The sequence below is a fragment of the Paramormyrops kingsleyae genome, chromosome 18, assembly GCF_048594095.1.
Source record: "Paramormyrops kingsleyae isolate MSU_618 chromosome 18, PKINGS_0.4, whole genome shotgun sequence".
Classification (NCBI taxonomy): Eukaryota; Metazoa; Chordata; class Actinopteri; order Osteoglossiformes; family Mormyridae; genus Paramormyrops; species Paramormyrops kingsleyae.
In genome coordinates, this window is record NC_132814.1 from 10,399,311 (window position 1) to 10,644,944 (window position 245,634).

At 41.1% G+C, this 245,634-nt stretch overlaps 3 protein-coding genes across 5 annotated transcripts; 2 read left to right on the top strand and 1 right to left on the bottom strand.

The window, feature by feature from the left end:
- Positions 1-58,451: 58,451 nt before the first annotated feature.
- LOC111837966 (nectin 1b-like) lies at positions 58,452-206,061 on the bottom strand. Of its 2 annotated transcripts, XM_072702450.1 has the most exons (10): positions 205,730-206,061; positions 205,125-205,577; positions 167,425-167,796; positions 164,899-165,198; positions 164,386-164,506; positions 161,851-162,002; positions 101,356-101,503; positions 71,424-71,511; positions 62,050-62,142; positions 58,452-59,880 (listed from the first exon to the last, which is right to left on the bottom strand). In XM_072702450.1, exons 2-10 carry the CDS (start codon positions 205,174-205,176, stop codon positions 59,746-59,748), a joined length of 1,461 nt encoding a protein of 486 aa, XP_072558551.1. In that variant the 5' UTR covers positions 205,177-205,577; positions 205,730-206,061; the 3' UTR covers positions 58,452-59,745. The 2 variants fall into 2 exon arrangements, with proteins under 2 accessions (XP_072558551.1, XP_023656230.1); XM_023800462.2 differs by lacking the exons at positions 58,452-59,880; positions 62,050-62,142; positions 71,424-71,511; positions 101,356-101,503 and adding an exon at positions 148,290-153,550 and having other exon boundaries at positions 205,730-206,031.
- LOC140579671 (zinc finger MYM-type protein 1-like) lies at positions 108,700-112,296 on the top strand. The gene is made up of 3 exons (XM_072702346.1): positions 108,700-109,421; positions 109,509-109,571; positions 109,681-112,296. Exons 1-3 carry the CDS (start codon positions 109,362-109,364, stop codon positions 111,925-111,927), a joined length of 2,370 nt encoding a protein of 789 aa, XP_072558447.1. The 5' UTR covers positions 108,700-109,361; the 3' UTR covers positions 111,928-112,296.
- A 26,670-nt stretch (positions 206,062-232,731) lies between the features above and the next one.
- On the top strand, positions 232,732-244,842 carry LOC140579504 (uncharacterized). Of its 2 annotated transcripts, none has more exons than XM_072702114.1 (4): positions 232,732-232,848; positions 241,166-241,225; positions 242,889-243,215; positions 243,412-244,842. In XM_072702114.1, the coding sequence occupies exons 2-4, from the start codon at positions 241,189-241,191 to the stop codon at positions 243,522-243,524; spliced, it is 477 nt and encodes a 158-aa protein (XP_072558215.1). In that variant the 5' UTR covers positions 232,732-232,848; positions 241,166-241,188; the 3' UTR covers positions 243,525-244,842. The 2 variants fall into 2 exon arrangements, with proteins under 2 accessions (XP_072558215.1, XP_072558216.1); XM_072702115.1 differs by lacking the exon at positions 232,732-232,848 and adding an exon at positions 233,143-233,337.
- Positions 244,843-245,634: the final 792 nt, after the last annotated feature.

The following is a 245,634-nucleotide window of genomic DNA, read 5'->3' on the forward strand; positions in this document are numbered from 1 at the left end:
GGGTGACATGTGCTTTGTGGACTTGGAGAAGGCATTCAACCGTGTCCCTCGGGGAGTTCTGCGGGGAGTGCTTCCGGAGTATGGGGTGCCGAGCTACTGTACCTTATAAGGGCTGTTCAGTCCCTGTACAACCGGTGCCAGAGCTTGGTCCGCATTGTCGGCAATAAGTTGGAATCATTTCCGGTGAGGGTTGGACTCCGCCAGGGCTGCCCTTTGTCACTGATTCTTTTCATAACTTTTATGGACAGAATTTCTAGGTGCAGCCAGGGTGTTGAGGTTGTCCGGTTTGGTGACCTCAGGATTAGGTCTCTGCTTTTTGAAGATGATGTGGTTCTGTTAGCCTCATCAGACCGTGACCTTCAGCTCTCACTGGAGCAGTTCGCAGCCGAGTGTGAAGCGGCTGGGATGAAAATCAGCACCTCCAAATCCGAGACCATAGTCCTCAGCCGGAAAAGGGTAGAGTGCTCTCTCTGGGTCGGGGAGGGGGTCCTTCCCCAAGTGGAGGAGTTTAAGTATCTTGGGGTCTTGTTCACAAGTGAGGGAAGGATGCAGCAGGAGATCGACAGGCAGATCGGTGCAGCATCAGCAGTGATGCAGGCGCTGCATCGGTCTGTCATGGTGAAGAAAGAGCTGAGCCAAAAGGCAAAGCTCTTGATTTACCAGTCAATCTACGTTCCTACCCTCACCTATGGTCACGAGCTGTGGGTAGTGACCAAAAGAACATGGTTGTGAATACAAGCGGCCGAAATGGGTCTCCTCTGCAGGGTGGCTGGGCTCTCCCTTAGAGATAGGGTGAGAAGCTCGGTCATTCGGGAGGGACTCAGTACAGCCGCTGCTCCTCCGCATTGAGAGGAGCCAGATGAGGTGGCTCAGGTATCTGGTCAGGATGCCTCCTGACGCCTCCCTGGTGAGGTGTTCCGGGCATGTCCCACTGGGAATAGGCCCCAGGGAAGACCCAGGACACGCTGGAGGGACTATGTCTCTCCAGAGGAGCTGGATGAAGTGGCCGGGGAGAGGGAAGTCTGGGTTTCCCTGCTTAGACTGCTGCCCCCGCAACCCGACCCGGAAAAGTGGTAGATGATGGATGGATGGATGGTTACAACCTAATTAATAACCTGTTTATAAACCTTTCATAAACCCTTTATATAGGTAGCCTTATTGTAAAGTGGCACCCGCTCATATCTTTACCCTGTCCCTTGTCTTCAGCGTTCAACATGCTGGTAACGAGTGACGCTGAATGTCAACCTAGTATAACTTAAACGTCAACTTAATTTATCCCAGACCCTGACATGTGCACATTTTTACATCAATCGCTTGATATGGGAGTCATTATATTGTTTTGGCACATCAGTTCGTCCATCCATCCATCCATCCATCTATGGGTGCGAAACAGGGAGTAACCCAGGATGGGGCACCAACCCATATTACGCAATGATCTTTTTTTCGAATGCAATTCAAAGCGTCTGACTTTCATCTTCTCTTTACGAATCTTTTTCTGCTTTAAAACAATATTAGAGAAGGTGTAAGATCCCCTGCTTTGAAGTTCTGGTCACATGTCAGACTGCATCAATAAAAATAGGACATGTCAGATAGAATTTGAATTTCATAATTGGAAAAACACCCACAGGTCCTGATAGGAGTCTCCGGAGGAATCTCTCTCCTGGTTGGAAGAAGCTACTACAAAGCTGTCAGTATACATTGATATACAGTCTATAAATAACAATAATGATAAAATAATGCCTACATATAATAACTGGATACACATTCTGACATTTATTTTATCCTAACATTTCTTTCCTAATTTTCACAGGGAAACAAATCCCGTGCTGGCCTGTGTACATTCTTACCACTCATGTCTACTTCCTCTGGGATGTTCAATTCGCTATGTGACTTTTTTTTTGGCCTGCAATCAACTAGGATTATATTTTTGTCTGAGGCCAAGGAATTGACATACATTTTGTTATTAGGCCATTTGACAGTAAGAGCTCAAAAAGGCATATTTTTATTTATCAAGTCTCTGAGGGGGGTTATTTCAATTGTAAATACCCTCCCACTTACAAACCGGCACTGAAGTCTTGCTCATTTTCTGCAGTTTACCAACTGAGGAAGTGAACCATCCCGTGTTCTGCTGTCTGTCATAACCTTGAACTCTTAAAACTGTGGAAATGGTCCTCAACCTGTGAAAACAAACCTCTCCACTTTTTAGCTATGTAAATATATGGTTCCCCACTAAGCACAATTTAAGGACCACCATCTCGCAGGACCTCAAGAGAAATAAAAATATCATCTCCATTACCAAGAAGGATCCTCAATTAGTTTGCAGATTGAGGACCACTTCAAAAAACAGCAGTGGCCCCTTTAGAATGTGACAAAGCATCAAGTCTGTCACAGACTACAAAAGAGGCAACATCAACTGCATCACATTCAACATACCCCTACAGGACAAACTACAGTATATAGCTTCTATGCATAGAAGACAGTGATTGCTTCTAAGGTTAGAACCAGCTAACAGATACCCTCACTAGCATCTTCAGCCTCTCACTGGTCCTGGCCACCAGCATAAAATAAACAACCATTAATCCAGTGCCAACATCCCAGGGGCATCTTCACTTCCGCCCTGAGTCAATAACACCAGTAATCATTAAGCACTTTGCTAGCTCATATCAAAGCCAATATCCCACCCGCCCTGGACAAACATCAGTTTGCCTACAGGGCAGAGAGATTCCACTGAAGACACCATCACATCTGCTCTCCACACCATTCTTCGGCATATAAACCACCATATCACATATTTGAATATCCTGTTTGTTGACGTCAGCTATACACTCAACGCCATAACTCCAAACACAGCTGGCATCCAAACTCCACAACCTCCGCCTGAACACTCCATTCTGCAGCTAGATTCTGGATTCTCTCATCAACTGATCCTCCGCTTCCCTGCCACCTTAATGCCCAGCACGGAAGCCCGACAGGGTTGTGTGCTGAACCTGCTGCTCTACGCAATATTCACTCATAACTGCAAGCCTGCCTCAGCTTCTAACACCATCGAATTTATAGATGATCTTATAGGGCTGATCTCCCAAATAACGAGACAGTGTAAGGTCGTGGTGCAGACACTGCCTGGGTGGTGCTCAAATAACATGTCTCTCAACACCAAAACTATAAGGAACAAATAAAAGACTTGAGAAAATCCAGATGCAGGCTACATCTCTCTATCCTATGCAGCAGAGAGAATGTCCAGCTTACGGTTTCTTAGCAGACAAGTCACCCAAGGCCTCTCTTGGGTTATGAAAGCTTCCTGTTTAGTCAATAAGATACCACCCCACTTTCATTTCCTCTCGAGACTAAAGATAGCTTATCTGTTACGACAACTTGGTGAACTTCTATTGGTGCATCACAGAGAACGTCTTGACGTGCTACATTACAGGCTGGAACTCCAGCTGTACAGTAGTTTACTGCTAAGCCCTGCAACACTACAACACTACATCATTACAGCTGGATATATATGGACTAGCTTCCAGACATAAAGGAAATGTACTGTCGCTACCTCCAAAGGGCCCTCAAAGGCCCTCTGACCCAACTCAGCCTGGATATGGCCCATTCAGTCTTGCCATAAAAAGTAAAAGGTACAGGACCACTCAGCCAGATTCAGGAACAACATCTATGCCAGTGATGTCCCATGCCGAACTCAAATCGAATATCCAGAAAAAAAAAAAAAGATTTGTTGGAGGGGGGCAGTTTTGGGGGTTGGGACTCAATCCCTCAACTGACTGATCCCACCACTGGTCCCATTAGCAAGGCCCTTAAGTCCAGTTGTACCAGGGACTGGCTGACGCTACTGTCCCAGTTTCATGAGGTGGCCTCCTGGGATGCTTTGCCAGCTGTCCTGAAGGTGGCCCCCCATATACTGTATGCTGAGCTCTCATTGGCTGCTTCACGCTCCGAAACCATTTTTACTGTGTTTAGGTCTGGACATGTGATACAACACAATTACTCTCCTTGGTAGGCGGCTTTTGACTGGTACTCCATATGCCAAAATGTTAGAGGCTAAGTAACCTTTATTGATGGCTGTATACTATATTTGATTGTTGCATCATGTATGTACAGTAACTATTTTGGTATGACAATTCTATATATCTAAGATTTATGTTATGGAAGCTGTTACTAAATTTGGGTATCCCATTTGCACAATGAAAAATTTTTAAAAAATCATTGAAGATCCATGAACAGCAACTCCAGCAAAAGTTAAACCTCTCTAAGCTCTGCTTGTACAGCTCTACACTGTTTGCCATTAAAGGTAAGAGATAAAGAAATATGTATTTCTTAATTTTTTTCTTCACGTAACATCACATTAATGATATAGTGTATCAGTATAAGATTTACAGAATAAAATATAACAAAACTAGAAAAATCCCTTATGTTATAACTTAACTATTTTTATGCATGTCTTAATTAGTGATCATGGAATTATATTTTTGACTTTCGGAGAATGGATATCCATTACTACCATGCGGTTAATAATATAGGGTATTAAAGGTGAAGCCAGGCTTTGCTTAATGGTAAAACTATATATGTTTCAGAAAGTTTGTAATATAAAGCCAGTCAATTAAAATTTCAGTGAAAGTCATTTGAGCAAAGAAAATTGTGCTTTTTATTACAATATATATGATACAGAATATACCAGCATTAATCATTATATATTAAGATAACACATATCAAGACTTTTTTCCACTAACACAAACTATGACCCTCATACTGACACTAATATTGATACGCATTTAAAGCATAATTCAAATCAATTGGTCAAATCCTACTTCAATTATTATAACCTATTATGAGCAAATTGCCGTAAAGCACTTTAAAACACATTTTTCAGAGGGGAAACAATAGGAATAACTGAAAATGTCAATATGGATAAAAAAATGAAAATTATTTGACTCCTTGGAAGAAGGTGACCCCCAGAGAATATTTTCTATAAAACCAGGCGACACTCCAAGGTGACATTACCACTGGCTGAGCCACTGTGTTGTCATATATAACCTTATTACTAATTTGTTGTCAGCTGAAGTTATGAGCTGGGAATGCGGCCCCTATCCCCAAGCCCCTGTTAAGTTTATTGTGGTATAAAACCAACACATTGTGCTTAAAAATACACCGTATTACGACACCACTATGTGAAATATAATCCAAAGGCTCATATCTCAAATCTACAATGTAACCATAAAGAATCAACTACCTGCACCTGAATGGCAGATTATAATGTGCAGCCAGCAGAGATATTTGCTCATGATTTTAATCCTAACTCCTGTTTCTCCATTCCAACATAATACAGCCTGCATGAGCATTTCAGCACATACACATACAAAAGTGCTTTTCCATAGGTATACAATATATAATGCTTAAAATACTGAATGGCACCACATTTAATATTAAATTCTTACAGCTGTGTTATGGGATACTTTTAAATTTCCCTCAAAGTATACTCAGGATTACTTTGTTTTAGTATATGTACAACACTGCTAATGATTATAAAAGTACTGAAATTAAGTACCTGGATGAGTTCTACCTGGTCAGCCTGGTGCCAGATGTGCTCTCTTTTCTGGTATCCTATATAACCTCTCTGTCTAGCTGCACTCATGCATTTCAGTGTGTCTGTCTCCCAGGATTTCTCATCGATGACCATATTATTTAGTTAAGCACCACCATGCTTCCAGGAGTCATTTGCCAATAGGTGAAAATAGACCATCTATCCATTTTCTGTAACCATCAGAATATTAATTCACTGACCAATCAGGTAGCATTTCTCATGAATATTAATTAGTTTTCCCTAACCACTCTGTAAAACAAAAATTAGCATCTGTGGAAGTCTCATTTCACAATCTACACATGATTGACATAATATACATGTATACAAGTCTTTTTCAACAAAAGCTACAAAATGCTAAGCTAAAGTTTGTTAAACTTCAAGCAAACGATGTGTTTCACTGCTCACACCAAAAAAAAAAAAAAAGTAAAGTGTAAGGTTTCTGGAAGTTGATGTCACTTGTGAGCAGCGTGACACGTAGCGATGTGCATGTTGTTTTCTTTTTAAAGTAAACGTGTGCATGAGCCTTGCAAATGCTGCGTGATGATACTGAAAATTGTTGCCTTTTACTTCCCTTGGTTCTCCACTGTAACTTAGAACACTGGGTCATACGGGTTCCAGGACTAAACCTGGACAAACCGCTGATTTTTGAATAGCCAGCCGGACAGGGGCCCAAAAAGAGGATGTGTCTGGAGAGACTCAGACAGATGGAAATCCCATGGGGCCCCAACCCATCACAGGGCACGCACATGTTCTGACAACTCCAATTCATGTCAGCTTGTTTTTGGACTGTGAGGGGATACTGGAGTACCCGGAGGAGACCCATCGACGACACGGGGAGAACATGCACACATATGGAGCCATGGCAGAGACTCGAACCCTGGTCCCAGGGGCGTGTAGCAACAGTGCTAACCACTGTATGACCGTGCCATCCCAGAAGGAGCCCACTAATAATGAAATGTTACATGCGCTTAAAGCCCTGAAATCAGAATTTGCTTACAGCCCTTGCAGTGACCCAAGGGGGCTATCAATGGTGATTATAACCTCTGCTAGTTTAATAAGCACATTCCTATGTTTGCAGAACTAACATTTTCCCACTTGTTATAACAATGGCCCAGTAACACATTTTTTTGCCTATGGAATTAGAATGGTATGTCATGAAAGTTCCAGTATGTGTAATGGCCAGGTGCCCCAATACTTTTGTCCATATCCTCCTAAGACCCAAGGAAAAAAAGTGTCCTTCAATTGTAGGTTATTTGTCTTTGGAGGAAATAAAACATCTTACAATTTAGATTTTTTCAAATGTATTTTTATTTTTAATTTCACGGCATGTCCTCTTTAGTGTACAACAGGAATAAATACGTCTCTTTACGTCAGTGAACAGATAGATGCAAAAACAAAATTTCCACTACAATGGACATACAGTAAATGAATGAGTGGGGTCTCAGGAGGATATAGTTTATATTCCACACAGACATTTTCTTTTATTAAGTGTCAATTTTTTGACTGACTCATTCAGTTCTGTTTTGCCATTTTGCTATTAACTGCAATTGCAGTAACTGCCTCACAAAGCATTACTAAGCACAAATATTTGGTGTTCTATGTTATTGCAAAGGTGTTAATTAAAAATCCCCCAATGACACCATCTATACAGTATGTCTTATTAACAGGTTATTAACTTTTTAACTCAGAACAGCTGTTTTAGAACTAAAATTTGGGTTTCAATGTATTACTACTTGAAATTAATGTTTTACAAAACTTGTTATAAAACCAATAAATTTGCAATATATTTACTAAATTAAGTGTCCAAGACTTTGTGAGCACTAATATACATATACACAAACATACACACACACACACACACACACACACACACACACACACACACACACTGAAATATATAATATATATAAACTAAAAGTGTAGTTGCCTACTCCAGAATACCACAGCAAACCCCATATAAAGCTGCAGCTCACGGCTCTGAATCGTCATACCATCTTCTAGCAGCAAGTGACAGAACAATTAGCCTCATCCTTTTCTAGATGGTTCCACTTTGAAAGAATGGCATAGGGCTGTTCTGTCCTAATTTATGTTCTTGACTTATTGTCTCAGCACACTTCATAGCACGACGTTCATACAGGCCCTTCCTGATCTGCCCTCTGTCCCTTTTCTAGCAATCTCTGATTGCCCAGACATGCTGTCACACGGGCTATCACACAGGTCAGGCAGTGATGGCAAAATAGGTTCTGCTATTACAATAAATCTCTGTCACAAAATTATAGGCAGAATGCATCACATGAACCGCGAATAGGACAAGCGATTTCAGAAAATGGATGGATGGATGGATGGATGGCATGATATGACATGAAAAAAGAAGCCAGATGTGAGAGCATGTGTAAAAGTTTGAAGATAATTCTCTTAAAGCCAACATTGCAGCAACCCAGAATTTGAATTGAAATAATATACTTAAACAGAACATGCAAATTTTACATGACATGTCCATTATTTAGCTTCAGAATTTAAGGATGCAATTACAATGACTGCTTCACCTTTCATTACTGCTACTAAGGAATAGCAGTATTCAAGCTACCAACCCTTTTGTTTAACAATATTTTTTACAAGCACAAAAAAAGCAGGCACACGTAGCCAGGTAGGGGGGCGGGGGGTGTGTGTGTGACTGGGGGTCCCTGAGCACTTGTCCATTTTGTCCAGACTATCTAATGTGAACTTGTGCATGAACTTTAAAGGTACAGAGAGCCACTTTTTAACTTTTAACTTTCAGCACCTGTCACACAAAGTCTCTCCACCTTGTCTTCTTATTACAGATCTATTGTTATACAGCATCACATTTTTAAATAATGAATATCTAACCTCCACCTCACATCTGCTCCTCTACACGTCTCCTCCCCTGCTCCTCTACGCGTCTCCTCCCCTGCCCCTCTACGCGTCTCCTCCCCTGCCCCTCTACGCGTCTCCTCCCCTGCCCCTCTACGCGTGCCCTCTGCATCTTCGCCCTATGCTGCTGTCCACATACACGTAATTGTGTGTGTGAGTGTGTTTCTGGTGCTGCCTTCTGTGCCAACACAGACAACTCAACACTCTAGACAGTGATATTCCAACAGCAAGCCGCATCTACCATTCACTGCAAGCCCTAACCCTAACATCCCAGGCTGAGTCTCAGCAGGGGGCGACGGACATGTTAGATTGAGATTTTGAGATGTGTGACAAAGCTGCAGCACCCCCTCTGGGCTGTTCCTCGCCTTTAGCTGTACTACCTGCAATGGGCCCAGACCGCCTGGTGACCCTAATGACAGTTTATAGGTAATCACTTGTGATCAGTAACCCTGGATGCACAGTTGACATAGGCAATAAAACCCAGCTTTCTGTAGTTATATTGCTGGGGATATTTAGTGGGTCATATGGATTGAGAGGAAACAGAGTTGGAGTATTTATGTTTCCGTCTATGAGGGGTTTTTTGGCAGCAGTTCTGAAAAAGCCTCCTGTTTGTTTATGTAATATGTCTTGCCCTCCTCTTAACATGCCACAGTAAAGGGCAGAAGTGAGAGACTGAAAAATCAATGTAATACAGTATTATAGTCATTCACAAATATCACACATTGATATAACATAACTACCTGCCTGCGTACAGTAAAAGCTGCCGAGCAGCAGAAAGCAAAGGACACATATGATTTTTTTTCCCTTTCTCCTTCTGTAATAGGGAATTCACACACACACACGCACATACACAGTCACAGCTTTTCTTATCACAGTTGAATATGAAACATGATGATATTCACTGTGTGATTTTTCAGTTTCTTCCACGTTTTTAAATTTAACGTTGAATAAATGTTTAATTTTTAAGTTACATGTTGAATTTAATCAGATGTTTTTATGTGTTACAGTGGAAAATGATACTGATTCTTTCATATATGCTTATTTAATCAGAAGTGGAACATTCAGGTTGAAAAAAGAGAAATGGGTTAATCCAAACAAAATTCTGACAAGGTTAAGATCACTTTACCAAATACTTTGCTAAACAGTCAGGCTTCATTTGGGGCGATCACAAATGTACATGAAATATAAGCCCTTGTCTAGCAGACTTGTGACAAGTGAAATCTGCTAAAATTAAATACCTGTCATTGTGATACACTGTGATACTTTCCTAAGGAAATAAAAAATGTAACACTACAGACGCTCCTCTACTTACGAACGAGATACGTTCCAAATGGCTATTCGTAACTTGAAATGTTCGTAAGTCGTTATTCAACATCATTTTAAGGGTACTCAAATCTATATGCATAAGTATGTATGTGTCATGCCCTGCTCCTGCCAATCCTCCTGTGTGCCACACCCCCCTCGCTACCTTGTGTGGAATCCCAGTGTCATCAGCTGTTTCTAGTTGTGTTAATTAGTTTAGTGTACTTGAGTCCGTGTGAGAGTATGTTTCTCAAGGCCGATCATTCTGTCACACATTCGGTGTGGGGAAGCAGCACAGGAGCCGGTGAAATCAGGTGAACATGGGGTTTATTTCGGGAAAACTCAGGAACATAAAAACAACGTCAAGACGTTAATGATCAGACAGGGGATAAAGCGGTCAATATCCAGCAACAATCAACATGACTTGAAACAGCTGGTAACATGGGGATTCCACACAAGGTAAGAGGGGACGTGGCACACGGGAAGCTTGGATGACCAGGGCATGACAGTATGATATAAAGTCAATACATGTTTTCTTATCCTAAAACACATTACTAATGATACATAAAACAAAAATGGATAATGGATGCACAAAATATTTCGCAATAAAAACAAAGTAAACTTTGATCTCAAGTGAGCACGTCTTACCGATACGCAAGTACAAAGAACTAGGATGCTGGGAGTACATACGCTACACTGCTGCGTAGCGCGAGTAGCGACCAGAATTTGTACTAGGAATTGGCACGCAGAACAAACTTTGATGTTGCGGACAGGAAACGGGAGCCTAACGAACACAATTTAGACTTGCAGTCCTCTTCGTTCGTATGTCAGAAAGTTCGTAGGTTGAAGGTTCATAAGTAGATAAGCATCTGTATAGTCATTTTGATTGCTTTTACATGATTCCATCTTTTATTGTAACAGGTCCAACTGCGTTAAAGTCCTACACAAAAGCACTCGTCTCTTATTGCACTGCTGTTTGTCCTGTATTGCATCGGTGTTTGTTCTATTGTCCCCTCCCCTGAATATATTTATGTTATGTGTGGCAATAATAGCTTGAAACTTGAATTGTACAGTGTGTATTGTCTTGGGGAGCTCTGTAGAAACTGTTTCAAATGGAATGTAGTACTGTGGATGTTATGTTCCTCCAAATTCATTGTACATGCAGGTTTTTGCTGCAGCCTTTCATGTTGTCAGCTAATAAGCTTAGAAACTCAACTAAAGACATGCCTAAAAAACAAAAAAGGACATAAAATCTTTAGTATGTTTCACTCTCCTTGTCTCCACATTTTAATACATGAAAATAAAAAATAGAAGCCAGTTGTGCAATTTACTCAGCACATTGTTTGTTTTTAGTAGTTTTTAGGTTAGAAGCTAAACAAATATCTGTTTTGCTAGTGGAAGATAAGTCACTTGTTCAGTATTGACATTGAGTTTCACACAATTCATGATATGATTTGATTCAATATTGACTTCACAATTCTCTTATTAGAATATTTTTGGGAAAAAAAAAACTAAACTATTACCAAAAATACAACATTTTCCCATTATTTATCAACTTCAATATTCCTTTTTTCAGAAATAATCTCTTTTGTTAAATACTTTTTTGGTTTAAAAAAATCCTTTTGTTTAATTTTCTTAATTCGTCCATCTTCTAATTAAAAATGAAAAAAGGCAATTACAAAGGCCTTTTCTTAATAACCATTTCCCCATTCCATAGTGTTGTTTCTATAGGTTTACTTGTGTCACGCCCCGCTCCGTCCGCTCCCGATGTGTGCCACGCCCACCTCATTACCTCCTGTTTCGCCCTAATTGTTCCCACCTGTAGCTCGTTATCTGTTGCCTAGTCCTGTGTATTTAGTCCGAGTCTCAGTCTGTTTTCCCAGATCTGTCATCGTTGTATGGTCCGTCGTTGTCTGCACCTGTCCTTTTGCCTTCAATAAACCCTTCACCGGACCTTTTGGCTTCGTTCGCCTGCTTCCGTGCTCGCGTTCACCTCCGAAGCTGACAGAATGACAGATCTCTCGGAAAGCATGAAGCAGCAGTCCGAGCACCACCGGCTCGGACTGCTGCAGGACTTCATGTACTGGCATGCCCAGCCCGAGGTGCAGGAGGACCCGCTAGCCCTGGAGCTGGCTAGCCGGGGCCGGGACCTGCTCCGGAAGGAGCGCCCGCCGGGGCAGGAGTACCCTCTGGGTAAAGCCCGGAAATGCCTCCGTCGGCTGCAACGCCGGCTCGCCGAGCGTGGGGAGAAGCAACAGGAGGAGACTCCGTCGCTCTTCTTAGGAGCTTGCTATCTCCTCCACGCCTTTGCCGACACCAGCGCTACGAGCCTGGCAAGCTCGCATCCGGAGCAGGCCCCTCCGATGGAGGCCTATTACTATCGGCCGGAGCGTCTGGGACAAGGCGGAATTCGCGCCGCGAGAGACGGCATTCCCCGGGTTCCCAAAGCCCTGAAAGGGAGGACGCCCACGCGCTCAGCACCCTTCCTGCCGGCTCCGGACCTGCGTGTTCCGGCTGTGCGTTGGACGGCACCGCCGGCTGCTGATGCCGCCGCACTGCCCGCGGCACCGCCGGCTGCTGATGCCGCCGCACTGCCTGCGGCATCGCCTGCTGATGCCGCTGATCTGCCAGCGGCTTTGCCTCTCCTGCCTGCTACCTCCGCCGATCCGCCTGCGGCTGCGCTGCCTGCTGCCTCCGCCGATCCGCCCGCGGCTGCGCTGCCTGCTGCCTCCGCCGATCCGCCCGCGGCTGCGCTGCCTGCTGCCGCCGCCGATCTGCCCGCGGCTGTGCTGCCTGCAGCCCCGCCTGCTGCAGCCTCCGCGAGGACAGCAGCACCGCCCGACCTGCCAGTCCTGCCTGTCTTCCCTGCTGCAGATGCCGCCGCTCTGCCTGCGGCACCGCCTGCTGCAGCTTCCGCCGCCTTATCAGCGGCACCGCCCGTCCTGCCTGTCTTCCCTGCTGCAGCTGCTGCCGCTCTGCCTGCGGCACCGCCTGCTGCAACTTCCGCCGCCTTGTCAGCGGCACCTCCTGTCTTGCCTGACCCGCCTGTCCTGCCTGGCTTGCCTGCAGTCCCGGTGGCTGGCCGCGGGGTGACAGCGCCCGCCGAGGCGCCCCCTGCTGGCCGCGTGGAGGCTGCGCCCGCCGAGGCGCCCCCTGCTGGCCGCGTGCCGGTGGCGCCCGCCGAGGCGCCCCCTGCTGGCCGCGTGGAGGCTGCGCCCGCCGAGACGGCCCCTGCTGGCCGCGTGCTGGTGGCGCCCGCCGGGGTGTCCCTCTCTGGCGCGCCCGGAGTGCGCGCCTTTGGGGGGGGGTTCTGCCCCGCGACGGCGCCCCCTGCTGGCCGCGGGAGGGCAGCGCCCATCCTGCCGGCACATGAACTGCCTGTCCTGCCGGCACCTGAACTACCTGTCCTACCGGCACCTGAACTGCCTAAGGTTGCCACGGTTACGCCCCCTGCTGCCCGCGTGCTGGTGGCGCTCAATGAGGCGCCCCCTGCGGGCCGCACGCCCGAGCCCGTCTCACCTGACCGGCCCGTCTCGCCTGTCCAGCCGGCCCAGCCCTGCTCACCTGTCCAGCCGGCCACCGTTCCAGTCCTGCCCGCGGCCCCGCCTGAGGCCGCCGTTCCAGTCCTGCCCGTGGCCCCGCCTGAGGCCGCCGCTCTGCCCGCGGCCCCGCCTGAGGCCGCCGCTCTGCCTGCGGCCACACCCGAGGCTCCGGCTGCCCCGCCTGTTGCCTCTTTGGAGGCCAAGACACTTGTCTGCCCAGACTCGACCTCCCTCCTGACTCCTTCTCCCTTACCCCGGCCAGACCGACACCGCCCAGGACCCCGCCTGTCGGTGTCCCGTAAGGGACGGGGACACAGGCGTCGGGCCTGGGTCCCGCCCGCCATGCCCCCTGGCTCGCCCGTTCGGCCCCTAGCTGTGGCTCGGTGGCTGCCTGCGGGTCCTGCGCCTCGGGGTCGGCGGTCGCCGCCGGGTCCCCCCCTGGTCCCTGGGTCCCGGTCCTCGGTCCCGCCTCCGGCTCCCGGTCGGCCGCCTCCGGGCCCCCCTGCTCCGGCTTGGCGTCGGACGGCGCCTTCGCCGGCTTCGGCTGCGCCTCCGCCTGCCGCGGCTTCCCCCTCCTGCCTGCCTTCCCTGGTGTTCCCTCCTGCTCCCTCCTGGTCCCCTCCGTCACTCCCTCGTCCCGTCCCCTTGGTCCCTGGGTGGTCCCCTCCTGCTCCCTTCTCCCTCTCCCCTGCGGCCCCTCCGGCCGCTGCCCGTCGCCCGCCTGGGCCTTTTCGTGCTCCCCTTGTTCCTCCTCCCTTTCCGTTCGTCCCGCCTGTCTCTCCCTCTGGTCCCTTTGTTCCTCCTTTTGGCACCCCTGGCCCTTTCGTGTCGCCTGTGGGTGTTCCCCCTGTGTCTCCCTTCTGGGTCTGTCTCTCCGCCTTCCCTGTCCTCTGTCAGGTCTTGTCCTTCTTTTCGTCCCTGTTCGTGTTTTGCGTCTCCGTCCTGTTCCCTGGGTTTGGTTGACGTTCTGTTTTGTCTTTCAGGTCCTGTTCCCTCGTCCCGTCCGTCGCCTCCTCTCGGGCGCGCCCGGTGGGCGCGCCTTTGGGGGGGGGTTATGTCACGCCCCGCTCCGTCCGCTCCCGATGTGTGCCACGCCCACCTCATTACCTCCTGTTTCGCCCTAATTGTTCCCACCTGTAGCTCGTTATCTGTTGCCTAGTCCTGTGTATTTAGTCCGAGTCTCAGTCTGTTTTCCCAGATCTGTCATCGTTGTATGGTCCGTCGTTGTCTGCACCTGTCCTTTTGCCTTCAATAAACCCTTCACCGGACCTTTTGGCTTCGTTCGCCTGCTTCCGTGCTCGCGTTCACCTCCGAAGCTGACAACTTGGTTGCCGGTGGGGGGAGAAGGCCAAATTATTGTGCCTTCTGTCTAAACAATGCATTTAAAGCAAGGAAAAACTAAGATTATGCAGCCTAATAATTGAGCTATTTTACAGCATATTTTTTATTTTCATGATTCAAGTCATCATAAACTTGTACCATGATTTATCACCACATGACTAGTATTGAACATGCTAGGATAATGAGTGTCCATTTCATGACCTTTTTCTGTGCATGGCTGATTTTCTGGCTTTTTGTCTTGTGGTTTTATTTGGCTGTTTTTCCGTGTTTGGACTGTGGATTTGGACCACGATTAGGATTCCTTAGCCTTCATTTGTGTCTCCCTTGTTTTTGACCCTTTGCCTGTCTGTGAACTATGATTCTGGAAATAAACTTGAAGCACGAAGATAAATGTACAGATGGATGGATAGGCTCAATGTTAATTTTAATATTGGATCATTATAGTCTCTCTATAGTAACTACGTATGCCATTGGCAAAACAAAAAATCACACACACACACACACACACACACACACACACACACACACTCTCATCTTCCGCAAAGTACAAAGTACTTCTAAAAGCTAAAAATGTATTATTAATTTTTTAAGTAAGCTTAGAAGTAAAAAATAAATCTGTGGTCAAATACACCATCTATATGTCTTAATGAGCTCTGAGCCTCTGTGTTGGCATAGTAATGTGCTTTTAATGGAGTAGTAAAATCTTTGGTCATCCGACTATGCAGTTATAATTACATTAAATTTATGCATTTAGCAGAAACTTTTGTGCAAAGCAACGTTAAAAAAGCGATCTGCCTCACTCAAATATTTCAAGCACCAACTTGGCATAGATGCTACTAGGCTGTGCTTCCAATAACCAGTAACAAGTGCAGGTTACAATATGGTACCATATAGGAAGAACACAATAAAAGAAAAGTTCAAATAAAATGATTTGTTCAAAGATCAGTACAAGAAAGAGCATTCAGGAGATGCACGAGACCAGCTAAGGGATCGCAAATCGGCAGTTGGAGCACCAGATGAGGTGTACTTTGGACATATGGGTCTTAAGGCATTTCTTAAGGTTGAGAGGAATTCTGATGACTGGATGTAGTTGTGTAGCTTATTGAACCTCTGAAGAACCTCACATAAAAATTGTCAAAGGTATAAGGGGGATTTCCAGGTGCCACTTGCTAAGTGACCAGAGAGGCAAAGTTGGGATTTAGGTCTTGTTAAGCAACTGGATGGAGGTTGGTGCCATTCCGTTAACCGCTCTAACAGCCAGCACCAAGGACTGGGTGCCTACAGAGAGCCAGTGAGGAGAGACAAGGAGAGGAAAAACATGACAGCATCTTGGCTGATTGAATACCAGACATGTTGCTGGATTTTGAATCATCCGCAGCTGCGTGACAGAACAAGCTGCTAGCCCTGTCAGTAAGGAGATGTAGAAGTCTAGGTGTGAGATAATAAATCCCTGTACTAGAAGCTCAGCTGCATATTCTGACATATGGCCTGATTTTCCTGATGGTTTACAGAGTGAATCTGCAAGAGCGATCGCTACTATCCATCCATCCACCCACTCGCACCTATGGGCAATTTGGTAACTCCAATCAACCTCAGCATGTTTTTGGACTGTGGGGGGGGGGGGGGGGGGGGGGGGGGGGAACCCAGAGTACCCAGAGGAAACCCCATGACATCACAGGAAGAACATGCAAACACAGAGCCATGGCAGAGACTCGAACCATGGTCCCCGAGGTGTACAACAACAATGCACCACCTTGCTGCTTCAATCACTACTATGTGGGCAGGAAAGACTAGGTAGTCATCTACAATAATGCTGAAAGCTGTACAGTGATGTCATGGTGAAAAACAGGGCCGGAAGGGAAGAAGACGCTTAGTCTTTGAGAGGTTTACCCAGAGGTGACAGCCCTTTATGCAGACTACTATGTCAGGAAGGCACGAGGAGATCTAAGCTGAGACTGGTGTCCTTAGGCAGGAAGTCCAGGCACAGCTGGATGTCGTTGGCTTAGCAGTGGTAAGAGGATGCAAGGTTCACCTTCCGCTGATCTGTCTGAATGTGGGATGCATGGGGCATCCGAAGGTGACAACCAAAAAGAGAGGCCAGGCACTCAAGACAAAAAGGGCAACACTAGAATCTGCTGTTGTACAGTACCTGTGATAAATCTATATACATTTGCTCATTGAAACTGACTAAAAACCTATCTAGAATGTCCTTGCCTTTCTCCTTGGAAGAGACTCCAGGATCTGTGCCCTTTACTTGATTCACGGTATGGAAAGAGGATAGACAGATGGATGGATGTACAAATAGGTTACAAACCATAAATGACCCTAAGCTATGTATTCTAAGCAGCTGTGCAAAATAGTTCTCAAACAGAAGACGATTGTTGGCTCTGAGCCCGGAGATAACATTTGTAAGTCACACTCCATTGCTTTTCTTATCATAAAAAAAAAAAAAAAAAAAATGGCAGTGTTACACAAACAGAATTTTGGAAAAAAAAAAAAGAAATCCTAAATAGTTGTCAATTTGCAGAATAATTAGGTGTGGCCCTACACACAGTTGTGTTACCTGCACTAGCACACCTCAGGTAATAAATAGAGGTGTAGATGAAGAAAATAATGTATTTTTCTCAACACCTAGATTGTTTTCGGTTAAACAACTGCATATTGTCATGTCACAGGTATGGACAGAAGCGGAGGCAGGCGTGAGGGAATCAAAAGGGGCTTTGTTTAAATAAAAATTACAGCCAAGGCAAAGGAAAATGGACCACAGAGAGTCAAAACAGGATAGGAAGGATCAGGCAAGAACATAGCACACTAGCCAAACCAGGGAGCAGATGCAGGCAGCAGTATCAATGACTGGCCTGGGGAGTTCAAGGCACTATATACACCACTGACGAGGGAGCAGACGAGAGGCACCTGGGGTGATCCAGACAAGGGTTGTAACGAGAGGGAAGATTAGAAGTAACAGGTGTGGCTCATTAAAGCCACATAACGAGGATGAATGCAAGGCATGACACATATAATGTTTATATGAATGTTACTATATATTACTGCAGAGTTGTGTGGTTTTGTCAAATCTCTTTTTGCTTGATTTTCTCTATTAATCAAATAAAGATAAAACCAAACTACTTCATTTTAATTGTTTTTTCTGATCTATGAATAATTGCATAACCTCTTGAAATGCAAAATCTTTTAAATACCATAACTCTCAGGAAAGCAAATCTTTGTTTCCATTACCTAATGGCATGTAACTTCAACTATTGCTTAAATGGGGATTATTGCTAAGACAACAACTTTAGCGCATCTCCTGAAATACAAAAACTGACTTGGTTTAAATGCAGATTAATTTGCTCACAGAATGAACTGAGAATAATGTCACACTTTGCTACACATAACACGGACCATGGAGATTTCCTTTCTTTTCTTTTTTTTTGCAGTCATGAATAATAAGTTTTGTAAATGTACAAAATTGAATCTTATTTGTATCACGTTGCATTTGTTTTCGAAATACCCTGTAATTGTGTTCATATTTTATAGTTCTATAGCATTGTAATGTTCTTTTAGAGAAATCTACTGAACCTGAATATCAATTTAAGGCACCAATATTTTAAACATGGTTTGCCTGTGAGCTGGGTGTTCGTTGCATTTCTTAATTATTGATGCTGTGCATTTCTTTGTGTTGTACAGTTGATGTTTTTATTCTGAACAGCAGAAGATACCAAAAACTGTCCTATAGCCACATGTTGTAGAATCCAATAACATAATGACTGGCCAATAATATAACACCATTTCTGATCCAATAACATTACATTATTTGCCGGTTATTACATTATCGACAAATTACAGAATAGAGGAATTATTACATCATTGGCATGTTATCACAGTATTGATAGTTTATTACATTATTGGCTGCTACACATATCCTATTTCTTGTTCATATTTGACCTCCAATTGTTTGTGGTTAGCTGTCATATTACACATAGGGAATTTTATGTTGCAAATTGCTAAGTAAACTGACACTTGCACAAAGCAAAGTACTGTTTTTCATTATTTTCATCCCAAAATTTTCATCTGACCTGGGCATGAAGTTAATCTGCATCTGGCCCTGCAATCGGTCCTCCGACTTGCAGGGAAACAATTTTTTGGGTGTTGGTCGCAGGATTGGCACTCCAGCCACTGTGAAATGACTCCCAACTGCTCAACTTAAATAAGCACGATACTCTTCTGATCTCCGTGGGAGTAGCTCTGCTGCAGCCCATCAAGGGGATGGGGGAAACCCTTCAGGAGCCCCAACCCCGGACGAGTTGAAACCATCAGAGAGCTAATAGGGTCAGGCCTGTTGGGGGTCGGGGCTGGTGTGGTGCTGAGGTGTCGCCTGCTGCATGGCGGCACTCAGGTCCTAGTTTGAGGCGACCCATCCAGGTAGACGAGTGGAACATCTTGTCTCTCTGGCAAGATGACCATCTTCCTCTGCTGTCGGGAGAGCTTCGTAATCTCCACGTTTCGGAGGCAGCACTCTCTGAGGTACGGAGAACGGGGAGTGGCCAGATCTCTGCAGGTATACCTACTTTTGGTCTGGTCGGTCTGATGGCTGCCATACTGTTGCAGATCGGCTCCTTCCAATGGTGTCTGATGTCACTCCTTTCAACGAGCATATTATAAGACTCAGGTTAAGGCACTCCTTGTCTGTTGTCTCAGTGTATGCTCCAACCATGGTGAGTGATGTCTCAGTGAGGGAGACATTTTACTTGCAACTTCGCTCAGTGGTTGAAGGGTGCCCACGAGGTGACACTCCTCTGGTCATGGGTGACTTCAGTGCGACCACTGGTACTGACAGGGCTGGCTATGAAGATTGTGTCGGTCCCCATGGGTCTGGAGACCGGGGTGAAAGTGGCTCCATGTTCCTTGACTTTGTCGAAAGGTCAGGGGCTGCGGGTCCCTGGGTCGGTGGACTTGGTACTCCAATACTGGTGATGCAGCGAAGGAGATCGATCACATCCTCATGGGCAGATGCTGGAGGCTCTTGCAGAACTGCAGGGTCCACAGAAGTGCCCAGTTTGTGAATTCTGACCACAGACTTGTTGAAATTCTGGAGATTAAGCTTAGATTCAGTAGGCTACCACCTACAGTACTAGGAAGATGAGGCTAGACTTAGGCAGACTCCAAAAATAAGCTGTTTTAGGTGAGTTTGTACGAAATTTGTGTGAGAAACTTGCAGACTTGGGTGTGACTGCTGACTCTAATGTGATGTAGGAGACCTTCCGTGATAAGACCCTGAAGGTTGTCGAGGGTTGTGTTGGTGTTGCCAGTGTTCCCAGAAGGAGGTGTTTCATCTCGCAGGGGACCCTGGATATTATCGAGAGGAGTCACAGCGCGCGACTTGGTGGCAACTCCAGTCTGTACTGGGAACTGAGAAGAATGGCTCTGAGGGCAGATAAAGAGGCGTTTGTTAGACTAATCTGTGAGCAGGTGACACACCATCTGTGGTCTAGTGACCCACGTCCTGCTTACAGAGGAATCAAAGCATTACGCACATCTGAATCTGTTCCTCTGAGACTTGCAGTCAGGGCGGGCGATGGAACAGTCGTTACGGATGATACTGCAGTTGTGACCTGCTGGGCTGGCTACTGCATGGGTGGTGAATCAGCTGGGGGTAGGGAAGGCCGCAGGGATCTGTGGTATCCGGGGTGAACTTCTCCAGGCTGCTGGTAAGTCTGTCCTCCTGGTATTGCAAGCAAGCTTTGCTTCCATTTGGGAGTCTGGCATCATCTCAACTGATTGGAAAATGGGACATGTAGTCCCTGTCTAGAAAGGGAAGGGTGATCGCCTAGATTGTGGCAACTACAGGATGATAACACTGTTTTCAGTGCCGGGTAAGGTCCTTGCTAGGGTCCTCCGTAACAGGATCTGTGATCACTTGTGTGCCTGTCAGCGACCGGAGCAGTCTGGTTTTACACCTAAGAAGTCTACCATCAATCGTATCCTTGCACTGAGGGTTTTCATTGAGCAAAAGCGCGAATATCAGCAGAGGTTCTTTGCAGCCTTTGTTGATTTTCGTAAAGTGTTCCATGCCCTGTGGGACATCCTAAGGCTGGACGTCATGGCCGGCCTGTAAACTGCTACTGTGAGTGCTGTGCAGAGTGCCCTCTGCGTTCTTCCCAGTTGATTCTGGGGTTCGCCAGGGGTGTGTTCTTGCTCCTACTTTGTTCAATGCTTGCATGGACTGGGTGCTGGGCAGGGTCGTGGGGTCCAGCAGCTGTGGGGCGTCCTTTGGTGAAGAAAGATTTACTGATCTTGACTTTGCCGATGATGCCGTGATCTTAGGGGAGTTAGTGGAGGCTTTGATCAGGGTTCTCTAGAGACTGAGCGAGGAGTCTGAGTGTCTGGGGTTGCGGGTGTCCTGGATAAAAACCAAGATCCAGGCATCTAATGACTTCTTAGGCACCGCCATCAGTAGTGTGTCTGTCTGCGGGGAGAATGTCGACCTTGTCGAGAGATTTACCTACCATGGCAGCGACATTCATGTATCTGGTGACTCTTCCTTTAAAGTCAGCAGATGGTTTGGAAGAGCATGGGGGTCATGAGGTCACTGGAAAGGGGTGTGTAGCTCCTGATATCTTTGCAAGAGGACGAAGGTCCAAGTCTTTAGAGTCCTGGTGCTCCCTGTCTTGCTGTATGGCTGTGAGACATGGACACTATCCAGTGAGCTGATATGAAAACTGGACTCCTTTGGTATTGTGTCTCTTCGGAGAATCCTTGGGTATCGCTGGTTTGACTTTGTGTCGAATGAGTGGTTGGTAGAGGAGTCGCAGATGAGGAGTTTCGCTGCGTGGTGGGTGCGGCAACCAGCTGCATCAGCGCATTCTCCCCAACCTGACCTGATATTCCAGAGGTCATCCCTGAAGCATGAAATAATCCAGCTAGCTAATATGTAGATCACAAAGAGAATTTTGCCATTATTGTAGAACACTGTGGAACACCTTACAGTATATCCTTTTTGTAGCAGAGACACTGCTTTGTGAAACATAGTTTGTATAGAACATTGAAATCTATGACAACCAATTCACTTAAATGTTGATTGCTTGCTTCTTTACTTGCAGGCTAATGCTGCACGTCTACCTCTATATCTCTCTTTCCTAAAAATTAATTCTTCCAGCGCTTGGCTAAAATTAATTCTCTGTTGAGAAAATGTCAGATGAATTCCCCAAAATTAAGCATGACATGCAAAAATGGAGGCCTAATCATGGGTATATACCTGAGGCTGTGGGTGTTAATTTGATGTCTGTCTGTTGTTAATTTGATGTCTGCAAAAAGCCTCCTTGAAAGATTAAAAACATTTTATTTATGTCCACGTTAATAAAATGCTATTGGCAATATGAGATTGAGAATTTTAAAATGTTTGCAACCTCTATATTTAGCAAGATGGCAGGTAAAGTGCTCTGGTTTTCATTCCATGCTACATTCCACACGGAGGACATACATTTTAATAATCTATGACAACCATATTGATTGTGCAGTATTAGCTTTTCTTAACACAGAGTTATATTCTGAGCACAGGTTTGTACCGTGACAACCTGGCTGTGCTTGTATAACTATTACATAAGCTATGTATCAGCTATTGTATAACTAGCATTTGTGGTGGACCTGACTGAGTCTGGTTAGGGATATACAGTAGCCCTTGCCCTTCTGCTCATTGTCCGTCATATACACACTACCAGTCAAAAGTTTGGACACACCGACCCATAAAAAGGGTTATTTGTACTGTTCGCTACATTTTAGAATAATTATAAAGACATTAAAACTATCAAATAACATATGGATTATGCATTGACCAAAAAACTATTAAACAAACAAGCTCTGTGGGTTGGGACTCTGAAGGTTGCTGGTTTGAAATCCCTGGGTCTGCAGAGTGATCCCACCATTGGGCCTGTGAGCAAGGTCCTTAATCCCAGTCGCTCCAGGGACAGGCTGACCCTACTGTCTCCTCTACACCAGTTTCATGAGGTGGCCTCCTGGGATGCTTGTCCAGCTGTCCTGAAGGAGGTCCCACATATGCTGAGCTCTCATTGGCCACTTTTATTTCACACTCTGGTCAAACTCCTCTAAATCCGTCTCTACTGTGTTTACATCAGGTGGTTAGGTCATGTGATACGACACTATCATCTTCCTGTGTAGACAGTTTGGCAGGGCCAAACATTTGTTTAGTTCGGTATGAGTTTTTCGAGTTTGGAATAGCAGTTATATTTGCCATTTCACGAACAATGCTGTGTTCTGACTGAATAGATCCAATTAAGGATCTTAACACACAGCAACAGTAATAAAAAATATAAGAATAATAATAATAATAATAAATACAACCCCAAATCAGAAAAAGCTGGGACGGTATGGAAAATGCAAATAAAAAAAGAAAGTGATTTCTAAATTTACTTTGACTTGTATTTCATTGCAGACAATATGAACACAAAATATTTCATGTTTTGTCAGGTCAACTTCATTTCATTTGTAAATATACATCCTTTCCTGTCATTCAGACCTGCAACACATTCCAAAAAAGGTTGGGAAAGGAGCAATTTAGGGCTAGTAATCTGGTAAATTGGTTAAATAATGATGTGATTTGAAACAAGTGATGTTAACAGGTGATTGTAATTATGATTTGGTACAAAAGCAGCATCCAAGAAAGGTCTAGTCCTTTAGGAGCTAAGATGGGCTGAGAATCGCCATTTTGCCAAGAAATATGTGAGAAAACAATTGAAATGTTTAAAAACAATGTTCCTCAAAGAAAGATAGGAAGAGATTTGGATATTTCACCTTCAACAGTGCATAACATAATTAAAAGATTCAAGGAATCTGGAGGAATTTCAGTGCGTAAAGGACAAGGGTGCAAGCCTAAGCTGAACAAGCGTGATCTCCGATCCCTCAGGCGGCACTGCATCAAGAATCGTCATTCATCTATAAGCGATATGACCACATGGGCTCAGGACTACTTTGGTAAACCTTTGTCAAGTATCACAATACGTAGTTACATCCACAAATGCCAGGTAAAACTGTTCTGTGCCAAAAGGAAGCCCTATGTTAAGTGTCCAGAAGCGCCGTCGACTTCTCTGGGCTCGGAGGCATCTGGAATGGACCATCACACAGTGGAAACGTGTACTGTGGTCAGATGAATCAGTATTTCAGGTATTTTTTGGGAGAAATGGACGCCGTGTGCTCCGGACCAAAGAAGAAAAGGATCACCCAGACTGTTACCAGAAACAAGTCAAAAAGCCAGGGTCTGTCATGTTATGGGGTTGTTTCGGTGCCCTTGGCAAAGGTAACTTGCACTTCTGTAATGGCACCATTAATGCTGAAAAGTACATAGAGATTTTGAGGCACAATATGCTGCCTTCAAGAAAACATCTTTTCCAGGGACACCCATGCATATTTCAACAAGACAATGCAAAACCACATTCTGCACACGTTTCAAAGTCCTGGCTGTGGAGGAAGAGGATACGGGTACTTGATGGGCCTGCCTGCAGTCCCAACCTGTCTCCAATAGAGAATGTGTGGCGCATTTTGAAGCGCAAAATGCGACAACGAAGACCCCGTACTGTTGCCCACCTTAAGACTTGTTTGCAGGAAGAATGGGACAAAATTACAGTACACCTGAAACACTTCATCACTTGGTGTCTTCAGTCCCTAAACATCTTTTAAGTGTTGTGAAAAGGAATGGCAACATTACAAAGTGGTAAATGCTTTACTGTTCCAACTTTTTTTGAAATGTGTTGCAAGAACCAAAATTGTAAAACGTGTTTATTTTGAGAAAAACAATAAAATTCATGAGGAACACATTAAATAATGTGCTGTTGTATTGTTTTCAATGCAATACAGGTCAAGGATAATTTAACAAAGTACTGTTTTCAGTTTCATTTTAATTTAACATACCGTCCCAACTTTTTCTGATTTGGGGTTGTTTAATAATAGTAATAATAAACAGTGAGAAGCCAAATTTCCTTTATTTGTTCAACATATAAGGCAATTATGATTAATGGGCAATTCCACAAGTCTGGTGCCATTTGAGTTCATTAGATTTGCAAATATGCATTTTAAGTAAATGCAAAAAATAAATTTCGGTTTGAGTGGCCTTCGTAGCAGTATATATGTAAGCAAAAAAAAACAAAAAACCTATTGACAGAGATCACCATACAAAACAGCGTTTTTGTATGTCCCTCCTCTTTGTGATTACACTTTACCTTTTACGGTCTTCAAAGATGGAAGATAGGACTGGATAATTACACCATATAGTAATAGGAAACACACAACAAGGTTGCATACTATCTCAATAGCAGCTTGAGATCTTACTTCTCAAGAGACGACATTTGCCCTATAATTGGGGGGGGAAAAAACCCTTTAGAGGAATAAATTACAAGTATGCGGAGAGTTCTTTATGTAAGGAGCTCTCTTGACAAATCTCTAGCCAGTAAAATGCAGAGTCAGGTGTCCTGTATCTAGTGGGCAACTGTTGAGAGTGAATATAAAAATGCCAACAATGGAACCTCAAAGGTAACAATCCAGGGGTTCCAAGAAGGACTGGTGGATCAATTCCTGTCTAAAACAAAAGACACACATTTTATTCCAGAAAGCAGTTTACCTATTACAGGGTCCTGAAATGAGGCCTGCAAACGCATGAATACTTAATCCATGTGGATTTGGCAGAAATCTACAGCTGCCAGTACAGCGTTGAGATGTATCATCAGGTCATGCTACTCACTTAGCGTGCTTTTTGTACACAACATGTCTCAGCCAGTGCCTCTGTACAGTGTACACCAGTGTACAGAGTGAACATCCTGAGATCACTACAGTCCACTTTTTCAGTCCATGCACTCAGTAGATACAGCAGTTTCATAGTTGCCATTTATTTGTTTGTTTGCTTGTTTGTATGTTTGGTTTTTGAGGCCACCTATAAGAAAGGCCTTCCAATAGTGTCAGAGAGACCCTAAAATGAATGGCTGATAACCTTGTCTGTAAGACGTTTGTTATTGAAGGAGATGCCATAGAAGAGGCGGATGCCAGATGGAATTCCTGCTGTGCCATGCAGGCTTCACCACACTGTCACCCTTCCCCAGTCAACGACTGTATTGTGATGTCAGTTTCATGTGTATGACACAGTACAAAAGGCCATGGAATGTCCAGATAGCACACAGAATAAGATATTCAGTTGCAAAAACGAGATATGTGTTCTCAAGTACAACTGAGATATCCCTATAAATGGATGTTTTCTTGTTGGAATGGATGTTTAAATCTGATGGAAAGTTACATTGCACCACAATAATGGAATCACTCTATGCTGGGGGTTTATGGATGAAAATTGCTACCACTACATGGGAAATGTATGCACAGAATGCTAGGAGTGATTACATTAATGGATCTGTTTCATTTTAATTTTTTCAAGTTTTGTAATTAATTTTATTCCTATGTTTGTGTACAACTGAGAACTATTTCAGAAGAAAGAAAAAATAAAATGAAAATGGTAGAGCACTAGATTTAGGAGAATTTTATAGCTGGCGATAAACCTGCTGGGCCAGCAAAGATTTAATAAAAGAAAAAAATACAATATTTATAAATATAGAAATAAAATTGAATCTAGAGTTCCCCTGAGAATATCTTAAATGTCACTTCTCCTAAAATCAGGTCCAACACAGCCATAACATGAGTTCCTGGAAAGGCATAAACTTTTGTCAATGCTGGGCTGAGCTTCTTATTTGTGCACCGAGTACAGTATGTGGCAAGCTAGCCATTTTTGATGACTAGGTAAGCAGAGGAGAGAGGAGGATATTTTGAGAAACCAGCTGAAGTTAGAAAGGGTCAGACAGACCTTGGGGGAAATAACGTGTCCTATCTGATACTGGCAAATGAGTTACTATATTAGTGACAGATTTTACCCATGGCAGGAAACTAAATATTTCAGGACAGTTCAAGTCATTCCTGGTTAGGAGCACCCAGATACTCTGTATAAGACAATGCGATGAATGTGATGGTTAGCCTAAGGGAAATAATAATAATATTTACCACCAAAGGGCATTTGTGTTTCAGCTAATGCCATTTGGCCTTGGTAGTGCACCACATGCCGTTTTTCTGTATAAGTGGGTGTGCAAATAATTCCTACTTCATTTTTCCAAGCAATGTGATTGTTTGTTTCCATAATTTATAATCCACAACAAGTTCAAATTCATGGGTTAAAGTTACATGACGTATTTCGGTGGAACTATTTGCTATGGAGGAGTAGCTAAGCTGTAATACCAAACCTAAGTGCAAAGATGGAAAGTTCAGGTGCAGAAAGTACAAATCCAGAACAAGGTTTTGTTTCAACCAAGAGTCACGGAGTCTTCAGCTGGTTGGTCGAAACAAAACCCCGGTCTAGATATGTACTTTCTGTCATTGAACTATCTAACGCTGCCTACATGTGAACTATTACTCATTTTAAGATTTCCTAAACATGAATTTATTATTATTATTATATTATTTGTACGATTTGCTAAATGATGCAAACCAAGACAGCTTGCATTCTCACTCTTCACTCTCCTCCTGTCAGCTTCGAAATATTGCTTTGAAAGATGCAAAAATACTGGGGAAAAAAAATTTATTAAAAAAGGCATCGCAGTCTAGGAAGGAGAGCAAAAAGCATATTTATTTAGTAAAAATGGAAAACTAAACAAAAATGCATAACAAAATTTTACTTTGATGCTTTTTATCCAAGTCTGGATCAGGGTCGCTGGAGGAAAGAAAGGAATCCATATTCATATAAATAACCAAGGGGCAGGCAGAATGAAACAGCAGAGACCGGTGTGAGTAACTGCGTGTTTCTGCACTGTACCTGGGAGAAACCCCTGCACCAAGGTTCGAACATAAACATTGCAAACACACAGACCAGAGGTCAAAGTCAAACCCTAATCACCAGACAATCATGCTTTCCATGTGGTTAGCATTTAACATTATGTAAGGAATAAAACCATTTTAAATAACCTGAAATTATTTTAACGTTCTCATGTCTTGCCAAGAAGTAAACAATAAGAAATGGTCCAGGATAGCCTGATCTTGATATACCCTGGAGCCATCCTGTAGGGTACGAGGAGGTGGAACCGCCACATTATCTAGGGGGTGCACCGGTTTCAGGAGTGACACATGGAAGGTTGGACAGATGCGGTACATGCTTGGCAGCTGAAGGCAGAAAGTGTTAGGCCCCACTTGCCATGTAATTTTGAAAGGGCCAATGAACACCGATGTCTACCAGCGTGGACCTACTGCTGTTTCACCTGACTGGAGAGAGCGAGCTGAGCTTGGCACCAGACCTCCTTGGAGCCTTGAAACCAGCTTTCCACCTGCAGAACATCATTGACCGTAGTTTCCCACGGGAAGAGCTGCAGGTGACACACAGGACACACTGAAAGGGAGAGAAGTTAGTGACTGGGTTCACACGGGCATTCATTGCATATTCATCCCAGACTAGGTGGGTGGCCCATTCGGAGGGTTTGTCGTTACACAGCAGTCTTAAAGCCTTGGACACTTCCTGATTCATCCGTTCAGCCATTCCATTTTACTGGGGATGGTAGGCTGAGGTGAGGCTGAGGGTGATGTTGCAGAAAGCCCGGAATACCTGGGACGTAAACTGAGGACCTTTCAGCCGTGGTGAGAGGCAAACGCCCAAGTTGCATGGGTTCTGGGCGATCCTCCATGAGCGTGCAGGGTGTAGACATAGTCACTGGGCAGATTCGTTGGCGACGCCGCTCCCGTATGGTGTTGTCCAGGGTAACGGACAACCCGATATAATCCTCAAATGATAATGCGGAACCGCAGGATGCAAGTTTTTCTTGTATCTCCGGATTCAGGGCACGACGATACATGATCCGTAGACAGTTCTCACGCCAGCACAGACCGGCAGCGAGAGTGTGGAATTCAAGTGAGAATTCTGCAACAGTTTTTGTACCTTGTTTGAGATCAAACAAACGCTCTCTCAGGCTTTGCCCCACAGCGGGGTGGTCGAAGATCTCCATGAATGCCTTTTGGAAGTCCCGTGTTGAATCCAGGAGAGGGCTGTCATTGGTCCATTATCGCATGCTAGTCCGATAAGCAAAGAAATGACAAAGTGCACGCGAGTGGTTTCATCCACAAAATGGTCTGAATGTTCCTCAATGTACAGCCCACATTGCATTAGAAATGCCTTACAGTGATTTGGGTTGCCATCGTACTTCTCCGGCATGGCCACAGGGACAGGAGCAGAAGCCCTTGGGGGAGAGGCAGGCAGATCGGCTCGGGTTGCCTGTCCTTCTAGCAGCTGGGATACTAGCAAAGTCAGCTGATCTGCCTGTTTTTGGAGGCGCTGGGTCTCCGCAGGGTCCATACTGTTATGCCGAAGTATTCTGTGATGACTCGCAAGCAGACAGGAGGCAGACCCCGTAATGCTGGAGAGCAGGTGCTTTATTGTGCAACTGGGAGCAGACAAAGCCAAAGGGGAAATCCTAGGTCGGAGTCGTGACGAAAGCAGGAGGTCGTAAGCCGGGTAAGTCAGTCCTACGAACAGGCACGGCACAAGACGACGAAGGGGAAAGAGGAATGAAGGCGATGGGTCGGGAGCGTAGGACAGGGCAGGCAGGCAGGGCAGGCGAGACAAGCAGGCAGGACGCTGTTTTGGGCGTGACAGGTTACAGGAAGCTTACTCTATGCCAAAGCAGTGAAGGTGTGGTACTATACTTTACACTGGCTTGTATAAGGCCTGAGTAATTTTAATATTTTGGGATTTACATTCCTCTTAATAAGGTGATTATGGTATATAAAACTGGGCAACTGGGAGGCACAAGCAACTTAGTAAGTTAATAGTAACCCGATACATAACTAACACTTAGTTTCTTGTTAATTAATACATTAAGATAGAGTGCGCTACTATGTTTTTTGTGCCTCCTCAAATAAAATATTACCAAAAACAGGAGACATTAGCTCAAATTTGAAACATGACAAATAAGTTAAGACTACTTTAGAAAAGATATAGTATATCACCACAAGGCGAATCAAAGGCACTCGATTTAATCATAGCTTTAGAAGAATCAAAATCAAAATCAGAATCGAGTTTATTGGCAAGTACGTTCACACATACAAGGAATTTGTTCTGGTGTTTGGTGCCAGACAGAGAGATAAGGTGGGTTTATACACACACACATATATATATATATATATATATACATACACACACAGTGGTACCTCAGTTCTCGAACTCATTAGAACTCGAATTTCTTAAAAGTCGAATCAAGCAGTAAAAAAAAAATTACCTAGAACTCGATCTGAATCTCAGAAGTCGAACCGTGAACGCCGACCTAAGATTACTTGTACGCGTGGGGAAATAAGTCATGCGGCACGTCTCTCAATGGAAACAAAGGGTAACGCTTCAGTCTCAGCCTTGCATTCGCTGTGATAGCATCGTTTGCAGGTGATAGTGCTTTTTTATTGAAAATACTGTATCAGGTAATACACTGTATATTAGGATGTGGTGCATAGCTTTATTAATGTATTATCCAAACAGCCTGTCCAGGACTACATAACATCATAACTACATATTACATATATATCAAATGGACAGATGATGTGACGGAAAAGATGCATAGCTTGTTTTGATTATAGACGTTTGCTTTGAGAGTATACCCATGTCTGTCTTTACTTACGTTTTTCTTCCTTTCTTATTTCCCTTATTATATATTTTGTAGAATGATTAATGAATGCACAGGAAGAAGTACATCCAAGCTTCTAAGAATATCAAAATACAAACACATATTTCCGTCCGAGGTATCTGCAGCGTCCTGTTAGCCTCGGGTTTAATTGGTGTTTCAAGATACCCAGCAGGTTTTGAGTAATCTTGGGAATACTATAATATTTCACAAACACTTAAGACGTCATGCATTTTGTAAATTTGTGCCTGCAGAGTTACAGATAAAGATTTTTTCCCTCACTTTACTGAGCTAAAATAAAACCCAATATGAACCTTGTTATACAGTTAGACCATAACTGTATAAGAAGATGTTTCTAATGGTATTTAATGGTAGTTCATACATTGGATTCCCAAGCAGGTAATAATCACTTTAACTGTGAATTTTCTATATTAGTATGTGTATATTATATAATACACAGCATATATAGCATACTGTCATTATGGCCAGCAGGGTGGTTAGCATTGTTAGCACTGCTGACTCATAGCTGCTGCTCTGGGGCAAAACGTAAAAAAAAAAACAAAACTCTTGTATTTTGTTTGGTAACTTATTGATAAGGTTAGGGCTGGGTAGGGGTTAAGGTTGTCATTGTTGGGATTAGAGTTTTCTCCACAGAAACTAATGGAGAGTCCCCACAAAATATAATTAAAAACCTCTGTGTGTGTGTGGATGTGTGTGAGTGTGTGTGTGTGTGTGCATGCCCTGCTATGGACTAGTATCCTTTATTTTTACTTTCAAGATGGATGCACATAATACTAATAATGCTAATAATAATAATAATAAAAATGTTGTGCTTGATGGTCTTGATGCTCTTGGCAAGAATATGTCATGGATGGCAAGTGTCATGAATACAGACCGGGGAAGCAGGCGAGGACGACGAGGAATCAGGAACAAGGTTTTTGATTGACATATGATAAGGCAGACAGGACAGAAACGCCATAACACTACAATGACCAGGCTGGGGAAATAAACTGAAACGTGGACTAAATACACTGAACTAATGACAGCAACAGGAAACAGGTGATGAATACGGGGAATCCACATGGGGTTAATAAGGGGGCGTGGCACACGGAAGGAGCGGACGAGCGGATCATGACAGCAAGTATGTTTCAGGGTTATTTAATACTGGAAATGTATTTTATTAAAAATAAATAAATAAAAACATCATTTTGTGTGGCTGGTGATCAAAATTGGAACTAGAAAATAAGAGATAATTGCCTCAGTAGTGCCAGACAATCAGCTAATTTTTCTCACAACATCTTTGCCATAAAATTAATGCTGCGTCTGACATATTGATATGCAGGGGAAGAAAGGTGAATAGATTAATTTAAATGTCAGTCTAGTGCGGGGGAAATAAATTGATCGAAACTAAGAAATCTAATGGTAATGACCAGCATTCAAAATCCTATTTGGCATCTGTATCTTGTCAGGTTTAACTCTTTGTAATTCAAGGCAAAGTTGACTGTCTTTCTTCAAATACTTGACCTTGTCCTTTCTGGGGCTGCTCTTTCACAGAATGTTGTCACTGTTGTGTGTGTGTGTGTATATATATACAGTATATACTTAGAAATATCATTAAGGTAAGTTAACATGAAAGTGATAATCTGTACATGAACCGGCCATGGAAACTGTATACTCCCAGAATTATAATTTATGTGTGTGTGAGTGTGTGTGTGTGTGTGTGTGTGTGTGTACCCACACACACACACTCACACATACACAAACACATTTTAGGCTATTTAATGTTTAAGGCTATTTATCTGGATGGCAAGTGTAAATTTACTAAGAAGGAAAACACAGTTTAACATTAGAACATGCAAATTAACTGAAACACCAATAAAAACGGACCAGAATTTCTCATTATCTTAAAAAAAAAAAAGAGATCTTTTTTGGATATCCAGCAAGAAGATCACCGTTTTGGTTCCCAAACCTCTCCTCAGGGGCACCTCAGCCATTCCATGTGTTACATTTCACCAGCTCACTTAACTATATCGAACAGTTGCAGCAAATACTGGGCTGATTTAGGAGATATGAAAGTGTGTATATATATACTATAGATTTATGTATGTTTTTCTCTGCATTTTGTTATGATAAGAAATATATTCATTAGAGAATGCAAGAAGTTTTCTAAGAGAATGTTTTAAATTAAGCAGGCAATATATGAAGTTTCACAAATAAGAACGTTACAAGCACTTTCAAAATATAAGTCACTAATTACCGCTAAAGATGGAAACGTTTGTTAGAGGTTGGTACAAAAGCCAGAAATTAATTGGCAGTTAAGCAAATGCAACTAAGAGAATTAAAAATCTGCTCAGGTTTTAATTGGATTTTAGCTCATTTTATATATCTGCTCAATCAATGATAAAGAGGTTTTATGTATTCTGACACAGCTGCTCTGTTGGTGCAATGGGGCATTTAAGCTGTTTCTTGCGTGAGCATTAAGTGTTGAAATGCCTCACATGCACTTAAATCAGGATCTGAAAAAGTCTCCTCGTCTTTCATGTTGTGTTTGTACTTGAGAGATGTTGGAAGCACATTGACAAAACCAAACGGGCCTTGGGGGGAGAATGTGATTATGTGGACTTAAGCCTCACCAGTGCATAATCATTCCTAAGACTGGTCTACAGTACAGACCTTCTTCACATATTTTTAATGCCTTTCTCACAGAACATTTACAGATTATATGATATCAGCAATAAATTTTACTTAAATTTGCTAATCATAACAATGGCTGTAAAAACTGAAGGCAGCAAATGTGTTGATATATTTATATGATTTAATAAAGCTGTAGAAGAAAAATAAGGTATGACATCTGTACAATAGAAATGATGAAGGAAGACTTCAAATAAACTGAGAGGTTTTACCAAACAACTCCATTAGGAATCTTATCCATTTCCCTGACGCCTCTTGGACTTAGTGGGGCTCCTCTTACCTGTGTATTAGCTGTAGTATATTGGTGTGGGAGTAAACATTCTTTGTGTTCTTGATCGTGAGGATATTCGTGGAACTGACAAGGTCAATTCCTTGGCATAGGGAGCCCTGTAATTATTTGCTTTCTCACTGGATATCACACAATGGAAATCAGAGGCCATAACATTCATTGCCTATGAGGATTTCAGCAACAGGTATTCTGGGGCTTACAGCAGTGTTTCTCACACCAGTCCTCGCGGACCCCCAGTCGGTCCACGTTTCTGCTCTCTCCCAACTCCTAGAGAATCAGGAGAGAGCAAAAATGTGAACCGGCTGGAAGGCCCCCAGGACTGGTTTGAGAAACACTGGTTTAGAGAATGGATGAATTATACTGGGAATGTGTTTGATACGTATCCACCATTATAGTCGAACTGTATTGAACACCTAGGCGGTGCTTGCTGTGTAATGTTCATAAATTATGCAGCTATGTGTATTTGTGTAAATCATGAATATATGTATAAAATTATGTGCTGGACTGGGCAAACCTTTCAAAGCACCTGAAATTGAAAGTATTGATTTGACATGGTAGGTGATAAACATTTGAAATAAATAAATTAAGGAAATTTGTTGCAGATTTAGGGCAGCACAGCACACCCATGGTAGCATATTCTGTTACATCCCCAACCTAATCCAATTCAATTATGTTCCAAATGTTTTAGCCCCCCCACCCCCCCCCCCCCCCCACTACCCAGGGGCCTTTGGAATCATCCTAACTTTCTCCCTTTGTGGCGTCCTGCAGCACAATGACTCAAAGGCCAGCTGCAGAACTAGCAGTTTGCATTCACTCCCCATGTTCTTGTGAATTTTCACCTGGGTACTGTGCTTTTCTTTTGCCAGTGATTGATGATGATTTTTTTTTCCTGCCTTATTACGTGTGACTGCACCTAGTATTGGCCGAATTGCCTGTCACTCAGATTTCTTCTACCAAACTTGAGTTTGTCGCTGGTCATTAACTGGATATGATTGGCCAGGAGAAGAAGGAAAAAGACATTATTGTGTCACTTTTGATTTGGTTTGTTTTGTTTCCTTTCTTTTAATTTCTATCCCTGAAACCTTTTTTTTTTGTATTTTTACTTTTGTGTATTTTGTTTGAAATTTGCTTTCCAGCTGTGAGGGTAGTGGGGTTTCAGAGTAGAGTTACGTTTGGGTTTTCCTTTCTTTCTATAGTCCTGTTTGTTTGCTTTTACATACTATATGTAATGTTATTGTTTTTTTCTGTAAATAAAGTATTCTTTGCCATTATCCAACAAAGATGTTCCAGAGCTACTTTCCCATTATCTTGTTTCTTTATTCCCTTTATGTTATGCCCTACCCCGTATCTCTAGACAAGGCAAGGGTCTGAATAAAATGTGTTTGCAACCTGGGATATATGCACTGGAACACTACTTCCTTTACATGTATTTTTTTACTAATTTCAATAGAAAGAATTATTTTTTTAATCAACCAGTCATTTAGCCTAATTGATTCGCCCACTAGGCATGTTAACAAGGCAGATGTCATTCGATTCCTGCCAAATGGTATTTTGCATTGCATACACTTATTCACCACTGTATTTTTATTTAAATAAATCTGTATTTTTAAATTGTGGTTTAATCTGCTGGCAGAAGGCTACGCTGAGCAGCAGGCTGCTTCCAGGCTCAAAGTTTCTGAGATGGCAGTACACGAGAAGAAGGTGAAACAGGATTCACTGGGAAGAACCAGAAAGCAGCCAGGTAAAGGGTGGAAGCGACTTTCTAATGACAGTAAACTTATCCATCAACTTATCAGTACCACATGAATTGGAGGACCAAGTGACCTTTAACTGGTGTGAAGTGCACTGCTGGGCCGTTCATATCAGGTTCCTAGAAGCAAGACTGAAGTCCCATAAAGCAAAGAAGAAGCCCTTCATGAATGAGAAGCAGATAAGAACCAGGCTGCAGTTTTGCAAAAAAAAAATCTGTATTTTACACAGACACTCACTCATAAATTGAGAAAAGAGTGAAACTTTACATTTTGCTGTGGTCTCTTAATTTTTTCCAGAGCTGTATTTTTACATACTATTGTGTTAGAGGCACATAATGAAAACTGCAATGAGTTTAGTGGCAGATTGCATGTAAGGGCCACTTACATGCGACATGCCCATAATTTGGTGTTTGCTACCCAAAGCACATATCTAGCCTAAGTGCACGTGAACCCCAGGCTAAAGTTGATGGGAGAATATGCTTGTTATGTGCCAGGTCATGGGCACATACTCTGGCAAAGTATGTTGGTGTGTGTGTGTGTTTCTTGTTCTGTGTTGTTCTCCTGCCCCGGCTGATGAGGATTTGACATCAGCTCATTAAGAAGTCGGGTTGCAGGTGGGGTGGGGTGGGACTTCCTGTATAATAGTGCTCTGGACCGGAAGGAACTCATCTTCGGCTTTCCTGCTGTTGACCTTTGCTGGTTGATGTTTGGTTGGGTGCGAGGGGATAAGCTAGCATGTCCGCGCACCTACATACCTCCCGTAGGTGAAAATCTGTTAGACACACCAGGAGTAGCGGGCAGGCACTAACCTGTATATGTTTTGGAGGGCCAGGCAGCTAACCAGGGCATATAATACAAGTAGTTTAGAGGTTTGTAGGGTTAGAGACTTTTGTTCTGTTTGTTGCTTTAGCGCCGTCCATTGTTCCCCGCCGCTGTGGTTTGTTTCTGTGGTATTGAACATAGCATGAATAAACTATTAAGATGTTTACTGTATTAATGTGCCTTCTCGTGGTTACTCACAGCACCAGCAGCACCCACGTCATTACCATCTTTGTTCTCCCCCCCCCGACCCTAGACCAGGGGGTGGTTTGTAACCATGCTTAAGTGAAAAAAGCGCTTGGGAGAACTGACCCCAAAGACACCAGCCATGACTCACAGTATTTGGTGAGATTAGTGCTTTAAAACCTTCTGCGAAATCTCCCAGGAACTGCTGCTGAGTTCTTCTAATAATATGCCAAAGGGGCTACTTTTCCTTACTCTCAAAGAGCCCCATTATTCCCTAAGTTCCAATAAAATTACTACCTTGTCTACTTATTCCTGTGTCCTTCCTATTTTTTCCCATCAGACAAAGAAATATTGTGACCTGATGCTTTTGGCTCTGACATTTAAGATAAAGGGGCTGCTCACTTTACCAATCTTTTTAAAAAGCTTCTACCGCAATTTTACAAGAACAATTTTTTTCTTGGTCCTCCAACTGGCAGGGAATGAATTTGGGGGTTGGTGGTGGGATTGGCACTGCAGCCACTGTAAAAACATCACACAGCTCCGACGATGCAGGCTGGACTCTTTTCTGATCTCCACGGGAGTGGCTTTGCTGCAGCCATCCACAGGGCACCGTGTGGGGAAAGTCTTGCCTCGCTTGCATGATGACCATCTTCCTCTGCTGTCGAGGGAGCTTCGTAAACTCTGCGTTTCGGAGGCAGCACTCTCTGAGGTACGCAGACCGGGGAGTGGCTAGATCTCTGTAGGTGGGTACAGCTATTATTGGTCTGGTTGCCCTGTTGGCTGCCATACTCAGGGAGTAGCTGTTGCTGCGGAGGATCGGCTCACCCAAATGGTGTCCGATGTCACTTTTAACGACCGCATTGAGACCCAGGCTAACACACACTCCGGAGGTCTTTTCTGCTGTGTATGCTCAGACCACGGTGACCAATGTTTCTATGCTTCAATGAGGGAGACATTTTATTCACAACTTCGCACAGTGGTTGATGAGTGCCCACACGGTGACACTTCTCTGGTCACGGGTGACTTCGATGTCACCACTGGTACTGACAGGGCTGGCTATGACGATTGTGTCGGTCCCCATAGGTCTGGTAACCGTGCTGAAAGTGGCTCCATATTCCATGACTTTGCAAAAGGTTCCAGTGCCCTAAGCTGCATCATTGGACTCCAATACTGGTGTTGCGGCGAAGGAGATCGATCACATTCTCATAGGAAGACGCTGGAGGCTCCTACAGAACTTCACGGCCTACAGAAGTGCCCAGTTTGTGAATTCTGATCACAGACTTGTTGTTGCTACTCAGAAGATTCAGCTTAGTTCCAGTATGCTACCAGCTACTAGGAGAATGAGGCTGGACCTGACCAGACAGCAAGATCAAGCAGTTTCTGATGAGTTTGCACACAGCTTATGTGAGGAAGTTGCGGACACACCACCTATGGTCTAGCGACCCACGTCCTGCTTACAGAGGACTTGAAGCATGGGCGAGTGCTTAAAGCTGATCCTCCGGCCAGGATGCTGGACATTTCCACTGTTCTGATTCTCTGATTAGCTCACGGAGGTTGCACAGTGATGAACAGCTGAGGGTAGAGAAGGCTGCAGTGATCTTTGGTATCCGGGGTGAACTTTTCCAAGCTGGTGGTAAGACTGTCCTCCTGGCATTTCAAACAATCTTTGCTTCCATTTGGGAGACAGGTGTCATCCCAACTGACTGTAAAATGGGACTTCTTGTCCTTATCTTGAAAGAGAAGGGTGATCGCCTGAATTGTGGCAACTATTGGGGGATAACACTGCTCTCCATGCCAGGAAAGGTCGTTGCTAGGGTCATCCTCAACAGGATCTGTGATCACTTTTTTGCCTACCAGTGACCAGAGCACTCTGGTTTTACGCCTAAGAAGTTTACTATCGACCACATCCTGGCACTGAGGGGGAGTCCTGAATGAGGCACATGACCTGCATTGTGAAGGAGCGTCAGTCACGGCGCTTACGGCCAGGTGACGCCCAAGTCACACAGGGCTGTGGCAGATAGACGGATATGTCTAGAGGGTGGGATTGGACCGCATGTTCTCCTGGAGGGTCACCATCTGGCATCCCTAGGTATTTTGTCCCTATTTCCCTGAGCAAATGTACAGTTACTACATAGATAAACAACTTTAAACATTTTCTTTTACTGCCTTAAACTTCTTCGCAGTACTGTATATCATCCATTCATTTATTTATATTTACATTTATTTATGTCCTTAGTATAATTTTTCAGGATATTCTGTTTGTGTATCATGTCCTGTTTTGCACGATGTTTATTTGTCGATATGTCTTCGTGTTATGTCTTTCTATCTCGTCTTGTCTTGTCTTATCTTATCTGGTCATGTGGTGCTCCTTACCATGTGAGAGTATTCCACGTTTTGCATCAATTGGTGATCCACCATAATGGCAAGCGGTGAACTTCTCAAAGCAGTGGTGGGAGGCGGCCCTGACTGCCTCAGCTAATATAGTACATGATCAAATCGACATCTTGAATGTTTCAATGGATACCAGGCTCATGACAGTCACTGACACTATACAGCACATTAAACCTAAAATCAGACTATGTGAAATGGCCTTCCAGTCACTAATGCAGTGTGGCGCACATGAATTATGTATATGGGGTTGGTATTTGTCTCTCTGGGGCTCTCCAGACCCTGTGCCCATGCTCGGATGATCGGCGGTTCAAATCCTGTTGCCGGCAGAATTTCGTCCCCATTGGGCTCTTGAGTGAGGAGCTTAACCCCAGTTGCCCTGGGAGGTGGTGGACAGTGGCTGACCTGCATTGTGACCCCTCCCCCCGACTTTTTATCACCTGTTCATGTATCTATCTGTCTCATGGAGATCCAGATGGGATAGGTGAAAAGACAGTATTTATATGTGTTTGTACATATTTTAAAAACAGTACCAGGTTTTCCCCAGTGTTTCTAGAGACTGGTTTTGGGCAGGATTAGATTTTATTGTATCCATCCCTATTTTTATATTCACTACAGGATGGAGCAGAGCTGAGTTTCGGAATAATGATGATAGAAAAGGCCTGAAGCCTGTCCTCAAATGCTTTTAGCCTGGAAATGTATTGGAAAGTCAGTAGTGCTTAATATGTAACCTGGTGCATTAGACACTGAAATGGACCAATGAATCTGTACAGTTGTATTCAGCAGAAAACTAAAGAAATCATGCCATTACCTGTTTAGTATTTTTCTGCGAGAAATGGGTACAGGCTGTTCGGACACCACGACCAACGAGACAAAAATTCATCCCTTGTACTTTAGCACTGTACTATATGCAATAGAAAGAATGTTTACAGTGACCTGGGCCTAGACATCAAAAGGGAAATTTTGCTACTATCCAACTGGGGTAGTGCAGTTTAAAATGTAATTCAACATGCATTTTTTAACTAGCCAGTAGGCTAGTATTCAGTGTTTTGGTCTCCCCTCCCCTGCATGTGGGCCAGCTTCATTTCCAGCCCTGGTCATGTCTCTTCCGCTTAAGACATACACACACATGAGATCCATTGTCTAACGTTTCAGGATCTGACATGATGGAACAAACAATGGAACTACCTTTCAGTCAGCTTCGCATAGGCGGTGGATGGCAGACCCTTAACCATAATAAATCCACAGGAAAACTTACGGTATCCCACAACTTCAAAACCGGGGTACTGCCGGATAGTTGAATATTCTGGAAAATTGAATGTTACTCTTGAGGAACACTGATTTGTAACACATTTCTTATACTTACTTTAATCCTTTTATATAAACGTTAGTGATTGTAGTAATGTTATTTTTACTTGCTGCAGGTAAACAATGACGGAACAAGAGGAAAAACTACTGAATTGTGCCACTCCATAGACATATGCAGGAACATCAGTAAGGACAAAGTATTGCACAATGCCTTTTTTTGAGTTATCTTTAGTTAGTTTATTGAAAAACTTTAATATAATGTGTCATTATTTATTATTTTGGATGTTTAACTGTTATACCGTTATTTTCGAATTGTACCTGCTACTTGTGCATGCTGGTTATGTGAATGCTGGATACACAAGCTTACATTGTACTGCTTTATTGTAATGTTGAGTTAATCACAGCAGAGAGACTGAGAATTTCTTAAATCACAGTATCACCTGCATGTTCTCTATGCACGCTGTGCTGCCTGTGCAGTCGACCAAATGCCACCCCCCCCAACTAACTTATTATCAATGCAGATCCAATAAAAGTTACACATTACATATTCTTTGACTGTTACCGAAATCCGCTTAGAGTCCTGATTACAAACGGTACCATGAAGAGAATTTAGCCCCAGTCTAATTTTCAACTTGCACATTTCTTACGTTCGGCCAGATCTTATTGTCAGCTGCACTTAAAAAAAAGCACACGTCTCAGTACTCTACCAAAACCACTGTATATGTATATATTATTAATGGAAGTTAAATGTAAACACTGTCTAAATAGCAGTTATCTTTGTGATCGGGAAACATAAATGACAGACATGGTTCATCAAATTGGGTGAGGTTACACCAATGGAATCTGTGGTCTCTTACTCCACTATTCTTGCAAATAGTTGCCAACATGTCCACTATTTCCTCCTATCGTATTTCAACTGAAGTGTGGTCCGATCACTGAGACGTAAACACACTTTTGACTCAAGGTGCAATTTAACACACTCTGGTAGAACTTGTCAGCTGTGTCAAATTGCTAATCAATGAGAAAACATCTTTTACACACCCCAATAACTTTCTGGAGAAGAGTTAGAAAACAACATTGTGAGAGAATTGCTGGAACATCACAGCCTCAGAGAAAATTGCCCTGGCATTCAATTAAAGTGAGAATTAATGCTGCGTGAACTGTAAAATCCAAATTATACCATTATAAAATACGCAAACACTGTTGTACAGTGACATTCCAAAGGGACAGGCTGACCTTTTATTTAGCTCTTAAACTTTCAGACGCTTCTGTGGAGAGGGAAATAAATCAGTGAAACAATGAAATTTATCCATCAGTCCATCATTCCATTCATCCATCCACCCACCCATCCATCCATTTTCTAACCATTTCCAATAACGTCAGTAGTTCTTTTGGCTGCTGCTGAATCTCTGCTCCAAGTAACTTCCATTTAATCCCACAAATTCTGGTGACTGGGTAGGATGCTGCATGAAGCTAAATTCAATTCAATGTTTATGGATCCATTGTGACACTAGGCATTGTGCTGTTGGCATGGATACGCTGCTGCCATGATGGGATGCACCTGACTGGCAATGATGTGTAGATTTCCTGTGATACTGGTACCCTGCTCACCTGTTATTTATCAGGAGATGCAATGTGTGCCACCATCACCAGCCTGCCATCTTGTCCCCACATTCCGCTCCTCCTATCAGTGTGCAGCAGCAGGGACTTTGATTCATCAGAGCAGAAAAAGGTTTTTTACATTTTTTTTTAATGCAGCCCATTTTCAGTGGGTTGCGGAGAGCGGTGATTTATATATACAGTATGTCACCACCCGGCACCCTCCGTTTGACGTGTACTGTTAGAGTTCAGAGCTTTTATTGAGTTTGGGTCATGTCGTGACTTATTGACCAAGGAATAATGCGGGTCCTCAGGCTATAGCAGTTAAATATCACTGTGCACTAGTCCCAGTGCACTAGGGCTAATACATTAATTCACCCACATTGGATTTTTATATTCTGTTTGCCCAAATTTATACTGTGATACTTGCACTGTCATTACTGCTGGAACTTTGCACCTCTGGACACTTCATACTGTTTACACTTTTCATTCTGTCAATACTGGTTGTATTGTGTCTATTGCTTACTCTCTTTATACTGTCCATGCTGACTGCCGATACTATTTATTTAATTGCTATTTTTTGTTTTTTTTTTGGTACTGCACTGGTTCTGATGCTGCTTTCATTTTTGTGCTCTACATTTAGTCAATTTATTATCAGTAATAGCATCGAGTATGGAAGCTTCAGACTTAATATCGTTGTACCTGTGCAATGACCGTTGTACTTGTCCTAAGACAATAAAGGAGAGGTGAGGTTTCTATTCTATTCTATTCTATTCTATTAAGAACCTCTGCTGTAGTGTTTAGTATTGTCTTCCCTTATCTCACTGCATCTACAGTTTTTTGTTTATTTCTGGATAGTAACTTTGCAAGGTTATATACCCAACCCCATTCATGTGAAGATACAACCAACATTTGGTCTTCCAGTGTCAATGTGCCCCAGACTGTCAGCTGACTAAGGGCTGTCTATTGATCTGCAGAATTCGTCTCAGTCTTTTTGCACCTTCTCACTAGCCCGTCAATTACTCACTCGTAATTTTCATTATACGTGGGATACTGCTGGAAAAAAAAACCCAATAGCCTTACAGTTCAAGACATTTCAATATTTGTTCTATCCTGAATACAATATCTCAGCTGTCTGCATGCCCTGTCTCCTCCCCACCATCTAAACTGATTTCATCTGATGCGATCGATTATGGATCAAAGCTTTTCACAGGATTCACCCCAGCTATTTCAGTATTTTAAGGTAATATTTTGTACACTCAGTATTTTAAGGTAATATTTTGTACACTCAGTGTACAAGCCTCAAAAAAGAATGTTACGCACTTATCATTGTTGCTGCATAATTCTGTAATTATAGGTTTGAATTAAACTCTGTCCATTTCCATACCCTCCCATTCAGGTAGCTTATTGATTATAAATTGGGACCACCTACAAAATAGAGCAATCGTGTCGCATCACATGACCTGGTCACCTGACCTAAACAGAGTCAAAATGGCTTTGTAGGAGTTTGACCAGAGAGTGAAGGAAAAGCGGCCAATGAGAGCTCAGCATATATGTGGGACCTCCTTCAGGACAGCAGGACAAGCATCCCAGGAGGCCACCTCATGGAACTGGTGTAGAGGAGACAGTATGGTCAGCCAGTCTCTGGGGCAATTGGGGTTAAGGTTCTTGTTCATGGGTCCAATGGTGGGATCTCTCTGACAACCCAGGGATTTGAAATGGCAACCTTCTGAGTCCCAACCCACAGATCTGCCCCCCCCCGGGCGCCAAAATGGGTGGCTGTACTTCTCAGCCAGCCTGCTCTCACCTAGAGAGTGCATAATTCCACATGTCATTTTATAATGCTGATCTCTTTATAATTATCATGAAATGTAGAGCAGGGCTATTCGCGTCACGGTCCTCAAGGTCTGAGCACTGCTGATTTTCGAGCTTTAACTGTGAGCCAGGTGTGAAGCCTCCGGCCAATCAGAATCAGTAATTATTAAACTAACTGCCTGGGAGAATTCAAAACAAGGCCTGGATTTGGAATCCAGGTTTGAAGAGCCACGACGCAGAAAATAGCGCAAATAGACCTTACTATGGGTAAGTGTGTCCAAACTTTTGACTGGTACTGTATATGTGGGGTGCAACCTATTTTGCATGTATAACACTATATATCTTTTAACCTAAATGCAATCTTTTTATTGAAATTATGAGCGAAATATGAGCGAAAACAAAACCACTGATCACAACAATTAGGGTTTATAATAAAAAAAAAAATCAACAAAACACATCAATACAGTTTTTCTCAACCGATGAAGCACATTTTCCCAAACATGATTAAAATTTTCTAAACTTTAAATGCAGTCACCATATCAGTTTATAGCTGTGCAGCTAAGCAGTAGATATTACCTGCATAAGGCCATAATTCACTCATAATGCTTAACTCATATTTCAAAATCACATATATCTGTCAGTGAACACAGTCAAGGTCGTCAGAATGATATAGCCCATTATTATAGTTTTAAACCACGACAATCAAAATGCTATGGAATAGTTTCTGAATGACAGGATACCTCTCATGTCTGTTTCTTTACCTTCTCACTGACACTGACAAAATCTCCCCCGTAAAATAAGGTCAAAATTTATCTATACCCAACTGAATATCATTAGTGTCAAATCATACCACACAAACACAAATCTCAGCAAAAGGATATTTACTTCACGCTTTGTGGAATATACCTTCACAGAAGTGAAAACAGAGAATACAAAAATATCTCCGCACCTTCCCATTTTGCCCAAACTGTTTAATGTGATCTTGTGTGAGCTTCAAAGGTACTGAGTGTCGTTTTTAAGTCTCTGAGTGTCTGCCGACAGAGGCCACTTGCTGCGTCTTGTCCAGCCTCTTCCTTCCACCTGCAGAATCACTCCACGTTCGAGCAGCTTGGCCCCTTCAGCACAGCTGCCTGTTGTTTTCATCTGGTACCTGCGTGCTCCATATTTAGGAATTGCAATTTTTTTAGTTTCACCCAAGGCATAAATGTGTTTCAGTACTGGTAGTTTTAGCTGATTGCTTATGTCTATGTGTTATTGGTTCAGTATACCATGAGAATATGAGTAAATAAATTTCGCCTATTTCAATGTTTTTGATGCCACAACAATGCCACTGTAGTTCAGGTAACACATATAATTGGCAGTTTATAATAGTTTATAACTGTTGTCTGTAGTATTTTGCCTGTTAAAATTTACACGATCAGCGTAATGATACACAAACAAGAAAGTAATTCAATGTATCAGAAGAACAACATGATCAATGTTCATGCCTAAGGCTTACTCAGTGAAATACTGGACCATTCAGAGAAAATTTAACTTACATATCTGCAGAAATCGCTTCAGCAGCTGAATTCTCTATGAATGGGAAATGCCTAAAATGCTGTCAACAAATGCAATGTTGATGTGGAGGAGTAAACAAAGTTTCTGAAGGAAAAACAATTTTCATTTGAGGACGGCACTCAAGCGAAAACCCCTTGTGTAATCAATACTCAAATTCTATTCCTTAGCTGTCACTATTTTATCACTTGTCTGTTTGGTTTTATATGGTTTTATTAAAAAGGCAGTTACGTGACTGTTTGCAACATAAGTGGGGAAAAAAAACATTTTTTTTTACATATGAGCAGGAGATATTTGTAAGTTCAAAACACAGTGAGTGTAATAGAATGATATGGAAAGCAGCAGTAGACATACAACATTTATAGTGCAATGTTCACGTCAACAGACCACAAGACTAGGAGCAGTGGGTTAGAATAAAAATTGGCCTTGCATACAACCTTGCCACAGCAGTGCTCAGACATACCACAAACAAAGCTTTTAGACACTTATGGGGCTCACTCTGTAAGTGTGCAGTTCTGACTATGTTTAGTACTGTTTTCTTTGGCGATTCAAAAGCATGCTGTTACGGGAACAGGTGTCTCTAAATCGTTAATAGTGTGTGAGCATGATGACCTGACATCCCCGCTCTCATGCCTCGAGCTTGGCTATCACAACCCTGCACAGGATACGTGGTTATGGAAGGTGGAGAAATGTGTAGTAAAGCTATTTCCTGCAAGCTGCCAGCCGTATCACTGTGAGTGTACCTCACTAAACTCATCACTGTTGCAGTTACACGGCATTTATACCATGTCTGCCCTCAATTAACCTCAGTGCCCATTAATGGGACCTGTCACCAAGCACACAATAAGCATGCTACTCACAGATTCATCAAAGATGAACCAATTACTTGCTCCTTGCTCACATTAAAAAGACAAGCATGGTTAAACATACTATTCACAGGACATATTGAATAGAAAATAAGGACATTAAAGTACAAAATAATACTTGTCTTGACAATTAAACTCAAACATTCAAATTTTATTCATATCCATATTTGTATCCTTGCCATATTCATTTTCTTACAAACTTGATTAAGTCATCCTATAAAAATCAGGGGAACATGCTTATGGAAAGTTTATTTTGTGAGAATGTGCATGGAGAATGGAAGAAAAAAGGAGATCAACACTAGCATTATAGCAGTGGTGGATATGAAATTTAAATATTGATGATATGAAATACTATTGAATCAAAAGTAGCGATATGACATACTTATTGGCGCTGCAATGAATGAATATAATAGTAACTATGGATGATTACACAGCAAGCTTATTAGCTTTTTGAGTATGCAGCTAGACAGACTTATCATCAGCAAAGGTCATAAACAAGGTTAAGCAGTGGAGGTCATCCAGCCCCCGACTTGTCTAGACAGCAGATTAGTGCAAACAAATGTGCCTCTGTAGACACTTCAGGAACTAAATGTAGCCACCTTGGGTGTCTGCAGCTGTACGCCCGTACACACTGTGCTAACCCTTAGCATTTAGGATTCTTATTGTTTGGCTAATGTTATTGGTTTTTTTTTTTGCCTCGTTATCTCTGTGACAGAAACTTGAAAATAGGAATAGGGCTGCATGTCTCTTGGTAAAATATGAATCATCAATTCATGAATATGAAACTTTTTTTTTGCCTCAGAATCAAGATTGTGATTTTCTGTCATGACTCTTAAGAAATAAATGATTGGTTAAGAGCGATAACCAATCAGATTGTAGATGAAGTGGGTCCAAACAACTAGAGGAGGTGGGACCAAAATATCTGATTGGTTAGTCCAGCTTCCTCTAATTGCTTGGACCCACCTCCTCTACAATCTGATTCTTTCTGAACCAATCATTTTCCCTTCTGGGCTCGGAACAAGTCAAAGGCACATGTGAGATGTTGCAAACACATTTAAAACAGAATGTGGTCTAAATGAAATACAAATACAGTTTCCTTTCTTGTTTGCAAATATACAATATATAACTATTCATGGCCAAATGAATCTTCATGAACCATTTGCTATATTTTGTAACCCCACTAGATGGTGCTCTCTGTTCAAAAAGGGCTCAAAGCAAACCAATAGCACCATCTAGTGAGGTCAGAAAATACAGCAAATGGTTCATGAAGCTTCATTTGGCCATTACTACAGTATAGAATTTTTCTTTATTCCAAACACAATTATGAAAGACAAAAAAATGATGTTACATTTGTTGTATGGGTCAAATAAAGCAGCTATGTCATAAATGGGCTTCACTCCACAATGACCACTATAAACTATAATACATATTGCAAATTAATGGTATTTTTAACCTGTGAGCCATTTGGCAATGTTTTAAAATGAAATTAACCAAATAACAACTAGATTTGGTGCTGTCAGAAATGATAGCACTGTATTCCCTGGACAGCTCTGTTATTTTGTCCAGCCACTTAAGCCGTGGTCGCCCCACACTCACCAACTTGTACAATTTCTAGAAGTACTGGATGAATCACCTGGAAATGTGAAAGTGAAGTACAATTTCTAGAATGACTGGATGGATTACCTGAAAATGAAAAAGTTAATAAATGTTCATACCTGAGTGCTTTGAGTCCTTGTTGTGATATGTACGTCTGAAAGTACACGTATCCATTTATTGCACATTCCACTTATATGACAATTTGCAGAATCTTTCCCCATCTATTCTATGTATTTCTCTTTCGCACTATGACCAAAATTTTCCGTGACATAAATGGGGCCCCCTTGATGAGGCAAGAAGGAACTGAAAAAAATTATTCCTTATTGGTTCCCCACCCATACAATGAGTGTGCTGTTTGAAAACGATCCGTCAAACAGTGACACATTAAATGAATATCTTGATTTTAGCTGTGAATTCTGGGGTTCTGTGCCACCTCACAACGTCTCGTGTTGTTTACTACCGGAAGGAATTCCATAAGTCTCTATTAAAAATCTATAATCTATGTGAGAAAGGTGCTATATAAATAAAACTTATTATTACTATTATTATTATAGACCCCTAATCTTAATGCATGATTAAGGTATATCGATATACATTGCATTATGTCATCCTATATTTCGTTTGAAAATATATCTATATACTACAAAAATTCAATATACTGCCCAGCCCCAATCGGTATTTGTCAAAATAAGTGCGTTACTAAATGTATGATTGTAACTGAAATGGGACTGTCACAACTTTGCAGAACAAAAAGGCGACACTCCTGTCTTTTAGGAAGCAGATCATTTCCAAATGTAAGAAATGCTAACCATGAACTGAAACCTTGTACGCTCTTTATCACACCCCTACTTTCTGTCATGTTGTCATGTGGTGTAACACAGTCTTGTCAGGTTGGTGTGTGTGTGTGTGTGTGAGCGGGTTTACCTATCCTTATGGGGACATAATGTCCCTTATAGGGACCGTTTCCTGGTCCCCATAAGGGAAAACTCTATTTTGTAAAAATCGGTGACTGCTATGAAAAAACTAAAAATGCAAAAATTCTTGTATTTTGTTAGGTTACTTATGGTTATGGTTAGGGCAGGGTGGGGGTTAAGGTTGTCATAGTTAGCGTTAGCATTTTTCCCATTGAAATGAATGAGTGGTCCCCATAAGGATATGTTTACCCTACATGTGTGCGTGTGTGTGGGTGGGGGGGTGCTGCAGGCATCCCTGATAGCCAAAGTCAAAGCAACTTCTATACTTCAACCCCAAAAGTAGGTCACAGGACATTACTCTAACATTATTTATTACAACTATTTGTCAGATCTGCACAACTTTTTATTCTCATTTTACAATATTATGTAAATCTTTTGAGAACCTCAGTTCCTGAGCATTCCTAAAAATAATTTGTGGTACATGTGCCACAGTAACGGTTGCGTCGTACCGACAATATCCTTGTTTGGGCAACAGTAGCAGCACAACACAAAAACGGAAAATGTTATGGACAAAGTTCACAAAGATCATCACAACATCAAACTAAAAGTCAGCAAAAAGTAATTCTAGAATGGTGAATGATGTAATAAGGTTGCTCTGCAATGGGACTTAAGGCAGTTGGTAATGTGTTTCCATAATACACATTTAGAAAAAACATAAAGCTTTCAAAATATGCCTTCTGTTAATATCCTCTGCAATGCTATTTTTTAACTTGATTGATTTTATTTTTTCAATTTGACTGAGGTAATCTGTGATTTAAACGATACATGCATGTGAATTTCAAAATATAAGAAAATATGTCATACATTATAAACATGCAAAACACGAATCTGTGTGTTACATTTTAGTACAGATTATGGCAAAATTGTGTATTGGACCATAACTATGTTAACAAATACTATTTTCATTGTTTTCAGCACAGCGTGAATCTTGTTATACGGTTGATCTAGCTTTCATGCCTAATTTACGTCACACTGAGGCTTTTGGTGTACTGTATGTAGAACATCGTCAATTAAATTTGTGCATGGCATCACACGTTTTGAATAATGGTTTGTTCATAACCAGAAAAGTCTTGCGTTTCCAATTCAAGAAGGAGAGGGGTTCTGTTGGCACCTGATATTGTGTGGTCATGTCACAAAACATTGCAAAAACAGACATATAATTGTCTTCTCACCATTCACTATGGAGGTCTCTTAGACAGAGTTCATTCCATCTACCATGAGACGTAGCTCTTTGACGAGCTTTCTGAAGTCATCGGCTCTTTAGACTGTTAGTTTCGAATAGCATGACGTGCGTTAATGTCAAAGGGAAGTTGATGACAACCGTAATATTAGAGGAATTAGTACAAGGTTGGCTTATTTGGCACAAAAAATGTCTCTCTTGCAGTGAACCGTTTCTCTTGGCATGTAAAAAAAAATGAACCTTTCTTCTTCAGGGTAGATTTATATTTTCTCCCATTTGACATGATATCACTACCCAATATTATATATACTTAAAAATGGAACACACTTATGGAGAAGACAAAATTGCTTCAATTCGAGTTTCTCAAAAGGAAAGGAGAGTTTGGTAGTCTGGTATGTAGAAAGCGTCTGATCAGGGAAGCACATAACTGCTACACATTTGCTGTGTAAGTGGCACGTGCGGCAATTTCCTGTCATAACAGTGCATATGCGCATATACTGTAAGGTTGAAGTAGAGCTGAAAGATCCTGATTGGCTAACGGGATACAGCAGACCTAAGCGGCCACAGTGCGCCACTTGTAGTTGGCATAAGCGCAAGCTACTATGCTGCCAGCCGCAAGATGGTACTCTACATACCCTATCTGACTTATACTACCCATTTGAATATATATTCATCCTCTTGTATGAAGTGTCTTAGCTATTTAAGGTTGTACAGGTACAGTGTAGATGCAGTATACAGTATAGGTATGTATACAAAGTATACCTGTATGATGCTTGCATAGCGTTCAAGTTGCCTAAGGTGCTATTGGACAGGGAACAGTGCAGAAAGTTTAAAGATGCCCAGATTGACACCCACCGGTATAAATTCCATCCATCCATCTTCTGTAACCACTTATTCTATTCAGGGACACGGGGGGTACAGAGCCTATCCCAGAGGCTATGGACGCAAGGCAGGGAACAACCCTGGATGGGGCGCCAACCCATCGCAGGAGACACACACACACTCAGTCACGCATGCTTACCTACAGGCAGTTTGGTAACTCCAATTAGCCTCAGTATGTTTGGGACTGTGGGGGGGAACCGGAGTATCCATAGGAAACCATACAATGACACGGGGAGAACATGCAAACTCCACACACATGGAGCCATGGCAGAGACTCGAACCCTGGTCCCAGGACTAGCACTTCCCTTTTAAATGTCTTGTTTATGTATTTTTTACTGCATTTTTTTTTCATGAAGTAGCAACCTGTCATTCATTAAAAAATTGGTGAACAACTGTTTCACATTTTAGACACATTGTGCTTATTCAATACACCCTACTCATTTCTTGAACAGAACATCAATTATAATTGATATTTTGGCAAAATACTGTATACACTTTATTAGATACAGCTGTTTTTTAAAGCCAATAGATCTCTCCTCCAGCTGGAAAATTATGTGGCCACAACTGAATACATACAACACAGACTGGATCAAGAGATTCAGTTACTTAAAGACTAAGCATTAAAACAGATAAGATACATTATCTAAATGATTTTAAGTGTGCTATGATTATATATTGTTGGTCTCTGCATCTCAGAAACAGGCAGCCTCCTGGGATTTTCACATATTCATAGCGTCAGTAATCAGTAATGTTGCTGAAAGCACCATGTTAATGAGAGGTCAGAGGAGAATGGGATGGATTCATTAAAAGGACCAGGAATGCAACACGTGCAAAAATACCGAACCGAGTACGATAGTGGTGTGCAGCAGTAGTGCTGGCTCTTACCTAGTGCCACATGGGGGTACCTAAAAAGGTGACCACTTAGTGTAAATATATATTTTTCTGCAGTAATGTGTGACATTTCCCTTCCCCTGTCCATCCCTGTGCATCCTCAATCCTGCACATGGTCTAAAATGTTCTGTTTTAGTTCAATCACAAATCCACACGTTCTCTGTATTTGCATGCGTGTCTGTCTGCGAGAGTGTGTACATGTGGGTCTGCGTATGTCAATGAGGCATAATGAGAGACAAAATATTGGAACTCGATTTAATGGCATGTCTGTCTGTGGATTCGTGTGTGTGCTTTATGGGTGTGCATAGACACAGAAGGAGACAAAATATCAAGAAAACTTGGTCACATGGGTGATTATCCTTTTTTATTTTAGTGCTATAGTTTACTGTTACTTGTATGTGCTAAAAATTAACTGCCACATCCAAAAAAGATATAAGGACACTGAAATATAAAAAAGGGGAAAGTATCACCTTTTCGAACGCTGGGTAATTCCAGGAAAGTCACCAAATTTCATGCTGAAAAAGCGGGATATCATTACCGTCATTCAGAACAGGGTCATTTCTGAGTAAAGGACAACAAGATGGGGTCACAGGCGAACCAAAAGAGAGGGAAATAGCTACATGCATAGATAAAATGCACAAACACAAACAGGTTACCAAGGCTAAACAAGGGAACAAATAAATATAAGGCAATTTCTGTCAATAAGACTTAGGAACAAGTCCTTTAACTACCTCATACAACCTACACAGACAAAGGTCATTCATTCATTATTCTTCAAGGGAATGCAATGTTATGAAATTGCTTTGAATAAAGAGGTGATGTACAGTAAGGGTAAGCTGAAGCCGTGACAGAAGACGACACAAAAAGCATGGAAAATGTCTGGAGAAACTTACCTTTAAACCAATGATAAAAACAATGGCAAGTTACCGAAAGAGATTTACAATTCCCAGTGTGACACCAGTACACACTGTTCATTTGCAGCCTTCTCCAGAAATCCGTGTTATTACAGCAAATACAAAACTGTAATTTTTCTTTGGTGTTACAGTTTAAATTGAATACTAATTATTCCCAATAATTGAAATTTTTGAAATTTTGAATCAGTTTTGGGTTTGCTAAATCATGTCTCAGAAATTGGGTTGATAATCAAAGCTAAGTAATCAGACAATTAAGTAAGTAATTATTCTAACTGTTAACAAGGCAGGGCAAGCCAAAATATACCCAAACACCTTTACGTAATTGCAGAAAGGATCCAGGATCCAGTGCCTTTTCCTGTTTGGCTGTTACCTCAGAGAAGCTGTACACATTCCCACATTTGTGGGAATTTGTATTTTTTCTGTCACCAATCCCTGAAACTCATCTCCAGAGTTATATGAGGCGAGTTAGTTGAAGAAATAAAATCAAACTACCCAATAGACTCTTAACATCCATGCCTGTAATTGGGTATTAAATTCACAATCTCTGCTTATTTCCTAATTTTTAATAATGCTGCAAATTATGAATGTAAGACCCCATAACAAATCTAAAATGCTTTATTGAACTTGATCCTAACTAGATACCTACTTAATGAAAAGGCGTAAAGTGGTTGTTGCAACAGGATTACATTTAAATTGCAAGTATACAAAGAACTAAATTTAAAGCCTACTTAAGAAGGTCATTGCTTAGTAACATTGCAAGTTATGAATGAATGCTGACACACCACTCTTAAAATTCATATTGTGCCTTGTGTCTCACAATCTTGTCTATGAAACAATCCTGGATGAAAGGATTGTAAATAGCACAATGGAGTTTTAGGCTTAATAAATATTTTCACTTCTCATTTTCTGATTCAGTAATATGTCTGTACAATGCATTTTTCATTATTTACTGATAGTAAAAAATGCATTAGTGCTGATTAGATACACATCTTAAGTCACATAATGCAATGAAAATGTTTGTTCTTATTAATTTTATTATAATCATTATCATTATTATTATTATCATTATTTTTGCTGCTGCTACTACTACAGAAACAGTACTATGTTTACCGAGATAACTACAGAAAAACACAGTAGGAACAGCAGTGCTGATGCTGCATATTACGGTAAGGAGATTTCCTTGTGTTTTGCAGTCCTGTTAACAGTTGCACAAGGCACAAGGATTCAGGTTCTAAATCGACAGCTTGTTTCATGCTACTGCTGTCTTCCGGCATCTTTCAAACCCTTTCATCCCTGGTATATGCATAAGGAGCTGGAGGAGAACGGGCATGTGCAGGGTTTCTGCCATGAGTGCAGCAGTGTGGGGTAGGCAGGGGAAGGGTGGGCGTTCAGGCTCTTTGTACTGCGGGCATAGCGATGGGCGTTCAGGCTCTTTGTACTGCGGGCAATGGTGATAGCTCATGTAGTCAGCTATGTACAATAGCTAAGAAAGCAGCGAAAAGGAAAGAAAGAAAAACAAAAAAATCCATCCACCCATGAACCTTCCAGCCGTTTATCCAGTACAGGATTGCAGGGACCTGCCATATCGTATCTCTCATAAATGATTAAATAAACTGAGCATGGATGCATTCCCGTCATGTTTGGCTCAGCCTTTCATTAGCGATTCATTTCAGTCACATAGCAAAATGGTGAATGCAGCAGTGCTTTCACAGTGGGGCAATTAAAGCTAACCATTCTGTGGACAGTTCTTATTGTGGTGTACATGTTATTGCTTTTTCAAAGGTAAATGAGCCAGCTGTCAGCCCATCAATGCAATAAGGTGCAGAGCAATTATCCACTGTCTTTACATTGTGTTTGATTGTTGAATCTAGCTGAATGCCAATACAGTGAAAGAGATCAAAGACATCGCATCAGCCTCCCCACAAATAATGTGTTTGTTAGTTAAAAGTAAATTAAACATAAACTAAATGACAACCTATCAGCACAGGTACAAAATAATGTAAAGCATTTTAAGGGCTGATCAATACTGTAGGCCAGCTTCTGAGGGGACGGCGATTTGCCAGGCAATTTCACATTGCCTCACACAGGGGGCGCCAGAGGTAGGCTGTAACCTAACCTAACCATGCCCATGCCTCGGGTACCACATTGGCTAGGACCAGTACTTCCTCTCATTCAGGCAACTCCCCCCCCCCCCCCCCCCAGAGAACATAGCAGGGAAGACAGAAATACAGAATAATGGAATGTCTTAATTGTCATTTATCTGATACAATGAAAAGCAATACTATAACTCTAATTAACTCAGAATCAGAAAACTTTTATTATTCCAGAGAAAATTGTTTGTGATTACAGATTGCACAAACAATTTTCTCTGGGATATTAAAAAAATTTCTGATCTCCTAGATCATTTCCATACTTTTTAGATGAATTCCTTAGCTGATGTTCTGTGGCAATAAAATAAAGTCACAGTTGACATTTTCATTCAACTAAAACTCCCTACAGGTGCTTACAAGTACATTGACAGCATTATCATCAGCATGCACTGAAAACTTAACAATGTGTCCATGTGCTGTTGACTTTATCTGTGTGTTTTTCATCAAGAGCAGCACCATGGAAAAGCCATACAATCCCTGAATGAACATGTGTAACAGGGGAGAATGTGTTTCCTTGCACTTGTTTTTGTGTCTGGTTGTATGATTGGTTAATTGCACACTGTTACATGTGTCTGGTTGTGTGATTGGTTAATCGTTTGACTTGTGTGACATTCAAGCAAATATAAAAACACAAAATATTCAATCAACTGCAACAAAAGTCTGCATTATCAACAACACTAAACTATACAAACAACTATATAAACAGTGGTAACCTACCAGACTATTTCTTGTCATGTTGAAAGCCAACCTCCAAACATTGTCTTTGTGGTGTCTAATCAGCAGACAAACTTCCACAGTTGCTTCTGCAGAACCCAGTTGCTGTGTTAGCCTGGACCCTGATGACAGGGAAAATCCTGCATGAGATGGCATTTAAAAAGCAGCCAAAAATAATCTCACCTTGATACTCACCTGTGTGTTTGGAGACGATAAAATGCGTTGAAAGTGGTGCCAGTACTTACAGAAAGCACATGCATGCCAGTGCACATGGCTAATAATGTTCATAAGAAGACATAACACATCATAGCCATGTCTATTATGCATTATGACTGCCTTATGAAGCTCTCATCTATAATGCACTATAGGTACCTTTATAATGCAGTACAAAGCATCCTTAATGCTTATACCGACCATTTATAATGTATTATGAAGGTATATATGGTGCATTATAGATGAAAGCTTCATAAAGCATTCATAATGCATAATACACATGGCATTTTTTTTTATTTGATGTACCATTGCAGTAAAATAATATGTAAGCAATGAAATGTGTTTGTAATTTTCAGTTGTAAATGTGTGATCAGAATAAGATGGTTTCAGAGAGTGAACAAGGAAAGGCTGTGACACAGCATCTAATGAGACACAATATAACCTTGACAACAGCAACAAAACTTGCTAGATCAAGTCAACATGCAAAATAAAAAAAACAAAAGCCCTTGGCAAGGTAATTTAATTCTGCCTGATAAGTACCTTTGGTGCTTTAGACATTCTCTTAAATTATTTACAAGCCTTTATTTGCACATTATAATGTGTAGTATGCACTTTTAAGCTCTTAAATTAAGTAGTGTGTATTTTAATAGAAGCAGTGGGGCAGGAAAGTGCTGGAAGGCAGCGTGTGTAGAATCAGCCAACATGATCTTCTTGGTAGCTCTGAGGTCAAAGGGACAGCAAGTGTGCTGAAATTCTGGAAAGACATTCGTTAGAAATTTGCAAAGCTTAAGAAGAAGCCCAAGTCTGCAACAGCCAGGGGTTGAGGCTAGATACCTTAATTATCATCCATTTGGGCTCCTTTTCTTTGAAAGTCACACTTTTCAGCTTTGGTGTACGGGTTCTCTTCTCGGAACCATTGAAGAAGTTTCCAAAACGTGATCCGTCTGGGTGGAAATATCAGGGGAGTAAATAAGCAGGTCTTTAATGTGGACAATTAGAAATGTACTTATAGGGACGCACAAGATCTCCTTTATGAACGACAGACATTCTGAGTGGGTGATAGCAAGATATGTAGGGACCCCATAATCTTTACGCTCTTTCCGGGAGATGACTGGGTCCAGAGGTTCAATAAAAGCAGAGGATCCCTTGGTAAGGTAATGAGCAGCAGTTGTGCCTCCTTGTGATGCAGTAGCCTTGCCTGTGAATGCAGGGGACACTGAGCTTGGTGCCTGAGCTGCAAAAGTTCCACAGCTTCATCTACTGAAAGATGACTGCCCATTTGCTAGTGTCTAACTCCTAGTCAGTTTTACCCAAAACTTCTTTAAAAAGTGCTAAAACTAGGTCCTGAAGATAATACGAGGCTATTCTGATGCTACGGGACCACAGCCCACTCCAGCACATCTCCTATTAACTGTGAAATCACAGAATGGTTCCTCTGCTCAGTTCTGAGCAGTATGGGATGATGATCGATATACATAGAAAGCTTGCATTTATTAGGATCAGTCGTACCTTTCAGAGGTAGCGAGGTGTCTGCCTGAAGAAAGCAACGAGTAGCATAACTCAGTTTCTTCTTCTGACAGTTCAGTCTTGTGTCAAACTCTGCTGCAGCCATAATGTGGTGATGTATGATCAAATGAGGTAATAATGCTATGTTTTATTTCCAGAATCACAATGGTCAAAAATGAGCAGTACATTATAGGGCTGGTACAGGTACACAGTGAAAACCATGTTCAAATCTTGATCCAAATGCTTAGTCCAAGCACAGGCCAACAGTCACAAAGTCAATAAGAGTAACACAGGGAAATCGCCAAACTCAAACCACAGAGCCAGAAATCCAGAAGAACAAACTGATGGCATATAGAAGATACCACAGTCACAAAACAACCAGTCAGCACGGCAGAACACACAGCATTTCACAAGGACGTAACTGCACACCAGGTACCATTATGCCCTTCTAATGAAATCAGGCTGATGAGCTACAGGTGTGCAATTAGTATTCTGGGGAGGTGATGCAGGAACTAACTGTATGTGGATGGATGGACAACTAGCGTGACGGGGATGTGACAAATATGGCAATTCCATCAAATGAGTTTATTTGATGTCATCAAATTAAAAAAGTGCCATTAATTATATTAAATTACTTTATGCTTAGATTCACTTACATGATCATTATGTCAAGGTACAAGGTATTATCATTTTATTTAATAAATTACATTTAATAAATAAGGTTATTATAAAACTAAGGAGCTGAAATTGTACATATTTAAAAGGCGTTTTTATTTAGCATTTGTTGGCTCACTGAATACCATCAAATGATTTGCAAACTGTTCCTAACAGTTGTGCCCTTAGCCTCGGAACATTCACTCATGAGGGATGTTAGTTAGGTGCTGTGTATCAAACTGTCGGAATTAAAAATGTGCAAGTTAAATCATGGAAGAATGGCCTGGGTTTTAATGTGAATAGAGAACAGCTTCAGAAGGATAGTCACATGAAAGGGAGCGAGGGGGTGCTGAGAATGTTTAGAGATTCAGCTAATATTGCCATGCAGTGCTATGCCAAGTGCCTGCAAATGAGAACGGCTGTTCTTCCAATTTCCAAGGAGCTGAACTGGAACGGGGGGGTAACTCATTCCTCTCTCTAGGGACTGTTTTGCTCCAAATAAACTAAACAACGGGAAATATTTTAAGCTGAACTTTGCATCTATTAACCAAACATCTGGTCCACACTAGATTAATCAAGTGCACAATTTAAGCTGTTTGTGAAAAAATTAATCTAGATAATTGAACTGCGGAATCATTATTTTCTAGATTTAAAGTAAAATTCATCTTTAATGTCTTAGCTTTAATACTTTTCACTGCATTAAATAAATGATGCAGTCAAACCAATAATTTTCTTATTCCCAAATGAAACATTTTAACAGGTCATTTTAAAAGATATTAAAATGCATGCTTATGAATTAACATCAATCATACAGCAATTTTTTAATTTTTCAACTTGAGAGTTTTTCTCTTTTTTTTGGATAGCACATTTAAAATTTTATTTATTTTTTATAACTTCATACATGGATGGACATTCAATCCAATGGTCCCAAGTGATCCAGAATGAAGACTGATTTAAATTTAAATAAATTCAGACTTTAGAAAAGCTAAGGGGTGTTAAACCACAGTGCACCCCCCCGATGCTGAAAAATCACAGGAATGTGCCCCCATGCCTTCATGTAATGGTGGCAACGAGCACCCGATAGTCTGCGAAATAAAACATAAATTTTTCTGAGTAGAGGTTCAGTAAAAGATACTAGTGGTATTTACAGTCTTTACTATTCCTTTACCCACACAGACATACCCAATAACATTACTGATACACATCATGGAAAGAAGTATCCTGAAAAGATTCACATACATAAGGCAGTCATGAATGTTACATTTAAGCAGCATACACATGCACCGTAAGATATATCTTGTGATCTAACCCATTCCTGCATATCACCGACTGAATGTGACAAGGCTAAAGTAAATATTACATTACATAAAGAATGTTTTCTTATTATAACAATTTTTGTAGTGGTTAAAAACATGACATTCCTCCACAGAAAATAGCAGCTTCAAATATACCAAAATATTAGTATTTTTCAAAAAGCAACATTATTATATACTCAGGATCCTACTATGGTTAGGGAAACAGGGTCAAGGGAAACAATGTTATCTTTGGAAACATGACATTTGAGGAATATCAAGTGAGAGAAAAAAAACAATTCCCTGCTATATTTTCAGACACATCAAATGGTTTAATTTAGTGGACTGAAGGTAATAGAGAGCAGAAACCAGGAACCATCTGGAACAGAAAGGTGCTTGGTGATAATGCTGAATCAGCATTAGGTAAGGACTGAAGCTTTATCTGCATTTCTGTTCATACAGTGCTCGCTTGCTCAATTCAATAAAAATACTGCAGATTTATTGGTCTCATAACAAAAATCATAACTGTTCATTTGTTTACAAAAAAAAATATGTAACATTAAAAACAAGGAGTAGTTTTAACTAAAAAAATAATTTCAAGTACTAATAAATTGAAATCCAAATTGCAGTTCTAACAGAGCTGTTCTGAGATAAATCATTCATTGACAAGCAGACTCATTGGGGATTTTTAATTAGCGTTACCTCTGCAATAACATAAAACATCAAACATTTGTGTTTAGTAACCCTTTGGCAGACAATGACTACAATTGTAATTAACAGCAAAATGTCAAGAACAGAGTGAGTCAGTCAAAAAAAATGAGGCTAAATGAAAAGAAAATGTCTGTATGGAAGATGTGTGCAGGTATGTTACACATCATGTTACACATCGCTTGGCAGTGGAGTTTTGTTATGAAACCAATAAATTTGCAACATTGTTAAAGAATTAAGCATCTCAAGACTTTTTGTGAGCTCTGCAGATAAGCTATAGCTGAAACAGTGTTGGGGATCACTTCTGATCCAAATCCTGTACAGCATGTAACAGGCCTCCGGTGCTGGAATCACTGACACCTGATATGTGGGTGAAAGCTGGAACGCTGTAAGACTACAGTATGTTGGCCTTGAGGTTGGTTTGTGAGCAGAAAGGTCTCTGATGCAATGTGCTACTATAGACTGGGCTGAATGGTTGCATACTCCACAAGGTCCCCGGAGAGAATGGAGCTTCGTCGGCAAGGAGAGGAGGCCAAGACAGAAGTGTCCAGCTCCGCATAGTGGACATCATGGTCTTTGGGGCCAGAGTCCTAGAGATTAGAGAAGGTAGAGGGATGTGAGACAGGGGGGGGGGCGGCAGTGACAGACAACGAGAGTGTCAGCACAGCATGGGAAGAGCATGACCTGCCGACCAGGAGGGGAAATGAAGAAGGGAGGAGAATTTAAAAAAAAGGGGGGTGCTGGAAAAAATATACACCTACACCACATCATTCAAGGGTAACTGGATCCAAGTAAAAGCTTAAATAGTGCAAACTCAAATGCTGTGAATCTGTTTTCACAATTTATTTTGTGGAAAATTAAAGTTACAGGACCATTTAAAAAAAAAAAAGAGTTAATCTCCCCAAAGTATCCATCACATATATGGATCTTTGTGCATATACTGTATGTAACTCTTTTCTTACAGTACTACAAATTACTGTATATAAAGAATAAGAAATTAAAACAAGATAAACTATTAAGAAAAACACGTAGGTTTTACCTACCCAAACAGCCTATTACTGTACTGATTTGTTACTGGGGTACCATTAATTGCTGAATTTCAATGCCCACAAAGCTGACTAAAAAAGATAAGAAAAGATCCAGGTCTGGAGAACATGGATGCTGGATCGAAATTTTACTTGAAGTCATTGTTAAAATGTAAATGTAAAAGTAATTTTATATCTGGTATTAATCATTCTAAAGGAGTGGAACCCTTTCAGTAAGTGAGGTAGGAATCTTTCTATTTTTCATTTTCCATTCTGTCATTTTGAATGGGTACCTATATAACTCGCAAAGGCATATATGCTTAACGGTATTTTTATGGCAAATTCAAAAGAAGATGGCGATAGCGTTTCTGAGATAACTATAGCACCATCACACTTTGGCCGATCATTGACCTCTCCGGAGTTACAGGTCATTCCATGAAGCTCAGGGTTCCTTCTGAAGCCACATTCAATAGATCAGCAGCTGAACTTCATGCACAAGAAGAACTAAAAGTGTTTTTTTTTTAAGTTTTGGTTTATAGTTACAGTTTAAATAAGCCTGAGAAATAATAAAATCAGTCTAAAATTACTGGGTAACATTATTAAGCCTCAAAAATCACCCCAATATGCAACACAAAAAACGCACTTGAAACCTACGAGCAATTATAAAATGTTATCACCGTGCACAAAAGCCATATTCAAAGCAATGCAAAGTCATAAAAATCTGTATCTAAAATAATTGGATGCTAATATAATTCTAACGCAGCTTCTTTTTAAAATGCCATTTCCTTGGTTTGTCTGATCACTAATAAACCAGTATTATTCAAAAACAAAATAACCTTTCTAGAAGTCATATTACACTTTTTTTATATATCTACAGTACTGTGCAAAAGTCTTAGGCAGTCATAGGAAATGTTTCAAGCTATTTATCTGGGTAGTAAGTGTATGTTTTCTCAGAATGAAAAACACCATTTGATAATAGAACATATGCAAATTATGTCTAAAACAATAAAAACTAACAGGAATTTCTTCTGTTATTCAAAAAGTTTTTGATGTTTTTGAATCGTGTTGGACGGTTAGATGAACATCGCTGTGGATCCCAAACTTCTCCTCAGAGACATCAGCCATTCCCTGTATTTGTTACATTCCACCACCAGCTCACTAAATTCATTAATGGAACTATTTTTTAACAATTTACTAAGACATTGATTAGCCGTATGATGCATGCTAGTGGTCAAGTCAAAAACTACATGGGCATATTGGACAGTTGCTGCAAATACTGGGGTGACTTTAGCAGAGGGTTTGAAGTTGCTAAGGGCTGACAGGTGGAAATATCATAGTTTTACATCAGTATGAAGATCCTTTGAACAGTGACTGCCTAAGACTTTTGTATAGTACTATATATAGATTAAATGTTGAATAATTAAATGGGTTCATATATTAAATTTTATTACATGTGGTAAATGTACAGCAAATTAGCATTAATTACCAGCTTGATATAGTTCTATATATGGAATTTTATGTTCTCATGTATCTCACTTTACACTCTAAATGTAGATTTATTTAATCCATTTATATTAAGGGTGATAATGAGTGTATGAGCACACTCCATTACTGTTTTAGTCTGAAAGCCTCAGGTATCAATAAGTTCCTTCTGCTCTCAGCTCCAGAAAGGACTTATTTTCTAGTTAATCAAACCAGGCAGGGCAGACAGCTTCCTACAGTCAAGCTACTCACCAGCTTTTCCGAAAAGGAAGATGCCATGTCGTAATACGGAGGATGGAGACGCAGCTCCTGCATTTCCTCTACCTCCTTGTCTGGATGAAGCACCTATGGAGACAGAGCCTAAGTATTGGTGAAGCTGCTTTTGTCCTCGGAGTCATTCATGAGGTCCCATAGACTTCGCATTTCCACCATATACATCATAACCATCTCACACTAAGCGTTGTCAGTACAGATAACGTGGAATGATTGGCAGCAATGATGCATATTACTAACGTCTTATGACACCTTTGATTGAAGTTGTACAGTATGTTTGTACCGACGACAAAAGGCTTGATTTTTGTTCCTCCCCTGACATACTGGGCTTTCTTTTTGCCTGTATAATTGCTTGTTTGATATTGCATCTGAACAAGCTTTTTATACTGCAGAGAAGATAAAAGTGCCAAAATTACACGACATTACAACATTTATACTGAAACCCGTTATTTCAGTAGAAGCCAAATTTAAATCTTTGATAGAGGTTTGACTAAAGAGGAATGTTTAAATATAAAAAGCATCATTTTCTTCCATTAACTTGTTCAGCTTTCCAGTGGATGTTGTAGGTTTTGATCATCCTTGAAATCATTGTGTGTATTATATATAGCCTAAGTATAATGCTTCATGCCATAATATACTGTATATTATAATATCATTATAACATCATAGCAACACGAAGTTGTGTCACAGGATTTCAGTGAAGTGTGTAAACACACTTTTAGATGCATATGTGGGAAAAGGGAGAGCAGCATAGCAATCGATACCAGTAAAACAGTGTTTCCCAATCCGGTCCTCAGGATCCCACAGACAAACCACGGTTTTGCTCCCAGTAGGGAGTTGGATGGAGCAAAAATGTGGACAACAAAGATTCGGTGACCCTCCCCCCTGTTAATTCACGCTTTCGTGAAGTAGAATAACTGGAAACACTGATTCACCAGGAAATGGCTTTTGTGAATACTACAAAGTATATTTAGTAAAGGTATACACTGGTGCGAGTGTATCACAGGGCACGCACATAGGCGGCGCAGGACACAGAAGGTACACGCTGGTGCGAGTGTATCACAGGGCACGCACATAGGCGGCGCAGGACACAGAAGGTACACGCTGGTGCGAGTGTATCACAGGGCACGCACATAGGCGGCGCAGGACACAGAAGGTACACGCTGGTGCGAGTGTATCACAGGGCACGCACATAGGCGGCGCAGGACACAGAAGGTACACGCTGGTGCAAGTGTATCACAGGGCACGCACATAGGCGGCGCAGGACACAGAAGGTACACGCTGGTGCCAGTGTATCACAGGGCACGCACATAGGCGGCGCAGGACACAGAAGGTACACGCTGGTGCCAGTGTATCACAGGGCACGCACATAGGCGGCGCAGGACACAGAAGGTACACGCTGGTGCCAGTGTATCACAGGGCACGCACATAGGCGGCGCAGGACACAGAAGGTACACGCTGGTGCCAGTGTATCACAGGGCACGCACATAGGCGGCGCAGGACACAGAAGGTACACGCTGGTGCCAGTGTATCACAGGGCACGCACATAGGCGGCGCAGGACACAGAAGGTACACGCTGGTGCCAGTGTATCACAGGGCACGCACATAGGCGGCGCAGGACACAGACGGTACACGCTGGTGCCAGTGTATCACAGGGCACGCACATAGGCGCCGCAGGACACAGAAGGTACACGCTGGTGCCAGTGTATCACAGGGCACGCACATAGGCGTCGCAGGACACAGAAGGTGCACGCTGGTGCGAGTGTATCACAGGGCAAGCACATAGGCGGCGCAGGACACAGAAGGTACACGCTGGTGCGAGTGTATCACAGGGCACGCACATAGGCGGCGCAGGACACAGAAGGTACACGCTGGTGCGAGTGTATCACAGGGCACGCACATAGGCGGCGCAGGACACAGAAGGTACACGCTGGTGCCAGTGTATCACAGGGCACGCACATAGGCGGCGCAGGACACAGAAGGTACACGCTGGTGCGAGTGTATCACAGGGCACGCACATAGGCGGCGCAGGACACAGAAGGTACACGCTGGTGCGAGTGTATCACAGGGCACGCACATAGGCGGCGCAGGACACAGAAGGTACACGCTGGTGCCAGTGTATCACAGGGCACGCACATTTTATAAACGACTATTCACCTAAATGCATATCTTGAGACTGCATGAAGAGACTGGAGCACCCAGATAACATCTGTACTAATATCAGCTTTTCAATGTAATATATGTGCTTCCTCTATGAAGAAATGATTACAGGGGAAGCAATCATTGCTAAAAATATTTAAGAATGTTATAATGTTAATGCAATGTGAAAATGTGAAGTAATCAGTGTATGAAAACCATTTGCTTTTCACTTTAAGTGGATCTTCATTACTTGCAAGCATTAATGTGATACTGCTAAGCCAGTGGAAAAATTACACAGTGATGAATGCCTGGAGAATAGTGCAATGATGAATAGGGCGTCCATTATCAATGTTCATTATAATTAATTCACAGAGCTACACAGGAGGGTTCAGTCCATCACCATACGCGTAAAAGCATCTAAGTCAATCAAAAATGTTGTCCCTGAGGTAAACACTAGGCAACAGCACGCATTGAGCTCAGGTGGAGGAAGCCTAAAGATACTGGAGGAATAGAAGGATACTGCACAAAAAGAGCTTCAAAGTTGCCAAAGTTTTGTAAAGAAGTCTCCTCAAACTCAGCAGCTGCACCATTCAGTAACACTGCTTCCTTTTTCAGAAGAGAAACAAACCCATCCGATATATTACCAAAATCTTCTACTTAGTCTAAACAGGCTTAACAGGTCTCTCTGCTTATTTCAAACCAGTCATTCTTTGACTGAACGCAATCAATTGTGGGAGCTATAGACAGTAAAATGGTAAACAGGAAGTCTCCCATTTAATTTACAGATTTTCTGGATCATTTTGATCTAATTCTCACATCAGGAATGTCATTCACCTTACTCTTAATGCAGTTCTCAAAGCAGGAGTGCAATTCAGACCAGCTTCTTCAGTTCTTGGATGGGCTCTACAGTGCCCTCATTCCCAACAAGGACGTCCCTACTGGATGCAATGGATGCTGGCTGTGAGGACGCCACAGCTGAAGCTTGTCGAAGCTGGATGTGGCAGGCAAAAGGATTTCACCCTCTCTGTCTCAGAAGGGAAGACATCAGGTGTGATGTAAACACAATGATGTGGCCTAATAGAGATGAGAGACAGGATACCTCATATTTTGCACTTTATAGTAATTTTAGATTTCTATATGCATATATACATATGACTTTACTGTACTACACAGTATGTATTTTCTTTGTCCATTTTCTGATGCATATAGTGTCATTTTGCTTTTCTCAATTTCAGCTACTATATTGTGTAAAGATTTGAATAAATCCTTCACATTTAATTTTGTCTGAACATTTTTACTCTACGTTAGGCCTATATTTTCTGAAGTACTCTTCAGTCAGGTAGATTTTGTTAAAAGTATAAAAATATGTGGTGTTTAAGCCTTAAAACAGTGGCGAACAGTGGTTTTTATTTATTGGTCACTGTGTTCGAGTGGTTCACGGACTTTGCATGTTTTAACACATGTGAAAAAGGTTTTGATTGTTTTAGTGTCTTTTGTGCAGGTAAATCTTTATGAGACATGCCTTAACTGTTTTGAGAACTGCATTAAGAGTGGTGAAGATGACGTTCCTGATGTGAGAATTGCATGAAAGTGATCAAGAAAAACTGTAAATAAGTAGATCTCATTATTTACTGAGATTATCTACTACAACAGTGCTCACTTACATTCATAACAACGAAATGGTAAATTCTGAAGTTAAGTGTTTGCAATCCCTATGTATGATGTGAACATTAAAAATAAAAATAAAGTAATGACAAGCCAGCAATGTGCATTGCCACAGGAAAGCGACAGATTAACTAGAAAATATTATATATAAAAAAAAACTGAAAATATCCCTTATCCCAGTTGGTGATCTTATCATATTGACATGTCACCCCAAACATGATATTCAGAAATACCTTTGCAAAGAACATAAACAAATAGATGAAAGGTGTCACAGATGGCTCCGCCCACCTTCCCTGTTGCCATGGCTCCTGACCAGCGTGAACGCCACTGCCCTGACTCCGCCCACCTTCCCTGTTGCCATGGCTCCTGACCAGGGTGAACCCCACTGCCCTGACTCCGCCCACCTTCCCCGTTGCCATGGCTTCGGACCTGCATTCTTACCTCTCACAGCTGTCAGCGATCAGAGGCTAATTACAACCTATTTAAGCTCCTGAAGTTCCTGCACTTTCTGCTCAGTCCTGAGTATTCTGTGCTTGTGTCTTTCTTATTGTGAATTGCCTGTCATTTAGTGCTGTTGTGTGCTTTGTCCTCTCCAATCCTGTTTTAGTTTGGTTGTCTTTTTTCCAGCCACTTGCCCTGTGCGTTGTGTAATGCTGCCGAGTTCAGTCTTGCCTTTGTCATCTGTTTGTATTTGAGTTATAGCCCCTTAGTCCTGCTTTTCTGTGTTCTAACCCTGATATATTTGTCCCTTATTTAAACCTGTGTGCAGTCGCATTTCTGCTCTTGATTCCCTTCTTCACCATAACAAAGGCAAATAAAATATACAGTGCCAGTCAAAACTTGGCCAAGCCGCCTAAAAAGGAGAGTGATAGTGTCGCATCATACTGTATGACCTGGCCGTCTGACGTAAAAACAGTAGAAATGGCTGTGGAGTAGTTTGACCAGAGAGTGGAGGAAAAGCAGCCAATGAGAGTTCAGCATATATGAGGGACCTCCTTCAGGACAGCTGGGAAAGCATCCCAGGCCACCTTATGAAAATGGTGTAGATGAGGCAATAGGGTCAGCCAGTCCCTGGGGCAATTGAGATTAAGGACCTTGGTCATGGGACCAAAGTCGGGATCACTTTGCTGACCCGGGGATTTAAACCGGCAACCTTCTGAGTCCCAGCCCACAGTGCTACGTCCCAACATTTTTAAAAAAATTTGATTCTGTTTTGGTCAGTACAAAATTCATGTTATTTTATACTTTTGATGTCTTTATTCAGTAGTACAAATAAACCTTTCTATGGGTACGTGTCCAAACTTTTGACTGGTACTGTGTATTCACTCATATCAGTGCAAGTAATTGCTAGAAATGGGCTATAAATATCCTGCTATTCTTTAGTGTTACTAATGTCACAGTTACTGTAAGAGGAGACAGATCGACCAATCGGTCGATCCTTATTGATCTCATTAAACAAATTAAGGTTGGTGTGCATGAGATGTGTACAGCTGTACTAAGTACCATTGTATAGCAGCATATTGTATCTTTTCATTGACCATGAAATGTTGTTAAGTGTTACGTTGTTGTTAAGGAGTCATTGTGCCTGGAGGCAACAGGCAGAACAGCTCCCTCACACTGCTGCTTAACACACCACTCTGGATGAGCATTTGGCTAATGAAGATCCAAGAGAGAGTGCCCTATGCAGGGAATGGGCAGGATTGCCATGATTATCTCAGTTTTTCCACCATGCTCTTCTTTGCAGCTGCTTCCAGATGGTCCAGGGTCAGTCCCGTGAGACAGCTGGCCTTCCGGATCAGTTAACTGCACTGATCTTTTTTCACTACCTGACCACAGAGTACAGAAGTACATTGGCTACTATGAAGCAGTAATGCATCTCCAACAATTTGCTGTGCAAATAAACAGAGCTGAGCCTCCTGGGAAAGTAGAGTCTGCTCTGGCTTTTCTTGTATAGTCAAGATTCAAGAGGCTTATTTGTCACGTACACAGTTGTACACATACAGAATGTAGCGGAATGTAACCATGTTCACTCCGAGCAGCTGTGCATGATAAGAGAGTAACAAAATATAGAGAAAAATAATAAGATGAAAAAATATATGAAATGTTCAACTGTACATAATATATACATAAGTGATAGGTAAGAGGTATTTTGCTGTGCAATTTAAGTGCAACGTGCAAGAGGCCTGAGGTATGTGCCAACGATTTGGACAGTGTGAAGCAGCACCTAGAGGCATTGAGTATTGTCCTGATTTAGGAGCATTATGACCTGGGGGGAAAAGCTCCTCCTTAACCTTTCCGTTCTGGTCATAAGGCTGCGGAAGCGTTTGCCTGAAATTAGCAGGCAAATCAGAGAGTTATTGGAGGGGGAGGGGTCTCTGAAGATTTTTATTGCTCTGGTCCTGCAGAGGCTGTTGTAGATTTCTTGTAGGGAGGGCAAGGCAGACCTGGTGCAGCGCACAGTTGCTCTAATCACCCTCTGCAGGGCTTTCTGGTCCCAAACCACGATATGATGCTCATGGTCAGGATGCCCTCTATCGCAGCCGAGTAGAAGGCCTTAAGGACAGCAGGAGAGACCTTAAACCTCCTCAGCTGCCTCAGATGGTAGAGCCTCTGCCTCACCTTGCTGACCAGAGTGTGTGCATGTGTGGACCATCCACATGAGTGAGGGGAGTGTGTAGGACATGAGAGATGGCCATCCTCAGTGGATCGATGGAGTTGGGGATGGAAGAACAGATGAAGTTTCACCTTCCATTGCCGAAGACCAGTTCCAATACTAAAAACAGAAGTACAGAGGACAGTAAAATCCTCGGATGTCATTCTTGCCCTGCCCCAAATATCGGTTGCATCCTCGCCATACGAAAACAACCCCATGATTCATTGTGCCCCAATTTCATTCTTGGGAGCCAAGTTACTAAGACCGGTCCTGCAAAGACCATAAGTACAATCTTTGTGATCTTGGTATTGAGAAACACATTGGCTGGTAAAAAGGGGAAATCCAACACCTCCTCCTTTGAGTTGTAGGTGGTTCTCTCTGCACCACAAAGTCCTCCACTAGCATCCTATTCTGGGACTCATCTCTATTTTCCATGCACCCTGCGGCGGTGGAGTGCATGGAGAACTTCGATGTAGCATGAGCTGGTGTTAGACTGGAAGTGCGTTGCGTAGAGGGTGGACAGGAAAAGAGGCAGGACTGTTCATTGAGGAGCATCAGCTTCGCTCAGCAACATCCCTGACAGTCTAGTAGCAGCACAAAGAGTCTCAGGTTAGCCAGGTAGTCCATAGCAAGTTGTATTGGCCTGAATTTGTTTCCCAGTTGGAAAGGCTGGATGGTCTTGTGGGTTCAGAGTGAGAGAACAGGCACTGAAGGGCACATGTCTTCAGCCCCCCCAACCCCCCCCCCCCCGGGGCTGATTACATCAGGCACGTCACGCCTGGGCAGATCCCTCCGCTCTACTCACCTGCTGATCAAACAGACAGTGGGGTGACCTCGGCGATGTCTTCAGTGGGGGAGTTGCAGAGAATTGTAATGGGGGGGGGGGGGGAGGGGGGCAGTGAGGGTCATCACAAACCCCCCCCCCCCCCCCCAGCCATCACACTGAGGCTGGCAGTGCTGGGGATGGACTGATTTGGCAAGTGAGAGTCAAATATGTTGAATAAGAGATTTGGCTCATTAGCTCTGTCTGTGGTCCCCTGCACTGCGAGCTTTCCAAGCTACTTGTGGCTGGTGACAGTGCCCGTCCCACTGCACACCTGCTGCACGCAGTCTCCCTGCAGTTTGCGCTCAGCTTGTCCCTGGGTCGCTTTTTCCCCTCATAGAGCTGCCTATTCCATTTCCCTTGCGCCTGCAATGGCCTTAAAAATAACTGCTTGATAGGAAATAAAAAATAAATAAAATGTGACTAACTTTCCTTACAGCACCACACTGACACCTACTTTTCCCAATCCAGACATTACACCAATAATTACCCTTTTATTCTCAGCGCAATATCAAAACTACAACACTAACCCCTGTAAACTCCAAAGATTTGATCCAAAACTATATACATTCACAAATAATCCAAGACAATGTGGAAACTGTAAAGCTACAGAATAGTATAAAATCACAATTCAGTCCAGCTGACAATCATTCCAGTGCCATTTCTCAGTGCTTCAGACCTTACTAATGTTCTGTTTTCTGTTTATTCCGTTTAAATTCTGCTTATTTTACATTCTGCTCATCTTATCACCTTATTTATTTCTGTATTTTGTGTCCTTCCTATCTGTTTTTCTTTCTTGTACAAGGATAGTCTTCCAATTTTGATGTACCTTGTGCAATGACAATAAAGGCATTCATTCATTCATTCATTCATTCATTCATTCATTCATTTCTTACAGACTATGAAGTACATGGTTCCACAAAATTCTGTCTTTTTGGCAGTGAACAACCCAGGATGCTTATTTAGTCATCCAATATATGATATTCTTTGATTGTTTATAAACAATACTGCTAATACTCGTGTAATAGTTTTCAAATCACAATGCTAGAAACGCTACGTGTTTTCACAATTTTGGCCACTAGTGTACATAAATATGTCACACACACACATGCACACTGTATACATCACCAGGATTTTACTCATTTTTTTAAAAACCTGTATAATTTGTTTGCTTGTAAACTTTATGGCAGGGGGGAAGTGGCAGGATTCTATTGAGAGCAAATAGGTGTGAAATTAATTATATTCTGAGAGGTGAGATAGGAGTAGATTAGCTTCACATTGTTCATGCTAAAGTAAAAATCAAGACGTCTTCCAAACTGGAATGTGAAAATGTAATATCACTGTCGTAAATAGAGGAGAAGATGCTGTATTAGTGGTAAATATTCATGATATCAAAAAAAAACAAAACATGGGTGGTTAAATCTCCATGGCAACTTTCTTCAATTTATCTTCTGTTTGAATACATTTGTTGCTGAATGTCCAATTGTAAATGAGCTGAAGGTTGTTCTTATCCATTCTTTTCAACTTATCACCTCACAATCACTTTCCTCACCTGTGAAGGGCTACCTCATGTGAAATTAAAAAGAACCATGCAGAGTGCTGCCTCAAGCAGAGTAAATGAGCACCAGCAGTGCAGTCCTGGAGTACAGGCCCCAGAAAGACAATAGTATTTCATTTTCTAAACATAGCCCATGAAACATCAGCAGCCAAAGGCCTCCCACTCAAGTCATTGAGGTCTCGTCTTATAACCATGCTACCCAGAATTTGAGGCAACCAGGCCTGCCTGAAATTCTATGTTAGCACATGAGGTGCACCTCTGTGGAAAGAGTATGCATTCATATTTACTTATTTACTTACTTACACACTCCCACTGCCCCCTTACAATATCACTCACAGCTGATGCGATGCATTCTAAAGATCAGAGAGCAGCACGGCAATCTGGTGCCATCGCACGATAACTTTGCTGCTTTATTTACTTTCCAAAGTCACATTGGGTTCCTCAAAATAATGTGACATTCAGGAGAGGTGCAGTGACAAAAGCATGCATGTGTAACCAACGAGCGCTGGACCAACCTGTATATCATCAGACATCAAGTGGCTCTTGAAGTCAGTGTTCCTTTTCAGGGGGGGCATGAGCTTATGTGCTGGAGGGAGGTCTGTCCTGCAGGGGGAGGGAATGCAGCGTACGCAATCAATATGTAGCCAAGGTTCCAGACTGTTTCTAATGATCTTACCTCCCTTCCCTGCTCTAATGGGAATCAGCTGCCCACACTTACCTTTTATCATTTTTGAATTATAATAGCTGCCATATTCACAGCTTGAATTCAAACTGTACTTCATCCTGTGCCCTTTAAATGGCAAAAGAAACATATCTAATCATATCTGGGTAATACAGCCAGACTGCAGAACTAATAAGCCTGAGAGTCAGGGTCAGATTGTAATGTCACACAGGTGGAGCAGGTGCCTGCTGAGCTGACAGTATTCAGAATGTCCTCCAGGGCCACCAGAGTATCATCAGAGTATTAGTCATGGGTATCCTCAGCTTATCTTTGCTGCCAAATTGTCTCCCTCTAGCATCAGTATCTGTCATGAATATATCGATATCTCTAAACAGACATGCACTAGCTGCAGGAAAGACTGCCACTCTGAGTTTTTCAGCCAGTCTGAATGCTTATTCATGTATTTTTTTCACAAAATACCATCCGAGTGACATAAAAGGGGAGTATTAATATATTAATATTAGGAACCTAATAAGGACTATGCTGACCTTTTGCCATCGTGAATGAGGGGTGTGTGTTTCTCCCCATAGCACATGCTTGGTCCTGTACAGCTTTATATTTCTTGACCATTATAAGGCCAGTTAGAGGGGGTTGGCACCCACCCTGGACCATCACAGATCGCCCACCATGCTTACTTGGTGTTTTTCTCCAAATGTAAACTTCTCTGAGGGCACGAACACATGGTGCAAGACGGCATATCACTGTTTTCCATTGCCACAGAGTTCAGGTGAAAAGTAGATTATTTGCACGAGTATATTGGAATCCATACATAAAACAGCAAATCAATGCTGAATACAATATTTATATGTAGTGGCTACATCATGTCTTGTGAACACAGGTCAAATATCTGCAAATGAAATATCTACAGAATACAATACAAAATGTAAGCATCAAGTCTGCAGATTTATATGGATTAAAAGATACAAAGTAAATCTTATAGGTTATAAAATCGGAAAGGATAGGCTATTAGGATTTTAGCTCTTTAATTAGGCTGTGATTATATGTAATCTTAAATGTGAAACTTATATAGCAAACTTTGCAATGTTAAAGATTTGGATACTTAGAAGTTATAGCAATCACATTTGTCGTGTATTAAATAATATCTTCCAACCAAGACAGACCGTATCAAGACATTTGGCACCTACCTCCTTAGAGACAAGCGTTCCAGGTATAATGAAATGTTGAATTGGTGATTGATGACAGCACAGGATGTTCCTTTATGCAAATAAATTAAACCAATAAATTTAAAGTATGTGGTATATTGAGCATAATATCAAAGATCAAAGATATTTTTATTGTCAATTCACATTTTATGTGCAAGACATAAATGAGAATCGAAATGCCGTTCCTCGCTCACTGGTGTGCGTACCCTGGTGTGTGTGCCGTCCAATTACAAAATGATAGACGTTCTATACAAAAAGACAGATACCAAGACACAGGACAAACTGACAAGGCCAGAGACATATCGACAAAGTGCAAATGGTAATATATAAGTCAGTTGTGTAAATGATAACAGTTTAAAAGGCAGTTGTGCAAATGGTAACAATAGAAGAGGCAGTTGTGCAAAGGGTAACAATAGAAGAGGCAGTTGTGCAAAGGGTAACAATAGAAGAGGCAGTTGTGCAAATGGTAACAATAGAAGAGGCAGTTGTGCAAATGGTAACAATAGAAGAGGCAGTTGTGCAAATGGTAACAATAGAAGAGGCAGTTGTGCAAATGGTAACAATAGAAGAGGCAGTTGTGCAAAGGGTAACAATAGAAGAGGCGGTTGTGCAAAGGGTAATAATAGTTAAGTTAGTTGTGCAAAGGGTAAAAAAAAAAAAACATCGTTTAGCAGAAATATCATTTTCAATCATTGAGTTTCTTCAGACCATTATTCCATATTCTCCATTATCAGGTTTGCATATAAATGTAAGATGTGTGTAATTAGTTAAAGATTCCAACGATTCTGTATAATTCCTATGAAATATTCTGTGGAGAAGAATGATTCAACTTATCACATTCTATTATAACTTGATCGTAAGCAATAATTTTGGCCTCTTCAAATTTGGAATTGAAAAAATCTTTTTTTCTTCTCATCAAACAATATTTCACCTACTTCTGTGGTGTTTATTCAACTGACAATAATATACATATGCTCTTGCATAGATCCCTAGATCGTAATTTAGCTGCTGTGATCGTAAGTTAACTACTGTGATCGTAAGTTAGCTGCCGTATTATCATTGCCACGATTTCCAAACAACTCATGTTTCCCAGGAAGTAAACCTGACCTTCTTTCAGAACAGGAAAATGGTTGTGACAAAGAAAGAAAGAAATGGTATTGCTCCTCATTTGCTGTAAAAATAAATACCGATCATTCACCAATTTACACTTACATTTTAATTTTAAACTAATAACACATTTTCATTCAGTGTAGCTCCGAAAAACTGATTAATTCGGAATGGAGCCTTGTTCTGTGTTTATAAGCGCATAACATGCTCATGGTATAAAGAAGAGAAGGACTTTCTGCATTCGTAACGTAGAACTAAAAGTGTGCTGTCTCTCGGTGACAAGTTTTACGGATAAAATGAAGAGGAAAGCGGAGACGGGCTGGTTTGGCAAGGTCTAAAAGATAGATTGAATGGTTTTTAAGTGATGTTGTTAAAAATTACTCTTGCCTTTGACTCGATCAGATTATAATCACTTTGACCCATTTACAAAAATGATCACAATGCTAAACATGAGAAAGCACTTTCAAAGATGTCAGTCACATTCTCTGAGTCAAGTGACAAATTACAGGTATCATACGCTTGATACTTCACAATATTTTGTGTGCCGTGAAATGGCAGAGTTTCACATAAGAAATGTATATACTGTATATAGAAATACACATATATATAAAACCCATATGTGTGTGTGTGCGCATGTGTGTATATTGACCCATACCTATAAGAGTGTGGAGGAATTTTGTAGCCTTAACAGAATGGATGGTCAAGTTTGGAAGGTGAAAGGCCAACAGAAAATTTTTGAGCTCATTAACACCACCTGGTGTTATAGTGGTAGCCATGATCATGCAGACAGTGACTGCGGTTAAATTATCCCACGGTAGGAAGCAGCAGGGTTTCTGACGTAGCATTACATATACAGTATTATAGCCAGATGGGTGACGTATGCTATAGTCAGATGTTAAATTCACTGTCTTGTAGCTACAGTATACAAATTTGAACACTTTCTTCAAATAAGGTTTCAGTGGATATTTAGCATTTTGAAATCTCAGAATGTAATCATTGCAAACACGGTCTTTAAGAGCTGTGGCACAAAGCAGTAACATACAGTAGAAGCAAATAATGTTTGGCATTTCAAGTCCAGAAAGTACAAATCCAAACCAAGATTTACTTTCTACCAACTACTTGAGTACTTTGTGACTGTGACTCCTTATACAAAACAAAATGTTGGTCTGGATTTGTAGCTTCTGGAGACGAAATTCCCGACACTGGAAGCAAATAGCTGAAGCTGCCCGCAATGCCAGCATGACACGAAAGGGAAAGTTAGCAATATTACCGACGTATTGCAAGTTCTATCAAAACTATACCGAATGTTTTTTTTTTTTAAACGGTTGCCAAAAATATTGAAAACAAAGCACTCAGAACTTCAAACAAACAAACAAATAATACAAATTATAGTTTAAAATATAAAGTCTTCCTTGTGTGAGAAATAGGTGTTCCAGGAATGAACATCTGCTGTTTTCAAGCAGATCAGTATCCAAAAAATACACTCAGAACCAGCTGGCTCCGCAGCACAGATGAATGCCTGCAACTCTGTTGTGTGAAACTGTCTGTTGTGTGAGAGCCATAGACTTGTTTGGTATCTCAGTGAAAATGTGAAAATGAAGTGTCCTGGCCCCTTAAATGCTGCTGCGCATTGCCGTTAAATCTGCTGGCTGTCATACCTCACTGTGCCCTTGCTGCCGGCCACCGTTGTTGTCTATTTATTACAGAAAGGCAGAAAAATGCAAATATCAAGTCTATTAGGGGCTGCTTTGGAACTGCTATTTAATGGCCCAGTAGAAATGACAAAAATGGTTGTAGAGGCAAGGGTCAAGCCGTTGGGTTGATTCCTTTTGGCTGTGGAAAGCTGTGGAAGTACAAAAGGTCTGTGCTAGCAGTTCTGAGAATGAGGAGAAGAAGTAGTTCCAACAAAGAGGAGAAGAAGTACTGTAGTTAACACCAGTGTACAAGTTCTTCAAAATCCTGAGTCAGTCACTCAAATGTGCATTAAAGTGGAAAAGCTCACTAGCTCCGGGAAGAAGTATGAGTAATATAATAATATAATAATGAATAATTATTATTAAACTATTACTATTACTATCATTTTGGTAACTTGAGGGGGCACCAATACTTACTAGCAACCTGGTTACTACTGCAATACAAATCATGGAAAAATATAGTAGCTACTTGAAATAAAAGATCACAATTCACAAGTCACAATTCATTAATGAACAAACATGAGATCAGTATTTTGCTGCCGTTATCATTTGTTCCTTCATCAGTTTACAAAAGTTTACAGAATAAACAGATATAGAAATATAGTAATGCCTGATATAAAAGATGCATCACGATTCATTAATGATGAACAAACATGAAATCAGTATGTAACTAAGACTTAGTTTGTGATTAATTAATACATAAGTAATAGCCTAATACTAGATTATTTGTGCCCCCTCAAGTAGTGTTACTATTATTATTATTCTAATTATTATACTATACTAATATAATAATGCAGTATAGTAAGTATTTCTTTGTCAATGGCTTTACAGCAGATTTCATGGCTTTCATCTCCCTGTCATGGAAATAAATGACTCTGCTAAACACAAAAACAAGACGGATGGTGAGCTTTCATCGCTAACCTGTCTGACCAGCTCTCCCACTGCTTTGAAATGGTCTTCCCTGGTTTGGTGCCATTGACTATGCAAACTGCTGCAAGAAGCTTCTATTGCCTTATGAATCCAACGAATCCCAAAATACACCACAGCTAACTGGTAACGTCCAAAGGTGTCACATGAAACTCGACATTATTCAACAGAAACATTTTTGAATTTTTATGCAAAAAGGGCATGGTGTCATGTAATGCAATTACCAGGGCTGTTATTGCATTACCATTTGAATAAACAGGCAAAAACATGGCAATATGAACTGCAATCCAATAGGTTTTTTTAATATTTTTATTTTTAAAGTAATTTGAAATTAATTAAGCATTGCATTGCCATTTTTCATATGGAATTGCCAATACAAAAATATACCTTCAAATTGCATGCAAATTGCATGCATATTGAATTGACAATTGTAAAATGAACTGCCATTTGAATAAAGAAGCAAAAAAACATGGCAATATGAAATGCAATTCAATAACATTTTCTTCTAATTTTTATTCAAAAGAATTAGAAATTAAGAACTGCATTTCCACATTGCATATTGAATTGCCAATTGCAAAATGAAATTGCACATTGCATGGTCAAATTGCATACTGAATTGCCAACTGCACAATGAAATTGCACATTGAATTGCCAATCACAAAATTTGCCATTTGGATTTTGATACTAAATATCCATATATAATATCACTTGTATTTATGCTTCCCAGTTCACAATATGAAAAACAGGGATCAATCACCAAGTGAAATTCTCTTAGCTAAAAAGCATTTCAGCAACTGGTAGTGCAGAATTTTCAGCCAGAACACGACAATTAGTCTTTTGTATAAAGGATACATTGAATGAATGTTGCATTTATATATCACTTCAAGACACCCAAAGCGCTTTACAGAACCAACGGGGAACGTCATTAACCACCCCCCACTGTGTAGCACCCCGGATGATGCAACAGCAGCCATTCTGCGCCAGTATGCCTACCACACTGTAGCTAAGGTGGTGACAGGGCAGGAGAGAATTCACCAGTTAGACATAATGGATGATTAGGAGGCCAGATTAGAAAAAAAAAAAAAAGTAATATGCTCTCCATGACAGCAAGCTTGGCAGTGAAGGGCAGCCACCTGTTGGGGCACCCAGGGAGCTGGGGGTTAAGGGCCTTAATCAAGGGCCCACAGACATGCTGAGGCTGGGCTTGAACCAGCGACCTTCCGATCATGGAGGCTTTGCCCACCAGACCACATGCTGCCCCCAAAAGGGACAACAGGGAACCACCCTTCTCTTTGGAAAGATGCCCAGGGGTCTTTTATGAGCTCAGAGAGTCAGGACCTTAGTTTTACGTCTCATCCAAAGGACGGCACCATTTTTATAGCACAGTGTCCCCATCACTGCACTGGGGCATTGAAATCCGTGCAAAACACAGGATGGTGCCCCTTGCTGGCCACACCAGCATCCCTTCCAGCAGCAACCCAGCTTTCCTGGTTAGTTTCCCAGCCAAGTACTGGCCAGGCCCAAACCTGCCTAGCTTCAGATGAGTTACGAAGTCAGATCTGCAGGTGGTATGTTTGCCAACATTGCCACACAACTACTATAATTGCAACATTAAGCACAGAGATCGACTAGAATGACAGGGATAACCCTTTGCTCTAGTGTTATTTAAAACTACATTAGGAAGAAAATGCTTTTGATGCTGTAAGACAGGATGGGGGTTTGTGGATATCGCAGTCTGGGCTCTCGATTCCCATCCCCAGCTTTGTTTTGACGTCTGTTTCCCTGTGTTATAGAATGAGGCAGGATGGGGGTTTGTGGATATCGCAGGCTGGGCTGTCGATTCCCATCCCCTGCTTTGTTTTGTCGTCTGTTTCCCGTGTGTGTTAGGATGAGGCAGGTGATTTTGTTTTTGTTCTTTCACACTATTTCGCCAAACCGATATCCAATCCCATAACAACACAAAGGCCATATTCATCCCTCCTACACCTACCTTACCCATGAAGAAAATCTATCAGAATTCTTTTCCAGACTTAAAGAACTTATAAAACATTCATCTTTGACCCTTGTTTCAATACTTTTCCTACTGACAGGCTAAAACCGAGCTAAAATGTTGACTGTCTGGCAGGGAGCTGGGAGGGAGCAAAAACGTGGACAATCTGTGAGTCCCCAAGGACCGGGTTAGCTTAAACTATTACGGTTGTATACTTTTAAAAGCTGCACTCCCATGATACAAACATATTTTAAGCTCATAATTACACAACAGTTATCGTGTTCATATATAAAATAAACCTCACATGAAGCCAAACTGGCATCAATACTGTATATCTCTCCCTGCTGTTTGTCCGGAGGGTCTCATTATTCAACAACATGATCTTTCCACTGGGCTGAATTGCACTGCCAGTTCTGACACGAGTGTTCCTATTAACATTTTCATTCATGCTGATCATTTCCACTCTGCGCTGCTTTGTCTCCAGAGAATGAGTGCATGATTAAAAAAATAAAAAATGCTGAGAGATACTGATGGCATCTTTGTTATTTTCACATCAGCACATCCAACTATCAAATACAATTAGCGAATGATAGATAAACGGTGTTTTTATTCCAAGTTCTTCCCTTTCCGTGTCTTACCTTGAAATGTTCATCTTTTTAACACTGATTTTTTAGTTCTTGTATTCAAAAACAAAAGCTATCAAAACAGCGTGTGTGTGTGTGTGTGTGGGGGGGGGGGGTCACATATACACTACATTGTGGAGACCAAATGTCCCCAAAATGCGATAAAAAAACAGTTATTTTGACGTTTGGGAAGAATTGTTGCAGCCCCCACAAGGGGAAATTCAATTTGATAAAAATCTGTGACTGCAATCAAAAATCTTCTGCCAAAAGACTTGTTTTCCGTTTAGTTATTTATGGTTAAGGTTAGGGCTGGGTAGGGGTTAAGGTCGTCATTGTTGGGATTAGGGTTTTTCTCATAGAAATGAATGGACGGTCCCCTTCAAGATAGGAGTATAAACATGTGTATGTGTGTGTGTGTGTGTGTGTTGAGGGACAGCATTGCTTTGATGCATTTCTCTTGTAGACATTAGAGGTCTCTTCCAGTTGTGGCTTCAGTCATGCCTGACTGACTGGATGCTCTTGCTAAGGATTCTTCCAGGTGCCAGAAGAGGATAAATTAAGACATGATGGAGAAAAGTTTTCACATGAATAATATGAAAAACATATGAGACTTTGCTCCAGGATGACAGTTCTGCACAAGTGACAGTTTTACTGCATGCTCTTAAAAAGCATTACTACCAGTTTCTGGTGCAAAAAAAATACATTTACAATTAACATTTCAATATAAGTAAGTTTGGAGACCTAAGCTGGGTGCATCTCTCTGATGCACTGTAAATGATTTATTATAATAAATTAACAACTATCATACATTAACAGCTACTATGGAAATACACTAATTGTCTGTGACTCCAGACACTGCAACTAGCTTATCCATTGCTTCAAGGAGCGCCTGAGTGAGACTCGATGCTGTTGTAAATATCGAGTCTCCCAGAGATACAGAAAAAGTAAAGGAAGGTTAAAAAATAAATGCATAAAAGTTGAAGGCACTGTGTTGCATTGTGTAATCATACATTTACAATGGCCCTCTACAAAATTAAATTATCAGGCTTGCCCAAGTTGCCAAGTCACTTAAAGCACTTTTCCTGAGTGCAGTCTTGGCCCTATAGCTCAGATCATGATTTGAGTCTGAGCTGTGTTGTCTATTGATTGTGACCAGGATTCCGGCAGCCGCGGAATAAATAGCAACATTCATCCCGTTCCAGGAGATTGCTCTCTTCAAGGCGTGATTTCTTAATTGGTCTACTGTGCCCAGGAGAGTGAGCTTCTGCATGTCCTAATAAACCACATTTAATAACAATGGCAGCATACTTAGGTTCTATTATATAATGTTATTTTAGAATTTAAATCATTGGTACTTCCCATGTTGCTAATTACAGAAGTGGTTAACCACAGTGTCTGGAATGGTAGCTTAGTGATTAGTACTACAGTCTTACACCACAACGGTTGATTTTTCAAGCCTTGCTTTTATCTCTTTGCATGTACTGTTCATGTTACCTCCATTAACCATATTTTAGGATAAGGCAGGATGGGGGTTTGTGGATAGCGCAGGCTGGGCTGTCGATTCCCATCCCCTGCTGTTTCCCGTGTGTGTTATAACACATTTAATAACAATGGCAGCATACTTAGGTTCTATTATATAATGTTATTTTAGAATTTAAATCATTGGTACTTCCCATGTTCCTAATTACAGAAGTGGTTAACCACAGTGTCTGGAATGGTAGCTTAGTGATTAGTACTACAGTCTTACACCACAACGGTTGATATTTCAAGCCTTGCTTTTATCTCTTTGCATGTACTGTTCATGTTACCTCCATTAACCATATTTTGAAACAGCTGAAAGCATGCAGCTATGGGAATAATGTGTGGTTCTGTGTTTGGGTGTCTGTATCGCCATGGTTTAGCGTCCCATCTAGGGCGTTCTGCTACCTCGCGGCTATCGGCTGACATCCAGCTGGGCCACACCTATACACAAAGTAAATAAAAGTCCAGCATTGATCAGATCCACTGTACTTCATAATGTAGCATCGGTTGTTCACTGTATTGTCATTTTATTAAAGACCAAAATAAATGATGCCTATATACCAGCCCCATAAAAGTGTTTCACTCCACCGTGTCCACCAGCTGACTCTTTCACAGTTTTTGACGCTGCTCTCAAAACAGAATGTGAAAGTGTTTTCTTTCTCTTAATACACAATCTAAATCTATTTAGCCAATGGTCCATTAAAAAAGAAGCCTGACAACCATTGAAAGTGTGCTTAAAATCTGGACAGATCCTAATTTTAAGGTATTAGTCTTCAACAAAATAAACAAATATTGGCAAGTTGCGATATTTTTGACATGAGCCATTTACCGATGATTTAAAGCAAAATGAACCAATTCACACTGATTCCTCACCTTCTCCCTCCATCAAATTACCCCGTAAGATGCTAACTGAATTGATTTGACTTTATATATGAATTCTGGGATTCTGTGCAACGTCATGACCAATGTCACGAAGTTGCTTACATCCAGGAAGGAACACTATTGGAGTCTACCTAAAATCTTAAATAGAGCCCTAATTTTAACCCACGATAAAATAGGCCTGTATCGATACAAATGGTGTTGTGTCATCCTATGTTTCGTTTTGAAAATGATCGTTGTCTCCCAGAAACTTTCCTTTTTTGCGTTGTAGCTCACTTCTGTGAATTGTGTTATGAGAAGATTTGCAGCATTTTTTAATCTGCTTGTGTTTTCAAAATTTGTGTTTCCTGAATTTGCAGAGCGTTGACACCACACTACGTAGAACCATTATCAAGTGGAGGCCATCTGTACATGTGTTTTACATATATTCCAAAAAAAAAAAAAAAACAACACAATGATTACCGCCCTGCAACACACTGGTGTGGAACAACCACACACACTGCTTTGAGTTTTTCATTCATACAGTATATCATATTAGCAATGGAATACTGTAATCTTTATCCTAAAAAATTAAATTGGTACAGAAAAAACATTTTCTTCATTAAAACACTGAATATTTGGTGAGACAACATGAACATAAACATGACAATAAAGGAGCTAAGCTTAACAAATGGAGAAACGCAGGACAATAGCCCAGGGCGCTACATTACGGGCCTGCTGACTGGTGGGAAGCATAACAGAGTCCGTGAAAGAAGAAAACATTCAGAACATATATACATATACATATATATATATATATATATATATATATATACACTGCCCGGCCAAAAAAAAAGTTGCCATTTGATTTTATTTGTTGGACTGCCTTTAGTTTGATTATGATGCACATTTCTCATGGCATTGTTTCCACAAGCTTATGCAACATGTCACCCTTTATTTTCATCCAGATTTGCATTCATTTCTCACCGAGATCCTGTATTGATAAGTGAGTTGAACCTCCATAAAGCCTCCTTCAGCACATCCCAAAGACCTTCAATGAGGTTAAGGTCACAACTCTGTGGTGACCAAGTCATGAGTGAAAATGATTCCTCATGCTACCTGAACCAGTCTTTGACAATTTGAACCCAATGAATCTTGATTTTCCTGTCCTGGAATATGCCCATGCCAACAGGAAAGAAAAAAAATCCATTGATGATGGATGGAGGTGTAACTCAGCTGACTTTACTTTATTGCTGTAATAATGATCCAGTCATTGGCTCCTAAGTATTTGCTGATATAAATTCAAATGGCGACTTTTTTTTTGGCCGGGCAGTGTGTGTGTGTGTGTATGTGTGTGTATATATAATCATGCCAAAGAATCATACTATTGTGTGAGCCTAGCCTAGCATGAAACATTAACCTATCACTGGTTGAGGGAGGCAGATTCGATCAGCTTTGTCATTAAAGTTCGCTGGGAAGTTGATGGAGTTTGTGATTTTCGAACAGTGATACGGCTTGTCAATCAGCCAGAAATGAGGAATCGGACTTGGTCATTAAAGGGGATTCACCTTTTCATTCATGAGTCACTTCGCTGAACTATTGCCTTGGCATCAGTTCCCTGCTCAAAGTTTAATTTTCTTTCCAACCTTTGATTTTTTTAGAGGACCTAAATACGAGTAGTTCTCTGAGAACAATTTTGCTTTATTTTTGCTTCAGTTTTAAGAAGATCCCACTCCATGTTGGTAGGTAAAAATGTTTTAGTCTCCTCTGACCAAAAAAAAAAAAAAAACTTGGACCACATCGTAATTTCATTACACTCCTGTTCTTTCGTAAACTTCTGGTGGTCTTTCTTGAGTAATGCTTATGGTCTTTTGTTCTTTCTTATGGAAGGCTGGATCTATATGTGTAACCAAAATAAATATGAATAACTGTAATGTAACTCTAACTATAATGTGTATGAAATAATATGGTTTTATAAAGAAAAGGATTCATTTGTATTTTGCATATTTTTTTAAAAATACCTTTAAAACAACAGAAACAGAGCTCAATGAGCAACGAAAATTATTAGACATGGATGTTTTGTGTGAAAAGTACAATTATATGAAAATGACCATGACATTATGCATAAAATTATATATAAGCAAAGTTAAATTATTATAAAACTGGACATATGATATGATCTATAAAAATCATATTCCTTGTCAGTACATCACCAATTTTATAAAAGAGTGAAAAAAAATCAATAGTAAGTAATTTAAATTGATTTTCCATCCATCTTCTAAACACCTATCCTGGTTGCGGTCACAGAGGGCCATAAAGCCCTAACAGCTCTGCCAAGCACAGAGCACAAGGCTGGTGTCTATCCTAGAATGCCAGCCCATCGCAGACACACACCACAGGCTAGTTACAGACCCAGTCGGCCTATCTGCTCTCCCCAGGGCAAATATACACAACATGGAGGTGTGACTCACACTCTCTGCGCTGGTGTGACACAGCAGTACAAGTGCTGAGCCACCAAGCATGTGTCAGCAAATCAAAGTGCCACTGACTATCCACCACCATCCATCCATCCATCCCTCCCTCAATCCATCCATCCCTCCCTCAATCCATCCATCTATCCATCCATTCATTATCCATATCCACCTGTCCCAGAGGCTGTGAATGCAAGCAGGGAACAACCCAGGATGGAGAGACCACCACCACACATTATTACTATTATCATTATTATTATTATTGTTGTTGTTACTATTTTTTATTATTATCAATAATAATAATAATAATCATCTTGTTGTTGCACAATGATTTTCATGATTTTCTACTCATATTTTTAAATGTGTTATGTTATTGTCTTAACCTAACAATCACATACAGACACACACATGTACGCACACATGCACACACAATCTTTTCGGTGATAGAAGGCTGTAGACATTGTAAGTCTCAAGGCCTATAATGAAACTAGTAAGACACACACACCATAATGTCCATTTGGGTTGACAAAAATTGCATTTACGAACTTCTCCCTGAATATTTTTCTTTATGTTACTGACGGGTAATAATAAAAAAATGTAAACACCCTAACTTCCACATGAATTAGAGACAAAAAGCCATGGTGAATGTTAGCTCCACCCCCCCCCCCCCCCCCACCCCAAAGCGTGTCCCGGCGCCTCACCTGGCCCCCCGACACTCTGCCTGGCCTCCTGTCTGCTCTTTGGAGGGAGTTTCCTGGTGGGGAGGGCTTCCTGTTCACTTGCCTTTCATTGTGTTTTTCTCCTTCTGCCCCCCCTTTTGCTGACCGCACCATGTCCGCCTCAGAGGCCCCCGCTGCCCATGTGTCCCCAAGCAGCAAAATGCGTCTCTTTGTCTGCCCTACCTGCCTCTTTCCTTTGCCCCCCCCTCGCCTTGGCCGCCCCTGGGGCCACATACCACGGTCTGTCTGCCCTTTTCTCTGCTCTGCTGTACCACAGTGTCACAGTGTGCTTCCAACTCTCTGTCCTCCGCTGTGTTTTTCCTCTGCACTATAGCCCCCCCCCCCTCTCTCCTAGCAGATCCTCTCAGGTCCTGATGTCAATACTTACTTTCTCCTCCCTGCTTGAACACATCGACCCCACTGCCTCTCAAATGTGTGCCATTGAATCCTTGTTCTCCTCAGACACCCCTGAAGTTCCGCTCTTCGAGTTCTGCACTGCATTCTATTGTTACACCTAGGTGAGGTGATCTATTCCCTGTTATTTCTCACTGAGAGGTTAATGATTACCGTGCTGATGGGACTGATGACAGCTTCATTTTTTTGGGTGGGGGCTATTAGTCACCATAAATCAGTGTTTCCCAGCCCCGCCCTCGGAGACCCCCAGCAGGTCCACATTTATGCTCCCTTCTTGGGGCCCCCAGATTGTCCACGTTTTTGCTCCCTGCCAGACAGTCCACATTTTAGCTCAGTTTTAGCCTGTCAGTAGGGAAAGTATTGAAACAAGGGTCAAAGATGAATGTTTTATAAGTTCTTTAAGTCTGGAAAAGAATTCTGATAGATTTTCTTCATGGATAAGGTAGGTGTAGGAGGGATGAATATGGCCTTTGTGTTGTTATGGGATTGGATATCGGTTTGGCGAAATAGTGTGAAAGAACAAAAACAAAATCACCTGCCTCATCCTAACACACACGGGAAACAGACGACAAAACAAAGCAGGGGATGGGAATCGACAGCCCAGACCGGGACGTCCACATCTCCTCGTCTTGCAGTATCATAAACATATTTTTTTCTAATGTAGATTTACATAAAACTAGAACAAGGGTTGTTATCCCAAGAACGTCTGCAGGTCCTCGAGCACAACATTGGCAAACACAGGCCATAAATTATTTTTCACCAACACCATGACAAACTCTGACGGGCATTGTGATAAAAATGCAATTTTCACCATGGACACGGTATTTAAAAACGTGGATGCAGGACCTTCCTTCAGTGCAGTTGACTATGCTGAAGTGTTCCAAGGCTCGAAGGTCTTGTGGTTTGTGGTTCCACCCATGCCTCTCACCATTACACTCAGCCAGTAAGAATTTGACCCACTGCCCCTGCAGATTATGCTGTGCATAGTACATTTATATAGCTCAATTTTATTCAAAGGAAGTAATCAAATGTGCAGTATTTTTTAACAACATATGCTTCCTTTAGTAATGCTACATGATTAGTACGTTTTCATACAACCCCCAGAATAACATTTATGAAGTGGAACAAAGACTTGAAAATTAACCTGTCACATTCCAAACTGCGGCACTAGCATGTAGTACACGTTCTGTCATGGCTTATTGTCTAGTAGCCGCAATGCCATCAGTCTCCATTGTACACCAGTCTGTTTTGACACATTATTAATGAAAGAATGAAATGCTTCTCAGTCATCCCTCCCAACTCGCCTTCCTCTGTGTTCAGAATCGATGCACTGGGCGCAGCCTTACGCATAAATAGCCACTGAATTATTCCACCATAAACTAGACTAAATGATTGATACAACTTTCTAGACACTATGTGGCTTTGAAAAGCAAAACATGACATGTGATTTCAAAGCAATGTCTCCCAAACTTAATTAAAGACACTTCATCCATTTCAGTGGCATTGCTAATGCACTGCCTGGCCAAAAAAATAGTCACCATTTGATTTTATATCAGCAAATACTTAAGAGCCAATGACTGGATCATTATTACAGCTCAGCAACATTATGCAGCAATAAAGTGAAGTCAGCTGAGTATCTGAATCTACTGAATGCCCAGGTTACACCTACATCTATAATCAATGGATTTTTTTCTTCCCTGTTGGCATTGGCATATTCCAGGACAAGAATGCCAAGATTCATTGGGTTCGAATTGTTAAAGAGCGGTTCAGGGAGCATGAGGAGTCATTTTCATGCATAACTTGGTCACCACAGAGTTGTGACCTTAACCTCATTGAGGGTCTTTGGGATGTTGCATAAGCCTGTGGAAACGATGCCATGACAAATGTGCGCCGTAATCAAAGCTAAAGGCGGTCCAACGAAAAATTCAAATGGCGCCTTTTTTTTTTGGCCGGGCAGAGTATTTCTGCAGGACACTGATATTAGCCTGTTACTGAGAATTTAGGATACACTTTCAGAAGGATTTGCAATGTTTTTGAAAATAAACCCCCCATATGTATTATGCCTTGTTGATATCTAATCAAAATCTCTCTAGCAAAAAGACCATTTTGTGTCTCCAGCATTGCCAGCGGCATTTGCATACAGCTTGACATTCTCTATTTTAAATCCATCATCTCCACCTGTTACCCCGCGCTGGGCTGTACTTCGGGCCCCCTCAGAGATCTGAGTCTTCTTGCATGTGCATAATCCCACAAGGTCACTCCTTCATTCCATATCTCCTCTGTCACACAGTTATCCAATTGAATCCATCTTGATTTATATTGCTCGGAGGAATAATTTCTCCGGTACAGCACTACATCTGTCTCACCCTTTCTTTCGACGGCTGCTTATTTGTGCCACCGGACATACGGACTCTGCTCCATCTCCAGGATTCAAAGGCGATTACAAATAGCTCAGAACCTCTGACACTCTCAGCCAGGCACAAAAAACACCCTGCGATCACGGCACCCATAAATCTCCTTCTGCGATCAGTCATTGTGAAAAACCTTTTAATGCCATGTGTTTTTTTTTTCTTTAATACAACAACTTAGCGCAGCTACACTCCTCCTCCCAGCCCTTGCTCCTCCATGTGGGCTTCTGAAAATGACCCCCTACCCCCCAATAAGTACTACACAATCTTCACACAATGTCATACTCAGAGGCATTAAGTTCAGGTCCGGAAAGTACAAATCCAGACCAAAGTTTTGTGTCAAACAACCAGTTGAATATAAAGAGTCACAGTCACAGAGTCCTCAGCTCTTTGCTTGAAACAAAATCTTTGTACTTTCTGGACCTGAACTCTCCCCCTCTGAACTCTTCGTATACTTCTATATATATCTATACATCTAACAGGAGATACATACTTTATTCGTATGCAGTTTAACAAACTTTTCACTGGTTTAGATTATACAAACACAATCCACCGATAACAATATCAGTGAATGGACATTGATATAAAGACTTGCATAAATTCCATTCACAATAGTTATTAAAACCAACACTGTTCAACCTTGAACTAGTTTCATTTATTCTGATTAGACATAATTTTCAAATGTTTATTTCCATATGACATCGCTGGGTCTTTCTCAGCATAAAACCTCGTGTCCTTAAAGACTGGCTTTGATCTTGAAGCAGAGCCACAGAGTAAATATCTTGTCCTGTGTACTTTAACTGAAACTCCTTTTTTCCCATAAGTAAACACAAATATTCACTCACAGTTTTACACAAATACCTGTAAAGCATACTACAGAGAAAAATAGGGGGGAAAATGTGCACAGTCTCTAAGGTGCTTCATGACCTGTCACAGTTATTATATAAAAAAAAAAAAAAAAAACAACATACGCAGCAAGCATCTGCTGAGCAAACCCATGGTGTGAGATCTGAATGGGCTGAATGCGTTTAAAAGCAGAACTGCTTAGTAATTCAAATTTGAGAGCACAGTATTCAGATTATCGATAGCAAGACTCCCACAATTAAACAACTGGATCTGGTCGTACTTAGAATAAAGAATCTGCTTTGTGAAATGAATCTGAGCAAAGAACCATGACTTGTAGCATCTCCCAGGGCTCAATCTTCATAGCTGCAATTCAAGACCTACATCCCAGGTCAAATCCTGTACTATAACTAAATATTCAACCACAGTTATGCAGATCAAAATCTACTTAACAATCTCGAAAAATCAACTAACGACCCATAGATTCTGTAGTCAGTGCAACGCAACTACCTGCAATAAAATAAGGCTAAAACATAAGAAGATTCAAGGTGATGGCTCACGTAGACTCTAGAGTTCTAAAGTAAAAAAAATTAGACTTTTATCATTTCAGGAACATAAGAATCAGGGGTATTTTACCCAAACAGGACACAGAGTAACTCATCCACGCTGCTAGCAGGATGGAGAATGTCAGCTGTTTCCTTACTGGCCTTCCCAAAAATACCAATACACAGCTGTACCTCAGCTTCAGCTACTGCTGAATCGCACACCTCTCCTACTGTCAGCTCCTTACATTGCCTTTTATAATTAGCTACAGAATTGTTCTTAAAGTCACACTATTTGGATATTAATCAGTTACAGGCTCGAAAGCAAAATGCATATCAGACATTCTTTTTTAAGTCTACATCCACAGCTCTTTGCCTTTGATGACTTTCTCAGGTTAAGCACTGCACTTCTCTTATTTTTCCATTATCTTTATTCTATATTTATTTATTACTTCTATTTGAGCTATGTTTAACCGCCCAGTTTAAATTTTTCTTTTCTGTTAATTGGATTTTAATGGACTGTTTAAATTGGGATGTTAAATTGTTCTGTATTTTATTTTGTTCTTTGAGTTACCTCTGTGTATGAGAGATGCTGTGAAAATAAACTTGCTTCACCTTGCATATGGTGTCCGGCTACTCAATTGTCTACCTCCTCTACCAATTTGTACTGTATGCTATGGGGACACGTCAGAATAGTGAAAGCCTTAAGCAGCTAATAGAAAGTACACGGTAAGCACTACCCATGCAAAGTTTGACTTATTTCCTGCTTTTATTACATTACATCACCCCTTACATTAAATAAAACAAAAAAATACAGATGATTTTGCCGGACCATCACCAACTATTATGATTAGTCTTTGTACGGCCACAGAACATTGCTGGTAATATATTAATTATAAAATGTAATAGAAAACATATAATATATTTTTTAATTGTTCACTTCACATCCAAAACAGAATATTTTAATACTAAAGAAATTCATTGAACACGAAAAAACCATGTCATTTAAAGGTTTTTCACATAATCATAATCAGAACAACTGTAGGACTAGATGATACAGCGGAATTAACAATAACATGCATGAGCAAGAAACATTTGTAACATTTGAATGGGATGCAATTCTGTTGTAGGGCACACATTCAGATTCTATGGGCTATTTGCACACCTCACTTCACCCAAGTGCAAGCTTTGCGGACATTAGGAGGAAACTGGAGGTGCTGAGAGAGGAACTTACGACATGGGGTGGGGGGGGAGGGGTACAGGCAATGCCCATTTGCTCAGTTTAAAAAGAAATAGTTTTATTCAACTGAAACTAAATGTTAAAATATATGTTAATGAAATTACAGTACAGGCAATTGCTGTAAGGTTCGATGTCATTTATTAAGCAAAATGCAAGGAGAGCAGTTCCAGACAGAAAACTACCCTGGAAAGCATTTTCCACTGGATGAAACCATGCAGGCGCAAAACCTCCTCAGAAATCAGTTATAAGCAGGCGGGATCAGGGAGAGACGGAGAGCCTCTGAACAAAAGGCTAATGTGTGTCATAGCCTTTATTAACGCCATGTTGGCGGGGTCACTTAAAAGCCAAGTAACTCGCAGCAGGTTAGCTTGAACGCCTCACTTTTTCCTTTGGTCCATCAAAAAAGGGCACAGAAGACCATGCTAATCTCTTAACAAGAGAAATTAAGGTTAAATATACATAGGACTGGTATTTTCAGCGTGAGTAGCATACAAGTTTCAGGTTCGGAACGAGCTCCTTCTTAGCCTAAATGACTAAGTACTATTAGGGATGTGACCGTCACGAACATCCTGAATCATTTGAATAACTCTTCGGCACAAACGAAGGGAACAGAGTCATATTTCAGAACTGTCCTTTCGATCATTTAAAAAAATTTCAGCGACTGCATGTGAATAAGGAAAAGGAGGCAGTTAGAACAGGGGGCGCTATGGCGATAAACCATTCAAAGGCAGAATGAGCATCGCACGTTGCATCTCCTCACAGATCAAAGTAAGAGAGAGATTTTCACAGAAATTTAACTGCCCCCTACCGAAAAAAGAATGATGAGATGTTCTTCTGAATGGCTCTTAAAGAGGAATGGAGCCATCAGATCCATCTCTTTCCAAAGAGCTGTGATTCCCATCACTGGTTATTTTACAGTGTACTTGTACCCAAGGAAATATGGCCTAGCACTGTGCCCTAGGCAAAGACAGACTACTTGCGGAAAACGAAAGGCAAAAATGTTTAATGCTGTGAACCGAAGCTCATACGGCAATAAAGGGGCATAGTCAGAAAAAAGGGGGAAGGTCAATAGTACAAAGCCAAAAGACATACATGAAGTCACAAAAGTTCAGAAAATGTACAAAAAAGAGCAGACAAAGCCATCAGGCAAAAGGACTGGGCAGCCCCAGGAGCACAAAGACAAGACAAAGGTCAAAGCACAACATGGCAGTGCTACAGTAACCACTCAAATGCAGGACAAAACACTGGCAACCTCACAAGGAAGGGTTGGGAGGAACAGGGCAAACAGGGTGAGGAAAACAAGACACAGCTGGATACAATGAAACAATCAAAGTTAACGAGGGAACAGGAAAAGGTGGGTAACAATATGGGGAACAGGAAGTGGACCCAAAGGCTTCTGGGAACTGGAGTCCGCTATACACAGGCCATGACACAAATTATAAATAATGTGGCAGGGAATGCATGATTTGAAAGCTTCTTGTCCCTCATTTGTCTATTTTTTGTATCAGCAATCATGACGCAGGCACTGCTTTATCTCACTGCTGTTAATAGACAATGGGTAAGTGAAATTGAAATTTTATCATATAAAGTATTGATCCCCTGGGTCAATACACTACCACTGGCAGCAGTACAGCCTGCATTCAGTCTCTATTAATTATATACATTGTGATGAAGTAATATTTGCACTTTCCTGGACAATGGGCCCAAGCTGCTAAATTAAATGAGTTGGGGACCAGCGATATGAACCGCTGTTTTGGTAGATAAGGAGCCACTGTTTCGGTAGATTAAGAAACACTGTTTCGGTAGATTAGGAAACACTGTTTCGGTTGACTAGGAACCACTGTTTTGGTAGACTAGGTAACACTGTTTTGGTAGACTAGGAGCCACTGTTTCGGTAGATTAGGAAACACTTTTTCGGTAGACAAGGAGCCACAGTTTCGGTACATTAGGAAACACTGTTTCGGTAGACTAGGAGCCACTGCTTCAGTAGATTAGGAGCCACTGTTTTGGTAGACGAGGATCCACTGCTTCGGTAGACTAGGAAACACTGTTTCGGTCGACTAGGAACCACTGCTTCGGTAGACTAGGAAACACTGTTTCGGTCGACTAGGAAACACTGTTTCGGTCGACTAGGAACCACTGTTTTGGTAGACTAGGAGATACTGTTTCAGTTGACTAAGAGCCACTGTTTCGGTAGACTAGGAGCCACTGGAAGATTGGAAAAAGGTTGCCTTGTGAGATGAGTCTTAATTTCTGCTGCGACATTCAGATGGTAGGGTCAGAATTTGGTGTAAGCAACATGAAAACATGGATACATTCTGCCTCTTATTCAGGCTGCTGGTCGTGGTGTAATGGTGTGGGGGATATTTTCCTGGCACACTTTAGGCCCTTTAGTACCCATTGAACATCGTTTAAATGCCACTGCCTACCTGCGTATTGTTGCTGACCATGTCCATCCCTTTATGACCACAGTGTTCCGAGCTTCTATTGGCTACTTCCAGCAAGATAACACACCATGTCACAAAGCTCAAATCATCACAAACTGGTTTCTTAAACATGATGATGTTCTCAAATGGCCTCCAGTCACCAGATATCAGTCCAATAGATCAGCTATGGGATGTGGAGGAAAGGGAGATTCACATCATGAAGGTGCAGCTAACAAATCTGCAGTAACTGCATGATGCTGTCATGGACCAACATGGACCAAAGTTTCTGAGGAATGTTTCAAGCACTTTGTTGGATCTATGCCATGAAGAAATAAGGCAGTTCTGAAGGTAAAAGGGGGGTCCAATCCAGTACTAGCAAGGCGCACCTAGTTAAGTTGCCAACGATTGTACTTTTTATTGTCCTGGCTGTGCCCTTCGAATCAATTTCCTGTTCAATACTTCATCCACAGTTTTCTGACTTTGCTAACAGAGAAGCACAGGTGATCTTCTCATCAATCTTCACCAGACTGGCTGTCCCTGCTGCTGTGAAGCAGCACCACGGCATGAGGCTTTCGCTGCCATACTTGCTGTATGTTGCATGAACAGTACCACATTAGCTATTAGCTAAGTTCTCCCCAAACGAGCTTGATGGGCCAAATGGCCTCCTCTCGTTTGTAAATTTCTTATGTTCTTACATATGTTTCCTAAGTTCACTAAAACAGAAACATCTACTTTACTCTCATGCAGCTAGATATTTTCCTGACACAAATCAGCAGTATCTTCTACGCTTTGTGAGCTCCTTTGTGTACGCTAGGTGTTCCTCCTTCTCAAACTTCTTCTGCTTGTGGAATGCTGCGGAGATTGTTGAAATGAGCCTCGCAATGGCTTCTCCAAACATTTGCTTCCTTCCAGTTCCTACTTGTAGGTGGGCAACACAATTTATTTAATATTGGGGTTTCAGATTTTTTTTTCCATCTTTCTACAATGGATAATGATGAGCTTGTGGCTTCACTCAGATTTGTATTCCTCTATAATCAGATCCATGATATGAAATGCTTATTTGACGCTACCCCCTGTTCTGCGTGTGTGCAGTGGGAACTGCCTGTTCTGTGTGTGTGAGGTGCTGCCTGTTCTGTGTGTGTGCAGTTTGAGCCTCCTGTTCTGTGTGTGTGCGGTGCCGTCTGTTCTGTGTGTGTGCGGTGCCGTCTATTCTGTGTGTGAGGTGCTGCCTGTTCTGTATGTGTGCGGTGCCACCTATGCGGTGCCGCATGTTCTGTGTTTGTGCAGTGGGAGCCTCCTGTTCTGTGTTTGTGCGATGCATCTGTTCTGTGTGGTGCCACCTGTTCTGTGACTGTGAGGTGCTGCCTGTTCTGTATGTGTGCGGTGCCACATGTTCTGTGTGTGTGTGTGGTGCTGTCTGTTCTGTGCAGTGCCACCTGATGTGTGTGTGTGCGGTGCTGCCTGTGCAGTGCCGCATGTTCTATGTGTGTGTGGTGGGAGCTGCCTGTTCTATGTGTGTGTGGTGGGAGCTGCCTGTTCTGTGTGTGCGGTGTTTGCAGATACTCCCATATTCTCTCACTGTTGCACTGGCTTCCTGCAGCAGTCTGTAGAAATGCAGTGAGATTAATTGTCTCCATATAGGGTGTGTATGTGCCTTTCACTGCCTCCCTCCCCCATGATTCTGATCAGGATAAGTGGCTAGAGGATGAATTAACATAATATATAATATTATTATCCCATTCATTATTGGTTTCCCACTCAACAGAATGAATCGATACCAATCAAAGACGGCTGTACACCAGCAGAGACCACCTCCAGCCCGCCATTTCTCATGGCGTTAGAAGTTAGCTAACATCCATCGAGGAAGGCACTACTGGCGGGATTCCAACCGCGACTCTCTAAGTGGCCGTTTTTATTGCGACCTGTGATTTTATTCTGCTAAATTATGAACTATGTTACTGTCATAAACTACTGTCTTGCATGTTGATATATTGCTTGCAGGTTTTACACAACTATACACTGTTAGTCCACAAGCAAGGGCATAAGAGTCTTTGATATTGGGGGGTGACACAACTTCACAATTCAAATGCAAAGGTCTATTTATTGGGGGAGGGGGGGTAAATGAAGCCAAATTAAACATTGGGATTTACACATCTCCATGGTTCCCTTGGTCTGTATGAAGTGTATGTTACATGCTATAGTTGGCTTGTCTGCATGTTCTGTGTGTGCCGTCTGTTCTGTGCCGCATGTTCTGTGTGTGTGCGGTGCCATCTGTTCTGTGTGTGTGCGGTGCCGCATGTTCTGTGTGTGTGCGGTGGGAGCCTCCTGTTCTGTGTGTGTGAGGTGCTGCCTGTTCTGTAAACATTGGGGTTTACACATCTCTGTGGTTCCCTAGGTCTGCTGGGTCTGTATGAAGTGTATGTTAAATGCTATAGTTGGCTTGTCTCAATCACAATATCTATTAGTTTCTCGCAGCTTGTCACAGGTTGCCGTAATTTTGCAGTAATTAAAATATTGATGAGGCTCCAATGACTGCTTCTTTAATTTAAGTGCAAGTTACTTAATAATTATTCTGTCTTTATAAAACAAGCAATATATAGTAACTTTTTGCTGAATGTAATTATTTGTTCTACAAAGAGCCAAATGGAATTTCTTGAAATTTGTTAGAAGAATGAAAAAAAGTAAAATTTCTGTTGAAATATCAGTCATGTAATATTTTGCATAACAATCTATAATCGATATATCAACCAAACACTCATTGCTTTGCAGGCAGCCATTTGAAGACATTTTAATTTGCCAAAAAGATTTAGTATAAAAAGTGAAGTTGGGTGACTGCAATGTTCATTTTGAAAATGTAGCCATACAGTAGTTATCTGGCATATTACCTTTCAATTTAAATTAAGAAATTTTATTCCAGATAGATCTTGTCATTCTTTTGATCTGATACTAGAATTTTATTAACTATACTACTATTGCTATAATTTTGAATCCTTTTTGGCTATAAAGTGCCGTTTACCAAAATTACATTCAATCTCATATGAGAAGTTATACATCCAAGTGGTTTTCACAATTTCATTATATAAAAACAGAAACATATTGTCAATGCTATAAATGGTAATGGACTTGATATAATGATGCTTCCAAAACTAATAAATATGAAATCTACGTTTCATGAGTTGCCTTTGTAATTCACTATAATGTCTTAATATGGAATAAGAGCTATTTGGACAGGATGTTGATCTCGGGCTTTTGTATTCCTCGGTACATACAGGCAGACATCACAGTAGCATACAATGACATTTCCAGAGCAGAGGTGTTCAAATACACGTGCGTAATAAATATGACCCACTATTTACGCACAATCACCTATGCAACACAGAGCTGCAGTCATACATTTAACAAAAACAAAAAGCAAAGTGTGATATGAAATTTGCAGAAAAAAATAGGAACACGCATATCAATCAGTAACATCCTTCAATAAAAGATAATAATGATCTGTATGCTCCCCCTGACTCAACAATCTCCTGTTTTGTTGTCTTACCCCAGGGTGTAAATTCAACTTTATTTTTATCCTTTTTGTAATTAAAAACAAACCATGCAGTAATAATTGAAACATTTCATAAAAGTTTAGTCATTCACTTATTTTCTGAACTCTCAATCTATAATATATAGTCAGTGCCCATGAAGTCTTACAGCTCCTTATAGCTACACTTTATTATCAGCCTAATCAATGTGAGAGCCGGCTTTTACACTAATACATCAATGAGGATTTAATTAGGCTTATTGAGTCACTTTGACAAATATTTTAAAAGATGGGATAACATCTTGTGACGTAGATGATGACATTTAATTAGGAACTACATTGACTATATTGCCTAAAGCATTTGTATAGAATATATTGTGTATTATATATAAATCTGCTTGTTAATGTCTTGTGTGTTAATTGATCTGTCACGTACATGCAAAATAAATACCAACCGATGAAGCAAAGGCAGTAATTATGGTACTCGACTGCTTTAGTGAAAGATCCTAAGTGGTTTTGGTAAGTTGCAAACGTACTAAATGGAGATACCTACAGAGGCATTATTGAGAAAGATGGTTGCCCAGATATGACCCTAAACAGGGAGGACATGGTGGTGCTGTGAGGCTCAGTGGGTTTGGACGCTGCGTCTTTGATCAGAAGGGCATGGATTCACATCCCAAGGCTGCCAAAGTGATGTCACCATTAGGCCCTTGAGCGAAGCCCTTAACCCCCAGTTGTTCCAGGGACCAACTGACTCTGCTTTGGTTTGTTACTTTGGATAAAAGCATCAGCTATATAAAGGAAATATAAATGGCATGTTGTCTGTTCAAATCAGGAACCGTGTATAACAAAGGTCATGCTGAAAGACGAGGCTGCTTTTGAGTACCACATGGTCAGTGACTGACTTTATGATGACATGGTCTGTTTACAGTTAAACATTTTGGAAGTATAATCTAATCACCACTTAGTGGTAAGCTGAATTTCGAGCACAGGGCAAAAGCCAGATAGATCTGGTAAGATCAGGAGAACGGTTTAGCTTTTAGAACATCTGGTGGGAATATCTAAGAAACGCTTAACTGTCATGTCCAGAAGACCTTCTTTTTAGTGAGGCTAGAGGTATTGAGTCTATGAATCAGTTAGTACTATTCCATCTTGATTTTTGATTTGTGGACTAATTGATTTGCTATGTACAGCTAAATGAAAGGTTGTGTGACTGTGCTGAAACAGTCTTTAGAACATAAGAAATTTACAAACGAGGAGGCCGTTCGGCCCATCAAGCACATTTGGGGAGTTGTTAAAAACTAATCTAGCTCTTATTTAAAGGAACTCAGGGTTTTAGCTTGCGCTATACTAGCAGGAAGACTAATTTCCATGCATAGCCATGGGTTCTACTATTTAAACTAATATTGAAATAGCCACTTGGCTGAACAGCATCCAGACCTGTTAGAATCTTATATACCTGGATCATGTCCCCCCTTAGTCTCCTTTGCTCGAGGCTAAACAGATTCAGCTCAGCTAACCTCTCCTCATAAGACATTCCTCTAAGACCAGGAATCATTTTCGTAGCTCTACGTTGCACCCTTTCCAAGGCAACCCTTTCTTATGGTTAATAGGCTTAGTGAAGGTGAGAGATCTAGTATCATGGAAAAATGGGAAGTCATGCAGGGGTTCGGGGTACCAGGGTGGACACAACACGTGCTTCATCATGAATGGAGTGAAAGCTGTATCCTCATCCTCATATTTGTGAGCTCCTGTAACTTTCATAGAACAGCCAAAATCCAGTAACAGCCAAAATAGGAATGCTGATGAGATGAGTGACAGTAAGGGGGTGGAGCTATGAGTGACAGTAAGGGGGTGGAGCTATGAGTGACTGTAAGGGGGTGGAGCTATGAGTGACAGTAAGGGGGTGGCACTATGAGTGACAGTAAGGGGGTGGAGCTATGAGTGACAGTAAGGGGGTGGCACTATAAGTGACAGTAAGGGGGTGGAGCGATGAGTGACAGTAAGGGGGTGGCGCTATGAGTGACAGTAAGGGGGTGGAGCTATGAGTGACAGTAAGGGGGTGGCACTATGAGTGACAGTAAGGGGGTGGAGCGATGAGTGACAGTAAGGGGGCGGCGCTATGAGTGACAGTAAGGGGGTGGAGCGATGAGTGACAGTAAGGGGGTGGAGCGATGAGTGACAGTAAGGGGGTGGCACTATGAGTGACAGTAAGGGGGTGGCACTATGAGTGACAGTAAGGGGGTGGAGCTATGAGTGACAGTAAGGGGGCGGCGCGATGAGTGACAGTAAGGGGGCGGAGCGATGAGTGACAGTAAGGGGGCGGAGCGATGAGTGACAGTAAGGGGGCGGCACTATGAGTGACAGTAAGGGGGTGGAGCTATGAGTGACAGTAAGGGGGTGGCACTATGAGTGACAGTAAGGGGGTGGAGCGATGAGTGACAGTAAGGGGGTGGAGCTATGAGTGACAGTAAGGGGGCGGCGCTATGAGTGACAGTAAGGGGGTGCAGCGATGAGTGACAGTAAGGGGGTGGAGCGATGAGTGACAGTAAGGGGGTGGAGCGATGAGTGACAGTAAGGGGGTGCAGCGATGAGTGACAGTAAGGGGGTGGAGCTATGAGTGACAGTAAGGGGGTGGAGCTATGAGTGACAGTAAGGGGGCGGCGCTATGAGTGACAGTAAGGGGGTGCAGCGAGGAGTGACAGTAAGGGGGTGGAGCGATGAGTGACAGTAAGGGGGTGGAGCGATGAGTGACAGTAAGGGGGTGGCACTATGAGTGACAGTAAGGGGGTGGAGCTATGAGTGACAGTAAGGGGGTGGAGCGATGAGTGACAGTAAGGGGGTGGCACTATGAGTGACAGTAAGGGGGTGGAGCGATGAGTGACAGTAAGGGGGTGGCACTATGAGTGACAGTAAGGGGGTGGAGCGATGAGTGACAGTAAGGGGGCGGCGCTATGAGTGACAGTAAGGGGGTGGAGCGATGAGTGACAGTAAGGGGGTGGAGCTATGAGTGACAGTAAGGGGGTGGAGCGATGAGTGACAGTAAGGGGGCGGCGCTTTGAGTGACAGTAAGGGGGTGGAGCGATGAGTGACACCCAGGCCCACTTAGACTGACAGCTGGAAATACATGGAAAAATAATAATAATTATATATAAATATAATTTGTTTTATTATTTTTTTTTTTTTCAAAGTATTACAATATTACAATGTAATAATATTAAAAATGAAATAAAAAATTCATTAATTACATTTGAATGTGAACTGTTTTGGGAATTATTAGAATTATGTATTTTTATTAATAACAATAATAATAATAACTTCCTGTCTTACATTTGTTTACTGACATTGCGTTAGTCATTCTGTGTGATTTCGCAACTTCTCATGCAAACCTTATGGCTGAACAGGTATCACTGACCCACTGGGAAAAAAAACACATATGAGGGAGAATGAAAAAGGAGGAAATTAAGCGTGTTTAAGAAAACATGCTGCAATGAGCTTCACTCAGACCCAGCCAGATGCAACCTATCAGGTTCTCAATCAGGTTCTGTATCCGCCACTAGACAGTAATGGGGATAAATAATGAGGGGTGACTGAAGATTGAGGCTCTGATCGCTAGCGGCTGAAATGAGGGTCCGGTGCTGGGAGCCTGGGCTGATACTTTCAAAGTGAGCAAAGTCAGCTGATGTGGTTGCTCATGGTGCTTATTATGGCAAATCCCTCGCCAGCATCCTGCCATGGGTTAGACCTACGATGCTGGAGGGATGTTATCTCCCACTGGGTTGGGGAATCCCAGGAAACCCCCCAGGTGGAGAGGTTTTCCGTGGTGAAGGGGAATTCTGGGATGCCCTTCTAAGCTATTTGCCAATGCATCCCTCAAAAGAAAAAAAAAGGTATAACTGTTTCTTTAACGATGCAGTTAGTAAACGTTATATTTGTCACAATTAAAATAGGCGTGAGGTGGCCATTTCTATTGAACTGGCAGCATTGTTTGACGGGGAGTAGAGAGTTTGGGGATATAATACATGCATTCCCTTGGGGGTTGGGGCTTTTCTGCCAGAAAACTCTATAGAACAATAATTCTGGGGAAAAAGTGAGAAGTTGGATGTGATGTAATGTCAGTATGAAGAGATTAGAGAATTCAGCTGAACGGAAATAGAGTTTTCTTTATGAGAGATTATATGAACGAGCGAAGATCACCAAATACATGTGCGAATTGTTTCGTGCTGAAGTGGCTTCACTTATGCAACTTCATATCTGATGAAACTCATCCACTAGTCATGAGCAGACAAGGTTCTGCCACAAAATGAGGATTCTAATCAAATAACTTTATTTGTTAAATTACACATTATATAATAAAGTGGAATATGGTATAAATTATGGAGAACTGTTATCCATATTTCAGACTAGTTTGCATTTCCCGTTCAAAATGGTAGTTAAAAAAAAGTCAAGAATTTATCTGTAAAATTCAAGTCAAAAAAGCTATTCAATATCAATAAAATTCCATTTGTAAACTTATATATGGATTATATATAAAGTAATATATGGCCTTACGTCACACTAAAAGGTTCATGGCAGCACACAAGATTGCTGTTGCTGATTGGATGAATTAAATTATGCATGTTATCACTGACATGCTAAGTGTCTCTAGGACGTGCTCGAGTAGCAACCATCAAAACAACCGCTTAGAAGTCTCAAACAATGTATCTTAGAACCCACAGTTAAACCACTTTAAGCAACAGTGTTACACATTTCACACTCAGTACATTTAACTAAATACATATATAAGTTGTAGTTATATAATTTCAGTTTTAGGTTCTCCAGTATAATTTTTAGTTGCAAGAAAACGTTAACTGTGCAGAGATCTTTCATTGCCCTTGATGAGCACTGAGCAGGAATTGATTTCGCTGATTATGTAAATTCGGTAATACATACGAAATAAAAAGCTTAAAATCGTATATGATAAGTTGGTGAAATATTTGGACACTAAATCACCTTCATGTTAGACTATCCAGCTTAGCAAAAATCAAGTAATCCTCCATAAATAGTGTACAGTTACTGACCATTATCAGCCTTCAGTGGTATCTGTATAATGTTTGAGTTATAACTGCTTTGTAATGAAACAGACTCTGCTTAAATTCCTTTGTCATGTGTGTAGCACCTCAGCTGTTGTTGAGAGAAGCAGCCCATTGGCACTGGTGTGTTTCTGGCACGTTATCTTCACCTCAAAGGACTGCTGGTGGGACCAGAGGAAACTTACAGGTCATTATCCCTCTCTGTGCGCGTCTTCTGCTGGTGCCGACAGACGACAAACACGGCGATGGCCACTCCGGCAATTAGTCCTGCAGCCACTACGCCTCCCACAATGCCGATGGTCTCCCCAGATACACCCTGTGGCAGAGGCTTATCTGCAGAGGAGGAGGAACATAATAGAAGATTTTAGAAGTGTTCAGCCTACTATATATTCTTATAAAGAGATATCATATTGTTTTTTAATTATGTTTTTGTCAGCATGTCGCTGGGATGCTGTGGGAGATGTGTCATTTCGGTCATATAATAATGAAACATAATGTTAATTATCACTCCTACGCTGATGACTAAAGTTAATTGCTTTCGTAAAGACACTGATGAGTAAAAACTTTTTGTCGCTCGATGAGGAGCCAAGAGCATTGGATGGGCTTGTTATGTCTGCGCTCTGCTCTGAGGGTCTGAACACCCTCTTCAGCAGATGAGCTGGTAATCATGGCGTCATCTTGGATACGAGCCTTCTGTTCAAATCGCATATGGATACAGCGTCGAAGGCGTGCTCCCTGCAGCTGCGTAACATTTCTAACATGCATGACGTTTCCATACTATTCAAGACGCTGACAAACTACTACAGTACATGACTACTGCAGTGTTCTATTATCCGGGAGTGCACATCACAAACACATCATCACACACATCGCAGACTAAACACCTTGCAGCCTCTTTAAAACACAGCAGCTCATTTTGTCATCTAGAGCAGGAAATATAAACACATAATCCCTGCACAAAGTTCCCTGCACCGACATCCTGTTTGTTTCAGGACTGACTTCAAAATGTTCCTTATATTTAAGGCACTCAAAGGTCAACAACCTGCCTACGTAACAGAACTGTCTCATGTTTACAAGCCATGCACTCCGATCACAGAATGCAGGTTTACTTGTCATCCCAGTAACAGTTGACATCAAAGCCTTCACCTACAGTACAAGGCCCTTATATTACAGAACAGTCTGCCAGCTCTGGTTTTTTAAATCTCAACTGAAGACCCCCCTGTCCTGTGTTCCGACAGTGTCCTGGGTGCCGTCTATGAACTGCCAACTCACACAGACCTAATTGGAGAACTGACTCATTGATGGACCACAATTTATATCTCGCTTTTATTAAAGCAGGCCGTTTCCACCGTTTTCTATTTCGTTAGCATGCCTGGGGGGGTTGGACCCCCCCCAGCCAGTTGACCTTGGACCCACAGAGGTTTTTTTTTCTCTCTGCTCAGGAGTTTCTGCTTCCTCTCTACCATCTAATTTTCTTTGTTTCCGTCTGTATAAATGATGCAACAATAGATAATTACAGTCGATTTCGGCACCTCTTTGTCAAGCGCCCTGGGGAAATTGTTGTGAAAGGCGCTATATAAAAACTAACCGAATCGAAATAGAGTTACTGTCACTAAGCGACTGAAATTTATCAGTGGCAGTGTGTGGCTACAATATTTCAGGAGGTAGGAAAATAATACATTTTACAATTTTTACATTTGAATTTTCCCAGGGAAGAGAAGAAATGTGCTCACACTCTCTCTCTCTCTCTCACACACACACACATATATATATATATAGAGAGAGAGAGATTGAGAGACAGAAAATATGTATATATAGGCTACAAATACCATATTAAGGCAGCCAAGCAATAGAGCCAATTCGCAGGCATAGTTAATTACTTACGCAAGACAATTACACTGAAAAGACTTTAAATGTATTAAAAGCGACCAAATGCATTTTACAGGCCCTTCCTGCCATGTCATCATGACATCAGGCATCCATAAAGTCACAGGCATGTGATTCCTGCTCCACCTGCCCGGAAACCCAGCGCTGGGGAAAAAACATACAGCTTACGATATGGTGAACAACGCTGCCCATATGTACTCAATCGATAGCAAGTGGGCTGAGAGAATTACAGAAAGTCATTCACAGCTAAAAAAAAAAATGTGCTAAAGGAGTAAAACAATCTTTATATGTAATGAATTCAAATTCCCAGCTTTTTATAGCTGGACATATATTATTATATAGAGATCATGCACGTGCAATAGCCTTATACTTGTGTTTTTTCCAGGATATACCTGTGCTAATTATTTGAACATTTTTGTAATAACAAAACTAACATTTGTTTATTTGCACATATTTTGTCAATAACCAATATGTTAATATGATTTTACATGGAATCTTTATCAGCCACATGTGAAAATATTTTTTAATGGTACAAACCAAAGCCCAGTTTTTTACAGCAAGGCTTTAGTGTTTTTTGTTTTAAAATAAAATCAGGAACATCATTCATTGTTAGTTTTATTGCTAGAACTATGTTTCTGAGTCTCCAGTTGGGAATGCAAAAGCAACACACAAGGAACAGGTTTATTCACAACTGTGCTCTCTGTCATTGAGGGCTAGCCAGAGATGGGATGGGCTTGGGCCGGAGCAAACAGAAATATCAAACAAAGTGCTGAATTCTGGCACAACTATGAGATGCAAAGGCAAGACTGATCTGTGAGGATTACAGAGGAGGGAGCGGGCTTTAAGACTTGGGATTGGCGTTGAATTCCAGGTTACTGAGAGCAAAAGAAAACACCCAAACCTTGAGTGATTAAAAAGGTCCCACCAGCCAAAGGGCACATCCTAGTCAAGATGACAGGCCATCGCAGAACAAATACAACTACTAAGGGCCAGATGTAGACATGAATCTCTAGCTAAACCACAGGTGATCGACTGTGGGAGGAAACCCAGTGAAAAAAATGAAGTCACACAAAGAGACAGCACACAAGTACAGTAAGCATACAGTACGGACAGTAAGGATACAGAACAGACTGCTGCTACAGGAATCAACCCCACACAAATACAGAGACTGTACAGAAATACAGTAAGCATACAGTACGGACAGTAAGGATACAGAACAGACTGCTGCTACAGGAATCAACCCCACACAAATACAGAGACTGTACAGAAATACAGTAAGCATACAGTACGGACAGTAAGGATACAGTACAGACTGCTGCTACAGGAATCAACCACACACAAATACAGTAAGCATACAGTACGGACAATAAGGATACAATACAGACTGCTGCTACAGGAATCAACCCCACACAAATACAGAGACTGTACAGAAATACAGTAAGCATACAGTTCTGTACTGTAAGGATACAGTACAGACTGCTGCTACAGGAATCAACCACACACAAATACAGTAAGCATACAGTACGGACAATAAGGATACAATACAGACTGCTGCTACAGGAATCAACCCCACACAAATACAGAGACTGTACAGAAATACAGTAAGCATACAGTACGGACAGTAAGGATACAGTACAGACTGCTGCTACAGGAATCAACCTCACACAAATACAGTAAGCATACAGTACGGACAGTAAGGATACAGTACAGACTGCTGCTACAGGAATCAACCACACACAAATACAGTAAGCATACAGTACGGACAGTAAGGATACAGTACAGACTGCTGCTACAGGAATCAACCCCACACAAATACAGAGATTGTACACAAATACAGTAAGCATACAGTACGGACAGTAAGGATACAGTACAGACTGCTGCTACAGGAATCAACCACACACAAATACAGAGACTGTACACAAATACAGTAAGCATACAGTACGGACAGTAAGGATACAGTACAGACTGCTGCTACAGGAATCAACCCCACACAAATACAGAGACTGTACACAAATATAGTAAGCATACAGTACGGACAGTAAGGATACAGAACAGACTGCTGATACAGGAATCAACCACACACAAATACAGAGACTGTACACAAATACAGTAAGCATACAGTACGGACAGTAAGGATACAGAACAGACTGCTGCTACAGGAATCAACCTCACACAAATACAGTAAGCATACAGTACGGACAATAAGGATACAATACAGACTGCTGCTACAGGAATCAACCTCACACAAATACAGAGACTGTACACAAATACAGTAAGCATTCAGTACAGACAGTAAAGATACAATACAGACTGCTGCTACAGGAATCAACCCCAAAAATCTGGAGGTATGAGGCTACATGCATCTTATAGCATGTTACAATAGCAAATAAAATGTTTAAAAAATATAATTGAATAATAAATAAATCACAATAAAATAAAAACATTAAAAATAAAAGCTAAGTCAAAAGTTTCGCACACACTGAGAATTTTCTACATTTGCATGTTACTCATTTAACATTTACTAAAAATACACTCAGTATTCTTTAGCTTAGAATTTGACTACGCCATCAGCTCACAACCAGCTAATAGGATCAGACATACACTGTTACATACTTTTTCCATTTTATAAACTAAACTTGTTTTATTTTACATATATTTTTTATTTAAAATAAAAATATTTTCCTTAAAGTTTATTTCAGAAACTTTATTTAAAGTTTATGAAATAAATGGAAAAGTGGTAAACATCTGTTGTGTGAAAAGATTTTAAGAGCATCGTCATTCTGATTTTGCTTCTTGGTAAAACATTGTGTTTTTTATTGTAAAAGCAATGAAGTAGGTTTTTTTAGGCTTACTAATTATGTTTTAATCGAGATTAATTTGGGCTACATTAGGAAAACGATTTTGCCACACCCTGATTTGAGGAAGCAGTGCTAAATATCACTACAAGGTGTCCATTACAGCAGGCTTTCTCAGTCATTCCGGTCACAAGGCCCAGCGATTCATCAATTTATCATGTCAGCGAGCTGGGTGGAGATCCCCTCACCAATTTTGGGAAGCCATCGATGTATTTCACGGCCATCGGGTTCGGTTCCAGGCAGCGGCTCATTAGGGACCAGGCTGTTTCCCTGCCACAGGACCAGTGGTTAAGAAACCTGGCACTACAGTTTTCCAGTGTTGTTTGTATTTACAGCATGATGCCAATGTGTTAACGCCCACTTTATTTTCTGTGAGCCGATCGAAAAAATCATCTGGATATTTCAGTTATTGACAGAACGAAGGAGTTGAACCAGGAGTACATCCTACAGCCACAATGAAGAGAACACCTTAATTTATTTTCTGGTCATTTTCTGTATATGTTTAGCTAAGGACTAACTAACGCATTACATATCATACCATGACACTGATGAATCTGATTGGTCAGAAATTTTCTGTAACCGCACATGCAGTGCCAGCCAATCACATCACAGGAGTAAATCAATGGCCAATTATTATCTTTATTTCTAACTAATGTTACTTAAAGTTTAAGCATTACAACACAATTTATGAATAACAAAAACTATAAAAACTTCACTTTGCTACAAATCATTTAGACAACAACAATGCTTCAGGCTGAGGACCAAGATTTGTAGTCAGTGATTTAATACCAAAATTATTTACTGATGCAATGCACTTGTAATTCAGTCATACTTTAAAGTCCTGTTCAACCTGCCTAAATGGAAAGGCAGGCAAGTCCGGTTTTAAAACTCCTTAAACTGAATTATTTGGATTTTACCCATAATGCAACCGTATACTAAGAGATACTTAAAGTTAAAAATTAATGAAATAAAATAATGACTGAGTATATATTTACTTTTCTTTTGCCTGCATAGCCGTGCATTTAAAAGTATACAATGCAGTGCATTGGCTGCAGATGTTGCTTACACATTTGTACGTGGCCTTTTAGCTTAGCACTGGACAGTTTTCGAATTAACGACACTGGCTTGAGTCATATCTAAGTAAAAATGTAATCATTGACGGGAAATAGTTCTATTAATAAATGTGTTATCTGCTCATAAACGTCAAAATAATATATAAGTACAAACACGTATGCCAGATGTGTAGTGACCATGTTATATGCAGTGTTGATGTACTCCAAGCCGTGGATTATACGTTTTTAAAGACACTGTGCGGAGGATCTTTGTCTCTGTAGTCATGCGTTTAAAATGTGTAATGCAGTGTGTTCTACAGGAACCTTCAGCTATTTCATTGCTGTGCATTAGGCACTTCCTTAACATGCTACTGCAAAATCGGAAGATGAAAGATCATTTAAAAACTCATTTATATGTCTCCTATTTATCTAGCTGAGAGAAAAACACTGTACAATTTTCCTTTCTACTACAAATGAATAACATTTTGACCAAAAGAAGATACAATTTTTGCACAACCACTGTTAATCAACAGGGTCATGACTTTTGAAAGAGAAGTATTTTCCATGGCAAAGACAAAAAGAATAACTACCAGAACTGCTGTGACTGAAAAAAATATTCTGTTTCTTAGAATAATACTTCACACAGATTTTTGTATGCAAATGGGATAAATTAAATTAAATGAAGTATTGTTATGAAAGCCAGCAGACTCATTTCTAGCAGATATGATGTGATAATTTTCTGTGCATGTGTGAAGGCAGGAAAACCATCTGTTTTGTGAATTCAAAGCATGTCTGCCACATGGAATTAGATTCTTCTCTATAAACTGGAAATATTGGGGGAAAAAATTAATTACCAGATAAGTTTCGGGAAATCACAAAGAAACTGGAGCTCCTTTGTGTAGCCAAATCCATAGCACTGTTTAAAAAAATCTTCCAACATTATACACAATAAAATGAAAATAAAAAGACTTATGATAACTAAACAATAAATACACAAAACATTAGACTGAGCAGATGAACCCAGGCGAAAGAAAACAAACCTAGAACACAGCTGGGCAGATCAAGCCGCGCGATTTCCTTTGTGTTTCTGGAAGGTTCTACCACAAAGAAGACAGCTAGCCAATAAAAGGCCAGTGGTTTCAAAGTAGCTTATTCATAAAAGAACAAACAAAAAAGAGACAGGACAGTCTATTTAGTCAACTTACATTCAGTATAATTTTGTTACAAAAAAAAACAAACAAATAAATAAATGCAACTTGCAAGACCTTGACACAAATGAAGAGAAGCTGGCAGCTGGTAAAATTTCAGTTCCTTCCATTACACGGTCATTGGAGGACCAGGGTATGGAGAAAACCATCAATCCATCATGACATGAGTTACCACAGTCTTGGACTGAAGATTTGGCCTGTTGTTTTGTTTTGGGTGTGGGGCTCAATAAAAGTCCTGCAATGTATTGGTGCCACATTATTGTCAATCAGATGCCTTCCTTTGTCAGAGACTGGATTTTTTTTTCAGTAGGATAATGCCCCATGGCACAAGGCTTCACCTGGCTTCAGTCCACAAACATGACAATGAATTCAGCTTAATGCATTGGCCTGCCCAGTTAAGACATCTCAATCCAACTGGACATCAGTGAGAGGAGATGCAATAGGCCACCCAGAGCAGAGATCCCCCATTAGTCAACTCGACACAACCGTGGGAAGCATAGGCGGAGATCCCGGGGGGGACGGGGGGGACGCGTCCCCCCCTCACACAAAGTTGTCCCCCCCACAGAAGAAGTTATTGTAAACACATACATGCTATCAGTAAAACTGTGTTGTCTTGTAAAACCACAACGTAAAAGTTAGTCTGCAAATGCAAAACAATGTGTTTGTAATTGTTGAGAAATTAAAGTCCACCCCCCTTATTCCTCAAATTGGTACGGTCGGTCCACACACGCTGTTTCCAACGGGCGGGGCTGCCGGCTCTCCCTCGCTCTTCACAGCAGCCGCAGGCTCACAGGAGGCGGGAATCAAAAAGCCGGCAGTTTCCAGCAGTAAGTCATTTATCACACCGCTTGTTCTACAAACTTAAATATGTATGTCAAATGTGGTCATATATGTCGAACATAGACATCGATTACTGGGCGATATCTTTAGATTTTGATCAATTCATGTTCTCTGGTTATTCCAGGATTATTCCACTATTATTCTTCCATTCACTAAGGTGACCAAAAGTTATTTTCCTCGGACACGTACGCTTTCACGGTCTGCCCCTGGAATCTGCGGAGCATTTATAGATCGATGAAAATGACCGCGTTTCATCCTATTTAGCAGATGAATATGGGTAGTAGGGTATCAAAACTAAATCTGTGTGTGTGTGTTGCTGTCCAACTGTCAGCAGACCAGGTCAGTTGAAATGGCAGGGAAACGAAAAACGGCAGACATCAGGTCGTTTTTTAATGCTCCAAAACGTCAAGTAAGTAGAAACTTGCATTTAAACATAAAGACATCTATAAACAAGGAAAGAAATGCCTATGAAATTGTTTCAAAATGGTTTCATTAGGCAAAGTCCAGTCACTTGAGCACAGGCAGCCAGAGCCTGTCAGACACAGGCACAGAGTCTCAGGTCAGTCTCTTATTAGGGCATACAGTGTTGTAAAGAACACACCTTTGTTGTTGTGTTTAATTGTGCTTTGGGTTATTCTGAATATTAGAAACATTTCTTTCTATTGTAGAAGTCAGACTGCTCAGAGTCAGGGAAAGTGGTTGAAGGGCGAGACAGAGAGCTTGAGACTTCACAAGATAGCGAGGACAGAGATGCAGCGGTCAGCAGCAGCACCAGCACAGGGACAGTGGAGGATGACACAACGGGTCACGATGACTTTACTGCCAACACAAGCAATGATACAGGACAGCTGGATGCATGCTTTAGTTCAGATCTTAGTGACTGCACAAAACCATACCAACCACCATCTCAGTGTATAGAAACACAAACTCTTTCGAAAAAGACATTGACTTTCCAGCAGAAATGGTTTCATGATTTTCCATGGCTACACTACAGCACGTCAGTGAGAGGAGTCTTGTGTTTTTACTGCAGCAAAGGGTTCTCACACCAGTCCTCCTTTGGACAAAGAGCTGATGTTGCTTTCATTAGTTCAGGCTTCAGAAATTGGAAAAAAGCCATTGCAAAATTCACAGTGCACCAAAATTCTCAAGCCCACTGCCACTATGTCAGTGTGAGTGCACATCAGTCGAATCCCATCAGTGCTCAGTTGTCCAGCCCTTGGAGTAAACAACAGGAGGTGGCTAGGCATTGCTTTAGGAAAATTGTTAGTTCTGTGCGTCTTGTGGCAAGACAGGGACAAGCCATAAGAGGCCACACAGATGACAGTGGAAATCTGCATCAGCTCTTAAAACTCAGGGCAGAAGAAGATGATCCCATTTTGTTAAAGTGGTTAACAGATCGTAAAACCATGTACACAAGCCCCAAATTGCAGAATGAAATTTTAAACATCATGGCCAATACAGTAATCCGTGGAATTACAGCGGAAATCCAGGCACTTCCCATTTTGCAGTTTTCTGTAATTATTGATGGTACTCAGGATGTTACTGGTGCAGAACAGGAGAGTGTCTGTCTGCGCTATGTGGACCATGACCTTGTCCCACATGAAGAGTTTGTTGGACTGTATAGGGTTTCTGATACAACAGGCCAGGGAATCGCAAAGGTGGCAGCTGATGTTCTGTTAAGACTTAATCTGCCACTGTCAGGTTTACGTGGACAGACCTATGATGGCGCTGCAAACATGGCAGGAAAGTACACAGGTGCACAGGCAATACTGAGGAGGCAGCAGCCATTAGCCCTGTATGTACACTGTGGTGCACACTGTGTTAATTTGATAACACAAGCTGGCTGCTTTGCCAGCCTACTGATCCGTGACTGCCTTTCTTGGGTGCACCAGCTGGGCATAATTTTTGGACAGTCAGGAAAGTTCAGGAGCATATTTGAAAATATTGCTATTTGTGAACATGCTCCTCTCATCACCTTGAAACCACTTTGCCCAACAAGGTGGACTGTTCGAAATTCTGCAATAATAGCTGTGCTACAGCAGTATAAGAGAGTACTCGACAGCCTAGAGGAGATGGCCAAAAGCTCATCGAAGACTGCCTCTACTGCCAGTGGCTTATTTCAGCACTTTACCAAAGGGAAGACTGTGTTGGGACTCACACTTGCGTCTGCTGTTGTTGCAGAGCTAGAATGCCTGAATGTTTCACTGCAGAAGAAAATCCAAACTGTCTCTGGTATGCTGGATGCTGTCAATCACGTGAGGACTTCTCTTAAGGGAAAGAGAGATGATGAGAGCTACCTTGCACTGTACAAGAAAGCTACAACATTGGTTGACTCTATAGAATCCATTGAGCCCATCCAGGCGGCAAACCGTGTCACTGGGAAAGCAGTGGATTACTACAGGGCAGAGTTCTTCAAAGTGTTGGACAGCATTGATGTTCAGTTTGCAGAACGCTTTGACCAGGAAAGTCTAAATATTCTGGTAAAGGTTGAAAGTGCCCTCCTCACTGGAGAATTAGATGACTGTTTAGATCAGTATCCTGAGCTAAACAGAGCTTCCCTCGCTGTGCAGTTGCCTCTCTTCCAGAACAAATACCCATGTACCAGTATTGGGGAGGCTGCAGGGATTCTCAGAGGACTCCCAGCTGAGGTACGGGGCTTGTTTGATCAGGTAGAGGTTCTTATCAGGATTTTGATGGTGGTGCCTGTGTCGTCGTGTGAAGCGGAAAGGAGTTTCAGTACATTGCGTCGGCTAAAAACTTGGTTACGGGCAACTATGAACCAAAACAGACTTAACAATCTAGTTGTCTGTAATGTCCACAAAGAGAGATTGGACATGCTGAACATAGACACGATCTGCCAGGAATTTGTTGGATGTAGTGACACCAGAAGGAGGACATTTGGTTCCTTTGTTTAGAGAAGTGGTACTTTTGTGACATGGAAATGTCTCTGTTCGACAGACACTTTGCTGTAAATTTTTACAAATGATAGCATGATGATGCTAGCTAAATCCTAGCATATTTAGTATCCAACAAATGAAAAAGATACCATACTATGAGTGTATTTTGTGAAATTTATTCCATTTGGCTCACAACTGATAGATTTACATTTTGGCTCTATAAATGAAAAAGTTAGGGTACCCCTGGTTAAAGGGATTGTTTTATTAAATCTTTGTTGTTAAGTTATAAGTCAAACAAACAAGGGCTGTTCATTTTTAAATTGCCATAACTGTTAATATACTTGTATGTTGACACAACACTATAATAAAAAGTTTCGCATTTTTGAAGTAGTTTGTTGTTATTAGCTTTGAAAGTGTTTCCGTAATAATGTTGGAACTTCTTCATGCTTACATTTTTGTAAATCTACTTTGACTGTAGTGGAAATTAAGACATTTTGTTGAATGTGGTCATAAAGGCATCAATTCATAACATTATTTAACATGCTGAAGGCAAACTGTGCAAAACAAGTTGCAAAGAAGCAGGAGAGAGCATTTTTTTTCCATGTCCCCCCCAAAAATTACTCTCTGAGATTTTACTGTTTATTGTCCCCCCCAAAATTGAAATGGGATTTCCGCCCCTGGTGGGAAGCATTGGAGTCAGCATCCCTGCAACATCCCAGCCAACATCCCTGCAAAACACTCACAGGTACGCTTTTCTGAGGACTTAAGAGGGTGTAATGTAACATTAGGATGTGTCACTAATGTTTTGCAGAATCATTATGCAGAGTGAAAATCATTCCACAAATATGCTGTATGTTGGGGGGAGCGGGCAATCTTATCGGGCCGGTGTGTACAGTATGTGGGTTTTTAGGATAACCTTTAGGTCAGCTGTTCAGACTCAGGTGTGAGGGATTCTTCACCCAATCAGTCGTCTAATTAGTAATCTAATTAGGGAGTTAGAGCAAAAACCTGCATACACAGCGACCCTTTCCGGATAGGACTGCTCGCCCCTGCTGTACGCTATGCATTCTGTACGATATGTATAGAAATACAGCATGTATATTGGTATATTGTGTTCTCGCTTCCACATCAAATTTTGACAAAGTCTGAATTCTACAAAGTAGCATTTATAGACTGCCAATCATGGTTCAGACTTCACTGACTGACTACTACTTAGAGAGATAAAAAAAATTCAGATGGTCTGGAATTGGATTTATAGTGCAGAATAATCACTTTTTATGCCTTCAAGTATTCCATGATATACTGAAGCTCTGCCTGCTTACATCTGAAATGCTTTTTTTTCTTTATAAGTGGAAGTTGCACAGACGCAGAGAAGACTGTCCCTGTGTAATAACATCTTCTCTTGTCAGGCTCAGTACTCTGAAATTACACTCTGTTCACTTTATTCATATTTAAAAACACATAACCTTTTTAAAGGTTTTAAAGGTCTCAGTCATTTGATGTTTAATGTGAGATACCCAAGCGCATCGGAATGTGTATGTGGAGGAGCAACATATCCGAATTATTATTCAAATCCCATCTCCGCTCTGCGCACCTGGAGTTTGATGTTCTCTCTGTGCTCCTCCAAGTTCTCCAGGTTCCTCGGCACACCGAGAGGCTACCTGGCATCTAGCATTGTGTGTGTGTGTGTGCGTGTGTGTGTGTGTGTTTGTAATTATTACATTATGGGGAAATCTGGTCTCCACAATGTGATAAAAACCTGTAACGTATTACCTTATACTTGTAAATCTGTGGTTGCAATAAAAAAACTAAAAATACCAAAAGTCTTGTATTTTGTTTGGTTACTTACAGGTAAGTTCAGGGCTGGGTAGGGGTTAAGGTCATCATTATCGAGATTTGGGTTAATGAATGGACAGCCCCCAGAAAGGTGTGTGTGTGTCTGTGTGTTTTGTGTGTGTGTGTGTGTGTGTATGTGTGTGTGTGTGTGTGTGTGTGTGTGTGTCTGTATGTGTGTGTGTGTGTCTGTATGTGTGTGTGTGTGTGTCTGTGTGTGTGTGTGTCTGTATGTGTGTGTGTGTGTGTCTGTATGTGTGTGTGTGTCTGTATGTGTGTGTGTCTGTTCACCCTGCCATGCACCTCCTTCCCTCCATGTATGTCTCCCAGCATTATGTCCTTATGCTTCACCCTCCTACTGTGACCTGAACCACGATAAACAGTTAGATGTATTTAGCTGAGATATTTTGACTTTCCTGACTTAATATCATTCTGGACAAACTCATCTGACTAAGCCATGTGACAGATACATCCATATTCCATAAGCACTTAGCCCTTACAGGGTCTCGCTGATCCTGGAGCCGGTCCCGGGAAGCTGGGGGCATCGGGACCGGAACGGCACGCTGGACTGGCTGACAGCCCATCACAGAGCACAAATATGCAGACTCACATTCTGCAATATCACAGAAAGGGCATTCTACTGAGCATCAGCCCAATTCCGAAATACGCAGTAACTTTAAATAACAATAGAGCCCAGCTAAATATATGACGGGCATTCCAAACATTTTCATACTACCTATTTTCTTGTTGCATAATTACCTGCAATATTTGCATGAAACAGATTCAGCCATTTCAATAACATATACTGGTATCTTACATTGAGGTTTAAAATGGAATATTCTTCTGCATAATCAGACAAAAAGCAAAAAAACACTGCAGCTCTGCTAATGTTAGAAGACATCTAGATTCTGACGAGAATTCTGGTATCATATTTTAGAAAACCTGACTTTTCTAAACAACTGCAACTCTGGCACAGATAAGTGACTTAATTAGAAGATGGATGGTTTGTGATTTATAAAAAGCCATTCACCAAAGTCATCCCACTAATATTGCTATCCAGCTCATTTATTCTGCTCTAAAAAAATTAGAGATTTGTACTCAAAATATACGGTGTCATAGTGCATTGCTGTTACTTTACACCTGTAGAGTTGGAAGTTTGAATCCTAATATGCGTGCGGAGCGTGTATGTTCTCCCCATGACACATGGGGCTTAAGATGTCTTAAGATGAGCAGTTAGACTAATCAGCATCTCTAAATTGCCCGTAATGGGTGTGTGATTGTTTGCCCTGAGGTAGGACAGTTCTCATACTTTATGTCCCAAACTGCCTTGGTTAGGCTGCAGGGTCACTGATCTGAATAAGAGGCTGGAAGAAACTTAAGGCTTGAATAATCATTGGAGACATCCAATTAGGTTTTGTCTTCTCTTCTAGATTACACTCAACTTCATTGTCATTCTGCTGAGCAGAGATTCAGACCCAATGAAATGCGGTATGTTCTACATGTCATATTTCAACACAAACTTTTTGGACCAAGTACCACTTCAGACCAAAGCCGTCAAGTACAGCACGGCTGAAGGAAAAAAAATCACAGTAACAAATAAGAGTAACAAATGACCAGGGTCTTCCCACATACCACCTGGGAGCACTGCAGCTATCCAGGTACCACTGCTGATACACATACCGCAGTGTGAGAACCAGGGTTCTAAGACCAAAATAAATGTCATGTGATAAAATCAGGATGACTCTCCACCAATCAATAACCATGCATGTTATTGCTAACAAAACTAACCACGATGCATGTGTATGATTGAGCCGCTACACATAATGAAATGTAGCTGCTAATTAGCACTTAATTGTAGCTATAGGTCCAAATCCAATCAGATTTCTCAATCTGCAACTTGCAATGCAGACATAGACGTGACATGAGTAGATGTAACAAAATGCATAATTTTATATTCAATATATAAGAAATACAGGCTCTGGGGCCCCCTGCCTCCTGGAACAGGACAAGGGCTACAGAAAAATCAGTAACATCTCTAAATCTTTTGCCAATTAATGTACAGTTTTTCTAAGAAATTGTTTGTATGTGAATATGAATATAAAGCATAGTTAGTTATCATAAGCAGAGAGCCACATAATTACAGTAATTATTGTCTTTATACAGTCAGTGGAGCCTCGAGTTTTTCCTGAGGAGGCTTTGAGTATCCTACACAGTGGAGGGCTGGAACATCTCACAGGAGAACTCCCAGTTTACTCGTTAATAAACATAAAAATGCACTTTGAAATGTTTGATCCCGAGCACAGAGAAGCAATAATAATATATATTTTTTTAAATCCAGTTCATTTTAGCACTATCGTAGAGATGTATGTGTTTTTACTACTAACCTTCGATATAGCAACACGCATATTGGGTCATGATGGCGTATGTTTTTTCCTGAATAAATATTTCCATTAGTTCCGTCATTTACATTATCCCTGTATTGTCAGACATGCCTAACCCTAACCCTAACAGCTATATATGTCATTTATTATTTAACAACACGGTTCAGTAAGACTCTCTGTATATGTGTAAATGACACTAACAATTAATTTAACAAACTAACCGGAATTTCAGGTAGTACATTTTAATTGTAATACATTGAACACAAGGAGATCAATACAGCTTGTTTTATTAACCACAACTTTTAAACAGAGATAACGCCCCAACTTATCTGACAGACATTCCACCCAGGCTGCCCCCCGCAGCATGCTCTGTGGGATAGGATCCTGCCCCCCCCCCCCCCCCCCCCCCCCCCAACCAAGCACTGCACTGGATAATCAGCTGGAAAATCAATTAATTTATAGAAGCTAAATGACAGGAATGGTAGTTCTACGTAAAAGTTTTCACAAGTCATCCGCCAACATTTTAAGTTATTTTCAGGGAGAGAATACATTTGTAAAGCACAGTAATTTGATAAAAGTAGTTTAATTTTAGACATAGAGCATACTCATGATGTCATGCAGGGAGAAATCTGTTGTCATAGTTCTGTTTTTCCTCATTTAGGAACTCCTGCATACTGTAGAAGTGGTCTCAAACACTTTAATACTGATTAAATGCAAGCATTTCTCATTTTTACAGGTGCCGATTTAAGCAGCTTTGTTCTTACAGTGAGCTGCAAGTTTATTTACATATTCAAGTTATGCTGTGACTTCAGTAAATCGGTATAACAACATTTTACACTACAAAGTTTAAAAAAAAATCTGAAAATCTGATCATCTACTAGGTAAGGACATTTTTGATGAACTGGCAATAGCAAGGGCTGAAAAAGTTCACACATCAGAAGATCTTATTCAAACAAGAATGCCAGAAAATGCTATACAGTATCCCTACAACCTTCTCCTAAAACAATTGCCATTATATTTTGTGGAGTAATGTGAAAAAAACTCAATTTATACCATAGACATGGGCAACATCAATAATCAATCTTAAAAATCCCTATATATTCTAATGGAAGCTGCATGCAACTTTGAAAAAGTAACAAAAAAGGGTAAAAGTTTATGGTACATTATCACACAAAGTCAACGACTCTAACGTCACTGTTGTCATCGATCAGTTGATTATGTCTCAGATTCCTTCCGCTAGCGACGGCAGTAACATCACAATTGATTTTCTGAGTGTACCTCACAGAGTCTTAATGGAGATTTTCTGTCAGACATTTCATGTGCCGCATCAGCTCTGACAGCTGCAATCATATACCTTTTGACAGCCATTTCTCTCGTGACCTTGGATATCGGTGGCACACACACTTTTACACCTTGGTCCCCCTGCTTTTGCTATGTGGGAGTCATTTGCTTTATTTACTGGTATATAAGGATGTCTTGCAAATGCAGGACCCTAAAGACCGTTTTTTGTTCATTTGCTTTCTGATTTAATACACACATCCCTGTCTGAATCTTTGTTTCATGTGTTATTCATTAAAAAAATATATAAAACTACATTTAACGTAAAACACCTTTAGCCATTACTTTAGCCATTTTTGCTAAATATTCGCCCTCACACAGCTCTTCCTGAATCCATTTTGTTCACTCTCCCAGTGTTCCGAGGGGTTTTCCTCTCCCAACCCAAAAATAGAAGGTACCACGAATTGTTGGTGTTTCTTAATTGGCCAACGCTGTGTCCCGTTGCCTGTGCCCTGCGACAAAATGGAATCTCATCCAGGCAACTCCCAGCTGTACGTCCTGTGCTTCGTGTTGTACAATCCCTGCTCACCACAACCCTGAATGGATGCTTGCTGAATAATTAACTACTGCTTCTCATGGAAACAGTAAAAATGCAAAATAATAGCCCAAGCAGCTTCCCATCACCTTTGTCTTGAATATCTGGACAAAACTTGGGGAAATCCTGGCACTAAATACAATGCTTATGCTGTACGACAGTATCAGCATTTAAATAACAATAAGGGAAAGCTGCTTTGTGAACTGTCAAATAAATTTTGCGAGTGCAGTGAAAAGCAGTCAAGCATACTACACTAGATCTATAGTTCCGTTGAGAAAAACAGAGGATTGCCAAGGATATGTGTGTCCCCAACAAATGAATCCATTCTTTCCCTCATTTAATTACAAGGCAAACCGTTATAAATAGCACTGAGTGTGAGTGACGAGCCAACCAATAGGAACTGTATCTGAACAATGGCCAAGATTCTGCTTTTCTGTATAAAGCAATTCAGCTACATCTGAGCACCTCAGTCCAATGTTATTTAAAATGAGCATAAACATTATACACAAAACTATTTTTATGTAATCGGGAGCAGAAAGTTACAGAAATTCCACTGTGCAAATAATAAGAAAGAATGATACAGACATTCCCCGGGATATGATGGGGTTAGGTTCCGATAAACCCATCGTAATGTGAAAATATCGTTAGACAAAAATGCATTTTAATACAGTACAGTAATCCAACAAACATCACAGCCTAGCCTCACCTACCACAAACATGCTTAGGGTGCTTACATTAGCCTACAGTTGGGCAAAATGATTAACAGCCTATTTCATAATAAATTGTTGAATGTCTCATTTAATGTATTAAATAATCATACCCATCGTAAAGTCGAAATATCGTAACTTGGATTATCGTAACCCAGGGAGTGTATATACTTAAGACCTAATAGCATGAGTCACCAACAAATATTAACCTGAATTAATTACTACCTAAAACCTTTAGTAACAACATGAAATCCCCATTATTTTCCTGTTATTTTATCATGTCCTGTGCATAAGATCCAATTTGTCTGCTGTTTAAACAGAAATGTCTGTGGGCTCTTCTTCTTTTACAGACATTCTTCCTTTGGTTCCACAATCGATCACTGAGCTTTTAAAATGCGCTAATATCCTCCTCTGTGACTTGCAGATCTTCTGTGTAATCAAGCCCTTCCTGCCTGCTTGTAAAGGCCCCTGCCACGTCTTTGCTGCGGGCAAAAGGAACAAAATCTAATAATTAAAGCTCAGATATCTTTGACCTTTCTTGTGTCTCATTTCTGGCTCTTCAGGTTTATTTCTGGTTCCTCTTCACTAACTTTATAGCCATTTCTCATCTTTATAATGTAGCAGATGAATATGCATGTGATCTCCAACATTTAAACTTAAGAATTCTATTCAAGAAACAAACAGAAGTCCCATTTGGCTCCCTATCCTTTTTTTTCTGCTTCTTATAAAGTTGTGCCTTTGATCCACGATCATCTCTTCAGTTTTCTCCCACCACTGAACAGCTGAAGCAAGAGTAGAAATATTTCTTTCACTGTAGCATACATCAGGAGAAAAGCGCTTCAGGACATCCAGTAACATAGTGACAAACAACTGAGGTAAATCTGTCCCCTACTCGCCTAACCTCTAATGGCCTCACATCTAGACCAATTCACACCGAAGCCTTCAGGGCATGGTTACAATGGGTAAGAGGATCACAGGAGCCGAGGCTGAGTCCTCGATTCCTGTCAGCTGAGAAGCCTTGGCACATCTTACACATCATACAGTATGCATTTTTAACCAGGAGGATCGATAGTAAAACCCCCACAAAAAATTCGAACAGCCTCCAAGTCTAGCTCAGGGAATGAAACAACCCAGCTTTAACAAGCCTTCCTTATAATTTTCTGGGAAAACAAGCCGCACAAAGGAGCCTATTGTATAGATGTATTCATCTGTTTGCTTGCATTTGTAATTGTTCGCTTATGCGTTTCATTTATAGAGAGAAACTATGATTGTTCACTCAAACCCAGGGAATCATTCAGGTTTCTAGCCTAACTGAATAATCATTTTCTCCCCCTATATGACAGATGACTCTCCACATATCTACAGCCATCTTCTCCAAAGCAGTGAGATCCTTGAGTTCTAGTCACTAGGCTTATCTGCAGCACTTATCTAGCCTTAAGGGCCGAAAGTGTTTAATTTTTCCTCAATGACATTTAACTGCCTGCTATAGGCAATGAATGGCAGAATGAGTTGCCAGTGGTACTGTTATTTAATAACATTCTGAACATGTTATCACATTCCTGAATTCCACAAGTGCTTTAAAGTAACATTACCTATTATACATTCACATCTTTGCTGTGTTTAGACATGCCAGTGATGTGCTAGATAGTAATCAGTATATACTTTGTTTAATTATGTGCATGGCACTAAATAATTTATTGCGGAATAGTAAAGTCCTTTTGTCTGCATCATTCCTGGGTGAGATTCTTTCTTTCAGTCCAATTTCAACACCTTCTAAGACTCTAATTATCATAGTTTTTAATATATTGGAAAATGCTATTTATTATCTATGATATTAACACACATTTAGAAATTCTACCCATACTGTAGCCCACAACACTCCTCCTTGATAAGCCCCAGCTGTTGCACACAGTATTATCTTGCAGGTCATCAGCACATATCACTGTCAACATAATGGTGGACAATACGAACACAGCACAACACTAACTGAACAGAAACAAAACAAAACAACAAGCACACTGCAGATCAAATCTCCAAACGATTCAGGAACTGTAAGATAAAACTAATGAAGGATGCAATGTATTAATAAACCAAACGGTATTCATAATGCCGTCAGGTATACTGTGAAGAGTATCCCAGCCCCATACAAAAAAAACCCACCCGTACGCTGCAACATAGAAATATGGAAGCACAGTGGTTCTATCTTGTGCATATTGTGCTACCATTGGCTCACCCTACAAGGGTTAGCTTACAAAGACTGATAGCCCTACAGAATTGTAGAAACATTATTAGTTACAGCTGAAGTATTTACACAAAGCTTATGGTGTCCATTCATGTGTTCATCGTCCTTAACCGCTTTTCAAAGGCGGGGTAGTGGGGAGCCTGGGGCGTATTCCAGGAAGTTCAGACCGGGAGCCACTTTGGATGGGATTGCATTCCATCTCAGGGCCCTCAATCATACACAATGGACATTTTATGGACGCTAATTCACTGCAAAGCTGCAATTTTCTTTTTGGATTGTAAAAGAAAGCCAGACTGCCTCGTGAAACCCATGTAGAATTCGGGAAACCCATCTTGAATTCATATACAGAAAATTGTTGCATATATGGTGTATATCATACCTACTGCACTGAGTAGCACCAAACAACATTGTTTCAATAGTAAATCTGTAGTATACTGGAAATAACCAACTAATAATTATAATTTGTGTTATAATGCAAATGTGTAATTAATGCATGTGAGGTATTGGGTGGTATCTGTCAAAGTACATCAGCAATTGATGGCAAAGCTGGACAGAATCAGGGCTGGGGGGTGTGATTGTAACCCTCCAAATAATCCGAACCGGCCATCACAACCCCCCCCCCCCTCCCCCAAATTATCATACTGTCATGATAGATGGGTGGGGACCTTAACCCCCTCCCAATGTTCAAATCAAAATTACGCCCTTGGTGGGATGCATGTGGATGTCATCACCCCCAAGGGAAAAATGTCAAAAACCAAACCACCCCCTTTCACAATGTATCACCCCCTCCCCCAAAAAGAAAAAAAAATCTGCATAATTTAATTCACGTAAAGGTAAACCAAGAGACTATATCATGGGTACTCAGGTGGCAAACTGCAGGCCTGAACACAATTTAATCCTGACCACACAATCACAAGCCACCCCCCACCACCAGCTCAAAAAATCGTACTGCTGGGAACACACCACCATCCACCATTTTTACAACACAACCACTGGATAGAACCGTATTTGTTAGGGAAACCAACCATCAGCTATAAAAATATTTTAAATAATAAAATAACAAAAGTAACAGTAAATATTACCTTTAATTAATTAGATCTTAATTATGGGATTTCTAAAGTCCAGTACAGGGGAAATATTATGAATTGACAGCATTTTATTCAATAATGCGTTACATTAACTGCACCTTCATAATGCCTTTATAATGCATTCATAGACCATTCATATGCAACATGCAAGCATACTGTAACATTCTAACATACCTTAACAGCTTTAATATGCATTAATATCAAATATCATACAATTGTTCAATTATGATGTTTGTTATCATATTATAACATTTGTTATCAATATATATTAAAGCTGCTAAGGTATGTCAGGATGTTAAGGTATACTTACGTGCTGTTTATGAATTTTCTATGAATGCATTATGAAGGTGCACTGAATGTTTTACGAATGGATTATAAAGGCATTATGAAGGTGCAGGTATTTCTATTTACATTTTGTATTCAATAAACGGCACATGCTGTCATGTTTGTTGTGTTATATCATGATCCTGTAGGCAGGCCAGTAACTAGGGGCAGATTTAAACTACCAGGAAGCTGGTCAGGAAATGAACACCGGCTGACTCTAATTAGGCTACTAGGCTACTGGCTTTATAAGCATTTAATAGAGTCGGCTGGGTGAATTTAGCTGAAGGTGTGCGGTGTGGTCCCAGTGAGGCACAATATGCCCTCATAGCACTGAAACACATTAAAGGTGTTTGCTCCGTTATATCTCGGAAGTTTTAGGCCTACTAATTGAATCTTATACATTTTTTGTCCTCATATCCTGTTACGTAATAGATTTTTTGGTTTTAATATTTTATAGTTGAAGCATATGTACATTTTGTTTCTTTGTAGGCATTGTAATAAAGGGTCTTGATAGTATGACAAATTGCTATCAGCAACTGTAGCACTTGATTTACTATCCTTTCTACTGCCATCTGGTCTCTGTGTTATTCAAAATCATAGTTTCTGGTTATATATGTACAGCTATGAATGCCTTACGGCTTTCACAAAAAGGTTCATTCAAGTGATTATACATTAAGGATGAATTTTAAATACTTCTGAGTGAGATCTCTTTCTTCCATAAAAACAAACCATTTCTTCTTGGAACTTCATTTGAGAGTGAGTCATTCTAACTCGTTATTCAAAAAATGTCGTGCCATTTAGTTAGCTCTGTATATTTCTTGCAAGGGTTTTTTTCAGTACTTCTGCAAATATGAAAGAACAATCCCATTTTCCCTTTAAGTTCTATATTTTAGATTAATTTTTCAGGGAATGTGTCATTTTAATTCTAATTCTAATTGTCTTTCCTTACAATCTGGCCCCCACAAGCACTATAGTAGGCTCACTTAATCATTTGTATTATACATTTTAATTTCCCTTGAATGTAAACCCATATCAGGTCATTTTCAGAAACTGCAACTCTTTTGTGCAACGGCAGCTACCATTTTGCAAAATATTTTTGTTTGTTTTTCTTGTGAATTATTGAGATTTCATTGTTGTACCTTTTTGTATTATGACTGTGATGCTAAAATGAACAAATAATTGTAAAGAGTGGATCTCTTTCATACATAGAATGTATCACTGTAGTCAACTTCAACCACAAGCCAGAAGTTTTAATAGTCTGAAAAGTCTTGTTTTTAGAGTTAAACAGATCTGTTTGCAATTAACTCAAAAATGACCAATTTTCTGTGTTTTTTGCCATGAGCCAAAACCACAGACATAATACAGAAACAGTAGTTTGGTTTTATAACCTTCATAAATCAGTGTTATATGGAGTCAGCTTACGTAAAGCCACGCACTTTATTTCCACCAAGTTCAAAATCTCGATATCCACCCCTATCTCAGCGGGGATCATGCTATGCCCATCAGCACAGCTGTTTACATACTGGAATTTGGTGTAATTACTCAGATTCACTCACCAAGTGGTTCTCATTATATGGATGTATAATGCAGCTTAGAACAACTCTTTAAAATGAAGACTGTTGACTGTTAAATGAACTCTCTCTCCGAGGAGTCGTAGTATAACTGAAGTATAAGTGTTAGTTTACAATGCTGCAGACTAAGTTAGCACATGAATTGTATGTATTGATATATATAATGTAAATTAATCAATAGTTTCTTTGGAACTTTGTTCCAACTCCCAGATAAATCTCATTATGATGTGACACATTTTACAAACCAAATCCTTCAAATAATAATTTATTTTGAGTGATATTAGTGTCATGTATTTGTAACAGGACTAATTGTAATTAAAACTGTGATTCATTAGCAGTGTCACCTTTAGCTGTATAGGTAGAATATGTGCCAGAAAATTTAGAACTATATATTTTTTTTTTTTTCTAAGACATCACTAAATAAACATTAAAAAATACATTTTTATGTTACTAAATAAGCATTTGACATTACCAAATAAGCAGAATAAGGTCCATCAGAAATTTAAGAAAACTTTAAGGCTGTTAATGTACATTACAATGTGATTTCAAATTATGTGGACCAGTCACTCTAAGGCCTCACAGTGTCATGACTTGAGGGGCGAAGGACAAAAGTGATTTAGTAAATGAACGGAGTAGGGAAACGAACTGGATCAGGAGGGGATCACAACGGCAGGACTGGGAATTAGGAAATGCACAGGGTTCGACATAAATAACTGGACTGGAGAAGACAGGACTGGGAAGAATGTAAAGGGGACTGAGGAGGGAGCTAATGAGAGGCAGCTGGAGTGGTCAGGCGAGACAAATGAGGCATGGGCTCGTTAGGGTCACGCCAGAGGGGAGACAGGAGGGTCAGGGGGACGTGGTGGGCAGGACTACCCAAACAGCCAGTCAAACATTTAAGGGAAAACTATAGCACCTATGAAAACCAAAACTCTGGGATGAAGTTATTAAAACTAAAAATTGTACAACGGATATGAAGGACTTCAGTAACAGTAACATATTATTTTGTCATTGAAATGTATAAGGTACCACCCAGAATCTGCTCAGGATAGAAAAACCGGATTTTTCAGAGAAACATTAGTCAGAAAATTGAATACAGAAATGATTAACAGTAATTACTAACTAGTATGACTAGTCTGGTGTATTGACTCATGATTTAATCTTTTTTAATGAATTCTGTCAGACAATTGTTAATAGGATTGTCCCTATAGGAAGGAAGATTATTTAAATGCATCAAAACTGAAGGTTGGAACAATAAAATGTACATTTTCAGGTATTACATTTACCAATTGACACAGTTTAAATATGTGTTATGGCTGTATTCAGCATCAGTTTAATTCTTGAGCTATAACCTTTGGAATTGAAAGATAAGATACATATGCGATCAGAAGTGTCAGTAACCATCTTTTTAAAATACAATCACAAAGCTTTCAGTGAAATAAGTAAAAACTGGCAGCTTCCACACATGTACCATTGGATCATAGTCCTCAATAAATAAAGGAAGTAGTATAGTGTCTCTGTGTAGTTTGTCTAATTGAATTCTCATTATTTCATTTTAGGTTTTGTTTATACAGAAATAGAGAAAATTCTAAACTGTTCACAATCTTTCTAGCAACACTGTAGGTTTAAGGGGTTCTATCTCCCATCTGCGAGTTTCAGCTCTTTCCATAGATGTTCAACTGGATTCAGATCAGGAATCACAGCAGGCCATTTCAGGCCAGTCCAATGTTCTCTTTTCAACCATTCTTGGGAGCTCTCAGATGTATGTTTTGGGTCATTATCCTGCTGGAGGACCCATGGCCTGAGACTGAGATGAGCTTTGTAACACTGGGCAGTGTGTCTCTAATACTAGACAGTGTGTCTCTAATACTAGACAGTGTGTTTCTAACACCGGACAGTGTGTCTCTAATACTAGACAGTGTGTCTTTAATACTAGACAGTGTGTCTCTAATACTAGACAGTGTGTCTCTAACACCGGGCAGTGTGTGTCTAACACCAGGCAGTGTGTGTCTAACACCAGGCAGTGTGTCTCTAATACTAGACAGTGTGTCTCTAATACTAGACAGTGTGTCTCTAACACCGGGCAGTGTGTCTCTAATACTAGACAGTGTGTCTCTAACACCGGGCAGTGTGTCTCTAATACTAGACAGTGTGTCTCTAATACTAGACAGTGTGTTTCTAACACTGGACAGTGTGTCTCTAATACTAGACAGTGTGTCTCTAATACTAGACAGTGTGTCTCTAACACCGGGCAGTGTGTCTCTAACACCGGGCAGTGTGTCTCTAATACTAGACAGTGTGTCTCTAATACTAGACAGTGTGTTTCTAACACTGGACAGTGTGTCTTTAATACTAGACAGTGTGTCTCTAATACTAGACAGTGTGTCTCTAATACTAGACAGTGTGTCTCTAACATCGGGCAGTGTGTCTCTAATACTAGACAGTGTGTTTCTAACACCGGACAGTGTGTCTCTCCTCCATGCTTCACAGTAGGGATGGTGTTTCTCTCTTTGAAAGCAGTTTTGTCTTCTGTGATGCACACAATGACAAATATTTGAGTGTTTTTGTCCACTGACACACCTGTTTTACTAATTAAACTGTCCTGTTGAGATATTACTACAGTCCAAATATTTATTAATTTCTAAGTGGTCTCAATAGTGTCACGTCCAGCTCGTACGATCCTCGTGTGTGCCACGCCCCCCTCATTGCCTCGTGTTAATTCCTGATTGTGATCACCTGTTGCTTGTTCAGTTCAGCCTGTCTGGTGTATATGAGTCCGCGTCTTCCTCTGTTTCCCAGATTAGTCATTGTATTGTTTAACGTTTGTCGCCTGTCTGCCCCGAATAAACCCCTTATTCTCGTATTCACGGCTCTCTCGTCTGCTTCTCCGCTCGCCCGCTTGCCGAACCGTAACAAATAGTTTTGTCCATGCCATTTTCATTATTTTAGTTATTTATAATAATACGTTGTCATAAATCAAAAGCAAAGTGTGTGCTCTATGGAATATGGAATAAAGAATAGGAGACGCCAATTACTTGTATGTTTCAGTTTATTTAATGGATAATTGTGATTTCTTTTAAAAGGCCCCATCTTCCACACCTGCAGCTGTCAGGACATGTTAGAAAATAAAAACAATTTCATAGAAAAGTCGACTGACAAGCCGACTGGTCACTGGTTCACATCCCAGAGTCAGCAGAGTGATTTTCCCATTGGGCTCCTGGGCAAGGCCCTTAACTGGGAATTGTTGCTGGGACTGGCTGACCATACTCAAAAACTCTCAAAAACCTACTCTGCTTCGGATAAAAATGTTTCCTAAATAAATAAAAATGTACAACAGTGTATTGCAAGGAATTATTAAATACTCCTCACGAATGTGATAGGTGAACATTTTTAAGCCTGCCCCTAAAGATATATTTTCAAGAATATGATTATATTGCACTTTTTGTCTGTTATTACCTTTTGGTACCCAGGCAGTTAGTCAGTTAGTTAGCTCTGCCAGAGTAACAAATGGCTTTTTACATACCATAAACTACACATACTTGTATTCATCAATTCATCAAGTAGTGGTCCCAGCCCATGCAGCGGCCTAGGCGAGCATCACTGTCGGCACCCTCCCTCTAAGGCAAAGCGAATCTGGCTGCTAAGTCGGCACCCCCTGCCGAAGTTGGCGGCCTAGGCAGCTGTAAGAGTAACCGGTCGTGATATGGACACTAAGATAACTTCTCTTGACTTTCTCAAAGCTAGAATATCTCTTTACATTATTCCTTATAAGATTTTATGTATTCCCAAGTCCATGTATTTTGCATTTTGAGAGATAATTTTTTTTTGTAGAATTTAAATCATACATCTAGACAGTAAATAATAGATGCAAATGCACCATTATAAATGCATTTTAAAGAGACCTACAGATGGTCTAATGCATTAAAAATAACCACATATCAAGACTTTTAATTAACTTTTTATGTGCTTCTCAATAAACGATTGGCTCATTGTGAGTGACTTGTATAACAGAGTTACTATGAATAAGGACACAGTTATGATGATGATGATGATGATTGATGATGATGATGATGGTGGTGGTGGCCTTTATGATCACTACATTTCAAGGCAGAGTGGAAAAACAAAGAGCTGTCTAAGTAAACTATAGCCAAAAAGTATTCAATCATATATGTTCCTCCATGACACAGACATGGAACCAAGGAACACTTTGTTATGAAATTGGTTCAGTCTCTTGAAACTGTGCTGTATTTCATTTCATGCTACAATCCCTATTAACTGCCTTTACCAAATCACAGATACTTCCCAAAATAAATGGGAAAAAAACTCAAAATGAATAATGATACAGGAATAATGCAATTAGGCTGCAGGGTGCATGATGTTTAAGGGTACGACAGAGAATTAACACCTCTAAATGTATAACTTGGGTTTGATTTAATATTCAGTTAAACAGGAAAATATTAATTGTATGGAACTATATGAAGTGTAAGCTAAAAACAGATGAGGCCAGCAGACTGTCAGTGCAGTATACATCTGCTACAATAAATATTTACAAGTCTCTTTACTTAATTCCCTTATTTGCATTTACCTGTCAGGTCTCTCTGCAGAGAGAAGGATCTGCTGAAGAATTAATGCAAATATAAAAGATGAATGTTACGTGCCGTAAGTTCGGGTTACGTGCCGTAAGGAATTTGTGCCGTAAGTTTCGGGTACGTGCCGTAAGTGTTACGTGCCGTAAGTTTAGGAGGATGCCTGCAGGTCCTTCGGACGTCCTGCCCACTCGCCGATTGGTCGCCCGCCCCCTCGACTCCGCCCTCAGGACCTGACCCCGCCTCCCTTGCCCTCGAAGCCGTTTCCGGTTCGCCAGCTGAAGAGTTCGCCGCTTCGTCCCTTCGTCTGCCCGCTACTTGCTTCTCGCCTGCTAGCTCGCTCTCTGTTCGCTTTTGCTTTGTTTGATTGATCGTGTATGACTGTTTTGCCCTTGACTTCCGATTCTCGCCTCGCCCTTATTTGTACTTTCGCCTTTGTTTCTGATTGCTTGATTGGTTTTGGACTTTCGCCTGTGTTTCGACTTCGCCTCTCGGTTTTCCCTTTTGATACCTTTGCCTCGGCTTGGTGTTTCGTGTTTCACTAGGTGTGTAGGGAGTGTCTGCCTTTTTGTTTATTCGTTAACGTGGGGATTATTGTTTGTTTGGTCAGGGAGATAGATTTAGGCATTGTTGTTTCGTTTCACCATTTTCTTTGTGTTCACTTAGGTAGCTCAGCTTGGGTTACTCGGTAGATGTGCTTTTGTTTGTTTCTTTGGCCTTTGTCACTCCTGACGTTCGTTACACCTAGTGTTTGTATTGTGTTTGTGAAAAACTATAAAAAAAACTATAAAAAAAGACTCCCTCTGTGTCCCGTGTTCCCTTCTCCTAGCCCTAGTTGTCCTGTCCTCCCCAATCCCTCCTTCCCTTTCACTTTGTTGCGGTCCAACCCTAGACTGGATCGTAACAAAATTGGGGGCTCGTCCTTTCCTTCTTTCCCTTTCGTGCTTGTCTGGCGGATTTTTTTTTGTGTGGGGGGGTGTTGTGGTGATTGCAGTAATCGTGATGGCCCAATTCGACCTTGTTGCGTTCACCCTTTACCCCACACTCGAACAATTTGATGTGTGCCGCAAGGATGATCTGCTACAGATAGCAGACTTCTTTAACATTTTGGTCCCCGCTGAGGCTTCCAAGCGGGTTGTTAAGCAAATTCTGCTCGATGAATTGGTTCAGCAAGGTATACTGCCTGAGTTGGGTGGATCCCCTAGTGTTGCTGCCACCCCGGTTCGGATGTCTGCTGTAGCGGAGGCCAGCAGCGACGATCCAGGGAGTGGACACCGCATGGATCTTGGAGATCCCCGCTCAACCAGGGAGGACCTACTGCTGACGATTAAGCTACGGGAGCTCGAGCTTGAGATTAAGAGACAGGAGTACCAGGCTCAGCTACTCCGTGTCCGGGCTATGGAGATGGAGGCTGAGAAGGAGCTGGAGTTACGTCGGATGAGCATGGGCGACCAAAAACCGATGCCTCTTCCGCGTAAAGCACCCACACCAGGTACACCTCCACCCGCAGCTCGCTCCGCCCGAGACCAGGCTGACGCCCAAGACGCTCCTAGACCCCGTCCCCGGTCTCCCTTGAGCTCGCCTGTCTCCCCGGAAATTGGTAGATCGAGCTTTGATGTGAGCCGACACATCGGTCTTGTTCCTGTGTTTCGGGAAAATGAGGTAGACGCCTACTTTTCCATTTTTGAGCGCATTGCTATGACATTGAACTGGCCCAAACACCTTTGGTCACTGTTACTGCAATGTAAGCTTGTGGGTAAGGCACAGGAAGTTTGTTCGGCTCTTGCGTTAGAGCAGAGCCTGGATTACGACATTGTGAAGGCTACTGTGCTTCGAGCTTATGAGTTAGTGCCGGAAGCTTATCGGCAGAACTTTCGAAATCTTCCCAAATCCGCCAGCCAAACATACGTGGAGTTCGCACGCGAGAAAGCCGTCTTATTTGATAAGTGGTGCGGCGCTAGTGGTGTGTTTACCTTCGACCAGCTTAAGGAACTGGTCCTGTTAGAAGAATTTAAGAACTGTGTTCCTGATCGAGTGGTAGTGTACCTGAATGAGCAAAAGGTCACTTCGCTAACTGAAGCTGCCACCCTCGCTGACGAGTTCGTTTTGACCCACAAAACTGTGTTTGCTCCGATTCCTTTGCCTCGTAAAACTCGTCCAGTCGTATCCTCCCCCTCGTCAGCATCGTCTCCACCACCCGTGGAGAAACGCGAGTGTTTCTATTGCCACGAAGTGGGCCATATTATATCTGTTTGTCCTGTGTTAAAGCGCAAGGAAGCTCGTTCAGCAGCTAGGAAAGTAAATGTTGCTGCCTGCCCCAACAGTTCTTCGCCCTCGTCCTCTCGTATTGACGCTGCTTTCGAACCATTTGTATTTCCTGGGTTGGTTTCGCTCAGTGTGACTGATGCTCGGCACCCTGTGACTATCCTGCGGGATACGGGAGCCGCTCAGTCCTTCTTGGTGGAAGGAGTTATTCCCCTATGTGACGAAACGTACTGTGGTACGGATGTGTTGGTGCAGGGAATCGATTTATGTGTGGCTGGAGTTCCCCTGCACACCGTTTATCTGTGTACTCCCGATTTCTCGGGATACGTGCGAGTAGCTGTCCAGCCCCAGTTACCTGTCCCAGGCATTACGTTTATTCTTGGGAATGACATAGCGGGGAAGAGAATCGTTCCTCTACCCGAAGTCGTTCTGGACCCTGTGCTGTGTGAAAATGATGTAGCGGTGGAACACCCGACGGTGTTTCCTGCGTGTGTGCTTACTCGTGCACAGCGGCGCCAGCTTGCCGACATTGACCTCGAGGACACGTTCATGTCTGTGCCGTTGCTGGATAAACCTTCGAAGGTTGAGTCTGTGACCCCGGATCCTAATAACTCTGTTACCTCCCCTGAAGTTCCGTTCTGTTTGTTTTCTTATGTTTATTTTGTGGTTTTTGTTGTTTTTTGTTTGGGATCTGTGTATTTTGGTGACCCGTGTGGGTTCACTCTTGTGTGGGGGGGTGTTACGTGCCGTAAGTTCGGGTTACGTGCCGTAAGGAATTTGTGCCGTAAGTTTCGGGTACGTGCCGTAAGTGTTACGTGCCGTAAGTTTAGGAGGATGCCTGCAGGTCCTTCGGACGTCCTGCCCACTCGCCGATTGGTCGCCCGCCCCCTCGACTCCGCCCTCAGGACCTGACCCCGCCTCCCTTGCCCTCGAAGCCGTTTCCGGTTCGCCAGCTGAAGAGTTCGCCGCTTCGTCCCTTCGTCTGCCCGCTACTTGCTTCTCGCCTGCTAGCTCGCTCTCTGTTCGCTTTTGCTTTGTTTGATTGATCGTGTATGACTGTTTTGCCCTTGACTTCCGATTCTCGCCTCGCCCTTATTTGTACTTTCGCCTTTGTTTCTGATTGCTTGATTGGTTTTGGACTTTCGCCTGTGTTTCGACTTCGCCTCTCGGTTTTCCCTTTTGATACCTTTGCCTCGGCTTGGTGTTTCGTGTTTCACTAGGTGTGTAGGGAGTGTCTGCCTTTTTGTTTATTCGTTAACGTGGGGATTATTGTTTGTTTGGTCAGGGAGATAGATTTAGGCATTGTTGTTTCGTTTCACCATTTTCTTTGTGTTCACTTAGGTAGCTCAGCTTGGGTTACTCGGTAGATGTGCTTTTGTTTGTTTCTTTGGCCTTTGTCACTCCTGACGTTCGTTACACCTAGTGTTTGTATTGTGTTTGTGAAAAACTATAAAAAAAACTATAAAAAAAGACTCCCTCTGTGTCCCGTGTTCCCTTCTCCTAGCCCTAGTTGTCCTGTCCTCCCCAATCCCTCCTTCCCTTTCACTTTGTTGCGGTCCAACCCTAGACTGGATCGTAACATGAAACAATCGCATGTAACGAGGGGTCAAAAAATAAGATATAGTCAGATATGATGAAAACTCCAACAACACTTGTCCCATCCAAAAGGCTGGATAAGGAAGGAGGAAGGCTTTGTGTAGGACTAGTTACCTCACCTTGTAAAAACCTACAGCTACAAAAATGCTAACATTTCTGGGCACATACATCTTTTGTTTATGATACTATGTAATAATGTACGTCCCAGCGATCAGAAGGTTGCTGGTTTGAATCCCGCGAATGCCACAAGTAAACCTACTCCGGTGGGCCCTTGAGCAAGGCCCTTAACTTTCAATTGCTTCGTCCTGGGTATGACGTTAATCTACATCTAGCCCTACAAAGAGGACCTCCAACTTACTGAGAAATTTGGGGGTTGGTGGCAGGGTTGGCACTGCAGCCACTGGAGAAAACTCACACTGTGTGGTGCTGAGGTATCACCCACTGCACGGCTGCACTCAGGTTCACATCCCTGAGGTGGTTTGTCGTAGGGTGGGTGTGGCAGCGTGTGCTCCTTACCGCTCTCTCCTGAACCAAGGAGAAGAAAAAGCAGGAAAATCACCCAGTGTTACGTACCAACAGATGATTGTATTAGGAAACCAAGGAACATCCTGATGGGAGACATTAATGCAAAGACTGGGAATGACGACACCAGGAATGAAGAAATAATGTGGAAACATGGACTTGGTAGTGTGAGTTCTCACTCGAGAAAGATTTGTAGACCTTTCAGTCATTGTTGGCGGTGTCTTCCACCTTAAAAAATTTACAACACATTCTAGGAAAATCAGAACATCACATCTGCATTAGCGAGATGCTGAGATCAACATGAGTTCACTGGAGAATGTGGAAGTGAAGATAGTAACAGATGTGGCTCCTGATCACCATCTTGTAGTGGCAAATGAGGATGAAGAAGGACTAGTTGAAAGTAACATCTCACTGCCAGAAGTCCCACCTGGATTTTTGTGGATTTTTTTTTTGTGAAATTTGCTACTGAGATATCTTACAGTGGGCATCTTTGATGGAGGATGAAAAGAAAACTGACAGCAAGTTTAAGAACATCAAGGACCAAGTCACCAGCAGCAATTGGCCAAGAATTAATTGGCATCAAGAAATCGCAGCTTAAGGAATGGATATCAGTAGATGCTTTACACATAATTCAAGAGAGGAAAGAGAAGCAGTGAATTACAGAATCACAATGGGTGCGAAAAAGCCAGGTGTTATGCTGTGTCGTAATTTTCTCTTTTTTTGTCTTGAGTGGTGTGTTCCTGTCTGCACCTATCTTTTCTTCCACTAGGTGGAGCCCTTCTAAGGACATGGGCAGTGCTTTGTTGGTGTGCTACTTCCAGAAGAAAGTGTTTAAATTAGGGTGACCAGATAATCCGTGTCACAGAGGACACTTTGAGTTACTTCAGGTTTTAGAAACCCCTTTAAAACTGAAAGGCTCCTGTGCTTGACTAAATAGTCCAGCTCTTCTTGTGCTTTGACTGGTTTGTTTCCTTGACTGAAAGACTCATCCAGCTGTTTCACATTAACATTAGTAACACATGCACGATTTTAGGAGACTGACCAATCAGCACACAGCAAGAACTCAGTGCTAAAGTGAAATCCGGGTCCTTTTATTAGAAGTGGTAGTTTACAATTCCTGTCCTAGCTCAGAGTGTCCTCCCTGACATGGATTATCTGGTCACCTTACCATAAATGGAACTACTGGAGACAACAACAAGGATGGGTAGAAGAAAGAGAGAGAGAGAGAGAGAGAGAGAGAGATGGAAAATGAGACGGATAGAAACAGAGAAATGAGCAAGTGGTCACTTATTAATCTGCAGCTGTCTTTTGTCTTTCATTGTACACAGTAGCATGAGGAAGTGTCTTTGGTTATTGCAGGCTGGAAGAGGGTAATCTGTGTCTCTCCTAGGGTAGCCAGGCCAGAGAATTTGGACGGATGACTGTTTTTCTTTTTTATGTCTTTTTTTTTCTGTCCCCACCTTTTTGTGTATAACTGTACATATTGTAAATACTTCAGTAAATAATTCACTAAGTGGTGACAGTAAACTGAGACTACGTGAGCCATATTGTGTAATCTAGCACGAAACACCAGGGCAGAGGAAGAGTAAGCAGATCCCAACAGGACTGTGAGGAAAAACATCAGAGCTGAACACTGGGCAGAAGAAGCTGAACGAGCAGGAAGAAGTGGAGATATGGAAGAGATGCGTGATCCTAACAAGAAACTATCAGGCGAATGCAGTACATCAGTCAGAAAGACCAATGAAGGCTAAGGAACGAACGGCAATTATGGGAGGTGAACAGCAAACCTGCAGAAGCTTGGGAGACGTTGAAAAACATTTGAATGGACCAGCACCATAAAATCCGCATGACATCCAGCTGCCCACAATGGACCCACCCATAAACTTCTGCAGGCCAACTACTGAAGAACCTGGAAAGCTAACATGCAGCTGCAGTGGCAGCAGGACCTAAGAACATCCCTGCAGAGGTTCTCGGGGCGCCATAGACACCATAGTGCATGGCTGTCAAACTCCAGTCCTGGGGGGCCGGAGCCTTGCACATTTTTGGGTTTCCCCTCGTTTAACACACCTGATTCAACTCCTTGTGCTAATTACCACACAGCTCTTGAGTGGAATCATTTGTGGTGGAACAGGGAAGGAACTAAGCTACACAGGGCTCCGGCCCCCTAGGACTGGAGAGTGACACCACTGCCATAGTGGAAATGTCCTACCCAATCTTTAAGAACACCTGGGAGGAAGAAGAGGTACCAGCAATGTGGGAAGAAGATCCGGAAGAAGATCCTGAAGACCGGCCATCTTAGCAACTGTGAAAAGTACAGAAGGATCACACTCCTGTCCATACCTGGGATATTTTCAACAGGATTCTCTTAAATAGAATGGAAGACAATGTTAGCATTCATGTGAGTGGCAACCTTTTGTAGAAACAATTGTGGTGGATCAGATTTGTTGTTTATGAAAAAAAGAGTTCAGTGGTGTGGAAATTTAGACCGTGTGGAAAGTTCTCTGATATTACAGTGTGTCAATCAACCACTCGTATGAAAAAAAATGACCTACAAAGTGGTCTGTGCACTGACAGACGCCGTGAGCGTGCGGCCTGGAGTCAAACAAAGAAGGCTCCTTTCATATTTTTTCTTCTTGCTTGTGATTCACCAAATCATGAAATGATCCATAGTTCCAAAGAAGCACAGCCTGGACTTTGCAAGTGACCTGGCACTATTGTCTAATACTCATAAACATAACCAGGAGGAGACAATGGTGTGGCAGTTACTGGTGCACAAATTAGTCACAATCAAGTAAATACTAAGATCCTCAAGGGTAACACAATTAGTATATATTCCGACTGACTGAATAATAGAAGAGGTGGAGTGCTCTACCAAGGCGTCATCATCGAAAAACAAGGTGACACAAATGTTGCTGTAAGAGCAGGAAATGACAAAGCAAGAGGCGCTTTCTTATACTGTAATTATGCAACATCTGGAGCTCGCAGGAACTGTACCTACAAAGCAAGATCAGGCTGGTCAACACTAACATTAAGCAGAAATGTGGAGGACAACAGTAATAATAATAATCTAGAAAGCACAGACCTTCATCAACACTTGTCTAAGAGGGATCCTGCATCTTCACTAGCCTAAAAGTATCAGCAACAACAGCGAACAAACCAGCTTGCTGCAGGGAGGGGGATCATTAAGACATAATGGAGATAGACTGGACATATGCTCGGTAAGCCTGCAAAGAACACAACCCAGCAAGACCTGTGTTAGATCCCCAAGGAATGAGGGAGGAGGCTGAGTGAGACACACGTGGAGCAGAAACCTTCAGGCGATTGGAGCAAAAGGCTTAGATACGGCTGAGGAATTTCATAACAGCACAAAATGCTGATCACGTGGTAATCTCCAATAAAGAATTGTTCTGCAAAATCAAAAGAAGAACATATTTCCTGTGTTTTAAATGCGCGGAAAATTCTCTGAAATATGCTGATATAACTGAGCAAATACATTTAAATAAACAAAAGGCGGTCCACAATCTATTTCTGTAATAGTTGCTTATCACTGGAAAAACAGCATGAAAAAATCTATGGCAGAATAATCAAAATCTACCATTTAATTTTTCATGCTTTTAATTAATAGGTTCTTGTTTAAAATGAAATAAATTCTGATTCCCAGTCACTGTTATCATCTTAACATTAAAATACATGATTCCAAATTAATAATATGTTAGTTTGCCAGCTAAATTCATGAAAGATATGGTAGGTCATGAACCTACTCTACATTCTGGGTATCAACAGACACCGAGACTGGTGGTTCTTAGGTAATTATGAGACAGCGACAGGCAGAAACTAAATTTGCATGGGAGTGTTGGGCACTGTGACAACCCGTGAATACTGAACTCCACACTCAAGTGTATCGTCAAGACGGGATAAAATAAAATTAATATTTTTGTATTTTTGTAATGTTTCAGTCTGTGATGAGTTGGTGCCCCATCCTGGGTTATTCCCTGCTTTGCGCTGTAGCCTCCAGGACAGGATCCGGACCCCCATCACCCTGAATAGGATAAGCGGTTACAGAAAATGGATGGATGTTTGGAATATTTCAGTAATTTTTAAATCATAAATGCGATATATTTCTGCATATATGGCCTGTATTCCATTTTGCATGATATTTTCAAGCTGACCGAATATTTATCAACTGGACCAAGCATGCGTGTGCAGTTACAGTAGTATGAAAAAGAAAACCATTAGATGCAGGACGACCTGCCTTGGCTTGGGTCAGTGTTCATGACATCGGTATCAAGGGCAATAAGCTTAAATGAGACGTATAGCCTTTTGCCTGTAGCTTCCGGGATAGGCTGAGGACCCCCACAACCCTGAAGAGAAGAAGCGGGTAGAGAAAATAGATGGATGGATGGATGGATGGCCAGGTTGAAACCAATGCGTGTTTCAGTTTCCAAAATGACCTGTATGACATTCTGAAGCTTTGGATAGATATTCTTTGGACTTAAAAGTGGACATTTTTTGCAGTGATGGATCCTTTTATGTCTGGCGAAACCAAATACTGTGTCACACAGTAGGATGGGCCAGTGACATGGTTTGGGAGTGTTGGGTACAAATTGCCATCATAGAACAGATAATGAATTCCACTCCGCATTACAAAAGTCTACACGAAAAAGCGAGGCCATTTATCTGTGAGCTGACGTTCAAGTACATCTGGGTCATGAGGAGAGAAAGATTGATCTGAAACACACAGTCAAGGTCTATGTCTGAATGGCCAGAGAACAAGAAAATTTAAAGTTTTGAACTGCAGCTGTAAAAGTAACTTTTTACTCCTTAAAATGTCAGTGGCTACTAAGTGCTTTTAGTAGTGGCAGTATAATGCATTATAAGTCATTAACAAAGGATGAATACGCGAGGGAAAGAGTAGGAGGTCAGCAGGGAGCCATGTAGCTCAAAACACCAAAGTCGGTGGTATGAATCCTACAGTAAAGTGAGTCCTTTGATGGATTGGCCACATGGGTAGGGTGTTACCCTGCTCTGCACCCCGCCCCCCACCTACAACCATGAAAAGGCTAAGATGGATGGGTGGATACGTGAGGATATGTGGTTACTGCCAGAACCTTTTTTAACCTGATATTGAGTGTACAGGAGAAAGTGGGTAATGTTTCACTTTATGCAATTTGAGCAATTTATTCATTTTGCAAAGTTATGAAAGAGCTTAATGCAAAAAAAAGAAATCTCAAAGAGAATCATTCATTCATTTTCCATACCTGGAGTCCTGGAGGCGCAAAGCAGGGAGTAACCCAGGACAGGGCAGCAACTCATCGCAGGGCACATTGACATACCATGCACTCACACACCATACACTGCACTCACACACCATACACTGCACTCACACACCATGCACTGCACTCACACCATGAACTGCACTCACACACCATGCATTGCAGCCACACACCATGCACTCATACACCATGCAATGCACTCTCTTTCTCACACACACAGACACACACCATGCACTGCACTCTCTCTCTCTCTCACACACACACACACACATACACATACCATGCACTGCACTCACACAATGAACTGCACTCACACACCATGCACTGCAGTCACACACCATGCACTCATACACCATGCACTGCACTCTCTCTCTCTCACACACAGACACACACCATGCACTGCACTCTCTCTCTCTCTCTCACACACACACACACACATACACACACACCATGCACTGCATCACACACCGTGCACTGCAGTCACACACCATGCACTGCACTCTCACACACACACCATGCACTGCTCTCTCTCTCTCTAAATTTGGTAACTCCAATCAGGCTCAGCATGTTTTTGGACTGTGGGGGGAACCCGGAGTAGCAGGAGGAAAGCCCACCACGACACGGGGAGAACATGCAAACTCCAAACACGGCGCCTCACAGGTTCCAGATGGATGAGGCAACTGTGCTAAAATGGCAGCCCTACGCCACTCCTCAAAAACAGGCAGTGATAATAAAATATTATACATGTACAAAACATAACAGAAGCTGTATAGAGGCTTACATGCAGCAATGTAGATAAATAGCATCCTTATAATCACCAGGAGACTCCTGTATCTTACCTTACATATATTTGTCAAAAAAAAAGTTCTTAGGGATCATATAAATTGACAAATTAACATTAATCTCATACAAGTCTCGAAGACATTAAGAAAAAGTTTGTATAAAAACCATTTATAACATAAAATGTGTTTTTTATAGAATGGATTACCAAGCGGGGTAGCACTTTGCGGGCGGCATGGTGGTGCAGTGGTTAGCACTGTTACCTCGCACCTCTGGGACCTGGGTTTGAGTCTCTGCCTGGGTTACATGTGTGTGGAGTTTGCATGTTCTCCCTGTGTTGTCATGGGGTTTCCCCCAGGCGCTCTGGTTTCCCCCCACACTCCAAAGACCTGCTGAGGCTAATTGGAGTCACTAAATTGCCTGTAGGTGTGCATGTGCTCTGTGCTGGGCTGACCCCGTGTCTCGGGTTGTTCCCTGCCTCGTGCCCATTGCTTCCATGATAGGCTCCGGATTACTTATGTATTAATTAACCACAAACTAAGTCTTAGTTACATACTAATCTCATGTTAATTCATCATTAATGAATTGTGGTGTGTGTTTTATCTCAAGCAGTTACTATATTTGTACTTCAGTAGTAACTGAATTATTACCAAGTATTTGTGCCCCATCAAGTACTGTAAAGTGTCACTGAAAGTGTAAATATTTCAACAGATTTGGAGACAACTATAATAGATAATACCTTCAAATCAGTACAGCTCTATCTGCAGCTGTTTTTCCGCCATCTCCCACACTGCTACTGCAGTGTACGGCGGTAATGGGTTTAGAGCCCCACACTGCTTCTGCAGTGTACGGCGGTAATGGGTTTAGGGCTCATCCCAGCATACGCTACAATGGATGGGAAACTCTGGGTAGAATTTCAGTTTATCGCAGGGCGTGTGCAGTCACACACACAAACACGCACACACACACACATGCACACACACACACAAACACACATACATGTTGACGCACACACATCCATGCACACACACACACACACGCACACACACACAGATTAAGTATCTATGTCTTTGTGGGGACTCTCCATTCTTTATTCATTCCTATGGACTTAACCACTAATCCCAAGAATGACAACCTTAACCCCTACCCAACCCTAAGCGTAACCATAAGTAACCAAACAAAATACAAGACTTTTGGCATTTTTTTCAGTTAAATTCAGTTTCCCCTTGTGGGGACAAAAATATCTCCACAAGGCCAGAATAACACATTGTGGGGACATATGGTTCCATTTGGTCTCCACAGTGTAATATATATGACCAACCACACACACACACACACACATCCCATGGTCAATTTAGAGATGCCCGTTCACCTGGCTGGATGTTTCTGGACTGCAGTTTGGACGCCCATGCTTACACAGGGAGAACATGCAAACTGGCATAGAGATGCCAGTAGCAATGCAACAGGCATCTGGCGAAGCTTGGGTAACACGAGTAATGGCGCTAAATAATTAAATGCATAGAAGTAAGAAGCATTGGCCATCCCAGGGGGAGCACTGGCATCAGGAAAGTGATGACAGGAACATGGCAATGTCTGTTCATGGTCTCCTTTATCCAGATCCCCCCCCCCCGCCCCCCATTGTTCTCCATCTCCATCTGTTTTCAATTTTCTCGCTGTGTTTGTCAAATGGCACAGAAATTCCATATCGCCACTCCCATTCCCCAATCCTTCCCCCCTCTTTGTTGGCGGGAGCTGTGTGTATGGCATTGAGTTTCCCCCACTGTCCTGGCCCTTGGGAAGTTTGGGGGTGGGGTTGAGTGCAATCTGATCCATAATACTATGCAGCAAATGTGCCTGGCTTTGGCTGGGACACCAAGCCAAATTTTAATATTCTACTGGCGGTTTTCCTGGCAACAACTCCTTCCCGTGGCCTGTTTCTCTTCTGAACAGAGCGCACTTCAGCTCCGAGCTGCACACTGACTGCCATGCATAACGAGAGACAAACTGTAACAAATTCCTGCGATGACTTCACACGTCATCATTCACATACATTATCGCTCTGTCAGTTTTAAATGACACTGTAACCTCCCGATTCTTTGCTTTGAAAAACATTTGTATTTCTTAATCGTGTTTCAGTGGATATCATCACACCTTATGTTTGAGTGTTTTTTTTGTTCTATATTTATGCTTACAGGCCTTTAGCTTCAAAAACCTACAGCTCCTATTCTGTTTTTGGAATTCCAAACCAGATGGTTAAGTGTTTTCAGAGGGTTTAAATAGATTTTTCATAGTCAAATAAACCTTGTTTTAAAAGTCACTGTCTCTTAGGAAACATGGTTTGAGCATCAAGCATGACTTGGACTGTAAAATAAATATTTTTAGGGGCCATAACTTTAGGAGTTATGTGGTGCCACATGGTAAGTAATATGGTGGTTGAACTTCATGATCAGCAATGGATGCTCCTATAATTATTTGCGTGCACATTTATTCTAAGGTTTACTGTTCTTAGTTCTTGGGTAATCTTGATGAGCTCACTGTCTACCACCCATCTAGGGCCATCCCACACCGGCGTCCTGCTGACCGATACTATGCGTCAGTCATTGTGTGGGACAGTCCCATGAGAATTTGTGAGGCTGGATGGACACTGTGAAGAGCCCCGCCTACCTTAACTCTACATCACACCTGCTCTCTTATAATGCTGATTAGCCCTAGGAGATGTACGAGACACACTGCACTTACAACCCTGGCAGAATAGATGGGAAGATGAGCTGATGGCAGCACATCCTGTCTTGGCTCAAGAAAGGGAAACTTTTGAACGTGCGCCCAGATCCACGGGGGGAATTTCCAGTGTTAATTGCAGCCTTCACAGATTCCTTTCATAGAGGGGGACAATGGAACAATTACAGAAACATGGATTACGGGCAACGAAAGACAGAAGATGTGGCTGTGTGTACGGACGAGAGGCTTTTCCTACCTGGTCTGGCAAGAAAGGTAGCTGCACATTCAGTTGGCTTATATTCACATCTCAGCACCAGAGAGAACCCCGAATCCACCCTTGATGCTCTGAGAATTCCAACTGGCAGTGAAACTGTCTATGGGACAGAGACGCAGAACCCTGATGCTCAGATGGGGGCTCCTTACCTGAATGACTGCGGTAGGCTTTGATTTGGCTGTGCTGCCTGAAACCTTTGAGACATCGCCCCCCCCCCCCCCCCCCCCCCATCAAAACAGTTACCACAGAAGTGCAGAAGCGGCAGAATATTATAGCCCCTTTTCCCACTGTCATAACCTTAAATGTCAGTAGTTTTCAAAACAGTTGGCAAAGGTTTATAATGACAACCACAGAGGCAATGCATTTATTTAATGAGACAATACTTCTTTTTAATAGCTGATTTTTTTTCTCATTTAATAACCATACATACTGCACCCCGTTCAGGGTGTACCCCAGCCTTATGATAATTGTATATAGTGCTCATCTGCATACTAAATATTTTTTTTTTATTTATGTTTTGTCATCAAACATATATTTTCATATACAGTACTGCGCAAAAGTCTTAGGCCAAGAAATTGACGTTTAACTGATCATAATATTGGTATAAACCCCTACAACGATGTTATGTCTGTCAAAGTGTCAGCCATTTTAAACCCTCTCCTAAAGTCACCCTAGTGTTGTCCGTAGCCATGCGATACACCCATGTAAACATGGGAGGGGGGCACTCAGAACCTCAAAAGGCAGGCGTTCCAGCAAGTTGAGGTATCTCACTAATTAAGTGTATTTAAGTGAGCTGGTGGTGAAATTTAACAAACACATGGAATGGCTGGGGTGCCCCTGGGGAGAGGTTTGGGACAAGATAGCAGTAAGTTTTTGGATTACAGAAAAAAATGTTGTTAGTATTCATTGTGTTACAGTTAATTTATACATGCCTTAATGTTAAATTGTGTTTTTTCACTACTCTGTTTTGTGCCAATGTCTCATCAATTTCCTTGTGAAATATAGACTTACTGTATAAGTGACAATAAAAAATCTCAATGTAAATAAAGCTTCTGAAAGCTTATACCAAGAAAACCATTAGGCCTATGTAATATAAAATGCTGCTTTTACACATTTCTCCATCCTAAGCAACTGTTCCTCTGTTTACCTTTAAATACATACTGGTACACAATGACACCAAATTTATTATTGTAGAAATGTCACGTAACGCATCAAACCTCGATGCCTAAGATTACACTGAAACATGTATTGGGGGGGGGGGGGGGGCGTTAGTTATTCGGGGGCATTAGTCACTTGACCCGCACCTTTTGACCTGTTCCATAAACCCGGCTGCTGAATTCCCCGACTCCTGAGCTTTCACCCTGTTGTAGCCCCTTCAAAGAACCGGACATGCCTTTTGTTGTCACCAAAATGGCTCTCTTTTGTTTTGGTTCCTCTCAACCTTTTTCTTAAAACTGTCTCCTCTCCCATTTCAAAATAAAAGCACTCCCAGTCTTATCTCACATCCTGCCCTGAGCATGTCCCGGAACACCTCTAACACCTGTCTTATAATGTTAAGATCTATGCTTTACATTTGCTTTGCACTGTTATATAGTGCATACATTTCAATGGGCATTAAATTAAGTGCCTCTTAAAGAGTTAATGGTAGCAGTTTTCTATAACACGTAGTTTAAAAACAGTATTTTTAAAAACTAGCATATTTTTAAATACAATTATTACATGGAATACTAATTCCATTTCAAACCCTGCCATTAAATATAATCTGTATAATTTCCCTGTACAAGATTATCACTTAATATTAACCAATGGCACCTTCTCCCTCACCAAACCTCTTTCTTGCCAATTCTATATCAGACAATTATTACTAGGAACTATCATTATTACTGGCTCATAAAATGTAAAAATATTAATAGTTATAGTTATATAATAATGAACAGCCTTTCTATACATGTTTATTCTTTTTTTATCAGTTTCTCAAGTCCCAAAATTAACTTAATTTCCTATACAAAAGATATCTAAAATCACGCACAAAAGCTGTTATCTGTAATAGCAGGAAATTGTTTTAGAGTGCTCTAGTAATGGCAAACTCAGAATAGACACCTACTCATGCTTATTCTTCAACAAACTGGAAAGGTGGTCAAAATAACAAAAACAATTTCCTAGGATACATCTGCACCAATATTCCCAGTAATGCAATTTTCAGATATTCAATTTACAAGTTAAAAAATAACAAAAACGTGCCTATAAGTTTCTGCAGTAGGATCACAAATCAATCCTAATAAATATGAGAAAGCCAGTAACAAAGTCAGCCTTTAATGGCCATCGTCTCCAAGCAGAGCTCTCACACTAACTGCAGTGTAACTTTTCACTTTTTAAAAATGTATCCTCATATTAATATGAAACTTCTTTATGTCCTTATAATCAGGGCAGAGTTTCACTTGACATGTAGTATCCTGAAAGCATAACGCTGGTCTTAAGTTAGTTTCTGCAGGCCAACTCAGAGAAGAACATTTGTTCTTTTTTTGTTACTTCCCTTGTGAAGGTTTCTGCACTTTATGCACAGAATACTCATCAGAGAACAAAACAATTAAGATTCTTTTAAAGACTCCCTGACAAAAGCAACAAACAACAATAAACATGGCTGCCGCAGCTCTAATGTGGCAGATAGTTAAGATTCACCTTGCGTCTGTTTAATCTGAGGTCAAACGGAGTAATAATGCTGCTCTGTTAACAGAGATGCAAATGGACTTAAGATGTTTGTAATTTTCTTTTGTTTTTTTTTTTTGTCTTTAGAGTTCAGTTCAATTAAACATGTCAGTAATGACTGTACTGTAAAATGAGCACTACCTACTCATTACTGTGGAGTCTTCAGAGGCCAAACCACAATTAACTACAATGACTAGACAGCCACATTAAATATTTCCAAGCCTTTAGAAAAAGTAGCAAAAAATAATGTATGTAAAATTTATGGCAGTATAATCTTGACAATCACAATAAATTTAACAATGTTGACAAACTAAGATCAGTACTGTTAAAGTATGATACAAAACACAAAAGATCCACACACTGTGTAAAGGAAAAGAATAACTGTTTAGAAACATAATCCATGATGCAAGCATTGTCTCTCCTACCTATTTGAACAGACACTTTATCTAAAGTAGGCATCACATTCTTGTGCCAAAAATCCCATTGTCTTATGTTGCTTTTCAACTGCGATAATGCAGTCTAACAATACTACCACCGCTGATTAATGGTCACTTTGTGCTAAGTCATCCCTGCAAAATGGGACTGCCATGTTTGCCATTTGGGTAGGCTTTTACAGAGGTCAATGTGTTTCTTAAAAAAAGGGAATTTCGGTGCCAACCTGTCTAGTGGTTTGTCTAAGGCCACTGAATGTTCCCAATAGATATCACAATGACTGCAAGATGGGGAGACTCAACAGTCTGTTCAAGTAAAAACCAATGCAGCCCACAGCCCATATGTCTACATGCCGTCTGTTTCATCTTTCATTTATATCTGCTGCAGAATTAAGAAATACTCAAACATCCTTTGAAGAAAAATGGCAAGCATGTTTGTAAAACTTGATTATTTTTAATTTTGTAGACTCAGTGTGGAAAATTTTGGAAAAGGACACTTTCAGCTATAGGCGTAATTGATATGGAAAAAAATAACACTATCGAGTTAAGAAAATGGAACAGTGCTGTTGCATTGACACTGAAATTTGCTGCTGGAGAACTTGACTCAGCCTGATGCCATTTAGCGGCTCCTAACCCCTGTGCAGAACTTCACAAACCTTGTGCTGCAGCATTGCTAATGGCAAGACTCCTTACAAACAGAAATTATCATAAGCATATTAGCAGCTAACACCCACATCTCTGTTCGTCAGTGTTACTGCAGGATTATGGCTGGTATCCCAGTTCAACTGCAAAATACTTAGATTTCTGTGTCTATTTCACTGTCCTTTGTCAAACATTGTTTTATTATTTTATTTTGATCTCTGATGTCAGCAGCAGGATCCCAGGTTGCCAATGAAGTGACCTGATCCAACAACTTCTGAGTGTCAAGACGGTTCCGGGAGGAAGCAGCAGGGAACGAGAGGGGAACCGAGCATTGTGTCTTCCTGGGGTGACCCGATGGATCTAGTACAAAGGTTCCTGGGCCGGACCTCTCTGGTGGGTCAGGTGGACGCGATGCGATGCCGCAGGTCTGGACAGTAAAGACAGTAAAGGGTGTGGCAGCAGAGTCCGGAAAGATCCTGGCCCACCCCGTGAAGCTCTGTCTCAAATAGGAGACAGTGGGGGGGGTTTTGAAGAGCGCAACAGCCACCACCCCACAGTGCTGAGGGTGGTGGACGGCAGAATGGAGTTGGAGTGGCAAAAACTTTGTGGAAACTGCATTGAGCTTCTATTTGTTATGGCTGCAGTCAAGACACAGAACTGCTCATGCACGGCTAAGATGCCTGCACCAACTGAAAGGGTCCAGGCAGCCAGTCCGGAGCACCAATGCAGCCACACTGGGTAGGGGTACTGATGGTGGGGGGGTGGACATCCTGGGTCAACTTCCCTGTAGCAGCCCCAAGAATCCATGCATGCTCATAGCTGTGGGCTACTTCAGCAAGTGGCCCGGGGCATCCACGATTCCTGACCAGGCAGGGCAATCACAGCTGCAGAGTTCATCTGCTGCTTCAGCGTGCCAGAAGAACAACACAACAACCAGGAGCAGAACTTTTGGTGTTTGGCATGTTCTGCAAGCAGCTGGGTATTGTGAAGATATGCAGCACCCCACACCACTCCCAACGTGAGGGGCTGGTGGTTTAATCACCATGAAAGGCTGCACAGGGACTGACAGGCACCATGCTGCCCTCTGGCCCGACCTGACCACCCTGCAACGGTTGAGGATGGCGAAGCTCCATTGGTGGAAGGTACGTCAAGGACTGTGACACAGCGGCTACAGAGATGGCTCCGGCCCGACCTGGTGGGTCTGGAAGAGGCAATGTGATGCCGGAGAGCTGCACAGTGAAGACTAATCATTCAGCTCACAGAATGCCTTGTGCCACACTGCTAGTATGTGTCAATTGCATTATTTATTGCGTTTTCATACATTTACATTGTAAATAGTAAGTGTCGTACTGAGGTAGTATTTTTACTGAAAAAAGGAGAAATGTTTGAAGCTGAGGATTCATACATTGTGTATATTTATTTTTATTCTTAAAAATACAACAAATTTATAAATGGTAATTTTGTATAATAAAAGTATTGTCAACCATGATTATTTTCATCTAGGTTGTCAAGGTGCACTTCATCAGTCTGGCTCATTGTGCCCTGATTATTTAATAATCAGAATAGTCACATATGGTTACTTATATAATTAGGAACTAATTAAACAGTATCTGTACAAAATAATCAGCCTGTCTCATTTTTCTACAGGACAGCTATTCCAAAAATGTCAAGATAAATTAGACAACACAGTGAAATGACAAGCTGCAGATACATACCACTCTGATCTGATTTTAATTATTTCAGAGCTCTGCCCTGTATATTTCAATATATTTTTATATGTACTACAACTTGGCTTGTTAAACTACTAATCAAGCTATTAAAAATGAATGAATCTGAAACTAATAAATCAAAAAATTGTTTGATGTTTCCGCAGCTACCCTCCTTTACCAGTTGAGTAATGCAGTCTTCTGTCGAACTTCTGCGAAGTCCAGCCCCTAGACTGAACATTTTAGTGGAAATACCACAAGCGGAAGAATGTCAGAACATTCATACTAAAGGGGTCAATTCTCTTGCCTGAGTCCTGGCAAATTATAATGCTGTTTAATGTTGGGGAAGGTGAGGCGTTCGTTTGCTCTTTTATTTATTTGTGGAGTAAAAAAAAAAATAGAGTAGAGCAAAAAACATAGGCAGCCAAACAGAAAATTGTTTGCTGTCAGATATATTAAAAATTAAAGTAACATTGCCTTGTGTATATTTTTTCCTGCAGAATCAATACTTCATTGCGTTTGACAACAGTCCAGATCAATGGCACAAAACCTATATTGCTTAATCAAGAAAGCCTGCACAACAATTGGTCGTACAATTGGAAAAAACTATGTTCAGGCCCTTTAAGAAATGTAATTTCAGAAATGCAATCAAAACTGAGGTGCAGAAATTAAAGTAAAATATTCTGATATATTTAAAAGTTAGATATTTTAGACATTTTTGGTGTCTATAGATGGATATTGAACTTGTAATATGATGTACAAAAAGTACTTTGTATTCAGCTGTTATTTTTATAATGTTTATTTTTGCTAGTTAACCGTTAGATCCTAGTGTTAATGAAAATATGTGACGACTACAGAAACATACATATTACTTTCTCCACCTTTATTTACAAAAACGATATACAGTCTTTTCAGACTTACAACACAATTGTATTATACTTTACAGTACAGAACAGAATTACCCCTGTAGTGCCGAGAATGTACTGGAAATACAAAATTAGAATAATAAAAAAGAGAGAATGAAAAGACGAATGAATGAATAAATGAATGAATGAATGAGTACCATACAGTAGGAAAAAAGATGAGAGTGCATTGAAAAGAACACAACACAGTTTTGACTTTAAATATCAATGCCATTAGCTTTTAAAACACTGTTAAAACACTTTCTCCCTCCATTGTAGTAGGAGTTCATGTATAACATTGGGAGTAATATTGATACACTGCAGAAAAGCTAAGATCCGCTGCCCTGCAACCACTGCAATTCAATTTACATATTTAACATCCCACCAAACCAACGTCATTACTCTCACACTACTCTCACACTACTCGCACACTATATCTTTTGAGCAGAAACTCAGATCTTGTAATTTACATGGAAAAGCACTGAAATGTTTCTGTCTGTAGGATAACACATCCATATCCGTGTTCATATCTCTGCTAACACCATGTATAAAATATGTACAAAAACACACACTTTTGTGCGTGTATAGATACATACAAACACAAAATAAAATCACTGTAGTTTATTGGTGCCCATCTCAATAATACAAAACATTCTTATTAGGAAACAGAACACATAAATGCTATGTTTTTTGCAAGACTTGCAATAGATAAAAAACATATCTGAATTTGAAACATTTGATGACCTCAAGCAACGAGAATTCTCTTTATGAATCATTTTTAATTCGTCTATCACCAATAATCTTATGTATAAAGTTTTATATTCATTCAGACTTACAGAATAACCTCTTTCTTGAGAAACTCTTCACTAAACATCAGTATTATGTCTATAAAAACACACATACACTTGTTTATAACCAGCAGAATTGTGTAATCAATCATGCAATCAGTCTCAGTTTGATTTTAAGGGAATGCCATTTGAATATTATTTATGAGAATGTTCTCATTGTGAATTTGTAGAACAAAGTGTTTTAATCAGCACACTTTGCTGTTGAATAAGCAAGGGGTCTATTTATTATAGATCAGGTAACACCATTGTAGAAATCAGTTCTAAAACGCTTAAAAAAATACACAACAAATGAACTGTTTACATGATTCTTATCAATCGAACATTTCACGGTGACTTGGTGGGATTGCATCACGATCTCTCACCTTTAGGGTCTGCAGTTTCAAATCTGGAAACCAGCTCTCTGTATGTGCAAAGTGTACAAGTTCTCCTCAAGCTCTTCTCACGAGCCATGAAGTTGCAGGTAAATCGGTAGCTCTACATCGTCCTCTGTATCAATGACTGTGTCTGTGTGTGACCCGCAGTGGGATGGCTTCTTGACTGGGATGTATGTGATCTTAGCATTCAAACAGCAAAAATGTTTGTGGCCAGAAGGAATGGAAAAATGAGGGAGAAAAAAGATACTTTGATTCCAGGCCTCTGCAATCCTGGATAAGTACACATTTGGGAAATAAAAGATCCATAGTGGTAATTCAGATATTCATTTAAAAATTAATAATTTTCCAGTGACTACCAGTGACTCATGAGAAACATACATTCTAATAACTCATTTCATTAAACACTGTAACTGCTCTCTCTATGTTGGTTCTATATATTTTAAACATCCTATAAGAAAAATACCATAAATTCCATTTGTATTCCTTATCACCTTGTGTACGACCTTTTGTTTTGTAAAATTAAGGGCAATAAAGTGTCAGCTATCAATGAGAATGTGATCAGACTAATTACACACAGTTCAAGCCACAGGGACCAAACGTAACAGACTTGACATTTCATGTATTGACCTAAAAACACGCCATAGATGAGTCAAAGAAAACCAAATGCTAGCTTATAGCTTAAATGCTTCTCTCCATTAGCCTATTTTGGGTAAATGTCCTTTCTGCAGAATTAAATTTAGTATCTGGTCACTGGTGACACAGGCAAATTGCAAGATTTACAGAAAAATATAGGGTGCTCTCAGGTCCAATGGATTGAGCGTAATATTAGCCGTAAGGAGTGGCAGCTTTACGTATTATGGGGAAAAGTGTGTTTTCAGGTGACAGCATTGGAATATCAGGTCTTTCTCTGGAGGCAACAGTCATAATGAAATGTTTTTTACGGTAAATGAGTACTTCCGTGGTGTCTGTACTGTAATCTGGAACTGATCTGTCTTAGTTTTGCTTGATCACTCTCTCCCCCCATGTCTTTATGGGAAAGCTGATAGTTGAGGTACTATAGCTGTATCATGTAACACCAAGCTTTCAGATCTAAATGGAAACAAATATTCCAAGAATGTCACTTTTTCCTTTGTTCTATTAAAAGTAACCTTTGTTACTACTGCACTTTCTATTCAGGATGTTTTACATAATCAGACATTGGTTCGAATTTAAGTTGGTTAAACGTTTAAGCCACAGTGAAATCTGTATGTCAAAAAATGAACAACCACATAAACAGATTGTCATTTTGTTTTATCTAGCTTTACATTTAAGACGCACCAAAGAGTACAAATAAAATAAAAAAAGACTAAAACAGAAATATGACCTTTTCCATCATTCACATTATTAGTAGTATTTTAAAAATAATAAATTGAAATTTTTAGAAATTAATCTACAATGGAAAGCAACAGTGTAGTATCTTGCTGAAATGTAAATTTTACAGCATTGGTAGTGGTGTCAGTTTGCGTCAACAAGTAAAAATCTAAAGAATATGAATCAGTACAAGTATATATACTGTTTACTTTTATTAACTGTCTTTATGTTACAGAGGAATTCACAAAGCTAGCTAAGATCACTGTACCAAAATTAATTTTAATGACTAATTTAATTTTAGAGTTAAATGTATTTTTTTATCTGAACTATGAAGTAAAGCATTATAAAATATTTCTCACTTGCCATTTTCCATGGCACACACAATCATACTACTCACAAACAAAATGATTTCCGTAACATTTGTGCGACAAAAAACAAAACGAATTTCTCAAACAGAACAAAACAAAAGTTCTTCTTTTTCTTGTTTTACTTGACTCGTGTCCACTAATGTTAATGTGGACGACTATGCACAGAAACGCATGCTAACAATACAGTGTTCAGATAAGAGGGACTGTGAAAAGAACAATGCAAACTGAGTATCAAAAATAAAGTTAAATCTCACATCATCCTCGATTGTGTCTGTATCCACTGGCTGTATTTGCTGAATACTTAATGGTCACATGAAAATGTGCACACCATTTAGCCTGACATTCACACAAAACTTATAAAATGTGCAATATCGGGCTCAATTGCAGTCAGGGTGGGACTCTAATGCTGTTTCTGCTGCCTGATGAATTCTCTCATTCGCTTTTCTCATCTGTAGAGGACTAGGTAATTCCCCTGCATGTCGTCCTGAATGATTTTATATAGAAACGACTGTCAGAACTCCAGCAGAAAAAAAGATCTATGTCTAATAATAAAAAATGAATAATAAACGACGACGGAATGTTCTAGAACAACATTCCAAACCACTGCCTCTCTCAGATATCATATTAAAATTTAGCTTCTGTCGTAGTTTTCATCGTGTAAACCATTTGTGGATAGCACCATCCAATATGTCATTCAGTATTTGGAAACGAAAAAAGGTCGCAACACAACTGCATACAGCTGCAGAGGCCTGAGACTCGGAACTGGGAATGGGAAAAAGGAACTGGTGGTCACTGGTGATGCCAAAGAATGAAACATGAGCGTTTATTGTTATATGACGTGAAACCAACCACTTTCCATAACTGCTTATCTGGGTTGAGAAAGGCCAGGATACTATTCAATAATAATGATAATAATAATGTATTAGAAAATAATAAAAATGTTCCCTCATCTTTCATTACCTTACATCCTTACAGTGGTCAATGCAGATCTGACTGGATTGAAAGTAAACTGATTTCTCCCCTATATGGCTTATCTGAGCACTTTTCATAATGCTGATTATGAATCTTTGGAAATAAACCACTCTTTTCCTTTTGTATTATTTTTTACAGAAGCTACAATACATTCACTGTACAGGAAGGCAAAGAACAAACAAAAAAAAAAGGATTCCAGGTCTGCATCATGCTGGCGTCTGCTCTGATCCAGTCAAAGGCTTCGAGGAGTGTAAGTAACGGTCTTCCCATTGGGCTGCGTGAGACACAGCCTCGTTTAAACTGCCCCCTCCGGCCATAACCTCTGTCATAAAATTCATATTTCCACTCTCACTAAAAATTCAAATATGTACAAAAATAACACATAATATGTGCAATAATAAAAAGGAAAATGTACATCCAGTGTAGGACTTTCACAATGTACACCAAGCAATCCTTGTTTTTTTTTTCTTTTCATCTAAAACATAATTGACACAAATGTTTTTTCTTAAAGAACTGCATGTAAAATTGTCATATGTATCACACAGAAAATCTTGCGGCCAAAAAACGTAAACCAGCATCAGTCTATTTGTAGATATATTTTTTTTGGAATATTCTCTTTAATCTTAAGAATTAAAATTTCACGGTGATTTGTTTTCCAGTTGAAGTTGCATTCAGTATGTAAATTGTTTATTTTTTATGGGGGTTTGGATCGTAGGCTGAAGGAATGGGCATGTAGAGGGAATATGGGAGTGGAGGACTACAGAATGAGGTGATGATCAGTTGCAGAAGGAGGGAAGGAGGTTTGGTGTCACATGCCTCTAAACATACCATTCTTTCTTCGAAATTACAGAGCCATCAGTTTGGGAAACCATGTCATCCGTAATCTCGACTTCGTGGTCATATGGATAAGCTAGACTCCTCTCTTCGTACTCGTGACTCTCGCTTTCGTCTACTGTGAAATACGGCCTCTTCAGGTCATCATCGTCGAAAACCCGGTCGCTTCTTTCGTAGAGCCCTGTGCCTCCCATCTGACTTGTCTTCTTCTCATCGTCCGAGTCCTCACCGTACGGCAAGTTCTTGGGGAGGGTGGGATGAGCGGACAATCCGCCTGGCTTGCTGTACCCATTACCATAAACGTGCTTCTTGGTACTGTAGTCTCCCTTAAAGGTGCGTTGCCGTCGCCGGAGAATGACGAAGAGGATTATCAAGGCCACCAGGAGGACGACGATTCCTCCGGCTGCACCGCCAATGATGAGCCCTGAATTGTGCCGCTCCTGCGAGACCCGGTCATTTGGGATGTAAGGGAGTTCTGGGTAGGAAAAGACACATGGAAGGGGAAAGTGTATCAGTGCTCTGGTGCAAGGGGAGGTGGTTTTGGGGGGTGCAGGTGGAAGGATTGTGCAAGGGTTAAAGGGAGGGAAAAGCAACATAAAAAGCCGAATCTCCAACCCCCCAGATAGTAGGCAAAGCAAGTAGGGTCATTATTCATGCAGATTGAAAACAACTGAAGTTCAATGTCACATCTTCCTAAAGAAATACTTTTACATGTAGCACATATAATTTGATCATGCAGTTCTCTTTTTTTAGGACTAAATACTGAGAAAGTGTAACACTTTTACTAAAAAGCAACAAGAAAAATATTTCTCAAATGCTAAAATTATGACAATTACTATTTACCATTATCCATTTTACCACATAGCAATTCTTTCCAGCATTCTTGAATTCTTATTGAAGCAAACAAAGTATTTAGTGTATTTCACATTCCTCTATCACATATCCTTATGGGGACCGCTCATTCATTTCAATGGGAAAAATGCTAACATTGTGTCCCCATAAGGATAGGTAAACCCGCTCGCACACACACACACACACACACAACTTTGAACTAGGAAAGCTGTGTGGCACAGACAAGAAAAATAAACAATGTCCAATGGACGCCAACCCATATACAAAATTGAAGCATATTCATTGTCATTGCCAGTCTTTTCCTGGTTTAATAACCTTAAGCATAAGAGTATCGAAAATGGGCAACACATTCAAGGGTTTCACAGTTTCAGGTTTTCATAAGTGAAAAAAAATGTCTAAATAGATTCTAGAACTTTCCAACCATCAAACATCCCCTCGATTGATTCCTGGTGTCCCTTAACTGCACTAACAAAAAAATCTCTGAAGAAATCTCTGAAAAAGAATATCTACAACCTGACTAAATTCAGAGCTATATTGAATTATAAAAATAGTATTCATGTCACCTGTATGTGATATGCACACTTCTCATGAATGGGTCTTGTGTTTTGAGTGACTATTTCACAGTTAACTTCATAGCCAAGGCCCTAAAGGCCTGGTCCATTGCATGGGTCACAATTTTTGAGGAGGCACATGTAAACGACAGCTGGACTGCCTGCCATATTTTAATAAGCCCTTTACCTCATCTCCTCCCGCAATACAACCATCCAACTATGACCTAACTATCCAAATAAAGTTATTCTCGCAAAACCATACATGAACCTGAGTGCAGAGAGAATTGCAAGAAATATATGAGAAAGACATGCCGGAATTTTCCACATTGGATACAATGTGCATAACAGAACTCTCATTGCATTGTCCCCACATAACAGCGTCTTCTCCTTTAATTAAAGGGATGGCACGCTATGATTTTTTCCAATTTTTAACCATGCAGCCCTGTCCAGTCACGCACATGGCATAAGCCGTTAGGATCTGGATGAAAGAACATGCAAAGACATGCTCATTTGCCTTTAAATTACCATTGAAAGGATTCCATTCTTAGTTTTGTTACAAAAAAAATTAATGATTTAATGTTTCCATATGAGGCCGACAGCTAGCATGCCTGTTTAATTTATGCCAAAATAAAGGATGAACAATTTGCCTGGAAAGAGTATAAGTCACCAGCAGGAAACTGTATTACCATGAGGTTTACTAGCAATTATGTCATTTCAACATACATTACTGGCTTGTGTTTATAATTTTTTTCACAGAATAAAAGCACTTATGGTTCATTTCATTATATGCATCTCTCCCACCTACCCTGGGGTCAAATTGACCCAAAAGGCATATGTCCGTCAACTTTTCATAGTAACATAACTGGAGGAGCATGTAAGAGATATGAGAAGTGGGGGGAGGGGGCATTTTGGTGACCAGAGTTCACATGTTGATTAATTCCACTTGCCTCTCATTCTCAAAAATATACGGTATTAGTGTGTTGTGTTTTGTTTTTGGCCGATTTTGACATGACCTCCGGGGATATTTGATCATGCTCTTTCCTTACTTTGCCATTACGGAGAGATATTTCATCATAACATCTATATTCACTTAAAATGTGATTCTCAGTTTCCGTAATGGATCCTGTAATCTTGCAAGAAAATTGATGCATTTTGAATCCTGCTGCAGTCGGGTGCTGAGTTGACCTTCAGGTTTGCAATCTGAATAATACAGAATGAAGAGTGTGCCTACTGGACAAGTTGGATTTTGTTAATATAAATGAATAATTGTCTTGTATGTGCTCTGAAGATAATTAATTTTGTTCTACAAGTCATATAAGTTTCACCATATGCAATTGACCAATGGCATCAAGTCCCTCAGCTGTGGGGGTAACAAAGCAAGAGCTGAGAGGAAATGAGAATGATAGGATGACTTCAGAAACAGGAGAGAAACAGAAGTACAAAAAAAATACAAACTCAAGCCTTAAAAGATCAGTTGGGAAATGAAGTACATGGATTACTGCTCAACTTGGGGAGAAACAAAGTGATTTTGCTCAGTAGAACAAATGTTCTGTCTGCTTGTCTGTCTGTCCATCTATCCATCTAATTTTATTTTATTGTGTAAATGAATATCATCTCTGATGGCACCCACTGTCTTTCAGGGCCAAACTTGAATATCTGCCCTCCCTATATTTAGTGGTTTAAGGCTGTTGTTCAGAACGAGATTGGACAACCAGCCAAAGAGGAAAATCTGTAAATCTCTAAAGCTGCATGTGCAGTTCCAGTTTGCATTATGCCAACAACGTCACGCCACAGAAGTACCGTCACGTGATTGGTTAATTCCATTCAATTAACCTCCAGGATCATCTTCTGCCTAATTCCTCAGGGCGGAGCTCAGCAGATCAGCAGATCAGCCCAACATAGGGGAGTCAGCTTCTGTTGTTACATGTCACACACATTGAGAAAAGACCTTGGATGATGTAGGCATACATTTCACTCAGTGGTGCGGCAAAATGTTAAAGCCCTTGTTGGAAGAGCGGCATTTGTCCAATGTAAAAAAACTCCAGTGACATTGATCATTCCAATACGCAGAATTGCTATGTCTTTGTAGTATAACCTACAACGGGATGGTTTGAATTAAATATGATCACTATAAAAACACTTATTTCTTGAAGGAAAATATCCATTGCTTTGTGTGTGACGTGGTTTCTAAACAGAACTAGCAGATGCAACAGTTACTATCATTATCTGTAATCACATGGGGTCAGGTGTCTATTGCTTCTCTAATTGATGCACACAAAAAAGGAGAATTTCTAGTAATCCCAGTCATTTCAGCGCTCGTGCACATCGTACTCACTCGCATTCTTCTGCTCGTCCCCTTTATTAATATCAGACATGAAGGCCACAAGCAGATGCAAAGGATTTGACTCAGCTCGATAGAAAACTCCTCCCTGCCTGCGATATTTGGCTGCTCTAGGAGACCCACATTTATAGAGAATTTACATTATTCAGTACAATCCATATATTACTGCAGGGCATGTTAGCTCAAGGTCTTTAGATATAATGTATGCAGAAAACCAATTCATTACAGCAATAATGTCAGCGCATTTTGACTTAAAATTCACTTAGCATTGCATTATGAAGGCCAGTAAAGGTTTTTAATTTTCATTCTGCATTCATCTATTTTTTGTGAATATACATACTGTACACACACACACACAGATACACACACACACACAGGTACACACAGATATGCACAGTGCTATGCAAAAGTATTCAGAAAGTATTCAGGACTGAGAAAAAAAAATTAATACTCAAAATGATTTCAAGCTATGAGTTTTAAATTACACAATATGAAAAAAGATTTTGATTGTTTCAACTGTGGCAAATCTTAAGTTAGATGCACAAAATTTTCCTAACAAGCCAGGCATTTAGTTGACTGGCATATGCCAGTGTGCAGTGATATGACTCATGATCAATGATCACAGATTTCAAGTTAAAAGCACCTGTATCTGTGTGGTCTCTCAGTCAGGGAAGATCAAGGAAATTTCATATCAGAGAACTAGGAGACAGGTATAAAAAAAATCACAGTCCCTGGGTCTCCCTATGACATCATCATCAAAAAAGGGGAATGACGTCATACAACACAAAGCACTGCTTAGATCGAGCTGACCCTCCCAACCCAGGAAAGAGGGATGCTGGTAAGAAATCTGCAGGCCAACAGCAACTTTCAAAGCGCTGCAGAATTCAGAGGCTGCAATGGAGGAGAATGTGCATTTCCAGAATATGAAACGGAAGAGAATGAACATTTATTATTTTCAGGATACTGTATAACAGTATATAGTAGGGAGGGGAGGAGGAGGTCATTGCTTAAAAAAGGAAAAAAAAAACATATCAAAGCTTGCCTAGTGTTTATAACAAAGCATGTGAGTGATCCAGAAAAAAAATGGGAAAGGGTTTTGTAGACACATGAAAGGAAAAGTGAAGATGAAGAGCTGTGTTTGGCACAGAGCCAGCAAGGGCCGTCACCCAGGAAACCGCATCCCTCAGTCCAGCTTGGCCATGACATCATCATGCTCTCTGGTTACTTTACAGCACTAAGGACTGGAATGCCTGGTGCCAAACAAGGCCAAAGCGGTCCTGCAGTAGCTTCAGAAAAGCAAAGTAAGAGTCCTACAGCTGCTCAGTAAAAGATCTGGTCTGAATCTATGGCCAAGACATGAAATCTGTGGCCCACAAGTGATCTCCAACCAACTTGAACAAAAAAAGTCAAAAACTCATGTTGGCTTAAAATTATTAATGTCGGTCAATCAAATGGAAAGAAATAAAGAATTACTTTGTTATTTTTACCCGGCATCTGCATGGTACAGCTGTTTCATTATACCAGCAGCTCTCGCATACCTTCAGCGTCCACTAGATTTTTAGCATGTATTCTGTACGACTTAAGCCTGAGATTGGCCATTAGCCATTTAAAGACAAGTGCAAATAACTCTAGGAATTCAAGTCACTTTGTGCTGTATTTCTAGAACCCAAGCAACTGAAAGCTGGCAGAGATAAAGGAAAAGGTGGTCACCATAATAATAATTAAAAAATTACAGTTATTAGTAAAATAATTTGGTTCATGAATCTCAGTTATTAATACTGACTTTTATGAATTGAAAATAATTACCAGGCTAATCTGCCCTTTACAGAAATTGGGACACAATGTCTCCTGCCACAGTTGATGGGAAGTGGGAAATTCTTTAATTTGGCATTCACAAGGACTTGCTGGCTTTAATTGTAAACCACAATATTATAATTGTATTCTGTATTTGTTATTTATTAACATTAGACTAGCCATATAATTTATATGCAAATCATTAGGGTTTGATACCTCAATTGTTGTTGCTTATGGAGATAAAAGAGAGATCTACATAAAGATCCCAGGATTTATCTCTTAACACATATACTGATTAATCTGGGCAAACTATAGAACCCGATTTAACTGCACCAGATTATTTAACGCTTACTTAAATCTGTAAATGTGAATCAGCTGCTGTCTCTCTGGGCCTGGAAGCAGCAGGACGCATGACTCTCAGCAAATGTTTAATCTCTGCAGCACAGCAACAGTGATCAGCTGTTTTATTTGTCACGTGTAGGTGATGTAGGTACTCTGCAGTACTCTTCACACAAATCTCACATTTAATACCTGAGGTTATGTGTGATTCATGCAGGTAGAAATATAAATCAAAAACGTGGGAATGTGATTAACAAGAAAGTAACAAAAAGGATAAAAACTGACCAGAAATTGGTGGGCTTACTTGACCAGTCTACAAGCTATGAGATTTGGAGATGAATGGAGACTAAATTAGTCATGCAATTGTTCTGCTTTTTTTTACTGACCATTTCTAACTTATAAACTAACCAAAGGTACAGGTAAAAACAAACAAACAAACAAACAAACAATTTGACTTCCCCCACAACAAAACAATTCCCAAGACAGTATTCTATTTTTCATCATTGTACCGAATTTCCCAGAAATGCAGAAACAGGAAGAAAGAAGAGCCATGCATAAGGAGAACGCAGGATACTTAGTCTGCCACACTGAAATTATGAGCTCATTTCTGCTGCTGATTGAGACCGTTCAGCACGAAGAACCATTAGCAATAGCGGACGTGACACATGTTGATTTCCAGAAGCTTCAGTACTGCAAGAAAGGCTCACGGGCTGAATAATGAATGAGCACAAATATTCACAAAACCCAGACACACACACATGCACACACACGCACACACACACAGATTCAGTATCTGTATCTTTATGGGGACTCATTTCTATGGGCAAAACCCTAATCCTAACTATGACAACCTTCACCCCAACCCAGCCCTAACCTTAACCATACATAACCAAACAAAATACAAGACTTTTGGCATTTTTAGTTTGTTGATTGCCATCACATACTTTTATAAAATTGAGGTTTATATTGTGTGGACCTGAAAAAGTAAAAAGCTAAAAGGTAAAAAAGTTTTACGACATCGTGGGGACATTTGGTCCCTACAATGTGGTAAATACAAACACTCACACACACACACACACACACACACACAATAAAGATTGTGTTGATACTGGGTAGCTGTTAATACATAGATACAATGTATTTATTCATATTAAATTTTTAAAAGTTCATATGAAATATAAAACCAAAACAACACTAAACTACATTTAAATGACTTTAAGGAGAAACCATTAATGTACTGAAATAGTCCATCAGTGAAGAAAACCATCAGTTGTGCAGAGATCCCCATGAAAGGGCCTTATTTTCTCATGCCTTTCATTTCCCATCTCACCCACTCCATGGTTTTGTCGTTATCTCAGCTACAGAAAGAGGCCAGGAAGATGAAAGGCAGCAACATGCAAGAACGAAAGATGGTAGCTGAATTGGGTCTGAGCCCAGGAAACATCCAAAGAGCAGAAACAGAAATCAACAAGCAGCCAACATGCAGCACGTTACCCAAAACCCAGCACGCGGGCGCTCTCATTTAGGGTCGAATCAACGAACAGGCCAACGTGCGGCTCGTTACCCAAAACCCAGCACGCGGGAGATCTTATTTAGGGTCGAATCAACGAACAGGCCAACGTGCGGCTCGTTACCCAAAACCCAGCATGCGGGCGCTCTCATTTAGGGTCGAATCAACGAACAGGCCAATGTGCGGCTCATTACCCAAAACCCAGCACGCAGGCGCTCTCATTTAGGGTCGAATCAACGAGCAGGCCAACGTGCGGCTCGTTACCCCAAACCCAGCATGCGGGCGCTCTCATTTAGGGTCGAATCAACGAACAGGCCAACGTGCGGCTCGTTACCCCAAACCCAGCACGCGGGCGCTCTCATTTTGGGTCGAATCAACGAACAGGCCAACGTGCGGCTCGTTACCCCAAACCCAGCACGCGGGCGCTCTCATTTAGGGTCGAATCAACGAACAGGCCAACGTGCGGCTCGTTACCCCAAACCCAGCACGCGGGCGCTCTCATTTAGGGTCTAATCAACGAACAGGCCAACGTGCGGCTCGTTACCCCAAACCCAGCATGCGGGCGCTCTCATTTAGGGTCGAATCAACGAGCAGGCCAACGTACGGCACGACAGCTCCAACATCCCCGAACGGTCATCCATTTTAAATCATTTCTAGGATTGAGAACATTAAAATTAAAGAGCAGGGTTCGCTTGTGAGTCATTAAAAAATTGAAAGAAAATGTATGGCAACGCAATTTCATAGGTATTTTAAATATGTGTAATTAATTGACTTTTTGCTGAAAAAATGTATTAAAGGAATCTCAATGCAAATGACATTGCTTCATGCAGATACATATCAACAACTATTACAAGAGCTAAGACTGAGATGTTTTTCTTTTCTTCATTCCAAACATTTCAGTTATTGTCCTTGGTTTCTGGCAGGCATATTTTGTTCTATTCTTGGTTCGGACAGCTTTATTCTACCACTCTGCTCTCGTGCAGATCTTTGCTGTCGTGATTCTCGGCTACAGCCGCCACGCTCCGCTCTAATGTGGAAATGAGGGAGGCTCACGGCCACCGACGCAATCTCCTGTCACGCATCATAGTAAAAATTCAATGGTGCATTGTGTCAGGTGTAGCCCACCAGATGCATGTGCGATCACTCTGCCTGTCCCATCTTGAATTGAGGCTAAAAAAAAAACTTGTCTCCAAAGGAAACTAATTTGACAATTAAACTAATTTGACTGACACCTGCATAATTCATTTGCGATGTACTCAATAGTTCAGTTAAAGCACAGATGGATCAAGCTGTCATCACCATAGTCACCAGCAGCCCAATGCACAACTGCAGATTAAACGAAAATGTTACAATAAAAGATAAGCAAGGTAAGCCCCAGTCAGACTTACCTGTGACATTAACTTCCACTTGCCCAGAGCTTGTTCCAATGCTGTTGGTAGCATGGCACACATATGTGCCGGCCAGATCATATGTGACAGGCCCTTTTAAGGACAAAGTGTTGTTGAGAATCTCAACTCCGGCGGGCATTGAGCCATTCAAGCTGAAACAATAAGAAACGAAACTTGACCGTCTGATAACAGATGACAACTATATGAAACTATGGACCAAGATAATTCTTTGAAGAGAAAGAAAGAAAAAAAAACATCCACCTCACCCTGGTACAATGCATTTCAGAGGGAAAAAAATGACATTTTCAGGTCAGAAGGTTTGCATAATTCTAAAAAATACTTATCCACGTATCCTTTGAATCTACATGAATGCAGTCATGGGGAATTTAAGAGCAGTGTGTTTTGAACTCTGTATTCCTGTGTCTGTCCCTCTCACAATTCACCCAATTCACTAAGGAATGCTTTTTCAGACACTTTCAGATACAAAAAGTCATTTGCGTACTCCATACCTATGAAAAACCACAGTGCCAGCTAAAGCTACATAGGGGAAAGTATTTAAGACCAATATAAGGCAAAATAAAGCACTTTTTTCTATTCTTCAAATACTTTCACCTTTTCCATACAGCCTATCTCCAGATGCAAGAAAATTATTATTATTATTCATAGTAGTATTAACAATAACAATAATTGTAATGGTAATACTAACAACATTATACAACACAGAAGACAAAGCTATTGTAAATGTTAAACATAGAGCAATAATTGAACTATATATATTGTCCAGATCAGCACCTTCATACGGCTGCCTTTTCATTTTCATAAACTGTCAATAATAATAAATCCCTACTGCTCACCTTAAATTTCAACCGCACTGTTATTTTATATAAAACATGCAAAAGTGCTACATATCAGTCCACAATTTTAAATGCTTTGTATTGCATCTCTCAATTGCAATAACTTCTGAAAATACCACGCACCTACGTACAGTATGGTGACACTTCCATTCATAGCGCAATACGCATGTTGTCTCTAGAAACTGATGGTATAGTTATACTCTTAGTCAGGAAAAATGTTATTAGTCTTAGTTCCAATTTCTTGTTTTAGTCTTGTTGATTAAATAGTGTTTGCGAAGCATAATTTTATATATTAAATCGTAAAATGGAACACCGAGAATTTCGATTTCAATTTTAATAACTTGCATTTTTTAAATGAACTCGTTTTATGACACATTATAAAATTAATTACTATTTTTTTTTATAATATTTCCTACATTGAATGCTACTGGTACATGTAGAACGCTTTATACGATATTTACCATTAAACAGACATGCTCCACTTTGTCTTAGTGACATCCAACTGGAATTTCTAAATGATTTCCAACACGAGAATCTTCAATGTGTGTAGTCTCCGCGGTTAAATGTCCCAATAATTTGACGTTGATGTGTTTGTGTGCTTGTGCCTGTTTGAACTGTCACTGAACAGCCCCACGATGACCTTGAAACAAGAGCTGAGGGGAAGTGTCACAACAGATTTGGTGTCTTATGTCCATTGTTGAGATGGCCATCCTCCCCTATCTGTCAGCACCATGCCCTTGCTGTCCCTGATCACCATCAGCCTTTGCCTTTCTCTCTCCCTCTGTCCCTGCTTATCTCATCCCATCGCACCAGCACAGATCTGCAGTTAGCTTAACTCCTGACGCTCCTCCCACCGACACTGACCCTCCATTTTTAGCTACAAACATTCCGAGTTTCTCTAATTCCGGAACTTCACCCATTCTGAATCAGAGTGGGCATAGCTTTGTATGAGATGGAGGTCCGAGGTGAACATCTGAGCTGATTCTCAGATGGCCTACATATCCTGGTATGACTTTATAGTGTATAATCACTGCTTCGCAATTTAAATTCATAGTACTGAATTGCACCAATCATGAAGACACTTATTTTGTATCCAAAAGATCATCAGTTAATATCCTGATATTTTACCCTAGAGCATCAATTGCTTTGCTAAAAATATCCACTTGCATTAAAAGAGTAAAATCATCCCAATAGCCTGTCTCTTTGTTACACTGGCACAATCCATATAATGCAGTATGATAAACACTGCTGAACCGCAAATTTCTAAATTCATTCAATAACCACCATAACGGGTCTGCAGCAAAGAGATTATTTTTTTGTTTCTTTATCGGACATACTTTGTAATTCTGGGTTAATTTGAGTCAAATCGCAAAGTAGGTCATTACTGAATATGTATCTTGAAAATAACAAAAGCGGCGGTTCGTGATGAGAGAAGTTGCAGAGGTCTTTACTTATATACTATATACCTATTAACTTATCAGGAGGACAGAAATGTACTGTAACCGTTCTTGCAATTTTTATAGTGTCATCTCTTCATTTAATACATATTTGGTTTTACAATTTTAACCACTTGAATTTTAAAAATGAGTTTGCAAAATTCTACCACAATTAGTATTAATATTATTACTTTAAATAAATGCACTACATATAGTTTTTTGTATATGTATTAAAGAACACTCACAGCTTCCACTCGAAATGAGTTACAGGGGGATTTGCTTCAGTCTTGCAGGTCAGTCCCAGCTTATCTGGTCGGTTAAGGTACCAGTTGCCATCAAAACCCACAATTTTAACCTCTGGTTTATCTGTAAAAGAGTCGGGGTGTCTGGGTCAGATTTACTTACATACTCGCTGACATATGCACACTTTTTGTTTGAGCATAACGTTCTGATTATTTAAGGAAGTTTGTTTGTATTTCCTGAAAACTAAAAACAAGATACATAAAAGAAAAAAGATATAAAACAAATATGTAAGTTTTTTTTTTATAATATATTGCTCCTCTGAATACATTTTAATTATGTTAACCTTGGTAATAGGTATGACAGGGTCAACTTACATTAATCCACAATGTAATACATAAATTACTTGAATCAAACATTTGGATAATTCTTAATAATTAATACTGTAGCAGTGCTTTGAAAAATGTGTTGAGTCAGCATGCCTTAACACGTAGGAGGAGGCTTGGAGTAACACTTACACTGAACGTTAAGCATGATGGTGTCTATGGTGGTGTCGTTGTTGTACGTAACGACGCAGGTAAGCTTCTGCTTGTGCATCTCTCGACTGGGAATCACCAAGTAGTCACTGCGCACAGTCACTGTCCCATTGGAATGGGGAATCTCCTCCGTGCGCGGCTCACCCTTAAGTGTCGTTTCCCAGGTAACCACTCCTGGGGGCTTCCCATTGGCTGCCAGGCAGGTAGCTACACTCACCTTCGGACTGGAAGGCTGTGCAACTATTGTTAGGGCAGTCTGAATCATTTGGATCATAGGGCGGGCTAGAACACACAAAAGGAAGACGAGTTAGCCGAAATGCTTTATTACTCTTATTACACTTTTTTTATAGAAAAAAAATCATGGACCCTCAAGGTAAAGTATCTTTGTAAAGAGTAATGCAGAAGGACTTGTAATAACTCGACAGTAAAGTCCCTGTCTTTCGGGCCGTAAGATGCTCATTTTACAGTTCATGGCATGTAGCCTATGAACCGGCAGTAGTTTAAAAAAAACAACTCATAGAAACATTTTCCAGTTTTCATGTAAGTACTGTGTAAAAGTCTTAAGTAGTCAAATAAATTGCTAAAAAAAAAACTGTATTTGTATACAGACACTCCTCACTTAACCTACCTGTTTACCAACCACCCGGACTAAGGACCAGCTCTCCAGCCAGCCGGTATTGGATGCTGTACGAGATCTTTGGCCGTGGAAATGGCAGTGTGGTGTTTCTGTTCAATCCTGTTTGTTCTGCTCTCTCATTTATGTGGGTTGTATATTATTTGCGGTAATTGACCTTTATTTTGATATGCCGTAACCGTTGCCTTTAGTTTGATGCATTTGCTTTGCAGTGTGGGACCGGGAACCTCCAGTAGCGCGGAAAACACAGACGTGCGGAAGGTTAAACTGCGTCTTACACTTTTCTTACGTCTTCGAAAGCAATGGCTGTAAGTTTTTACTTGCTTCCTGTCTTAGTTTATATGTGCAAGTGACTTATTTATCTTCTATGTGCTGTTTTAGTTTATTACAGTATACAGTACACTACTGTATAAACATTCATAAACATACAAAAAAATTTATAAATGGTGCATTAAAACAATATCTAAAGATGGTTGACATAAACCTACTACCAGTGCAGTATGTTTGAGATATTGGTAAGGGGCAGTTCCTCGACCACTTTGTTTAATCACTTAGCTGCCGGAATGGAACTCGGTCGCTAAGTGAGGAGCATCTGTATTGTCTCAAAAAAAGCACAATTTAACAGTAGAAAATATGAAGAACATTAAGAGTAAAATGATAAAAACTAACAAGAATTTATCTAAAAAGTTACTGATATCCTGCTGGATGGCTAGATGAACACGGCTTCAGTTCCCAAGCCTCTCCTCAGGGGCACCTCAGCCATTCCATGTTTTTGTTAAATTTCACCACCAGCTCAATTAATTTTTAAAATCAGTAAATAAATGGGTGCATTGGATAGTTACTGAGGTAACTTTAGCAGAGGGCTGACACACTTTGACAGACATAAAATTATAGTTTTACACCAACATGAAAATCGTTTAAACATAATTTTCTTTGCCTGCCTAATAAGACTTTGGCACAGCGCTGAATTATTAGTTATAGCATTTAAGACGCATATGAAAGACAGGATGCCATCTTTAGCGGTGCTAAAAATATATTTTGCAAATTGCAGCATAGAACTGTTTTTAACAGTCAGAAGGAGCAGGACAATGATCCACCTTCCCTGAGAGGCTTCCAGTATATTATTTAAAAAGGCAACATTTCCTGCTGTGTTTCTGAGGGTGCATAGCAAATAATCCCTCAAAATGCAGGGTTATAATTATTCAAGAACATAATGTGCAAATTCTAATATGTTTTATCTATCCATGCTACTGCAGAAAATCACTAAACTGTCTTCATCAGGGCACTCATTGTGCATGCAGATGTCTGAGATCCCGCATAATTTCCAGGTCCTCTTTCCTCCAAAGGATGGAACCTTTCTAAATAACTGTACCTATTAATCCTTATCCTTACTAACAATAACTAAAATGCTAGAATTACATTGTCCAAGGATAACTTCTACTCTACTAACACCAGTTAGAATTATGCACATACAAATTTAATTCAAATTAAGGTTATTGTACATTAAACGTTTGTATTTGTTACTGCTATACACAACTTCAGCCTCAATAAACCAATTCAAATACTCACTCAAATCAGTCAAGAAATGGATGAAGCTGTAGTGATCGTAATGCTATGGTCTACCAAAGACAGTGAGGTTGCAGAGATCGTAATGCTATGGTCTACCAAAGACAGTGAGGTTGCAGAGATCGTAATGCTATGGTCTACCAAAGACAGTGAGGTTGCAGAGATCGTAATGCTTTGCTCTACCAAAGACAGTGAGGTTGCAGAGATCGTAATGCTTTGCTCTACCAAAGACAGTGAGGTTGCAGTGATCGTAATGCTATGGCCTACCAAAGATAGTGAGACTTCAGTGATCATAATGCTTTGCCTACCAAAGACAGTGAGGTTGACCATGTTTTCACGGTTGCCTGCAGGAAAGGTGGTATACTCGCAAATGTAGGCAGCCTCATCTGACAACTGTAGGTTGGAGAACACAATGGTGGTGTCTTCCAGCGATGGTATTTTCTCCTGGACAGCTGGTAGCTTGAAGGACACACGTTCCTTGAATGGATTCAGCACTGACACACCCATGGTGGGATTGGCGATGGCCACGTTCTGCTTGGTGCCATTGAGAAACTTCTGCCACGTAACCTGAGAGATCTTCACTGCAGGATTGTTGTTGATGAACAGGCAATGGAGCTCAACCTGAGAGCCCACATATCCTGACTTTATGGCATCCATCTGGACCATCTGGCCATTTGATCCTGAAAGAAAACCAAGAAACCGACAATTAAAACAATCAAACAAAAAAATGCTTAGACCGAATAAGATAAGATATGCTTCATTGAGCCCAGAGGGAAAGTCTTCTGCATGCAGCTGCAAGGTACCTGACTGGCACCAACAGTCACAGTGTGCAGTGCCAATCAAAATTAGCAAAAGCGATTTATTTTTTGCATAACAGAGTACAAAGCTGGGTCAACAAAATGCTAGCTGTAGTCCATACGTGGCAAATCATCACAACCTGACTCCTGCATAGGACGACATAGACAACGAGCGCATCATCGCACTCCAGCACCCACTGCGAAGGCTCATTTACAAACACAACATCAAAAACTCACTGTATGCTAAGGCAGTGTTTCCCAGCCCGTTCCTAGGGGACAGCCCACATTTTCGCTCCTTCCTGGCAAAGCGTGGACTGTCTGGGGGTCCCCAAGGACTGGGCTGGGAAACACTGTGTTAACCAACCCTGCTGTACATACACAGGTTGTACATTAAGCTGACATATGTGCTCTGCTTATGCCTTTGCAAGCTTTTGCTTGCTGGAAAAGCCTGTGTTTTTCTTTCTGCCTATTATCACCATAGTTATCTGGTGGGAACGACTCCTTCCTTTCTAAACACCATGATAAACTGCTACATCTAATTATTAAGATAATATTTGAAGATGGGGAATCAATCCCAATCTTTAGTCAGACAAACAAGTACAGACTCATTTTTATTTGGAGTTACATATCAAATTAGTTCTCTTGTCAATCAGTGCTTAATATCGAATTCCAGAATAAGACTGCAAGGAATTCCAGACTTGATTATTCTGGTGTCATGCGAGCCTTACATACCCTTAAATAGAATCCATAATAAGAAAGAGGCTGATATAGAAACATGAATGCCCCCCAGCAATACATAACAGCAATCAACACTTCTTAAAATGAAACAGAAGACACAAAATGTACTGCTTTTAACCGATGTTGGACATGCCTTGAAAACTTCCTCTAGAGATGAGCGCATCGTGTAGAATCGGTACAGTATTTCCTAAAGATTTTAATAAAAATTGTCTATATATATAAAATAATGATTGTTGCAGCGTCTGGATCTCGGTGGGATGCCGGAATCTCCGTAGACAGCTTAACACTACATGACAGTTTACATTGAGATTAGCCATGAGAGTAGAAATCTAAAAATAGACTGGCTCAGAAGAGTCGGGCCATGATACAATCTGGAATAAACGAATCTTTTCACCAACGGAGCAAAACTGAGGTTTCCTGTCAAGGTAGCCTGGTGATGATGTGAGACACGATCTTTGTGGTTTGGGAGGTATGTGACAGAATATAAAAACAGACTAAATTCTTTATTCCAAGATTTCAAAAATATATATAACTTTATACGTTTAGCGAATTGCACATTAAGTGGGTGTTATGCTTGGTTTTTAACATTTTAACACAATGGCAAGCAGATCAGCTAAGGAGGAGTAAAATAATCCAATGAAGCACATTATGTTTAAAGAAAAGTAGGTACAAAGATATTCCATATAGGTGCCATAACAAGAACATTAAGTCACTTTGGCAATTGCTGAGCGGCAGAGAACTGGATCAGGCAGCAGAGACTGGTGTCCGCTTGCACACATGATCACTGATGCAGAAGTAAGGTTTATTTCTGCAGCTATGTGTGTGTATTTATGTGCTTGGCAGATGACAAGCAGATCAATATTCCTCAAATCAAATACCTTACATTACCATTAAAGTAATCCAACTCAAAGATGTTAAGTATGTCTTCATAGACGATGTTGTTATTGCCCCAAGTTGAGACCCCTGCCAAGTCTAGCTGATTTAAAATCCACCCAGCCCTGAGGCCCTTGTTGTCCTCCCTTTGTTTTGCAAATAATTAGAGGATAGGTGCTACTGAATAAATTATTGTCTGACAAACACCACACTCTAAAGGGCCTCCCCTTCTTTAGGAATGGATAGCGGCCTTGACTATTTAATCACCAACGTAGTGCACAGAAAATGAAGGACGACGGAAGCCAGCCGAAAGGACTGAGCAGCCTCACAGCCTGGGTGCTGGACTTGCCCCAGGGAAAAATGGGAGAGGGCGGACTTTTAAAACACAGCGGAGGAGACTGAATCTTATCTGAACAAAGGGAATCTATTCCCTTGAGCTGTTGCCTCAACAAGCTTTATAGCATCTTAGAATGACCCCTCCTGTAAGTCACCAGCTGTCATTCTGCAGTTTCTGACTGAATCAGAAGACACTCTAACCAGGCATTTAGCAGCATGGCTTTTACAGTTAAAAAAGCAGTTTGCTACACGCAGCTTTCAGTTTGCCAGCAGAGTGCTTGTTAACAAGCAGGCTCCGCAGCTGACACAAAGCCTGCTGTATGTAAAACACTTGATCTTCAGGTCACCAGGAGGAAGAACATATGTTGTCTCACAGTTACATATGCTTGCCAGGATCTTTTGGTAATCAGGCAATTAAGAGTGTGGATTAGCACAACAGGTTGAAATTAGCAAACAATGCAAACACATGACAAATGACAGACTTACTGAGATAGGATTGGAAAGGCCAGGCAGACCAGGAGGAGAAGACAATCACCCGACCTTCTGCTCAAACCACCTTTGACCATGTCAACCTTTATACAGTTAGTCCGACCATATCCACAGGATCTGCATCCGTATATTTAAACAACCATGAATGGAAAACTTTTGTGGGGAAAAAAATTATCCAGAAATTTCAAAAAGCAAAACTGTAATTCTCCACAAGCACTAAGCTGAATCCACGCAAATGAAGCAATGTGCAGGTTGACAGAGAATTAATTAATGTTTTCTCTGTGTATAATTACATTTTCTATTGTACTATAATGGTTGTATCTGTACTGAACATGTACAGACTTTTCTTGTCATTATTCACTGAAAAATACAGCATGACAACTATTTACATAGCATTTACATTGCATTATGTATTATACGTAATGTAGAGATGATTCAAAGTGAACAGGAGGATGTGTGTAGGTTACATGCAAATACTAGGCCAGGTCTTGAGCACCGTGGTGTTTGGTATCTGTGGGTCCTGGAACCAATGGCCCGCAGACACTGAGGGGCAACTATATAAACGGAACCATTATATAAACGTCCCTTTTCTGCTTCCAGTTCCAACAAAGGAAACTTCAATTTTAATGCTTATTTCATGCAGCCAGTTCTTTTTTCATGTTCACCCATAAATATACGCTTATTGAAGAGAATAGAAATACTAAAAAAAATACTTATTGGGGTGTCTTCATAAACTATACTGTATATATATTAATGAATGTTACATTTATAGAGTGGTTTTCAAGACACCCAAAGCGCTTTACAGAACCAATGGGGAGTCACTTCAACCACCACCACTGTGTAGCCCCCACGCGGATCATGCAACACTCACCACACAGTAGCTAAGGTGGTGACGGGGCAGGAGAGGATTCACCAGTTAGATATAGGGGATGATTAGGGAGCCAGATCTGATAGGGCCACAGTGGGCAATTTTAGCCAGAACATCAGGATACCATCCCTGCTCTTTGGAAAAATGCCCAGGGATTTTTTATGACCTCAGAGAGTCAGGACTTCAGTTTTATGTCTCATCCAAAGGACGGCACCATTTTTACAGCACAGTGTCCCCATCTCTGCACTGGGGCATTGGGATCCACACAGACCACAGGATGGTCTCCCATCCAAGTACTGGCCAGGTCCAAACATGCTTAGAAGAAGAAGAAGATACAAACAAACAAAAAAAGCCGTTACTTAATAAAAGTTAAAGTAAGAGACCCCTCCCCCAACACGCCGACTCGCCCATACGGGGTCAGTGTTTGCTTTTTTTTCCTCCTCTGCTAATGTAAACATGGAGACATGAACATATTTCGAACACAAATGAGTTGACAAAACTACTCCATTATTAATACACATACACGTTTGAATTCACATCTTTGTGGGGACCGTCCATTCATTTCTATGTGAAAAACACTAATCCTAACAATGACGACCTTAACTCCTACCCAGCCCTAACCCTAACCATAAGTAACCAAACAAAATACAAGACGTTTGGCATTTTTAGTTTTCTGACTTAAGTGACAGATTTTTATAAAATTATGTTTTCCCTTGTGGCGACTGGAAAAATGATCCCACAAAGTCAAAATAACAGGTTTTTATCACATGGTGGGGACATTTGGTCCCCACAATGTAATATATACATGCCCACACACACACACCCACACATACAAATGGCAACCTCAGCCTCAAATAAGGACACTGCAGTTTCTATTATGCAACCCACACAGTGAAGTCATTGTTTAAACAAGTGACTGAATGACATCAGCCCAATACTAGACAGCTGCCTCTAGCCCATAAACGCTGTTAGTGGGAAAACAGGTTTCTGTTTTGTTAATGATTGCAGGAGAAACGTCTGTTTGGACAGAACCTGACTACTAGGTTATTCCTCTTTCAGAGCAAAGACTCAAATGTATCACTACCTGATTGGTAAAATGCTACGCAGATAGCAAAATGCGATGAAGATGTGCGTCACTTTATCGAGAAGCAAGTGTGATCCGAAACCAATTTTAGCTTTTTTTTTTGTTTGCTTGTTTTTGCTGCTTCGCTTCAGCAAGTAAATTTTCTTTAATTTATGCCTGAGAAAAACATCAGTGTCATAACAGTTATTTGATACACAATGTAAAAAAGTAAGAACAAAAGAAAAAGAACTTCAAAGAATATGGATCCTAGAATCATAGAGCTGTACTACAAAAAGCAGCATAGAGGAATGGCCTGTTTGTATGAACACGATTAGATACGGCGGGAGACGCAGAGAAAGCACCTTTAGTATTTCCATGATACGATCTGCTTAATTAAGGACTATGACACAAGAATAAAAGGATTAATGGAAGGGATTTAATGTATTTGTACATTTACAAAGCAAGTTGGCAGAAGCATGAAAGGTATTAAGCAAGAAAATTTAAATAATAAGAAAAGTGCACTCAGTGAATATGCCTTAAAAATCTCCCCTGGGATAATGCACAGTACAGAAACTCATAGACTGTTACACACATGGCAGACAAAACACTTTGATCATTCAACGTTTCAGTTATTATATGGGCCAAAATTATGTGCATTAATTCGTTATCATTCTTACAAAAAAAAATGTACACGGTCATATTGGTATGCCGCTGAAGACTAAATAAAAACATCATGTAACTAGCGGGCATTTTATGAGGCACACATATGTAGCAGTAGGAATGACACTGTTTTGTCTCCTAAACAACTTCAAGTTCCGCATTTAAAGAGGCCTTTTTACACACCCGTCATACAGGCTGTTACTTCTGTCACTTGTGACCATTCTCCCCCGATCACTCACATTCACCAGGCGTTTTCAGCCACAGCGCCGTAACCACAACACCGGGCACCAACAATCACCTCAGGTTTAAAATTGCTTAGATCATGTGTCTTAGAAGTTCTAACGTTTAACCACACGGTAACTGAAGCTCTTGATGCTGTCAGTATGTATTGCTGTGTGTGTAGGATCAGGCTCTGTTAGCGTTAACGAGAAGATGCACCTAAAAGGGCCATTTTGTAATCAAGACATCTTGTAGGATTAATTGTGTGGGTGCAATTTAGGTCAATATTATTATTATTACTATTATTATATTATTATTATCATTATGATACGTAATCATAATAATAATAATAATAGGCAAAGGGATGTCCAGTGCATTCGGATTATTGTGGGTAATGACAGATGAAAGGTTTTGCTGGTCCACGCTTTTTGGAAGCAAAGGCATAGAACGCCGTGCAGAGCAGCAGAGAGGAAATGCCAGGTGACAGAGGTCAGCACCAGAGCAGATTACAGCACTCCAGACGCTGGTGTGCAGGATGCAGATCAGCTGTGTGCAGACCTCATCTCCCGTACTAATGGTATTAATGCATGGAAATGCCTTCTTCCTGTTTGCCGGCCTGCACACTATGCAAAGTTGTGCTTAACTCAACAGGTTTGGGAGGCCCTGGGGTCAAATTTTGTGGCCAAAAGAGTGACCATCTCCCCAATGCCCTGGAGCGACCCTAAGCTTTATCCTGCTTTGGGCAAAAGCAGCTGCTAATTAAATAAAAATGTAAATCTGCCCCTGCTATTCTGCTAATGCATCATTTCCACTCCTCACTATTGTACACGAATGAGGGAAAAAAAACTGAGGCGGCATACAAGGTTTTTATGAATGGCTCAGAAATTAACATCTACAACTTGTAAGGATGGTATGAACGAAATCTCACAGTGTCACACCTGTCTCTGATTGACTAATTGCCCACTCCGGGTTGATGGCAATTGCAGCCCAGCCCTATTTAAGCAGTGCAGTGAGTAGTTGTCACTGCTTGGTCATCGTCACTCTTACAGCTTACGGCTCAGTTGGCTCTCAGTCAAAGATTTGTTTTATGTGGCTAGATGGAGTAGGTCTATGTCCTCTGTGCCAGCCAGTAGCCAGCAGGTACTGGCTTGGTGGTTTGGGGACTCATGGTTCTTGTTGACTGGTGTCTTTCTGTAGGCTTTGGGCTGGCCGGTTTCTGATTTCGGGATTCATGATCCCAAGTATGCCGCTAGTGTACCACTGCGTTCCTGTCTGGGGTTTTCTGTGTGTCCTGGGTTCTGTGTTCTTGCCCTTTTTTAAGCTCCCTGGTTCCTAGTCTGGGATCTTCAGTCCTCCGAATTTGAGTTTGCCTTCCAGGGACTGTCTATCCAATCAAAGACCAAAGTCCTGCCAGTCCCCTGTTTCTAGCAGTGTTTGGACTGTTGGTCATGATCGGCCCAAGTTGAGGCATTCTGACACAGACCTTGTCTAATGAAAGCTAATGTTTTTAAGCGGTAAGGAGAGTCAGAGTCGTGACAGTCTGTGTGTGTGGTTGCTCTTATTTCTATAGTATGAATACAAGACCGTTTTATAAAAGAAAATCATTCAAGTAAACCCAAGAAATTACAGGAGTATTTAAAAGGGACTGTATGTAATTAATGGCACTTCCCTTCAAACAAAAGCAAGATAACGGAAGTTCTACACATACTTCTGACATAGACAGCTGGCATCTTCTCTGAAGTGAAAATTCTCTTATACTGATGCATAATCCTAAATGAAGTGACATTAATAATCCACATTCAAGCTGTGTATTTTCATTAAAACGAAAGATGTGTGTAATGACTGTAATTACTATACAGAAGGTTCCAGAACTGCTATCGCCGCTTTTGCCTTGACTGCAAAATTCACTGGCATAAACCAGTCAGGAAACCGTTCTCAAGAAGGTTAAATAGGAATAAACAGGCCTTCCTCAGAAGAGTGACTAAGTAAGCAGGTTTGCACAGAATTTCAGCTATCTGACGATATCCTGTGCCCTTGGGATTATTTAAAAGGGACAGAAAAGACCGGAAAGCCGCAGCCCGGAGAGAGAATGAAAAATTTGTGAGGCAAAAGATTGACTGGTGCTGAGAACAGAGAAAATTAGCTGGTGCTCTAAAAACCGAAAAATTACATTTATATAATACTGTTTATTTATAAGATAGCTATAGTCATAACTGTCATCTAGTTGGTATAAAGTGATACTGTGGGGCCTCCTATCAGGTTAATAAACCGAGAGTGTCGTCTGCAGAAGATGGAAATGGGTAGAATTGTCATATCCACAGGAAGCATTCGAGTTCGTTCGGCAATGGAAGCTCTGGTACCCAAGCGATGAAAAACACATCAACAATACATCTGTCAGCAAGCTAATGTGGCTTTTATTGTGGATTCCACACACGCTGCAGTCTGCGAAGTCTATTTGGGAAACAGCTACAAACCCATTCAAAATGCCCCTTTTATTCCACAAAGTGTACATACAGACGGGAAACCTATCAAGGACCAAGGTGATAATGACACCTTCTCGTCATCTACAAATAAATACAGAACACAGTCAAAGACTACTTCATATCTTTGTGGGGAAAACCCTAATCTCAACTATGACAACCTTAACCCCTACCCAGCCCTAACCTTAACCATAATTAACCAAACAAAATAAAAGGCTTTTGGTATTTTTAGTATTTTCATTGCAGTCACAGAATATAATAAAATAGATTTTCCCCTTGTGGGGACCGAAAAAAATTGTCCTCTCATTATCATTTGGTCCCCAGAATGTAATATGTACACCCCCCCCCCCCCCCCCCCACACACACACACACACACACACACACAAGGAGCAGGGTTTGGATTTAAACCCCTAAGTCCAGAGGAGTGGGGTGACAGTGTAAGTGTGACTCCTCACATATAAATTCAGAAATAAAAACACATCTGCTACTTAGTGTTACATGCAAAATGCCCTGCTGTGACGTGAATGTGACTGGCTGGAATAACGGAAAGTGCCAGCCCATAAACAGTCTAGTGAAATGTAGAAGGGCGACAACTGCTTCTTTCAAACCATTTAAAAAATATATTTCCTTACTTCCTAATTATTCAGGAATGATCAAAAGAAAAACATTCAAAGTCATGCCTATTTGAATAAATCTTCTAAAAGCAGTATTTCATTTTTGTAGTTTTAGTTAATCTGAAAATGTGCTTTATTTTACAAAGTCAATGGCTCACTTTGTCATGATCCTAGGTCTCTGAGTTTTCAAAAAATATTTTAATTATTTCTGAGTCAAACATTTCGCAGCTGAAACAAACACAGAATTGAAAATTTGCTGAATTGCAGCTATTTTTACATTCCTGAAATGGCGACGTGTGTCATGGAATTGCGATTATAATTAAGCTTCTTATTTTGAAGTCTGACTTTGACAGGGAATTTTTGAGACCAACTCGATACAGCCAATCAAATCCAGTCAAACTGGTTCATTCTGAGACCATTAGAGCAGTGTTTCCCAATCCGGTCCTCGGATACTCCCAGACGGTCCATGTTTTTGCTCCCTTCCAGACCATCCACATTTTTGCTCCCTCCCACATAATGAACACACAATACCCTACAGCAGTTTTTCTCAACCCGATCCTTCGGGAACCGCAGACGGTCCACGTTTTGTGTCCTCCCATCTCCCTGCCAGACAATCCACATTTTTGCTCCCTCACAGCTCTCGGAGCAAAAACTTGGACTGTCTGGGGAGCTCTGAGGCTTGGGAAATATTGTTTTAGAGAGTAAGGAATCCATTTTGTCTTATATCAGCCGCTGACAGCTCTCCCCTCTGCTGCCACCCACACCTCCATTCCCAGTTTCCTGGTGGGACTCGGCCTCCGCGGCTTGAAGAACAGGTGCGATTTAGAACCTCATACCGGTGCTGACTCCAGCGTCCCGGATGCTACATCTGCTGCCATGATCTTTAAAAAAAAACAAAATCATTACCTGAATATTTATTGGAAACTTATTTTACAGTGTGTTGTTTCTGGACTGTTTTCAAACAATCTTTGCTGTAAACACTACTCCCTTTCACTGAAAAAATGTATCATGTGCCAAATCCACTGTTAGTGTGTAATATTATCAGTAGATGAACTTGTTTTTCCTCCACATCAGAGTCTGACGGTTTTTGGCTATTGTTCTTCAATAAGGAAACAAAGGCAGCACATAAATTAGTCGGATGGATCAAAATGTGGAATTGAAATGGATCAAAGGTTCTTGGGCAAGTGATGCATCGGTAGTGAAACTCATCAAATGATTTAGCTCACACTGAAATCCCTGTCGGTGCCACACAGTTGGACTGTCACTCGAGAACAACCTTATAAAAATAGTCTGCAAAAAATCTTTTGGAAAGTGACAAATGTTTAATTTCTCTCTCTCAGTGTGTGTGTGTGTGTGTGTGTGTGTGTGTGTGTGTGTGTGTGTGTGTTTTAATGAGAACTGTTAATAAGACATCCGATTTTGAGATAATGAGAAAAATATTTCCCTGATCAACACTGCAAAGGTAACATGAATGCTCCATAATGTGTATTAACTGACGTGAAAGCAAGTTTTAATGTTGCCAGTGACGTGGAACTGTGTGCAAAAGTGAAGAACAAACAACCAGATCACCACCAAACCACTGTGCAGACCTCGGATCCTTCTTTGGAGACCCGGATCCTTTTCACCTCTGTTTCTTTGGAAGATACTGTATTTCTGCCATCTCCTTCCCATATCATTTCATTGCCCCCTCCTCCTATCCCCAGTGAGTACAGCTTTTCATCCTTTGATGGGACTGACAAGCTCCCTGGCTGGGCTGATTAAAAGCTTTAAGGTCAGACATGCAGGCTACCCACCTGCCTGCAAGCCTTCCCCACCACCAGGCGACGCCTGTGCATATCGTTAAACCCCTACTATCTCATCATCAAACAAAATTACATTTTAAATGCAGTTTCTAATACTTTGACACTTTTTTAATGCTGGATTTGCTCGATATAATCATGTAACTCACTCGAAAACCAGTTGATTCACTTCATTTGATGAAATAATTTAGATGGTAAGATTCATTAAGTGGCGAGAGTTCATTTAGCTTTCCCAAATGCCAGACCAGATAAATTTCTGATAAAAAAAAATCTAATTTTACGCCATGACTATACCTCATATAGCAAGTTGGGTTAACTGCCACATGGATGGACCTCAAGCCATCTGATACACAAGTGATACAGTTTACACAAGATTCAGAAGGATGAAAGACTATTGCTATATCCTTTATCTAATGCATTTATAAATACATTTAATCTCATTTATTCATACTGGAAATAATAAAAAAAAATTCTGTGTTCACAATGGGCAGCAATGTAGTGTGACTCCTCTAAGGTTCTGTTTAAATCCTGGTCCTGGCTGTGTATGATCAGTTTGGATGTTCTCCTCAAGCATGCACAAGGTTCCACTGTCTTCTCCTGTTTCCGCCCACACCCCAAAACCTGAAAATCGGCGTCTCGAAATTGCCCTCAGTGTGGGAACCTGTTCCCTCTGCTCTATAGCACAGCATAGGCACGAGGTTCACTATACTGGATAAGCAGTTAGGGAAGATTAATGAAAGGATCGTTGTGTTTGTGTTGAGAGTGTGTTATGTTTGTGCACAGAAATATATAGTTTAAAAAGCTGCACAAGTAAAAATGAGATATCCTGCTGAGAGAGGGAAAAAAAAACAGGAAAAATATGCTTAATTGAACATTTCAGATAACCGGTGGAGCTTGTTTACAGCGTGCCAAGGGGTTATCCCTAATCTAAAAGAAATCTTTGACATACAGCAATATCATTAAAAACGATGCCTCATCATGTTTGCTTAATTTCCATCAGGTAACATAAAGCAATGTTGCTCTACAGTCTCATTTTCAGCAAATACAAAAGCATGGATTCCATTTCACTCACTTCGCTGTTTTGGGAAATTTCTGCATAATTAATCTATTAGTTGGATGCTGTTTTATTGCACTCCCACTCAAGCAAGCATTGTGGGGAAAATGGAATTTAAAAAGAATTACTTAGCTTGTAATAAATTGTTCCCATAATGGACAGACAAAAAAGGAACCTATGACATCCTGGTTGGATTGGCATTCTTCTAACACACTAACGGAATACATTATGCGCTATATAGAATGATTTTATTGCCATTGTACAGATAGCAAGTACAACCTGCGATCGTTGCATATCCCATTTAGCCATTGCATGAGACACTCATACACAGGTGAGAGTGAAGTTTGGGGTGAGAGAGCAGGGGTCTGCAGCGATCGGGGTTAGGGGCCTTGCCGAAGTGCCCAGCGGCGATATGGTGACACTGAAGACCCCTGACCCACAGATACACCCTAATAAATTGGAACGGAAAGAAATAACCAAAAAAAAAACAAAAAAAACTGGGCCAGCTAAAGAAAGAGGTAAAATATTTTCTTTCTGTCACGTTTAACCAAAAGGCCAAAGTATTATGCATCCCATAAAAATCTCAGTCAATGTGAGGTGAGTGTGGCCCGCCTTTGCAGTGTCTAATCCTTAATACTTACAGGCAAACATTAGCCGTCCAGGGCAGGGAGGCGCAGAGAATGCAAGTCGACCCCCAGTCTCATTTGGATGACTTAAACCTCTGGGGTCCTTCTGCTCCCATAACTCTAACAGCAGCGTCAGCTGGGACAGACGGATGACGGTCTCTCCCTAGTATGTTAACTCACTCAACAAAAGCGACTGCCCGTAAGGTCAAGTGACAAAGCAGGTGTATCCCCACACACGCCTCACACCTCCTCAGCTGCCATTTATAATGAATTTAAATCCTTATAATGGAATTAAAAGGTCATTCCAGATTGGGAAAACTATACATATTAAAACTGAATTGGATTATTGCAATACAATACAGCAGTGTTGTTGTGAAGAGGCAACTGGCCGATTCGCAATCCTGGTTCATGCACTGAAGTGTTCCTGTTGCTTTTTAGTCCAGGTTGGCTTTTAATTAGGTGCTGATTGAAAGAACCGGCCATCCGTCGTAGCAGCTCGTTCTTGCCAGGGTCAGGGGTTGGAGCCAGTCCCAGGCAGCACAAGCCACAAGGCTGAGGCACATTCTGCCCGCCGTGCTTGTCCTTCACATAGCCTCACACACATACACAACCATATACTATAGGCCAGGGCTATTCAAATCACGGTCCGCAAGGTCCGAGCCCTGCTGATTTCCCAGCCTTCCTTTACCTGTGAGCCAGATGCGAAGCCCCTGGCCAATCGGAATCGGTAATTAATAAACTAACTACCTGTGAGAACTGAAAACACGGCCTGGATTTGGAATTGAGAACCAGATTTGAAGAATCCCGCTATTGGCCATCCATCCACTTCCTGTAACCGCTGTCCTGTTCAGGGAGGTGGGGGATTCATTATTATTATTAATAATAATAATAATAATAATTGATACTTTACTGATCCCCGTGGGGAAATTCTCTTTATGCCTCCCCTAACTTGCTCTTTGCAGAGTAAGTTGTCTGTGAAGGGCAGCCACCCATAGCAGCACCCAGGGAGCTGGGGGTTAAGGGCCTTACTCAAGGACACCGCAGACGTCCCGAAGCTGGGTTGGAACTGGTGACCTTCTGATCACAGACACACAGGCTGAGCCACAGGGAACAACCCAGGATGTGGCGCCAACTCATCACAGAGCACACTCACTCACCATTCCCTCACACATGCACACCTATGAGCAATCTGGTAACTCCAATTCGCCTCAGCATGTTTTTGGATTGGGGGAGGGGGGAGACTGGAGTACCCGGAGAAAACCACACATACACACTCCACACACAGAGGGTCTTGGCGGAGACTCGAACCCTGGTGTGAGGCAACAGTACTAACCCCTGCACCACCATACCGCCTATATACTGTGGGCAATTTAGGGATGTCAGTTATCCTACATACATGCCTTAGGACTGCAGAAGGAAACCACACGACAAGGAGAAGATATGCAAAGTCCACACACAGCAGGTGTGGCACTGCACACATCCGACTCTGAAGCCGTGAAGCAAATGCGCTACCTACTACTGACTTTAAAATCCTATTAATATGAATGCATCGACTAAAAAGCTTTACACCTTAAGACAAAGGTATAACAAAAATATTTATATACTATGATGTGTCTTTATGATGAACTCTTAACCTTTACATTGCACTAATTTTCGCATAAATTTAAAAATAAACAAGCACCTACTGTATACATCTTTTAATCCTACATCTGACCTCAGCACTGTTCTCGTGCCGAAACCTGTGAGTGGCTACTTGTGTAACAGCAGCCTGACCAGTGATGAACGTTATGCTCAAAACACAGACTAACTACGTAATTCCGCTGCTATTGCGCAAACATTCACGAGAAATTATAATTGTAGACGTTCCACAAAACATGTACAGGCAAATCTCGGTCGTGAAGGAAGCCTCCCTCTTTTCATGCAGAGCCGGGCACACATTCTGTTCACATGAACCTACGCTCGCTAAGACACCGTTGCACAATTTTTCAAAGGTTTAGGAGTGCCGAGCATGTATGAGCAAGTCGTTCATCGGCAACCTGAACTATTATCTTACCTAGATATACAATGTCTTCCGAACTTATTCAGATCTGTCCGCTTTATCCAAACTCAAAATTTCAAATAGGATTGAATATAATTTTTCCCCCAATAATCACCACACAATACCCGACAACAGTGGTTCTCAGTATAGTCCTCAATGACCCCGCAAACAGGCCACAGTTTTACTTCCTCCCGGCTCCCTCCAGACAGTCCTCATTTTGCTCCTTCCCAGGTCCCTGCCGGAAGCTGGGGGGAGCAAAAATGTGGACTGTGTGGGGACCCCCAAAGACCGGGCTAAGGAGCTTCGCTGTACATACACAGGCAGTACATTAAGCTGAAATCTGTGGTCTGCTTTTGCCTATATATACTACAGGCTGGAAAGGAGCAGAAATGTGGACTGCCTGGGGAAGGACAGAGTGAAATAGTACCCTACAACATATCCTAGTATACAGTACATACTAGTCAAATAAATCAGGCTAAATGAAACCAAGTACAATGTGCAGCAAAGCACTGGGGTATAATGTGTTCTTTAGCCCGTGTTTATCCAGGCTAGCCTGTAAATTACGGGATAACAGGAGCCAATAATTCTAATGAGCATCATTTCCTGTATCAGCGTGCTAATGCAGCGGCTGTGTGGAACAACGGCGGTTTGATATTCAGAAAGAGAAGACGGCAATCAGCCACCGAAAGACTCGCCATGCCGTGCGATGCATGACAACAGAGCCCAACACAACAGAGAATCCACTAGCAAATTGTTATTATTAGTCAAATATATTTTGCGAAATTCACAGCAATATAACAGGTGTGGACGTTCTGACTAAAGAGGTACTTAAAATCACTCCCCCCCTCCCCCCAAATTCTCCCCTCAATTTTTCCACAGCTAAACCGACACCTCATTCCCTGTGACACCATATGAAAAAAGTTCTAATAGTATAATAGTTTACCCATACCTTTTAACATCTTATAAACCTGATTGAAATTAACACAGTTAAAAACATATATATGTACCGGATGTTTCTTGGAACACTTTGGACTAACAGAAGATTTGAATACAAAGAATAACAGGCTTGTGCCCTGTAAGGCCTGCCTCTGCAGGAAAGCTCGGCTTCTCTGAACTCGGCCTTCACTCGGTTAATGTGCTGCCGCTCTCCTGCTGACAGAGGGCTTGTGACAGGGGGGCCACGCCCTCAACACCTACCGGTGCCAAATCAGGCTTCACTTCACTCGTTGGACAGACTCAGAGGTGATGCCGCAGCAAGGTCATGTTTACAGTGACTCAGAAGCCTTTCATTGCATGGGGTTTTACAGTGACAGGGAAAATCACAGTGTGCCTCTGTAGTTTACAGAACACATGGAGCTTACAGTTTGTTTCTGTTTGGCCGAAGCAGTGCTCAGTCATTCTGCCTGTGTTGCACGTAGCTGAAAAGTTAGCTCAACAATCTACAGGCAAACAAAACAGAACAAACAATACCCTTACACATAGATGGGAATCACTTACCAGCATCTCCAGAATACCGTACATTAAGCAAGTGCTGATAACAGATTTCAAAAGGATTACGCAAGAGCGTGGAGGTCAAATGGGGAAGATTCCTCTATTCCTACAAGCCAATTTAACAGGAGGATTTAACAGGAGTTGCCTTTTATGCTGAGCTTTGTTACATAAGAACTAAAATTTACTTAAAAGGCACAAATTTTTCATCCCATAGGCATGGATGCGCTTTCATCGATACTCATCACTTTTGGTGTAGTGTCTGGTTTCACCGAGAGACGTCAGGAAGTGACACAGGTTGCTGTAATACGTGCGCTGTGCTTTGGGCTAACTGCAACAAGTCCCAACAGTGTCAGTGGGTGGGAACAGGCAAAATTCAAACATTCTTGCAACAGAACATTCAATAGTAACAATAGATCAGAACATGCGTTGTCATAACTCAGTCTATGTTTCTATGGCAAGATGTACCTTAGAGGAATAGATTTTCTCAATCCCACTATCTACAGCAGTATCATTCCCGGGTTATGCACATAACTCAGTTAACTGATCACACTACATCCATTCATTCCTTTTTAACCACTAACAGTTTAATAATCGCTTAGAATGACACAGTTTCAAGCCATTTCCCATTTGTGCTATTATTTATGGTGAGTTGACATTCGAAACTAGAGGGGGGAAAATCAGATGGTCGCATGTTAATAAACAAACCTTAAATGTCACTGACAGAGAAATGTTTTTGCCAATTAATACAGAAATTCAAAACAGAGGACAGAACCATCACAAAATATGTTGATTTAGGTGAAGCATTTTAAATAGCCGCTTAGTCAATTAGCATCACCTTCTTTGTCTTGTGGCAAATGTGCCAGGAAGAGCCCAAGTTGGATGGAACACAGAGCTAATGCACTGCAGACACACACAGACACACACACAGGTTTGTAATTATATCTTTGTGGGGACTCTCCATTCATTTCTATGGGGAAAACTCTAATCCCAACATGATGACCTTAACCCCTACCCAGCCCTAACCTCAACCATAAGAAACCAAACAAAATACAAGATTTTTGGCATAATTATTTTTATTACATTCACAGATCTTTGTGGAGACTCGAAAAATGGTCTCCCCAATGTCAAAATAACAGGTTTTTATTACATTGTGGGGTACATTTGGTCCCTACAAAGTAATATAAACCAAATCCACACACACACAGAGTGCTTCACATTCACTTCACAGTGTGTCTTGAATGCATAAAAACAGAAGAGCAGAGGAAAGCCATCCAAGCGCGTGGAAAAACCAGGACATTCATCATGGTAGAACTGAAGCAGAATTTGAACCCACAGCCCTCTATAAGAGAACTGAAAGTTAGCAATACCTTAAATATATATATAAAAAAGGAACCTCGATGGGCATGAAGAGGATTTTGACTTTTTCTTCAGACGTACCCTGTAGTCTCTGCATGAGCGGTAACACAGACAGTGCTATTAAAAATGTTTACAGCCTTCAGTGCAGGTTGCCATGTTAATAGCAAAATATCTCACTTGAATTTAATGACGAGGGAATAAGGCAGTGACAGACTGGCAGGAAATCCCAAGGAACTAACGCCTCCATAACGTTTTATTCTCACAGGCATTTCATCATTTCCCTGCGGTTACTGCGCAGTCTCTCCCCGTGATCTTACAGATCCGCTTCCATACCGAATCAGATGGCAATCTCTCAAGAAACCCCCCCCCCACAACATACAGCCTGCATCTTATTCAAATGTCAGCTATATCACTGTGAATGAACATTAAGACAATGAGCATTCATTAAACGAGGAAATTCTCCCACGTTGCTGAGAACGACATCCATTGAGTCACCCACCCACCACCAATCCTGGTCAGTGATGCGGGAACCAGGAAACTTCTGCATGTTTATTTTATTTTTGAAGCTCCTGACATCAGAAGAGAAACAGTAGCAGTGATAATACACTGCTGTGTGTTAGGGGGGGTATGTATGAACCAGGGTGGGGCACAATCATGTGACAGCCCCACTCATTCTGTCCCTAGGGTCCTTATCCCAAATGTCCATAACGCTGAGTCACGCTTTCTCTCATCCTGAGTAAACGCACCCCGACCTCCAAGCCAAAGGCCACGCCCAGCTGAAACCTGCTGCTTTTCCCCAAACCCACCACATAAAATGGGCTCCTCTCCTTTGCTGAAGCCACAGCTACTTTTGTTGAATTCACCTCCATCGCCACCCCTAGATAAAAGTCCCAAATCCTTGCGCCCATCTCTGCCTCACACGGCACTGTTTACTCTCCCTGCTGGATCAAGTCTCACAGCGGGTTCAAGAAATGAAGAGTCGGACGTGGAATTTGGGAATTTCAGGAGTTTATCTGCTCTATCTGCTAAACTCGACAACAATTTTGTGTGAAGGAGAAACCGTAGGAGTCAAAAGGCTTCAGCAAAGAACGTCAAGTCATAACAATGATTAAACAGCTATAGATCACACAGAATCAAATTAGCAGGACAAAAATTGTAGATAAAACTAAGCTGCACATTTACTTTCAAGATATTAACCAAAACAAAACATGGAACAAATGCAAATGACAAACAATTATCTTGAAGTGCAACAATTATACAGCTGTCTCTAGTACCTGAGCACTGCAAACTGCAGGCTATTTAACAATACGTGTGTGGGGTACGGCTTTAAGAATGAAACGATCAGGGGGAATGAAACGATCGGGGGGAAAAAAAACAAACATTCTCGAAAACTAACATTTTTTAATGTACGCCGTTCACTATCAGCATCCACCGAAATTTCTCTGTCAAAAAAATTGAAACCTGAAATTGTTGTAATTTAACTGAAATACTTATTATTTGTATTTCTTCAGCAATTTGATGTCATTTTCCCCTGTTATTTTTTTGTTTCTTTGGCAAAGTATGTCGAAGTGAATTAATATTGTTTAAAATAACTCGTACCACTACTGCATTCGTACTTCATAGCTACTCAAAGTTGCAGATTAGAATTTCGGGGGGGTGGCTCTGCACGTCGGGATGCTATGTTTGTGATCGGAAGGTCGCTGGCTCAAATCCCAGGGTTGCCAGAGTGATGTCACCCTAGGGCCCTTGAGCGAGGCCCTTAATCCCCAATTGCTCTTGGAACCGGAATTTTTTTTGGATAAAAGTCTCCACTAAATACAATAAATGTAAAATAAAAGTTTCTCCCTTAAGCCCTTCCATTCCTGACTCACCTTCAGATACTGTTTCTTCGGCTTTAATGCATATGGCAGATTTGATTGTTCAAAAATTCAATTAAAATGCTATAAAGTTAATTTACCTATGACTGCATTGACCAAACATTCATCATACAAGAGATAAAGGCAACTAAGAAATGGCAAGAAAGCAAATGCAATATATCTAAATTATTCATAAGAGCAATGAAAGTAAATCTGTCTGGTTTGCATGTCTCTTTCTAAACAAGTGGATTCTTCGAGAAAAAAAAGCAATAGAATTGTCATCTATCCTTTCACGGTCTGTGACCCAACCCTCCCCTCTCACCATTCTAACTCTCCCACAATTAAGTTTTCATTCGAGAAAAACCTGACAATCCCAGAGGCACAGATATGTTCGTTATTGAGATACAAGACAGGGAAACCTGCTTTAAAACACAGAGCAGGGAGGAAACCAGAGTAATTCACACACAAGCTACTCGACAAACCCCACGAGAATAAAGAAACGAAACCATTGGTATAGAAGTTAGAGAAGAAAATAATACAAGTGTACATAATCTAAACTTGACTTGTGGACATGAAATCTGTTTCTATTGATAACAAGAGCTATACGCTAAACCTCTTAATTCAATACATTTGAACCAATCTGCAGAATTCATGTGTGAAGTAAAAATTTGAAGAAGTTTAAAAAAAAAAATGTCCGAATGATCCTAAGATCCAAACAAACAGAGTCAGCAGAAGGAAACAGAACCAGGATGAGATTTTGCTTTCATGGGTTTTCATACAAAAAATAAGCAAAGAAGAGCATTTTTCATCCCTGGCATGTGTTTAGAATTACAATTTACGGTAAAGCCTACGCAACAGTAACCAGGCGTACTTCACAAAAAAGTTGCAGGGCTCAGCTGATGCAGGGAAGGAAATGTCACATCAGGACACTCAGGAAGGCATATAGAAGTGCAAAGACACTAATAGTGACACTTCATTAAAGCCAATGCGGAGGGAGAATCCTCCCGAAATGCGTCATCGTAATGAAGGAACAAAGCTGCAGAGCTAGAACTTCATTTATTTTACAAACGATGCAAGTATAAAAGTTAATAAGCCCACAGACACTAACGTCCTGCACCGGTTGAGAGCGCCTTTCATTTTTCCAGTAGCTGCAGCGTTCCCATGAACTAACGAACACGCCTCGCAATCAGGTTTAGCTACCAAACCCAGCTGAACTCGTCCTCTGGGTTTTTTTCCCCTTGTTTTTCTGGCTCGGGGATAAACGGCCATTCTGGGTTTTGTGTTAGTGGCCTGGTGAACCATAAAGTCAGTGCCAATGCTGCTCTCCCTGCAATTACTGCACCTTAGACAAACCTCAACATCACCAATATGAGAGGCTCCAAAGCCCAGCAGGGCGCGCCTGCCAGCCACGACCGGCCGCGCTGAAAGGGAAGCCAACTGCACGGCGGCTCCTGTAGAGAGGCACCTCAAGCTGTCCGACATTACGAGCGAACAGAGATAAACAGGGCGTACACACAGGTACACGGACATCTGGACAACACAACGTACAGCTGTCATCTGCCCCAAATGTTTGTTTAGTTTAATGTACAACTACCAGGAGATACAGTGAGCCCACAAAACAAAGCCTGAACTCCTGGCTGAAGTCTGTACCCAGCAAGATAGGAATACAGTAAAGATAAAGTTTAGTTGAACTGCATGGCGTGATCATCAAAAACAACATGGTACACCATTTACTTCCCAATCCCACGGCTATCTAATCCCGTTTATACACCAGGTGATTTTAGCTACTTGGGAATAAAACAAAATGTTAACACTTTACTTGCGGGGACACAAATAATATAGTATTATGCTCTTACATATGTATTAATTAACCACAAACTAAGTCTTGGTTACATACTGATTTCATGTTCATTTATCGTTAATGAACCGTGGTGCAAGTTTTATCCCAAACAGTTACTATATCTAATTCTGTAAACCTTTGTGAGCTACTGAAGGAAGAAGTGATGAATAACACAAGTGAAATAGTGATGTCATGTTTGTTCATCATTAATTAATCATGATGTGTCTTTTATGTCAAGTAGTGACTATTTGTTCATGATTTGTACTTTAGTAGTAACTGAGTTACTAAGTATTTTTGCCCCATCAAGTACAGTGTTACCAAAAAAAAAAAAAATCAATCAACTGAAGTAGTGTGTGATAAAATTTTGATAGTTATAGAACTTTATCATGGAGTATAAGATGCTGGTTTAGAATTTGAATGACTACCATTCTGTTCTGTACATTTCATGGTTTTCCACACAGTCCATTTTCCAAGGTTCAGATAATACCTAAGGCCTGAGGGGCTGAGCTGACGAGAAACTGTGATGAAATATGGCCAACAACACATCTGTCAAATGCACTAAAATGTGCAAACAAAGAAGAGCTTTACAGAATTTCATAGAAAATGTACTCGAGTTACACTGTTTGCAGTCTGGTAACTTCAGTGTTGACTTGATATTGCTAGTTGGTCTCTTTGAAGGTCCTGGCTGCTGCTGGAGACTTTCTGCTGTTCTGGTGGTCTGGTGGTATGGCGGTATGGTGCATGAGACATCCAAAGAATGGATTTTAGACACCTGGATTAAGGCTTGTATTAAAGGATTCTCTTTCTTTTTATTAACTGTCAAGTGAGTTTTTTTTTTTTTTTACATAATGGCACACCTTAAAAAAAGGAAAAAAAACTTCTGAGAAAAGAAAGCACTTAAATCCTGTTGAAATTAACTCTGACAGTACCAGACAGCAAGTTTGCATTTCCATTATGGTGTGTGTGTGTGTGTGTGTGCGTGTGTGTGTGTGTGTGTTTGGGATACATTCACCCTGAAGACAGCTGCCTACTGTATGTTGACTAAAGGTAGTTTTTCTACACTCTTGTTTGCAAATATAGACATAATTCACTTAACCAGTGACCAATACATTGACTGAACTGCTTATTACAGCTAACCAGAGAATCAAACTTAAAGTACTTGAATTTTTATAACTGCAAAATAAAACTGAGAAACTGGCATTATTCAACACCTTTAGCATGGATACTGTCACAAAGAATTGCTGTTCTTATAGTTGTTATATAGTTGTTATAGTTGATTAAGTGTTTACCTTCATTATCTTTATAGGGGTAAACACTGAAATCTAAGTTGCCATCCAAGTAGAAACGCTTATACTATAGATGAGATTTTCTAGTGATTTTGTTGAAAAATAAATGAATAACAATGATACACCCCTATTATTGAAGATCATCAAAAACAAACAATTACTCTTTGATTTCGAGCATCTAAAGGATGCTGAAAAAAATATCTAGCATTAGTTTGTATTATGGCTCCAACTACAATTCGAAACATCCATTCACTGCAATGGATTCTCCTTCCTATCCTCACTATGGTGTTGCAGTTTTCTATCACCCCTTTACAGCAAGTAAATCAAACTGCAAGTCAATGAGAAATGAAAAAGGTATTTGCTCTGGGCAAATCTGGTTGGTTGAAATTAATCTGGGAGACCGGAGATGGAATTTACAACTGACAGCCCATAACTGCACTGGGGAAAATGTCTTCAACAATGTTCAGTTTCATCGCCTTCAACAGCGGCATGTACAAGTGTGTACACGTGTCAGCGCCGGGCAAAGGAGTTGAAGTTGGGGGGTAGAGGAAATCAGACCAATTACTTTGCCCTGTCTCTTTCTCTCTCTAGCACACACACATTCTTAAATCATCTCTGCAATCCCAATCCCCCCTGAAGCTGTGGGACATGAGAGCATCACAGATTAAGCTGTCAGGTTCAGCGGGCTACTGCTGGGGCTATCTTCACATTTCCCAGCATGACGTGAAGATGAGACAAAATTCCCTTCGGGGGCAATAAAATCGGTCCTGATCCACTGGCAACGTCATAGAATCACAAACCAGCATCTCTGCAACACCAACACAGGACAATCTGCAAGAGAACACGAGATCCAATATACAGAATACAAAACATATTTTACCCAAGAATTCTGTACAAAAACTGTCAATGATCCTACATTCTGTCAGCTGTTTCACAGACCATGTGCGCCTTCACAAGCATCCACTGTGCCCCAGAGACAGCGCCTTCATTCTTTATGTGACTGGTGGACCCTGCTCTCACTACTGTATGTCGCTTCGGATTTAAAACCGGCGCTTAATGAATAAATGTTAATGTAAATATGCAAAATGTTAACTCCGACACCAGGACATCATGTACTCTTCCGTTTCCACTTCCTAATTATTAGCTAAAATATTTAAATTCTTATACATCCATATTTAAATTCTGTGACGCTTTGCAAAAAGTTTATAAAATTCAAATTGTTTTTCAAATATTAAAATAATCATGCTTAACTGAATTTAAATTCATCTTACCCTATTCACGGAAAAAAATTCACACACATCTTTCTTTTCTAATGCAGCCATTTCATTACCCCCCCCCCCCCCCCTTTTAGTACATTGTGCTTGGAATGATGGGAATGATTTACATTGTTTATTTTTTTTCTCAACTGTGATTGAGAACTGTGAATCACTCCCAATAGCAAAAAAAAACTCCATTTGTGCCACATCTGGAAATGATCAGAGATTCTATTGGACGCTCTGATTTTAATGAGGTCTGTGATTGGTAAAAATTAACTATTTGGAAATAATTTGTATAACATAATGGTATACAAAGCACCCATCAGTCTATGACATACAATATATATATATATATATATATATATATATATATATATATATATATCGAACAGTATTACATGCTATACAAAATACCATTCTGTAATACATTATGGTTACATGGACATCATAATATTAGGTGAATTCTCTACTACCTCACCAGTTAAAATTCAAAACGTCAATTTTTCATGTCTTGTGGTTGAAATTCCTCTGCAGTGCAAAGAAACGGTGGCTGGAACATTTAGCTGCCATTACTCAGCATAAATACAGTGCATGTATCTTTTTTTACATAAGCTGTAGGCATTCTGAGTGAGTACAGCAGCTCACAGCGGCGACCGGTTCCAAGGTGTCCGTTATGACATGTGGACTTTTTCAGAAAAGCTACGGGAGAAACTGCAGTCCGCAGCCGTGTGATGAAAAGAACTATATGCTATTGCACAAAAGGTCACTGCTAAATCATATCACACTATAATACAAAAGGACGTCACAGGAAGACATGAAAGAAATGTCACCTGCAGTTAATATGATGTACTAAAGACAAATCGTGCTTCAAAATTAAGCTTCTTCCTACCAAGCTATAAATCACTGACACAAAGAGGCAAATGGGCAACATCAGCCGATTGTGGTTATAGACAAAAGAAGAGAACATAAAGCAACAGGTGAAATTTTCATTAACGATAGAGGTCTGCGTTGGGATAAAAAAAGCTTTGGCTACTTTAAAGACTGTCCATTGTGTAGTTACAGTGTATTCAGGCAGTGCTTAAATCTGCTACTCGGCCAAAAAAACAGGCGCTGCAGTGCAAACACTGTGACAGGTATTACTCAGAATCTGTGGGTGAAGTTTGAGGCTTTCGTGGATGCTGTTAACCGGCGAGCAGGAGCATGCAAAACAGGTTACAGAGAACGGGGTTCCAGTTACCAGTGCAATCTGTAATGAATGCAGGAATTACAGTGAGTTTCAGTATGCATGTACTGTATGTTAGAAAGGTGTTGTGTAACTCCTGCTCCAATGACCGGATGTCAGCTGAGCCACACTTGCTGTATGCAAGTCAACTCCACAACAGCACACATATTTATAATGTGCTATTTACCTCCCTCTGCAAAAGCAGCCGCTAATTATGTAAATGTAAATGCTTATAACAAATAGTGGGGTAGAAATCCAACAATAACATTCCGAGGCAGTTGCCTTGGGCCTAAATTTGATTTTACTGGGCTGGATTTATTAAAATATTCTAGGTATTTAACTGGGGTCTGTACCTTCTTTTAATTCACAATAGTACAGGCCAAACAATTAAACAAATTGTTAATTAATTACAAAAACAGCAATGCATATAAATAGCAAACCATTTTTGGTTTCAGATGAAATGGTTCAAAATGCAAATTGTCTGTCGCACTGTGATCATGCAAAAGAGATGCAGAAGATAGAGGCCCGTGACACAAAGGAATGGGCTGCGGTAAATTCTGAGCTGTCTAGTGGTATTTTCTTTTAAACAAAGCAAGGAACAATGGCACTGCACACTGTTCCCTCCTCTTTCTGGGATGCAGATTTCCATGGACGACACTGACAGCCTGACGCAGCCTTTGTATGCACCCCTATCAAAGCTGGGGTCGCCCAACACTGGCTCCTTCCAGAAAATGAACGAAAAGTCCGGAGTATTGATAAAGACACTATCATTTAAACAATTTAAAGGGGTGAAAAGTTCTGGAAGCAAATAGTGAAAATATAGCTTGGAAAAATAGAGAGAAAAAAACCATAACCTAATCCCAAAAGAGAAGGTTTGAGGGAATTAATTAGTATGAAAGTTACAGGAAAATGCAAGCCAAATAGAGTGTCGAGAAAATATACTGAAATATGTATTGGAAAACTGAGAAATAACATGCTATTTAAGTAAATATAGTGCTACATAACATTAGCTATTTTTCTAGACCTTTAAGAAAAGCCAAGAAAGTTTGCATTGTGGTTTTAAACCGAAATCGCTTTATTCTTTTTGATCGAAGCAACCAAATTTACTCTATCGAATGATCTGTGTGCAGTTTCGAAGGGTCTGTTGCTCATCATTGTATTTTAGATGGCAAAACTACCGGCCCAAAGGATATCTGTGTACTTCACAAGAGTGTCAAAGGAAAATGGCGCAGCAGTCCTGGATTTGACAGAAAGGTCACAGAGTACACTGATGATAGCTGGCCGCATTTACCAGCCCTTGGCCCTTGTATTTCTCTCCATTACTTACATCCCATTCTCTGACACTGGTGAACAGGAACAGAACTGGATGACAAACTGTAAACTTTTTGTGTGTTAAAGTCTCACAGTAGTTTATTTAAAAAAAAAAAGATACAGCAGCAACGATAAAATCACTTAAAAATACAGCCTTTTGTGGGATACAGTGTGGAAATGTGCATCCTTGTTTTCTAAGGTTGTAGCTTCGAATCCATCCTTGGGTCTGAGGGTGAATACTTATTATCTTTAAGTATTCATCTGAGTTTTGTCCCAAAATGTAGACAATCTGTACAGATTAATTTGAGAGTCTAAATCACTCTCAGGGTGTGATTATGTCTGCATAGAAGAGCTCTCCAACACACTTCCTTACACCCACTGATGAACGGGACTGGTCTAAAATCATGCAAATGTTTCTGAAGAAGGACGGATGCTCAGGTATGCCCATGTATGCCCAATGCACCTCCTCCATCTGTCCTCCCACTGCCGGAAATAAGCTCGGACCGCATCACACTGCAGAGCCCTGGGCCCAGGAAGGATGATTCTCTCCCTTCCTCATGTGCTCCACAATTATGGTCCATGATTTGATTCAGATGTGAGTCACAGAATTCCAGTTTGCACCAAGATTCGTGACTCGACCACTAAAACAATGCATACCTTTCTATGACAAGCCAATAGTGCTTTGTAATTGTGAATCATATGGCACAATTTTATATAACTCCCAGTTTTTACACTAAAAAAAACTTGTTTCCCCAGCTGCAACTTTAGCATTTAGAGAACCAAGAGATGTACCTAGGTTTGAAGGAACCAGTATCTCTTACTTGTACATTAAACAGGATATTTGGATATACTGAAAGGCCAACTTACCCACAATAAATAATAGTCTATCCCATGATTCCTTTAAAATAAGCAAATTGTTAGGCTTAAATTATTTGTCGCACAGGAAGTTGGATTTTGTTTAGGAAAGAGTTTGATTCAAAACAAAAATGAAAGTATGAAAGTATGAAGTAAGAGTGATAACAGGTGTATTTCTGTGTGAAATAATAATACTTTTCCTTTGATAATTCTCTTTTTCCTTTAATTTATGGAATGTTTGTTTCCTGAATCAGACTAACAAAAAATATCCAGTCACCTTTACCATCTTGAAATGAAAACCACTGAACATCACTCACACAGAAAGAACATCCCCCATGTTAAACAGCCTCAAGCCCCCTATCCAGAGCCTTTTGACTAAAAGACAAATTAAAGTCGTCACAATTTTGTCGCTCATTTCACAACTGTAAAACCCCTCAATTAAATATCAATGTTGGCACATTCTTCTTCAGATTACAAATCTTGTTTCCATATGAATGATTTTCAGAGGCTCTGGATTATCATCAGGAGCCACACAGATAAGTACAAGTAAAATTAAGCATTCAGACTGGAAAGGGGTCCTTAGTACTGTTAATGAAACGTCTTGACCGTCTGATCTGTTTCACAGTATGATGTGTAATGAGGAATCGCTTCCAGTCACTATAATACATTGGGTCTTCTTTCATTTTGCCAGCACACAAAACTTGTGATGTGTACATAACTTCAGAAAGCAAACTGTCTGTGACACCTTCCATGTTAACAGCTAGGAGGGAGACCGTTACAGGCGTAATATACGAGAATCTGAGAAACATTATTACGTTACTCTGTTATACGTATTGCTTCCAGTCAAGTCTAAAATACATGTGAGATCCCGCTTGGGGTCAGTGGTTCTTTGCATGAATGGACATGTCCCAACAAATACAATGGAGTCCTTATGACATGGCAGGTTATGCTTTAACTAGCTGAAATTATTTGGTTCTACTAGAATGGATAACATTGCACCTCACTCTACCGTATATTAAAACGTTTTAATTATCATGTTGGGGTTAGCTCATAATTCAGTATAAGATGACGAGCGCTAAGGCAAGTTTGAAACTCTCTTTTTTTGAGAATAGGCATCATTTATTATTTAAAAATAAAACACAGATGAGACAAACTCATCCATAGACACACAATGCACAAACACATTGTATTTGTTATTGAAATAAAGTGTAGCAAGATTTGAATTATTTGACTCACTTTTCAAGAACCCATTTTAAGCCCAGTCATAAATAAAAATAGCCCAGTACCTCAAGGGAAGCAGTAACTTTGTCAGAGTGGTAAGTGCTTTGCACAAATGGCATTTGTCTCAACATGATGGATCTGAAGAAGTTCCCGTGAAAAACCTGCTGAAATGGGCCTGGAAAGGGAGCCTTTTGGATCAGACGTAACATCAAACCTGCTATGTCTGGCAAGGTGCCACTGTCAGTCACGTTTCCTTCCTTGTGCTTGTTCCTACACATAACTGCATGCAATACATGAATAACTAGCTCTCTCCTTATAAGCACCTCTGTCTAGAATGAAGGAATAGAACAAAACTAAAGCACATTTTACTCAAATTATGCCATAGCTAGATATTTGTATTTCTACATCTTTTTAAGAAAAACTTTTCACAGCACTGATATTCCACATTACAAAAGTCACAACTTTAGTGAGTGAGATCCTCGGATAAACACAGCGTGTTACTTGAACTATCAGTACATGTCAATATGTGGCACAGTTTCCTGGGCATCCATTTCAATCGTGTTCCTCGTTCATTTTGGATTTAACAGCACCAGACACCACTAATTATGAGCTGATGTAGCCCCATGATTTCACTGATACTCCAAAATATGACTTGCATTTCATGTGGTCTGCCCTCTCAGTACACCAACAGGGGGGATTACAATAATGTGTGTTGTACAACACAGTAGTCTTACGTACAGCCATACCTGCTCAGAGGGCCACACCCAGTCCCTCAACAAACACCTTACTGTTTTAATTGTTTCCCTTAGAGATTCCATCTTGATCCAGCGGCAAACGTGGGTGTGCAAGTCTGGACCTGCTCTGATCACATGGTGCACGACAGTGGAGTTCCACTGAAGCCAGTCTTACCCAGTAGAACAAGGTCATATTCCCGTTATGAAGGTTGTTTTATGTGAACTTTCATTCCAAAGTCTACAAACATCAGGGAACACTATGCTACATGCCAAGTATTGGTATGATAAGGCATCCTATAAAAAATGTATACATTTAGAAGAGGATTTGTACTTAACCGTATATATACGGTATACAAACAAAAAGCCCAGGCGAGGTAATAGCTTAATAAATTACCAATCGAGGGGTCAGATCAGAACACGACTAATGAAATAGGATTTAGAATTAGTGAGGAGTCTTGTTTGTCCTTCAGCGTGAAGCAGGAGGCCAGTGGGAACACGCACATCTGCGAGATGGCGCTTCCCTTACCTAAACATGCTACAGCCTAACCTCAAAAGCAAACAACTAATGAGTTATACGATTTAGAAGACAAGCGAAATGAGGAAGCAGGAAGGGGAACGGCTTTTATTCTGTAAGAGTCGGTTCTACTTAAAGGGGATTTTCCTTTGTGGCGGTCTTGTTTGTGTTTTGTCTGCCCTACACAATAGTGGATTTCAACTGATTTTCCCCTTCAATGCATACTGTAATTGAAAAGTGAGAAAATCTTTCTAGCCTTTGCTGTTTGATCGGTCTCTGGCCTGGCACAGCTACATGCCAATATGTTGCAGCAATTAAACAATGTATAATGGAAATACACTACAGAAAACAATTTTTAAGGTCAAATTATTCATCATTCATCACGAGTGCGTTTTAGCGGTTAATATTTTTAAAGAAGCTTGAAAAAAATGGCAAAGATATCTCACTTACAATTATTTTTATTGAACATGAAAAAAGAAAAATATCAGCCACTGTACAGATTGTTTTTAATATCTATTAATATTAGTTTCAAACAACTTTTTTTATATATTTTTTTTTAAAAAAGGGGCATAACCAACTACTCAAACATCATAGGCTGTGCTTAAAAACTGTCAAACGTATTTTTGGAATATGTGAAATTTGACCTATACCACATCAGCAACAACAACACCAGACTGTCCCAGAGAAAGACCGTCCTTTTATCATCTACCAACGTCACACCTCAACTCCATATGTAGGAATGTGCACAAAAGAACAAAATCCACCATAAACACAAGTTTTTATGAGGCCCTATTAAACAGTGAAGTAGCTTTTTTAAGACATTTCAAAAGAATTAGAAAAACAAGTCACAACTCATTCACAGGCGGATGTACAGTACATTAGCAGAGCCTGGAGGGGACACGAAGCATTTGGAAAGTCCGACTGTGTCAGTGTAAGTAGAGGAGACAATTTAATAAGTGCTTGAGGGTCTCGTAATTGCACACCATATCACTGCATATCGAACATATAGCTAATCCCAACCCACGGGTCGAGTGACTCCCAGCCCATTCAGAAGAGGACAGAAAAACCACCTGTCGCTTTTCTCTGCCCCCCAACCCCACCCCACCCCACCCCCCGCCGTGTTTTTAGCGGAGCACGCTCATCGCTCTCCTTTAAGTTGAACTGGATCTCAACTTTATTATGCACTGGGAGCACAAGAAGACATTGCTGATTTTCTATGCAGAACTTGGCATTTCCTTTAAACCAAGGACACGTTTGGTTAAAATGGTTATTAGTGGGTGTACATCCGGTGGGATCCTCTGCTTATTTTTTCTATGAAAAGTGGGTGAAAAACAGGAGGGCAAAATTGGCTGTTTGTGGGTGTAGGCCTGTTTGTGAGTATAGGCCTGTTTGAGAGTGTAGGCCTGTTTGTAGGAATGCCATTCCCCTCCCCAAAGAGGAGCATCTCTACCGCATAGCTATAGTGCCTTGCTCCATCCCCTACTACTGCGACTGGTCAGCAGTATATAAATCCAGAAAGCCTCCCGGCATCGCCATGGCGACAGGCCCAGGCTGAACAGATGGCCTCAGTGTGCTCAGCAGCAATTAAAGCGGGAGCATCAAGCAAAGATAGAAAGTAGGTCAGGATCGGGGGGGAGTGGGACGGGAAACGTGACGAGTACTGAGCCGCAGGGCCATAAACACGCGCAACGCTCCACACTTCAACCGTGACGCTCTGCGGAACCTCCCCCGTACTAGCAAAATAATATATACTACCAATGAGTCAAATCCCCCAAAATCTTTTCTTACTCTTCCTCAAATTAAACATGTTAGTAATCGGCCCGAGTTTAGGTGCTCGTCCAGGAAGTCTATCATTATACTTCCGATGGCCTGCAGCCTATCAAAGCCTGCAATGAATCACCAGCTAGACTGACCTCTCAGGAGATACCTTCCTCCGTGCAGAAGCTACTTTCCTGAGGTTTCACTTTTGGCAGATTCAGGATCTTCTCCTTCTTATATCCAAAGTTTAATTTGTTGTTAGAAAGTTTTATTCCTCTACCATTGCAATTTTGCAGACTATATCAGTACGTTAAACATTACGGAAGCTTACACCCACCTTAAATGTCCCTCAGTTTTATATGTATCCAGCTTTAAAATCAAGGTACAAACATTTAGATTAAACCGATATAGGATATTTGATTTGAAATCTGAATACATTTTTCCTTCAGTAATTTTATTTATTTAAATCATAAAGTGCTTAAGCTTCTCATTCAGCCCCACAGGTGGTTTTTGATTCCTTTTTCATTTTAATTTGAGCTGTAAAAAGAAACAAGGAACTCTGGCTTCAGTAAACCTACCCAGTGATCAGAAAAAGAAGAGACAGACAAATTGTCATATAAGCTATGTAGTAGTGCTCAAAGTGGATTCTCAGCGGAATTCAAACTAGGAGCATTACCACATCCTGAATAGTTTGCATATTAATGTCACAAGTGGACATTTTGGGTTCAGAAAGTAAAAATCCAGACCAAGATTTTGTTCCAGCCAAGCAGTTGAGTACTCTGTGACTGACTCTGTATACTAAAATGATTGGTTAATATTAACGATAACCATTATCATCATGAGAAATATGACCAAGCTCGTGTTCTTGCCATAAACAAAGTTTGCAAGATTAAAAACTAAATAATCAAATATTAATAGGAACCCAGGTCCATGTTCATTATTAGTCCAAATGTTTCTATCAGTTATAAAACAGGAAGTTAAAATTTCAATAACATTTTCCTTGAAGATCTAGGAGTGTTGGGGAGGATTTAGGAGACACAGCTGATAGTATAAATGAGCAGCTTTATACATTTTTTTAAGGTAATTTTGCTGCCTTGATTTATGTTCTTTTCCACACACAGAATAACCACTGCAGTTCTTACAGTGTTTTGAGTTGCCCATTAAATTGCCCCCTCAATCATTCAGCTATGCATGAAACTAGCCAACCACTCTAGAGATGAGCGTCATTTTCAGTGGACGTGGGAGCTGCTGAGGAACACATGTGACACGCGGTGGCTTTAGCTGACATCGGCATCTTTGTGCGCATTTCTCCTTGCGGGATTCCCTGCATAACCATTTAAAAAAATCCGCCACCCAAACCAAAGGAAAGTATTTAAAATATGTGGAAATCAGGCTCCATGTAACCATGAATCATAGACTTTTAAGAGTCTTACAAAATTAAATGTTAAATATTATCAGAGGCTGAACATTCCGCTGACATCACTACAGTAATTGATATATCTGTAAGTAGATATCTTCTGGCTAAGTGCAATTTTTAATTAACCTAAATTACACATATGATTTTCCTGATTTGTGTAAATGTTACCCGTACTTATGAATTCCAGCTTCCTGAGGAACTGAGAGAGCTGTCTGCATTGATTTATTCAGAAAACTACAAGCAAAAAAAATATACATTAAAATGTTCCCAAGCATACCAAATGATTAAAAAAATTAATTGTATTAGTATTACATATATGCTGAAATATACTGCCATCTAAAAGGGATAAATATTATGGAAAGCACAAAATCTGCAGATTCGGTTACATTAAAAAAAAGGCCATACATCCATTCATTCATTCATTCATTCATTCATACATTCATTCATTCATTCATTCATCCATCCATCCATTTTCTGTATCCACTTCTCCTATTCAGGGTCATGGGCCTACCCCAGAAGCTATGGGTGGAAGGCAGGGAACAGCCCAGGGTGGGGCACACTCACATTCACATTCACATTCATTCACACAGTCACAAGAAAAACATTATATATATAATATGTAACATGATTAGAAAATAAACTTCAGTTGTTCTTTTTATAAACAAACAATTCCATCTTTAGAATGCCAATGAGTGCAGAAATCATATGTCACCAAGGGGCAGGTAGGCGAGTCGTCCTGGAGATACAGGGAGAGGCCCACTGCCAGTCAAAGTACAAATAAATCCAGGTTCAGTTCACTCTAAGGCTCTTCCTTTGAAGCCTGGTTAACTCAAGGAGAACAATCAGAATATTAGACGTCTCAGCATATTAAAAATGGGAACCATCATTCATTAAGGACCATTCTGCATAAATGCCCAATTGTTTTTCATATTCATACATCTGTTCCTGACCCCATTACTGCAGGTAGACCGCACAGACTTCTACAAGTCTTGCAGCACAGAGTGTGTTTATACAATAAAATATATCAGCCATGCACACACAAAGGAACCCTCATACCAACCCCAACAAGCTGGTTTTCAAACAATTCACAGGCAATGAAGTGTCTCAGTAAAGCACCGTGACTGTCTCAAACACCACAAATCCATTCAGCGTTATGAATAAGAGGCAACAAACGTGCAAGTGGCTTTATTTTTATGAAAGCAAAGTACTTGCTAATTACCAGATTTGATCAAACAAAAGAACCCGGGGCCACGGTCTTTGGACTGTAGGAGGAAACGTGTGAACTCCGCAGACAGACGGCACAGGTGGGACGACTGATCGTGGGGCAGATATACTACCCACTGAGTCACCGTGACAGACAGTTAATAGATCAGGATATTGTAAACCTTAATGGCATTACCAGGCTACCGGAAAACAGAGGTGGATAGTTCAGGTCCAGAAAGTACAAATCCAGACCAAGGTTTTGTTTCAACCAACCAGTTGAGCATAAAGAGTCACAGTGACAGAGTCCTCTGGTGCCTGGCTGAAACAAAACCTTGGCCTGAATTTCTACTTCCTGGACTTGAACTTTCCGCCTCTACTGAAAAGGCAGAAAATGGGGGGGGGCAGTAGCCATTGCCAAACCTTAATATCTCATGAGGTTGGTTAAATAATTTGATCTGTAACCCAACAGAGCAGTCAGTAACCCAGATTAAAAACTCAGTCAGAACTGCACAAGTTGGATTGGATTCTGTTTATTGATTTTTGCCCTCACCTCAGCAATTACGTTTCATTTTAAATAAAATTTCAGAAGTCCTTGATCAGTCCATGAAGGACTAACTTATAGTAACACTATAGGCATCAAAGGCAGGAAACATTGCTCCTAATTTAAATCAAGTCATCTGATATATACAACACCCCCAATAAAGCTAGAGATACCAATTAGAAACCAATTTATAGAGGAACCATCTCAGTGGATGAGTGGTCAAAGAAGGCATTTGAATCAGCTTGATGGGTCCCAGCTCAGTTTTTTAAAACAAACTGCTATAGATATATAGATGAAACAAGAAAGTACTAATGAACTGTCTTCAAGTCAGAATTACATCACACTCAACCCCAAATGTAGTAATTACATCACATAAAATTACATCACACTCAACCCCAAATGTAGTACAAGAAACACAGAAGATTCAATTGTGACTGGGGTCAACACACAAACTGACAGAAATGCTTTCTCTCTGAACCTTTGATAAAAAACACATTTAAATCACCTTAATAATACAGTGTTTCTCCTATTATTTATCAACAATAAAAATGGTTTGGCTGGTTTTACAGCTGACTAGTGCTTTGGCAGATTATAATTAATAGTACATGCAATCATTAACATTGAATTTAACTTGAAATTCTTAGTGAAACATCTAATGTTGGAAAAAAATTCAATTGAAACAGATTCTTCTACGGGTAATTTCTAATAATAATCCACTGTAGTGTGTCACTGTAGGAAAATTGCCAGCTCTACTTCAATTTTACTTACATTTTCTTTTATTAATTCTATTGCGAAGGTGAATTTCATTCTGATATTATTCACATTAAATTTTGCACAACTCTGCCATCCAGGGGTGCAGTAGGGGCACGGATGCCCTGGCAGATTCAGGGGGGCCCAGCACTTTACAGGATGCCCTTTAATACATAAAATCATAAACTTATAATGTAATAGGGCCCCAAAGTGACATTTTTGTCAGGGGCCCAGAATTCCTAGCTACACCCCTGCTGCCTACCAATCGTTAAAAATGATAAATTGTCACCATCTGGTTACGAAGTTAAAAGTGCAGCATAATCCCAACACCCTAATTTGCTGCACAGACTTCACACCCCCAAACCATCACCCCCAGTTGAAAATAAACAGTGCCTCACTAGATTTGAGGACATTGAAATTCACAAAACACACGTGTGAACCCCAACAACGGCAAAATCTCTCTCTCAGTTCAGCAACATCAGAACGACCCTGGAATGCTGAAGAACATTTGTCAGTGTCAGGCAATTTAGAGTCTGTTTAAAGAAGGAAAAGACATGTAGACAGAACCATTACATCTTCGGAAATCTAGATCTTTATGCTCCAGCTTCCACTTAAGCTCTCTAGTTTATGCAGGTTGTCATTTTTTGTCTAACCCCTACACCTACAACCTTTAAATGCCTACTTCAAAAAACAAGACAAGAAATGTTAACGTAACTTTTCTTCTCACTAGGGCAATAACACTCTTCCTGAACACCATAATCCCTCCAGCAGACGTCTTGGCACTCGAAGTTTTCTACATTCACACCTGTTGTGGACAACTGCAATCATGTTAAGAGTTCAATTATCTGCTTCTTCAATCTCAGCAGCCAGCTAGCTCTTAATGACAAAACCTTTTTTAACAACAGAAAAAAATGTCCATTTCAGTTGTAAAAAAAATCAGCACTACAATACCATGAGCATTAAACAGCTACAGTCTGGTACTTTGTTAGCATAAATGACGATTGAAATCCTATACGGAAGTAGCACAGAAATAATTGCATTTATGTATCTGCCCAATACATGCTGAAGGTTGCCATAGTGGGCAAAACACTAAATGGACCATAACTTTTATCAGTAAATGCTGGACATTAACCTATGTTAAAATAGATTAGAATGCTGCATGATCACCAAAGGGTTAATGTAAATAGTCTTTGTGACGTCACCATTTGTTTTGGTCAGGGCGATCCCTTGTGTATGTTGATATATGTTTCAAGAACAAAGTGGTATCATGGGGGAAGAAGCAAAGATGATTGTAATGCAGCTAACCCCCCCGGAAGTAAGTTCACCACGTCAGTACACAACAATTTCACATAATGCCTACACATCTTAAACTTCATTAAGAAACTCAACTTTTTTATTTATGGCTAGGACTGGGCCAGAATCCTTTACTGAGTAGGACTTTGCACCAGTCTAATGTCACCCACAAATTATGTAATAAAAAAAAAACCCGTGCATTTAACCGTCCTTTAATGTGGCTGGAAAGTAAGAAAAAAAAGTATCATTCAACAGGCAATAAGATTTGTCAGGATCAGAATACAATCAGAGTTACTTCCCATTTTGATAATTATATGATTTTGCTGGCTGCGTTGATTATGTGTGAAAGTAAACCACAGCCCACACTAAATTATATCATAATCAGCAAGCGAGTGAACATGTCGCTGAACAGTTTGTTAATAATACTCTAACAATGATATTACAATAATAATGCCATGCCAAAGCATGAAACAATGTTCAGCTTTAATTCAGCTTCAAACAATGCTCTCCGATTGAGTATAGCCCTTTATTCCGCGTATCTTTCGCAGTCTCGTCAATATCTCAGGGTGACTGTTGCTAGGATGCTTGGTAAAGAAGCGCGCACTCCAAAGCCATGATAGTTCATTCATTCGTTCATCCATCTATTCATTCATTCATTCATTCGTCTTTCTGTGTGTCAGTATTTCTGTCTAATGAAATATTTATGCAAGTAAAATACAATAAGAAGCGTTTATAAAACTCTACACTTAGCGACATTTGCCACGAACCCAAAACAAGAAGCATATTTAAACAGGACATTAAGTTGCAAAGCTATCTAAAACAAAAAGTACGTCGCGATCCGAATTAAACTACGAAAGGCAGTGTCCCAAAGCGTTTTTATAACCGAATGGTAAATGCAATGTACTAAGACTAGCAGTTCGATATTTTGAAACACAACATAACAATACTGTGAACCGCCTTTAAAGCTAACAATATATACTATAGCTATTACTCTAATCACACGTATATAGGCTGGATTTTAATAACAGATACATATGACAAAATACATCCACATCAGAGTTGTATATAACGGCAGGATAAGCAGCGTACGGATCTCCATCATCACCCACCGCCGTCCTGCTCTCCACACGCACAGTATCTCGCCTGCTTGTCTTTTTAACTTCTCAATAACTTTGCACACAACTCATATAAAGGCGTGGTAAATCCGGTTTTCACGCCATTGTTTTTGCATCACACCTAGTATTTCGTAAAACGATTAAATAGATGGGGTTAGGCTCGCTATTAGCCACATAAAAACGTGGTGTAAGGGTTGGGGGAGGGAAGGAGTGAGAGATTACGGTTAACGTGATGCTGAGCTGCTTTGTTTTTAACTGAGAGAAACTGCAACCAGCGTGGAACAAAAGTTTAACCTTTAGCGAGTGCTTTCCTGCTAGTATGAAAAGCATCTTACCTGATAAATAAACAGCCATCAAGTATATCCACAAAGTCGCTGGCACCGCCATGGTCACGCAGGCTGCGTTTCCCGAAAGCTCCCGATCGGATAGACGTGCTAAACACGGGCGATTTCTGCAGGCATTCAACTTCAGCTCAGAGGTACAGAATAATTGTCCTGGCCGGTGAATTGGAAATAAGTCGGAGTCCTCACACAGTCGAAACCGATACGTAGTGTAACTGGAAGATTTAAGGAATGGCTTTCTTCATAAATATATTTCTTACGGAGCCAGAAAGATTTATATGTTATGCCTTTATATGTTTTTTTTCGCTAGTCTGTAATGTCCTCCTTTTTGGGTTTACAGCACATAAACAATATGCACTATTTAACAATCCATGAGTTTACGATTTAATACCTATTCTAAATGCTCCACTCGAGAAGTTGGACTGTTGCTTTAACCAGTTCTGCTCTCTGCAATACAGAAGGGGGCGGGAGATAAAAAAAAATCGGAATTATGAAGAGTCAATCAAATTCCAAAAACGCTACAACAATTCATCACTATTTCCTTTGCTTTCTACGACACGAAAAAGTAATTCAAACATATAAAAGATAATTATACTTACTGAAATATTTACTTGCAAAGCACCGGAGTCGTTACTTCGTTTTGTTTTATTAGTTTAAAATGTTAAAGATCCATGATGCTGACTCCCTTCTTTTGAATATTGATATTTTTCGGCAACTTGACTGCAAAGGGACGGCGCTGCCTTTCCGCTCCTCCCGCCAGCGCTTTGACACTTTCCCGGTAAAAATGCTTGCAGCAGCCGAATTAAATCCTGGCCTATAAACTCAATCGCGCTGAAACAGTGTATCTAACATAAGTGATACAATGTAACTGACAACGGCGGAGGGAAGATCGGGATCTTATGACGCTAGATAAGGAGGAGCTTAGCTTGTAAGGCAGCGCAGGTAGGAGGATTCAATAACTGCTAATAAATGCTGAACTTACCGCTGTTTTCTGGTTGCACTGCAATAATCTAAAACCTACTTAGAGTTGTGTCAGTGCAATACGGAGAAGGGAAATAAGATAAACACCCTTTTGAGACTTTACGTGTTGCTATAAATTGCAAAGGAATTCAATGGTAATATTTCTATAGGCTATTGTTGTCACCTACAAATCAGTTTTACACCTTTAACGGGATATACAATGCAAATCAATATACGCTATTTTGGCGATTTTTTTTTTTGGTTTTCTAGGTTATATCATCTGCAGGCCCATTCTGAATTGAAGCATTGGGCAGATGAATTGGTAACAATTTTTAGTTTAACTTATAGGTTACTGCATGTTTAAGTTAAGGAGCGCCTAAAAATACAGCATTTAGTTACCTAAGCTAAAATACTTCAAATGCAACATTTTTGAATGGGTGAGTTTGCTTTATATAAAACTGTAATCATTTTATGGTTGCATATTTGTAAAGAAAAATATCTATTGTATATGCTACATTCATTATAGATTGTTACACTTACGGTAAATTACACAGAATCAAGTACATCGAAAATCAATGAGATTCGTCAAGATCGTGCAGAGTACCTTGTTTTGTCACTGCTCGATTTGTTCTTGAATCTAGAGTTATAATCTCCCTCATTGAAAGTAAATAATCGTTTTACGTGATTATTCTAATTTACTGGGCTACTTATATATAACACGTGACCTATAAAAATAACGACAAACTGAAACATATGGGATATTTTAGCTCTTGTACCAAGGAATATAAAGGCTATATATAGAGGATGTTCTCTTATACCGATAATCGACATAATCTATACACTTGTTTAAGCACGCGTTTTATGATATATATATATATATATATATATATATATATATATATATATATATATATATATATATATATATATATATATGTTCATGATGATCAGGGAGTTTTAGTTATGAACAGATGTCTTTGTTTAATGGCTTAAGTTTTGGGAGTGTATAACGTGATAGGCTTTTTATTTGCAACTCAATAGGAAACATCTCCCCCTAGTGGGCATTAGTAGATATAACGTTAATAGCAAAACTTTAAAATTTAGTTTTGGGCAGATCGTGTCATTAATACAACGAAGGGCATAGATTTGGGTATGGATCCTACCCATACTGTGGGCATACCGTGTGTGTTTAGGCGAGAGTGCCTGCATTTGTGTGCCTGTAATTGTGGCAGGTATAGCACATGAAATGGGTCACCAGGGGATTTTTCCTCTTTCCTTTCACCCCAAGAAAAGCGAAGTCAGTATACCAGATTACAACCACTATCAAAACATTCAGCAAGGGGAAAAGATGAATGACTGCTCTCTGCAAGTAATAAGTCGGTACAGTTGAGGAGACAAGGAACCGGTCGCGGCCCCAAGCCATTTGCCACATACAGAGATACAGAATGGCTAAAGCACATCAGACACACTGTGACAGAGCCTTATCCCTCATGGGGAACCTGAAGCATGGAGGTGCATGAGCAAAGCCAGACTTCGGCACAGAGGACTGCTGTGGCGTTCTGAACCTGATATATTAGTCTGTTCTTTAACGGAACATTGCAAAAAAAATAGCATGTTTTTTCATATTTTATTTTGCTTCAGAATTTGGTTTTTGTTCTACTTATTAGTTTACTGGAGTAATTTCTGACAAACAGAAAGCCTGGTTTGTAGTTATATGCACATGGGAATCTGGCTGTATTTTGTTGTGTATTGACCTGGCACCCAAAGTGAGAAGCCGGGTGTGAGGAACAAGGAGCAGATTACAGGTGAATGACCGGAGAGAGCGAGGGGGAGAGTTAGGGGTCAGGAGGTCACTGAGGAAAGGCGGTGCAGGGTCATGTGCTGCACTGAAGGCGTGGAGCAAGATTTTGAACTTGATATGGGACAGAACTGGTAACCAGTATACCATTGAAAGAATGGGAGTGAAGTGAGTGGAGTGCTTGTTAGGGTTGAGCAGAGTTCTGAATGAACTGAAGCCACTGTAAAGATGTGGCAGGAAGGCCAGTGAGAAGGGAATTATATCAATCAATACAGGATGTGATGAAAGCATGGACCAGTGATTGTACATCATTACTATGGAAATGGCCAAAGTCGAGCCATATTACCAAAGTGTTAAAATGTAATTTTGGTGATGGGTCAAACAATGGTCGCAGATTTATGATAACGGGACCTGGTTTACTGGGGTACTGACTGAGAAATCAGATGCTTTAGATCAGGGGTGTTGAACTCCAGTCCTGCGGGGCTGGAGCCCTGTGTAGCTTAGATCTTTCCCTGTTCCACCATAAATGATTAAGCTCAAGAGCTGTGTGGTAATTAGCACAAGGAATTGAGTCAGGTGTGTTAAATGAAGGGAAACCCAAAAATGTGCAGGGCTCCAGCCCCCCAGGACTGGAGTTTGACACCTGTTCTTTAGATAATGAGGATTTAGGACCTATGACTCAAATAATAATTGATACTTTATTGATCCCCATGGGGAAATTGTCTTTACACCTCCCTCAACTTGCTTTTGCAGAGTAAGCTGTCTGCAAAGGGCAGCCACTTGTTGGGGCGCCCAGGGAGCTGGGAGTTAAGGGCCTTGCTCAAGGACCAGCAGACGTGCTGAGGCTGGGTTTGAACCAGCGACCTTCTGATTACAGACACACAGGCTGAGCCCACTGAGCCACCTTCCGGTTCATCAGCATTTAATTTGACATTTAAAACTGAGGTCCTGATTCTCTGAGGCCATAAAAGGTCTCCGGGCATCTTTCGTAAGGGAAGGGCTGGTACCCAGATGCCCTAGCTAAAGCTGCCCACTGTGGCCCCATCTAATCTGGCCTCCTAATCATACCCTTTATCTAACTGGTGAATTCTCTCCTTCCCTGTCACCACCTTAGCTACAGTGTGGTGAGCGTACTGGTGCAGAATGGCTGCTGTTGCATCACCCAGGTGGGGGCTACACAGTGGGGGTGGTAGAAGTAGCTCCCCATTGTTTCTGTAAAGTGCTCTGGGTGTCTTGAAAGGCATTATATAAATGTAACTTTCATTCACATTAATCCTCAACCTTGTCAAGTTTTTTTTGTTATTAATATTATATTGTAATGTGTGTGTTTTTATGTATTGCAATGTTTGGCCACTTTGAATATTTTAAATTCCTTATATGGATGGATGGGAAATAATGTGGGAAATTAAATGAACAACTGACCTGAACAGCATGTGATCCTGAATGCAGCAGTATGGCTAACAACTATTGGTTGGCAGATTTCAGTCTGGGCAGAGGTTACGTGGCTCTATTTGCCCTTGTGTGATTATGAGTAACTGGCGCTCAAATATGCTCTGACATTGACTCAACTACAGTACAAACATTAAAGTACATTGTATTTCCCTGTAGAGCTTTAATTTAAGCAAATTATTAATATGAAAGCCCTTTTATTATTGAACAGTAAAAATACTAGGTAGCGCAGTACATGTGAATACAGTGACATAACATTTGCAGAATGTTACTCCCGCAGTTGTGATGACTGTATGGCTCTGTTTCGGGAGTGTGGGTTGTGTGGATTGTTATGCATGCGCTTTTTCCCCAAGCCACCCCTGCACATTGTAGCTGCGCGGCAGAGAGCTACATTGTATTTCTGCATGTCAAGGCTTTATATCACTACCCATTTCTGTCTGTGTTCTTTTTGTTTCTTGATCTCTGCCTCCCTTTTATGACAAAAGCCTAAGATTTTAATAAACGGGAGATTGTAGAGTACCAACCATATGTCAGTTCTACTTTTTCTACCACAAATGCTAGAACCCTTCAATTACGCAACACTCTGTGGGCATTGACCATTTCATGGATTGAGTCGGGATACTTCAGTGAACTGTCTGGCGGAGCGGAACGCAGTTACAGCCAGCCTAAAATGCGAACTCGACCAAATAACAATCTGTACAAATAAACTCAAGACCACAAAAGTCAATGCTGAGAATGACAATATTCAGGAGGACTTATCACATCCAGATCCGTACTTCGTTGCCAGTCAGCTTGCCAATGCCAAAAAGCCTGGCTTCCTGAGGTAGTACTCATAACAGATCTCCAACATTCCCACCACAGGTGGTCAGAAACTGGGACCAGTATAAGCCAGAGGCAGACATTTCAGGTGCAGAAAGTCAAAATCCAAACCAGGATTTTGTATCAACCGACCAGTTGAGTACTCTGTGACTCAACTGGTTGGTTGAAACAAAATCCTGCTTTGGATTTTGACTTTATGCACCTGAAATGTCTGCCTCTGGTATAAGCACAACACTAAGAGCTAAGCTACCTTTTGCACATTCTCACAAGTTCTTAGTGTCATGGAGCATGTGCCACTAAGCTTGGATGCTACTAGCGAACACTTTGATATCAGAGATGCTTCTGATGTCACTGCGTATAAATGCCACCCCCCCCCCCACTCCCCTTTCAATAAACCTTGTCCCTCAAAGGGGGGTTTGCACCCTCGTCTGCTCTGCCTCCTTGTCTGCCTCACAATACATCAATATGTATAAATAAAAATTACAAAAGAAGGATCTCTTTGAAGGTGTTGTCATTGTTAATTATTGTTAACTAATAAGAAATTAACCATAATTGTATTTTAATTGTTGTGTTATTTGGAAATCTTAAAATGGATTTGCCTCATCAGTACCACAATCATAAGTGACAACAAAGACTTGGTCCATGTTGTTTCCATGTTACATGTAAATTAAATGTGATAAACACAAGGGATTTGGGTGTAACTGTCAGTGTTGTAGATCTACGTACTATTTAGCATGTACAATATCAATTTATAATTTATATGTGGTAATATTCAATTTGTTAGTTCATTAAAAATAAAACTCGATGCTGTCAGAACAGTAACAATGTATTTCCTGGATGGCGCATCACCCCCCCCCCCCATCTAATCCCTGCTCCTCCCACACCTCCAGCATCCACGATCTGTGCCCCCCCTACACACTCTGCCCACCTTTCCAAAAAAGCATAATTTACTGCTCAACTGTGTGTGACTTGTCTCAGTGTCGTCCAGTTCACTAGATCTGTGTGTCCTTTTATGTGCCACCACTAAGTGACACTGCTTCAGTTTCATTGTGGTGTGACTCAATATGAAATAGGCTGCAGATATGCTGCTAGGAAGTTTGAAAAAGAACCATCAAATAATTTTTGAGTTACTGTGTTCACAAGGGTCAAGCATCCTCTGCAGCCACTCTTTCCTTCCTTTGCTGCCACACAGCGCTGCTGCTTCAATTTTGGTGGGAATGATGCAGGTCCCAGATCATCACCTATACAATGTCGCTGTGAAGTTTGAAAAAGTCGCATTAAATAGTTATAGAGTTACTGTGTTCCCAATAAGTGTCTACTACTGTATATTCACCCTTCCTTTTGCTTCCACTAAGTGGCATTGCTTCAGTTGCGGTGTCATTTGTATCAAGATTTGATCAGGTTCAAATATTAAACCTCACAATGTGTCTGCAAAGGTTGAAAAAGATTTGTGAAATGCTTTTTGAGTAATCAAGCTAATGAGATCAAGGGTCTGATGCAGGGTGATGCTGCTTTAATTTTGGTGTGATTTGTCTCAAAATATGACCGCATGGATGTGTGTGAATAATTATCTTCAAAAGCTCTGCTATAAATCCCAACAAACTTAAAACCCAAAATGATTTTTCCATATGTAGGCTGTCGTACACTCACGTCAGTCAGCAGAAACATTTTATTGATCTGTAATAAGATACAGATCTTACTATGGGCTGTTTTTTGATTAGTGGCCACTGGATATCAAGTGCTTAAGCAGGTGATTCTACAGAACGGTATCTGCAGATCTTTCATTTAACACTGAAGCTTCAAATGATGAGCCAAAGAAAATTAACTTTATGTGGGGGTGGCCCAGGTAATGACCTGGATGATCCTGGTGAGTCAAAATTCAAAGCTGGTGAGTGCATAAGAGACAGACCAGCTACATGAAAACACCAAACACCTGTAATACTGCGCTATTTCTTTAGGTTCCATTTCATTCATACCGTTTCCTTTTCTAAACAACTCTGGACCAGCCTTGAATTACAGTCCGTGCTTTCAGAACATTTTATGCGGATTACAAAATAATACCAGTGTTGATGCTCCCATTTACGATTTGTGAATTAAATTTCCCTTGCATGAAAGTCACTGAAGGGATATTTGTATGGGCAAAAAAATCATCCCAAGGCAATTTGTAATTCTAGGGCACACTGGCTCCCACTCTGGTTTCACACCCCCAGGGTTGTGAGAAGGGGTCCTTTGAAAACCCCTCCCTCTGTCAACAATTTTTACCATCATGACCCCCCCCCCCCCCCCCCCCACCTCGCTGGCCGCAACTACACCATCATAGAAAACAGTGTTTCGGCCGTGATATATCAAAAAAATATAGTACAGTGGATATAAGGCACCACTGATATTTCTCATTAGACATGATGTCACAATTTAGGTGAAAACGGGGGAGCAGCATGCTAATTATATTCCATTTTTATTCTGCGCTATTAATATTTCCTCCCGACCCGTTTAGCTTTGCCAGAGTTTCTTAAAATACCACAATACTTTCAATTGGTTTTTGGAAAAGGGGCAACATGTGATGGTAAGATCTGTTGCATTAATCAGAACATGAAAGAATGAAGGCAATACTCATTACTGGGAACCTTAGACCGTCACAGGAAAAGTAAAAAATCATACACTAAATCCACAGAAATAATGCTTCTGTCTTGTTGTTGACTAATATAACCATAACACAATTTTCAGAATCAAACCGAATATATACAGTATTCAGGACTGGCATCAAATGATTCTGTGGGTCCTCTGTGAAGAACATCTACAGCCTATGATATCGAGGGTCCCCTGTCCACTGAGCCGGCATGTTCTGGATGGCCACCAGGAATCAGACTGTGCAGGGCTGCACCCAGGAGAGGGGTGAACAATGGAGGATGGAGCTGGGTGCAAAGTACAGGTCATGGAGGCATGAATGAGGAACCAAAACAATGTTCACTGGGACCTAAAGGGTGATGAGTGGTAAGCAAGGCCTAGATCTGCACAAAGAGACAGAAGTAGGAGACCAAGACAGTCGAGAGTGAGCCATAGAACATTGAAATATGCAATACTGAGGAGTCTCCTCATGTTAGCAGGTGGCGTGTAGCTCAGAGGTTAGGGTTCTGTGCTCTTGTCTGGAAGGTTGTCAGTTAGATTTAGCGTTAGAGCCAGCAAAGTAATCATATAGCCATTGGGCTTTGAAGAAGACCTTTAACCCAAAGTAGTCCAGTGGCCTGTACTACGAAGCAGGGTTACTGGTTTATCGGGGTAACTTGTTGGATTTAAGGTACCACAGTTTAAATGGACTTCATATTCATTCACTTACATTTTGCCCAGACTACCTTAAATCCGACAAGTTACCCCGATAAGCCAGTAACCCCGCTTCATAGTACAGGCTGCAGGGATAATCTAGTTCTCTAACCCCAAACTTTCCTCAATTGTATATCACTTTGAAGAAACAATGCTCTAAATGTTGTATGGAGTTCGTACCTCTGATGTGAACAGAATACAGGCAAAAACTAGTACTAATAGAGAGGTAAGGAGCACACACTGATTACACCACACGACAAACCACCTCAGGGATGAGAACCTGAGTGTAGCCGTGCAGCAGGTGATACCTCAGCACCACACTAGTCCAAATAGACCAGCGTGAGTTTTTTTCACAGTGGCTGGAGTGCCAATCCTGCCACCAACCCCCAAGTTTTCCCCTGTAAGTTGGAGGACCTCCTTATAGGGCTGGATGTACTGTAGATTAACGTCATACCCAGGATGAAGCAATTGCAGATTATGGGCCTTGTGCAAGGGCCCAACAGAGTAGGATCACTCCAGGCATTTATGGGATTTGAACCAGCAACCTTCCAGCTGCTGGTACAGATCCCTAAGCTCAGATCCACCACTCCACCAGTAAGTACTAATACATAGTTCATAAATTTACCTTAGAATAATCAAATGTGCTTGTTGTGTTTACCAGCTGTTCCCGATCGTTCATTTATTTAGTCCGCGTTTCCGTTTGTTTCCCCAGTACGGTCATTGTTATGTCAGCCCGTTTTGTGTGTTGTCATTCTATTTTTGCTTGCCTTTCCTTTGATTAAACCCCATGTTCCTCGATTCCTGGTCTGCACTCCGGGCACTAATCGCCATGACAGAATGACTGGACTCAACAGAAAGACGCCTCACCTCACAGAGGACGCATATCTCATACTTACCGATGAGGTAATCTATTGGCTCCAGCAGCCTGAGGTAAGGGAGAACCCAGCTGCCAGAGCCCTTGCTTTCCATGCCCGGGACATCCTGGAAGGAATCTCCCCACCGGATGACGCAAGCCAGGCAGAAGTAGCGTGGCAGTACCTGGCGCAGCTCAGAAGCAGGGCAGCAGAGAGCATGAGCAGGCAGGTGTTCTTGGACTGCGGAGGGCTTCTTCTTTCGCCGTCCGGGCAGTCCGAAGTCCCCGTCGCCCCTGCTGTCTATGCCCCACGAAAGACGCGGAAATGTCGCAAACGGGGGGGGCGTGTCCGACGCCCTTCTGGGAGCTCTTGCTTCGCCGATGACACCCGAGGTCTCTGTTGATGCCACCCTCCTCGCACATGACTCCCCTGTGCCTGCAGCCTCACCTGCGCCTGAGACCCTGGCCAGAAGGTTTATCACCCTCCAGGGTCTGTACTGGCGGGTGATGGGGGAACCAGCGGTGTGAGATTCCCCATGGGGCTACCACACTCCTGGAATGGCTCCGTGGGGAATTAGCTGCAGTAACCCCAGCGTCTCCACCCCAGCAGCTGGATAAGGCGGAGAAGACCCTGAAGGAGCTGCTCCACTTGAGGACGGAGCAGACTTCCCCAGCAGGGAATAACGTGCCCACGCCTGCAGCGCCCCCCAAGGTACCTGTGGTGGTGGTTCTCGTGGCGCCCCCTGCAGGTCCCGCTTCGTCGTCCGAGGTCCTGGCAGCACTGCCGGTCAATGTGCAGGCTCCTGTAGTTCCTGCAGCGCCCGCTGCTAAGGCACAGCCGCAACCACAGTGGTTCCCGTGTCTGCGGCTGTGTTCCCCGATCAGCTCCCACTGATTCCTGTGCTCCCTGCAGTGCCCCCAGTGACCCACGCAGTGCCCCCCTCGGCCCCAGCGGCCCCCGCAGTGTTCCTCGTAGCTCCAGGTCCTGCGGCTCCTGCTCTGGTGCCTGAGGCCCCCGCGTCCGTGGCTCCTGCTCTGGCGCCCGCTTCCGAGGAGCAGGTCCAGTTTCCACCCCCAGGCGAGCTGAGCCACCCAAGGTCCCGGCCCTGGCTCCGCCCACGCCCGAGGTCCCGGCCCTGGCTCCGCACATGACACACCTGTCGGCTCCAGTCCCGGCGGTCGACACGCCGCCCCACGAGGGCCTCACCCCGGCGGCCAAGGGTCCAGGCTCCACGGCCCCGGCGGCCGACGCACCGACCCACGAGGGTCCAGACTCCCTGGTCCCTGCAGCCGACGCACCAACCCACGAGGGTCCAGTCACCCCTGTCCCTGTTCCCTCGGCCTCAGTCCCCCCGGTCCCGGCTCCCTTGCCTTCAGTCCCTGAGGTGGTCCCTGACGACCTAACCCCCGCTCCTTCCTCCACAATGGAGTCGGAGGAGGAGCTGGAGTGGGACCCCTCTGGGATCACCTTGACTGTGCCTGTGGGCCCCTCCAGGGGGTCACCACCACCACAGGCGTTTCGTCAGGGTGGTTCACGGCTGGGTAGCTGCCTCTCGGTTTCTCAGAAAGGAAGGGGGCACCGACATCGGGGTAAATTCCCGAAGCCCCCCTTCCTGCCCCAGGCTCCGGCTAGGCGTTTGGCCCCGGCCTCACCCAGGGCACCTGGTCAGCTGGCCACGACCCAACCGCCGCCATCTCCTCAACAGCCTGCGGGTCCCTCGCCCGCGGCTCTCCCCTCGGCTCCCTCCTCGCGCTCTCCACCAACCACTTTGCCTGCATCCTTGCCAACTCCAGCCCCTGTTCCGGTCCCGCAGAAACCTGCTTCCCCAACATGCCCTACCTCACGCCCTCCGAGGGTCCCCTCTGCTCCCCATTGCCCTTTGCCATTAGCTTCCTTGCCCCCTGTGTTCACTCCCCGTCCTGTTTCACCGTCATTCCCCTTCAGTTCCTTTGTGCCCTCCATGTATACTCCTCGTCCCTCTGTGCCTTTGCTCCCCTCTGCTCCCCTTTGTGCCCCCTGTGGTTCCCCCTCGTCCCTCAGTGCCCTCTGCTCCCCTTTGTGCCCCCTGTGGTTCCCCCTCGTCCCTCAGTGCCCTCTGCTCCCCTTTGTGCCCCCTGTGGTTCCCCCTCGTCCCTCAGTGCCCTCTGCTCCCCTTTGTGCCCCCTGTGGTTCCCCCTCGTCCCTCAGTGCCCTCTGCTCCCTTTGTGGCCCCTGTGGTTCCCCCTCGTCCCTCAGTGCCCTCTGGTCCCTTTGTGGCCCCCATGTTATCTCCCCACCCCTCTGTGCCTTCATCTTTGGTTGGTCCCTTTGTGCCTCCTGTGTCTCTTCCGAGTCCCTGGATGCCCTTGTCCCCTGTTTTGTGTGTTGTCATTCTGTTTTTGCCTGCCTTTCCTTTGATTAAACCCCGTGTTCCTCGATTCCTGGCTTCCTGCACGTTTGTCTGCGCTCCGGGCGCTAATTGCCATGACAAGAAGTTTTCATGGAGAAAAACAGCACAGAATGCAGTAGGCCAGCATGACTAATACAAACTCCATCCACTTTATCAGGCTTATATTAATATTCAGTGTTTAAACTTGAGATAACCTCCCTCTGTCGTGTTTTTTTTTTTACTTTCTCAAGAGCCGTGTCAAATTTGTACTTTGTCTTTTTCTTAAGATAATAAAAGAAATAGTGGGAAGGCTGATAATAATAATCCACATATACTGCCATTTGTCTTATCTACTGTTTTTAAAATAGAGATTCATTCAGATAAAATATTCAGGAGATTTAGTTTAATGTGTCTTTTCATGGTTTGAAAACTACAAAGGGATTATAAACTCTTATGAAGAATTGGTCAAGCATGCCTCACCTGCAGCACAGGTCTGTCCACAATCAGTCCATCCAATTATGAATTATAATATTAGACTTAAATGTTCTGATTTAAATACAGTATTATACCATTACAGATGCGACCAAAAGTATCGATAACCATCCACTTTTTAAAAAAAAGAATCATAATTTTCTGGGAAATAAATTGAAACTGAAAATAAAGTAATTGCCATCCACCAGTCTTTATTCCATAAAGCAGGAACTTTTGATTTATGACATAACGTAATATTGTAACTAATAAAACAAAGGAAAATGACATGGACAAAATAATTGAGACCCCTAACCTATCATTTTGTGACAATGACTGCAATCAAGTTCTTTCTGAGGCTCTGATTGTGACTTCTGCTCTTCTCAACCACTAATTTGGCCCTATCTTCCTGAGCAATCTGCTCCAGTTCACTTAGGCTTGATTGATTCCTTCTACCAACTGCGAGTTTCAGCTCTTTCCATAGATGTTCAAATGGATTCAGATCAGGAATCACAGCAGGCCGTTTCAGGCCAGTCCAGTGTTCTCTTTTCAACCTTTCTTGGGAGCTCTCAGATGTATGTTTTGGGTCATTATCCTGCTGGAGGACCTATGGCCTGAGACTGAGATGAGCTTTGTAACACTGGGCAGAGTGTTTCTAAGACCTGGCAGTGTATTTCTAACACCGGGAAGTGTGTCTCTAACACAACGAGCAGTGTGTCTCTAACACAACGAGCAGTGTGTCTCTAACACAACGAGCAGTGTGTCTCTAACACAACGAGCAGTGTGTCTCTAACATTGGCTGTTACCTTCTTCCTGTCCTGTTCAGACAGCTCTCAGCTTTTCCTTCGCTTGTCCATACTCAGTGGGATGCACACAATGACTGAGTGACTGATTATAAGGTTGAAATCACCTGTGATGCTAATTAAAGTAAATAGTCTGCTTGAGATATCAGTACATCTCAATTAATTGGTCTAACTTGTAATGAGTCCCGATAATTTTGTCCATGACATTTTCACTTACTTAACTATTTACAATAATATGTTAAGTCATAAATCAAAAGCAAAGTATCTACTCTGTGGAATATGGAATAAAGAATGGGGTATGTCAATTACTTTGGTCAGTTTCAACTTATTTCACAGAAAATTCTTTTTTCAAAAGTGGAAGGGTACGAATAATTTTGGCCATGTCTATGTATTATTGTATTAAGTCATAGAATATGTAAATCACTGATTTTCCCAAAATATTTCAAAGTGAAGGTTTATGTTTGTTAGGGTAAAGTTCATGATTTCTGCATTATGGCGGTGAAGCCCATTATATTCAATACAAATCATGATAAATGCATATTTTTGTTCTAACAAAAACTAATCATTTAATGTCTCCATTACAATTAGTTTCTTCTGAAACATTGCTGAGGACTTTTTTTATAAACATAATTGGACCTGCAGCATCATTCTTAGTTGATCTGATGTGGTAACTGGATTGTTTTTTTGCATGTAGACGCAGACAATTATCTGCTCAATTAAACATAATTGACTTGTATGAATTGATTAGAACATCTCACATATACTGCAATTGACAAGAATGATGGTGATTAACACCTGTAGAATGCAATCTGCAATTTTGATTACAAAGAAAAACATCCAAAGTGGAAATAGAAAACCTTAGACATAAATCTAAATTAGCTGATACACAGCGATGGATGAATTCTGGAGAATATCTATACATGACTAACAAACTGAAAAATGGAAGAACAGAAATTGCGATTTCACTGTGGGGGTGAAAGGGGTGTACATCCCTTAAAACGTAAACCTACCTCCAAAACATGCCATCTGCGTGGACATAAACTACAAATCATTTTAAAAGATGCAGAAATGCGTCAACAAAATATGTAGCAAGATAGACATCTCACCCAAACCAGCCATTATCCTTATCAGTAACGCATAGCTGGAGACCTTCGGAGCCGGATAACAGGAATTCTCTTTTGCTGGGCTGTTTGAAAATGAATGTCCATTAATGGCTTTTCAGGCATGTAATCTGCATAAAGAATACATTCCGATATGTGATTGCAAGTAGCTTTAAAGAAATTTCAAATAAAAGAAGTGTACGACAAAACAGGATGTCAGCACTGACGATGTGACCTGCCAGGCTAGAGATGTATCTGAGACTCTGTATGTGTGTGTGTGTTTGTTTGTGTGATCAAATGTCCCCCAATATGTAATAAAAACCTGTTTTTTTACGTTGTGGGGACCATTTTCAGGTTCCCACAAAGATCTGTGACTGCAATCAAAAAACTAAAAATGCCAAAAGACATATTTTGTTTGGTTATTTATGGTTAAGCTTAGGGCTGGGTAGGGGTTAAGGTTGCCATGTTGGGATTAGGGTTTTCCCCATAGAAATGAATGGAGAGTCCCCACAAGGATATAATTACAAACCTGTGTGTATGTGTGTGTGCCAGCAGCAGCAAGCCAAAGACCAACACACCACCAGCAGCATAAGGCATGAATCAGGAAGGACGCACCATAACAATACTCACTGGTGTTCTTATCGACACTGAAACCGATCTGTTGTTCTAATAAGAGCTCAAAAGGGGGATTAACAGGGAGGGATGCCACCATCCCACTACATAGCTAAGGGGGGTTTTGTTTTGTAAATAATGACATCTATACACCAACTTTCGTTAATGCAGTAGCATGTACCTGCCCTTCTTTTATCTCCAATACATCCATCCAACAAATGTATGTGTTTAGTGTGTCTCTAGCCAATGCCTCCATCCCTCTAAGGCTGGCTAATTGGCAAACAGCTCTCAGTTACTAATATCATGGCTGCCATCTATGGATAACTTTACTGGGTGACCTGTTTTTTGGACAATACCATCCTCACACCAACATCTTTGGCATACACCTCCACAAGAAAAGGCTGGGAGGCGTCAGGCTTGGCCGAGATCAGATCTGTGGTGAGGAGTTCCTTTAGCGTGAAGGTGGATGTCCACTGAATTGGACAATAAGCTCAGCGGAGGATCTCAGTCATAGGACACACTGCATCGCAACTTTTCAAAATAAAAGCCTGGAAGGTGGAGAGAGCGTTGAGTAATCCAAATGGCATAACAACATACTCATAGAGTCCTATAGTGGTATGGAATGCAGTCTTCCACTATGTTCACTATGTCCTATTACTCACAAAACACTTCTCTCCAATTCCAGTATACGGGCAGGATCTCTACCTCAATAACCTACTGTGAGGTTTCAAAATGAGTTGCCCCTTTAGTTCTCCAGCTTGTCAGTCTATTATTGGGTTGAGGCGTCTCTATCAACACTGGCCAGTATCTATCAAGATCACAGAACACCATCAAACAACCATAGAGGTCGTTCAGATCATCTGAGACTGAAGTGTCTACAGAGATACTGGATTTTATCTTGGGTAACAATTTACTTGACGGGGCACAAATGCTTAGTAATAACTTTGAAGTACAAATTATGAACAAATATAATTGCTACTTGAGATAAACGATGCACCAGGATTCATTAATGATGAGCAAACGCGATCAGTATCTCACTTGTGTTATTCATTACTTGTTCCTTCAGTAGTTCACAAAGGTTTACAGAATTAACAGATATAGTAACAAATATAGAAACTGCTTGAGTTAAAAGATGCGTCACGTTTCATTAATAATGAATCAGCATAAGATCAGCATCTAACTAAGTTTGTGGTTAATTAACACATAAGTAATAGTATAATACTGTATTATTTGTGGTACCTTATTTTGTAGTCCAGTAGTAATATTAATATATTGCCTGATTTGCCAGAGTCTGGACAGAGGTAGGCTTTGAATCACTGCCCTAGGTACCTTTGTCCAGTGTGTTTTGTTCCCTTGTGGGGCATGTAGCATGTTCAACTTAAGCAGTCTGCATTTTTAAAACCCCCAGCTACAATGAAGCCCGTATCAGGATGAGATGCCACAAGTTTGCTTATAATTCAGTGCTGGTCCTTCAGTGCTAGACTATACTCCGGCTGAGGCTGAATGTAAACAGCTGCGATGAAAACCGCGAGAATTCTCAGGGGAGTTAAAAAGGGTGACACTTGATAACCAAGTGTTCCGGAGATGGTGAGTAAAAAGATTATATAATGTCCATATCCAAGCACCAGGAATTGTTAATCAAACGGCACACTCCACCTCCTGAGGCAGAGGCAGAATTTCCATCTATTCAATGCCGGGAGAAACCCGAAGCTTGTATTGCATGTCAAGGATTGATGAGGACAGCCAGCTTTCAGTGAAAATGAACACATTGCAATTTTATTTCTGTCCCAGTGGTGTGACAGCCATGTAAGTAAGTCACCCAGCTTGTTTTCTAGTGACTGTACATTAGTCAGAAGAGCATGAGGTAGCAGGATGCACCAAATCTGTGCTTTTCCTGCATGGAACAATAAATAACAGTAAATACATGGGTTCCGTATCATTTCTAGTGTCTCTGATATTATTCATTTGCTTCTCCTCTATTAATTAAAGCATACCCGAATGGTCACCGTGTTGACTCACATCAGAGAGTACTAAGGGTTGACTGTTTGTGCTCCCTGAGCTAACAACTGGATCCAGCCCAATTTCTAAAATAACTAAATCTAGCTGTTGTCATGTCAAAGTTTGTGTACTGTCTAATGCTAATGGAATTAGCATACTAAACTAGGCAGCTAATTAACAACGGGCATACCTTATTCAGCATCCCGGGCACCTTGAATTAATTCCATATGTTCTGTCTGCAAATATTGGTACATTGACAGTAGGTTTACTTATGTACGCCAGGGGCGGAGCCAGACCTTGCACAATGGGGTTGCCAGATTAGACTCAATGATTTACCGCCGGTGGCAATGAGGCAATATTTTGCCAACTGGAGGCAAGGCCTCTGGTATACTTTTGCTGATCACGAGCATTATCAACACGTTGGGCAGCTCTGGTTCAGAGAATTAAATGCTCCAGTTTTCGTTTTTATTTTTTGGTGAGGGGTGGCAGCTGGGATGCCCATGTATTTACTGGGGGGGGGGGGGGGGGCATGGCCAACTCCATCTACTCCTTAGATCTACCCCTGGTGTTTGCAGTGAAATACATTTTCCTTCACTTGTAACCTAAAGTGATAGTCTTGCTAGGATCCACATTCGTGTTGCCTGATTGTACCACCATTGTCACCATAGTAGAATAATAATTATTGATCCCGGTGGGGAAATTCTCTTTATGCCTCCCCCCAACTTGCTCTCTGTAGGTGAGAGCGAACTCACTGCGAAGGGCAGCCACCCATAGCAGCGCCCAGGGAGCTGGGGGGGGGGGGGGGGGGGTTAGGGCCTTGCTCAAGGACCCGCAGACGTGCCAAGGCTGGGCTCAAACTGGACACCTTCTAATCATAGTTACTCTGCTGACCTTTGTCTCCTCCAGCTTCCTCTTCTTCCTCTTCCTTCTCTTTTCCAGTCTTCTACTTCTTTGAAATGAGATGTTTTAACCCCACTATTCTGATTTGGCCACATACATTAAAGGGTGAGGAAAAGATTAAATAAGAGAAATAACACTGAAGTCTTTCATGACGCAGGTCAGCGGGACATTCAATTTCTATTAAATTACACTTTATAAAATTGGCTGTCATGCATATTTATCTTATACACCAAATAAAAAGAAGAAAGAGATTTGGTGCATTTTTTCTCTGAATATACTGCTGTAAGCCACAAGACAACTGGAAACCATTCAAATTGAACATTATTTCAGAAAGAGAGGTTGCTGACACATGAAAGTCGGCTAACGAAAGCAGCAGAGAGGTATCCACTTAAAAGTCACTCCATCTGCAATGTTAGGTCAGATCAAGTTCATGTTATTAATAGGTTCCCTAATTCACAGTGCTGATGTTCTTGGCAGTTTCTTTGACAGTCATTACCCAATGGTGGTGGAGATATAAATCTGCAGATCTGATCGGTCAGCTGTCAGAAGGGGAAATGACAGAGTTTGCAGAAGCCTGAGAGATTTGATACATAAGTATCATTTTGACAGTAGCAGAAAATGTAACGTATTGTATTATGCATTGAATTCCAAATCTGAAATAGCACACACCTCACACATTTAGGAACAAAAGCGATATATTTTCCCTTTGCATGAGGTGATTGTTATAATAAGTAATGAAACACTGATTTCTTTTTATTTTCAATAATATCAAGTAATAAATTATGTGACCATCGCCAGCTAAACAGTACTTGGAAGAAGCATGCAGCATATCTAGGTGCCCATATTGATTTCAGTCTTTTTGTACATTTGCCTGTCATGTAAATTTAGGACAGGGGAGCAAAAAATGAATTTGTATTGTTTACGTTGACTCAGATTGTCACTTGGTGACTTTGTCACAGTCATTGCAGTAATTCAAAAATGCATTTGTATACATTATGAGAATAGTTATGCATCAGTTTTGGAAGAGTACTATACACTGTGGAAGTTCACTGCTTTTTATATAGTTTCAATTAGTATACAGTATCTATGACTATGCCTTCTATTCAATGACCTAAAGCACCTTGTCATGTCTTGTCACATGATCTTGTGTTAATCACAGTTTTTATTGATTTCCTTATTATTGGATTTCTATTCATTTCACTGTGTTCAACCACAGGAAACATCACCATGAAATACATTGTATTTTATTAAATGATAAAAATGTGTATAAATCTTATCAATGATTATGACTCAAATTTATGATTATTGATTCAATGCTGCTATTTTATCGACAAAGCTCAGTATCACATGGGTGACCTTAATGACTCTCAGTGTCACTTTCAGAGATATTGTTTTGTATATTTCATTTGTGCGGCTCTGTGGTTTCGGAGTGACATGACAGTTATGAATTATAAGACAGAATTATGGTCTGATATTTCTACCCCTAACCCCCAATTAAATTACAGATGTGTGCTTTAGGGCTCAAATGAACATGAAACTCCAGTTCACCTAGACACCAGCAAAAACATATGTAACATCCATCCATCCATTTTCTCCCGCTTATCCGAGGTCGGGTCGCGGGGGCAGCAGTCTAAGCAGGGAAACCCAAACTTCCCTCTCCCCGGCCACTTCATCCAGCTCCTCTGGGGAATCCCGAGGCGTTCCCAGGCCAGCCGAGAGACATAGACCCTCCAGCGTGTCCTGGGTCTTCCCCGGGGCCACCTCCCAGTGGGACATGCCCGGAACACCTCACCAGGGAGGCGTCCAGGAGGCATCCCAATCAGATGCCCGAGCCACCTCATCTGGCTCCTCTCAATGCGGAGGAGCAGCGGCTCTACTCTGAGTCCCTCCCGAATGACCGAGCTCCTCACACTATCTCTAAGGGAGAGCCCAGCCAGTAGATAGATAGATCGACTGGTAAATAGAGAGCTTCGCCTTTTGGCTCCTTCTTTACCATGACAGACCGATGCAGTGCCCGCATCACTGTGGACACCGCACCGATCCGCCTATCGATCTCCCGCTCCATCGTCCCCCCACTCGTGAACAAGACCCCGAGATACTTAAACTCCTCCACTTGGGGAAGGACCCCATCCCCGACCTGGAGAGAGCATTCTACCCTTTTCCGGCTGAGGACCATGGTCTCGGATTTAGAGGTGCTGATTCTCATCCCAGCCGCTTCACACTCGGCTGCGAACTGTCCCAGCGAGAGCTGAAGGTCACGGTCCGATGAGGCCAACAGGACCACATCATCTGCAAAAAGCAGAGACCTAATCCTGAGGTCACATATGTAACAGTGAGTTCCAAACTTCTGGTAATAAATAAGTATAAAATGCGCACTGGATTATGGTTCATCACCAAGTGGCTTAAAATTTAAATTATACAGAACATGGAGAAGAGTCATTGCACTGCAATCTGTACCAGGTCTCAAATCCGCTCAGGGTCTAATGATATAACAGATCTAATTCAGCAAATAGATACAGATACTGTTATATGTTATCTCTATTAATATAACAGCTATGGTTAGAAAAAAAGAAAATGATCAACACGTTTCAAAACCAGCAAAAGAACATTTAGTGTAGCAAACATCCAACCAGAGGAATATGCCAGTACATGCCTCACATGCTCAGTGACGCCAGTTTGCTTCACATCATGACTCTGGCTGTGTTTTCCCCATATTCCTGCAGTTCGAAAACATTGTTCTAGGTGTCTCTAGATTGTCTATAGATTGTGTGTGACAAAGGGAGTCTGCCCTGCGATAGACTGGTATCCCATCCACGGGGGTCCCCACCTTCTGTCCTGTGCTGTAAACAGTCTATCCATGGATACATGGAACACAATGTCCAGATTACTGGGATCAATCGAAGGATGCAGCCCCTGAATTGAGATACAGCCAATGAGAGCTTCATGGATAGTTGTTGTTTAGGCAATGTTGATTGGACAGATAGACTCACAGTCAGATATTTTAAACCCGACTGGAATATGGGCTTCTCTGCATGGTGATTGGGTGACGTCTCGACAAGACAGAATAAAACTACCAATAACATTAATGCTCACATGTGACAAGTTACAAATGCTCTCAGTGGTGTTGGCTCGCAATACCCATTCATGCTATCGCATGCAGGGGCACAGAAGCATTTCATTGTGACCCACAGTGACAGTCTCTCGTTTCGTATGTCATCAATCGCAAGTGGCATTTGTTAATATTGCAAATAACGTCATTACCATTGCACTTTTGAGTTTACATTTAAGAAGCTGACCAATTAAAAATACTTAATAAATACAATTAAATTAAATTGTAAAGTTATATTTGAAAATGTGACGTGTTAGTTATATCAGTGTGCAATAGTAATTTATGGTAAATGTATTTCCTATATTTTTACAAATGTATTTATCTGGATGAATGACTGGTTGGTATCTCTCATCATGCATCCCCTAGGAGAAAAGCCTAGAGTTGCCTATGATCACAAGACATTCAGGTTCTGATAGAATAGCTTTTAAAGGCAAGAATATCTCAGTATTCCTCAGTCAGTAAAGGCAGGACCATGACTTATCAGCCCTGTGAAATGTTCCACAGCCAATCAGAAAGTTTCAGATAACTGATGCATGACACAGCATTGCCTGGAGGAAACTGGGAAACTGAAACAAAGTGCTTGAATGCCCTCTCCTGGTGCAAATGCATTACTGCATGCATAAAGAAGAGGAGAAATGCAGTGCTTGAGTGCCCTCTGCTGGTGTGAATGCATTACTGCACGCATAAAGAAGAGGAGAATTGCAGTGCTTGAGTGCCATCTCCTGGTGAAAATGCATTACTGCATGCATAAAGAGGAGGACAAGTTGCATTATAAAACTTAAGTTGTCTTGAATAACCTAAGTTATTTATTACACATACATAAAACAAATATCTGCCTAAATATGGATCCATGGTGGTTCACTTATTTTATCGGTTCATGCTCTGAAAATGCTCTGAAAATTCTGTCCATTATCAGTGCTATGCAAACACATTAACGAATGTCTGTGTGTAGTTCTGTGCAGTAAAGAGACATTTATTTATGATCCATCTCTGCTATTTCTAAAATGTGTTCTAGTATAAATTCTAATCAGCAATCATTGTCCAGTGTGGTTTTAATGTTCTGCGGTTAAAATTTACAATTTGATACCATGATTAAATGACAAGTATTTACAAGTTATTCGTATAAACTTTAAGTTTTTTTTTTTTGTAACTTACGTCAGTCATGGAGACATTTTGAACAGAGATTAATATCGAATTCTCTATTGATTTCATATGCTTAGATCTGAGCTGAAATTCAAGAAAATTCTCTGCACCAAAAAAAGAAAAAAAAAATCAGATTTCATTCAAATATCAGTTTTGACTTACTTGCCATCTAAGCTGCTTATTTGGAGAAAAAATAAAACATAATTTATCCTATAACATTATCATGCAAACTGGGCTTCATGATGAAACAATACCATACACTTTTCTCTTACAAATTTTATATAATCCCTCTTAATCATTAAATTGTTTAGATTCTTACTCAAAATCTTATTCAACGTAGCTCATATTTCACTGAAATTCTCTGCAAGAGTTACACCATGAAGAATTAGAGCACATCTGTGAAACTCAGGTAACAGCAAAGTTGTTCTATGTTTTAACCCTATACTTGATATAGGGTCGCGACTGAGCTGGCGCGGTAAAAATTGGGTCACGTTCCAAAAAAGGTTGAGAACCACTGCTCTAAACTGCCAAGTTTGTATTACAATTGATACTTAAAAATACCTTTTTTTTAAAAAAAAAATAAAGCATTTGATTATTGAAACCCTGTGGTTTGGTCTTTTTAGTAGCTTAGTTTGCCTGATCACATGATTAAAAATTTCTTTTTTTTGCAGCCCTAACCATGATATTATATTATTTATTTACTTACCAGATGCTTTAATCCAAAATACAGTTGAGAAAGCAGAGTCTGCCAGTGCCTGGAGCGATTGGGACTTAAGGGCCTCGCTCAAGGGCCCAACAGTGAAATCTCTCTGCAGACCACAGGATTCGAACCAGTGACCTTCCGATCACAGGCCACACCACCAAATTACATGTCGTGTAATATACATTTCATTTATAAATTTAGAAGCTCCTCACATTTTAGAGCACTTAGATTGCAATGGGTCAGCTTAAATTAAACGAAACGTTATATTGCATGAGCTAAGGGCAAATAAACAATTGCTATTACAAAAAAACTGTATGAATACCAAACATGCTTCTCTTTGGTAGCTTCCAGAAGAATACAATCTCAATGTTTCAATCATTTTAACTTTATTTTTTAATCAAGCTGCTTGTTAGTTACACAAATCTGATGTTCAAATGAAAGCCATAGTAAATAAAATGTAAAATTCAGCCTCAAATTATATATTGCACAGTGTTATGGGTGATGGTTCCTTGGGAAGCTACAGATGTTTCTTCTTTCTCATCAAAGTGAGAAAGAATGAGAAGAACTATCTCCTTTAAATCTCCCCACCGGCTGCGACACTAAACTTCTGTGATCTGAAGTTCTGCCAGCAGGTCTTTTGTGTACCAGTGCCTTTCATGAGTTTCTTAAGTCCTAATTCCTTTTATCCATATTGATGAAGAACTTCTCCTTCACTGCACTTCCAGTGAGCTCTTGACACCCCACCCCTGAAAAATACCAGCCCATTTAGAGTTTCAGCACATCATCCCACATTAATATCTTACATTATGACTGGCGGAGTAATTAGTGCAATGGCCTTTTACTTACGCCTTCGTTTGCTTCTTCACTCTTCTTTTTCCTTTTATTTATTGCTTGTCACCTAATCACATGAGGTACATGGAGAGTCCCACCTGACACAGCTATAGGTGTGACATGTCTTGCTCATATGACCCTGTGTCATGCCCCCCTTGTGAGACCACAGCGGCAACAACCCTGCCTGAGTGGAAATACCTGCTCCAGTCCCCTTTTTAACCCTGTCCCGCCTCGCATACAGTGTTGAAAGCATATGAGACTTACTGAGCAGTCTTTTCTCTGTCCTCTGTTTAACCATGATCCGTCCTGCCTGCCTTCCCTGCTCCGATCCCATCCCATCCCACCCTGTCTATTCCCATCCAAATCCCATCCCGATCCCATCCTGTCTCATTCCATCCCAATCCCTTCCTGCCTCGTCCCATCCCATTCCACCCTGTCTCGTCCCATTCAAATCCCATCCTGTCTATTCCCATCCAAATCCCATCCCAATCCCATTCTTTCTCGTCCCATCCAGATCCTATCCCGATTCCATCCTGTCTATTCCCATCCAAATCCCATCCCGATCCCATTCTGTCTCGTCCCATCCAGATCCTATCCCGATTCCATCCTGTCTATTCCCATCCAAATCCCATTCCGATCCCATTCTGTCTCGTCCCATCCCGATCCCATCCTGTCTCATTCCATCCCAATCCCTCCCTGCCTCGTCCCATCCCGATCCCATTCCACCCTGTCTCGTCCCATTCAAATCCCATCCTGTCTATTCCCATCCAAATCCCATCCCAATCCCAGTCTGTCTTGTCCCATCCAGATCCTATCCCGATCCCATCCTGTCTCATTCCATCCCAATCCCTTCCTGCCTCGTCCCATCCCGATCCCATTCCACGCTGTCTCGTCCCATTAAAATCCCATCCTGTCTATTCCCATCCAAATCCCATCCCAATCCCAGTCTGTCTCGTCCCATCCAGATCCTATCCCGATCCCATCCTGTCTCATTCCATCCCAATCCCTTCCTGCCTCGTCCCATCCCGATCCCATTCCACCCTGTCTCGTCCCATTCAAATCCCATCCTGTCTATTCCCATCCAAATCCCATCCCAATCCCAGTCTGTCTCGTCCCATCCAGATCTTATCCCGATCCCATCCTGTCTCATTCCATCCCAATCCCTTCCTGCCTCGTCCCATCCCGATCCCATTCCACCCTGTCTCGTCCCATTCAAATCCCATCCTGTCTATTCCCATCCAAATCCCATCCCAATCCCAGTCTGTCTCGTCCCATCCAGATCCTATCCCGATCCCATCCTGTCTCATTCCATCCCAATCCCTTCCTGCCTCAACCCATCCCGATCCCATTCCACCCTGTCTCGTCCCATTAAAATCCCATCCTGTCTATTCCCATCCAAATCCCATCCCAATCCCAGTCTGTCTCGTCCCATCCAGATCCTATCCCGATCCCATCCTGTCTCATTCCATCCCAATCCCTTCCTGCCTCGTCCCATCCCGATCCCATTCCACACTGTCTCGTCCCATTCAAATCCCATCCTGTCTATTCCCATCCAAATCCCATCCCAATCCCAGTCTGTCTCGTCCCATCCAGATCCTATCCCGATCCCATCCTGTCTCATTCCATCCCAATCCCTTCCTGCCTCGTCCCATCCCGATCCCATTCCACCCTGTCTCGTCCCATTCAAATCCCATCCTGTCTATTCCCATCCAAATCCCATCACAATCCCAGTCTGTCTCGTCCCATCCAGATCCTATCCCGATCCCATCCTGTCTCATTCCATCCCAATCCCTTCCTGCCTCGTCCCACCCCGATCCCATTCCCTTCGGACCTTCCCCGTGTGCCTGCCTCCTGTCTCGTGTGTTCCATGTAGGATTGACCCCGCCCCCCAGCATCTGACTCCTTTTGCACTGTGACCCCGCCTGCTGATTCCAGTTCTGTTTACCTTTGCCCTGATATAAAGCCCCCTGCATTGTTTAATGGGTTCCCGATTCCCTGCTTGTTCTGTTTACAATAGATAACTTCACAATTTTCAATGCAAGTCTTAGATTTATTTAACACCAAATTAAATCAAAAGCCATTACAACTCGCTCAAACATTTCTACTGAATATTTGCACTTTTCACACTTTTTTGCACAATAGCCTGTGTTTGTTACTGAAGTAAAGTCTCAGTACATCAGGGATGCAATTCAGTGTTGTTGTTTTGTTTTTATGTAATGCTTAGTTTAATTATGATATACAGTCAAATTAGCTAGCCAGAAAATGATATTAATGACATTAGTTAAAAGATACACCAGCATTTTTTGAACGCGTAAATATGAACGCGTAGAGTCAAAGCCCATGTGAAGACGGGGACATTTTGCACATCTCCACACACACACACACACACACACAACCAGGGACAGGAATCTAACCCATAATCCTTTACGTGTGAGGAAACAATGAAACAAGCATCAAACATACTGTGAAAAGTGTGTTTGTCTTTTGACAAAAATGTGGACTCAAATCATAACCTTTCTGAACTCATCTTTGATTCAAAAGTGAATCTGTTGTGGTAATACATATGGACATCTGTCTGTCTCAGGTTACTCCCAGGATGCTCTAAAGAGAACAAGGCTTTTACGCTGATACCATTTCATCTGTGGATCATGGACCCTGAAATTATTTCTTGGGGACTCATAATTCCCAAAGACGTCAGTATAATTTCTGGAAGCAGTCTCTTCAATGGCACTAGTTGACAACCTTTCATAAATCTGATTACTGTAGTTAAGCTCAAAGAACTGGGGAGATCCGTAACAAAATCAATCATGATATGCAACCAAGGTTGGTTAGGTGTAGGTAGGCATTCCAGGAGACCAGCTGGCAACTGGTGGAGTGACTTTGACGTGCTATGGCCAGGACATATGTTTTACTAGGAGGATATTCAGTTAGATGGGCTGAAGCAGTTCTGTAAGGAAGAATGGGCCAAAATTCCCCCAGACCTGTAGCTACTGTTTTAGCTTATTACTGCCAAAGAAAGTTCGACCAGTTATAATATCCAAGGGTTCACTTACTTTTTCCATAGCACTGAGATTGTCTAATGGATGTGTAAAGACATGAACAATTATTACTGTTTGTGTGTCATTAGCTTGAATACATCGTAAGTACACTTAGATGAAGATCAGATCACATTTTATGACATTAGGGAACTAACTAAGGGACTAAGGGAACCTGAATTTAACAAGGATGCAGATTTTAATGTATTTTAATTGATATTTTCAAGTCATAAGACCCAGGCCACACAGAGATCATTGTACTGCAACTCTCCCACTGTGATTTGGAACAAAGTGTCACTATCTCCACATCAGGGAGATTATTATTTGTTCTTTATCATTTGCCAAAATATGTTGATGTCAAAATATATAAATGGTTGTGTTCCCTAACTTTGACTGAAATGGGCTGACTATTATGAATTGTTGTGTACTGTGTTTTTACACTAGATCACCTGTTTGTTGTATTCTGAGGATCTTTGTTTTCATAGAAACTGGAAACCATCTGCAGCGCTTGAATAAGAGCAGATAAGGTACGATACAATATGATAATACTTTACTGACTATGGGGGGATTCTTTTGTATGCAGCAGTAAGGTATTTAAAGGGCCCAGATATAAACACATAGTGCAAAACAAAGAGCAAAGATAGCATAATGCGAACATCCTGCTGATCTGCATTTGCATATCACACTTAATTATCACGTGTACATTTAATTTAACTTTTAAATGCAAATATATTTTTTTATATGTAGAACATCCCATGCAGAGTGTACTCCAGACAATCATAAATAGAACAAGCAGTCTGAAGATGTATGATATATGTACACTGTCAGAAAAAAGTACCAATTTGTACCTTTGAGGGTACAATAGCTCGTCACTGGGGCTGTACTCTGATGAACATTTTTGTACCATTGGAGGTACATTAATGTTGCTCCTACCTTCAGGGACAAAATTGTACCAGGGCTGAACCCCTTTTCTGACAGTGTGGTAACATATTCATACTGTATGTAGATGAGCATGCAAAAAAAAATATAAGAATACAATCCTCTACACATGCAAGTTGTCCCTTTCACTACGTTATATTTGTTACGTCACGTCTACGGTATGATGCAGCAAAAATTTGGTATGAACTTTAGCCTTAGGAACTGCACAAATAACCAAGGCAGGGTAAGGCTGAAACTGTCATTAATAGTATATACGTTTTTGCGCAGATGACAATGTCTGACTTAACTAGAATTAATGTACCTGAATTTGAGTCGTCGCTGACGTGAAGAGCGGGTTTATATTACATCATATCTCGTACATAACCGCTATTGATCCGAACCATCACCCCCATATTTTCCTTTACAGTCGGTAGCCCCACATAACATTGGAGGTATAAGCAGAATGAAAACAGTCGAGGTTGCAGCTCAGCCACTGTAAGAGTGTAGCGTCAGGACAAACAGACGGTGTACGGTAAGAATTCCGGAACAATCCATAGCATTACTGCCACCCGCACCGCATGCATTACAATGGTTTTTAATTGTATATGTGGATAATTAGGAAAAATCTGAAAAGCTACACCATGGACAAGGATAGATAAAGATTAAAGCCTCGTGAATTCTGTTAGCTCATGCTGCCTAGGAATTATTGTTTTATTATTATTATTATTATTATTATTAGTATTATTATTATTAATGTATTATTATTAATAATAATAATAATAATAATAATAATAATAATAATAATATACAGATCTCGCTCATCTACTTAAGAACTTTCAGACATACGAACGAAGAGGACTGTAAGTCCAAGTTGTGTTCCTTGGGCTCCCGTTTCCTGTTGACAGCATCAAGTTTTTTTTGCACGCCAATTCCGCCTAGTACGACTGGCCGCTACTCATCCCAGTTATCTATACCTGCTTACAGTATACCCTTAAAGCGATCTTCGGAACGTATCTCGTTCGTAAGTAGAGGAGCGTCTGTACCGTGCTGCAGTTTCCACTGTCTGCTATTTCCTTCATTTCATTATCGATCAAAACATGTATCTAATGAGACGTTCAATTAGAATCTTTCATACATAGAATATATAATAATAATAATAATATGAGTGGCGCATTTCTATTACTGCTGTGATTTTAATCACGATTTAGATTATTTACATCCATTGCTATATACATTTAAGTGTCATGTCAAAATAATAAAAATTATGATCGCTCCATCTATGACAGCTTATCCTATGCATGAATGATCGAATGTCTTATTGCAGTAACCGTATAGGATGTTCCGGCGTCCGGAATATGTTGCAGCAGTAAATGATGTCGCACGTAGATAAACGTCTGAGGCGGGGTGCGGGAAATATTAATGCTGATGTCGGTGTAGTCTATACTGACTTCTAAATTTCCCTACGAGGTTAGTTAGTGATGTTTACCTTCAGAATCACAATAAGAATATTATGCGTTATTATGAATTATGCGTTTGCTATATGTTATGTAACATACTGTACGGGATGAGGTCAGCGACAGTGGATGGAGAACCAGTTTAATAACGGAACTGGGTCCTTTACTTGCTGTATATTAGATGTGTCAGTTTACTATAAAATCATTGCCTATATTGACTAGAAGACGGTTTATTCTGCTGATGTTATATAAAAGGCAACTAGTTCCGCATGTAATCAATGCAGTATAATTAATAAATCAATAAAGCAGCAGATTTTGCGTTAAGAAGATGTAAGCGTCGCATGCCACGATACCATAGATTGTAAACCTGACTTTGAAGTATGGCACTACATATAGTGTTGTTTACTACGAAGCCAGACACCCCCCATTCTTGCTAGCTCTCACCGAACGGCAGCCCAAAAGACTAAACGCAGATAAATATCTTCGTATTTCAGTCGCCACCAGATGTCTTAGCTGCATGTTATGTCATCAATCTGCTGACACGCACTAGCGACCCTTTCGAAAGCTGGCTGAAAGCAGAGGACCCTTATAATTTACTCTTTTTTGGGATATCGTAACCTTTTTTGGGGGTAGGTACATAAAAAATAAAAATTAAGAGATTAATGTTTAAACTTTGTATAACTTAATGATATTAAGAAATAATTATACTGTAACATGTATCAGACTTATAGAGACAGCAAAGGGCTCTACAGGACAGTTAGCATACTAGTCACGAAAAGATGTTTTGCTACAGAATTATTTTACATCACCTTGAATAGAATCTTCTAGTTTTCTCTGCTACTGTATATATTTGTATTTCAACAGCAGTACGTACATTACTATATTTTCAATATAGTAGTGGTATCAATAATAATAATAATAACAATAGTAATAATTATTATTATTACTATTAATATTATTATTGATACCTTTTATTATATTTATATTATAATATTATTAATAGTTATAATGATTATTAATAATCCATCTTTACAAAGAAGGAACCTAACATATTTGTCTAGAGGGTCATATTCTACCCTGTGCTTTAGTCAAAAAAGCGAGTAGCTGTGTGCCTTTTTGACTTTAGGACATTCTGTCATTCAGGTTGAGTTTATGTACCATGAAGGCAGATCTGCGCTTTGCGCAGAGAAGCATTAATAAATCAGATATGAATGACCCTTACGCGCATTCTGCCATTGACCTAAGCATGTTTAAGTGCTTTTCCAGCTACGTACTCTGGAAGGCCGTATTAAATCAAGGCCCTCAACAAAGCCAAAGGCAATATTGCATTTATAAGAAAGCCTAACATTTAAATGGTTCCTTCTAAAATGCATCTAAGTAGTTTATATAATACAATTAGTATATGGGCAGCATTTAGCCCCTGACCTTATACCCCTGGGACCAGGAAATGGATGGATGGAAAATAGGATATAGAAATATATTAGTCCACACAAATATATTACCATTAGAGATGGTCATTTCAGGCAGAATCCCTAGTCGATTTTCATCATTCATTATTTAAATAATATTGGATTAACCACGCCTAGGCCTAGTTCACATTCTGTTTAACTCGCCAAAGTTTCTACAGGTACACAGACAGTTCTCTCATTTAATTTTGTTTTGCTCTGAAGAACGCATTTCACAGAACATGAATTTCAAGAATGTTTTTAACGAAAACCTAAATGCAGCTATAAAATTAACAGCAGCAGCATAATCAGATTTCCTTACTCTTGTTGCTGGGATGTGGTGCCAACAGACACAAATAGTGCTGGCAAATCACTGGCCTTTGCCCAGTACTACTACTGTGGGATCCAGAATATGTCCAAACAGTGAAAGATGAATGTCTTCTGGTGATTACTGAGCGAGAACGAAAATGGTTATAATTAGCTGGAGGGAAGCATGCCGAGATGTGGCAAAAACAGGAAAACTTCAGAAGGAAAAAAACTGCAAACTTATTAGAAAACTGATATACCCACCGTTAGCTATATTGTTGCTAAATAGCATTTAAATACCTAATTTATTATTTATATATAATTTATGTATTTAATTGTGCTTTTTCCAATGCTGACTCATCCATAGTTACCATTCCTTGTCAGCACACTTAGTTGGTGAATGAAGTAGGCTGACTTGTCAATTAGGATATTTTTTTCAATTACAATAAATAAAAATGGGTTCGAAGGAAGTTGTGTGTCCTAAACCACAATGTCTGCACTGCATGAAGTTGCACAGACAGAGAAGGGTGCAAAGACACAGACGACCAAGGACTCTCCACATTTTTCTTGATGTACTAAACCAGACGGACACTGAATGAATCACACTTCTTCAGGTGGACCACGAAATGCTGGTCATTCCGTTCCGACTCCTGGCTGAACCGCTGTCCAGCCGCGGCAGCCACCAAAATTCCTTGCTTATGAAAGTGACAAGCGCTTTGTCCCTTCTGGCAACCGGATCTTTCCGGAGGGTGCCTGGTGATGCGGTGCACATTTCCCAGTCTTCTGTGTCAAGGTCCTTGACCGATTATAGAGAGGACATTGATCGCTGATATCAAAGTACCTTTGAAGTGGAAGTCAAAACACATGCATTTCCCCATGTGACTAGGGGCGTGGCTACAGGTGGTTGGGAGGTGATTGGTGGCCACCCAAACTGCTCGTTTCCTGGTCAACCTAACAGACACAGATAAAATTAACCAACATGCCCAAATGGCCACTCTGGGTGGCATCACAGTAACGCCACTGACTGTGACGTACTTCTGGTTAAAATGAGATGTCACGTAAGGCAGTGACAAACAATGTCTGCAGACTGGTTTTTGTTATTTCATTCATTTTCACTTCTGCTTGATCTATACAAGCAAGACTTTAAAATTGCAATGGAGGAGAAAAACCTGAGCCATAACATGAGCAAGCAGGTTTTCCTCTGTCTCTCAAGACCACGGAGGTCTGCAGTTTATAGAGTGCAAGGAGGGAATAAGCCAGGATGGGTGCCGACCCATCACAGGTCACACACAGACAGGTCACACGCAGACAGGTCACACGCAGACAGGTCACACGCAGACAGGTCACATGCAGACAGGTCACATGCAGACAGGTCACACGCAGACAGGTCACACGCAGACAGGTCACACGCAGACACCTACAGACTATTTGGCAGCTCCAGTTAACCTCTGTGGGGGGAGGCTGGACGATGACACGGGAGAGAACATGCAAACATAGTAATTTACATAAAGCCAAGGCCTAAGTGACATAGATGAAAACCAAATTGCGTTTCAGAACCTATGACAAGATTTCGGTCTGTATTGAAGATTATGAATAACATCTAGGGCTAATTTGATATATTTTGTTATGACTAATATGACTTGTGACTTGGTGTTTATATCTCTTCAATTACCTTTGAATATTTTTCCAGTAATAAACATGATTTTTTAAAGTAAAGACACAGGCTTAAGGGACACAAATATACCCATCAAACACAGCCAGACTTTTCTCATTTAAAGATTAATATCTTTATTTTCAATTTAATGGGTACATGACGTTATGTATCTTAAAATGAGAGATTACGGCATTTTAACATCGCTTCACCTGCTGAGACAAATGTGTTATATACCAAAATGTCTGAGTTTAGTCTGTGGTGACCTTAATAGGTATGTGCGCTTTTTATGAATACAGTGGATCATTCCGTATTACGGAGTTAGGGGAGCCAGTCTCCCGCGATCTGGAAAAACTGTGTAAAGTGTTTTGGTCCCTTTGGCGAGCTAAGTGAGTATGTGAGCAGAGCAGAGCAACGTGAAAAGGCACGAGAACTGTGAGATACAAAGATCATTGTGAGATCTCTGCGAGAGGCTGCCGTGAACGTGCTTGCCGTCCTCCAAACCAGCACTGAATGTATGTTTTACGCATGTATGAGTTATTGATTTTTTGTGTTTTGTCTGCAGCTTTCAGAAAACTCCCAAAAACTCCCATTTAATTTCTTATACCGGCATCAAAATACAGTTCCTGTCACAAGTTTGTACACATCGAGGCGGCTTGGCGTGTCCAAAATTTTGACTGATGCTGTATATCGAAAGCACAGTGGGGAAAGGGGCGATGTCGAAGGGTCGACTGTCATATTAGTATCCACTGCCTTGGAAGAGCAGCTGTCCCTGAGCCCTCTAGAGGACAAAGAGGGCAGCGCGATGAGACCCGTGGGGAACTTCTGTGTTCTAGGGCAGCTAAACTGGCACAATGCAGACTGGACCAGTAAAGGACGCAGCTGAGCAGAATGGTAAAGGATGAGGGCAGCAGAAATGGTTCCTCAGCTGCATTCAAATCCAACATCCCTGTTATGACTATAGCTGTGACATTAGCACATGGTAACAGACACAGGTCAGCTCATCACATCTAAATTTATCTTGTAGCCTAGGCAACCGGCTGATCAGAATCAGCCTGTCAGCTGTTCCGCAGTATTCTGCACTGCAAGCCTTCCTGGGCCACACACACAGTGCCAAGTTGTACCTTTGAGGGTACGATTACTTGTCAGTGGGGCTGTACCCTCAAGGTTCTGCCAGTTGTACCCTAGCTGTAGGTAAATGTACTTTTAAAATGTACAGTAATGTACCATTGGGGAACATTAATGACGTTAGTACCTTGGGGAACAAAACTGTAGCAGGGTTGTACCCTTTATTTTGACAGTGCAGAAACAGCCAGACAGGGACCTTCTGTCTGTCTGAAACCCTTGAAAGACATTATAGAGGAGCAAACCCAGTGTTCAGTCTGTGAGAGCAGCTCTCAAGATATAAGAAGGGAGGAGAGAAAGTAGGAATTGTTATTTACAATTGCCTCAAATCTGCCTTCATCTTTGACTGGGCATTTTGAAAGTGCTCTTTCACCCTGTTCAGGCTGTTTGTAACAGTCCTGCCACATTTCAGCACTTACTGAGATGCCTCCCACACTCTTCCGGTCATGAATTTCAGTGGCCTTCAAGCACTGTGCCAATTTATGTTGTTAAATGTTCTTATAAATAAATCATTTCTAAATCTTTGGAGTCTTGGAAGTGAGTAAGGCATCAGTAGGTCACAAAGTTAATATATAATGTTTCATTTCTATGCTTTTGTGAACTCTCCAGACCTGAAGTTTTGTTTTGACTACTTCACAGTAATTTTTAATTCAGATCTCTGTAGGTGGGATTTTCCTCAGGGAAACGCGCCACATGGTCATAGTGCCGTGACTGACGTTCCCTCACAATGCAGGTAATGTGCCTCATTCGGGACTCCCTGAGCAACCACTTGTTCGACACAAAGTCAAACCAGCTGTACCCGAGGATTCTCTGAAGAGACACAGTACCAAAGGAGTCCAGTCTTCATATCAGCTCACTGGATAGTGTCCATGTCTCACAGCCATACAGCAAGACAGGGAGCAGCAGGACTCTAAAGACTCGGACCTTCATCCTTTTACAAAGATATTAGGAGCTACACACAACCCTCTCCAGTGACTTCATGACGCCCCGTGCTCTCCAGTCACCAGAGACACGAATGCCACTGCCAAATGTCACTGCCGAGGTCGATGCGGTTGACCTCTCTGCAGACAGACACAATGCTGATGACTGTGCCCAACAGGTCATTAAAGGTCTAGATCTTGGTTTTTATCCAGGACACTCACACACCTAGACACTCAGATTCCTTGCTCAGTCTCTTGAGAGCCCTGATCAGAGGCTCCATTGACTCTGTGAAGGTCACAGCACGATTGTCTAGATCACTGAATCTTTCATCACCAACAGATGCCCCACAGCTGCTGGACCCCATGACCTTGCCCAACACCCAATCCATACCAACATTGAACAGTGAAGGAACAAAAACACACCCTTGATGAACCCCAGAATGAACTGGGAAGACTGCAGAGATTCTGCCTCCACTCTGCATGGCACTCACAGTACCAGTGTACAGGCCGGACATGATGTTCAGCAACTTCAGGGGGATCCCGCGAAGTCTCAGGATGTTCCACAGGGCAGCCTGCTCAACTGAGTCAAACTCTTTACGAAAATCAACAAAGGCTGCAAAGAAACTCTGCCAATATTCATGTTTGCACTCAATGAAAACCCTCAGTGCCAGGATGCAGTCAATGGTTGACTTCTTAGGCGTAAAACCAGACTGCTCCAGTTGCTGGTAGGCGAGCTAGTGATCAGGGATCCTGTTAAGGAGGACCCTAACAAGGACCTTACCCACCACTGAGAGCAGTATTATCCTCCTGTAGTTGCCGCAAACCACGTGATCATCATTCCCTTTCCAGATAGGGACAACATGTCCCGTTTTCCAGGTAGTTAGGATGATGCCTGCCTCCCAAATTGAAGCAAAGATTGCTTGCAATGCCAAGAGGACAGGCATTACCTCATGTGTCACTTGCTCAAAGATTCCTCTAACAAATGCCTCCTTATCTGTCCTCAAAGCCCTTGCAACAGTCTTTCTCAGTTCCTGGTACAAACGGAGTTTCTTGCCGTCTTGCCGTGCGCTAAGACTCCTCTCGATGATATCCAGGTTGCCCTGCGAGATGAAACACCTCCCAATTCTGCAAGTTCCTCTCACAAATTGTGTGCAGACTCATTAGAAACACCATGGTCCTGATGCCCAGCCAGGTCCAGCCCGATTCCCATAGTAGGTGGTAATCTACTGAACCTAAGCTGAATCCTCGGAGTAGCATCAACAAGATTGTGGTCAGAATTCACAAACTGGGCACTTCTGTAGACCCTGCAGTTCTGTAGGACCTTCCAGCATCTGCCCATGAGGATGTGATCAAGTTCCTTCGCCGCACCACCAGTATTGAAGTACCAAGTCCAACGATGCAGCTCAGGGCCCTGGACCCAGGATCCAGCGACCCATAGCCCCTGACCTTTCGCAAAGTCGAGGAACATGGAGCCACTTTCGCCCCGGTCTCCAGACCCATGGGGATTGACACAATCCTCATAGCCAGCCCTGTCAGTGCCAATGGTCACTTAAAGTCACCCATGACCAGAGGAGTGTCACCTCTGGCACACTTGATTAATCTCCAACAAAAACAATTGATATTGGCTACTTTGCGATTTATAACACCTGCCTGGCTGGCTTAGGATTCCAAAAGTGAACAGAAAGCAAAATGAAAAGTATGTTTAAAGTTAGTGAGCTAGATGTTAGCCACATAGCAGGGCGGCATTGGCGTCTCGTCGCAGTCACGGCAGATCCTGGTGAGAGCAAGATGGACAATTGGCCAGGGTGGGGGGGGGGGGGGTGGCTGTGGGTTCTGGAAAATTATGGAATTATAGAATGGAAAGTGTATAGGAACACAGTGAACAGGATAGTAAAAATTCCAAGCGCTCGAAATGAAAATAATAAATGGCTCTCTTCATTTATTACAGGTTAAAGAAGAAAATAAACCGTGATGACTACTTTGTTAAAATGTGCTGTTTTTATAGTAGGTAAGCAATCGGTTTTCATCATATTTGTTCCAGAAAATTCAACATTTCCAGCACTCAACTGGTGAAATATTACTAGACATCACTAGACATCTATTTTTATTTCCATGAATGACAGTTATAAATTATTATAATATAACATTATATAGTGGTACCTCAGTCCTCGAACTTAATCCGTTCCGGACTCCGGATCGAATCCTAAAAAGTTTGAGTTCTGATCGAATTTTTCCCATAAGAAATAATGGAAAACCGATTAATTGGTTCCTGGCCCCCCAAAATTACAACTAAATATGTTTTTTTTTTCTTTTTTTTTTTTTCAAACAAGAAGAGCATTGTTCTCTTAATGGCTTTCAAAACGAAAAAGATCTTATCCCAACATTACCTCTAACCTGCCCCAATCGTCCGCTCCTTCCGTGTGCCACGCCCCTTCGTTAACCTCGTGTGGGATCCCCATGTAATCAGCTGTTTCTGGTTGTTGTCATTAGTCCTCTGTATTAAGTCCGCGTTTCAGTTTGTTTCCCCAATCCGGTCATTGGGTGCGTTCGACTTGCTTACAGCGCTGGATTAAAGCAACGCATTCTGATCCTGACGCAGTGCATTATGTTTAGATGCATTGCGACCTCTCACCAGGCTGCACAAACTGGAACCGCCTCCATGACGACACACCTTTGCCCTTATTGGCTGAAGAGTTTAGTTACACGCATGACGTTTGTATCCCAGGCAGTTCCGATGCGTAATCTGCTGTTTCTCCCGAATATCAAGTAAAGCAGTGAGAACTGGTTTTCACTTAATTTACCTGGTAAAATAAAGTTTAAATTAATGACATAAATGCTCTAATAGTACACGTAAGTTAGTGGTTTATTTATTGTTAGTTACTGTAATGTTGCACTGCTTTATTTGGTTAATCGTCCAGTCTGTGAAGAAGGTATTCAAGTAAGAATTGCATTGCAGTATGACTCATTTCCTGGCGCGTACAATTTATATTAGGTCAGCGTTCACGGTTCGACTTCTGATATTCAGATCGAGTTCTAGGTCAAACTGGTTTGTTCGACTTTCAAGAAATTCGAGTTCTAGTGAGTTTGAGAACCGAGGTACCACTGTATATGAAAACATGAAATTAAAATTTCTTTCATAATTTTACTGCTAGAAACCTGTGTCTTTTTCTTCATGATAACTATATTTTCTGAGAAGAAAAACTATTTCACATTAGAATACAGGTGTACATATAAAACAACAAAATAAGAATTTCTTCTCTACCGTAAAAAGTTACTGATATCCTGCTGGACGGCTAGATGAACTCCGCTTCAGTGCCCAAACCTCTCCTCAGGGACACCTCAGCCATTCCATGTTTTTGCTAAATTTCACCACCAACTCACCTCATTAGTTAGATAAATAACTCAGGTATTGATTAGTCAAAGAAGGTCTGCTAGTGGTTGAGCTAAAAAAATACATTAATGTATTGGAAGGTTACTGAAAATCCTGGGGTGGAATTAGAAGAGGTTTTGAAATGGCTAAGCTGACACATTTTATTTATGACTTGTATAGTATTGTATGTTTTATTGTCTTTTTGACTTTCCTTGCTTTAAATTTTCATACAACATCGATCATAAATTGGACAGATTTATCATGTTTGAATTAATTCATTACGTTCGGTTTCGTCTCTCAGTTCTGCTGACACCTGGTCTATGCAAGTATATCATAGTATGTCAGGAAGAGGATGAAGACATACGAGTCGACTGCAATATTGAGTCTAAAGCCAACCAGCTTCCCACCTACACGTTTATCATGTCATCGGGGAAGAAGGAGCATATCATTAATACCAATTCCACTACTGAAAAGGTTGCCGACAATTTCAAGGATAAATCCACTGTGGAGCAATTGCCTACGGGGGGGTTCAGGCTGACAATGAGCGGCTACCAGCCGACAGAAAATACCACCTTCACCTGCAGATCTAATACTGGCACTAACCCTGATCATATGGTCGTTGAAAAAGGTAAGGAAACAAATTAAATAATTTAATATTAACAAACTGGTTTAAATTACAAACTAATAAAAATAATGATAGTTATTGTACTTTCTCATCTATATTATTTTTATAGCTATTAAAATTGTTATTGTTGTTGTTAGCTGTCGTGATGTATGCATAATGTAACTTCATGCCTGGCGCGGGATTTCTTTCCGGCTTGCAGGGAAAATGCTTCCATGTTCGACGATCAGCGTTTACCTGCACAGCAGTTCCTGGCTCTTCTACCTTCTGCTCACATTCTATTCCATTCAGAGCTGGCAGCTGGTGAGCCTCTAAGAAAATAACATCAAGTTCCATTGATAAAAATCTGTAGTCATGGGGTAGTTGAATACTTGTGAATCCATTTGGAGCATTATATTAAAAAAATAAATAAATAACAATCAATGACCTAAGAAAGCGCATGTATGTGTGACCCCCGGTGGTCTGTAATCCATTTTTACAGCTTCATTGGTTTCTTTAATTAGTATGTATCAATGCTGATGTCCATGTATTATGAGTAAGTAAGGGGGAAGGGAATGGAATTTCTATATAGTAATCAAATGCCAATCTTTCCTCTGAAGCAGCCTTATCTTAAATCATCAGCTTGTTACTTCCAGAAAATGGCAAGAAGATTGATGAGCTTGACAGAAATAGTAAGGATGTATCATTTCTAAGTGTTGATGTAATATGCATTTGTCCCTGAGCAACTGTCCTTATTCCTGGTGTGCAGCCATGAAATGAACATTTGTCCAAAGTATAAAAGCGAAAAAGGACAAAAGCGAGAAGGTTTTTTACAAAGAAACATAAACCGCCTCTTTCAGAATTTCTCCAAAGTCTGCAATGACAATGACAATGACAATGACATAATCAAAATGTTCCATTATTCCTTAAATGGTTTTTGATTTTATGTAATAGAGTCTGACTGGGTTCAGTTTGATGAGAGAGCATTAAAATAAGAAAAAAAAAATCATCTTTATGATTTAGTTTCACAGAGGTTTAATGTGCATATGTTACACTCAAAATTTGCTGTTGACAACAATTTTATCTTCATAAAAAGTATCCCTTTAAGTGCATGATTACAGCAGACATGCTTCTCTTGCGAACTGCAGGCGATTCCGGGTTTATCAGTGTTACCCTGTCCGTATTTAACTACAGCGAGACATCAGGCAGCAGCAGCATTGTGGTGTGTATAAGCATTAATATTAATGTGCTACACTGTGTATGAATCCTAATAGAGCCACACTATACTACAAACAGGTGGGGTCACAAGTAACATTTTCTTTGACCAACTAGTGTTTGCTTAAGCTGTTGCAAATTGTGAATGCTTTAGAAGTATATTCAGTGCTCAGGTATATATATATATTTTCATGCAGTATTGAAACATTATACATGAACGATTATTAAATATCCAACTTTGTCTCTGCATATGGACCACAGTTTCATATACCAATTTCCTGTAAAGAATTAACCTTACACAATTTATTAAGCTCAGTGTTTCACAGAATGTTATTCAAAGAAAGCATATATGTTAATACTATATGGTTGTGGCTGTTGGAAATAAGACCTAACTTAATAGTCTTTGAAACATATTGAATAAAGTGCTTTATCAGTATAACTACCTAAGCTTGACTTTTTTCTGAGGTGAGAATTTCAGATGTGTGTGAATCTCTGTGTGGTCTTGCCTCTGCATCCCTCTGTCCATCCTGACAGTTTATGTTCTGTGTTTATTCGTTTATCGTCCCTGGAAGCATTTAGTAAATGACAGGCCAACCTAGCAAAGATTACTATGGCATTATGGGTAAATGCATCCATCCATCTCCCATAAACACAGTCAGTCTAAAATCAGTAGAGCATTGTTTCCCAACCTGCTCTTCTGGGACCCTCAGACATTGGAACCAACAAACTCAGAGCACAACATAGGAGACACCCAGGGTGGGACAGCAGTCCATCACAGGACACACACCTATTACAATTTAAAGATAGCAGTTCATATAACTGTATGTCTTTCGACAGGAGGAGAAAAGAAACCACACACAATAAGAAGAACATAAATTCAACAGAGACCCAAATCAAGAGTTGTGAGGAGCCTCAGTGAGCCAGTGCCCTGTTATTTCAGGGCTGGCTAACGCTGATCCTGGAGACCAACCACCCTGCAGAGCTTAGGTGCAGCCCTAATGTAACACACCTGACATGGGAAATCAGGCCCTTCAGTATCTCAGTATTAAAGCCAGCTTAGTTTCAACCTCCAGTTCAATACTTATCTGAATCAGGTGTAGTGCATTAGTACTGCAGGGTGGTAAGTTTCCAGGAGTAGGGCTGGGTAGCGGGCCACATGATGGTGCAGTGGTTAGTGCTGTTGTCTCACACCTCTGGGACTTGGGTTCAAGTCTCCACCAGAGTTCCATGT

Coding starts and splice junctions, on each gene's coding strand:
- LOC140579504 (XM_072702114.1), top strand. CDS start 241,189: ATGACTACTTTGTTAAAATGTGCTGTTTTTATAGTAG. Junction 241,226..242,888: donor ATGTGCTGTTTTTATAGTAG/GTAAGCAATCGG, acceptor TTCGTCTCTCAG/TTCTGCTGACACCTGGTCTA. Junction 243,216..243,411: donor TCATATGGTCGTTGAAAAAG/GTAAGGAAACAA, acceptor TCCGGCTTGCAG/GGAAAATGCTTCCATGTTCG.
- LOC111837966 (XM_023800462.2), bottom strand. CDS start 205,176: ATGGCGGTGCCAGCGACTTTGTGGATATACTTGATGGCTGTTTATTTA. Junction 164,507..164,898: donor CATCATGCTTAACGTTCAGT/GTAAGTGTTACT, acceptor ACTCTTTTACAG/ATAAACCAGAGGTTAAAATT. Junction 153,551..161,850: donor AGTGGAAGTTAATGTCACAG/GTAAGTCTGACT, acceptor TTTCCTACCCAG/AACTCCCTTACATCCCAAAT.
- LOC140579671 (XM_072702346.1), top strand. CDS start 109,362: ATGGCAGGGAAACGAAAAACGGCAGACATCAGGTCGTTTTTTAATGCT. Junction 109,422..109,508: donor TTAATGCTCCAAAACGTCAA/GTAAGTAGAAAC, acceptor TGGTTTCATTAG/GCAAAGTCCAGTCACTTGAG. Junction 109,572..109,680: donor ACACAGGCACAGAGTCTCAG/GTCAGTCTCTTA, acceptor TTTCTATTGTAG/AAGTCAGACTGCTCAGAGTC.